General features: G+C 39.4%; 3 protein-coding genes and 1 long non-coding RNA gene across 9 annotated transcripts; 2 read left to right on the top strand and 2 right to left on the bottom strand.

The window, feature by feature from the left end:
- Positions 1-63,082: 63,082 nt before the first annotated feature.
- Fam124a (family with sequence similarity 124 member A) lies at positions 63,083-114,793 on the top strand. 3 transcript variants are annotated; one of them, XM_063232694.1, is made up of 4 exons: positions 63,083-63,698; positions 71,614-71,645; positions 89,131-89,864; positions 100,709-104,095. In XM_063232694.1, the coding sequence occupies exons 1-4, from the start codon at positions 63,634-63,636 to the stop codon at positions 100,910-100,912; spliced, it is 1,035 nt and encodes a 344-aa protein (XP_063088764.1). In that variant the 5' UTR covers positions 63,083-63,633; the 3' UTR covers positions 100,913-104,095. The 3 variants fall into 3 exon arrangements, with proteins under 3 accessions (XP_063088764.1, XP_003477494.1, XP_063088763.1); XM_003477446.5 differs by lacking the exon at positions 100,709-104,095 and adding an exon at positions 112,302-114,793 and having other exon boundaries at positions 63,113-63,698; XM_063232693.1 differs by lacking the exons at positions 63,083-63,698; positions 71,614-71,645; positions 100,709-104,095 and adding exons at positions 78,992-82,774; positions 112,302-114,793.
- On the bottom strand, positions 65,102-190,247 carry LOC134471985 (uncharacterized). The gene is made up of 8 exons (XR_010041794.1): positions 189,924-190,247; positions 157,214-187,587; positions 155,150-155,223; positions 142,998-143,031; positions 141,439-141,784; positions 139,282-139,469; positions 104,092-106,892; positions 65,102-76,620 (listed from the first exon to the last, which is right to left on the bottom strand). It is a non-coding gene; the product is annotated as an uncharacterized LOC134471985 (long non-coding RNA).
- Serpine3 (serpin family E member 3) lies at positions 177,970-205,237 on the top strand. The gene is made up of 8 exons (XM_023560551.2): positions 177,970-178,234; positions 183,265-183,498; positions 185,435-185,632; positions 187,110-187,308; positions 195,492-195,592; positions 200,946-201,032; positions 201,485-201,568; positions 203,935-205,237. Exons 1-8 carry the CDS (start codon positions 177,970-177,972, stop codon positions 203,976-203,978), a joined length of 1,212 nt encoding a protein of 403 aa, XP_023416319.1. The 3' UTR covers positions 203,979-205,237.
- On the bottom strand, positions 204,878-281,456 carry Ints6 (integrator complex subunit 6). 4 transcript variants are annotated; one of them, XM_063232689.1, is made up of 18 exons: positions 280,819-281,456; positions 280,364-280,441; positions 279,331-279,480; positions 263,873-263,962; positions 233,440-233,623; positions 228,471-228,596; positions 227,064-227,218; positions 222,792-222,944; positions 222,419-222,551; positions 221,258-221,352; positions 219,238-219,348; positions 218,188-218,403; positions 214,746-214,872; positions 213,840-213,982; positions 212,630-212,861; positions 208,149-208,520; positions 207,036-207,129; positions 204,878-205,497 (listed from the first exon to the last, which is right to left on the bottom strand). In XM_063232689.1, the coding sequence occupies exons 1-18, from the start codon at positions 280,927-280,929 to the stop codon at positions 205,404-205,406; spliced, it is 2,664 nt and encodes an 887-aa protein (XP_063088759.1). In that variant the 5' UTR covers positions 280,930-281,456; the 3' UTR covers positions 204,878-205,403. The 4 variants fall into 4 exon arrangements, with proteins under 4 accessions (XP_063088759.1, XP_063088760.1, XP_063088761.1 ...); XM_063232690.1 differs by lacking the exon at positions 279,331-279,480; XM_063232691.1 differs by lacking the exons at positions 280,364-280,441; positions 280,819-281,456 and adding an exon at positions 280,023-280,043.
- Between the last annotated feature and the right edge of the window lie 6,902 nt (positions 281,457-288,358).

Genomic DNA, 288,358 nt, shown 5'->3' with positions numbered 1-288,358 from the left:
TTGCAGTTGTATCCTTTAGAGCACTTTTTTTTCCCTCTAAAAAGAGAAATTTAAAATAGAAAGTGAAACAAACCCTGGAACTTCCTCAAGGATTTCTCCCATTCAGTGACCACCCCCCCTCCAGGGGCATGATCTCTAAATTTACCCCTCCGCCTGACCCTGTACGGGAGCTAGATGATATGGAGGCTTTCCCTATGATGGAAGCGATGAACACATAGGGCCAGGTTCTCTGCACCCACACCGGTTTTGATTTCAAACTAATAAAAGAATTAAAAACAGCAGTGGCACAATATGGAGCTACAGCCTCCTATACTCTTGCTATCATGGATTCTGTGGCTGACAATTGGCTCACACCTACAGATTGGCAAGGATTGGCCCGAGCAACCTTGTTGGGAGGGGATTATCTTTTATGGAAATCAGAATATGTAGAAAATTGCAAAGATACCGCCAGGTGTAATACACAAGTCAGCAATGGGTGGAACTTTGATATGTTAGCAGCAGAAGGCCTCTATGCAAACAAGGATGCCCAGATGCAGTTTGATGCAGGACTCTTTTCTCAAATTCAAATGGAAGCTACTTGAGCATGGAGAAAACTGTCCTCCCAGGGAGATGTGAGTTCCCATCTCACTAGGATTAAACAAAGGCCTGATGAACCTTTTGCAGAATTTGTTCATTGCTTGATTACTGCAGCTAAAAGAATTTTTGGTCATGTTGATGCAGGCACAGAATTTGTAAGGCAATCAGCTTTTGAAAATGCTAACACTGCCTGTCGGGCTGCAATTAGATCTTATAAAAAGAAAACAAACCTGACAGGATATATATGCCTTTGCTCTGACACTGGAACTGCTTACCAGCAAGGCCTTGCTATTGCTGCCACCTTGCAAAGGTTTACAGTTAAACAATTCTTATCTCAAAAACAAACAAAATGTTTTACCTCTGGAGAGACTGGTCATTTTGCAAAGAACTGCAAAAAGGACTCCAAAGATAGAGATTCCAATGTCAATGCAAAAGACAAAGCACCAGGATTATACCCTAGATGTAAGAGAGGATACCATTGGGCTACCAAATGCAAATCCAAAAGGGATGTTAACAGCAAAGAGTTGCCTCCATTGCAAGGAAATGGGAATTGGGGCCAGCCCCAGGCCCCCAAACCCAAACAAATCTTTGGGGTGGTCAGCTTTGTTTCAGCAAGCAGCAATCCATCTCCGATCTCTTTAGAGCCACAACAGGGAGCACAGGACTGGACCTCAGTTCCACCACCCAAACAGTATTAACCCCTGAGATAGGGGTTCAGGCCCTCCCTACAGGAATTTTTGGGCCCTTACCAAAGAATACATTTGGCCTTATAATAGGACTCAGCAGTACAATGCTTAATGGACTACAAGTTTTTCCAGGCATAGTTGATAATAATTATTCTGGAGAAATAAAGTTCATGGCATCCTCTCCTAAATATATTAGTACTGTCACTACCGGGCAAAGATTCACTCAGTTGCTGCTCTTGCCTCTAATCCAGACTCCTAATAAGATAATCTTCCAGCAACAAGGTGATAAAGGGTTTGGTTCTTCAGATGTCTATTAGGCAGAAATAATTTCCACACAGAAACCCCTTATGTCATTATGGCTAGATGATAAGGAATTCTCTGGCCTAACAGACATAGGTGCAGATGTCACTATTATTAAAAAGGAAGACTGGCCTCCAACCTGGCCCTTAGATATTACCATGACTCATTTAAAAGGCATGGGTCAAAGCCAAAACCCAGAGAGAAGTTCAAAATTTCTAACCTGGAAGGACAGAGAGGGCAATCAAGGCACAATACAACCCTATGTCATAGCTGGATTACCAATAAATCTTTGGGGGTACAGATCTACTGACACAAATGGGGTTAACTATAGGTAGCCCAAATACCATTGCCACTGCTCAAATGCTAAATAGTGGATATTCACTTGGTATGAGCCTTGGAAAAAGTAATCCAGGAATGAAAGAGCCCATAGAGACTGTACCAAAGACAGACCAAGCCAGATTGGGCCATTTTCTTACGGGCCATTGACTCTCCTGTGATACATGCAGAGAAAATTATGTGGCTGTCAGAGGAGCCTTTATGGGTCAGTCAATGGCCTCTCACCTCTGAAAAGCTTGTGGCTGTGCAACAGCTGGTGCAGGAACAGCTTGAAGCAGGCCATATAGTTCCTAGTAATTCCCCATGGAACATTACCATTTTTGTCATTAAAAAGAAATCAGGGAAATGGTGATTGCTGCAAGACCTTAGAGCAGTAAACAAGACCATGGTCTTGATGAGAGCTTTACAGCCAGGCCTCACTTTGCCTGTTGCTATACCTTTGGGATATTTTAAAATTGTCACAGATCTTAAGGATTGCTTCTTTACTATCTCCCTGCATCCAGATGATCAAAAATGCTTTGTTTTTAGCTTGCCAGTCATTAATTTTAGAGTACCTATGCAAAGATTCCAATGGCAAGTCCTGCCACAAGGCATGGCCAATAGCCCTACTTTATGCCAGTCTTTTGTTGCTTCAACAATACGGTCTATAAAAGAGCACTGGCAAGAAATATATATCATTCATTATATGGATGAAGTTTTGATAGCTGGAAAAAATGGTGAAAGAGTCTTAGGATGCTATGATACATTAAAGACTGCCTTACATGATAAGGGACTTGAGATAGTCCCTGACAAGGTTCAACTCACTGACCCATACACATATTTGGGTTTTCAAATGAGGGGACCTCAGATCTCTTCTCTGAAGATACATTTGAGGCTAGATAAACTTCAGACTTTAAATGGCTTTCAAAAACTTCTTGGGAATATTAACTGGCTCATGTCTTACTTAAAACTTAGCAAAAGGGAAAAAATAAATTTAAAAAATAGCAGGATATATTATAGTAACTTTTTTGTTTTCCTATTAACTTGATTTGAACCCCTGTATTGCTGTCACCATCTTTTTTTGACTGATTTTAATCTATTCTGTTTTGTTTGATAGTATCAAGTTTGAGGGTATAGGCAACTACTTTGAAGTCAATAAGATTCACTATGATGCCCATTCTGGTTTGACTATTATCTTCTTTTGAAGTCCTGTAAGGTCTCCAATGTTTAGATTTTGTTGCTTTTGTTCTGTACTGTTTTGTTCAATTTTATTATACCTGATGATATAGGCAACTCTTTTTAAGATAGCAAGAAGCATTATGGTAACCACTGTTGATCACCTGGTATTCTGTTTTCACATCATGTACTATGTCCATCCTTTGTTTTGACTGACTCCATTTTGTTTTGTCACATTTGGTTTTATTCTCTTCAAAAAAAAGTAATAAGACTGTGGAAGTAATAAAACGCAAAATATGTAATTGTTATTGTAAAAAAGAGAGGAAAAGAAAGTGCTTTAAAGGATATAACTGCATTATATTTAAGTGTGTAAGATAGAAAACCATATTACTAAGTTTTTGTTGGATCATTGAACAGAACTGTTTGCAATCTCACTGTTTGAATGTCCATTTTGTATGCTTTAATTTTGTAACTTGAACAACTATTTCTAAGATGACAATATGTAATCTATTAACTAGTGATTTCTTACTGTTTATTTTTTTGAAATTCTGTATTACTTGTACTCTTTTACTGTTGCATTTTCTTTTTTTCTCTTTAGATAAAAAAATTAAAAAAACTTAGCAAAAGTGAGTTAAAATCCCTCTATGATATTTTACATGGTAATCCTGACTCTGCCTCCCCTCATAAACTCTCCTCAGAAGGAAGACAGGCCATACATGCTGTTGGACAGGCCATCCAGCCCCAGACCATTACCTTTATAGATTATGGTAAACCTTTAAAATTTATCATATGCAAGACCACTCTCTCCCCAACCACTGTATTCTTGCAGACAGCATCACTGATGTGGGTTCACTAGCCAGCAACACCTAAAAAGGTCAATGAACCATACTATCAGGCCATATATACCTTCATTCTCTTGGGAAAAGAACAAGGAAAATGTTATTTGGGCAAGGAATCAGATATTATTGTACTGTCTTATACTAAAGAACAGATTGATTGGCTCATGCAAACAACTGAATTCTGGCCTATTGCCCTTTTTTCCTACACAGGGCTAATAGACAACCACTATCCCCCAGATAAGCTTATTGAATTTGCCAATAGGCATTCATTTATCTTCCCTATGGTCACATCATTCAAACCATTTAAAAATGCCTTATTAGTATTTACTGATGGCTTCTCAACTGGCTTGGCAGCCTATATTTTTCAAGACCAAACTGTAACTTTCCAAACAAATAGTAAATCAGCCCAGATCACAGAATTGCATGCTGTCACTGCAGCCCTTTCTGCATTTCCCAATCAGCCCATAAATTCATACTGGCAGTGCTTATATTGCATACTCTGTACCCCTTCTAGAAACAGCTGGTCAAATCAAAAGTGCCTCCAACATTGGAGAACTGTTTAGACAAACAGAGGTGCTCATTACAAAAAGAACTTTCCCTTTTTTATCAGACATTTATATGCTAACTCTGGGTTACCAGGACCCCTGGCCAATGGTAATCATGTGGCAGACCTGGCCACTCAACCACAAGCTTCCCTCTGTACTTTAGCTAATGTTAGCTCAAATGATCATGATGACAGTGTTACTTCAGCACTAAAAAGTCATCAATTACACCATCTCAATGCCCAAACTCTCTGGCTTATGCACAAGATCACTAGAGAACAATCCAGACAGATAATAAAAAGTTGCCCCTTTTGTGCCACACACCTCCCTGTTCTACATTTTGGAGTTAATCCCAGAGGGCTAATCCCCAATGCATTATGGCAAATGAATGTCACTCACATTCTTGAGTTTGACAACCTTAAATATGTTCATGTGACTATAGATACCTTCAGTGGTTTCATTTTTACCTCTCTCCAGACTGGCAAGGCTGCCAAACATATGATTAGCCATATGTTGACTGCCTTACCAGTTTTGGGATGCCCACAGCAATTAAAGACTGATAATGGTCCAGGCTATGCTAGTTCTGCTTTCGCTCATTTCTTCCAGCATCTCAATATTCACCTTATAAAAGGCATACCTTATAACATTCAAGGTCAAGGCATAGTTGAAAGGGCACACTTCTCCCTAAAACTCACTATAGATAAAATAAAAAAGAGGGAATGATACTCCACAAGTGGGTCACCTAGAAATATCTTATCTCGTGCCTTATTTATACTTAATTTTTAAAATTTGGATGCCACCAGACAATCAGCAGCCACACATTTTTGGAATACTGAAAAACAACAGCAATTTGCTTCCATACTATGGAGGGACACCCTGACTAACTCATGGCATGGTCTAGACCCAGTTCTTATCTGGGGATGAGGATCAGTATGCACATACTCTAAGGAGATGAAATCTGCAAGATGGCTGCCAGAACGATTGGTTAAACAAATAGATCAAGTTCAACAAATAGAGGATAACCACACAAATACTTCCACAGATGAAAATTTGCCCTGAAAACACCCTCTTGTTTCTGGTTTCGGATGATGGACTTAAAGTTCTGGATCCTGCTACTAGGGATGCTGATGACCTCACATGGTGGCTTTGGACCTCCAATAACTAAACAAGAGCTGCTAAAACAACTATATGGCAATCACTGTGATTGCAAAGGGGGTATGGCCCAAGCCAAACATAGCAAAGGCCTCACCTTGAACTTTGGGGGCAACATGGGTCAATCCTATGGCTCACAGGTACTCAACACCAAAGTTCACACATACACTCAACAGGTAGATTGTGGGAACAAGATAGTGTATCTCACTGCCAGCCCTACTTCACAGGCAGACTTTGTCAGATCTGGAAATACTCTAGCAAACCCCGCATGATGCCCAATGTCAATAATAAACTGGGACCATGCCCCAAAGAATGCAAAGCTTATCATATGGAAATGCATTCTTCCTGCTATGATTCAATATAGGAATGCATAGGAAAGGACAATAATATCTATTTCACTGCCATATTACAGAGACCTAACACTGGGATCTTTAGGGGTGATTGGTCCAACAATCCACAGGTCCTTGCTAATCAAAAATATGCCCAGGCCTTGTTCAGTGGCAGTGTAGGCAAACCTGTGTGTTGGAACCGGGTCACTCCTGTCCATGTCACTATTGGTGGTGGACCACAAGCTAGACTTAGGGAGTCCATAACCCAAAAATGGATAGAAAAAAATCATTAAACACATGTTTCCAGAAATCCATTATCACCCCCGGCACTCCCCAAATCACAAGGAGTCGATTTAGACCCTCAGACCTCAAACATTCTAGAAGCAACACATGAGGCTCTATATGCCTCCAATCCTGATTTGGCTAAGGATTGTTGGTTATACATGACCCTGGGCACTCTTATGCCCCTTGTCATCCCTTCAAACTCTACCCCATTTATTATGGTACGAGGGGGTCCCTTAAACTGTAGCACCAACTCCCCTTTTAGAGTACGATCTATGAGCTTTGGGAATTCCCCCTGCATACAATGAGGATTTCATAATGATAGCCTTGATTTGTTGGATTTGTTACCTTTACCAACTGCAGCCAGATATCCAACTACAGCTCCCCTCTCTGTCCCACCAAGGGGCAAGTGTTTGTCTGTAGGGGGAACATGGCCTTCACATTTTTACCTACTAAATGGACAGGGTTATGTGTTATAGCTACTGTACTGCATGATATAGATATTATACCAGAAGATGAGCCCATTCCTGTCCCTAGCCTTGACTATGCCACGGGTCGTACTAAGAGAGCAGTTCAGCTCATTCCCCTACTAGTGGGGCTGGGCATTTCAGGAGTCCTGGCAACAGGATCTACAGGGCTTGGAGTTACTATACATTCCCATGTTAAACTCTCAAACCAATTAATTGATGATTTTCAGGCCTTATCTAGCACTATTCAAGATATCCAAGATCAATTAGACTCTCTAGCAGAGGTAGTCCTCCAAAATAGGAGAGGACTAGACCTTCTCATGGCAGAACAGGGAGGGATTTGCTTAACTTTACAGGAACGCTGCTGCTTCTATGCAAACAAGTTGGGCATTGCTCATGACAAAATAAAGAGGCTGCAGGAAGATCTGGTGAAAAGGAGAAGAAGAGAATTATTTGAACATCCTCTTTCAGGTGTCTGGAATGGGATCCTGCCTTACTTCCTTCCCTTGTTTGAACCCTTGCTCACACTATTAATCTTGCTCTCACTGGGACCCTTTCTTTTTAACAAACTGATGGCTTTTATCAAACAACAGGTAGAAGCCATAAAAATGCAACCTATATAGGTCCATTACCACAGGCTTGAAGTGACTGATAGAGAAAAATTACATGGAGCCCACAAAACTGTATTATGATGATGCTTGGTGAAAGCAAGCTGTCTGCTCCATTTCTCTCACCTTGGTACGATAGACTGAATAGCCAGAGATGGGCAACTGGGCCTCACATGTGCTAAGCAACTGCTGCCTAAGACAGGAGCTGGGCCTATTGATGCCCTGCTTCCAAAGATGGGTAAGGTAGAATTGGACCCATGTGAAAGAGTCCTGACCCAAGACAGGCACATACTCCTCAAGAACACAGCCTCTTGTATTTTAAAGAAAAGGGGGACCTGTGGGAAGCCCTGTAATTAGCCTCCACCTTATATTAACAGGCAACCACTATCTTAACATCTGCTAGGAGTTAAATTTCTATTTGGTGGTTAAGTTTCTATTTCTCCTCATCTAGCCTGTTTCCTCAAAGTTACATGTCCATGTGGTTTGGCCCATGTAGCGGTTACGCTAGTGAGCCTGCACATGGGCAACTGCCTGCATGCAGGAAATGTGAACTACTTTTAATCCCCAGTCTCACTAGGACTTCCCACTGTTGCTAAGTTACCTGCTGACATGTCGAACCCCAACTCCCTCATTCCGCAACACCCTATATAAACGTTGCGCCTTCTTTGAATAAGTGAGACTTGATCAGAGCACTGTCTTGTCTCCATTCTTTGCATCTCTTGTCTCTTTCTCATCCCCACTCTCCCTCTAGGGTCTTTGTTGACTTACTCGTGGGTCAGGACAATGGTGTCTGGGAATTCAGTTTATGGTTACTTTGTTTCAAGGCATGAACATGGTGGAAGTGTTGCAGAGCAAAGCTACTAAACTCCAGGTAGCTCAGTAATAGAGGAGGGGAACTGTCCCAGAGAAAAACAGATGAGAGACAAGACATGGACTCCAAAGTCACACCTCCAAGACCCACCCCCACTTTTCACCATGACGTATGTTTTACTAATTCCTTTGGAAACTCATAAGTCATTAAAGTTGAAAATTATGCTCAACTATCACATCCCATTTTTGATTAATTGGACATCCAAACACATGTCTTTAAATCCCCAAACTGAATAATGAGTTAGTAATTCTTTTTAAAGACACAACTATCCTATGGACAATCTAAAATTTGTAATTGATTCTCCATAGTTTCAACAGTTGTAGCATTGCTCAAAAGAGCATGTTAAAATCTGAAACAAAAGATGAACTCTTGCCTGTGAACATCTGTGAAAATAAAAAGAAAAAGTGGTGTATATGTTTGAAAGTAAACCAACACAAGGTAAACATTCCATTTCAAAAGGGAAAAAAACAGACAGGAAATGAACCAAAAGCAAAAAAAAATAGAGAGAGAGAGAGAGAGAGAGAGAGAGAGAGAGAGAGAGAGAGAGATGTCCTGCATTGCTCCTGGCTTCTGGAGTACATGAAGATGGGATATGAGTTCTAATGGGCCTGGGTGGCCCCATCTCTATGGTCATGCTTGTTGCAGCTAATGTGTTGGATAGGTTCCACTCTCAGTCTGTACCTGACCCTGACACACGTGCCATGTTTCTTGTATCCTGGTTTTTCTGGTATCTCTAATGCATCTTTGGCTTCCTAATCATTGTTCCATGTAACCTCTTTCTTAGGAGCACATTTCTTGACCTTTTGTATCTTCTCAAATCTAAGTGGAAGCCTCTATGACCACATAACTCTTACATTCTGGTGCCTAAGCAAACTTTCATCATATGGATGATGCCATGGTTTTCCAGCAGTGCCAGTGTGAAAACAGGATTGCCAGGGACCACAGCAGCAAGACCCTTTGAGTGGCAGGCTGGGTGAGGTTGGTTGCTTATGGCCCCTCTTGAGAAAGGACCCCAGGATCTATCTTCTGAAATGAAAGGTTTAAACTTTGACACCTGAAAGATTTATATTTTGGCACCTGAAAGGTTTTGGTGGGTGTTGTCTTGCTGTTTTGAGATGCCCTCTGGACATCTTTTTTCCTATCCCTGTACAAATTAATTTTCTTCTTAATGGCACTAATCCCTTCAGAAGTAATCACATGCTCTTTGGACCCAACATTATATATAGTTCATGCTTTACTTACAATGTTCTAAGTATTCTTTTGCCTGCATTTCTAAACATTTCCAAATCTCCCTCAAATCTGTTCTAAAAACTTCTGAACCATTTCTTTTTATTTTTTGCCTACCCTATTTATGAATCAAAATACATGACAGTCATAATTTAAATAAAGAGAGATTTAATTTGGCTCATGGTTCCAGGAAACTCAGTCCATTATAAGCTAGTTCCAACACAAATAATTGCATTTCTAGTTAAAATACTGTTTTAAAATATCTAGCTTGTGGGCCTGGGGTTGGGCTTAGTGGCACAAGTGCCCACCTGGCAAGCACTTAACACCTTTAGTAATCACACTCTCTTTGGACCCAAGATCATGAATTTTATCCCTCATACCAAAAAAAAGTGTAATATAAAATATCTAGCTTACATTGACAGAAAGAAAAAAAAGTGGGCAGAAGGACATGGCAGAGCAAATCTCAGTTTATGTCGGTCCATAAGCATTCTAAGGGGAAAATCCCGGAGATGAAGGAATGAAAGATCAGCTATAGATCTCTTCATGATCCCTCTAGACACACTCAGAAGTATGCTTTACTAATATCCTGGAAAGCTATCAAGCCAACCATGTTGACAATTATTCTTTATTAGCATACAAATTAAGCTTTATTATATATGTATACAAATATACGTGTATGTGTGTGTGCAAATGTGTGTAACATGAGCATGTATACTTTTCTTTTGTTTCTAAATCTCTGCTTTTAAATTGATTCTCCACAATTCCCAGCTCGGGTTGTGCCATATCTCAAAATGTCTTGTCTGTTAGCTCTGTGAGGCAGCATCCTTTTGTAAGATGCAAATAAAAGGAGATAAAAACTGGTTCTAAACAAGAACAATACAAGAATGCTTTCCTTTTCCAATGTACCAGACAGAAATATATGACTGGATAGAATGACCTCTGTTTATAGAAATAAAAGGAACACATTGGAGTCAGTAAATGCATTTCCTTTGAATAAAAGGGTTATCACACAGTGATTTGTAACTTTAGAGATGTCACTGCTACAGCCTTGGGGTTTTAGTAGGAATTTCTGCACTTTGATATGAAGCCAGCTAGGATTTTGCCTCCCTTACTATAAGAAAAAATGGTTTATAAATAAAGATTTAAAGTGCTTGAGTTAGCTTTGAATGAGTGGAGCTGAAACCAAACTACCTTCCTTCCAGTAAAGATCTCCCTGCCAGATGAGTTCTGGTTGTGGGGGACAAATTGCCCTATGTATCAGGAGCAAATTGGCTTATCATTCAGACCTCAAAGGGACATTAAATGGTATCTATGACAATATATAAAAAGATTTGTTTTGAATTGGTCAAAACTTATTTCATTCTTTCAAGTAAAAATATTATGTAAAATCATTTATAACTATCAGTTTTTCTTTACTGCTTTTTACATGCAGGAAGAGCCAAACTCGTGTTTTATAAACTAAAAGATGCTACAATTAAAATTTTGTTTTGTTTTTTGAGATGAGATCTTGAACTTGCTATGTAGTCTAGGCTGGATTCACATCCCTGGGTATTCTCCTGCCCCTCAGCTTCCCAAGTGCTAAGATCACAGATGTGTAACACCACACCTGTCTTAAAATTTAAATTTGTGATGATGTCATAATAAAGTTAAAAAATAATACTGAGTCATGTATACAATTATTAGCTGAGATCATAATTCTTGATAATTGTAATAAAATCATCAAGTTAATATTGTATAGACTCAATAAGAAATCAGAATTACTCCGTACAAATGAAAAACCAGTTAAATTTGCATTCACAGAATTGAAGAAAAATAAAGTCTGTAATACAGTATATTATGAATATGTAATAAGCACTTGTAGTGATCAAATGCCTATAATACAAATTCTTGTTGACTCACAAGAGTTACAATAACCTATGCCATACTTTTCCATTGTAAATTTGTAATTTAGCATAACAGTAGCTAGCTGTTCATCTCAGTAATTGTACTGGGAGCAATTCTCTTATTTACCCACTTCACATAACTAATGGCAAGATGTGTGTTTGTGTGCATATATGCACCTTGGATTTTTAACCATATAATGTTCCATTTAACAGGTTTTGCAAATGTTTATCTGAGCAACACGGGGGAAAAATACACAGCACTCTTCTGTTCTATAAACATTTATACCACCATAATAAAATGTAGCTGTGACTCATAATGGTTGTTCCCTGAAAAGCAAAATCACATCAATGCTTTCGCCCACATGGTGGATGAATGGCCAGGTGTGTAGAGGAGATCCAAAGCAAAAATAGGTAAAATTTACCCATGAAACAATAATTGCTGAATTTCTGTACATTTTTCTTATGATTTTTCTTGTAGAAGCTCAGTGCCATACAATGACACATGAAAAATCCGATTTGCAAGTTTTGGAGCTGAAAACTGATTCATCAAATCATTCAAGCATGGATAATGAAGGTGATAATGACTTTAATGTTAGGGATATGAGGAGAGGTTACTGTGACACTGAAATGGAACAAGAAAAAGCAGATACTTAGACAAGGAATGCAGATCTCTTTAATTCAGATGACTAAGGAAAAAGTGATATGAGTATGCATTTAACCAATAGAAATGGTATAAAATGGTCAGACAACCAAATGGAATTATCCAGTGTTAGAACTAAGTTTAGAAGTATAGTCAGTTTCTTGGGAAGGGTGAACTTCACTGCATGGAATTTTAGCACTGACATTCAGTGTTGGAAATCATAACAGGTAAAATGCTATAAGATGTTAAAGAAATCCACAAATGCTGAAACGTAAATAAAACATTCTGTAAGCACACTGATAGCCATACTGAAAAATGTATTCACTATGACAAGTCACTAGCTCACCTAAAGGCATTCATAGGACAGCTGTACTTAGCAGGGCTTTCTCATGGCAATCACAGAAATGTAAATAGGTTTTGGAAAAGCGATGGATGGAGCTTGAGGGTTGAAGAATAGTAATGACACTAAGGAAATTTGGTTTCTTTCAAAGGTTGAATAACAAAACCAATTGCTTAGAAGAAAAAACAATTGCAAATCTGGCTGCTATTTACTCATGGTTTGAGAAATTTTTATCTAATTTTTTGGCTATATGCACATAATCTGAATACATAACTATTAACCCTAACCCCAAACCTAATCAGGCCACTGGGAAGATACAAGCCCCAATATAGCAGCCCTCGGCAGACTCATGCAGGAGGATGGCAAGTTTGCTTCATGCCCAGAGAACATTGTGCTCACTTCTCTTGAACATTCAACCAGGACAATGCATCTGGAAGAAAGGAAGCACTTTTACCTTGTCCTACTGCTTGGACCAAGCCCTGCTACAGATCCCATCATCTCCACCTAGGAGTTTCTGCTCTTGCAGCCATGGGTACTGGACCTGTGGGCTACATGTTTGGTGGCTGAGACTCACCAGAGTGTGCTTGCAGGAGGGCGGACACCCAGGCCTCTTTGCAAGTCGAGTGGGGATGGCAGACAGATGCACTCAGCTTGGAAGCTTCTACAGAGCAGGGAGTCTAGCAGGGAGGGTCAGAAGACCTCTCAGTTTCAGGAGGAGTAGGGCAGGGGTTTTATAGGCCCTCAGGTGCAGTGGGAAGATCTGAAGATTCCAGCCAGATGTTGGCCATGCCTACTTGGTTCAGGGCCAATTCCAGGGCCTGGGGCAGCTTTCTCCACCCAGCAGCAGCTTAGCTGCCTAGCCTCACCTGCTGCAGACACCTGCCATGTCATCCCTCAAGTGTTCCCTATAGGCAGTGTGGCCTTCACAGATACCGGAAATCATTGGGCAGAAGAGAAGGACTTTCTATTCTTCTCTCTCTTTGGACTTTCCTCACTTCTCATCTACTGCAATTTCAACTGCTCCTGTCCACCTGCTCTCTAGCACTTCCCATTCGATCCTGTGTCTTGCAAGGACTCTGCACCCCATTCCACATGTTCTATGAACTAAATCTCTAGTTCCACCCAAATCTCCAAACAGGTGCAATCCTATGCAAATTTGCCGGCATTGGAGGCCCTGCCTTAAATAAGATCCTTTGGGAAGTTGGCCCAGATGAACTGCTGGCGGTTTCAGCCAGCCTGGCACATGTTGGGAAGTCAAGGCTAGCCACAAGCCAACAGTGACACAATGTCTCAACATTCCAAAGTAAATGCATAAATACTGACACATAGAGGTCATAGGCTAATTCCCTCAGTTCTCCTTCCTAGAATTTAACATGTGATGGACTTGGCCCAGCCTCACAGATTCTGGAGAGAGGGGCATGAGCTGCAATGACCTAGTGGCATTGTCTATTGGCTAGGAAGAAACAGATTGAATCAGAATGTGTTTGTTGGGGTGGGGAAGGATATGGTATTTAGAAGTTAGTGTTGCAGAGTATCTTGGTATACTGCACCCCAAATGGTGTGCAAATGAATACAACAGGGTTTCACTGAAATGTGTCATTCAGGGCACTCACAATTTATATCAGGTGAAAGCCCTTAAGGCATGATTTATTGTTGCCTTCAAAATGGAGGGAAAGGCCTTGAGTCTCTAGATGTGATGAGTGTACATCAGAATTTGTCTCCTTGTGTTTCATGAGTAACAGAGCCTTGCCTATAGATGCATGTCCCATAATGTAGTTCTGGATGGTCGCAGATGGGGATAGAGTCTTCTCTTAGCCCATTTGCTGGCCTCTCTGTGCTCTTGGCCTCACATTTACACCCTTGCTGTATTCAGAACACAAAAAATAAATTGGAATGGTGGAGGAAGGGCTGAGAAAAATGTTGATGTCCTCAGCAAGTCTAGCTTGGTTCCTAAAGTTCATCATCATGTGCCCGTATTGAAAGGATGGTCCCAAGGCCTGGCTGCTGTTGAGAGGGATTGGGGTCCTTAGAAGGTGGATCCTGGAGCAAGTAAATGATGTCTTAGTGAGAGGCTATTTAATGAGGCTATGGTATCCAAGCTCCTTGTGTCCTCCATTTGATTCTGAGTCACCACTGAGGGCATTCCTCTTACATCTTGTAGGACCATTTCTGAGCCACAGGCCCCAAAGACATGCAGTTGATCAGTCACCACCCAAAGCAGAACAAACCATCAAGCCAAAGAACCTTTTCCCATTGGTGCTTGCCCATTGCATGCTATCCTAAGAGCTTAGAGCAAGGGAAATGTCTCCTTGATATAACGGATCAGAACCAGGGCTTATCTACCACTGAGGGACTTCATTAACCACATTTGAGTTGTACTCTCAGAGCATCTTGCCAAATTGCCACAGTGCTAAGTGTGTTTGGTGGATCACACACCCATGCACACACACCTCCTTGACAGGTGGATGCAAGATGATGGCAGTAACTGAGAGCTCTTCCTGAACTGCATGATGACACCATGTGAAAGCCACAGAGGACAGAATCCAAGAAATAAAGGATTTACTCAGAAGGACCTTGGATTTGCAGACTTCCTTGCCTCAGCCTCCCCGTTAGATGGGAACACAATTGCTTGCCACCATGCTCAGCAGAGGCCATGGAAAAGAAAGAATATTTTCTGACTCATGAAAGAATGAATTTTAGGAACAACGGAGGTTAAGAGAAGAAATATTTATTGAGAGAGAGAAAGCTTCTGTCTGAGAGAGACACAAAAGGGGTTCCAAATGGATTCCCAAAGATTCTGTATTTTCTCGGGATTTTTATAGAGTAAAACCATGAGGTGAGGTGGGTCTATCCTGGGAAAAACTTGGAACTTGCTATGTTTAGCCAGTAAGATTAGTAGCTCAGGTAGAATTGATTAATTTTGGAAAAAAGGGGAAGTGAGTCACGTAGAAAACAGGCATTCTTAGAGATCAGTGACTCCTGCTATAGGGGATTGGGATGGTGACTCTTAGCTTCTCAAAGCGATCCAGATGTAATCCCTAAGGATTATATTTAAGCACCAAGAGTTAGATTCAAGGCCAATAAATATTGCTTTATTTAACCATTATAAGAATCCTGAATTACCATTCTCATTTGATTGATTCATTCAGCAGCTCTTGAGTATCTTTTGGACCAAGTACCCTTCTAATCACAGAGAATACATCAGTAATCAAAAGAGGAAGATAAGTCTGCTTAATGAAACATATGTTCTGGGAGAAACACAGATGACAAAATGTGCCTGAGAGAGGCCCGTTTTTCAAGAGGCAAAGTCAAGATTTGAACTTAGTCAATTGCTTAGATAGGGCTCAGACATGGGATGGAAACACAGAGAAGTTACATAATTTATCCAAATCTAGAAAACCAGAAAGTAGAGGAGCTGGAATTTGGATAAAACACTATTCTATCTAGCACATGAAATAGCATGCAAATGAATTTATAATTTAAAGGGTTATTTTTGAAAATCAAGCATGTCTTTTAAATTTGTATAGGATAACTATGATTATCTTAATTATTTCCCTCTCTGCTGAGACAGAGTATCGTCTCTGCTTCATTTATTTATTTTTAATCTTCTTGATGCATGCATTTTATAAGGTGTAAACGCCACATTGGGTCTCTGGGTTTCTGATGGCACCCACATATGTTAGAAGATAACACAAGTTTCTGACTTGATTACCAGGCTTTGATTGCATGGTACAGCCTACTGTTTTATGGCTTTCATTTTTAATCTCTGTGAACTCTGTGTTCTCAGAAGGAAGCTTTCACAGTTACCTTAAGCTCCCCAGTGACTACCTCATAGTGTGTGTATCCGTACAGAAGATGACAGTCCCATGAACAGGGAGCCGTCAGCCACTATTCAACACAGCCTGCTGAAAGGGTTTCCAATTGGCTACTTTCAGAGAGGAAGAAAAAAGTGACCCTTCATTGCTGAACACCTATTATGTGTGAGGGTCTCCAAAGGATATCTTATAAATATTAGTCTATTTTTATCTGTTCTAAAGATGAGAATATGTGCCTGAAAGAGGCCCACTTTTCAAGAGACAAAGTCAACATTTGAACTTAGTCAACTGCTTAGATAAGATGAAGAGTTTCCAACCATCTGGTGAAGTCATGCTTAGTTATTTATTTTCCAACAAGCATTCTTCTCTCAATTTTAACTCAATGAATAGCTTCCCAAAATAAAAGCTATATTTCCTAGGATTCCTGTATCAAAATTTGGACTAATGGGAAATAGGTGGGATTTGTACGAACTTCTTGCTAGTTCTGGTTTTTTGTTTGTTTGTTTTGTCTTGCCTTGTTTTTTTTTTTAAACTTTCTCTCCCTGCTTCCTGGCCAGAGAAGCAAAAACTGGTCAGGAGTCATGTTTGCCTCTGTGGAGGAGGGCAGGCCTGAGATAGATTAGAGAACTGAATGTGTCCCTGTCACTGATGACATGATGCCACCCTCCCTACCCTGTGACATTCACAAGAAAGAAATTCTTATTTTGTTTAGTTCACTGTCACACTTTGAATCTCAGCCAACATGATCAAACCTGTGGCCTAATTAAAATATCTTTTTAAAGGGGGCTGTATTTTTTTCATTTTATCCTTTTTTAGAGACTAAGTATCATTCTCTCAAAGAGACTTAGGTAAATGCAAGAAGGAAGCATCTCTGTGGAAAGACATTGTTGATCACACTTTCCAAAGCTAATAATTTAGCATTCAGAGAAATATGTACAGCTAAAAATATTTTGAAAAAAGCAAAAACTTGCTGGGGATTTAGCTCAGTGGCATGAGTGCCTGTCTGGCAAGCGTAAGGTCATGAGTTCAATCCCCAGTACAAAAAAAAAAAAAAAAAAAAAAAAAAAAAGGTAAAAACATGTTAGCATCAGAAGTCCTATCAGGAAAGATGCTATTGCTTCGAAGATGTGCTGATGAGGTAGTATATAGAGTAAAATACACTCTACATTTGTTTGTTTTTGGGGTGAATATTCCTGTTTTATAGCAACTTCTTGAGAATATAGGTATAAATACAGTAGCTGAAAATATTGGCTTTAAAATTACAGAGTCAAAGTCAAGTGCCAACAAGATGACTTGCCAGTCCAGGGGATGTTCATAAGTTTTCTGAACATTGACTACTTACTCTGCTGACATTACCTAAGGTACTCAACAGGAGAAGTGACAAAAGCAATGATGGGTAAATTCACAAATAAGTAAATATAAATGACTAATAAACATATTGGAAAAAAGACAATTCAATAATTATCAGAGGCCATGCCCAGCAAACTCCAAACAGCTAGCAGGGTCCAGAATGCAGTCCCGGGCCCTAAACATGTACTTGGGTTGCATCCCAAGTACACAGGGAAACCTTGGAACTTTGCTCCCAGGCAGTAAGATCTCAGCCACCATGATCAAACCTGTGGCCTAATTAAAATATCTTTTTAAAGAGGGCTATTTTTTTTTCATTTTATCCTTTTATGGAGACTAAGTATCATCTCTTAGCCCTGCATCTAAAATCACCCTAGGATGCACAGGAGGCACCTGCGGGCCTAACTGGGCCATGCCCAGCCAACTCCAAGCAGCTAGCAGGGGCCAGAATCCACTCCAGGCCCTGAACACACACAGGAGTTGAATTCCATCACACAGGGAAGCCTTAGAACTTGACTCCCAAGTAGTAAAGTCACACTCTGTGTCTGAAATCACTGGAGGATGCACAAGAATCCCCACAGGACTAACTGACCCACACCCTGCATACTCCAAGCAGCTAGCAGTAGCCTGAAGTCTGCCCCAGGAGCCAAAAGTGGGCCAGGTGATTCCCAGTGCATGGGGGAAGCTTTGAAACATTGCTCAAAACATGGAAATATAGGAAAATGACAAGATGAATGATCCCTGTCAGTGCCCTTTGGTATTAAATGAATCTGCCTCCAAATTCTTGGTGTCTTTTTGGCATTTCTGCTTGCCATTGCATCTGATGCATTGGCTAGAAAGACCAATCATACTGACCTCTTTGGGCACTGATCATGGTCCTCTTGGACACAGCAAGGATCTCTCTAGGTCTTGATATGAAGACATCCTGTCAAGATTTCTTGAGTCTCTTTAGAGGTCTAGAGGAAGACTCTTGGCACCCCACTCAAGTAGCACACATTGAACCCCCAAATGGAGGAGGATGCAGGTGTCTGTTTGCCTACCTGCCTGGCTGTCTGCCTGATTCTAGTAAGGCATCCAGGGCACTCCACTTAGTGTGTCAGTCCTGCTCAGATAGGTCATTAGTCAGAACATCCTCCAGGAAAGGGGATTGAAATGTTTAGCCTCTGAGAGACTATTAAATGAATGTGAGAGTGAGTGAAATGGACAGCATAAGTAATAGACTGCTCTATCTGTGCACCAAGACTCAAAAGCACTGAGTGGAGTGGCTGATTGACCTCCCCCCCCACCTGCAATTCCATGGTGTGGCCAAGTCCCCATGAGGAATGTGGCCCGGTGGGCATCTAAATGGTTTCTCTGTGAGGGTCACCACCCTTTGTCTATTGCACCATCATTCAAGGGCATACAGCACACATACAGGAAATCAGAGATGAAAATTAGTCAAAATCCATAGCCCCTGACTGCAGGAAAAAGGGCTTTTACAGAGTTAAAAATGAAACCAAATGACTCTTAAAAAAAAGAAAGAAAGAAAAAGAGCCCCCTTCTTCCTCAGAAGTCCACCTTGGCACCCTCTTCAGCCATTATAGTTAGTGCCAACATCCATAGCTTCACTTCCTGCTCCTAAGTCATCAACTTCCAGCCAATTGAACTGGTTCTAGCTAGCCATTCCTGCATTCACCTATGGAGACTGTACCCCTGAACCTTCTGCTTCAAGCTCTGTGTATCTTGATCAGGTGGTGTCCTCTAATGCCCATCCAAGATGACTGTTAACAATTCCTTCTGAGTCCCATATTTTGACTGAGGAAGAATTGGACTGTCAGTCCTGATGAATTGAGTTGCAATGGTCTTTCCCAAAGGCTGCCCCACCTAGAAGCATAAAATCAGCCAAGTGTTTCTTAAAGACATTAAAAAGGCGAACAAAAAGCATATCAACCACCGTTACCCAGAAACCTAGCACCTGATGTCAATAAAAATTCAGTCTGATAGATGACCACACTCTCTGGCTATAATTTATAAGGTTGACTATTATCTTCTTTTAAAGTCTTGTAATGTCTCCAATGTTTGGGTTTTATTCTTTACTGTTTTGTTCAATTTTATTATAACTGATGATATAGGCAATTCTTTTTAAGATAGCAAGAGGCAGTATGGTAACCATTGTTGGTCACCTTGTATTTTGTTTTTACATTATCTGTTATGCCCATCCTTTTGATTTGACTGACTCTGTTCTGTTATGGCACATTTGGTTTTACTGTCTTCAAAAAAAGTAATAAGAACTGTGGGAGTAATAAAACCCAAAATGTGTAATTGTCATTGTACAAAAGAAAGGAAAAGAAAGTGCTCTAAAGAATATAACTGTGTATATATTTAAGTGTGTAAGATAGATAACCATATTACTGAATTTTGTTGGATCATTGAACAAAACTGTTTGCAGTCTCACTGTTTGAAAGTCCACTTTATATGCTTCAATTTTGTAACTTGAACAACTCTTTCTAAGATAACAATATGTACTCTATTAACTAGTGATTTCCTACTGTTTATGTTTTCTCAAATTTTGTATAACTTGTACCCTTTTTCTATTTTTTTTTCTTTTTCTCCTTAAATAAAAAATAAATAAATAAATAAATGCCCTTTCGTCGATGAGACACAAAGAAACCTGACTACCAAGACCCACCTCAACCCAAAATTCTCCTCAGTATTTGTGGCTCAGATGGATCAGATGGACCAAATTGGGACCCCAAGAGCCCATGGTCATTGCAGAAGTTGGGGCAAATCTGTGACTTTCCTGGTAGACAATAGATCCCCCCTGTCAACAAGTTACCAACACCTGGGGCAACTGACACTCTTATCTCTCAAGCCCTCTGCCAGGCACAAACTTGCAGGCTGGGAAGACATCTCACAAACACAAACTCCTATCAGCAAGTCAGTCAGCCTCACTCTCATTTAACTCTATAATTTCCTCAAGAGGAAGATGACATCAGCATCAGCCTGAAACAGATAACCAGAATCCTGAAATTCTGAAAATTCCAAGACTTGCCTGCAGACCTAATCACTAACCAATGCTCCAGCCACACTTCAGTTGCCTGAAGAAGTTCAGGATCCTGATAGACTGTTAATCACCTTGGAACACTCCTCTCCTCCCAAATAAAACTGCCCAGTGGGGATTGCTAACCAGTGCAAAATCTCTATGCTATCAACAATGCAGCCATCAACTTGCACTATAGTTCTCAATCCATACACTCTTTTTTGGACTGCTCTAGGTTTAAAAGATTCCTTCTTTTGCCTAAAAGTTGCTCCATAAGCCCCTTCAACTGGCAAAATTCTGCCACTATTTTGGGGGATAATCTAACAACAGATTTGACTGAGCCACCAGCAACTTTCTCCAAGACAGCCTGTTTCTCTGTTTCTCTTGCTCGCTACCTCAGTCCCGCGAGAAAAAATAATGGACTGTCAAACAGATAAAAATACGCCTCTCTTGCCTGCAAAGCCAGTTGAAGATCTCCGAGCTACCAATGCCACCATGATTGCTCTCCATATACATTGCCGCAGTCTCCTGCCCCCTGCCCCTTGCACGTCCCCCTGGACCTAAAGCGTGCCTTCTTCTGCCTTCAGTTGGTTACTGTCAGCCAGACCCTCTTTGAAACTGACCTGGACTCAACATCCCAGGCATTCAAACACTTGTTTCCTCTTTTAAAAAGCACTTCGGATTAATAGCACCCAAGCTGCCTGCTAGAAAGGCACAAAAGCTCTGCTTCAATATCTGGCAAAAACTGGTTACAAGAAAAAATCTCTGCAAATTTCTTGGAGTTTCTGGATTCTATAGAATCTAGATCCTTGCGTTCACAAAAACAATGATGTTTCCTCAGACTGCCAGCTCCTGGGAGTACCCAGTGAGTGGCCTGCCCGTGCAAATACTTGGATCCAGTTGCTAAGGCCTGTCTCACCCCTTTGCTGCTGTGCTCTAACAGCTACTGTCCTTCTCGTCAAGGAAACTAACAAACTCTCCGTAGGCTGAGACCCAACTGTCCAGGTGTCACATGCTATGCTAGATCTCCTGGAAAACTTAGGTCACTTAGGCACACTCTGTTTATAGATGGAAGTAGCTGTGCTAGGAATAAAGTCTGGTCACCTTGGACAAAGCTATTTTGGCCAAAGCTCTCCTGCAGGGTTGATCTGCACAGCAAATTGCTTTTTGCTGCAGTTTGGAAACTGGCCACCAATTATGCCAAACTTGCACTCAAAATAACCTGGTCCAGAGGCCTAAACTCCTTCCAAGGATCCAAGTGACTGAAACATCAATCCCAGCCAGAAAAACTTTACCTGTACTCCCTAATGATTCATCTTAATCGGAGCCAGACCTGCCCCCACCGAATGTTCTGCAAGCTGAAGCTGCAGCACAGGCACCCATACCCCTGCAGCCGGCTCAGACTTCAGCGTCTGTGTCACTGATCCCAGCCTCCACCCAACACACAGATAGATTTCACTAAAGCAAAGCATCGAAAGTGCTAACCGAGATCTATTGGTCCTTACAAGCACCCCCCCCCCCGCCCCGCAGGCTGGCGGGAAGGATTCCCTACCTGAGCTGAGAGAGCAATTAAAGTTTGTAGGGTCCTGTTCTGAAAACTCATCCCTTGATATGGCATATCCTTGACCACTGGCAGTGACAATGGGCCTGCATTTATAACAGATAACCAAATAAAAACTACGTACAGCATACAGGCCAAAACTCCAAAAAGTAACCCTACAAAAACAGCTTGTAACTAGATCCACACACGTTTAGCTAAACGATCAGCTATACCTGTAGACATTCCTGCACTCACATATACATCAGGTGCATCTTAACTACCTCTACAAGTTTCAGAAATCCAGTCTTAGATCAGCTGGGAAGTTTACCTGGACCAGATCTTTACTTCACTCTAAAGCGATAATACACTCAAAGTCCTGAGGATACTGTTCATGGAATTACTCTATACCTCAATGAATTACTCCCTTTCATTTTTGTGCCTTTTCAGACCACTTATCTCAGTGCTTGCTTCCCCACCCTCTGCTGACTGTGATTTTTGCCTTAAACTCCATGGACAATTGCCTCAAGGGAATAGAACAACCAATCAAATCCTTGACCAAGTTTTGATGAGCATCCAAGGGACATTAGACAGTCTCCTAGATCAGATCAACTGCTTCACTGCCTTGTCCGAGTTGACTTAGGGAGAAACCCCATAATAAGGGAAAAACCCACAAACTCCTTTGTGGGAATTTTCAGTCTTGGGGACTTTGACTAGAGCCCATCGTAGGACCACTGACAACCCCAGTGTTATTTCTTCTGGTTGGGCCTTGTCTCAGGAGATCACATGTAACATGTTGTAGCAAAGATTTGCCAGGGAACACAAGAGAGAGAGGATATGTAGCAGAAGATGCTCCTCTCAGCCAGTGTACTTCAGTTACAATTCCTGATACTTTTGTTTCTTTGTTTCAGAAACGCAGCAGGTCCCTGTCATAACTTAGCTGGTCCATACGCTTCATATTGTAAGAACCAATCCCCAGTTGACAAGCCATTCTGCCTCTGTCATTCCTGCTTGATTATCTCATGTAAGCCCTAGACCACTAGAGATCAGGGCCTGATACTTTGGGAGTGATCTCAATCAGTGCCTGTCAGTGTAAAATAAATCTGCCACCAAATCTTGGATGTCTTCCATGTTTCTGCTTGCAATTGCAGGCTTGTTTCACTTAGCATGATATCCCTTTTGCCACAAATAACAAAGTTTCATGTTTTCATTGTTGAATAATATTCCTCTCTGCATGTGTGTGACATTTTATTAATCCATCTGACACTGCACACCTAGGTTGTCTTCGTATATTGATTTTTCTGAATAATGCTTAATAATAATGTAATAAACCTAAAAATGCAGGTATTTGATAGGTTGGTTTTACTTTGCTTGCATATATACCCAGAAGTGGGATACTTGGATTATAGGGTAGAGCTGTGCTTCCACATCTGATCACTTCTCTGTAGTAGAATTGTAGGTACAAATGGGTGTCTTTAGGAGAAAAGCCAGGCTTCCAGTGCAGCAGTTAAAGGAATGAGTGCCCACATATGGCAAAGCAGCACTCAGACCATAAATGCAGCTCAAGATCTGCTCTACAAGTTTATCAAAACACAATAGGCCATAAGGAATGCAGGCCATGCGCCAACACCCTGAATCACACAGCTCCATTTTACTTTAGAATGTGAATTGCCTTCCCCAACACTCTTTCTAATGACTCTCACATGTCATGAGATTTCTCTCCTAGAATTGACTTTCCTGTCTTGAATGATGCTGGGTTTTCAAAATTCCTCACACTCCTTTGCCCTCACCGGCCAGTCATCTGTCTTGGCTGAAAAATTCTGCACTAGCAAGAGAGACAATAAGCTCAGAAGCATTTATTTCCTAGAACATATGCTACCTTCTCCTCCCCAACCCCCGTTATTTTTTATATAACATTTCTTGAAAAATAAAGTTGACGTTAAATCCTGGCTTTATCTGCAAGACTGAGAAAACTCCCTTTGTAAAGCAAGCTTTTCTTCATATCCATGAATGTCCTTGACCTGGAAGTCACTGTAGTTTTGTGAGAAAATATCAGGACCTTGGAGCTGAACCTAGAATTTTCAGTTTACTGCATTGTGACCTTGGGCAAATTGTTAATCCTTCCTGAACGTTTGTTTTAACACCCATAAAATGAGAATGACAGTGATACTACCTTGCCAAATTAGCAACAGTGCAGGAATAGTATCTGGTATCTGATATTAATTCCCTAGATGAAGGCTAGTATTTACTTTGTCAGAACAGTGATGTGATTGAAACTTGAGCATTCACTCCAGAGAACTAGTTCAGTATCCAATCCATATTGTAAATTTTGGAAAATGTATTAAACCTTCTGATTTCATTTCTGTGTCTATATAGTTTTATTTAAATAAATTCTTCTTGTTGAAAGGATTGAAAGCAATGTTAATAAGCACTTAGCCTCCAGCATATGTTTAATGTGTGGTAGCTGTTATATTCTTCCAGGTTGCTGTTCTTAGTATTGGACATCTTCCCACATGTTGGCTCAGAATGTTCTCTGACTAGGAAAAAGTATCTACCATGTAGATACATTAAGAGGCAATTCCATGCCTTGAAACCTGTTTTCTTTTTTCTTACCTTACAGCTGAATTCTGGGTAAGAGAATAATATTTCTTTTTTAAAAATTCATCAAGAAATGCTGGTGGCCTCCCTGAAAAATGTCAGTTGTCATATCTAATCCTTGGGTGACTGGGAAAACTGTCAGTCACAATAGAGATCTCCATTTCACAGGTGGGCGAGTGGCCCAGGGAACTGTGAGCCATCAGTTACAAAGCTTGAGGAGCTGAAAGTCGAGAATAAGTCATTGCTATTCAGGCAGTGAGATTTCTTCCAAGTAGTGTTTGCTTTTTTAGAAAACTTTTCTGTATTTCTCTTCAGGATCCTTATTTTAAGACCCAAATAATATTCAAATTGTTGCATTCTCCTTCAGAAAAGCCCTACATTGTCCTTCAAAAAAAAAAAGATCAAACCAAGCCCAGCTGAGTCCTTGTCACTGAAATGCTCATCTTTCCCTTCCATCAACCCCTCTGTTGTTCTCACCAAAAGAAAAGCAGGTGGCTGTGTCTAAATGCTTAAAAAAGCTACTGGGGAGGAGAGCGTTATCTATAAAAATATATACAACCAGATGACCTTGACTCATTTGAAACATGAGAGACTCATGTCATGGGGGCAACTGGGAATGTAAATACTAGTTCCCAATAGCTATATTCATGTATACTAAATCTGTAAACCATTGGTGTTAATTTTTATGACACATACTGAATGTCTATGTGTACATATATATTGTCTAAATCTTTTAAATTTTGTTTGAATCATTATTATAGTTTGCTTGTTCTGTTAAACTGAACATGGTATCTAGAAATATCTACCTGCATCTATCTACATCCTCTTCCCACCAACCCAAACAAACCTACTCGGATACTAGTTTCCAGGATTCTCCACTAAGATTCACAGGAAAAGAAAGAAAGAGGTGTGCATACGTGTGTGTGTGTGTGTGTGTGTGTGTGTGTGTGTAAGACAGAGGGAGGGAAAGAGTTCAGTTTAATCACCCTGTAGTCAAAGTTGCTGAAGTTGCTTATAACAGCAAATTAACAAAACATTTGAGAAATAAACCACTACTCAATTATCTCTGAAGAGTACACAATTATCTCTGCAGAAACATGCTTGAGAATTGATCATATCATTCTGCTTCTCAGATTACAGGTTTTTTTAAATGTTCTAAAACCAGAATTATTTAATTTATTTTATGTTGGAGGTAGATTTGGGAAGATCTCTGTAGATCTTAAGATTGGAAGAATTGCGTGCTGGAAGAGGGTAATACTCTTGTTGTAAATAGTCATAAGACTTGAATAGAAAGCTTCCTCTCATAAAGAATTTTCTGGCTGGGATGTAGCTAAATAGTAGAGAGCATGTCTAACATGTCCTCGGTTAGATTTCCAGTACTAAAAGAAAAATATGTTTTTAAAATCTGACAAAATGAGGTGAATTTCTTCAAAGTACCGTGCTCTTGTCACTGGAGTTCAGTCACAGGTGAGATGATCAGTAGAAAAAGTTTTGGTAAGATAAACCCTATAGGTCTTGAACCCAGGAAGTCTTTGAATTATTATTATGATAATATAAGGATTTCTGGTAACAGGAGTATTCAAAATAACAATACTAGCCCTTCCCAATTCTTAATTTCCTCACTATAATAAAAATGAGCCATAAGAAAAACAAAATCCACTTCTTAAAAATTTTATAATACTACCAAAACCCTACTTTTCTGTTTGATAAAAGCACGTATGCAGAGTTTGGATGCTGGCTACAGACCTTGGGTGCATTTTGCAGCCCTGACCATTGGCTATTAAGAATGTTTCCCTGGTGGGCTTCACAGGAGGCAGGAGCTGTCCTATCACATCAGTCTGGGTGTACAGTGTGTGCAATTAGATCTCAGAAGGGAGCTGCGGGAGGGTCCTCAGGCTTCGCCGTCTGCCCACTGTCCCACAAGAGCTGCACTAATAGTCTGGGTACCTCCAAATGGAGGCCTCTCCATCAGGAAACCCTGGAAGACTTCCCCGCTGGAAGACTCTGACTCTGGGTCCAGTATTTTTAATTCTGCCTTTCCTTTCTTTCTTCTTCCCTTCAGTCTTCAGACGATGCAAGAGTCTATTCATATTTATACATGGCCCATTCAACTTCAAAGCCTATTTTTCAAGGTTCACTTGATGAGATAACCTCACGACTGGACTGATCCATTTGATCTTCGCCAGCACGCAACTTCATGGAGAAATGTAACAGGAGAGAGTAGATACTTTATCCAGCCTGACCTTTGTGTGTAAACTGTTACAGCAAACCAGTAAGGGCTTCACTGTCACTTGCATTTTGGTTTGGTGCCTTAGGTGACTAACACTTGACTGCTCACTTTCTCTAGTTCACCTGAGCGCCTGACAAAATGTACACTCATGATAATCATACCTTAAAGATAATGAGGTTTCAGTTTGGATCCAGGATAATACATCACTATGAACTTCATCTACATTTAATAATGAATGTTTTCATACCTGTTAAATCTCATAAGACCCACTGCAGCCAGAGGGCTTTATTTTCTGTTACAGGTCACCATACCCTTGAACTATTCTGAAGTGTACTATCCATGAATATAAATCTCACTTAAACAAATATTCCCATTTTAAACCCTTTTATTGCTTTTGTAATTCATCCATTAAACTTCCCAAAGTCCCTTCCAGGTACTGCTGTCCTTGGCAGCATCCTATGAGTTGTGTCTTACTTGCCATTCAAACTAGACCTGTGATGCAGGGCAAACATTCATGATGGTCAGTGTGGGGATGACACTGACCACACTTTAGTTTCAGAAACAGGTTTGTGACCCAAAATGGGTCTAAACTCTTGCCCTCCAGCCCCAGTGGTGGGTTGGAGATGGTCTTGGAAACCAGGTTAAATCACTATCTTCCCAGAGGTTTTTTTTTTTTTTGCCCCCCCCCAGGATCTTGGGTTCTAAAATCTGTAAGTTCAGTTGCTTTGAAATATCTTTTTGAATGGCTGTCTGCTGTAGGAATAATAAGAAACTACTAAAAGGAAACAGAAGAAACTAGAGAAAGGGATTGGAAAAAAGCAAGTCTTAGGTCCAGTGGTATCTAAAGTGCACCTGACAGTTGTAGCTATGTGAGTCAATAGGTTCTTTTTTTCTTTTGTTTAAATTACTGTGAGCTAAATTTACACACTCGTAATCAAATCTGATTAATATGTATGGTACACTGCAATTTTATGTTTATTTAACATAAAGCTTTCCTGGATAATTGTGTTAGTGAGATAACTGAAAATAAAACTTTATAAATAACATTTGCTGAACTTTGTCACGTACTCATTTGTTTGATTGTTATAATGGAAGGTAAGTTTTTACCCAGAAGATTAAACATTTTGAACATAAAGCTCTAATAGCAAGATTGCTGAATTCTAATCTCTGTAAAACAACTATAACACAGCTACTTCTGCTTAGGAAATAAGTGACTGGTGGCATCCACTGGGAGATAATTAGAAACTCAGACTCTCTGGTTTCATCCCAAACACATGGATCTAAATCTGCATTTAAGCATTTCCACTGGGTAATTACACACACACCAGGTGTTTGGGAAGCCCTTGTCTACCACGGTGGCCAATAGGACTCCATTCCGATTATTCAAACTTCTGGTACACTTAACCTTGATTTATTTTTCAGCTCTGCTTTACTCCAGTCAGATTTTAAATTCTGTCTTAGACCACAAGTGAAAATTAAGACTTTATACATTTTCAGACTTATTTTTATTTATGTTAAAATGTTTCAGTGAACACAATAATTGCACATATTCATACAGTCTAATGTACTATTTTGACACATGTAGGTAATGCACCATCAAATCAGGGTAATTAGCATTCCACTGCTTCAAGCATTTACCAGTTCTTTGTGTTGAAAGCATTGCAAAATTCTCTCTTCTAGCTATGCTGAAATATACAATAAATTATTATTAATTGTAGTCTCTTAGCTTCAAGATTTTTATAGAGCCCTTTGGATTTTATTTTCAGAAAAGCATTCCCGTCTGCCTGTACCACTGGCATCCTGAACATCATGTCTTCTTCCTATTTCTTGTCCTTTACTTCCTTCTTGGATTTTATTCTGAAAGACATTTGATCTTTATTGTGACATTGCCATTCATTCATCTCCTGTCACTAGGTTTTTCTAAATTCTTCCTCGGACAGGTTTAATATAGAGGCCTTCTTCTCAGCAAGCTTTCAAATCAGATGCAATGATCTATTCCAACTTCTTGATATCACTTCTGGATATCATCTGCCAGTGTCCACATTCTGGCTATTCCTACCTGGCTTCAAAATGTCTGGCTAAAAAAGGGGAAATACATCCATCACTTTGACATTTTGTCTTCCCACTGCTGGATGCTTGCTGGTACTCAAGGCACCTTCTTAGGGATCCTCAATTTTTCACTTTTCATCTAGATATTTTCTCACTTTTCATCTGGATATTTTCTGTTACATAGATGAGACAGAAAAACCTTAGAAAAGCAATGATTGGCTTGTTACAATAATAGCCATAAACGATAATAGCCATAATGAGTGAGCAATAATACTATTATTCTTTGTTCAGAATGACCTTAGTCTGCTTTGGTTTGTTTAATCCCAAAATAAATGAAGATATGGATAACTGCATGTATGTTTAAATGTATAGGATTGACAACCATGTTACTAAGTTTTTGTTGGATAGTTGAACAGAACTGTTTGCCATCTCGCTGTTTGAATTCCCACTTTATATGCTCCACTTTTTTATCTTGAACAACTATTTGTAAAAGGACAGTATGTAAACATTAACTGTGATTTCTTACTGTTTATTTTTCCTCTAAACATATGTATTATTTCTACCCATTTTCTGTTTTGTTTGGTCTTTCTTTAAATAAAATTTCAAAATTATTTTTTAAAAAATGAGTGAGCAATGATAATCAGAGCATGAAGCTATTATGAATGATTGAGTTCTGCCTTGGTTTGTCATTTTCTCAGTTTCCATAGCCATTACTGCCACTCCCAGGACCAGGGCCTCAGCAGGAATTGTCTACTTCTTTGAATGTCAGTTTCCCAGTGTCCCATCAAAGAACTTTTATCTCCCACACCTGTTCACCCTGATGTAGGCTGAACCAACTAGGGTACGAGATCAGCTTCTCAGCAGTTTCTAGAGGAAGTGAAATCATCTAATAATGCCATCATTTCTGAAGTTTTTCTGGGAAATTTGTGGAATTGCATTCCAGCCCTTCCTGAAGAAATTTTATTCCCACCCTTCTCACATATAAACTACACTCTCACATCCCTTTGATGGCTGATTGTGTCAATTTGAGAAATTTTGTTAAGAGAAGTGTAAATCAGCTCAGCAATTCTACGCCCTAAGATAGAAGACCCACTCTAGGATGGCTGGTTGCCTGAATGGTGTAAAGGACAGAGCTGTTTCTATTTCTTTGGAGGTGCTTCAACCTTCACCTTCACCTTGATCGTCATCTCCTGGCTTCCAGCAGAGACCCTTCAGTGTCCAGTGCAGATTCTTTGGCCTTCAGCATAGACTTTTCAATCTTCTATTGCAGACCCAATAGTCTTCTGACATAGATTCCCACAGGACACTGCAGTATCCTCCAGACCTTGAACTGAATCCTTTGTTCTCCAGTGTGCTGAAAGACCCTCTGTACCCTTCCTCATCCAACTCTATGGGTTGCTATTGAAAGCCAGTCTTGCACATTCATATACACTTGCTTATTTTGTGTTATATCTGTTTCTCTAGTAAAACACTGACTGATATCTCCTGTCTGTTCTTACTCAAGTTTTTCCAGTCCTTATGCAAGTCTGCTCCAAGCTCCTGCCTCCCAAAAGCCACAGATCCTATGAAAGCTAATATTAATACTTAAAATGCTACAAGACTTTAGAAATGCAAAATTAGAAAACATATTGATAGAGGATAAGATCAAAAAGCAAAGAATATGGAGCAATGGAAATCTCAAGGAAGTAAGAATAACTCCATTTGAAATCTAGATGCATAAGCACTCTATACAATTTAACATCAACGTTTTCTGTAGACATATGTGAAAGAAAATCACAAGCCAACCTTTCTGATAATATACATATAAAAATTCTAATGAAAACGTTATTAAATAGAGTTTATAGATATATAAAAATTATAATATGTCACAAACAAATACAGCTTACTTCAAGAATGCAAGGTTGGTTTGATACAAAACAAAGATCTTTATTTTTTTTAATTTTATGTAAAAGGAAAAAGAGAAAAAATAAAACAAAAAAAGCGGTGTAAGGGTACAAGTAATACAGAACTACAAAAAAAAAAGTAAGAAATCACCAGTTAATAAATTACACATTATCATCTTAGAGATAGTTACTCAAGTCACAGTATCAAAGCTCAAAGCACACAAAGTGGACATTCAAACAGTGAGACTGCAAACAGTTGTGTTCAATGATCCAACCAAAAACATTAATATCGTCATCTATTTAACACCCCTAAACACACTTGCAGTTGTATCCTTTAGAGCACTTTTTTTTCCTCTTTTTTACAACAAAATTTACACATTTTGGGTTTTATTACTCCTTAGTTCTTATTACTTTTTTTTTGGAAGAGAATAAAGTCAAATATGGCAAAACAAAGCTCTTAGTCAAAACTAAGGATAGACATAGCACATGATGTAAAAACAGAATACAAGGTTATCAACAATGGTTACCATAATGCCTCTTGCTTCCTTAAAAAGAATTGTCTATCTCATTAGGTATTATAAAGTTGAACAAAACAGTAGAGAACAAGACCAATAAAACCTAAACATTGTAAACATTACAGGACTCCCAAAGGAGATAATAGTCAAACTAAAATGGGCATCATAGTGAATCTTATTGCCTTCAAAGTAGTTGCCTATACCCTCAAACTTGATACTATCATACAGAACAGAACAGAGTCTAATCAGTCAAAACCAGATAGTGGGAGTATTATAGGACTTCAAATCAAGTTAATAGGAAATCAAAAAAGTTACTATAATATATCCTGCTAGTTTTTAAATTTTCCCCTTAATTAAAAAATCATAAAAAATAACTAAATAACTTTTTTAATGAATAAGGGAGAGATTGAGATAAAAGAGGACATAACAACATAACAATACAGGTCAAAGCATGACAGTTTCAGCAACCTAGTGCTTCACCACCAAATAACCCGACTTAATAGTAGTTACCATAGTGTCTTACAAAGATCGAAGGTAAAACATAAGAAGCATAGTGAGGAAAAGCCACCTGATTATCTCAAGAGATCCAGGAAAAGATTTCATAAAATCCTACATGTGTTATTAGTAAACTAGGAGTAGAATACAAATCCCACATGTGTTAATATTACACTAAAAGTAGAACACAATGTCTCTAATCTGATAAGAAATATCTATAAATTTCATAGCTAACACTGAAACACGAAAGCTTACGCTTTGAAATAAAGAAAAGACAAGAATGTCTACCATTTTCATCTTCATTCAGAATTTTTCAGGAGGTTCTAGTAAGTTCAGGAAAGCTAAAAATAAAAAAGACTGATTATACATTGTGGAGATTCAGTGAAAAGAATTACAACCTGCTCATTTAAGAATGAGATGACTATGTATAGAGAGTTCCAAATAATGTACAAATTATTAGAATTAACAGACGAGTTTACCATAGAAGATCAATGCAAGAGTCAGTTGAATTTGGACATCTTACTGTATTGAAAAGGGAAGAAGCATTTACACACTAATAAGAAAGAGTCAAAAGGACATAGGAGGTCACTGAAAGAGGTATTCGTTGACCAAAATTTGAGACAACTTGAATGTTAAAAAGAATAATGATGATAATTAACAGGAAAGTATTTAAGAAAGAAAACACCACCACTACAGTTCATGTGTTTGAAAGAGATAGAGATAAACATGTAAGAATGAGAATATAGTAATGAAGCTTCTTGTGGGACTCTCTGGAAAGTTTTCAGGGCACTGGTGGAACTTTCTGGGAAGATCCTGTGCAGACACTGATAAACTCACTAAGAAAAGGCCCTCAGGACTGCTGATGCAATCTGCTGTGAAATCCCTGTGCACCTACCCTGCCAGCTGTGCACCACTACATCAAGTTAAGAAGAAAACCCTGGAAGTCCCACCCACCGTAGAAACTACAAATATTCATCATATCGAACCCCTGGAAGGCACCAAGAGCAAATGGGGTAAACAGAGGGAACAGTGAGGAATATACAAATTAATTTCAGCTACATTATGAGTTAAGCACTTGGATAGTCAGAACTGACCGCTCTGCTGAGCATGGTTTATTAGGAAAATATTTTCCTGGTTCCAAATATGTAAGATTAACTTATAAATCTGTCTGCATACTCATACTCATTATATTACAGTATAATTCATTATTGTGCTTTCTGAAACTATCTCAAGCTGTTAACTGAAACCCACATAAAGCAACTCATTAAAAACAACCAGGATGACACCCTGGAGGGCAAGCCCCTAGAGAAGAGTGAATCCATACTCAGCACTCTCCACTACATCTCAAAGGGTAGGCTGGTTGGAAAAGAGTGAGTTTGCTCTCTGTACCCCTTCATCATAATCTGGAGAGTGAGTTGGCTGGAAGACAGTGAGTTTGTGATCCAGGCCTCATCCATTGCATCCTGGGGGACAGGCCAGCTGGAAGAGTATAAGACCAATGGGAACCCCAAGACACAGGACAATAGTCTGGCACACTGACGCATATATACCTCTGGATGGTGAAGTAATCAGAGAGTCTGGTAACAAGGAAACATCTGAAGCAGCAGTGAAAAGATAGCAATTGGACTCTGGAGAGCTCCACTGACAGAAGACCCATTTCAGCCCCACATCCAGAGGCCAAGATCAGGTCCATACTCAGTACATCTCCGGGACAATATCACAAAATTTTAAAAACCAGAAAAGGCTGAACATAGATGCCCCTGTGACCCCACCAGCTGCCCTCAGGGACCAGGAACCACCACTGATGAAAAAAACCAGCCAGTTAAGCTCCCAGACTGGCCTCTGTCAAGGAAGCCTTGACGTAGCTGTGTGTGTCTGGTAGGCAATGCAGGAAGTGCCTGGGACCTCACAACCAGCTCATCTGGAGAAACCCAAGAAAATGTCAAGGCGAAGGAGCAAAGGAAATTTCAGACTTCCAACCCACACAGAATGAGACTAGGAAAAATAGAAATGGGATAAATTGGAAGTTATACACTTGAAATTTCTTAAAGAATAACAAGTGAAGTAAAGAGACAACTTCATGAGGCTGCAAAAGAAATCAAATCAGAAATGACAAACATAATGAAAGAAATGCTGAGGATATATAAACAAGATGTAGATTTTTTTTAAAAAAAGGAGAATTGGGAAATTATGGAAACCTTGAATAAACAACACAAGAAAGAACTACAATGCATGGAACAGATTCTAAGAGATAGCCAGGAAATTGAAAACTCCAGTGAAAACTGGAAAAACCTCTTGAAAGAAACTGAAGATAGACTTTCAGACCTTGAAGACAGGATTACAATTAGCAATTGAAAAAGGAAAGATTCCTTAAAAATAACAAGAAACCAGGAAATAATTCAACAGCTGCAAGATGATGCAAAGAAAAATAATTGAAGACTGACTCAAAGGAAAATTCATAGACTGCAGGTTGAAGGAGACATAATAGAATCTAACAAAACAAAACAAAACAAAAGAATGAAAACAATACGGGGCTTCAAAACAAGGTCATAGGAAATTAACAAAGGGTACCATCTTCTCTTTTTAGACATTTCCTCCCCTTACACTTACACAATATCTACTGTACATTTTTCATCCTACTAACTCCTTCAGTTTTCTACTAGGGAGATAACATGATGTTCAGCATATGAGTCCAACCCAGTTCACTCATGAGCATGATGTCAAGCTGATTCCATTTATCTACAAAATCCTTGAAGTTATCCTTTTTTATAGCTGAGTAGTTTTCTATAGTATAAAAATACTGTATCTTTCCTATCCATTCCATGGTTGATGGTTAAGCTACCCCTGCTTTTGTTTGGGTCCTCTTTATTTTTTTTTTTCTTTTTTTTTTTTTTTTTATAGATTTTTTTTTTTTGTCTTTTTCATTTTTATTGGTACCAGGGATCGAACTCACGACCACCTGCTTGCAAGGCAGGTGCTTATGCCGCTGAGCTAAATCCCCAGCCCCTTGGGTCCTCTTTACATGGAGCATTTTCTTGTCTCCTCCAACCTTCAGTCCATGAATTTATGTTGTTTCCTATTATCTTGTTTTGAAGATATATTGTTCTCATTGTTTTGTTTTGATTGGCTTTATTCTGTTTCAATTTGTTTGGTTTTATTCTCTTTAAAATAAAATTTAAATAGATAAATAAATAAATACAACCAGGAAAAATAACATTAAGAGACAATGATAGAATTTTAAGATAGACTTTAAGAGAGAATGATAAGCAGGCAATTTCTGCAGCTGAGGTTAACGTCTACTGCCAACCCTCCTGGCAGCTCATTTAGGGGCAGGCATGCCTCCCATGGTTCCCAGTGACTAGGGGGCTGGCTGGGCAGAGGGCGTGCTGATAAGGTCCCTGGGAAGAAGCAGCTTCTTTAACATTCCCGTCCTCTCTTCTCCTCTGAAAGCAGTGGGATTCAATAGATTATGTAAAGGTCATTTTTAGCTCTAGAATGTTGTGATTCATCCTTGATCTTGATCACTATTTCAAAATGTCCCAGTTCATTTGGAGAAGCAATTTTGACCTTGATTTGTAAGGAGAATTGGTCGCACAATTCTTTACATTGGGAACATTGACCACTCTCTCAGCTGACAGTTTTGCAAAGGATACAGCACTAGTAAGACCCACTTATATCATTCCACAATGAAAACTGATGACAAAAACTGAGGTATCCTGAGTGCTTCCTAAAGTGTGTTCCAGTGGTACTGCAAATTGAGCATTTTAAGGAGAAAAAAATGTGTTCAAATAAGGTGGAAAATCTACAACATACATTAGCTTATCAAGACAGTAAGCATAGGCGATAAAGTCTTTTTTAAATCCCAGTTTTCTCAAAACCTTTCACTTGTATTAAGACAATTCATCTAATATAGCTAGTATTTGGAATCATTCAAATTGGAAAGTGATAGTACTGCATTTCTCTTTTGGATCTTCCAGCAAAAAGCTTGAAAATCTTTGGCTATAAATGTTGCCTCCAACATCTCCTACTCCAATTGGACTTTGGGTTTCTCCATTTGAGTGGAGAAATAACAGTTATCAGCATTTTACAGTAAGCCTAAAGAGTTCCGCACAAGTCGATTCTGACGTATTATATTTGCTAAAGATGGCCACAAAAATCAATTCTACACACTCTTCTTACACTGTGACTTTGACACGTGTCCTTCGGATCGGTAGGTCTATAGTCCCCCATTTTGAGAATCTGAGCAAGTTTATAACATTAATAGAAACCATACTATGTTTTACAAGTTACCTTGAAGAAAAAACAAGAAAAAAAAATACATCATAAAAGGCAACAATACCACTGCTAGCTGGTCCTCGGGGGCTGGTTGTTTAGGAACCGAGCTACATCCTAGAAGAAAGCCTGAGCAGTTTCTCGCAGCTGTGGTTCAGGCAAAAGACAGCATGAACATGAAACCATTGTGAGGAACTCTTCTAGATGAGTTCACTGTCTCCCACTATCAAGTGAAGCCCAGACTGGGAGTTATCCTGACTGAAATCCTTCTCACGTAACAGAGACAAGCTATTCTCACATTGCTTCCATCCAAATTCCTGATCTATAAAGTCCAAAAGCACAATAAAATAGTTTTGAGAGGATATTATGTATGGGATTTTATTAGAAGCAATAGCAACAAAAACACCAATATTCTTTATTGTTGGTTACAAAAGATTTCCAGCCTCACAGTATCAACTGTACAATCAGCAGTGTTGACACAATTAAAAATTTATAAGCAAGACCTAAGTTTACTAATGTACACAGGTCACACTGGCTACTGAAAACCAACTGTGCACATCTTCCAATTGTCCATGGGATAAGGCAGAACTGACTCTAGAGAAATTGTTGAACACTGAAAAGCAGGGTTCACCCCACCCCAAGCCCTGTGCCCAAGAACTAGTTTACCGGCATATCACTGGAAATACCTGGTTTCATTTCTTGATAACATTTTGCCTTATTAAAAAACTAACAAAAAAATAGGATGGAGACTTGACTTGTTTAGTGATTTTTCTTCCCAAGATGTTTCAAGGAATGTTCTAAGAGCTCTCCATGAGCCTAAGATGTGCAATTATGCTCCCCCTGCATTAGCATTCTCTGCAAGGGCTTCCACACATGTGGGCTGTGCTATCCCTGCAGTGTCCCTGAAGCAAGGTGACAGGAAGGGATTTTCTGGGAGGGACTGCATGCCCCCGTGAGTCCCCGGGAAGCAGATTTTCCTCTCTTCACTTACTGTGTGTCCACGGAAACTTCTCAGCTGGCCACAAATGAACTACCAAAATCATGGCAGTAGGTTGACTCCTGCTACAGTTTCCCATAGTAAGGTGCAACAGGCACCCCACACTCCTCTCTGGGGGGCTGAGGGCCACTCATGGGACTGAGATGTGCGTGCAAGTATGAGTCAGTCTAAACTGAGTCTTTCACAGGCTTGTGCCATTGAATTATTAAGTCAGTTTCCTAGTGTGTAAGTGGTACTCTCTGCTGCTGCTTTAATAAATTACATCTCCAGTGTGTTGTTTGCATAGCTATTAAATATCTTCATTATTAGGATAGGAAATTAGACCACAAGGGCTGAGTATGAAGCTCTGTGTAATCTAATGCAGTGGGAATACTAGACTTAAAATCAAGTTTGTATTTACTTAAACCGGACTTTGAGGAAAAGATGCTAAAAATCCATGTCAGCGATTCTGCTTCTGATAATTTATCATAAAAATGTATTTACGTGTGGACAAATTAGCAAAGAGATACTACAAAGATGTTTATTAAAGTATTGGTTGGGTATTAAACATTGTTTATTTTTAAATGTGGCAACTCATACCATGGACTATTAAAAAGAAAGCTTGTTTTAAAGTAAACATACAGAAGTCCCTTTCCTCTCCTCATCATTGTCTGGGAGACTTATTCTTAATCCCATGGAAACCTTAGTGGAATTCTAGCAAGTTAATTCTAACGTGCCACTTCTAGTGCAATCCACAGAGAAAGACACTAGGATATATGTAGTTATGGGCAGCCAAGGGGTCCTAAGCCTGGCCAGGACGAAGGCTCATGGGAACAAAAGGCCTCAACCCAGGGCCTAACCAGGGATTTTATTAATTCATGAAGAAGGTAGTGGCTCAAGGATGAGTGACTGGGGGGATGATGGGAATTATGTGAGTGGTATGAGCTGGGCCAGCTAGGAGGCCAGAACATCTGCAATATGCAGAGAGACGGATATGCAGAAAAACCAAACTGCATAACACAATTGAGGTAGCGTTTAATGTGTAGGCAGCAGTGCTTCAGTTTCTGATGTGCAAACTTCTCTGCCCTTCGGAAGTCATAGCCTCTCATCTCAAGGCTCAAACCCAGTCAACAGCCCTGGAGCACTGTCTCTGCATCTCACCAGGCTCAAAGATTACCCATCAGGACTTCAGCTAGCCCTGTTTACATTGCTTAGAGCCAGTTGGAGGGAAGAGGAAACTGCTTAGCCAGCTTTGCACATATCAGTACAAGGAGATAGGGCCAGGTTTATGCAAAGTGGAAGTAACTGCTCTTTAGTCAAGGAGAGTCGCCCAGGTGGTCCTCTACAGAGACAGAGTAATTAAAAAATGTTCTCACCATAAAAATGCAAATATTTGAGGTGAAAGATATGTCAACTTGATTTATCATTTCACAATGTATTACATATCTTACAATATAATTTGCACCCCATAAAGAAACACTGTTGTGATTTGTTGACATTCAATATAATATAAAAGGAAGGACCCTCATATGTATTTACACAAAGGTTTCTCTAAAATACTTTAAGTGAAATGACCAAGGCAAAGCATAATCTGTGTATAATGTTGTGCATGAGTGAAAAAGAATACATTCAGATATATATCTGCACAGAAACTTCTAGAAATACACAAAAAAAAGCTGTTAGTGGGGCTTGGATAAGTGCAATAAGAACTTGGAATGGAATACAGCTTCATTTTTCGTTGTTTAAGATTTGTACTATTGAAACTTTTTACAAAATATTTTAAGCTTAAAAATCGCATCACTGACTCAATAACAATATAACATAGCCTAAGAACTTAATTTGTATTAAGATGCCCAAAATCCTTTTGGATAATTTTCCCCTCTCCCCTTTTGTTCTGCCTGAGAAGAAGTTCTTATTATCATCTTTTCTACCTTCTCACACTCCTGATGATTCACACTCACCACTACACAGCCCACAGAGACATTTTGCTAAAAAAAAAAAAAAAAAAAAAAAGTTTTGTTTATTCCTGTACCTCTAACACATAGAACAACACCTGGAACACAATGAGGATGAACAAATGGTTATGGCGAGTTAGGCAAGCACTGTGAGGAAAATTATCCACGGGGCAGAGAAAAGATGAATCTTACAGAGATTTTACTGTTTTGTCTTTGTTTTTTTTTTTGTTGTTTGTTTTGTTTTTTTGTACTAAGGATCAAACTCATGACCTTGTGCTTACCAGGCAAATGCTTGAGCCACTGAGCTAAATCCCTAGTCTTTGAGAGAAGAGAAAGAGGATTTAGTAAAGCAATATAGGTAAAGAGATTCCAGGTAGAACGGTAGGATTTGCAAAGGCCCTGGGGTAGAATGTACTTAACCAAACAATTCTTTTAAACTTTACACTTCAAATATGCACAGCTCATTCTTGAAGTTGGCTCACAAGACATCAATACAATAAACTTGATCTACTTCATCATTTCTTTCATCTCTAGATGGCAATTCTATTATCACAAGCATAGGAGGATTACTGTTTTAAGGGACCAGGAGCAAGCTAGAGTTAGTATCCCAAGAGAACTGAAATGACTGACCCAAAAAACATTCAAGTAATCCCTCTGAGAGTGGAATTTGTTCACTAACCATCCAGGGCATACTCAGGACAGTTGTCCAAGGCCCCTGAGAAAACTGGTGCTTCCTTTTGCAGGCATTGTACCAAGAAGGATGCCCACTTCGCACCTACCCTATGGAGTCACCTCTCAATCTCACACTGCCCAGTGTGGGCCAGAAGCAATACACCACCACCTGATCCTGCACATCTCTGACTGTGTGCCTCCGTCTCTGCAGTCGCTGTGATGATCCCCTGTCTCACTTGCCCAGTCAGGCTTCTTCAGAGGACTCAGGCTACTTGGCCTCTGCCTAATATTTAACGTTGTTATTGACCAGCCCCTTTCCCAAAATCTTCTCTCATTTTGGCTGAAAGGACGTGGTTTCCCACTAACCTCTCCAGAGCCCTCCTTCTGGTACGACGCCCTTAAATGGCCATGTTCCCAAGGTCTGTTTTGATTCTTTTCTCTCCCTGGCACTGGCTCTCACTGAGATGCTTCTAACATTCTCCTGGTGTTAACTCATGTAAGTAAGCTATTTTCACAGGTACCCCCATGGCCATTGCTATTGCAACTCATAATCATGTTACCTGCTGAGTATTAAACAGAAAACCAGCAGTACAGTGGATAATGTTAATCATCTAGAGAAGGGAAAAAAGAATTTGTGTGTGAATACAAAGTTTTCTCATTCATCCACATCTGGGAAGGCTAGTTTGGGAGTAGCTTCATCCCAGAAAGGCACAGTTATAGGAGGATTTTAGTCAAGAAAGTCAGACTCTGTGCTTGCTCTTTCTGAAGCAAGGCTTGAATAGAAGAATGTAGGCACCTGTCAGCCTAGAGAACCTCTCACATGCAACGTTGTCCACACGCCCAGCACCACCCCTATGGTGCCTCCCTGAGACCAAAAGAGAGAGAGATCCATGTGGGCTGACCCGAGAGCTCATATCCTCTTACAGTTTGCCTAAAGTAAGCAATCTGGAGCCAGAGTACTTAAGAAAAGAATCTAATTTTAGGTATGTGGGTAAGAAAGAAAAACATGTTTAAACACCAATATCCCAGTCGCTACCACAGCCCCATCCCCTGCCCGTGTTGGGATATCCCATGGATGCGCCTTCTCTAAGGGAAGTTAGGGCTTACCCAGACATTGTTATGTCTCCTCTGGGACCACGCACCATCAGCTTGAGACACTCTGTCCCCTCAAAGGAGAGCAAAAGGAAGTGGTCGGCCTGGAGACTGAAATCAAGAATTAAATCACCTAAACTCAAATTCCAGCTCAGCCACTTCTGAGCTATATCTGTGCTTTAGCAGTTGGCTACACCACTGTATCTGACCTTTCATATCTGCAAACTGGGGACAAATACAGCATCTAACTCATACAGGTTTGAGGATCTAATGAGTTAATATGTTTCAAGGATGTAGACAATGTCTATCCAGAATTATACTCTCAATATCATCCTAATGGGCAGGAGAAATAGTACGAATCTCATCAGTCCCGAGCTTAGAACTTCCATTGTGTTTCTCCCAATTTCTGCTCACCAACACACAATTCTCTTCTAATCCTTTTCCCCCAAGGCAATGATATCAGAAACTCAGTGCTTATCTCTCTTTGGGTATTATTTTTCCTAAGACCTAAGCAGAAGAGAGGATCAAATGACTATGTGCTAAACTGCTCTGTCTTCCCCAAGGCAAAATGTTTAATAAATTAAAACAATCTTTTAGTTGGTTCCTGTTGAGCATACAAAGTTACCTTTTGGATCATGATATGTTTCAGGCTAATATTTTTGTCTTAGTGCCAAACATTTCTATAGCCTTGTATTTTTTTTATTGTTGTTTGCTGCTTTGTTCTGGTTTTACAAGCAGAAAATTTGTAGAAAAACAGTTCTCATGTAGCAATAGAAACTTCTTCAATGCTTCACTGTTTTTGTGAATAACAAAATAACAGAAACTAGATACAGTATTTCAAAACAACATGATAGGAGATTAACCATGGCTAATATATTGCATATTCTTATACTCAGAGTAGTTACTCAGATTATAAAATACAGGGATAAAAAATGATCCAACAATGAAAGCACAAACCATTATTTTTGATGAACAGAGATTAGTAGTATAATCATCTATCATATATAATATATATATATAATCTTTTCCCGTTTTTCTTTTAGCCTTTCCCTCAACCCACTGTTCTTTCCTTTTGATGTTTCCTTGTTTTTATCCCAACTTCGTCCATTTAAAAGCACTAAATTTTAAAAGACAATCTTAAAACATTCATAAATATTCTGAACCTACAACTCAATGAGATTCATTCATCTCATTTCCTTGAATTGAAATCTGTGCTCACCAGGAAGCTTTCTGATTATAATTTTTCTTACATTAATTTGTCTTTAGGCAGAGAATGTGGTGAGAATTTGATGGTTGCATTCCTTACTACAAATTAATGAATTGGCATGTTGATTTTTATAAGCTAGGAGTATACAAAATTAGCCTCTAAAATATTGATTAATTATGGGGCTTTAGCAAGTTAGATTTCCCATTTCTCTAAAACCTCTTCCGTGCTGTGTCCACACTCAGATGTAATTGCCTGTTGAGGCTCTGACTGCAGGACATCCTATGCAGCGTCTTAATTTTATGATTTCTGCACAGACTACCATAGTTGAATCTCTATTATGAACTAAATATTTGTTTTCCCAAAAAAAATTCGTGCTAAAATCAGTCTTTCATGGTAATTCAGTATGGGTGATAACTAGATCTAAGGGTAGATCATGGGTAAGATTAGTCTGCTCTCTCTTCCTCCCCCTCCTCTCCCTGCTATGTGAGGATACAGTGAGAAGCTGACTGCAGACTAGACCTTCACCAGAACCGACGCATCATGTTCTCGCCGTGATCTATGACTTTCAGCTTCTAGAATGGCAAGAAATAAGTTTCTATTTTTTATAAGCCATTCAACTTAGGGAATTTTGTTACAGCAGCCCAAACTAGGATAATCTCCAGCTGGAAACACTATCTGCAACTGCTCCTGGACTCTGCTTGAATGTACCACGAGTATCCCAAGTTCGGCCTTTGTAAGTCATAATCCTGTCTTGCCCTCCAAGCTCATTCTTCGTGCCACTGCTTAAGATGTTGGGAGGCCACAGAAAGATTAAATAGGGTAGTAAAAGAGACCCAGCTTGGAGTTCCATAAGAGATCTGTATCAGCTACCGAGAACAAGTTGTTAGAAGGGAGAAAGGGATGCAGAGAGGCCAGTTGAAAGGTTATTTTAAGTCATGTAGGTCAGCACTGACACTGGGCGGGCCCTGGATGATGCTGTAGCAGCTGGAGATGGAGAAAAGGCAACAGCTCAAGAAATACTTAAAAGGTGTGATAGCTAAGTATGAAAGGTGGAAGAGGTAAAGGTATCAAAGATGATTCCTTGGATTTGGATGAATATGCACTCGTTCAATCAGAAACCTGAGGGGAAAAACAGCAGATTTGGGTAGGAAAATCATAATTATTGTTCTAGGGGATACTCAATTTGGTACATTTCTGAGATATTCAAGTAAAAATGTTGTGCAAAGAGTTAGATCAAGTGATGCTCAGCTGAAAAAATGGATCAAATATATAAATATAGATATAATTAATATTTTAATGACACTTGTACGCATAAAAATGCATAGTGGACCAAGAAAATGAGTGAAGAATAAGAAAGGCGGGGAGCCTCTAACACAAGACAGACAGATCTGTAGGATCTAACAAAGGAAACTAAGAAGTAGTCCTTGGACAAGTAAGAAAAGCCCCGCAGGACGATGTCATAGATGCTAAGGAAAGAGAGTCCTTAAGTGAGGAAGTGGTGGCCGAGGGTGGGTGTGCTACTCTGGGATCAAGCTGAAGCTTCCACCATCTTTCGCTTGGGAAAAATTCTGCAATAGAATTGGAATGTGTTTGTTTAGAAAGCTCTGGACATGCACTGTAAATTCCAGTTACATTTAATAAAGAAATTGCAAAAATTATTTATGCGACATCTAAATAGAGAATTTGGGATAAAAAACATGTAACTGTTCCTCCAGGAATGTATCGCTGCAATGTCAGACATTTGAATATTTTCAAATATCTCCAAGTTTGGCATCATGTAAACCAAGCAGGCAGATTTTGGCAGCCGTTAGTCCCATGAATCAGCCTGATATTTAACATCATGTACAAAACAACCTAAACTTTCCACAGCCCCGTGACCTACATTCTCATCTCTGTAACTCACAGCCAGGGGTTTCACCTTGTTCTTTTGGTTTATGCACTCACTGTTGGTTTTTAAATTACTTAGAACACCGTTTGGGTTGCGAGACTCACAAATAAAATATTACATGTATTCCCTCCCACCACAAAGCCAAATCAAGATAAATTTTGACACAGTAGCATAAGCCCTTCAAGAGCTCTATACTGGGCTTTGCCTGTTTCTAAGGTGACAAAACCCTACAGTTAGTTACTGTTCCAAAACACACAGCCAGATTCCCTTCACTATGATATATTTCATTTTCTGTTCAATTTCAGTCCCAGAAGAAAAGCCAGAGGTTGTGCAGTACTGCACTGGTAGACTTGCCCTCCTGTCAAACGTTAATAGGATCATGCACTCATAATGCAGGAGACCTGGGAACTCATAGAATTACTCTGATAGCTTCAGTAAGAGATTACTTAACCTAGCCCCAAGGATGTAAATGATCACCATATTTAAAAGACAGCTCCTTTCCCCTCCTGAAGAGGAGACTCTGTAGTTTCCAACAAACAACTTCACGTGTTTATCAGCCTCTATCCTACTAGTGTCCTGGAGTGACCGTCATACTTGGAGATTTTAAGTCTCAGATAAACTGGGAGAAAGGGATCTAATTTACCTAGACATGAGTCACATATAACACTTTGGATAAAATTCTGGAAAATATTATAAAAAAGTGAAAGTACCAAAGTATAGTCAGTTCACAATGTTTTCCAGATTAGATTACTCATGCCTGGAAGAGTACAGAGGTCACCCAGTGTCCACCACGGTCAGTTCTTGAAGGGTTGTGGGAATTAACCACTGTCACTCTGTATGATCTTCCTTCACGACTCTTCCAATAAATGTCCCAGTAGGAGGAAACCGAAGTTTGAACCGTCTTCTCTTCTTGTATTTTGCCTTGCCTCTGATGAACTCTTTAATAAAATTGTGAGTCTTTTTCCTTTTTTTTTTAATTTTAAAAAGAGCAAAAGAAAGCAGAATGAAACAAAGCAAATCGGAACAGGAAAATGTAAGTAACACAGCACTTCACAACAAAACAACTGGACATCAACAGTAGCTAACATGATGTCTCTTTTCTTTGAAATAGCTGAGCATACCTTCACACACAATAATATCAAACATAACAATATAGTAAAAAAAAAATTCAAAAGAATGAAAGCATTACAGGACTTCAAAACCAAATAACAGGAAATGAACAATGGCTGCTATAATAGCTCATTTTCCTCAAAAAATTTGTCTATAACATCACACATAATAAAATCAAATAAAACACAACAGGATAAACCAATAAAACAAGAACAAAAGCATGGTGGGACTTCAAAACAAGATGATAGTAAACCAGCAATAGCTACTATAATGTCTTATTTTCTTCAAAATAGCATTCACCATCTCACATAATAAAATCAAACAAAATAAAATCAGATCAATGAATGAAAGCAATTCAAAACAATATAATAGGAAAGCATGATTACCATAATATTTCCCATTATATTCAAAATAGCTGCCCTTACCATCTGAAAGCATAAAATCTAACAAAAGACAGAACAAAGCAAAACCTAATAAAATTATGTAAACAATGCCAGAGTTAAGATAAGACAATAAGAAACTGACAGTAGTTTCTACCTTTCCCTGCCTTTGCTCTTGTTTTTTTAAAAATTTTATTTAAAGAAAGACTAAAAAAAACAGAAAATGGGTAGGAATAATACATACTTTCAAAGAAAGAATAAACTGTAAGAAATCACTAGTTGATATTTACATATTGTCCTCTTACAAATAGTTATTCAAAGATACAAAAGTGGAGCATATAAAGTGGGGTTTCAAACAGTGAGACTGCAACCAGTTCTGTTCAACAAAAAATCACTCTGAGCAAAGAATAATAGTATTGCTGGGTTTCACATTATAACACTCCAGGATCAGCACTGGGTACTGTAGTGTTTCTTTTTCTTCAAAGTATTTATTCATTTCATGTGTCATAGGATCAGTTCTCATAAACTGTTTATTGGTTCTACGTATGCATGAGTCTTAACATGTGTTTCTATCCTTTCTATATTAGAGGGAGGAATAAAACAAAGCAAGACAAAACAAATCATATTCCTATAAACACATGAAATGAAAAACACATATAAGACTGCTATACAAGGATGAATTCCTAGAAAAACATGAAAAGAAAAAGACATATAAGACCACAATATTAGGTGATCTACAGTAGTTACTATGTTTTCTCTTGTTATTTTCAATAGCATTGTCTACATCATCAGACATAATATAATTGAACATAGCATTACATAGCTATTTTAATAAAAATACAACTTTGGAGACATTGTAGGCCTTCAAAAGCAGTTAATAATCAAACCAGAATGGGTATCTTTTACATCTTGTCATCTTCAGAGTAGTTGCCTCTACTCTTAGACTTGATACTATCAAGCATACCAAATTCGAATAAAAACAGTCAAGGCAAAACAGCGGTCTAACAAACCAGCTTCAAATAATATCAGTCATAGTAAGAAAATGTTAGTAATACAGGGTTTCAGTTTAAGTTAATAGGAAATTAAGGATAGTTACCATGGTATAACCTGCTATTTTTGGGATAGCTGTCTGTGCCCTCAAGTCTAACATGAGTAGACAGGCTGGAACAAAATAAAGTCAAACTAAACAGAGCGATAAGACTACTGTGACTTTTAAATCCTGATACACTATTAACAATGTCCTCTGCCTTCCTTTTTTGGGCAGTTTCTCACATTTCCCCTTCTCAGAATGCTTTGTATATTTTGGGTCCCACTAGCTCCTTTAGTTTTTAGATTAGGGGGTCAATCTGTTATCTATCTGAGTGTTGCTGAACCTTTTTACCCCTGAGCTTTATCTTGAGCTGTACTCCTTTACTTACTAAAGCCACATTGTTTTCCTTCCTTCCAGCTATGTAGTTCTACGCTGACCAAAAGTGTTATAACTTTCCAATCTATCTGCAGCTGCAGGATGAGTTGTCCCTATTTCTCTCTGGCCTCCTGTCACATATAGCATCATTTTCTCATCTTTGACTTTCAGTTTATTAACCCTCTTTCAAGTTGAGTGTGTTTCCTATTCAGAGCATCTCGATGGATCCTGCCTCCTAATCTACTCTGCCTGTGTTTCTTTTTGTTAGTGTATCAAGGTTATCTATATTAAAGATTACAGCCTACCTTTTCTGCTTCATCTCTGCTATTCTATTTTTCTGCTATTATTTGTCCACTTTACTCCTTCATTCCACTATCTGCCCCATTCATTGAAGCCTCTCTGCCACTGTTGCTAGAATCCTGCTATTTTTTTCCTCTCTCTCTCTGGAATGTCCTTCAGTATTTTTGTAGGGTTGGATTGATGGCCATGAACTCCCACAGTTCCTCTTTGTCTTGGAAATATCTTATTTATCCATTAATTTTGAGAGAGAGTTTTTCAGGGTACATCAATCTGGGTTGGAAGTTACTTTCTTTCAGGGCTTGGACTATTCCCGCCCCCCCAGGCTCTTCTCAATTTGAGAGTTTGTGTTGATAAGTCTGTCATTATTTTGATGATTTTTCCTTTGTAGGTGATCTGCTTCTTTTCTCTGGCTGCTTTTAATATTCTATTCTTGTGGTGGATATCTGGGATCTTGATTATTATATGTCTGGGTGTAGATCTATTTTGGTTGTAGGTGGCTGGAGTTCTGTATGCCTCATTTATCTGGATATCATTTCTTTTTCCAGTGCTTGGGAAGTTTTCCTTAATTATTTCTGTGAATAGTCTTTGTAATTCATTTGTGGTTACTCCTGCTTCTTCGCTCACTTTCTTATTCTTAAGTTATAGATCCTCATGTCATCTTCTAACCTTTGAATTGTTTCTTCCTGGTGTCTTGTTATTTTTAAGAGATCTTTTCTTTCACTATCACACATTATAAATCTCTCTTCAAGTTTTGAAAGGCTAACTTTAGTTTTTGTCAAGGCATTTTGCCAGCTTTCACTGGAGTTTTTAGTTTCCTGGTAATCTCTTTGGATATGTTTCATGTATTCTAGGTTTTGTTTTCGTTTTTCATCAAAGGTTTCTCTTCCTTTTCTGGGTTCCTCCATTCTTCCATCAGTGTTTTCTTGGGAGGGGCTTAGCATTTATTTAATTAATCTTTTTATATCTTGCCTCACTTGGATTAGAATTTCAATTTTAAGTTCATCTATGAGGTCATGAAGGTATTTCTTTATGTCCACTGATGTTGTGGCTAATATTGCATGATTGCTGCAGTGGTTCTCTTCTGTATTTACCACTCCTAGGCTTATTTTCCCAGGATCAGCAGCTGGAGATTTTTTAATTTCTATTTCTTGTCATATTTCTGGTTTCTTTCACACAGGTGTGTTGTAGAGATCCCTGACCCTCTCTGTATTACTTATGATTTTTCTGAAGCGTGCTGACTGGGGTTTTGCTGCCCTCTCCAATTTGCTGTTATCTGAGGTGCACACAGGGATGATGCAGGCTAGCCTCTAGCCTCTGAGCCAGTCAATCTGCAAGTGCCTTCAGCAACTTAGCCCGTGCTTTGTGAATATGACAAAGTCAGGACAGTTTTGTCCCTGACTATTGGGTCCCAACCAGGAGCCTGGCTCAGCCCAGGCAGATCCCACCAATCCTCTCTGAGCCAGTGGCGGCTGACTGACACCACCACGGTGCTGGGCTCTGCCCCACTCCAAGATGTTCTCCAGCTAGCGACACCCACCATGGGACCCAATCTCCAGCACTCACCAGGAATCAATGTTGTTCTCTACCTTGGCTCTACTCTATGCTGCACCATGTCCTCCTGCCAAGGGTCTGGGGCCTCACCAGTTCCCATTATTGGAGGCCATGGCTTCAGTGCAACCTTGAGTTGCCCGACTCCATTGCACTCCCAGCATAGCATGGACCGGTCTCAGTGAGTGTGTCTGGCTCCAGCAGTCCACTTGCATTTTTCCTTCCTCTTCCTATTTTTCTTTTCACTTCAGTTTCCTCCTGGGTTCATTAGAGTCCCTCTCTGCTCATCTGGCCCCCTCCATGTTGTCAAATTCCAGCATATGAGCTGTTTTTCCAGAGAGGCTCTCCACCCAGCAGCCATAGCAAGTCACCATCTTCTCTAATCGACTCTGAAGCACTGATTCTTGTGCTGAGTCACTGCAAGAGTACCTGTGCACTGTCTCTAAAGCAGAGCTCACAGTGGGAGCCCACAGGACCAGCATCCACAAAGCACAGAAGCAGATAAATATCTCATGAATCACTTTGATAGACTAAAGGTGATATCTCTTCAAATCTCATTTGGGCCACTGAGTCCTTTGTTCCTGATATACTTAAGCAGCATTTTGAAATCTGAATTTGATTTCATAGAACAAAACATAAATAACATCAAATATGCTACATAAATAATAACTCAAATGTTAATGGAAAACAAAGTATGCACATGATGTATAAACAATGAAACCAGGCACAAGATGCAAATTATAGCTCAGTGTCACCAAGTAATCACCTTATACTCAGATATAAGAAACATATCACGGGAGGCTGATGCAGGAGAACTGCCTTGAATTTGATGCCAGCCTAAGTTCCAAAGCTGTCAGGTGTGTGGGAAGCCTTCCTCCACTGAGGCACATCACTACACATCTTTGAATTCTCAGGACCTTTGCCAACACCATTCCATAGCTCAAGGGTCTCCCAGGTTCTTTGCTAATCAGGCCACATCAAAACCACTAAATGAGATCCAGCAAGCATTCTGCACCCAGTATTGTGCTCAGAACAGTGTGAGTCTTTGTTTTTAAGAGTGAGCATCTTTGGGGATCCCTCTGGTTTTCTTTAAGTACTAGAAGAGGCATCAGCATGTTCAGAGCCCATGTGATCAGGGAACCTTTCAGCAGAGCACTACTGTATGCTGGTCTGCGTGTTGTGTGCTAGGCATAGGAGTGCTTACTGTGGCAAGTCTTACCATGTGACAGAGACTCTGTTACATAGTCTACACTCTGAGGTAAACAAAATAGTATGTGTACCTGTGTTTATAGCAACACAATTTGTAATAACTAAACCTTAGAAGCAACCCAAATGCCCAACTGAGGAATGGATAAAAAAAGATATGGTATTTTTATACAATGGAGTATTACTCAGCCATAAATAAGGATCACATTGATACTTTTATAGGTAAATAGATGTGGCTTTATAGGTAAATAGATGAGACCTTTATAGGTAATAGATGAGAAACCATACTAATAAGTGAAATAAATCAAACACATATATGTAAATACCATTTTGTCTCCCTAGTGTAAGAAACTGAGAGTAAGTAAGATACAAAGTCTTCAATAAATATTGTGAAAGGGTAATAAACTGTTTAAAGGAAAAAAAATAACCTAGATAGGGAAAAGGGGAAAAGAAGGGAAAAGAAAAAAGATACAAATCTGTATATATATATACATAAGATAGCCAAGATGATTGTACCACTAATTCTGTAAGTTCTTGGAACAAAACAGTTAACATTCATAGGATGAGATCAATTTTTCATGTCTATATCTGATAATCTGAATACCTCTTTTTAAGATAACTATGCAAAATAACAACCTTTGTTATGTTCCTATCACTTTATTTTGAAAGCCTATATTGTTACTGTTTTGGGTTTTTTGCTATTGTTATTTATTTGCCTCTTTTGTTTCTGGCTTTTCTGGTATATTTTTCCTTTGTTTTGCTTTTCCCTCTAATGCAGAAAGGACAGATGTACATGTATAGGCTTATACATGCCTAGAATTCCTCCTAAAGAATTTATAAGAATTAATTTTTATTATGTGTGATGATATGAACAGCTATTTTGAAGAAAAGGAGACATTATGATAGCCATTGCTGATTTCCTATCATGTTGTTTTGAAATCCTACAATGCCTTCTTTTTTATTTGATTGGTTTTCATCTGTTTTCTATTATTTGGTTTTAATTTGTGTGATGCTACAGACAGCTATTTGAAGAAGAGACATTATGGTAGCCACTGTTGATTTTCTGTTGTCTTGTTTTGAAGTTCTGTGTTGCTTGCATTGTTCTGCTCTGATCTGCTTTGTTCTGTTCTGTTTTATTCTCTTTAAATAAAGTAAAATAAAGAGTATGCCTTTATGGAGCTTAGAATATAGAGATGGAAAGTGAGAATAATGAAAGAATTACACAAATATAAAATGATGACTTTGTGAAGTCCTCTGGATACTTAAAATAGGAGGATTTCGTCTAGTCAGGGAGGAAATTAATGATTAAAATGCCATCACGTGGCCAAGCAGGAGTGAACCAGGTGAATATGGGCTACGAAGACTATTTCAGTACAGTAGCAGGCATATGCAAAAAGCCTTTGCCCAGAAAGGAGACAAGACTGGTGCTGTGAGGAACAAGGGCATCATAGTTGGAAAACAGAAAATGAGTGGAAAATGGCAAGGCAGGGGACTGTGATGGCACAGGGCTGGTGGCTGGTACAATGCTGGTACCCACTCTAAGAGCAACAATGGGCGTATGGCATCGCCAGATTTGTGCTCCACAAGGAGTCCCCTGCTATGATATGGTGGCTGGCAGTATGAGGAGGAGAAATAACTGACACAGGAAGCCATTTGCAAGACTAATGCAGTCACCAGGCCTGGAGAGGACGGAAAAAAGGACTAGGATGATGGCTGTGCGCTTGAAGAAAAGAGAAAAACCTTAGGGCATATCTGAAAAGTATGAAGAACTGGTGATTAAGGAAGGCATTTCCAAAGGTAAGTGATCTGGCCAGTAGGTCTCTGGCTGCCATGCTAGGACAGACGGTAAGACCATTCACTGAGATAAGGAACATTTATTTCACCACAGGGCAGGGGGGAACGCTGACTGTGAGTTTCAGTTTCATCTGCCTTTAACCAGAAAAGCCTGTGAGATATGCCAGGAAAGAGCCCCAGAGGACATCAGGTGGACAAATCTGAAGCACAGAGAACATGCTGGAGCTGGGGCATCTCATGGGGCTTCATTTGTGCTCCATTAAAATCAGGCTGGGGAGAGCACTTGAGACAGGAGAGACAGGCTAAAAACAAATCACAAAGATCTGTCCACCGCATGGTACAGAGCAGGCAACTTGGGAGACACAGCAGATGCCATGCAAGAGATACATGAAAGCCAAAGGGCTTTGTGTCCTGGAAATCATGGGAGAACACAATTCCAAGGAGGGTCTTGGTGTCTACGGAACTCGCAACCTACTTATAACAGAAAGGAAATGGAGACCACAAATGTAAGCAACACTTTCACAAAATGCACTGTGTGGAGTAGCAGCTGATGAAAGCAAATGCCCACATTTTAACTCTAGTTTAAAACTATTTTTTTTTCACCATATGTCTTAGTTACTTTTTACTTGTCATTGAGACAAAATACCTATGCACCAAGTTGAGAAAGGAAAGGTTTATTTCTTACAGTTTATGGAGGTTTCAGACCATACTCAGCTGGCTCCAAGGCAGGGTGGCAGCAAACAGCAGGCAGAAACTGGCAAAAGAGGGACACACACTTCTTCCTGCCATTACATCACATCCTGGCTCCAGTCCTACGTGGGTGTAGCACTGACACCATCAATCCAAGCACTAAACAATGAACCAATCACAGATGCATAATGTAAACGCATGAGGCCTGGGGGCCACGGACATAAACTATGACAATATAAAAAATGTTAAATTTTTAAATAATGATGGTAAAGACTGTGAAAAGTTGAAGATATGCAGAGAGGAGGAGCAAACAATACGGTAAAGTTTCTGAGGAGGCTGAAAGGTGCAGGAGCTTTAGACAGATCTGATTTTGAAGGTAGTCACTGTGTAGGTGCAGAGGATTATATTAAAAACAACAACCATACAATTACAAAAGCAAGCATCACCATCACCAGAACCCTAAAGAAACTGTGAGTTCTCATCACTCCCTGGAGGACAGTCACTGAAGTTAGGGTGCTGCCTATTGGGCTCCCCTATGGAGTGACTACCTGAGCCTGAGGCTATTCTGTCTGCACCCCAGCCATATTTGTATAAATATAACTCAGAAAAAGGCTTTGGACCCCCAGACCATGGTAGCAAAAATTCTTTAAGAGCCAGGCATAGATTGAGTCCTTCTAAGATGGTGGATAGATAACAGCTGGCTGCAGAGGCTCCCTGAGATAGTCAACTTAGAATTCAACATAATACAGTGTGGGGAGTCCCAAACAGAGGGAGATGAATTCTCTCGATCCAAGAAGAAGCTAAGGTGAGAAGAACCAATCAAACATACAGTCCCGGTGCTACTATTGGAACAGCTAAAGGTTCAGTGCTCCCACTGCAGCTCCCAAACTCACACAGCAGTGACTTACTGAGCCATCTGAAATCCCGCCACTTCAACTCACTGGAAATGCAGTCACACCGAGGTTGGGAGTTGGCAAGCTAAATGAAGAGCTGAGCTAGCAGGGAACCTGCATCAGCCTGTGGTGAGTGACAGGAATAAAACCATTTCATAGAAAAAGGGGCTCCAACAGATGACATTCTCGGACCAGGCAGGACTGGCAAGAACAAAGAGCAGCAGTGACTTCAGTCAGTTGTTTCCTTCCCGAATGGGTTTGGTGGAGTGAGTTTGGCCTGGGTCACGCAACCTGGCTGAGACTCAATAAGCTATTCGAAATCAATTCCCTAAGGCAGCAGTGCACACTAACTCAGTGAAGGCCTCAGCAGGTTGACTGACCCAGAGGGGAGGCGGCGCACACTAATACAGTGAAGGCCTCAGCGGGTTGACTGACCCGGAGGGCAGGGGCCAGTATACGCTGCCCCCTGTTTGCAACACACTAGCACACTGCAATGGGAAGGGTCACTTACCCAGCATGCTTCAGAAGAATTGTAACCAACAAAAAAAGAAACTGGGGCCTCCTGGAAGAAACAAAAAAGATGGGAAGAGGAAGCAACAACAAAAAGTCCCCAGGTCCCAACCCTGAAAACACTGACCCAGGATAGGTAAATACAAAGGAGAATGAGAACAGCAAACATGCAGTATCGGACACAGCACCAGTGGACATAAAGAGATACCTTCGGGATCTCATGGATGAGTTCAAAAGTGAATATTTAGCCAAGTGAAGCAAGAAATAAGAAGATTAATGAGGGAAATGCTGGGCACCCCTCAGGAGGACACAGACAGAGGAAGGGAAGAACTCAAACACAGGAGAGAACCATTTAATGAAGAATATAAATAAAATATAGAATACATGAGGCAGATTCAAAGAGGCTACCAGAAAATTAAAAACTCTATGGAAAGATGGCAAAACTGCTTGTAAGAAACTAAGGATAGATTATCCAAACTGGAGGACAGGTTTGCAATGTGGGATTATGAAAGGAAAAACTTTTTTAAAATAACAAGGAAACAAGCAGTAACAATGCAAAGGCTAGAAGACAACAAGAGGATCTATAACTTGAGAATAAAAAATGTGAATGAAGAAGCAGGGGTACAAACAAAGGTTATTCACAGAAATAATTAAGGAAAACTTCCCAAACATAGGAAAATGAAATGATGTTCAGATGTATGAGGCATATTCCAGCCACCTACAACCAAAACAGAGCTACATTCAGGCATATAATAATCAAGATCCCAGAACTTTAATATAAGAACAGAATATTGAAAGCTGTTAGAGATAAGAAAGAGATTACCTATAAAAGCAGACCCATCAGAATAACGGCAAACTTCTTGACACAAACCATCAAGTCAAAAAGAGGCTGGAGCAAAATATTCCAAGCCCTGAAAGAAAATAACCTATAGCCCAAATTGATATACCCTACAAAATGGAGGCTATATCATTAATGGAGAAACAAGATGTTTCCAAGACAAAGAGGAACTTGGGAAATTTGCAACCACCAGTCCAACTCTACAGAGAATACTGCAGGGCATTTAGAGAGAGAGAAAATTACTAGGATTCCAGGAACAGTGGCAGAGAGGCCTCAATGAATGGAGCAGAAAACAGAATGAAGAAGATAAGCAGAAAACTGATGACAAAAAAAGAGCATAACAGAAATGAGGCAGAGAAGGTTGGTTATAATCTCAAATGTAGATGGCCTTGATACACTAATTTTAAAAAAAGAGAGAGAGAGAGAACCACACGTAGAGTAGATCAGGAGGTAGGGTCCACCAATGCTATTTATAGGAAATATAATTAACATGAAAAAGAGTACATGGACTGAAAGTCAAGTATGAGAAAGCTTTATGTGACAGAGACCAGAGAGTAATAGGGGCAACTAGACCAGTATTTGTGGCTAGGTTGGAAAGATAGGCTTTAATAGGTAAAGAAATACAATTAGAGATCAAGTCCAGGAGAGAGAAGGTTCAGAACCACTTAGGTAAATAGCAGGTTGCCCCCTCCAATTTTAAACCAAGGGTCTTGGTGAGACCCAAAAATGAACAGTGTATCCTGGGGAAGTGAAAGGGGAGGGAGAGTCTTAAAAAAGATGGCAGAAGATATTGTTAATAGTGTTATCAGGATTTAAAACCTACATTACTTGCATCACTCTGCTTAGATAGATTTTATTCTGTCCCAGTTTGAGGGCACAGACAGCTATCCCAAAAAACTAGTACATAGCACAGTAATCATCTTTAATTTCCTATTAACTTAATCTGGAGCCCTGTATGACTTATACTGTTTTATCATGACTGATATTAGTTAAATCTGGTTTGTTTGATTGCTGTTTATTATCGACAGATTTTATTCAAAACTGATATGATCGATAGTATCAAGTCTGAGAGTATAGGCAACTACACTGAAGATGACAAGACTCACTACGATACACATTCTGGTTGATTACTGCCTGTTTTTGAAGTTTTATACTATATATAAAGTTGTGTTTTTACGAATGCTGTTATGTACTGATATAGTCAATTATACTATGTCTGATGATATAGCCAATTCTATTGGAGATAACAAGAGACAACACAGGAACCATAGTAGAACTCCTTGTACAATGATCTTACATGTCTTTTTCATTTCACGTGTTTATAGGAATATGTTTTGTTTTGTCTTGCTTTTTTTGTTTCTCCTTCTAATATAGAAAGGATAGAAATACATGTTAAGACTCATGCATGTGTAGAACCTATAAACAGTTTATAAGAACTGATCTTATGACACATGCTGAAATGAACAAATTCTTTGAAGAAAAAGAGACACTACAATACCCAGTGCTGATCCTGGAGTGTCATAATGTGAAACCCAAAAATAGTATTATTCTTTGTTCAGGGTGATATTAGCCTGCTTGGGTTTGTTCAGTCTTGACATAATTGAAGATATGGATAACTATATGTATGTTTACGTATATAGGATTGATAACCATATTACTAAGTTTTGTTGGATAGTTGAACAGAACTAGTTACAGTCTCACTGTTTGAATCCCCACTTTATATGCTCCACTTTAGCTTCTTGAATAACTATTTATAAGAGGACAATCTGTAATCATCAACCAGTGATTTCTTACTGTTTATTTTTTTGAAAGTATGTATTGTTTCTACCCGTTTTTTGTTTTGTTTAGTCTTTCTTTAAATAAAATTTTTAAAAAAGACATTACAGTACCCAGTGCTGATCTCAGAGTGTCATGATGTGAAGTACAGCAATAGTATTATTCTTTGTTCAGAATGATTTTAGCCTGCTTTGGTTTGCTTAATTTCAACATGAATGAAGATATGGATAACTGCATGTATGTTTAAGTGTATAGGATTGATAACCATATTACTAAGTTTTGTTGGATAGTTAAACAGAACTGTTCGCAGTCTCGCTGTTTGAATTCCCACTTTATATGTTCCACTTTTGTATCTTGAACAACTATCTGTAAGAGGACAATATGTAAACATCAACTAGTGATTTCTTACTGTTTTTCTTTGAATGCATGTATTATTTCTACCCATTTTTTGTTTTGTTTAGTTTTTCTTTAAATAAAATTAAAAAAAAAAAAACGAGCCAGGGATGGTAGCACATGCCTATAATCCCAGGACTCTGGGAAGCTGAAGCAGGATGATCACAAATTCTAGGTCAGCCTGCACAACTAATTAAGAATATCTAAAAAAAAAAAAAATCAAGAAAGGGCTGACGTTTAGCTCAATAGGGAAGCTCTGGGTTTAATCACCAATCCTGAAGAGGAAAAAAAGCCACCAAACAAGCTGAATAAATTAACAGGTAATATGGTAAAAGCTACATTTAAAGATGTGGAGGTTGCAGGGATAACAAAGATCCCTCCACCTGTTAAGGCTTATGAAACCTTTTCACATTGACTTCAAATTGTCTGCTTTTAAACTCTTTGATATGTGGCAGCTCCTGGAGGCAAGATCATGTCCTTTTTAATCTCTGTCCCCAGGGCCTAGCCCTAGCCCTAGCCCTGGCATGGAGTACTTAATGGGCCAGGGGGACAGGATGCCTCTCAAGGAACAGAAGTGTACAGAAGGACGAAGCACTGAGCTGAGGAATCAGTCACCTGGAGCCAGGGAAGTTCTCAGAGCGGTGCTGTGGGGCAACAGATCTGGAAGCAGCAAGTTTATTCACAGACTTCTGGGTATTCTTCATTCTAGAAGCAGAGGACTTTGTGAGGTTAAGGAACAGGTGGAGAGAGAGAGATGACAGGAGGAAGGACTGGAAGTGAAGACCATAAATCTGCATGTTGTGGTTTCAAATTGCGTAGTGAGAGCAGGTGGAAAACAAAGACAAGGACAGAGACAGAGAGAAAAAGCCTGAGCCAGACGCCAAGGCCCCTGGGCCAGAGGGAACACCAGGGTGTTGGTAAGATGCACACACCAGTAATCACTATTAACGGGGACAGGGGTGCGGGGAAGTGGGGCTGGGATTCCTTAGGGAAGCACCTGCCTCCCCTCTTTGGCTCTTGGCTAAACCCTATCCACTCTTTAAAACTTTATCTGTTGGGTGAAACCTTTCCCCAACACTTCCTCCTCTCCGTCTCCCTTCTCTCCCATCCCTGTTTGGGATATACCCTACCCCATGCCCAGCACCTCACACATGTTTCTAAAATGAGTTGCACACACAACTGTCATAATATTAATCACACTTTATTGAGGTTTGGGGCTAACTTGGCTGGATCTCCCCTAAACAACAGGACCTAAGGGCAGGGTTTCTTTCTATCTTATTTGGACTGGATTCAGCAGAATACACAGGTCAGATATGTTGAGGAGTAAGTGCATGCCGTAGTGTGGAGACAGACCAAAGGCTCTGGGATGGTTAGACACAGAATCTGACACAGGTCATGAAAATACTGAGATTTGAAAGCTGGCTGCAGAGCAAAATGACAACACTCAGTGTTTCCCACAGACAAGGCAATTAAGTCTTAGAGCTCACCCTAGACCACAAATCTAGTAAATAATAAAGAGAGAATTTGATCATGGTGAGTCTAACTAGTTTTGGAAGTTTCGGTCCAACCCTTATAAATTCATGCCTCGTTCGTGAGGTGGCTTCAGCATCAATGTACTAGACTCAATTGTATCTTTCAAATTCCACGTTTCTTTAAGTACCAACTACTAGTACCTACTAGGGCCTTTAAAGAAGTCACTACCCTAAAATGGGACCATTCTAATGGCCCAACCCCAGTCTAGCTGGAGTCCAGAAGTCCGGACACACTGAGAGATGCCAGAGAGGTGCATGCGGAGGAAACATCACATGAAGACACAGGGAGAAGTGGCCTTCCACAAGCCCAGGTGACAAGCCTCAGAACAAACCAGCCCACTCAGCACCCTGATCTTATTCACTGGCCTCCAAAACTGGGACCCAGTAAATGTCCATTGTTGAAGCCACCTAGGCTCTAGTGTTTTTCTATGACATCCCTAGCAGAGTGCAGGTAGCAGCGGGGGTGTGGCATGCTGGGTCTTCAAGGGTGAGTCTGAGAAGCTGACAGGGCCATGCTGGCCATCCTAGTCCTAGGCCCTTAGTACCACAGTAATAGGTGAATTGGCCGCAATTCCCAGAAGGTACATCTGTCCTGCAGGTGCCCAGAGGTCAGTGCCCTGGGATAGTATTCTCTCACATTCTTAAATTTCCACAGTACTTTTCCAGAACTCTCATTTCATACCCATCAGCCTGCTGGTTGGGGATCATGGTGGGTGTGTGAGCAGGTGTCTGGCTTCGACGCCAGATATCACCCGCTCAACCCCCATAAACTACAGGCCAAGTGTCCCTGTAAACTGCGGGCTGGGACAGCTCTAAGGCAGGACCACCTTCTCTGCTCTCTCTCATCAAAGCAGTGTCATTTATATTTTAATGGGATTATTTTCCAGCTCCACAGTTTATCTTCCATTTCATGTATCCCTTTGCCATCTGGTCCCCTTATGCTTGCATGTAGGGCTAGTGCCTTTGTCTAAGTAGATTTGTCAATAGTTTATAATTTTTCTTGTCATTATCATAATATTTATTTTTCAGACAAACTGTTCTGGAGCCTTGGAAGAAAATGATTTTTTTCCCATGTTTCTTTAGCCTAAAATTTTTATTTCTATGGAATGTGATTATTTAAGTAAAATAATTAACATTAATGAACAAAACTTTACAAACCAACGTATTTTCTGGCTCTATCTGTGCTGGTAACCTCAATACATATTTTATTTACAAGATTGTATTATATCAAGCTTGCCTTTTTGTAAATCAAATAGTATAGTTTCATGAGATGGAAATGAGCTAATCTTTTTTCCAACTCGAAACCCAAATATAAGCAAATCCTATGTCTGCAGATTTTTACTCTTATCCACTTTCAGGCTTTTGATTTAAAGTTCTTATATTAAAGCTTCTTATGCCCTTGCTGGTTGCAATGCTGGCACCCTCTCATTTACACTGAGCCTTCTTGATTACTAATCTATCTTTCGTTAGCAAGGTGAATGCTTGCTCCTTTTTATCCATCGGATTATTTTGAGCTTTTTCCTCCAGTGAGGACTTTGATATTCCAGCCTTAATCTACTGACCAAGGGCACTACATACCATTTAGGTGCATGCTGGGGCTTCAGGTGCCATGTATGGGAGCCTTGGCTTGGTGGAAAAGCCAGCCAGGCCCCTGGGCCCCTGGGGACATGATAAATACCTTGTCTTGACCTCCCAAAGCTCCACGAGGCAAGGAGCCAACTCTGGCTGCTCAGTGTCTGGCACGAGCCTGAGACACTGAGTTTTCAATAAATAGATGGGTGAATGGACATTTCTACAGCACCAACCTATGCAATAAGATCCATGGAATCAGAAATGAGCAGTAAAAAGCAACATGGCTGTGATATCCAGAACTTTCAGAGAAAAGATAAAAATCAGCAATATGCTACACTGATAGGCTTCATTGTTTCTAAAGAGTTTCCATGTCCTACAAGACCCAGAACAACAATACCATTATAAGGACAGTGGAAGCCTCACCAGGTTTTGATGAGAATTAAAGAGATCACATATATGAAATCCCCAGCATGATGCATGACATTTAAATAACCAGTATGTGACCTTTCAGGTCAGAAGTCAGGGTTCATGTTTGCTGCCTACCACACTTCCTGCCATCCTGAAGTGTTTCTTTATGATGTCCTCGGGCTCAGATGGGAAGATCTGAGCACCCAACGCAGATGAGTGGCACCCTCATCTCCACCTTACAGGGACAATGAAAGGGGGTACTGCACCCCCTTGACTAGAGTGAGTGGTGTTAAATAACTTGAAAGCAGAGTGTGGGAGTCACATCGGGTTGTGGGCTAAATGCCCTGTACTAACTGACAGGTGCTAGCTAGCTCCTCACACTTCTCATATTAAAAGGAGAGACCACTGGGACTTGCATCTACAGCAGGAGCCCTTTATAACCCAACCACAGTGACAGTAAGTACTTGAGCTTCTTTTCCAGAGAAGGAACTTATCACCAGGCTGCCACTGGTGGCTATGCCACTATCGAATGAGAACACTTGTGTCCCCTGTGGATGGGGGAATCAACCCCAATCCATCATTTTAAAATATGGTCCAGAAGTTTGGTTCAGTCTGACCTTTTGCTGGACATGGAGAAAGACTGAAATCATCTCATTTCTCAAAGCTCTTCTTCCTAGCCTTTTACTTAGTGCCTTAAATCACAACCTGTGTGGGATGGCACCGTCTCCACCTACATCCTGGCATGGATGACCTGGGCTAGGTGCTTAAACTCAATGGTTTAGATTTCTTGACTGTAAACTGAAAAATAAACCTACTTCACAGAAGGACCAAATAAGGTACATTGCTAAACATTCCCTACACAGCAGAAGGCTACAGAGGTAATGAGATACAGGATGCCCACCACACTCACCTAATTGGTACTTTCATTACTCCCTCTAATCTGGATTTATGGGCACCCCATTGGTCCTTCCACAGTCCAAATAAGCCACAGGGCTCTACTGGTGGCTTCCTGGAGGTGTCACATTTATGTCCGGTGTCCCACCATCACCTTCACCATGTTGTGCAGCTGATGTCACCCAGTTTCCTTCACTCAGTTCCACCTGAGTGCTCAGCCCGATGCTGTCCTCTCACTGGTCTGTCCACCTGCAGCACTCACCTTACTCCGTCCCCTCCTGGACTGACCTCCATTTCCTCCACATGCGTAGCCTACCCTGAGGGCTGCTCCAGGTGCTGGACCCAGCAGCAAGTCCCTAATCTAGTGGAGAGAAAAGAAGGTAATCAGGAAACAGTGTAAATCTATCACCTGCCAAGTGCTGGTGGGGGTTCAAAATGAGCAGAGCAGGCGACTATGATGTACGACTGGTTGGGAAGGTCTCTCTGGTGCAGGATCATTTGAACAGAATCACGAAGGAGATATAGAAAGAGTCTCACAGCAAATCTGGGAAAAAGTGTTCCAGGGAGAAGGGCAGAAGAGTATTTAAATAGCCCTTTCAGAGAGAGCTTTCGCCAACACACTCCAGTTTTAAGTCTGTTCTCTTTTTGTTTTTCAGGATACTATTCTTTTCCTTCATGGTGAATTCTCCCTTTCTTTCTTTCTCGCTCTCTCTCTAACACACACACACACACACACACACGTGTGCACGCATACACACACACATACTGACTTAATTAGCATCCCTTCACAGGGCAAAGATCTTATCTGTAGCTATTTTACCTCATTTGTGTGACCTAAATTCACCCGCTTGTTTGGAAAAGTTACTGAATGAACTAATAACTTAAAAATGATTACTGATGATGACACCAGGCAGTGTGACACCCACAGTGTTCCTGGCCCAGCTGAGAATTTTCTTTTAGGAATCAGTGCCTGAGGATAAAAGCAGCTCCCTTCTGCCAGCTAATAAACATCAGCAGAGTGTAACAAGTCCACTTCTGCTTTGGGCACAAGAAGTTTCAGGAGGAGTGAGGCCTATTTAGATTTGGAGTTGACCCATTGGCTTGTGTTTTTTCCAGCTAATCAGATTGTTTTTCTGTTCTGCTTTTGTTGACTTGAGTTTTTCTTCTGTGTAGCATATTGGAAATGAAATCAGAAAGGTAACACGTGGGAGGAAGAACAGGGAAGGGGACAGAAAAGAAACCATAGCTTTCCACTCTTCTCTGTCTCCTTTGTCCCCCAGAGTGACAGCTGCTTTGTGGGTTGAGAGAGGGAACAAGCCAGCTCCATACTTCACCTGTAATGACAATTGTCCAGGACTAGTGTTTGGTGTGTTTCAGGACCACAGGAAGTAGTTCACAGACATAATGTCATGCATTCACAACAGTACACAGGTAGTCAGCGGTAGGCGGATCTTACAGAGGCAACTTGGACTCAGACAGGTTAAAACATCTTGCCCGGAAGGTAGGAGTAGAAAAGACTGCGTTAGGATGGCTAGGACAGGGCAGCCAGAAAAAAATCCAGTTTGTCCAGACCTCCCCCCTCTCCCCTTCCCACCAACATGCCCCCACCTCACTAAGAGAAAATACCTCCACACTGATCATTAACTCATGGAGGTACAAGGGGGTGCTTTACGTCACTCCCCCCTGTAATGTCCATGCACCCAATCCTCTTCACCTTATTTTTAAAGGCATATAAAACAAAACAATGCATGACACTATTGTGAGCTGGAAAGTTGGGTGCTAAGAAGCCACTCAGTCCGCGCTGAGAAGTGCTAATGGATTCAGCGTTGGCAGTTCTGAGGAAACCATAAGCAAACCCCCAGGTGTTCAAACTGATCCCCAAAAGGAAACATCCCCCCTTCTTTTCCCTGTGTTATTTCTCCAAAAACAGAGCTTTGAAAACCTTGGGCACTCCCTGAGACTCCAGATTCTCTCTGGTGCGGTGCGCCCAGGCGAGAGAGTTGGCTTTCCTGCTCCGGGGAGCATGTGCACGAGTGCGCGCGCGCGCGCACCCCCACACACACATACACACACACACACACACACACACACACACACACACAGACACACACACACACACACACACTGCACAGGCCACAAAACACAGACTGGCACAAGCGCTCGGCACATACACAGACAAGTGTTACTGTAAATACACGCCACACCCACATCACACCACAAACACATATTCATACATAGATAGGTCTCACCACTGTTACACACCACAAGGGAATTCTAAGAGCTCACATACACTCGTGCACACGAATGTATCCCGTGCACACGCGCACATCCTCAAGCACACGTTGTTACCCTTTAGGACAGTCGGCGCACGCACACTGAGATCGTCGCGCACACCGTGCACACCCGCGCGCACACGCTGGTACCGGCGAGCGGCAAGGGGCGGGGCGGGCGCGGCTGGAGGGCGCGGCGAGAGGCGGCTGCCGGCGCCCAGCGTTGCTGGAGCCCAGGCTGCGAGACGCTGCGAGGCGGCCCGGCCAGCTCAAGCCGGGCAGGGCTGCGCGGGGCTGGGCGCCTGGAGGGAGCGCGGCCGGGACGCGCGCCATGGACCCGAAGGCGGGCGGCGGCGAGGAGGAGGACTGCGTGGACTCGGGCGCCGAAACCGGAGGGTGAGCCGAGCGGGGCTGGGCCGGGTCGGGCCGGGCGGGGGGCGCTCTCCAGCCTGCGGGCGTCTCCACAGCTGCGGAGGACCCTGGGGACCCCTGCGGCGCAGCCCGGGCGGGGGAGCCCCTGCCTGACCGCGGGGAAGGGGAGAGACGGGGCCCGCTTGCTCCGGGCCAGCCCCGGGGGCGCAGCCGCGTGGTCTGGGGCTCCCGGTGCAGCGCGGGCCACGCTGGGAGCCAGGCGGAGGTTGGGGTAACCCCACCCGGGTCCCCCCTGCGCTCAGACGTCACGGGAGCGCCCGGCCGGTGCAGGCCCCTTCCCTTCCCCGCGGGGAGCTGAGGATGCCCCTGCACTTGTTCCCACCCCCGCGGGACTTTGCTGGGCCCCTCAGACCGCCCTGGAGGCCAGCCCTGGGGTCAGGAAAGCGGGGAGTCGGGAGGGACGCCTGGCACCAGAAAGTCACTTAGAACTTTCAAGCGTGGCTCTGCTCGCTAAGCTGCGTTATGGGGCTTTATTCTGGGCCACTGAGGCCGCCTTCTCGACTTCGCCAGAGCCGCAGAACTTTGCCTGTCCGCGCACCTGTTCCAGCTGGGACCTCCTCGGGCCCGGGGCGGCTGCGGATGGAGAGGGCGCTGCGGCCAGCCCCTGCCTGTTTCAAAAATGTCCTGTTCGCTTCAGCGGACTCAGACAATGTAGCTCAGATCTTTGGAGACTAATTAGCCCTCTGCAACAACAGTTTTTCTGAGTGGAACAAAAGATCTGTGTCTTTTTGGAAATGAGCGTTCTAGTAGATGCTTTCACCCAAACCCTATCTCTAAAGGATTTTCCTGTGCCGAGTCAGCACCACATTCAGGATGCGGGTGCTGCCTCGGGAGGAAAGGGTGTCTTTTCCTATCTGGAGTGACCCTGCAAGAGGGCAGGAGCTGGCCATGCTACAGAAAGACTCAGTCCTGGAAGAGGGAGGTTCAAGCTAATCTCAATTTGGCGACCTGTGCCGACAGGAAGAGTCCAGGCCCAGAATGTAGGCAGGGTTCTGACCTGACCCCCACAAACGCCCCATTTATGGCCCTTCCTGCCTCCAACCCTGCCCTTCCTGGCAACCTCCTCCACCACCCCTGGCCCAAATCTGAGTCTTTACATTTATCCTGAAATGGGATTTCTGTTTCCCAACTTTGGGTTTACGATGGGGTAGTTGAACTTTCTTAGCTGTTCTCACACTGTGCACGTGTGGCATTTATAGCCGTTATTTATTTGTGCTGGGGAGTGCTTGTGCATGCCAGGCAAAGACTCTATCATCAAACTACACCTCCGGCATTTATCAACTTTGCTAGAAGACTATTAGCTTTTTTTCCCTTCTGCCTCTGGTTAAGCTCCATCATGAACAAAAGAAACAAGCAAAATACTCATCTCCTTTATAGCTGAGTTAAAAGGTGTTCTCTACTCCATTTATTTTCAATTTTCAGAACTCACCTAGAATACATTTTTTGCAAGAATTTTTTCTTTGAGAAGGAAAGGAAGCCCTGACCCAGGGGGACATCCCCTCCGAAACCAAGAATCAGCATGACAGCTGCCAGGGCTCCTGGGAGGGCTCACTGAGCATGCTGACTCCCAAGCTTCTGTTCTCTGCCTCTGTCACTAAAATGTGTAACAGTACCAAATTGTTTAAAGAATTCTTATTCCATCACTAGCATCCTCAAACTAAAATAGAGGTAAAATGCATGAATTTAAATCAGATAGTTTCATTACATGTGCTTTCATCTTGTGTTTGTCCTTCATATGCTCCTTGAATTTTACTTTAGTTATCAAAGAAGCTTTTCATAGTTTCCGCATTTTTCTGGAGCTTGCGTTGCTCGGCTTCCCATTTCTAGCTTTTAGATGGCAACCTGTGGACACATAGAAAGCACTCAATACATGTGTGTTAGAATAATTATTTTTAAAACATAAATCTGGCCCTATCTTTCCTTTCCAAACTTTTATGGCTCTGTCACCCATCAAGTGCACGAGTTTGGCATGGCTAGAAGTATGAAGTGCCTCCTTTTCCCCTCTGGTTCTTTCTCTACCCAGGTCCCTCTTTTTACCTTGCACCTGGCCACATCCGGTGGTTTTGCTGCTGCCTTGCCTCTGTCAAGCTGCCCTCTCTGCCAGCTCTGCCCTTCCTACCTTCATGCCTATCCACTAGGAAAAACTTTATCCTCCTCTCAAGAACAAGCTCAAGTGACACATGCACTATGATAATGGTCCTTAATTTGGGGTCCATAAATTATGCCAAGTTATATGCAAAATAATGTACTTTGTGAATTTTTATCAGAAGAGAACTTTTATCTGATTCTCCAAGTAGTCCGAGACCCCATCCAAACCAAGTGTGGGCAGAGCATGAGATGGTTCATTTGCAGTACGGATCTTGAGGTCTTGAGAGACATCTCAGTGAAGATGGTGAGGCAGCAGTGGGCTGCAGCTTTGGGGCTCAGTGTGGAGGTCTGCATGACGACATCACCTTTGGGTGCTGTCCACCTAAACATGGCTTTTGAAGCCTGAGACAGATTGACTAAAGGTCATTTAGCATTTACTGTGTGCCACCAACTACCCTAAGCCTAGGTGTGTTCCACTGGCTCATTGACTCCTTCAGCAACTCAGAGTAGCAGGTGATCTTTAAAACTGGCCTTGAGAAACCACATTTAAATGTCAGGTGAAAGAGGCTGAGCTAGTAAAGGAGCCTGAGAAAGAGTCTGCGTGGAATGGGAGGATGAGCTATCCTGAAGTCAAGGAAAGTTTGAGATTTGGAAAAAGAAATCAGCTGGGCCTCTGAGAACTAAGATGAGGAATATGAAGTGTCCTTTTATTAGTGGACACAGTGAAGTGAATATTTGGCAATGGGTGGTGGAGGCAAAAGAGAGACTCAGAAGGACATAGAAGATGAGGCAGAGGTGACAGCAAGAGCCATCGATGTGGAACAGAGAAGGGCACAGAGAGGCAGAAGCCAGAAGGGAACACGTGGGAGGCAAGGAGTTCCTTAACAGGCAGACTAACTGGAAAGGGGAAGGATAAAGATGAAGTCCGCTTTCTGAAGAGGTGGAAGCAGATGGACTTCACCCCACGTGTGGGTGGATGCGCTTTGAGTAGGAAGAGGACATGGCTGCCTTACAACAGGAGCGAAGGAAGGGACACGGGGTTGTTAGTAGGTGTGACTGCGGCCCTGGCCCAGGAGAAGGGAGATTGAAAATGTCTGGGTGTGCTGGTGAGCACCAGTGGGAAGAACGATTGTATATTTACAGAGGCAGGAGTCAAATTGCCATTTATGTTCCTGCAGCACACCTCAACAACCTAGGGCCGGAGGGGCAGGCAGAGAGAGCTGGGCGTGGTTGGGCTCATCACAAACTGGTGGAGGAGGGATTGGTGATACATGAGTCAGAACAGAGCAGAGGATCAAGGGATTTTAGAGGAATACTTATTAAACTGACCGTTCTATTATCTATCCCATGCGGGTCCCACTGGAAGTGAGCAGACTATGCTGATTACTTTGAAAGTTTAGTCATAAGAACCAGCCTCTTAGGTTGGTGACTGATGGCAATACCACCATCATAGGGTTGTTGTGAGGATTAAAGGAGGGTGTGCATTCAAAGCCTTAGAACAGTACCTGGCATAAGTCAACCTCAGTCTGGTGCTGTTTCTCATCATACCATTATTATTGTTGTTACAAAGTACATTCCAAATGATACATTTTGACCCTCTAAGACCTTATATGCTCTTTACACTTATCATAGTGTATGTTCAGATGCTTTTAAAACCTTAGTAATTTAATCATTATTCAAGACACCCCATAGGCTGTAGGGCATGTATCAGTATATTATTATTTTAGAGGTGGGGAAATGGAGACCTAGCGGGCTCATGGCTCATTAGTGGCCTCAATAGAATCCTGGGTCTCCAGTGTGTTTCCCACATAATGACTTTGACTTGTAAGAAGGCTTTTAATCTCTAGTAATTTTCATTTTCTGTTCATTTTTGTTTGCTTGAAGTGCTGCCTTTGTTGTCTGGCCTACCTAATACATGCCAAGACTAACAGCAAACAACGTTGACAATTGATGTTGTTTTGAAGCTCCCATGTCCCCAGTCCTCTTGAATGCAGGCCTTGTGCTTCTGTGAGCTTTCCATTAGAAAAAAATTGGCAAGTCACCTGCTGATAGTACTAAACTAGCTTCAAAAACAGAACCTCTTAATAGAAAAACAGGTGGAGCCTTCTTAATCTGAATAAAAGCCAATGCTTTATAATGACAGTGTCTTCAATGATGTTTCCATGAATTGGTCTCTAAATTAATCTTTCACATATGATCGTACCTGATGGATTATTCTTCAGCCTGGAATTAATGAGTTTCTGCTTCTGTGTCAGTTGTCACTGAGCTTCTGACCCAGGCCAGGCTTATACTGTAGCCTGTATCTTTGGGTGATCTCCAACCTCACTATGGCTTCAGTAATTTAAAAAGTGTATAGGTTGAGGGTTTAAACAAGTGGATGAGAGAATACGTGCAATAAATTTAAAAGTGAAACGAGTTTTAAAATCAGAAAATCTTGCATAGAAGATAAGACTGTCTCTAACACTCTATGAACTTTGTGTGCAAGTGTAGCTAGTTAACGCGTGTTGCCATGGCATTTATTAACCCAGTGCACTGGAAGGTATCATGAAGTCTTGGGTACACCAAGCTGATGTTTTGCAGAAACATCAAGACCACTTTTACAGAAATGCCAAGATCAAATTCTTATGCTGTGGTTTTTCTGGAAAAGATAGTTTCAGAAGGTATTCATTTTATAAAACTAATGTATATATAAATTGACAAGTAGGCAACTAACAGTGCTAAGCTATCTTAAGTACAGAATGCCTTTATATATAACCCTAAACGTACCATTAAAATACAGTCAAGGAACAGCTCTAAAAGTTTTTTATTATTAACACAGATACTAAATAAATACAGTATTTGGAAATGTGTTTTTAGATATGTCCACTGTATGAGGATATACAATTCTTGTATTATTGTTCTCCTGTATATCAAATGTTCAAAAGTTTCGCATCCTAAAATTTATGGACTCACGTTTCCTGCTTCAGGCTTGACTGTCATATATGGAATGAGCCAGGTAAATTCTTATAATGGGAGACCAGTAAATAGAAATCTCAAGGCCAACCGCTATTCCTTCCTTCTCAAAGGAAATCAGGCTACAAAGACTCCCCCAGTGACCCGTGGCCATATATCTGATTGTTTTCTGAGATTATTTTAATTTATTCATGCACAAAATTTTCTCAAGTTTGATAGTTTTTCTTTCACTAGCAATATTTCCAGGAAATGATCTGTTGGGCTTATTTGGAATGTATTTTTAAGAGCTATGAAAAATCTTCACACCTAAATTCAGTGAGCATTCCCACTCACAGAGATTTTTCTAAGAGCAAGAAAATAAATGCAAAGCTATATTTGTAAATATCATTGCCTTGTGCTTTGTAAATGCAAACAATCAGGAACAATCGTAAGCTAGCAAAAGGGAAGTGGTTGAGTGAATTCTCCCTAAAATGCTATTAAGGAGCTGAGTGGTAGCATGCTGACGTGAAATAAAAAGAGCAGTGCAGAGCTGAATCTCCCTCATTATGGAAGCTGTGCACAAATTTCGTAAAGTTAGGACCAGAGTCAGGAAAGCGACGTGAGGTTTCGGGTGACTTCTTTCTGTTTGACTTCTGTTTCCACAGTGAACAGGGATGGAAATTGAGCTAGAGAGCTGGGCAGAGACTATCTGTCATGAAGAGAGGGGTTTGTGTTTCAAGTAGCAAGTTTGAATCTCATCCAAAGAGAGACATGATCAGATTTGTGCTTTGCAAAAATTGGCTGCTGTCTGGAGAAGGAATTGGAGCAAAGGACAGGGACTCCTGAAGGCTGACCGGTTAACAGACCTGACCCAGGCAGTGCCTCTTATTCCAAAAGATTTGGGGGAACTCATGGAGAGCCATTTGTTACGCTAGCACCTGTCCTAAAATACTACCACTGTACTTCAAGATTCCTGAACTGTGTTCCCGATGTAAATTTAATTCTACATACATATCCATCTGTATGCAGATCTTTAAAATGCCTACATATGTGAATCCCATCTGCTTCAGGAGTAGTTGGAAAATTCTAACTGAAAAGGCTGACACATTTTTTAATATAAGACAAATAGTAATATTATACATTTTTATTATAAATTGTATTTGAATACTCATACAGTCTTTTAAAAGTCTGGGCATTTGCAGATGATCATTTTGTAATGGAATTATTTTGCTGTTACATCTACTATCAAGCATACTTGCTGAGCATTCACTGCATTTTTATATAGTTATGTTTCTAAGTATTGTCCTAAAGCTTATTTATGGCCTTGGTTCCAGAAAATATTTAATGTGCCAGTACTGGGGCTGCAAATCCTGAGTTTTAAAATGGTTCTCATCTTGCTTTTGCTCCCCTTAAGTGTGTGTCACCATGTCCTGACCGGGCATCCTAGTTTCAAACTCAGTCCTTGCTACCTATCCTAAAGAGTCCAAGTCCTTAGGATTCCTCACCTCCTGGACTCCTTGCAAATAGTGTAACTTTCATTGTCCAATTAGTAAAATAAAGGTTGATTTAAATATATGCAAATGTAGTTTATAAAGTATAAAGAGATATGCAAATGTTAGTTGTTATTTTTTTCCAGTTTTAAAATTCAAGGATTCTTTGGCTACTAAAATATTTCATTTGAAACAGAGAAAACCATGTGCTGGGTTTTTTTTTTTTTCCATTTGGTTCCTGTACCACTAAATCATTTGGTCTGAGCCATGTACATTATTTTAACAAGTGCACTATGCTTCTTATGAGTTTTTTAAAGTTTGGTATATATTTTTTAATGTGATAAGAAGCTCAGTGGAATGAAAATTGGATGAATCAAGAAAAGCAACATGAAGAGCTGGGGATTTAGCTCAGTGGCACAAGCACCTACCTGGCAAGTGCAAGGTCCTGAGTTCAATTCCTAGCACACACACACAAAAAAAGCATGAGACTAAGCAAATAAAAGGAGTATATATCTATAAAGTCAAATATAATCAAGCAGTTTATTTGCATTAACTACATCCCCTCACTAGCAGGCAGACTAAATCTTTACATGCCCAAGTGATTAATTTCCTACTGAAAATTACTTTGAGACACCACCGGTAGGGAAGAAAATAAATAGCTTCTACACCCAATGTGTTGCCAGAGAAAGAAGTTTAGCAACCCTGCAAATAGGGCAGAAACTCATCAGAGATTAGCAAGGCTGGTCTTTGGCCAGAGGCCCATCTCCTAGCTCAGTGCCTCCACTGGTGTTTCAGCCTAAAATCCCATATACAGCCCACAACCTGTGCTCTGATATTCAGCCGATTTCTTTTTAATGATACTGAGATGTGTTAAAATAGGACTATGCCTCTGGGCTCCCTGCTGGCCATCCACACCTAAAATGTGTGTGCCCTGGTGGCCCGGGTTCTCTCTGTGCCCTCTGACAATGCTGACTCAGCAAAGAGACATTCTCTCGTGACTTGTATGAACATTTGAGGTATGCTCATTTGCAGTGGTTTTACCTTTTGGGAATCATAGATCTGTTAAAAACTTTGGGTCTTTTTTCCAGAAAAATAGACAAGCACTTGAAAATTTGCCAACAGACTTAGAATCCAGCAGACTCACATAGCCAATGTCAAAGTCCCCCAATACTAAAATGCCTTTAAAAGTTTTGCTTTAAAATTCAGGCATAACTTTTGTTTGCACTATGGTATAAATTTTTAATTGGTGACCCTTATTTTACTAGTTAAATGCTACTCACCACCGACTTTTAAACTTCTAGTTTGAATAAATCATTTGGATAAAGAAAAACGTTATACAATCTTGCTAATACTGAGGTTTTGTGTTTCAGGTCCGACTACAGCCACCTGTCATCCACCAGTAGTAAGTATCTTTTCAGCTTTGTTGTAATAGTCTCACTAGGGGCCAGTACCGTGGAGGCATCTATAGAGCACACACTTTAATAGTAAGCACACAGGAGTCACCAGAGAAATGCTTGCAGCGAACACAACACAAGAACCTCTAACTCGGGGCCTATTTTCCTGGAGAGTTTGATTGTACCTTGATTTCACTCCATTCCTGTAGAAATTCGACCTGAGGGATGTACACCAGGCTTCATCAGCTGCCTGTAGAAACTTTAGGAACACATTCTCCAAAGAACGCCATTACCATGCTATTTGAGTATCTCTCTAATTTCTGCTGATGGAAAGCTCAGAGCACAGCCACTGTTTCTATGATAACACCTCCAACACATCTTGGGGGAAAAAATTCTTCGCTTGTGTTTCTGCCTCTGCAGGCAAATATCATCCCTTCCCATTATAGAGGACACACCCGTCTCTGACAAAATCCTGCTAATGTGTTAACAACAACTCCAACATAAACTATTACCAGGCAATCTAGCTGTCATTTCTCCACTCAAATGTAGCTAGAAGGAATGTAGATCGTTTTTATCTGTCCGTTTTTCTGTATATGTAATTCCTGGCTAATAGGTGATCATTATATGTCATAAAAAGTGATTGGGAATGTGTTTACAAAGACACTTTGAACATAAACATGTACTTACATTTAATTTTAAAATGCAAGTATTAAAAATGACACCTTTTGTCTAGAAAGAATTTATCATGATTAAAATCACTACATCAAAGTCATTCAGACTGACTGACACTTATTTTCAAATAACCAAAGATAATTGTCTTATAGAAAGTGTTCTGATTTTTTAAATCAGTAAATACTGGATTGTTCTATCTTGATCTCACCATTCTGTTACTCTCAATTCTAAATGGTTCCCAAATGGAGAGACATTAAATTGGATTATTCTATTTATTGATGTACTGGCTTGGTTTTCCTTTGCAATAAGGGGCTGCAGGGAAATATCTGGAATTGTAATTTAGTGTCAAATTATATTTAGTTATTAGTAATAACTGTAGTGAGCAATTTGTGAGCATTTCAGCCAACCAGAGACCTAATGTTGCCGCTTAGTTATTAAGAACCATTAGTAATCATGAGAATAATGCTCCAGTTACTTGCACTTGTTCCCTGCAGCTCTTGCATTCCTCAAACCAGGGAGAGCTTCTTGAACTCTGAGTCTCTCTGTGCACCATGTTTATTCCTCTGTTTGGCCCAGAGGCTACATTTCTTTAAGAATGATTTTTCCAAAAGACTCGCCTGAAGCTTTGCTTAATTTGTAGCTCTCAAATCAGTCCTCTGGGTCACAACGAAACGCCTCTCTAGGAAACAAAATTGGTCATTTAGTTTGGGATATTTTCCTCTCCATTATTTTAATTGCAGTCTCTGAGTTGGAATTTCTCTTAGTGCAGTAGGGATCAATGCCCACCATTGCTCTTTCTTTGCACTTTAAATATGTGGTAGTTGTGTTCCTATCTCATTTTTTAGTGGTGCCTCTGGTGAAAGAGACACAGAGAGAGACAGGGACAGAGACAGAGAAGAGACAATGTGTGTGTTTCAGTTAGGAAATGTGTTTGACTATAAATAATAAAGAAAAATACTCATTAAACAAGAAAGATTTTGTTTTTCTCTATCATCTAAAAGAAAAATCCAGAGGAGGCTGTGTGTCTATGTCTGATATAGAAGCTCTAAAAGGATTATTAAAATATCAGTATCAGCTCAGCAAGGGCCTCAGGGTGGATGGCATTGCAGTGGCAGATGTGGAAGAGATTGCACTTGAGAGGATGCCACAAAGGGAGAGACCAGGCCTGCTGTTTAGTAATACTGTACTGCTTGGAGAGCAAAGTGGGATCCCATGAGACTGTAGCAGTCCCTTCTGTGCACAGCATCCTCAGAGACCCAGCTGCTTCTTAATCTCCCCCTCTCTTACAGGTCCCACTACCTCCCACGTCACCACACTGGGGACTGACTTCAATTCCTGATACCAAACCAAAAAAAAAAATCCTGGGGTGGAGGGGAGAGAAAAAGAGGGACAGGGAGGAGGAGGAAGAAGGGAGGAGGGGAAGAGGGACTGGGCACCTTCTCTGGTTTCCTCTGGTTAATCCTGAAGTGAGGCCTGATCACAATCGATCTGCATTCTCTGTGCTGTGAACTGTCTAGAAGTAAGTGATGGTGAACAGTCTGGGGTAACAGGCAGTGGCTGCTTTTTATTCCACTGCCTTCCGAGAAATGCCCATGTCCGGGGCAGGAGAGGGCACATGGATGGTTGGGCACCATCTTCTTTTCTTCAACTTTATGGATCCTCGACTCTACATCCACTGACTGGATCCTCTATCACCATCCAGCACGGGGCGCATGGCATGGCTGGGAGCTCCTGCAATGGATGACTTTGTTTGAGTGAAATTTTTCCAGTTGCCATTAGCTTTTTTTAGATTTCCAGGAAAGATGGACTTTTCCTTTATGATTTCTGAAGAGGTCAAATTCCTGTGTTCTCCCGGAATTCTCAGTGTCATGATTCTTCCTAAGAAAAATGAATTTAATTCACGCGCTCAGAATTTTGGGTTGTTTATCCAGAAATCTGATGAGAATAACATCAAGCTATGATGTACGTTTTGCACTCTTAAGTGATGTGAATAAAAGGAGAAATTTTTATAAACAGGATAAAAGAAAAACAATAATTATGCCAGGAAAAAATACCAAGTGTGCCATGTAATACTAGTGAAATTCCCATCATGTGTAAGTGAATGTGTCCATTCAAATTAAGATTTTGGTCATACTCATAAAAGATGCTAGGAACTTAAAGATTATATGTCTAAGAACATATGACAAATCTTAAGGGTACCTAGCCTTTGAAAATGCCAATAGAAAGTAGTCAAAGAATTACTTGTCTGTTTTGGGCTCTTTGGCACAATGTTCCTAATTTTGGCCCGAAATTGTTCCACTGCAAAACTCAGGACAGTCATTAACTTTTCCCCCATCAGACTGCCAGTGACTGCAAGAATGCTCTGCAGCTTTGTATTCTTTCATGCTTCTCAAAGCACAGATGCTCAAAGATCAGTCAAAGTGATACACGGAGTGTCTCCTAGGGGCTGGGCAATGCTCCCAAGGAATCCTGTGTTTGTGGAAAAGAGAGAACACCAGCCCTCAACCTTGTGCGCTGCTGATTTGAGCCCAGGAGCACATCACAACCTGGGACAAAAAAAAAAAGTGAATTATGGTTGACAGAAGTCCCTAAATTTGTTCACTTTACCAGGTCTTCAGATTCTGTCCTCTGTTTTCCTTAGCTTTATGCTCCATTCTCCCAGTGACTCAGATGACCTATTCGTTCCATGCTCATGTCCTCCTGCTAGCCCAGCGCTTCCAAAGGCCATTTAATACTCCCTCCTTCAGCTGCCATTTCTATGAACTGCCCTGAAGTCAGCCCCAGATTGCCCCAGCTGATGCTCTGGGACTCTGGATACATTTTGGTTTCCAAAAAAGGGTCATGTAGATCATGGGCGTTTTGCAGACTGGAAAGTCCAGGCGTGTTGATTGCAAGGCATTGCCACTGTAGCTGCCCCACAGCCACCATGTGGATTTGTCATGCATGCTTCACTGCTCTGCCTGGGAAGACGTGTCACACCCTGTGTATTGCCCCACCTAAATGTTGTTGTGTCTCTAGTTTCTTAGTAGTTTCAATTTTATGAAGCCTTATATATTTTGATTTGGGCATTGAACACATTTGTGGAGCCTTTCAGCATTTTGGAAAGATAAACTTACTGTGGTTTAATGACTAAGATAATACAGGAGCTTGAAAATCAGCAATGAGCAGACATGATTGTGCACTGTAGAACTCATCACTGAGCGGAAATATTTGAATACATGTTATGTGCATTTTCGAGTCCGAGAGCCAAATACAGATGTGGTATAATGAAGTGTTTATTTTTCTCCCATTTTTATTAGAGATGTTATCTTAGTCACAGATCTTTTGCAATTTAAAGCCAGTTTTGATCATGTCCCCTAAAAGGAAGATTGATATTATGGAAGAATTGATAGTAGCTAAATTAATGTCAATACATTTATAAATGTTATACTCTTCATTTTGTTTTCCATGTACAATATTTTCCCCGTTTGGTTCAGAACAAATAATCTTTCAGAGTCTCGTTCCAGAAGCTCCAGGCAGAGATCAAGTATATTCATTAATCCTCATGAAGGACAATTTTAACTATTGAGGTTGCTTTATGTTGTAATTAACATGGAATTGGCATTTTGCACATGTTTGCAAATAGACTGAAAAATTCACCTGTTCCATCCCCAGTTTCACACTCTACTTCAGTAAGTGCATCCAAGGAACAGCCATGGGTATTCACCCGCATTCTCTAAATTAGAATATGGAGTTTTAGAGAAAATTATGAAATGTATCTCAATTGACTTCTATCATGTTTTCATTAATTTTCTAACAAAATCTTTGATATTTAGTTTTCTTATTGATGAGACAAAATACCTGAGACCCAAAGTTAAAGGAGGAAAGGTTTATTTCAGCTCAAAGTTTGTAGAGGTTTTAGTCTGTAGTCAGCTGTCTCCAAGGCAGGACAGCATGGCAGAGGGGCACTGCAGAGAAGAAACAGTCTGTGGCATGGCAGGCAGAAGCAGTAAACGACAAGCCTGCCTTCTTTGTGTTCCTTTAAATTCTATCCAGGCTACAAGCCTATTGACTGGGGCCAACCAAAGCTAGGGTGGAGCTCTCATTATCCACACCCTTAATGCAAGTACCACACCCTGAATCCACATTCACACACCCTAAATCCTGGCCCCTCCAAAACTCCTCTGCTCTGACTGCATGAGCCTTTGGGGGATATCTAGATATAAACCGTAACACAAGTAGATGTAAAAACTCACCTGCTATTGCCCCAGTTTCACACTCCACTTCAGTGAATCCATCAAGGGAAGAGTCACAGGTACTCAACTGTATTGTCTAAAGCAGAACATAAGTTTTAGAGAAGATTATGGAATATGAGCATCTTAGTCCATGTCCATCTTGATTTCATTAGTTTCCTGCTTCCTCAGTATCCAAAGGGCTTACTAGCAATATTAATGGTGTTGTTTGATGTAGTATTTTAACTCAGACACTGACATGAAACAAATCCAAATTCTGCGGAAATAGTATACTTACTTTCAAATGGAGGAAAATCCATCCTGAGTTTTGAATTTCTACTCTGCTTTTGCACAGAATTGAATGTGCACTACCAGCAAGTGAACCCCAAATAAGAGCCATTTCCATTTTCATTACATTTAAGACCACCTTCTGGCAGTCGAGTTCATGTATAGAACTGTTTTCAGAGGAGCCTCTGAGAGAGCTACTCTCTGATAGTGTGACTCTGCTGGCCCGGCCAGGATTGTCTGTGAGTAGTTGGATGTTGGACAGTGATGTCATTGACAACATGCTCTATATTGGTTTGCAGCCATGGCCACAGAGACCAGAGAGAAACCATTAAAATGCTGTGCACAGCAGGCCAATCTGATTTCTTTGCCCAGTCTGTCATCCTTAGTGGCTCTGACCTCTGAGGGAACTATAGGATTAAAGCCTCGGGAGTTTCTCTAGTGTTCTCTGGCATGGGCAGCTACAGTAAGTACAGTTGCTGTCCATGTGGCTGAGTGGGAGAGTACTATGCATGAGGGCTTTTTCTTCCTCCCCAGAAGATAATAGTTTCACTCTGTCTTGTTCTAAATGAAGAAAGAAGAACATGCTGGGGGAAGCTGCTCCCACAACCTCATACACTGAAGTTTTCTGTAGCAAGTATGGCTTTGGATTTTGGACGGGTGTCATGTTTTGGGGGCCTACCCTCAGAGCTGGAGCCATGAGCATATGATTTGTAGCAGACACTAATTAAAAAGCCACAGGCCTGGTTGTGTTTGCAGCAGGTCTGGGTCTTGCAGCTGTTCAATGAAGGCTTGGCCAAACCCTCAACCACAAAACAGCAGCATGTTGAAGGTGAGTGTATCCTGCTGCCCCCACATTTTGTGAGCTGCCCAGAAACTTGGTTCTTGACCTGGCAGAGTACATAAAATCACCAGATTTGCAGCTCTGAATGTGGTCCAGGGACATCACATCAGCACCAGAAATGCGGAACTCCAGGTCCCACCCTTGAGTCAAGTGCATTTAATATACTGAAAGTTTCAGGGACACTGAGCTAGCCTATCTCCTGACTAACCAAGATTGCTTTTAAATCATCCCTGAGAGATGCAGCTTATCCAAATTTCTCACACTTCAATTCCAATTTAATGGTATAATCCAAAGGCAATAGGGTCTGCATAATATCTGAATGAGAAAGTTTTCATTTCATAAATATTTGAATTATTTTATTAAAAATTTAAAAGAAGAGTTTGTATCCCCTTCTAAGATTGGTTTACTGTAAGCATGGAATATTTCCCTTATGCTTTGGGCTTTTTTTTTTTTTTTTTTGAGTAGCAAGTGATAACATTACTTGTAGCATCATGGGAGTAGCAAATAAAACCTCTGAGATAAATGACACAACCAAAGTAAAAGCAGCTTTGCTTTAAGACTGTTATTTGATGGTGTGGAGTCTATATATTTTCTCTGACTGAGACCCTAAAAAGGTAAACAGCATTACTGCTGGACAGTTGATAAGAAAAAAGCAATAAGCACAGATATGCATCAGCACATCAGAGGGTGAGGGCGGTACACCACACAATTCCTTCAGTGCCTTGCTGCACTGACATTTGTTCCCAAAAAAATACGGTTTCGTCCTTCTGGCTTCAAAGATAAGTTCTAATTGTATAACTTCAACTACACAGACGGTGTCGAGTTCTTCCCAGGATATAAAAGGAAAATGGAGACAGATTCTCTTGATTACATTTTCCCCAAGAGGCTAAAGTATTACCTCAGGAGCATCTGGCATGTCCCCAAGCGAGGGAACAGCAGTGAGTAGCGGCCACACACCAACCCCTGACACTGCCGACGCTTCCTCAATTTGAGAATAATACAGTCATTATAGGAAAGTCAGAAAATACAAATTATCAAAAAAAGATAAGAGAACGGAATCTTACTATCCAAAAGCAACCACTATACACAGTTTGGTGTCTCCCTTTATAGATTATTTTCCTGGTCAACTATATTTATATAAATATATGTGTCTGTGCATATATTGGCATTTTGGCAATTATATATATAAATTTAATTATACATAATTATGTATTTAATTATATGTAATTATATATTTAATTATACATATATATAATTGCCAAAATGCCAATATATGCACATGCACAGACACATATATGTATATGTTATAGTCTAATTTTCTCACTAATTATATTCAAGCATCTTTGTATGTCAGGAATTAATTTCCCAGTAGTTTTGAGTGTCCACTGTACTCCTGTATTACGTTTACTCATCAATGCCGTAGTGTAGTTTACAATCCTATAGGTTGTATTCAGTTTCTTACTATTATAATGCTGTTGCAAGGAACTAACCCTTGTATATATCCTTCCTTATGAGAATAAACAACTCCAGGTAGAATTGCTGCAGTAGAAAGTCTGAGCAGTTTGTAAAGCTTCTGATCCCTTTTGCCAGATTGTCCTCCAGAGTTGCCAGTTCACTCTTCCACTGGCATGGATGAGCATGCTAGGGTCTCGTGAAAATTGTGATTTAGTGTACAGAGACACATGCACAAGATATGTATAGTGAATAAAACTGCTCTTTGAGTAGGTTGCAACAGGGAGACTCTTACGTTATACAGAGTCTCAAGGTGAAGTCTTTTTTTCTCTCACTGAAGGCATGGGGTCGATTTCACCCTGTTCTGGCCATGGGCAGCAGTGATGGCCACAGCACAGCGCTGTGTCACCAGTGCACTGACCTCACGAGAGCAGGAGAGTGACAGCTTCTTTCTTTATTTAGTGTCCTCACTGCTGCCTGTAACATCTGGCAGGATAGCAGGTTGGCAGTTTTGGGGGAATGTTGTACAAAAAGTCAGGTCATAACCTCTGAGGGTTTCTATAATTCATAACTGACCAAGAAAGATCCTTCTTTCTTCCTTTGCTCATTCCTATGCATTTATTAAACTATTATTTTGTACAACGCAGTAGTTATGGAAGAGCAGAAATGTTCCATCTGTTCTCGCTCACCCTTTATTTTTATCTCGCCCTAACATCTTCTGACATTATTATTGGCTCATAAAAGCAGTGAGGCTGAACTGCTCAACCTGTGCTTGGAAGATGGGTTTTCCTTTTTTGTGACAAGAACAGTTGTAAGGCATCCTTGCTTTGTCAGTTATGGGGAGAACTGGGCTTTCTCCGTGATTCTACGGTTAATCTGCCGTTGCCTTGTCTTAGGATAGCGGGATAAAGGGCATGTGGTCACAGATCCAGTGGACTGAGGAGCTGACGGTCTTTCTACACGATGGCATGCTTAAGGGTCACTATCAGCTGGTGTCTCCAAAAGCTCAACCCATACAGTTGCGAGCCCTGCCCTTCAGTCTGTGTCCTCTGCTATAAGATGACAAAAATAGCTTCAGAAACTTGATTACTAGATTTATCTACTTACTTTCACTGACCTTGAATCCTTCCCTCTGTAGGTGAGGGCCACAAAGCAGTAGGAAAACTTTGAGAAAGGAAGACCTGCTTACTCTCTCTGCATTTCATTCTGTATTTTTTCCTTCTGTCTTTCATGTATGAACATCTTGCCTTCTCATTTAGATAACTCCCTGAAGACAGTGGCAGGCTGTTTCCTCATACTTTGCAATTCTCAGAGGCTTTAACAGGCTTGGGCACCTCAGGCCTGGGGGCAGTTGACTGTGTAGGTCAGAGCCCTGAAGTAGGAGTTGTCCATTCTGAATTAGACCTGCTGTTGCCCAAATGCCCGGCCTAGACAAGTTGCCCGACCTTCTCTGTAAACAAGGAGCTTGGATGAAATGCCTCACCTGTCTTTAATTTCTGTACATGTCCAGAAAGCTTGCTTTTCGAATGGGCCTTGAAGGACTTATTTTCTGAAGAGACATGGAAACGAAGACCAAGTGTGTGTTGCTATTCAACCTGATATAGCATTTGAATATACCACTGAGTTTTAGGGCAAAAAAGTCCCCAAGCTCCATTTCCTGTGTCAATAGTCAGATCATGAGCAAAGCCAATTCTGGATTTTATCAGTGGTGATGATTCTCTCAATAACTCTATCATAAAACTGAGAACACAGGAATTCCCCGGAAAACAAATCCATGACATTGGTTTTGGTTCATATTTTCCTCTTTTGTCTTTTTTATTGGAGTAAATGCATTTCATTTCTTAAAACAAGATGAATCTTTATTCTAGACCTGTTGCTTCCAAGGCCTATTGCGGCATTTCTAAATCTACAGAATCTTATTAAGATCTTGACTTTCTTTCTCAGGATGCTCTTGTTACCCATGAAAATGACAAGTACATAATTAAAACTATTGAGCAGAAGAAAAGATTCTCATAAGTTCCATGCTCATTAAGTTCTTTCAACCCCCCAATTTTTGTGTAAAGGGAGTGTAAGTGCACCATTAAGCATGGGACATTGGTGTGCCTTAGACTTGTATTACCTCTCATAAATGTTGATTTTTAGTCCTCAGGACTACAGCAATATGCTAGATATGTTTAAATGTTTGTAGCTGCATTTATGTCTCCTCAGAATAATTACATACCAACCTCCTGGTCTTTTCCCAGAATCTGTGTCAAGCTTTGTGCGAATTTAAAATGTCTTTGTCTTTACTCTCTAGTTGGTATCTGGCTTTTGCTCCCCCTCTTTTCCCTCAGCAGGGGATGTTTCAGAATGATGGCTCTGAATGAAGCTTAGATCTGCTTTTAAAGTGAAGTGGATGTCCCATCTCCAAGCAAGAAGAAACCCAGGGCAGCTGAAGTACCTGCCTTACTTTCTAGATTATTTCTTTCTTAATAGTGTCCTAGTTTCAGAGTGAGCTCAGGAATACAAATCATCAGACATGCAGGCCCCTGACATTGTTCTCTGGCAGATGAGGGAAATTGGAGGAACAGTGGATAACTGCAGTTAGAGCAAAAACATTCTTCTTGCAAAAGCTTGAAAGGGCCTTGGCATCAGAACGATTCCCTATTGTTCTCCTCTAGTGGAAATATAGGTTTCAGCTTAAGCATTTCAGCCTGTGTTCAATTCTTTAGTTACGAGGAAGTTCTGGGAATTGAGGCCAACAGAAAAGAGCTGTATTATCTGTGATACCACTTCACTGCCACTATGTACCATGATTCCTAACCCAGCATCTGATTTGGGCCTCATTTGGTATAGCTCTGGGACCAGCCTTGCCACTTTAATAGCCCGAAGTTGCAGGTCAGCTAATGGCCTTGTTGAAATTATAAAATCACCAAGAATTTTTAAAGGCTGAGATTTTATTTTAAATCATGGTGGGATAAGGGGATTGCTTACAAATTTTCTCATTAATTCAGAGGTTTAAAGAACTGGCTTTAAAAAACAGAAAACAATGCAAAGAAAGAAGGTTATTTAATTGTGCTGGGTGAATACACCTTTCCATGAAGGAACGCAGTAGCCCTTTCCCGAGGGCGTTTATTTCTGGCATTGTGGGATGACTATACTATACAACTTGAGAATGGGCAGTGGCCCTCTATGAATTTTTGTCCTCCTTGGAAGACTCGGGCGTCTTTTCCTGGCTTTCTTCTCATGTGATGTTGACTCTCAGGTTCAGTCTAGCTGAAGTCTAGGGACTGTATTTGGTATGAGTGTGACCCCCACCTCACCTGCGTTTTCTGCCTCTGAATCAAGTGGGTCTACTTGCTGACTTATATCCAAGCTCTAGAGCTATTGACTGCCACCAAAAGGGGCTTTAGAAATTCAGTTTCTTTACCCTCAGGCATGTTAGAGGGCCTCAAATCAAGCTCCAAAACCACCTGCCCTACACCAAACAGCAAAGGTGCCCGTGCTCTGATTCCCTTGGCCCTCTGGAAGTTCATGGGGCACAGGTGTTGGCAGTAATCTTGGCACCGGAAGGGTGCAGGCAATTTGTTCAGCTGATGGTAAATGCTTCTGGCTGCTGCTTTGGAGCCTCTCCTTGGGCCCACACTGTGCATGTGTTTGTGCTGTGAAGTGTCTACAAGGACCAAACTTCCTGGTATGTATGTATCGTCTCTGCCCCACCAGACTAGCTCTGTGAGAGCAGAGGCTGTTTTATTCACCACTGTGTCCTTTGCGCCTGACACATCATAGGTGCTGAATAAACACTCTTTAAATAGATGATTGCAACCGAATTGCAAAATGTCAGTGACAAACTGTGGCTAAAATGACAATGATAATAGTTGTTGCTCAAAAATTCTAGAAAGAGGTATCTGACCTTGTCATATCCTGAGACTAGTTCAGGCAGTCCTTCAAAATGAGACCCGTTGGGTCTCATTGAATTTCACCTTCTATTGAGCACTACTGGGAGGTCAGCACTTTGAGGACGTACCAGTGACCACTTTTGGTAAATGGCACAAGACTGGCAGAGGACAGTACTTGTAAGGCTGATGTTCCCATCAGCTCTGGCTGCAGAGAGTAGCAATAAAGGGCCTGCTCCAGGTAACACTGAGGTCACCAAGTAGCAAGCCAGCGACCTCAGTCTGTGAGCAGGTAGAAGGGCCTGGGTCCTCTGCCCTAGCCAGATGGACCCCAAATAGGCAAAAGGTGCCTACTTAAGGGAATGGTCAGGGCTGTCACAGCAGGGCCATCCATCCACGCTGACTGAAGGAGCTGAGTCATAGGTTCAGAGACCCAGCCAAGGGAACAGCCAGCAGGTTTAGTGTAAGAACAGTGGGTTTGGGAAATAACAGCGTACTCGTGGGAGACTGGGGGCTAAGACACTTCAGACAGCCCCTACTTTTCTAAAGCGTGAGCGAGTCAGTTAATATTTCTGCTGCAAAAAGGAGAATACCTCTAACATAGCACTGTTTTAATCATTAAATCAGATAATACACAGGACAGTGGCTGGCAGACAGAGAACACTTAGTAAACGCTTATTGCTAAATGTTTTTCTGTTAAATTTAGGTGGCAAAAAAAGGGATATACAGGAGATGCATAACATTAGGGGTCGGAGGTAGCGAATACCTGGACTGATTTTTTACTTTCTGCCTCATGGAGGTCTTCCCTTGTACATTGCTTCCCTTAAAGTTGTTTTTGTTTTATTTTATCTGTGAAACTCTAGCGGTGCATCACATGAGAGACTCTTCCTTTCCCTTTTTGGAAGCACATGCTGTTTGGAGGCCTGGTTGAGACTGTGACAGGCTCCACCTCCAGGCAGCAGGTCCTTCCCGCCGCATTCTGATCTGCTGTGCCCTGAAGGAACAGGTGCTCCCTGCAGTCCAGGGAGAAAACAGGTAATAGATACGATAAAGCGGAGCACGTCCTGCAGATGCATCGTCTCTGCTTCTCCAGGGAGGCCTAGAGGCTTTTCATGACAATTAATTATTCACATTTTCTCTCCCTCCCCTCAAATACTTGGTTCCCTGTGCAGCTCTACAGAGACAGATTTCCCTGGGGCATGTGTAACCCTAGCACCCGATGACAGTTGCAAGCTGTTTTCTGTGGTTCTTTGAATCATGTGCACTGGGCCATGGGATGGGTGCCCAGAGCATACTAATGCACTGCCCCATCTCCTTCATTCTTCTGGGGCAGGATTTTTACCACATATGCCTCCCTGGTTGATGCAGTACCAAGGGGCACTGGGGACCAGCCAAGTCTTGGTCTCCTTGGCCTGCTTGCTCTTGGCTGTATCCCATTGCCAGGAGCGCTGGGGCCTGGTGGAATGCCTTTCAGCCCAGACGCTGCTCTGAGGCTGGGCAACCTGCCCTTTTGTAGAGCTGCAAACATTCACTCACCCATGCAGGATTAGCACGGCCCTTGTTACTGCTCTCTGGGAAACCTTTGTGCCACTGCTGGAGGTAGCACAAGGCTGAGAGCCCTGACAACTCAGTTTAGGAGACTCAAATACCACCTCCCCCACTTCACACCCAGGCCTCACCCCTGCCTGTCCCCCCACTGGCTGCAGGCTTTCTTGAGGTCACTGTTCTGCTTTTCTTTCGCCAGTGCACCCACCTGGGTGCCGGCCTGTTGGACTCACCCTTGGTGGCAGTGCAGAGATGTAAGGACCTGGGCATCTGCCAGCAGAAAGCTGGTGTCCGGGGTGTTTTCCTCTGAGACCAGGGCCAGAGGAAACTTAAATAGATGTCCAAGACACAAAGCTGTTGTGGTGGCCAGAAAAGCAGCCAGCAGAAGGAGCAGGAGAGCCACCAGGAGGGGCAAGTGGGACTGCAAGGACATGGATGAAAGTGGCAGCTGGCCCTCCTTCTGTGAAATGGGCTCCGCAGAGCGGACTAGGAGCAGTAGTACCAGACCTCAGTGCTGCAGTGAGTGCTGAGCCACTCGCTCTGTGTGCCTTTGGCGGATGACTTTGCCCCGCTGTGCCTCAATTTCCTACTGTCTAAAAATGAGAACAAGAGAAGCATCCCCTTCCAGAGTTTAAAGATCCCATAAATGTAGGACTCTGAGAAAGGATGTGTGTTAGTTAATGTGTCGCTGTTAAGAGTTGCCGATACCACGGAAAAGGGAAATCTGCATTTTCATGATTGCAGTATCATCCTTCCTGAGTTACGGACTGATGATAATCTCACTGACCTTTGTCTTTGATACCTTTTTTTCAGTTGTATGTTTGCTGATGATGATGTTAATGCTCAGTGAAACAGAAGCCAGCCAGGCAGAAAATAAAAAAAAAAAACAGAATGATTCCTGAGTTCCATTTTCTCTAAACCATCATGATGAGTTTTCAAGATTCAAATCAATATGGGGCACACACATATCAGATAACTGCCAAAAAGCAAAAATATGGCCTAAAAATATGTCAGCTTTCTCATAGGTGGGATGAACTGCCTGACATATATAATTTAAAGGAGGAAACAGTTTAAGGGGCACCTGGTTTCAGAGGTCTCAGTCCATAGTTGGCTGGCCCCACACTTAGAAGAATGTGTGTGGCATTCACGGCAACCAAGAGGCAGAGAAAAAGGGAAGAGGACCAGGGAGAAAAGGCCAGAGATAAGATACAGTCCCCAAGGCCACAACCGCTGTGACCCACCCACACACAGCCTGTGTCTCTCAAGCCAATCACGGTTGACAGTCAGCTCACAAAAAGTAACTGATCCATCTTTAAATTCAGCTACAGCTTTGGCAACATAAAGGTCCAATTACCAAAAGGACATCTCCTCTGAAAGTTACTCACACTTCTCAGCCAAGTGACCAAAGCAGAACTCCTTTTCTTCCCCTGCCCTCGCCCAAAAAAACTTGCCTCTCTGCCTCGGTTTTCTATCTGTAAAATACAACAAAGGACCAGTCACCCAAACCAGAAACATCAGGGCACATTCATTTTTTACACCCCTTGCCTCCTAAATAACCGGTTAACTACATGCATCTTCTATTTACCCACTGATTCTCTGTGTATCTGTAAGTATTGCTGTGTAACAACTACCCAGATTCATGGCTTGAAGTAACAGTTATTTATTATTTCCCATGTGCCTTGGTCAACTTATCTAGACCCAGTCATAGCTGGATAGTTCGTACCATGTGCCGTAGTTTGATCTAGGTTGGGCTAAGCTGAGCTAGCTCTGCTCCATGTATCTCATCCTCCTTCCCAGACCAGTGGGATCACTCAATCCTGTTCTTCTCATAGAAATATCAAAAGCATGAGGAGGCAAGCCAGAATTCGTGTCCAGCTCACTTTCTACTGTCCAAACATCACACATTTAGTGGGAAGAACTACAAAGTCATTTGACGGAGAGCAAGGACATAGAGTAGAACAAAAAACTAGGGCCAGTAATGCAGATTATGCCAAGTCTTGCTGGACTCCTCACTAATCCTCTAACTCCTTACTTCGCCTATAGTCAACCTCCTTCTGACTTGATCCTGACATTCTGCATGAAAACCCTCCATCGCCTACGAAATTGAGCTCAAGGCTATAGAATTTGGCTCCATTTTTTTTTCTAGTTGCATCTGTTTCAGAATCATTCATCACCCTCTTCCAAATGTGCTTGTTTTTGCTTCTGTGCCTTCATAAATAGTCTCCCTCCTGCCACACCAATTTCCCCCACATTTGGGGTCATTCTGAGATGTTTCCCGGTCAACACCCAGGTCACCTGGTGCCTCCTCCGGGAAGCCTTCTAAAAGGCACCAAAGACAAAGAGTTGCTCCTTCCTTTGTTACACGGTAGTAAATCAGAATTGTATCATGCTCGTATGTAGCTCACACAAATTCAGGAAGGCATGCTCAGCCAGAGGGAGGGAAGGCCACAGCACAGGCAGTTGGACTAATTCTACCTGTCACTATACTCCGTGGCTATGAGAGAACTGGGACCACTTTAGTCATCCTCAGGTTCCAGGAGCCTTTCAACTGCTGAGAGCCTCTTACACACTAAAGGTTTGGTTTGCGGGGTGGAGGTTCAGTATCTGTCAAGAGGCACACTGTTCTGCTGTGCCAGCTTGCAGCAGCTGGCTCTTTCATATGGTGTCCAGCAAAGCAGCATTCACACATGTGATTGGGTGGTCTTGCTATAGGTCAGTGCCATCTGGTGTCTTGCTGGAAATGAAGGGAACTTTCAGTGGTAATACTGTCTGTAGGTAACCCTCACTCTGTGATAACTTTAGAACCTAACCCCCCCCCCCAAGATGCTGTTGTGTTGGATCCCTTCTAGGCATATAGCAATTGAATTTTGATGTTTTTATATCTGTGTTTCAGGAAATTCTCACCTGTAGCTTATGTTTCTGTAAAATACTGCTACCTTTGACTGTCTAGGGTCGTGTATGCAGCATGGAACACTATTCATGCCAGAGCCTGTGTACACAGACTCCCATAGTCCTCAGGAGTGCCAGCTTCCTTGTCTCCTTTTACGTATTGAATGCTTAAGGAATATGAGTGAATGAGAAAGAAGGCAGTGATACCTAGGTGTGAGGACTGGGATGAAAATTCAGACAAGTTTTTGTTTGTTTCTTCATTTTGCGTTTGTGTTACTGGAGATTGAACTTACGGCCTTTGCACTGAACTACATTCCCAGAATTTTTTAGCTTGTTATTTTGAGACAGGGTCTCACTAGGTCACTAAGTTGCCCAGGTTGAGCTCAGACTTGCAGTCCTCCTGCCTCAGCCTCCAGGAGTGCTGGAATTACAGGCGTGGGGATGCCTGACTTAGACAAGTTTTGATCCAATAAAATTAAAGCCATGCTAGTGCAAGTGTACATAGTAAAATGGATTCATGGGCCCACGGGGAATATCTTAGTTACCTACACAAAAAAACAGTTTTTATTTGGGGAACTGACTAAGGTTATGGTTCCTAAAAGCCCATCTCACATCTCAGAAATTATTGTCCACTGATCATTCTAGATCTAACACTTGCAGTGGGCATTGTGGAACACACATGGAAAGGCATGTCTAGGTTGTAAACGAATCCAATGGTGTCACTCCTGTCACACTTGTCCTAAAGCTGTCTTGGTTACCACTACATTTATGACAGAATTTAGATAAAGCCAAACAGAGCATCTTTTGAAATAGGCTACTGTGGCCAGCCAACTGCGTCATCCCATGAGAAGATGCTGCCAAGTCAAACAGCCAGCTTCACCCTTGGCATCAGATGCTGCCAGGGTGTTCTGCCTGCCGGGGGACACAGGGAGGGCTCCCAGACCATTCAGGATCTGTGAGCTTCTGGGTGGATTCACCCAGCAAAGGCAGCCTGACCTGGCAATCGTGGCCTCACTGTGCTTCTCCACTGATGAGCTCTGTCCCAGTAAGCCGTACAGACAGCAAGAACGTGGCACTTGTCCTAGGCTGTTCTTCCCCGTGTCTCAGCAACAATCACAAGCAGCTCCCTCTCCCCAGGGGGAAGCTGTGGGCATGACAGCCTCATTTGTCAGTTAGAGCGAGCTCCCAGAGGCAAGCACGTCTCTGTTCTCCACTGAGGCCCCAAGGGAGTCCTTGGATGTCTCTTAAATGAATGAGCAAAATCAGTCAGCAAGATAAGCAAACCAGAAGGGCGCCGTACTGCTGGGAACATTCATGGGGTAAGACACTGTGTTCGTTTTAGGCACCACTAAATGACCTGCTGGTGATGCCACAGCATCTGCTCTCATTGGCCTGTTATTCCTTCCAAAGTAGAGGCTGGACTTTCTGTTGTCTGATAGAAAGTGCACTTGACCTGATGAAATACAGGGCCAATGGTTTCCCAACACTGTGCAGCTGAGAACTAGTTCTGGCAATAGCCCTTTCTTGTCTGGACGCTCAGATGTAGCCAGAGTGGTTTTTGTATGCAAACTTGAGACCAAAAACATCATAGGTCATGCATGGATTTAGAACTTGGCTGTCTTCTGCCGAGTACATGCCATCGCTGGTCACCTTCGTGAAATAATCACCATTTTATATACCCATTCATTGAATTCACTTATGGTTCATTCGGTGTCCCCAGGTGAGCTTTCCCTAGAAGAGGCCCAGGACCCCTTCCTGGTCAGCATCCACATCATCGCAGACCCAGGCCAGGCCCAGCCGCTGCAGGAGGCCATTGACAAGGTCTTGGCATGGATCCACCCTGAGCTCCCACTGTTCCGAGTGTCTGAGAGGCGAGTGGGCCGGAGACGGAAGAAGACCCCCAGAGGCGCACAGCCGGCCCTGGCTGTGGTGCTGTTCCTGCAGGAGGAGTACGGGGAGGAGCAGATCCTCCAGCTGCACCGCACGCTGCAGCGCCCGCCCTGGCGCCACCACCACACAGAGCGTGTGAATGGCCGGTTCCTGCCCTACCTGCCCTTCAGCCAGGACTTCTTCACCCTGGCGCCCGGGACACCGCTGTGGGCCATCCGGCCTGTGCACTATGGCAAGGAGATCGTGCGCTTCACCATCTACTGCCGGCACAACAGCTATGCAGACAGCCTTCGTTTCTACGAGCTGATCCTGCGCCGGAGCCCGAGTCAGAAGAAGGTGGACTTCTGCATCTTCCCCATTTTCTCCAATCTGGATGTGGACATCCAGTTCTCCCTGAAAAGACTGCCCTGTGACCAGAGCCCGGTGCCCACCGACTCCTCCGTGCTGGAGTTTCGAGTAAAGGACATTGGGGAGCTGGTGCCTCTCCTGCCCAACCCCTGCAGCCCCATCAGTGAGGGACGCTGGCAGACAGAGGACCACGACGGCAACAAGATCCTTCTGCAGGTACTTGGGTTGGCTGTCTGTCTGTCTGCCTGTCTGTTGGAAGGGCAAAACAAGTCAGTTCTACTGGAAAGTCTCCTCCCTGTTAGTGAGCAATGCTAGGAAAAAAAGAGATCAGTGGCCCTGTACATCCCAAACCAGGTCAAGGTAGATCTGTACCACATGTAAGCAAGAGAGAAGGCAGAAAGCCTTCACCCAGCAGCACTGCACAGTCTATTGTCCTGGCACCCGCCTTAGCAAACACGTGCCTAGCTAGGCACCAGGTCTGTGCCCCCAGACCACCCATGACTCCTGGATGTCATACAAGCTCCTAACCTGGGGGACATTATTAAAGATTACTGAATCTGCTCCCTCACTCTTGCAGAGTTCTTTTTTTTTTTTTTTACTTTTTAAAAAATCTATTTAAGAGAAAAAAAGACATAGAAAGGAAAAGCAAGAGACAAACAACCAACCACAAACCCCGAACAATGCCAGTATAAGTTTTTAAAACAACACGATAGGAATTTAACAATGATTGTAATATTGCATATTGTTACCTACAAGAGTTGCTTAGATTATGAGATATAGACATGTAAAATTGATCTAATCATATATATTAACTGTTCTTTTCCAGTAGATAGTATAATTAGTAGTATAGTCATTTTAGCTATCATGTATATATGTGTATAAATTTATGTCTTTTTCCTTCTCCCTTCCTTCTTTCCTCCTTTCCCCATCCCAATTACGTTTCTTCTTTGAGAAATTTCTTACCCTTGTACAATATTTATTGTAGATTATGGGTCACATTTACTCTTTCAGTTTCTTATACTAGGGAGACAATATGGTATTTACACATATGAGTTTGATTTATGTCACTTAGGAGAATGGTCTCAAGTCACATCCATTTACTTATAAAGGCCTTGATGCAATCTTTCTTTATAGTTGAGTAGTTCTCCTTTATATAAAAATACCACATCTTTTTATCCATTCCTCAATTAATGGGTACTTGGGTTGTTTTCAAGATTTGGCTATTACAAATTGTGCTGCTATAAACATCGCACATACATCACTGTGGTATGATGTTTTCAGTTCTTCTGGGAAAATGCCCCAGAAGCAGGATAGCTGGGTCAAATGGAATCCCTAATCCTAGATTTCTGAGGATTCTCCACACTGATTTCCACACTGGTTGCACCAGCCTACACTCCCTGCAAGAACAGAAAAGAGTTCCTTTTCCCCCACAGCCAGCCCCTCCAGCATTTGTTACCAGTTGATTTCTTGATATTGGCCATTCTTTCTGGGATGAGATGGAATCTCAATGTTTTAATTTCCATTCCCGAATAACCATTGATATTGAGCATTTTTTTGTATATTTATTTGCCATTTGTGTTTCTTCATCTGAGAAGTGTGTATTCATCTCAGCTGCTCATTTTTGAGGTGGGTCTTTGAATTTTGGGGGCATGACTTTTAAATTCTTTATTCATTCTAGATAGAAGTCCTTTGTCTGAGTTGGCTAAGATATTTTCCCAATTCATAGGTTTTCTTTTCACTCTTTTGGAGATTTCTTTTGACACACAAAAACTTTTTAATAAGACAACATCCCAGTTGTTGATTCTGGGAAGTATTTTCTGTGCAGTTTGATTTTTGTTCCTAAACTCTCTGCCTACCCCTATGTCATCAGGATTTCTACCTTCTTGGACTTCCAGAAGATTTAGTGTTTCTCTTTTAATATTTGGATCTTTGATTCATTTTGACTTTAGTTTAGTATATAGTAATAGATATGGATCTAATTTTAGTTTTCAGCACATGGAAACCCAGTTTTTCCAGCACCACTTATTAAAGAGGCTGTCTTTCTTACAGTGTACATGTTTGGCCCCTTTGCCAAAGGTGAGGTGGCTGAGTGTGTTTGTAATTGTGGCTGTATCTTCTACTCTAGTCCATTGATCTTGAGGTCTGTTTTATTCTGGTACCATGCTGATTTTATCACAGTAGCTTTGTAGTATAATTTCAAGTGAGGGATTGTGTTACTTGCCCAGAATTTGTTGCCCAGAATTGCCTTTGCTATTCTAGGTCTTCTGGTTCCGGATTAATTTTAGCAATGATTTCTCTATATCTGTATGGTATGCAAATGGTATTTTGATTGGAATTTCTTGCACAGTTTTTAACTGTGTAATTTTCAATCCTACGGAACTTCAGGAAAACCCAACTTTAAAGATTGTAAAGTTTATTGATATTCCATAGAGAAGACATTTGTCCCCTTCTCTCTATTCTCTTTCTCTGCCTTCTGCTCTGTCCCTAACCCTCTCTCTGCTAACAGAGGATATTAAAATTCTGTGGTCCCTTGGAAAGTGATGCCTTTATAAAGACTTGAAAGAGAAAAAAAGATGCCTTTAGAACTTCTGGATTCACTCAGCTAGGAAGGGTGAGTGAATATATCTTACGTACAGGAGACTGGCCCAGTCTGCCAGCAGTAGCCTTCTACCACTAGTCCCTGTGCATCACCAGCCCTCTTTCTTCTCTGATCTTTTCCTGAAATGTCCTGGACTCATTATAGATAACATTATACTCTAGAATCAAAAATTCCCAGTGCAGATTAAGGTATATCCTATACCTGCCCTTGCTGGATAATACTTTCCAACCCAGGCATTGTCTAATTAACAGGTAAATTAGTTCTGGGTGTGTAGGGCTTTGTTATTCTGAAAAGGCTCAATCTCTAGCATCTTAGTTCTCATATTTGGCAACCTGAGAATAGCAAATTGATGTTGGAGAGCACTCCCTCAGTCGGTGCTGACTGTGGTTATAGGAATCGCAAGTAAAATTTCAGTTTTTGTTGGTTTGGGGTCTAAATTCCACAATTGTAATTTCCATATCATGAGATGAAATGAGAATTTGGCACATTTCTGATAACTGGTCCAAACCAAAGCGAGGTACATTGCTCCAGTCAAAAGGGTCACCTTGAGATACTCATTCATGAGAACTAGATCATTGTCAGACTTCCTTTTGAAGAAAGTGAACAATGTTGCTTTATTGCTCAGTAAACAGAGCACTAGCATTACCCTATAATCCTCTTTGAAATGTGAGAAAATCTTTCTTCGTCTGATAACTGCCAATTCTTTATGCAAAGTAACAGTTGCACCAAGTAAAAGTTAATGAAATGCAAAAAAATATATATTTATATTAAAAGATCAAAATGAATATGATTATTTCTGAAGTGATTTCTTCCTCTTCTTAGTTGAGAAGACTTTTTTTCCCTTGATCCTTCTAAAAACATAAATGAAAGCACAAAGTATAAAAGGTTGGCCTGAGTGCTGCTCAAAGCAAACACCGAAAGAATATTTCAAAGATCTACACACTTAAATGATTATACAGTCTATACAGGTGCAGGCTTTTGAAGTTAGGGAGATTCGCAAAAGAGAAAAGAGATTTATGTCTGGGGACTCGGGATTGCAGACCTTTGCTGAATAATAGTATGTTCAATTAACAGGGAGAGAAATGGGAAGTAGCCCCCTCCCGACTCTTGATATTGACCATTTGAGCAGGATACTGCTCATCCTCTCTGCTGCAGAGTGGCCTTCCACTATGAGATATATAGCTGTCCATCTCTTTAAGTTAGTTTTCAAAGTAAAAATTTATATTTCAGGACTAGGGATATGGCTCAGTGGCACTGTACCTGCCTGGCAAGCATAAGGTCGTGAGTTCGTTCGATTTCTGGCACCAAAAAAAAAAAATTGTGTTTCAGTCTTCAGCAAAATGAAGATATTCAGAAGTCTAAAAAAAAAAATTAGAAGTCTTTTACCAAGCTCTGACAAGAAGAGAGCTGTCTTCTTGATACTCATCTCTCATTCCTCCCTCCGTCACACTGCCTGGTTTAGGGGTGTGCGGGAAGTCACTAGCATCAGGAGTTATCACAGATCCATGCATTTTCATTTTGTTTTGTTTTGTTTTTGTTTGTTTGTCTTGTTTTTTGGTACTGGGAACTGAAGTCAGGACCTTGCGTTTACCAGGCAGGCACTGTGTCACTGAGTTATATCCTTGACGTGATCCATGCATTTTCAAAATGTGCATTGACACTTCATGATACTAAACTAGAGCCTTGTGGAGTCAAGGACTGTGTTTAATGAATCTGTCTTGCTACATTCCATAGTATTCAACTGACACTGGATGTTGAATGCAATAGGTTCTTTTTTATAGATATTTATGTTTACTTTTATGAGAGAGGAACATAAATAATATACATACAGAAAAGTGTATGAGCCACAAACGTACAATTCAAGGAACCTCATGAATTACATGTTTGCATGAGCAGCACACAACTAAAGAAACAGAGCAGAGGCAGACACAGAAGAGGCTGCTTCTCCCAGATGTGGGCCTCCTTCCCCCAAACAAGCATGTTGTTGTTCTCTGTTATGCTAAAGGGCTGGGAATACAGCTGTACTATCTTTCTAATTTTTTTTGCATTGATAAGTAGGTTTCTCGCTTTAAAAAAAGAAATTTGAAATGGCTTAAGGGCCAGGGATTAAACTCAGTGGTGTAAACACCTGCCTGGCAAGGAAAAGGTCCTGAGTTTGATCCCCAGTACCAAGAAAAAAAATTAATAAAAATAAATAAATAAAATGGCTTACAAAGGTATATACTACACCAGAAAATTAACCAAGAAAAAAATCAGATACAGAAGAATTTAAAGTGAAGGTCAAATGTTGATGGGAAAATAAGATAATCCATGTGTAACACCCAGAAGGCATGTCATCTTCTATATACTTTCCAGAGGGGTGCTGTGCCATTCATGGGATTCAATGTGGCTGTTGAAATTTAAATTTTAAGCTAGAGTTGACATGCCATTCCTTAGTGGTGCTAAATGTATTTCAGATACTCAGCAGCCACATGTGGCTAACGGCTACCATATTGAGCAACGTGGAGACAGAAAGTTTCCTTCATGACAGAAAGCTCAATTGGATGGCGCTGTTCACACAGCAGGTCCCTAATCTGACTTGGGGTTCTTTAGTACTAAAAGCAAAGTGGAAAATTATCAATGATATGATATAGAGTCCACGAGCAAAAAATCAGTGATGCTTTCAGTCAGAAGTATCCCTGGTTCTGATTCGTGTGAACAGAGTCCCACATCCTCAAGGGTATCAGCAGCCCGCGGCCTGCGAGGCTTTGTCTCATGTGCCCACAGGTGCAGGCCAGCCACGCCAGGCAGGTGTAACTCAGAGAAGCCTCTGCACCTGTAGCTCCGGTGACATAGCTGAATCCCATGCGAGAAGTGTTCCTTCAGATAATCCCCAAGTTTGCTTGCAAGCTTTTCATAGCTAGCCAGTGACAGGGAGTTTGTATTTCTTTTCCGCAGCCAGCTTCTTGGAGAACACCTGTCCCTGTAGGAAAAGGACAGTGTGTGCTGCAGCTTGGCCAAGCTGGCAGAAATGTTACCTTCTTAGGGAGCTCTCAGGACTTGACAAGGGCTCTGGCCTGAAAGGTAGGCGCCCACTGCCATGGAGGTCTGTGGGCAGGTCCACGGTTCTTCTCCGTTCAGACCCTCAAACAAAAGCACAGTTAAGGACCCCAAACTCAGTTCCACAATGAGAATGAGGCTGCAGTTTAAGTTGGAAAATACTGAAAGCAGGTTGTGCTTTATCATTAAAAAAGCAAGGTAAGTAACAATGGTGCCTGAGTCTTCGGGCATCTTCTGGAAAACGCCTTCTGTAGAGGATGCAGGCCCTTCCAGATCTTTACCCAGCCTAAGGCTTTCCATCGGTGAGGCCCTTCTGGCCTCTCTGGCTGCATCTCCCCCTTGCTCACCCCACTCCCTCCACGCTGGCCTGCTTACTGTTGCTCGGCTGTGACAGGCTCATTCCTGCTTTGGACACCTCCTCTCAGCCAGACCCAGGATGGGGACAAAGATGAGCTGCACAGTTCTGAGCCCCAAGTTCATAGCCTGTCCAGAGTACTTCATGTGGGAATGATGTGTGTAGGCCGCAGCACACAGAAGCGGGGTGCTACTCAGACGCACCCTCCCGGGCCCTGGAGCCAGGGGAAGAGGATGGCAGCTCCCACACAGCAGAGCCAAGTCCTGTGTGCCTTAGGGCTGCTCAGCACCAGAAACCAAAGTCTGCTGTGATTTCCTGTGAATTTTCTCCCCTTGTGAGTGTATTTTTAAATATCTTCCAACTAGCCTCCTCCTTGATGTTTTCACAGTTTATTTTATTAGAAAATAGTGAAACAATTAACTCCCACAATTTTGAAAGTCAGAAGTGGTGAAATAACAAATCTACCATCAAATCAAATCTTTTCAGTGCATGTAAGCCGTGTGTGTTAATTTTTGTTTTCTAAATTTGTTTTTCACTTTTCTTCCTCATTTATGCCAAAAAAATGTAGAAAATTAACCTTTTATTAAATGGGTGTCTAATCTCTTGTTCTCTTTGCCATTACCAATCTTCCACCCATCCACGTGTAAGTCTTAGTACTTTGATTTCAAGGACATTTTTGTCTGATTCTTGTCCCCATTCTGGTGAATGAGCCCCTGGACTCTCTGGAGCTTTCTTCTGGGAAGCGTAGTTTCAGGATAGCTAATGCCTACAGTTCAGGGACACAGCAGTTATGGGAATAAAATGACTAAACTACAGAGAGAGGATTTAGCATAATAAATCCAGGCACACAGTGAGGACGACTAAGAATACACCATTGCTATTATTAGTGTTCATATCATTACCCCTATCACTATGATCATCAGAGTCTGCAGGCCATTTGTCCCAAGCCTCTCAGCTTGTCAGGGCCCAGTAAGCATGCTTTGAGATGACTCTACCATTAGCTACATTTGGTGGCTTTCCAGAGCACCTCTCTCTGGACCTCCTTCCTCAGACAAGAATTCAGGATGGCCAACTGGACATATCCCTATCTCAGTCACTTACACAGTAGTCTTCTTTTTTAATGTGTTTCATTGCATGTCACAGAAGCCTCAATATCCTGAATTGATTCAAAATTGTCATCTTTCATGATCATTTTGACTGTAGGAAAGAGCCAGAAGTCACACGGGGGCAGATTTTGCAAACAAGGTAGGTGACATCAGAAATTGCCATATTATCGATCAGTTCAGAATACTGAGACAGCCACAAAAAGACATGAAAGGGGACTTCCAGAACTGCTTGAGACAGTAACAGGAATGATGGGATGAGCATGTTCAAACTGGAGGAAGGGTATTTCAAAGGGGATTAACGCCAATATCTTCCACTCTAATAGTTTTTAAATTTAAACATTCACTGTATACTTTGATCACCCCTCATACATAGGAGTTAAATAATTCACCCTTAGAAGAAGTCACTAATTACCTTCAAGTAGTTCATCAAAAAAAAGAATATTTACACATATATTCTATTAAATATAAATATTCATAAATGTATATGTATATACATATGGATAAATAATACTATTCATGTACTTACATAGATTAAAGTGAGAGAAAATAATTTTATCTAAATGGTAGGCATAACAATGTTTCTTGTTCTGTTCTTTTCAACACTTTTGGATATTTGAAAAGTTTTATAATAAACACTGGTTTATTCTCAACCATTTTTAAGAGATAGTTTTAGGAGCCTTTCACCTATGAAGCCCACTGATCTGACATTGTCAGATTTCTATAGATTAAACCTATCATATGCTTGGTAAAATAAACACAGTGTTTCCCTACTCCTAAAGTGACTTTAAATGTGCCTTATTGCCCAAGAATCCACCTGTTCAGCCCAGAACCAAGTCAGTAGTGCGCTAGGATTCACACACAGCTGTTCCTTTCTGGCAGAACTTGACAGCTAAGTCTTAGAAGGCGATGAGACAATACAGGCCAGATAGAGCAATGGCTTAAAAACAACAACACCGCAAGTTCACAGCAACTGTAAAAATGTCAGGAACTAGGAGTGGAAGCGTCAGGGGCACAAAGCTTGAGTATCATTACCCTAAAAGACAAGGCCACTGCCTTGGAAAGAGAGACCTGCCTCTGGTGTGACTGTGTTCCTTGGCCTCTAGTCACAGCAGGCCCTGGCTGCCACGTGGCACTCTGCCCTCATGCTGGCTCTGGGGAACAGGCCATGTCACCCCACAACATCTGCTCCTGTAACCCATCATTGGTAGTTTCTGGCATGACATAGACCTGTGATCTTTTAGGTCATGAAGAATCTGTATCATACCTGAATTTAACTAGCTGTTCATTCTGTCAGATTACAAAGTATTTGCATAAAGCAATGTTTCTGTCCTCGTGAAATTATGTTCTATTGGGGGACAGTAGATAAGCAAGAGACATAACAAAAATTATATAGTGTATTAAGAGGTGCTATGGGAGAAATGGATTCAGTTTGCTTTCTGAAACTCGTCACATGAGGCTGATTTTGTTTATCAAAATATAAGATGCTAAAGCCTAAGAATTTTTAGTTACTGTATTCAAGCAAGAATCAGCCTCACACATGCTAAGATTACCTGGTAACCCAAGAAAAAAGGACCACCTTGGTTTTCAGATTCACTTCTCAGATTTTGCATATATGTAGTACAAAATGTATATAGTAAATTAAAACCTACAAAGTGTCCTTTTTTTGTCTGATATCAGTATATTGCTTGTCTGAAATATTTGTTGTAGGAATTGCAAGTAGACTTTCACTTTTTTAAAAGCAAATGGCTTCCTGAAATTGAGAAGCAAAGGAAATACTTCATATTGCAAGGCTGAAGTCACAGCTAAATCATTAGGCTATTGGGATGTTTATTTTCTATAAATTTCAAAAAATCAAGTTTCACAGGTTCTTTGTGACAGAGCTTTAAAGGAAGTGTTCTCTTTTTCTAACCTAAGACATTTATACAGTGTGAATGATAAATGTAATTAAGCTGTATATGAGAAACAGCAGCTATTGGGCCGTGTAAGCAGGCATCAGAGTGAAAGGTCAAGATGCCCTTCTAATATTTAGAGTCAGCTCACTTGAGCACTGGTCAGCTCCATATTAAGGCCAATGAGGTATTCCCTTCCCAGCAACCCTTGCCTGACAGTCCCCTCCCCGCTGACATGGTACAGCTGGAGCACCAGATCGGGATGACCCACTCCTGCCTCCCTGGAGTCACTGCGTCCAGGCTGTCTGTGCACCTGCCATGATGTTGGCGTTGGAGCACTGGTATTGGGAAAGGTTGTTCTTTCCTGATAGCCAAAGCTCCAACGTGTAAAGCTTGAGAGTGCTCTACTGATGGTGACTTGCAAAGGGCTGGAGAAGAGAAGGCATTGGCCCCGTTGTGTCTGATCCCTAAGTTCCACTTATCCTGTGAGCCAGCTACAACTCTGTAGTCACAAGCATCTCCTCAGTATCGATGTAAATTAAATTTAATATAAATTCAGTCTCCCTTTTTTTCTGTACAAGAATTTAACCCAGGGCTTTTGTACTGAGCTATATCTCCAGCCCTTTTTATTTTCTCATTTTGAGACAGGGTCTCACTAAATTGCCCAGACAGGGCTCCAACTTGTAATCCTCCTGCCTCAGCCTCCCAGAGTGCTTATTAGTATATGTTGGTTTCTGTTCTTAGTCGCAAAACAAGTAAAACACTCAGTACAAAATTCAGTGCTGCTCTCTGTCCTTTGAAACGAGATATGAAAAGGTCTTTAATCTCCTTCCCACAGCAGAACTGGGGTTAAGTGAGAGCTAGTAGCTTTTCCATTAGAAACAACTTCAGTCTCACGCTGTACTGTTGTGACTTCCTTGCACAACAGTATGCCTGGTCAGGAAAGGCAATCCAGTGGTTTCAGCTTAATCTTTTCATTGCTTTCCCTAAGATCAGGAATTCACCTTGCCTCAGTCATCAAATGGCAGGAGTAGGATCACTGGGCATGAACTCGTAGGACCAGGACCTTGGGCGGAAGCTGACTCTTTGGACGCCTGTGGCACGTGAATGCTCTCAAGGGACACTATACTCTAAGGCTGTGCGAACCAGGGAAGGAAATTGCTTTCGGAGATACCTTTATGTCTAACGATGCTGACATTTGTGTTCTGAGCCACTTTATCTCCTCTCTTTCCTTACCCTGCTTCCCACTTCAGCTGCCAGCAGGTATGTGTGAGGTTGCTTCTTTGGTACCTCTTTGGAATAGGACATGTCACATATCTGGGCCTTCCAAGTTCAACCCACTTGTCTGTTCCATTAACCCAAGACTACTTGCTTATTAGAGGACTACTTAGGCAGCAAAGACTTGAGAGAAACGTAGAACTCAGCTGAGTGTGTAAGTATCAGAAGAGAAATAAAGACGTGCAGTCAGTGAGGTGTTGATAGAAATTACCCTCAGTCTGAGTTGAGTTGCAGAAGTCTGTCATGGACAGGAATTAAATAATGAGTCAAGTTCAGGGAGATGGACCATGTGAACAGCCCCTTGAAGCTCTGGAACCCCTGTTAATCAACCCTGCTTGGTGGGACTCCTCCCTGCCAAAATCACCATCCATGGATAATTTCAGTTAGCTGGAAAAGCAACCCCAAACTGTTTGGAATGATGCAATTGCCTCCCTGGCAGACACATCTCATACCAGAAAAATTCGGAATTAAGGGAAAAGAAAATCACAAATTCCTAATATTAGCATTTTTGTTGTAAGTTCAAAAACAATTTGTTCATGTTTGCTATTTTAAGCATTTGTTGTGTTTTAGAGCATGTGACCTTTCAGAACTAGAGGCCAACCTTGTTCCAATTTTAAGTGTAATTTAGAATTGATTTACATTTGTGCTTTCAGGTTGGGCAATATAAGAGTGAAGTTTTAGTAAATTTGTAACATTGAACCATTTAAGAGGATTTAGGGTTTCCTTTGTTTATGTTTCATGATTAGATTTATAAGAGTTATTTACATACTTCAAATTTTCTGTTTATTAATCAGATCACTGATCTACTTAAAAAGAAAATCAAATGGCTTGTGGTACATCAATGTGAAGCACTTGCCCAGCATGTCGAGTTTCTGGATTTGATCCCTAGCACAACCAGAAAAAAGAAAGAAAGAAAGAAAGAAAGAAAGAAAGAAAGAAAGAAAGAAAGAAAAAATGCTAAAGAAAACCAATACATTAAATATAAAAATGCACTTTAGAATGTCAAAGGAAATTAAGCTTCAAAAGGTCCTTTAAATAATTGTTAACATTTGCTGGATTTACCAATAGTGAGAAGACTTGTAAATTGAACTCAGATCAATGTATTTAAGAGAAAATGAACTAGAAATTGATAACGTTAATTGAATAGTGCATTGTGTGGGTGCGTGTTGCCTGTGTGTATTGCGGAGACTGAACCCCACTGCTGTTTTCATGTAGGCACGTGCTGTGCCACTAAGCTACGTGCCCAGCGCTGTACACTAATTTTTAAATGTGGCTTTGAGTTTTTTCTGTGCATGAAGGCAGATCTGAAACTGTATTAACATTCCCAAATTTTCATTGATTATGCAGACTTTTACCCTGAATAAAGGAAAGTTAGTTTAATTCCAGCCAAGACTGGTTCAGATATACCTGGGGTGGGTCCTGAAGATGTAGAAATTCCAAGGGTCAGGGCTGGGGATTTAGCTCAGTGGCATAAGCACCTGCCTTGCAAGCAGGCGGTCATGAGTTCGATCCCCGGTACCAATAAAAAAAAATTCCAAGGGTCAGTGACTGAAAGGGGAGAGCTGGGAACCAGTGAGGTACTCTGAGGACCCCTCTAGCTGACAATGTTCCCAGAGTGCCTTATTTGCTCTGGGCTTTCGAAGATCCCATGGAAATGGAGACCTGGCCAATCCTCTGTAAGGTCCTCTGTAACTCAAGATGGACCCAACCTGAACCAGACACCTAAAACCCAGAATTATCCTCCATCCCTGATGTCCCCAGAGGGTACTTCTTTAGGCACATGGCCAACCACATACCATGTTATTGCCAGATCTAGAAACGTAAACCTGAGATAATTCAGGTTTACAATCCTCAAAAATACATCCTATCTTTGTCCAAAGATATTTAGCTAGCATCGTCACTGAGATTCTATCAAGTTCTTTCATTGTTAAGTCCTTCTGTTTCTGCATCTGTATCTTAATAATAAGCACTTCAAAGATAGAATTTTAAGTCATTATTATGTAATGTTTTTACTTATTTTTACTACCCACAAAAGGCCACACAGAATTCTGGCCAGAAGAGCAACTCAGAACATAATGAGGATTTCTGCTTTGTGAATAATAGCAAAAATGAGCCTCAGACATATTCCTGGCATGCTTCTTAAAAACCCATCCAACCTTAGGGTGCTGGCCTAAATTTTGTTTGCTGAGTAGAGGCATTGTTGCTACAAAATCAATCTCAACAATCACTGCCTTCTCCCAGTTAGGCAGGTTTATGGAAAAGATGAGCTCTGTCTTCATTCTTTGTAATCTCCAGTGGCAATGATGTCCATGAGTTCTGAGCAGGGCTAGAGGGGGCTTGTGTTCAGTCTGGCCTTTGTTCTGTGGGCAGTCAGTTGATCCCTTCTGATGTAAGTACCTTGTGTTTCTGGCATACACTTTACAAGTACTCAATTGCTCTCTGTTTCAAGCGAGTTAGCAGATAATACCATAGGAGAAAACTTGTGTAAGCCACAGAACTGATGAGGATTCAAGGATAAAAAGCAGGTTTTGTTACATAAACAGCTTTGCAGATAAGAACAACGTGAAAAATTATGGAGGGGGAACGTGGCAGTAGAAACTCATTCTCCAGAATTTCTATCATCGGTATTATTTTCCAGACAGATTTATTGAAGGGACAAGTACAGTACACTTCAGCCAAAATAATTGTATAAAAAGAGGCGGAAATGAATGCTAAGTAAATTAGCATAGCAAAGGGCAAGACAAGGAGAGAAAGTATTTCTGCGTGCTCGCCTCACCTGTCCCTCAAGCTTTCTGAATTGTATAAGAGAAAGGCAGTTTTCTGAGTCTTCGTCTTTAGAGCCTTCCAAAAGCGCAGATTTTTGGAGGTGGCAGTTTGCAAGAGTTTACTTCACAGAGAGCAAGAAAGAGTTTAAGTCCTTAAAAGTACATAGCCATGAAAATATATAATCACCCAGAACAGCCTAATTTCTGTAGACTTCAAAGTAGATATAGTCCTTTTCAGGACAGACAGACAGACAGACAGACGGACTAGGCATAGAGAAAATCAGAAAGCCAGCCATAGCAACAGTTTCCTGAGCTGGCAGGACACTGAAATCACCTGCAGAGTGGAATAGCTCCTGTCTGGGACTCAGCCCAGAGATTTTGCTTCAGCTGCTTTCAAATAGACATTTTTTAAAAAACCTTTGCAAAGCATTCTTAGATTCGGCAAGGACTATGAAATACTGTGAAGTCACTGAATAAATTCTGCTTTCATTCCTCTACTTGGCATATTTTCATGATCATATCAGCCTTGAGACTGATACCTTGTCAGTATCTTTTCTAGCAAATACATATTTTCAATGATTCAAATGATGGTGGGAGTGATCCCGCTGACAGTGGAAGGAAAGGGATGACCAGCTGTTATCTAAGCCATGACACGAGCTTGCCAAGGCCAGTGCACTGTTCTAAGAGGCTTTGTGGACCTGCCTACCTCATTGGTGTTTGCACAGTTTAAGTGTAAGTCCTTTTCCAAGATGGTCAGATAGCTCAGCTATGTAATAGCACTGTCTTTCGGTTTTCGTGAGCAGTTTTATCTGTGTCAGATGATAATGGTGGGGGCGTAGCTGTCTCTGAATTAGAGATTGGAGTCCAAGCCAAAACATACAAGCATCCCACGTTGAAGTTCAAAGGAGTGCTACCCACCAGACCAGCCATTTCCCTCCCCTCGGCAGGCTGGGTGGCACAGTTAAACAGAACCAGACCTCCGTCTGCCTCAGCTTCATATAAGGGGCCGGGCAGGCCAGGTCAGTAGGGTGACTTTGAAAGTACACATTCCCTTGTTCCCTGTGTATCTCCATATGTCCTTCCTGCCTTCAGTGACTGTCTCTTGCATTTGTCATCGTCAGCCATGGCATGGAGCAAGACTCAGTGCTCCAAGCCTTGTGTTAGGCTAACTTAAAAGAAGGGGAGGAGAAGGTAACTAATCTGTAGGGGAGACAGAGAGGGCACATGCAGTGTTTGTGCATGAATGAAGAGGTGGTAAAATCGGAATGTGGTGTAAGTCTTTATAAAAAGCAGTTGACAGTGATAATTAATGAAATTCTACACTCTTGTCAGTTTCATCTGGTCCTGCCCCCTACCGCCCAGTGGGCAGAGTAAATCACAATCATGCAGACATAGGAAAATGGAGAACTTACGTAAACAGAAAGCTTTGCACATGGCCGTGGTGCTCTCTCTGGCCTTTTCTTCAGGGTTACGAGTTTCACTAGCTGTCAGCCTGAGCTCCCAGTCCTCAGACATGACCTTGATTTTCTCAGTTGCTCTTCTGTCTTACTGGATTGTTTTTCAGATCCATCTCCCAGGTCATTCCTCGCACTGCGAGGTGCTCAGTCCCTTTCTGTTTTGTCTCCCTGTGACACTTCCCACGTGTTTCCAAGAGCTGCTCCTGTAGTAAACAAAGTAGACCCTTGAAACATCCCTCAAACATTCTTCAGCTGGAAAATATTCACATTATCATTAGATAGCACTATTATTTCTGTGATCTGTAATCCCAGCAGTCTAGGAGGCTGATGTAGGAGGACTGCAAGATCAAGGCCAGCCTGGGCAATGTAGCAGCTTACCAAGACCCACTCTCAAAGTAAAAAATTAAAAAGGGCTGGAGATATAGCTCAGTACAAAGGCCCTGTGTAAATAAATAAATAAATAAATACTATTTTTGATATATTTGTGTTTACATGTATGAATCAACTTAAAATTTTCTTGATAATCTATTTTAGAAGATATATATTTTAAAGCACTAAGTAAAGATTTTGTAACTAACACAACTCCTCTAAACATATAAATGGGTATTTCTGCAAAATGTCTGTTGTTTATTTATTGTAAGTGATTTTATAAACTTCAGTTCAAGTGGAGATCACAGGGCTTAAAAATAGTAGCTTAATAAAGCTGGATGTCTGTTTTTCTCTCCTCCTTGCAGTAGTTCAGAGTCCTTAGAGACCAAATTCTTTTCTGGGCTGCCCTTCTCACTGTATTTCAGATGGGCTACTAGATGGGATAGAAAAAGAGTTCTTTTTAAAATGGAACAAAAGTACTACACTTGAAAGAAAAAAAACAGAAATCACTGTTTTAAGAATAAGAATATCAGTTCATCAAAAGAAAACACCAAAACACTAAAAAGATGAGGTACAGACTGGATAATGATATTTGCAATGCATATATCTAAGAAATGAATCTGCATATATAAAGACAAGAAAATTCCAAAAAAAAAACCAATTAACCCATAGGAAAATGCTCCATATAATCAATCATCAGGGCAATACAAATACATACCACTGTCCACCAGAATTCCTAAAATTAAAAACAACGGCAATATTAACTCTTAGTGGAGATGCAGAGCAATTAAAATAGTTATCAATTCCTGGTAGAATTATACATTGATATCATCAGTTTGGAAAATATTTGGAAGTATATGAAAGCTGAAAATATCCCTGCCCCGTGCTCAGCAGTTTCTCTCGGAGCTGTGTGTCTCTGCAGTGAGGGTCTGCTGTTTTTCTTTTTTTTTTTTCTTTTTTTTTTTATTTAAAGAGAAAAAAACAAAACAGTAAAAGGGTACAAGTAATACAGAATTTCAAAAAAGCAAACAGTAAGAAACACTAGTTAATAGAATACATATTGTCATCTTAGAAATTTGTAACTTGTTCAAGTTACAAAATTAAAGCATATAAAGTGGACATTCAAACAGTGAGATTGCAGACAGTTCTGTTCAGTGATCTAACAAAAACTTAATAATATGGTTTTCTACCCTGCACACTTAAATATACATGCAGTTATATCCTTTAGAGCACTTTCTTTTCCTCTCTTTTTTCCAGTAACAATTACACATTTTGGATTTTATTACTTCTACAGTTTTTATTACTTTTTTTTGAAGAGAATAAAACCAAATGTGACAAAACAAAATAGAGTCAGTCAAAACAAAAGGATGGACATAGTACATGATGTAAAAACAGAATACCAGGTGATCAACAATGGTTATCATAATGCTTCTTGCTATCTTAAAAAGAATTGCCTATATCATCAGGTATAATAAAATTGAACAAAACAGTACAGAACAAAACCAATAAAACCTAAACATTGGAGCCCTTACAGGACTTCAAAAGAAGATAAGGCCTGCTGTTTTTCAAAACAGGGACCACAGTATCACCTTGAACCTTGTCTCAGAAGACGGCAGGTGATCTCTCTCAGCAGGAAGGTATCTCTCTTAGCGGACGGAGATTGAAAGTACAACAGAAAGTCTCAGGATTATATGTGAGTCCACTGTATTTGAAAATGATGGTAGTTCCCAGTGGCTGGAACATACAGGTTAGGGTTCCCAAAGGACATGGGGCCAAAGGGAGGGGGTTTTGCAAAGCAGTGGCTTTTGCCAAGGGATATGTTCAGGTGCAGACCTGAGGGAAAGCACTCAGGGATTATCGCTTTGCTGCCATTTTACCAATTCTGGAGAATAAGTATTTTTCTTATGCCTAAATTATACTGTGTGCTATTGTATGAGGAATGGAAATGACATATTGCTCTGATGATTCTCAGCAAAGCCATATATTTCCACTAATGGCAAAAAGGAAAGGCAAACAGGCAGAGGAATCCAGCCATGTTGCTTAAAGCATCATCCTACATTGCCAAGAATCCCTATGACAGTTTTCAAACCTCTGACCTAAAAATGTCACTGACTTTACAAAATGTGTACACTTTATCCACTTAAATTTACCTTGCCCTTTTTTTTCTGTATCCTCCTCTCTTGCTTCTGACAATTCAACATAGGCTTTTCCATGGGAAGTTTCTGTAGCAAGTATATGGAACCACTGTGAGCAGAGGCAAAACTTTCTTTAAGGCAAAATTCTGATTCCTTATATCATTCCGTTGTCCAGTTTTTGGAGATTAATATTTATTAGTCTCTGGACTGGTTCATTAGAGAACAAACAGTGCACACTGGTCTTGTTTCTGCCTAGGACAGAGCAGAGGACATAACTTTACTCAGAAGAGGGGTAAAGTGGACAGAGAAGTTTCTGACCCTGAGTAAGACACCGCCAGGTTGCTAGAGGAGCAATAGAAACAGCTTTTACCTGCAGTTTAAGAAGCAAAGATTCTACTCATATGGCAGAGACTGAGCCTCTTGACACCCAGACCCTTAAGAAAGATGCTCAGGCTCAGCGAGCCATTTATGAATTCCAATTTTCTAGTGAACATAACCAGAAGTCCCTGGCTGTTTGCCCTAAGCAAATTAATTTATGTAGTGCTGTTCTGTTCCTTTGAGAAAGTTCCTTAAATAGCAACAAAGGGAATTTCTGGATTCCAGGGAGGCCTCTAGCCTGCAGTTCATCATAAAGAAAGGAAGCTGATCCTATGGCCTTGTGTGGCCTACTGTCCCGCAGGAGAGAAGCCCAAAGGGCTGGAAGTCATGCAAGAAAGGCAAAGCCTCTAATGTCACCATGGGAGGGCCCACTGGGGAAGAGTCTCTGGACCTATCTGCCATGATTCATTCTCAGCCTCTAGCATTCCTGACCAGACAGACAAAAGAGGCAGGAAACAGAACCCCAGCAGGAGAACAGTACATAAAGGAGCTCCATCCTTTATACACACAAGTTCTCTTAGGTCAGATAAGCCCCTACTTCTAGAAGAAGCTAGCTGGTTTTTCTACCTCTGGGCAGAGCCAGAGAACACTACCAGACAGGCCCTTGCATATGCATTAGCCCTAGGCAGACATGAGAGGGGGAACAGGCCATGCAACCTCCCTGCCTCCAGCCCCCACCTCAAGATGCCCACGGTTATTCACAACACAGGCCAGCCCCAGTTCCTCCCACCCAGCAGGACCTCAAATTGATATGTGGGCACCCCTCAGTGAAAAAAGACCAAGTGACACCTCTCTTCAAAACAACAGAATAAAGGGTTGCTCTGGCCTCCTGCCTTTATCATGCAGTAAAAATTAGCATATAGGTATGTTTTTGTGAAGCAGTCACAGTCATTTAAATCTTTGTTAAACCAGGATATACTTACCTTTTTCCAGTTGTGCCTAATTTCAAACCAAGCTTAACACTACCCCCAGTCCCTGTTAATGAAAAGATTTAGGTGACCCCTAGCATTCCTTGCATGGGAACTTGGACCTTTTGCATTTCTTGAACTAATACCTACATAGGCTTCCTTTTTTTTTTTTTTTTTTTTTTTTTTCATGCAGATTTAGACTATCAGCTCACAAGAGCAAGTCCTTCAGTAAGACTGACAAAGTGGCACATATAGTACTTATCAATCAGAAAACCCAGGAGTATTGGCCTCTGGAAAAAGTAGATGTTTTAGTTAATAAATATGACTTTTTCCCCAGCCCAGAAACAACCTCCACCTCCAAATGCGTCGTCCTCCCAACAGCTGCATGGAGATGCCTCCTTTTCTCTCCTATGCAGCCAAGCTCAAATGATGGGGAAAATTAGTTTGTCTCTCCCACAGCCACCCTGCTGTGACACCTCTCAGGCACACCTGTGATTCTGCATCCATGCTTATGGACCAGGAGTGGACAGCATGTGTGCCCAGAAAGATCTCTCTCAAAGGGTACAGAGCCCTGAAGAGAATTACAGAGCATTAACTTGAGCAGGACAGGACAGTCAGAGGGATGGAGTGGGAGTCCAAGAGACATGGAACCCATAGCAGCAAACCTTGGTATGTAGGTCATACAGCAGAAAGAGCCATCTCTGCCCACAATCTTCCCACCCCTTATGGTTAGCAAGGCTCCAGTGCCCATGTTGGAGCTGCTCCAAACTAAAGTTGCAACGTGACAGTGGCCTATGTCATGTTGATATAGGGGAATGAAACTCCCAACCTACTATATGTCCAGTACATGTTTGTGTTCTCCAAAACTGAAGAGTGAATTTTAGGAACAACAGAGGTTTTAACAGCAGAATATATTTATGAGAGAAAGAAAGCTTCTGTCTGAGAGAGACAGAAGTAGTCCCGAGTGGGTTGCCAAACTCCCCATCTTTTCTAGGAATTTTATAGAGCAAAACCACCACGAGGTAAGGTGGGTTCAAAATGGTAGGTAGACATAAGGTTAGACAGAACTGTGATCAACCAATAAGATTAATTGCTCAGATAAAATTGATTAAATCAGGAACAAATGGGGAAATGAGTCACATAGCAAGTGGGCATGCTTAAAGAGCAATGACTCTTCCTGTAGGGGGTTGGAATGGTGACTCCTGGTTTCCTCAGGGTGATAGAGAACTATTTAGAATATCAATTCCTGGTGCTTATTCTTAGGAAGTATGTGGGTGCATTTGAGTTATCTTTTGTCTTGAGGTCTGGCCCACAGCAGAGGTGACTGTCTCCCCAACAGCTGCAAGGTATCTGGCCTTCTACACTGGCTCCTTCAAGGACCTAGTCCTGTTTGACTGCCTATAATATTTCTATCTAACTTGGCTGGCTGTAACAATGTGAGCTTTAGAAGATCCATACCTTGCCAAGTTACCACCAGCACTAACACCGTTTTGCATCATATTCTTTAAGGACCCATAGTTCAGAGTTTCACATATCTTAAGGAATCTCATAGGCTACTGTGCATTGCCTGAAGGCAGGGAGTAGATCAGCAAGACCAGCCTGGGACACAAACTGAATGCAGAGACTGAGGACTTCAGAGAAGATGCCAGTTGAGGAACTCCTGGAACATCTCAATATCGGAATCCATGATTGCGAAGAATCTCATGTGAGCAGCTGCTAATGTGACTCATTTGACCCAGTTCTTCACAAAGGAAAGATTACCATGGTGTCTCCTCAGTGGTCTCCTGCCTCCATCCAACTCATTCTTCACACAGCTGGGCACCGACATCTTGGCATAAAGCCTTCAGGTTTTGAAGTACCGCCTCTTATGTGATTCAGAGCCCACCTTGACCTGACTCCTCACACTTTTTCAGGCTCCCCTCTTTGTCAGCTTCATGGCCCCAATCTCTGTTCAGACCACATCTGTGCTCGAATACCTGCGTTATTTAGCTTTTTGCTATTATGACAAGATACCTGATAAAGGCAGCCTTACAAGGAAAGGCTGATTGAGCTATGATTTCAGAGTTTCAGTCCATGACTGGCTGGCTCAGTTGTTCTGGGCCTGTGGTGAAGCAGCACATCATGGCAGGAGCGTGTGCCTGACAAGGGCTGCTCGCCTCAGGGAAGATAAAGCAGGAGCTGCAAGGTTCCAAGCCACACCTCTGCGACCCACTGTCTAGGCCCACCTCCTAGTAGTCCGCTGGGCTGTGAATTAATGAATGGATTAATCCACTGCTGAATTTAGCACCCTCATGATCCTATCACTCCCCCAAATCCCAACAGCTGGCCTTTGGGGACCAGTTTTATCCAAACCATAAAAATGCCCTTTCTGTACTCATAGACTGCCCTCCAGCCAGTGCACACCTTGTCAGCTTCCAGGATTCTGTCCAGAGTGATTTCCAAGGCAAGCATTGCTTCTCCATACTGCCTGCTCCTCCGTGAAGTTGACAACCCTTCCTGCCCTAGACAGGCTTGAATTGTGGCATCCTTATATTTGAATGCTGCGTTGTTCATTCTTGGGACCTAAGTTCATGTCTCATGGAAATTAACTGTGTCTGCCTCTCTGGACCTTTTCTACATCAAAGAACACATAGAAAATGCTCATAGTGATCATATATATATATATATATATATATATATATATATAAAACAGGACTACTTGTGAAGGAGATCGGTATCTTGTCACATCCTTAATCACCCATGCAAAGCCTGAACATACCCTCATTTATAACTGATTGAAAGAATGAGTCAATTCATTTGTCTCTAGTAGTAAGAGATTTCTGGAATTACACAATAAGGATCTTAGAAATCAGTAAAACAAATAGTCACAGAGAATGAATAACTAGGACTGAATGTGACATCAGTAGAAGGCTAAGTTGGTGGATTTCTGCCTCGAGTGTAAAGGCCTTCTTCACTAGCATGGCCCTGGGCTTCATTCCAACTTGACCTTCCGTCACTGCTTCTTGGGCACATGAACTCCAAGATCAAACTGCTGCTGACCTGCAAGTCCCTCACAGGCCTTTCTCCCCAGCACACAACCTCACTCCTGCCTGCCTCCAAGGAGCACAAGTGCCCATCCTCAAAGGGTGCCATCTTCACCTACTCTAGGGCCGTTGGCACTGAGAACTCTGCTCTCCTGGGCATGCTTGGTTTCTTCCTTAGTGCCCTGCTTGGTGTTGATCATCACACTCTCTAGTCTTAGTCATTTTTTGACCCTTTCAATTTCATGTGGTCAAAAGCAGAACCTCATTGTGCTTTCTCCTCCTTTACCCATATAAATCTTCCATAAACACAAGGCCACAGGAAAACCAGATTCCAGATTAACAAGGAGGAGTGTTTGTTGTGAAAGCCAGTGTCTCATATTTCCTAGAAGGAAATACCCCTTCCAGCAAAACCCAGCCAGAACACTATTGTTATTTCAGAAATTCGTAAGTCCATGGGTCCTCTGCTAAATAAAGCCAGACCCATTGTCCTCAAACCCATTATTTAAATGAAAAGGTTGACTTGTAGTCTTGTTCTGTGGGGAGAATGGAGAGAAGCGGAGTAGGTAGAAAGATGCTTTGGAAGAGAAATGCTCAGTCCTGTGCAACAGAAGTGGGTCCCTGGAGAGGAGCTGTGCTGGCTGGTTGGGCCTGGGGTATACAGTAGGACAGGATGAGGTGCCACCCTCAGGAGGACCTCAGGATTCATCTTAGTAACCCCTTTGCTAGACCTAATTCCTAAAAGACAGAAGAGAACATGAATCTCCTAAGAACCCTTCTTCATTTATGAAATGCTTCCTGCCTGAACCATGGGCCATCCCCAGCTTTGTGTCCTTGGGGTCACCAGGTCCTGGAGTGTAGTCCCATGTCGATGTGACCTGAAATTGCTTGTACAAGGCCGTCCTGACCCCTTCATCCTCCTCCCAACAATATTTCCAAACAGTGTCTGCAGGGCAAGCCCAGGCTGATGCTTTGGCTGGAGGGAAGCATAAACCTCACACATTCTTTTTGTGTCTCATGGTGAGTCTTAGCCTCACTAGTGTACTCCACCAGGCCCTCACTCTTTTCACTAATTTTTTGTGTACTTTTAGCAACATTATTCCCCATCATGAAAAGCAGCTAGTTGCATCTCCCAGATGAGGTCTGAGGTGGCTCCTCTGACAGAGAGGTCTGCCCCGGGCTGCTCCCATCTCTGCTATGCTGTCTTTACCCTTAAGTCTGAAGAACAAAATTTCTGAAATTGCTTTACTTCGGAGACCTCTCTAGAAGTTTCCGATGATGAACTGTGTGTTTCGTGCTGCATTTGCCACTGAGCCCCAGTCCTGACTAATGAGGTGTGTTCTCTCCCCCTGCAGGCACAGAAGGTACACAAAAGGTTCCCCAGGCCCGGCAGGGCACACCACTCCACTGAGAAGCAGCCTCATTCTATCCCTTCACCGAGTGCCACCGCACTGAGCCACACCCCGAGCAGCGGCCAGCCAGTGCTGTGTGACAGCTCGTTCCTGGGCCCCGGCCAGCTGGACTCGCCTTCTGGACACCAGCAGGAATGTGCTACACAAGCCAGAAGCACCCCAAGCCCTCCCTGGTCTTTCCCGAGAAGCAAGTCCTTATTTTGTTTGCCCACAGTGGGCTCCACCCCGGTCTCCTGCACTGAACCACAGCGGTCTTCAAACCCGGATCCCATGGGCCAGAGGGCATCTGAACATAGGCATGACCATCTCCTTTCCATTGATGACTTAGAAGGGGCTCAGGAGACAGATGTGGACACAGGCTTGCGGCTGTCCTCCTCAGACCTCTCTGTGGTCTCTGCATATTCTGCACCCAGTCAGTTCTGTGGCCCAGGAGAGAAGGCTCGTCCCCCTGAAGGATACATCAGCCACTGGTCATCATACAAGGGTCCCAAAGAAGGACCACTGCCCACTGGCAGTGGGGTAAGCACAGAGGCTTCCTGGGCTTCTCTCCCTTTTCTAACTAAAGGATCTTGCCGTTCCTTGCTGATGGCTGTCTCTACTCCTGCTCCCCAAGCTTCCAGGGCCTCCTCCCTCTCAGAGTCATCCCCAGAGGTCCCTTGTGCTACTCCCAAGGCCACACAGACCAGTCCAGATGTGCCACCACCTGCAGCATTGGCCGATCATGGGGATAATGACGTGGAGGAGTTCTACATCTGAACATTGCTTGCTTTCTGAACACGTTCAGACACAGACTCAGGTCCCTCCAGCCTTCTGCCCTCTGAACACACCGGCATATTTAGTTCTCAGCTCCAGGATGGCCTGGAACTTCATTATCTTTTCAGGGGGATCATTCGCACATTTGCCATGCCACTGCTCTCAGCTGAGAGGTGGACTATTTCTAGGGACTCAGTGAAACCACTAACATTTTATGCAAATAAACTATCAACAAATTTAAATCAGGAAATATATTTTTAAATACTCATCTTGAGACATGGTTTACTGCCCTTATGCAATTTAAATGCTTCCTATAATTATTTGAAATGAAAAGAAAACCCAGTCAGCCAGAGCTGATTTGGCAATTTTCATGCTATGAGAAAAAAATAGTTAAAGCCAAAATGTGGGAAAGATACTAAGTGACTGGCATGATAAAATAGTGCACAATGACAGAATTACCCCCTATCAGGTTCTCCAGATACTCATACATTTACATTATCAGGGGACAGTGGCCCCAGGGATTTTCAAAACCAGGTGCTAAGAAGCTGTCAGAATACCTCAGACTGCAGAGCATCTTACGTTGAATCCACTGACATCTGAAAATCTAGATTTATGCAGAAGTGGCTAATGTGCTTTGTAAAGATTTGGTGTAAGAGATTCCTGGTACACAAAACATATGTGGAGTTCCAAAATCTAAATTCATATACATGTTTCAGTAACACATTCCTATAATCAATGAAGAGCTACAGATGACAACTCCACCCTCTGAACTAATTTGAGTCACTGAAGAGAATTCATTCTTTGGAGTTACAGAATGTGATAGTAGGCATAGTGGGTAGAGAGGCTTAAGATATTTTACCTTTGAAAAGCACAATCTAAGGGCTGCATATGTCTCTGTATATAAGTGATAGGAGTCAGATTTTATACTGCTTTCTTCAGTAAATGCACAGCCACGCATCCTGTGGTTTTCATTTTGAAGTGACTTGGAACATTTTAGCTGGCATTTTGATTGCACAAATGAACAAATGTCTCCTTTTCCCAAAATGGGAAACCAAAAAAAAAAAAAATGCTCTCCTGAATAAACACAGGTGCACTGCTAGCCTGCCCTGAATGCACAGGAGCCTTAAGTAAAGCTCGTGACCTTGGCACTCCCAGTCTTGTCTGCTTTTGTCACAGTGTCACTGAAATCCCCCCTAAGGGTATGTTTACAATGCCATCCTCAGCCATGTCAAGTACTAGCATCAGGGCCAATGCCAGGCTGTCCCTGAATACTGTTTGTCTCTGGGGAAGAACATAGGTCTGCGTTGTTCATCTCCCAGCCCAGTGCTCCCTGTCTAGACCACACGTGGCCCGGTTTTCATTACTCTGGAAGGGCCCACACCAGCTCAGACACAGCCCCAGAGTCCTTCCCCACCGGGGCCTCCCCAGCCTCAGGTCTGCCATCCTTGTAATGAGAGCCTTAGATCCTACATCCCACATCCTGGACTTCCCAAGACTTGGGATTGTAATGTTCTGCTCCAATGACAAGATGGTCTTTTCTACTTCTGTTCTTGGAGTAACAAGTTTTCCTGGAAAGGGCTATATAATATCTTAAATGTTGTCAGTCATGTTTTAAACTTTTTCAGTCTCTGTTGCAACTGCTGCCATTGTAGCATGAACAATAAAGTGTAAATGAATGAGCATGACTGAGTTGCAATAAAACTTTATTCATAAGAACAAGTGGGTGGGGACAGAGTTGGTCCAAGAGAGGTGTCAGCAGTGAGCTAGACTACTGCCTGAGATTAACTCAAGGTCAGCCACAGTCAACAACAATAAGTCTACATCCACTACTATATGTATTAACACCAAGAAAATGGGCTACTCTGCTCAAGCCAATGACTATAGAACTGCAGGGCTCAGAGTGGTACAGATCCTCCTCTGAAGAGCTGATTCTTAGCCACTAGCATCCCACTTCCTGTGTGGGAATGTGACTCAAAGCCAATAACTGATGGTGAAATGCAGATGCTCACATTAGAAGAGAGGAACAAATAACTCAGCGATGACATAGCCTCCAGCAAACAGGAGCAAGCACGTAAGTATCGAGTGTTAAAGAGGCAGCAGGCGTACATCCTCTAATCCCAGCACTGTGGGGGCCTGCGGCAGGAGGATAACAAGTTCAGGTCCTGACTGGGCAACTCAGTGAGACCCTGTTCCAAAAAGTAAAAAGGGCTGGAGATGTAGCTCAGTACAAAGGGCTCAAGCCCTAGTACCACAAAAACAAAAACAAAACAAAACCAGTTAGGCCAAAATGGGTGGACCACCTGCCAGTGATGACTCCTGTTTATATACTCTCCTGCTCGCCCCTTTTTGGTATAAGTCCCTGTCTCTCTTGGATTGCTCCAGAGCCCAGCTCATGCTCTCCAGCCCCAGCTCCCTTGCAGGCTAGTCTACCAAGCCAAGTGACCCCAAAGAATGTCATGGGTGCCATTTGAAAGAAGGGATGACAAACTTCCCATGAAAACGGAAAGAAGGAAAGAGAAGCCCCCAAGAGAGTACACACAGGCACTCCCGTGCCGTGGTCTTGAGGCAGCAGCGCCGCTGTGGAAAGGAGCCCCGAGCACACATTTAACAAGGTCTTGGCTTTTGTCTCTGGCTGCCCTGGTAGCATGTTCCTTGTGCAGGATGGCTCTTGACACCCACCAGTGATCTTGACTCTTGAAGTGTACCCGTATAATAGATGCTGGGATACTATAGGTGTTCATTAAGTTATATTTTTCAGTTCAAAAACTCTGCAGCCATCTCCCAAGTCATTCCTCCTGTGATCGGATTCTATGATCTGGGAGTCTCAATTCTGTCACTGCATGGACCCCATTCTCTTAGCTTTGCATCCCCCACCCCCAGCATTGCCCAGAGGCTGGGTTAGCGAGTGTTCTGGTCAAGTTTATACCCCATCCCCTGTGGGCCTCTTGTCTAAGTTCCTGTGAAGGGTGCTGCCTTGGCCTATACTGTGCTAAGCACTGCCTTTAAAGAGATCCACTGTAAAGAACAGATAGACACATGTGCCAGGTCAGTTTGGCCCAAGTGACTGGCAAACATTACAGAAGTCATTTCGGGTCACCTAAATGAATTAAAATGAACAGAAAGACAAGGGGCCGGCTATGAGACTTTCGTGACAGTGGGAGAGGTGACATGTGGCAGAATAAATTGGGTTTTAATGCTGGGGCTCCTTGAGCCTCAAGGCCTGAAGGATGGGGACATCAAAGCAGAGCACTGGACAGATATTTGCTTTTGTTGTGAAGATCCTTAAGGACATGTATTTTATTTTTTATCTTTTTGAGACAGGGTTTCGCTATGCAGTTGAGGCTGGCCTTGAGCTCACTTTGTAGCCCAGGCTGGTCTTGAACTCGCAACGATCCTCCTGCCTCAGCCTCCCGAGTGCTGGGATTACAGGCATGAGCCACCACACCCGGCGAGGACGTGTATTTTCATCCCCAAGGAAATCAGGAGTAGTGCAGGTATCTTCCCATCCCTTTACTTTTTGTAAATGAAGAAATACACCAAGCCATCAGATAAAGGGCACCTGGGTAGACCACAGAAACTACAGAAGAGTTTTGAGTACAAATAAGATCAAAGATGGAGGCCTGGGGGTGTAGCTAAATGGTGGAACACTTGCCTGGCACACATGAGACCCTGGATTCAGTCCCCAGCACAGAAAGGAGAGAGAAGGAGAGAAGGATGAACAGAACAAAGAAGTGGGGAAGGGAGGGAGGCAGGGAAGGAACGGGGAAAAAAGATTCAATGATACCAACCATGGAGTGTCCCTCCCTCCCACACCCTGAGAGTGCTGTGACCAGTTCTGGCCAGTGACGTCAGGGTTCAATTTTAGGATAGCAACAGGACAGTCCGACCAGGGACCTTCTCCTTTTTCACTCCAGACTACTTTGCTGCACGGGCCCGGCCTGGGCATTCATACCTTCCTCATCATCAGATTCCACTTCTCCTTAATCCTCTGGAAATACAATTGATCCAATACAGCAGAGATTTGAGAGAATATGGAGAAGTCAGAGTGAAAAAATGGATTACTAAAACAAATGAATTCAGGAGAGGTGAGGAATCTGAAAGCAGAGATATATACAAATACATTCTTGTGACTTTTACCAAAGGTTTTCCTATTTTGGGCGAGAAGCACAGTTGCAAAGTGGCTTTGAATGAAAGCAATCAGGCTGGGGATATAACTCGGTGGCAGAAATGCCTGTCTGCATGAAAGCAATCACGAATGACGGTGTTGGCATATGCGGGTTGTTTTAGCACCCAATTTCTATGTGATAATGATTGTCCTGTCATGGGGCAGGACTAGGGGCAATATACAATGTTCAGTGCCTGCAGAAGCATGAGGACATTTGGTGAAGGTGAAAAAGCTCCTCCCATGCTGCGTCACAGCCTCCCAAAACTCCCCGTCTGGGATGAAACTATCACCTCCAGGTGCCTGGAATGCATTAAAAAATGCAGCAGCTCCACGGCCCTGCGATGGCCCTGTTTCAGGGACAGTGATCCTGGCTCACTAGAAACATTTGCGACATTCATCTCATAAGACAAGCATCTGAACAAGGCTACCCTGACCCCCTTTGGTCAGCTCTGCTCTCCCTACAACTAAGCCCAGAGTATTTTGGACTCTAAGTGGAACAATCCAGGACTTGACTCTATGCGGAAGGGCCCAGTGGCCTGCTGAAGACAGCTGTGGGAAGCTTTTGGTGCCACCTGGTGGTCACTGTCCCCAGGAGGCTCACTGACAGTTCTTTTCCACCAAGAACATTCCACTGGGTTGATCAGGAGGGAGACACTTTACTTCCATTTATTATTCAGTGTTTAATTTTCTGTCTTCTTGATATCTATTGGTGCAATTTAAATGACAGTAAAGCAAGACAAGGTAAACAAAGTCTCAGCCAAGAAACAAGAGTCTACAGAGATGTCAACGGTAAAGAAAAACACGACGGTACTTGAATGTCCTCGAAGCCAGGGCAAAAGGGGAAAGGTATGTTGCTGTGTAGCTTTCATCTATGACCAAAGAATCTAATTTGCTGTCTCATTTCAATGTCATTTGAGTTTCCCCACTGCAGTTCCTCACTGGACACCAAGCTGCTTGAGAGCAGATCTCTAAAATTACCTTCTCATCAGAGGGTTTTCCTTAGGATTCTCTCCATAAGGCCGCTATTTCAGTCCTGTTTAGTCCTCCAGGCTGCAGGATGGCACTGACAACACCTTGGGAGACAGGAGAGCTGCCTGTGTGTCGGATGTGACTCCCGGATGTCCTCCAGCCACACTCTGGGCAGGGCAGGGGACTCACAGTTGGCAGAATGCCTGGGGGACTGATTGCACCAGTGATCTTTAAAGCCTGAAACACTGAGCGCAGGGGAAGAGGCTGATGTCTTCCTGGAACGCTGGAGGCTCCCTGCCACTTTCTAGCCTGCGTGGACAGGGGCTCCCAACTGGTGGAGCCTGCTCCGCACGCCCAGCCACACTCTGCAACTGCAAAGCCCACTCCAGTGCTAATGTCCCCCAGCGAAAAGAGGCTGAGGGCTCTGAGCAGGTGACGCCTCAGCCCACACTCCTCTGAGTCACTTGGAAAATGATAAGATTTTCAATATTAGTGCACTTTTTAATTCATTTGTCCCTGTGTATGTGCTTATTGTCATTCATTGAACATTCAACTAGCACTAATGTGTCCCAGCTGTATGTCAGGCAGCAGGTTAGGTGCTGGAGACACAGGATTGGATGGGACAGACATCATTTGTGTCCTTGAGATTAACTTCCCACTACCATCATTCCTATTTACCCGTAGATTTTAGAATCCTCCTCACAGATCTAATGGAATTAACCTAACCTCTGCTAGTCACAAAGAGAGGCTCATTTTGGCACCAAAAGATTTGGCTCCCAGTTCTGGTTCTGTGACTCACTATGTGAACCAAGGGCAAGATACCTCACTTCTGTGAGTCTCAGCTCCATCATAGAATATGGACAGCAAGCCAGGCTTGGGAGACCATCTGTAATCCCGGCTACTCAGGAGGCTGAGGCAGGAGAATCGCAGGTCCCATGCCAGTTTGGGCAACTTAGAAAAACTCTGTCTCAAAAAATAAAAATGGCTAGCTGGGAACATTCCTCAGGGATATAGAGCCCCTGCGTCCCTGAGTTCAATCCCAATGTGTGTATGCAAAAACCCGGACTTCCGGTACATGGCAGGTGCTTCGTCAGTGTTGGTCTTCTTTTCCTTCTGTCTGGTACAGCCAGGCTCTGGGTTTCCCCTCCTAGACACCCTGGTGAGAACAAGGGCAGACAAGGTTTTGCCTCAACTAGTTCTCCCACCACCACCTCTTAGCACCCCTGGGCAGAATTCTACTCAGCAGGAAGTCGTAAGTGTGACAGTCAGCTCACAGTCCATCACGTCCTCACCCTGATGTTCTGTCCCTCCATGTCAAGCCACCACCAGCAAAGCCAGGCCCTGGAACGTGTTGTTCCTGAGAGCTTTTCTTTCTCCCAGATCCCCGACTCTGAGACGCCCTTCCCCAGCCACTTCCCTCTTGCTGCCTGCCCCACCAATGCCTCAGGTCTGTGGCTGCTCAGCTGCTCCGGGCCACCTCCCTTCCCACCTATGTTCTCCGCCTCTCCTGTCGCTCTGCCTCCATCCTGTAACTTCTAGACAGGGCTGAGTCACTCTCAGCCCACCGCCTCTCCCCTGCAATCTGCCAATGTTCCCTCACCTGTCCAAGCTTCTGAGATGCGAACTTGTTCCAGTTTCCCACATACCACCTGGCCCCTAGGTCGCGCTACTCAAAAGCTAACCAAGTCCTCCTCTCTACCGAGGACGGAGTTTCCATCTCCTCCTCAGCTCCCGCTTTGTGTTGTAGGGTAATGATATAAAATGCAAGAAGAGACTAATGAGTGGGATGGATCCACTGCCAGGGCCTTTGCCCATGACCATGGTCTGCAGACTGAAAAATCTGTGACCTGGCAGAACAAAAGAACTGACTCAGACAGCAGCAAATCCCTTATTCTAGTCCTACTCTGAGAGCTACGTGCTGCAGAACGAGCCTCCTGTGCCCAATCCAAGCTAGTTCACTCCATGCTGGGAGCTCTGGGCTCTTACTTAGCCATAAAGCTTGGTGACTGTCTGGGGCTGCATTCATCACGGGGGCTGGTTCCTCAGACCTGCTGGGACTCTCCAGCTTCTTCAGTCAGTTTCAGAGCTCAAGAACACTCCCAGGTCCGCAGCAGGGTTTTTTCTGTGCAGTGTGGCCGGTACTGAACTGGCTCTACTTCTAGGTACCTGGCAACAGCGTGAGGATTGTGACCCCACCACATGTGACCATCTCAGGGAACTCTGCTTGTTACATTCTGTTCTGGCCTACCCTGGCCTTTGCTCTCAGATGTGAGGAGCACTGGCCCTCTCGGTGTGCCCTGGGCTTCCTTCCTATCCCGACCTGTCCTGCAGGCTGAATTTGCCTCTCCAATTGTGACATTTTCTTGAAAGCTGGACTTGAATATTCAGTTGCCTGCTGCATAGCAATGATTTGATGCTTTCCTGTGCCCCCAAACCAACACATACCAAAGCTCAACACACAGTTGCCCAAATGAGACCCCTCTCCCTTTTTTCTCCTTTTTTTTTTTTTTTTTTTTTGCAGTATTGGGGATCCTACCCACAGCTTTCACACTAAGCCATATCCCAGCCCCTCTCTTTTTCCCCTATTCTCTATTTCCTTCCCTTCTCCTTCCCTCCATCTCTTTGTGAGACAAGATCTCACAGAATTGCAAAGGCTGTCATCAACTTAGGATCCTCCTGCCTCAGCCTGTGATTATAGAGTGATTATAGCTGTGATTACAGGTGCACACCCAACACCTTGCCTCCTGTACCAGATTTCTCGGTTCTGTACATAGCACACGCTTCATGAGTGTCAGTGTTCTTTTCCTTCTGCCTGGTAGGTGATGACTGCCCCTTCTAACTCGTAGGCTCCTCCCAGATCCCCTGGTAGAGACCGGGGCAGGCAACGCTTTGCTTCAGCCAGGTTTCCTCCTACCACCTCTTCATTCATATCCAAAACCCCAAGTAAAGCCCCAAGACAGGCTCTTAGAAGAAAACAGGAGCTTGGAGTCACACATAGCAGAATTTCTATGCCGCCACTGAGACTTATGAGCTGTGTCCCCCTAGTGAAGTCACTTCATTTCTCAGTCCTAATTTCATCATTTGCAAAGTGGGAGGAATAGGGCCAGGTCTCAGGAGAGGCGAGTGAGATGCCTCCCTTAGGGCAAACTTTCAGAGAATGCCAAAAACCTCAGAAACCAAGACTGCTCGGTAGTTTCAGGAATGCAGCCCTCTTCACAGGGTCCACAGGAATACAGGGGATCAAGAGCACAGCCAGGCCCGGTGAGATGTCATTTCCATTTTCAAATGAGCAAGTGTTTTAAGAATAACTCCCAATTTATATCAGTATGTGGTTTTGAGCTGGTACAACTGTTTTAGAAAGAAATATGACATTAGATATATCCATGGCCTTAAAAATGCTTATGTCTCATAATTCAATTTCCAGAACTCTGCTCTAAAGAATTCATCCAAAGCAGAGCTAAAGATGTACCTGTGTGTCACAGGACAATTTATAATAGACAGCCACCGAGGACCACCCTGAACGTGCAGTCGATGAGTAAATTAGAAAAGTAAGTTAGATGCTGATACAGTGGAATATTATACAACTATTATAAATAATGCTTCAAAGACAAAAGATTTGATATGGTTTTAAGCTAAATAAAATAAGGATGAAATGTTAAATACATAAAAAGTCCTTCACCATGTAAAACAAACACAGGAAAACAGTTGATAAAGAAGCCTGTCAAGGTAAAAACACTTTTGCTTCCTGGTGATAGAATTGTGATTGGTATATTTTCTGTTTCATATTTCTCTTTGAACTTGACATATTTTCTATGATAAGCCTTTAATTTTATAATTTGAAGATGAAGATAAGAAAACTGGAAACCCAGGCCCCTTTGAGTACGCTCATCAAATTTGCTTGCTCCCCACTTCTGCTTGTTGATGATGTGCAGGTTTGTGTGATGCTGGCCTTTCCTCTCTCTCCCTCCCAAGCTATGCAGGTGGTGTAGGCCAGTGGGGAAAGCCAGGGTCTTCTAATCGTTAATCTTAATAAATTTCTTACGCTTCTCTGACTCAGTTTCCACACCTATGAATTGAGGATGCACAAATATTTTACCTCTTCATGTATTAATAGTACTGAAAGCTGGTTCACTGCTAGCTAGGACAGTGAGATGCCACAGTAGGATCACAGAAATCAGAGACCTTGTTCCAAGTTCCCCTGCCACAAAATCCTTCTAGACTGTGGTGTGGCTCTCTTGGAGGAAGAGGTTATAAATTTTGACTAAAATGGAATTCCCAATGATACACAAGATGAGGGCTTTAAATTGGAATTAATTTGATTTCAATGAAATGAAGTGTATTTTGCATCCCTGGTTTCACTGCCCAAGAGTCGCACCTACCATCCAGTGTCATTCTGAGCTGTGTTCTTGTTGTCCGTCACTGTACTGTGGACTCCCAACCTCCGTGGCCCCAACACCAATCCACTTCTGTCCATCCACTCACAACTACTAATTTTTAAAAACTACTTTTCACAGCCTCCTAAGACCTCCGAGGACTTTCCTGTGACTCCCTTTTGCCGGATAAGTCAAAGTGCCCTGTCCTCAGGCACATTCTTGAAGCCAGTGACTCCCTGGTCTGCCCACCTGCTCCACCTTAGCACATCACATTCTCTGCTCCAGCCAAATGGGCTCTACTGTGGACTAGAGATATATTTTGCTTCCTGCATATAGGGCAACGCACAGGTTAGAGCTCCACTTTACCCTGACTATCAGACTCCTCTTGTCTAGCAAAGTCCAGGGCCAATGCAGCCTCCTAATAGATACATGCCCAGTTTTCCCTGCCCCAGAACCCTTCCCACTGCTGAAAACACACTCATATTTCATTGTCCTCAACTCAGGACAAATCACAATTTACTTAGCCTTGTGGTTATTTAGGTTCCAGACCTACCTAGACAGGAAAATCATAAACTGCCCCTTAGTCCAAAATAATACCTCAATAAATGAGACGAGTCAAAGTATGTGTGAGCGGATCACTTGTGTAATGCAGTCAGGTGTGCTTTTCAGGAAAAAAACCCATTTTCATATTCCTTTGTCAGTTCTGCTCCTTACCAGGCTATTCATTTGATGATACTCTATCCAAACGTCCTGTGGGGTCAGCAGGCAGGAAAGATATGCAAGGAAGTAAACTCACGAGGCCACTACCTTAACCTCAACCGTGTACTTGAATTTCAGTTCCAACCCCACCTGCCTTCATCATTCTGTACAGAAGAGCACTGACTGTTCTTGGTGGCCCACATGGAATTTTCTCTCCTTATTTCCCCTCACATCTCTCAAAATTCTAATTATTTTTTTCTAGGCCACTAATTTCCCCCATGACATATTTCTAAGTCACTCTATCTATAGCTGTGTGGATACAGATGCACCCTGGTTTAAGCCGAGAGTAACACAAGGTTGTTATACTTTGACCTCTAAGATGCTCACTGCCTTTGCTGACATTTGGGGCCAGTCTTTGAGGGCACCTGCTTAGGGAACACTTTTCCAACCTTGAATTTACCTATGTTCCCCTACTGAAAGCCTATGTGTACGTAACTATTTTTAAACTTTTCATCCATTAAACTCTTGGCAGAAAGCACAAGCCAAATGGATTCCACTCAACTGGCTTGAATCCACATGTTTGGAAAGGAGCATTAAAAAGGTTCAAATGCATTTATTTGCCCTCTTCGGTGTTGTCAGGTTAGAATTACTGCATTTTGAAATAGAGCTGGCAGCTGAGATATTTGATCTGCTTCTTTGAGTTGGCCTGGAAATCATTTTCCACCTTTTCACTCAGAGTTGGCCATTTGGGCTTGCAAGGCCACATGTATAATGTAAAACAGCAAATGGGGTCCCTCCAGCTCCGGGAGGGAGCTGGGCAGTGAGTAGCGGAGGCCTGAAGCTGCAGATCCCAAGCTCTCACTTGCTTCGCACATCCGCCATGGCTAACCAGTGACTGTGCAATTACTTACTTTCTTTTAATCAAGTGAAAAACCAACAGACTCTCCATCACTAGGTTTTCTAGGAAGCACAGTACAAGACTGGGTGTGGGAAGCTGAAGACAGTGGAGGAGGCGGCGGCAGCTGGCCAGGTTCAAGATGAGCAACTACTTCTCTGAGTTACCTCTCAGTACGTCCTGGCTTGGAGGACAGCTTCCTCAAAACCTGGTGAGTCCTCAGGAGGCCCCAGTGTCTCCTGAGAGGAGTTTCCGCAGGCCACCCAAAGCCATAAAGCAAAGAGCCTCCCTACAAGAAGACCAGCTCTATAGGAGCTCACACTGCAGTCACAGCCCAGTGGGAAGAAGTAAAAATGAACACCAGGAGTATGCTAGAAGTGATAGAACCTGTGAGGTAGTCATATCACTGACATCCTAAAGGGCCTTAGCAGCTTTCCCTTGCCTTTGGACTAACACCCCAATCATCTCTCCGAAGGCCACCTAGTCTTGCATGATCTGGCCCCTCCAGCCTGGCCCTACCTTATTTTCTTGCCCTATTCTCTCTCACTCTGGAACTTTCTATCCCACCAGTTCATCAAGCACTTGGCAAGGTTTTATATATGCTATTCCCTCCGCCAGGAATGCTTTTTCCTGCCCTACTCTTCTCCCATGTCTCCTTTCTATCCTTTTGGTCTAAATAGCATCTCTTCTCAGAGCCCTTCCTCAACCATTTATCTACCTGCCCACCCACCTACCCAGAAACACTTGAATTCGTTTCCATTCATTCCTTATCTTCTCCATCTCATCTCTGGCCTTTTCCCCACTGTGATATTGATCACGATCACAAGTGATAAATGTATGTATCAGTATATGGCTTTATTTTTGGTCTGACACCTGGTTGGGGAAGACTTTGAACTCTTGGTGGGAAAAGAGGAAAAGCTTTCTGGAGGAGGTAAGTATTTATGCTCGGACTAGGAACATAAGGGGAGTTCATTATGCCAAAGAAAAGAATATATGGTGGTCTTGGTGAAGTTGAAAAAGTTACAGATGAAAAGATTGGGATCTAGCCTTTACTTTTAAAAAGGATCTTCAGTGAGAGAAATAGCCTCCACGTCATCATCAATAGATATTGACCAACCAACCTTGATTGTTGGCCTAAAGGTCTTAGAATGACTACACAGTTTCCAATTGCTATAGGAAAGAGAATGCAGGAAGAAAGATTTCATTTAACCTTGCTTGGAAAGTCCTGGTACAACAGAATACTCCCAGACCTCACCAAATGGGTCCCATAGTATAAGGAAGCACAATATGAATTCACTTGATAGTGGGCAAAGTTATCTTGGTTGTACAACAAATTTATGATGAGGTTGAGTTGTAATGTTTTGTGTGTGTTGAATGTATGCTTGAGAATACATCATGTCCTTCTGGAAACTACCCATTATAGTGCACGGAACCAGAGACAACATTTTGCCAGTTGAAATGATTCCAGTTTCATTGCTATGACTTTGCTTTTATGGCATATCATCGATTATATCTAACCTTCATTTACCACTGCAACCTCAGTCAGCAAAGAAACTACCTTACCTTAATGGACCTACTGAGAGGACATTACATATTCATAATGATAAAATATACAGCTGGCATTTATTGGGAACTAAATGCACCCTGGCTTATGTTAAGTACTCTGTGTATATATCTTATTTAATCTTAAATGTCAGAGGTTTTAGTTCTCGTAATTTTACATATGAGGAAACAGATATGGAGAGGACACATTTCCCAAGATCCAGCACCACTCTTCACTTGGCCTTTAAATGAATATACTGAGTAGTTTTTAAATTGAACCAGAACATACAAAGTTCTGTGCAACATGAACTTTTTGCTAAGGATACAGTCAATGAAGTAAAATGACACAGAAGGAAAAGCCAGGTGCAGTGAGTGACCTGAGCTCTTTATTCATATAAAAAAGTGAAAGCAAGGAACAACTGGACAGGGTTTAAAAGGGAATAAAATTTTAAAGCTAAAATGTAAGAAAGGCTCTAAGCAGAAATATTTCTTAAGGCAAGCTCTCCTCCGTCCATTAAGTGCTATTATAACAGGAGACCAGAGACTGGGTACTTTATAAAGAACAGAAGTGTATTGGCCAGGATTCTATACTCTGGGAATCCCAAAATAAAGGAACTTCTTGCTGTGTCACCCCATGAGAGGTCAAAAAAGGAGAAAAGCAGAAAGATGCCCAAACACATCTTACAAAATCCCAGTTACAGGATAAAAAACCCACTCGACTTCCGGGAGAACATGACAGATGGATAGCAGCAGCTTCGGAGGCTCTCTGAGATACCCAGCTTAAAATCCCGGAATGGTGCGGTACGAGGAGTCCTAAGCAAGGGGAGATACACCCTGCCGACCCAGGAATGAACTAAGCTAAGAGAAACCAACTGGAAATCCAATCCTGGTGCTATAACAGGAACAGATAAAATCTCAGCACAGAAGCTAGACCCCACACCACTGGAAACCAGGATTTGAATTTCCTGCAGCCGCTGCTATGTCTGAATCAGCACAGCAGGGAGAGAGGCATGAAAGCTCTGAGAGTGGGAAGCGGTGAATGGAGTTAAGAGCGGGACTGGCCGGGAGCCCTGCATCGACCTGTGGTGAGTGAGCGAATCAGGGACCCTTCCATAGGAGGCTTCAGCAAAGGACATACTGGGACCCGGCAGATTGGCCGGAACAGGACGCTGCAGTGACTTTAGTCACATATTCCCCTCTCAAGCAGGATTGGTGGGGAGTGCCTAGCTTGGGTGACAGTGCTGACTAAGACCCAGTAGGCTAGCCCAAACCAGGTCCCAGCACCTGGAGGTGCACCCTAGCAGTGAAGCCTTCAGTAGGTTGACCTGGAGGGCCCAGCATAGGCTGTCTCCCTAGTACACTGCACTGGGCGGGAACACCTAGCCAGCACAATTCAAACAAACTTTAACCAACAAAGAAAGAAACTGGGCCTCCTATATACACTTGTATAAAAGGAACAAAAAATATGGGAAGAGGGAGCAACAAGAAAGGGTCTTTGGCCCCCAATCCTGAGAAACATGCAATATCAGACATAGCACCAATAGACATAAAGCTCTATCTCTAGAGCCTCATAGACGAGTTCAGGAATGAAGTTATTAATGACCTGAAGCAAGATATAAGTAGAATAGTTAAAGAAATGCTAAGCACCGCCCCCCAAAAAAACCAGATGGTGGAATGGAAGAACAGAAAAAAAGGAGAGAATTGTAGATGGAGAAAATAGAGAAAACATAGAATACGTGGAGCAGGTTCAGAGAGATTACCAGGAAACTAAAAACTCTATCGAAAACTGGCATAACAGCTTGAAAGAAACTAAGGATAGATTTTCTGAACTGGAGGGTAGATTTGTAATATGGGAGCATGAAATGAAAAACTTCTTAAAAATAACAACAACAAAAAAAAACAAACAGCAACAATACAAAGGCTAGAAGATGAAAAGAGGATCTACAACTTAAGAATTAAGAACATAAAAGAAGAAGTGGGGACACAAATAAATGGACTACAAAAGCTATTCACAGAAATAATCCAAGAGAATTTCCCTAATTTAGCAAATGGTAAAGATACTCAGATGTATGAGGCATACAGGACCCCAGCCACCTACAACCCAAACAGAGCTACACCCAGGCATATAATAATCAAAATTCCAGAAATCCAATATAAGAACAAAATATTAAAAGCCATCAGAGACAAGAAACAGATCACTTACAAGGGAACACCCATCGAAATTACAGCAGACTTCTCAGCACAAACCATCAAATCACAAAGAGCGTGGGGGGAAATAATTCAAGCTTTGAAAGATTATAACCTCCAGCCAAGATTGATATATCCTGCACAACTGTCCCTAGAAATGGGTGGAAAAACAAGGTGCTTCCAGGATAAAGAGGAACTAGGGGAATTTGCAACCAATTCGACTCTACAGTGAATACTGCATGATATTCTAAAAAAGGAAAATACCAAGATTCCAGAAATAGTGGCAGAGAGGCCACAATGAATGGAGCAGAAAGGAAAATGAAGAAGACAAACTGACAACAAACAACAGAAAAAGAGCTCAACAGAAATGAGGCAGAGAAGATCGGATGGTAGGAACAGCTATTTTGGAGAAAATAAGACATCATAATAGCTAGTGCTGATTTAGTATCATCTTGTTTTGAAGACCAATCAAACTTGTATTCTTCTGTCTCCATCGGTCTTAAAAGGTTGTATCTTATTGGATTTTATTATATATGATAATAAAAGCAAAAACTTTTATAGACAAGGAGATTATACAGAAACCATTGTTCATTTTCTGTTAATTGGTTCTAAATACCCTGTAATAATGTCATTCTCCTGAATGGTTTTATAGTGTCTTGATATGTTTGATGCTACAGTATACAAAGTTATACTCAAAGATTTCAAGGAAAGAGACACTATGGTAACTATTTTTAGGTCAGGATATCTTGTGGTGAAACACTATTTTGCTTAAATGGTTATGTTTTGACCTGTGCTGTTCTGTTGTTATGCCCTCTTTTATCTCAATTCCCTTTTTTAAAAATTATTTACTTTTTTCTTTTTATCTTTTTAATTAAGGAAAAAATAAATAAAAATAGCAGGATACATTATAGTAACCTACTTTGACTTCCTATTAACTTGATTTGAAACCCTGTACTGCCCTCACCATCTTGTTTTGACTGATTTTCCCCTGTTCTGCTTTACTTGATAGTACCAAGTTCAAAAGTATAGGCAAAACTGTGAAGACAATAAGATTCATTATGACGCCCATTCTGGTTGACTATTATCTTCTTTTAAAGTCCTGTAATGTCTCCAATACTTTGGTTTCATTCTTTACTGTTTTGTTCAATTTTATTATAACTGGCAATTCTTCTTAAAATAGCAAGAGGCAGTATGGTAACCATTGTTGATCACCTTGTATTTTGTTTTTACATCATCTATTATGTCTATCCTTTTGATTTGACTGACTCTGTTCTGATATGTCGCATTTGGTTTTACTCTCTTCAAAAAAAGTAATAAGAACTGTGGGAGTAATAAAACTCAAAATGTGTAATTGTCATTGTACAAAAGAGAGGAAAAGAAAGTGCTCTCAAGGTTATAACTGCATATATGTTTAAGTGTATAAGATAGATAACCATATTACTGAGTTTTTTTTAGATCATTGAACAAAACTGTTTGTATTCTCACTGTTTGAAAGTCCACTTTATATGCTTTAATTTTGTAACTTGAACAACTATTTCTAAGATGAGAGTATGTAATCTATTAACTAGTGATTTCTTACTTTTTATTTTTTAAATTTTGTATTACTTGTACCCTTTTTCTGTTTTTTCTTTTTCTCCTTAAATAAAAAAAAAAAAGAAACCCACTCCCACAATAACAGCACCAATCCATTCACAAGGGCAGAGCCTTCATAACCTAATCATGTCTCAAAGTCTCAGCTCGTAATGCTCTGACAATGACAATTATGTTTCTAACATATGCTTCTTGGAAAAAACATTCAAACTATAGCATCCTCCAAAACAAGAGTAATAAAACCAGCATATATAGCATTGCCTATTTTATTTTTATTATCATTTATTATTCTTTTAGTAAAATATCAATGTATTTTATTCATTCATATATTTAATTGTGTGGAGAATTCACAGCCCTGTTCTTCTCAGAGACTACACTTAAATAAATCTGGAAATAGTAGTACACAGTAATTTAAGACTAAATTCAGATTTCAAGAATTTCAGACAGATACTATTTAAAAAATCTATGCCTATATTCAGTTATGATCATTAGCAAAACCAGCTATCGAGTACATTGTCTTTTCTGAAATGGGAAAGTCCTAGTTATGGCAGACTGAAGCAGGAATGGGTTCAGTTGAAGAATCTGACCTCAGCCTTTGAGCGCAGTCAGGATTACCCGTGGATGACATGCAAACAAAAGATCTGCTTTTATGAAAATGACTCCAGAAAATCTCAGGCCCATTCATGGTCAGCCAGCGTAATTAGGGTTATAGTTCCATTAGAAGTATGCTTGTCACATGCATGTTTTGATAGGAAGATCAGCTTCTTCTGTCTGCAACCACGGGCACCTGGACCCCTCGCCTTCCTGATTTGGAGTGAAAGGGACAGATAGGAATGAGTCTTTACTTTTCCATTACCCCTAATAAAGAGTCAAAATTTTCTACCATTGATCTATGGAGGAAGACAAAGGAAAGGGAAATAAGTAGAGAGTAGGATGAACGGATGGAAGAAATTGGAAAATCCCACCAAGGAAACAGAAATGCATCAGTCTCTGCTCTTCGTCACTGTGTCCAAAAGAAACAGGGTGGGTAAAGGCGTGGCACTCCATCATTTCCAGCAGATCTTGACTACTACACCTTCATCACCTGTACACACTCCACTTCCTCTTTGATTTAAAGAAGAGAGGGGATTTACATCTCCAGGTTAACCTATGGGGCATGTGAAGAAGCAATGTTTTAACGTCCCCACAACAAATAAGGACAATAAGGCATAGAAAGGAATAATAATGCACGCAAGGTCAGATAGTTTAAAAAGGTCATATCTGTGATGTTTCAGCAAGGTTAAAGGAAGTCCTGTAGTCTCAAAATAAAGGTAATGTTGATTCATGCTGTGATGTCCAGCTGGACTTGGAGAATGATCGGTCAGTGTGGAGTAGCGGATGGAAGATGGAAATAGTCTGGACATGGAGGGCACAAGCAAAGCCAGGAGGACAAGGCGTCAGAAACATGCAAATGAGCTGCATGGCTCTCGGTGGGATTCATGCTGAAGCGAAGGCCGTTTACACTGGCCAAACATGTTGTAAACACTCCTCAAGTCACCCCTCTGTCCAGCTTGTCCTTGACTAAGTAAATTCAATTTAAGACGTGTTTAATTTTATGTAACCCATTTGGGGTCTCCAAAGCACTGCCCTGTCTGTCTGCATTTTTTTTCTGTTCATATAATTTGCCATCTAAGAACCCTCCTGCATCCTATCATCTCTAGACAGCACAATGATAACACCATCGTTAAGACCATCTTGCTAAGCTGAAAATGTCTTCCATTGCATTTGGCAGTCTCCTCCCTGACCACGGGGCTCTAGCAATGCACCGGCAATCAGCATGTTCCAAAAGCTGAACCAGAAATAACCCAAGAGGATATTTGGACCAAATGCAGTAGGAAGCTAGGATGAAAAATTTAAACACCAGGGAAAAGTGATGAAGGAAGAAAGAGATGTGAGTAAACAGAGACTTTTCCATAGTACATGAAATAAAATGATGTATTTGCCAGAACCTTGCTGAAGTCCTGCTTTGTATTAATGTTTGTATTATTTCACCCTTGAGCCATCCAAATTACTATCTGCAGGACCACTATAGCATTAGTCTAATTAGAACCGGTGAAAAAGCCAAAGTCTGGCACAGAAAGATCACACCACATTTTGGACAATGTTTATCTCCACTGCTGCCTTCCAGAGGATTCCAAATGTCTCAGGGAACAGGACAAGTGGGGAAGCTACCACTTCAGCGGACAGAAGGAGGAGTTTTTATCCCCAGCCATTTCCAACCGTTTATCTTGCATTTTGCATCTTCATGGCAAGAAAATTCTAAAATATTCTAGTAGGTTAAAGGAAAGCATATATGTATGTCTCACTGAAACAGCTACCACTTTATTTGCTGAGTACCAGCTCAATGCCAGGCAATGTTCTAAATGCTTCCCAGACATTTTCTTTGTAATTCCCAGAACAACTCAATATGATAGGTTTTGTTATCTTTATTGTGTCCTTGAGAGAATGGAAGCTCCATGAGACAAAAGAATCTGCCTAATGCATGCAGCTAATCACTAGCTGAATCTAGTTCCAAATCCAAGTCTGTCTAATTGCAAGATCCTGCTCTAAATCAGTGCACAATAGCAGCCTCTCACCTACCAGTTTGAAGTGGTTCTTAGCTGTAAACAACAGAACCCAGTTTCCTGGTGGATGTAGGCAGACACTTGTGGAAGGAGGCCAGGCAGAGCCTGGAGGCTGTGGAGGGAGAGAGACCTAGGTTTCAAGGCCACACAGCCAGAACCAATAGTGAACTGCTTTTTGGATTGTTTCTATCACAAATACCCCTGGTGCTCTAGCGTGCTATTGCCTCTAAGCATACCCAGGCCTAGGTGTCAAATTCTTCACCAGAACTTCCCCCAGAGAAGACAAGAGCATCTGCCACCATATTTTGCAGATCATTGTGCATTTCATGCCATCATTCACTTTCCACTCACATCTTATGTAAATACTTCTAATTGGGCGGTCTTAATCATATGCTACTTGCAAGAGGTTTGGAGAGATGTTTGGTAATTTTTTTCTTGAAATTGTTGGACTCACAACATGGAAACTGGGGAGGAAAAAAAAGAGTAGGATAAATACAAAGATTTAAATCCATCAAAAATAATATAATAGCCAGGAGTGGTGGTACACACTTGTAATCCCAGCACCCAGGAGGCTAAAGCTGGAGGATCACTGTGAATTTGAGACCAGTTTGGGCTACATAGTGAGTTCAAGGCCAGCCTGTACTACAAAGTGACTGTCTCAAAAACAAACAAAAAAAACCACCCATAGTATTATTGAACATGTTCTGAGGGCCTACTATGTGCAGGACATAGCACTACACTTGAAGATTTCAAATATGAAGGAATATAATCTAGACTCTGGTCACTGGAGAAGTACAATCTAACTGCATAAAGTGATGAACTACCGGAAGCATCCCACGTAGAGGCCAGACAATCAATTTCATAGCAGATAAACAATTTCAGACGCAAACTCCATGAGCTGGGCATCAAGACAAGATAGCTGAAAAGATAAGAAAAGATGCTTTGACTGTTAAAGAGACAGACATTATCCCCAGTGTAGAGACATGGGTGGATGTGGCCACCCTCCCCCAGCTTGGTCCGGGGAGTATGGGGCAGAGACTGCACCAGGTTATGAATTACAAACAAAAGACTCCACTCTAGTGTGATGTGGTCAAGAACAAGGATTTGTAAAAACAAATCTCAGGGAGGGCCCATGTGACAGGCTGGAGGTTATGCAGCCAGGAGCCATGCCCTGACATCACTCAGTTCTTGTTGCCACTGAGAGACACTCTTACAAACCCCTCAAACTTTAAAGAGCTGCCCCAGGGCCACAATGCCAGCCTTTCCAGAAAATGCAGTCCAAAGTGCCATCTTTCTGCCACTGCTCTGAATAGAGGCATGACTTTTGAGCACATTTTTCACATGCCCATGCCCTGGTTTCCGGAGAGGGCTGGGTAAATAAGCTCTGCCTTCTCCCTGGGGAAGTACAAGCATTGCAGGAAAGGGTTGTCTGAAGACCGGGTAGCCACATTCACAACAAATGACCAGCACAGAAGCACGCTGTGAGCTCCCTCTTGTGTGTGCCTAGAGCCCATGACACCTGCCTTGGTCTGGTATCTCTAGACTAGGTAGGAAGTAGCACTTGTAAAGCCACAGTGAGAGGCTTAAGCATGCCGCATGCCACAGACTCCACTTGGAGGCTTCAGAGTAATTAAAGGAAAACTGATTTCTGAAAATAGGTGCTAAGTTTACTCATCCTGAGGATGTGACCTTTAGTGCTTATATGATGCCTTTCCCAGGGATGCTGCATCTTAATAGAAAATAATGCTTTCAGTATAAAGGGTTACTTATTAATTGACTAGTGTGGGTTATCAGGTAACCAGTGAGGCAATGATTTTATAGGTAGGGAAAGTGTGGCAAACACTTCAGGTAACCTGCCCCAAAGCTATTCTTCCTTTCTTTCTTATTAACAGCATTGCAATGTCAGTAGGAAAGGCCTAGCAGTGCACTAGCTTTAAATAGCTACTACCTCATAGTGTAGGGTGATCAGGTGACATAGTAATGGCCTTTGAAGTATTAGCGAAAGTCTAAGGATTTTTAATAAAGCTACACTTTGGGGTTTTTTAATTTTAATTTTTATTAGTACATGTTTGCAATACATAATGACTACATCCATTGCAGGGCGTTGGTACATACACACAACACATCTTAATTCTGTTTATGTCACCTTCCCTCCAACTCTTGGTCCCCTCCCCATTTGCAAAAGATCTAGTCTTGTTTCCTATTATCTATCTTTTACTTTTCTGCTTGATTTATTTATACTTTGGGTTTCTCATATAAGAAAAACCAGGCAAAATTTAATCGTATGTCTGATTATGGTCTCGAGATACACCCATTGTCCCACAAATGACTCAGAGTACCCTTCTTTATAGCAGAGTAGTATGCCATTGTATATAAATCCCACATTTGCTTTGTCTATTTGTCTGTTGATGAACGTTCTGTGGCAGAACCCTTCCCCGGAGGAGTGCAGCCAGGCCCCTCCTGGAGGAATGCAGTGGAGAGGGAGCCTTCTCAGAATCAAGAAAGACACAAGCCTGGATTAGTACCTAAATACACATGTACAGTTCTAGCACTGCTCTGTAACACAGATTGTACCCAGTCAGGCTGTAGTATGTTAGTGTGTTATTGTTTATGGGAGACAAAAACACAAAAATTCTATAAAAGGCAAAAACCCCCCTGCTAAGTTTGGGGCTCAGCCCTTAGGGTATTAACCCTCCGAGCCCTCCGCTAGCACAAATAAATGCTTCTTTCTGGGAAAGTCCTCGGTGTCCTGCCTTTCTGTGAGAATCCTGCTACAATATAGGGTGAGGGAGCTACTTTCTCTTTTTTAATAAAAAAGGACAAACTCAACCGGTACATCACCCACACTGGCTGGTCATTATCACCTAGAATCCAGTTTACAGGAAGACTCACTGCTATATATGCAGTGGGTGTGGACAAACAGAATTAAATGTATCTACCATTATAGTATTAAGCAGAATACTTTCACTCCCCGAGAGGTCCTCTTCATCCCTCCCTCCCCATCCCCTGTCAACCACTGATCCCTTCATATGTCCTGTAAGCGTTTTCTTTTCAGAATGTCCATAGCTGAATGCATTCCTTTTAGATTAGGTTCTTACACTAATAACTCACATTTAAAATCCCCTCATGTCTTTTCATGTTCTAATAGCTAATTTCTTTTTAGTGCTGAATAATATTCCACTGTCTGAGTACATTAAAGTTTATTCATTAACCTACCAAAGGACAACAGATTCCAAGTTATGAAGAAAACTAACATAAACATCTGCATGCTGATAACGGGCCTAGAACCTGGGCACGTGGGTAACTAAAGTAGAATGAAGCCTGGCTTCTCTGCTAAACTTCGCACATAGGCATTTTAAACACACAGAGTGTCTGTATTACAAGGTTTATTAACCCTAAATGTAGTTAGTCTGTCTTTCTCACTTCATAACCAAGGACATCAAGATAAGAACAACTAAATGATCAGGATTTTCAGGGCCATCCAATTGCCAGCTTTTATAATATCCACCTCCAGATGCCCTGCAGTAATGCCTGGAAACCTCCAGTCATTCTAAACCCGCAGTCACCTCTGATTCCAGGAAAATCAGACTTTCGCAGGTCACTCAGTGGTAAGATCACCCTGGAAGCAGAAGCCCCCTGGCCCTCCCACAAACAAATCCCAGCTGCTAACAAACCATTCAGCTATGAACTCATCAATGGGTGAATCCAGTGAGAGCCCAGCACCCCCAGGATCCAGTCACCTTCCAAAACTCCACCAAAACACATGAGACTAGGGGAAATGTGGCTTCCTAAACAACAGAAGCATGTGACTGCTAGGCCATCGCTTATCACTTTTGTCCTTTGCCTATTGCCCTTGGTTTCTTCTGGACCATGAGGACAATTCCTAGAGGAAGAGAAGCCCTCCATCACCTGGGACAAAGGCAGCCTATACTAAAGAAAGAGGCTCTGGATCTGGAAACCAGTGGAGACTATTTTGGCTTCCTTGAGTAACTACAAGAGCCCTGGACCTGCTCACACCAGACTTTTTGTTACATGAGAAAGAGAAACCCCTTTTGGGTTGTGATGTGGGATGATATTGGAACCTCCAAATATATAAGGGAAATATTATACCTCCCAACCTGTAAGACATCTGATATGCTGAGTTTGTGTTCTCTAAAATTGAAGAATAAATTCTAGGAACAGAGGTTAAGAGTAGGAAATATTTATTAAGAGAAAGAAAGCTTCCATGTAAGAGGGACAGAAAGAGATCCTGAGTGGGTGGCCTGAGGACCCCACTTCTCAGGGAGAGTTTAAAGAGCACAATGTGGGTTATAGTTACGATCAACCAATAAGATTATAAGTAGAACTGCTTAAGTAATATTGATCCAGTGAGGAAGTGAGTCACCTAGCGAGCAGGCATGGAAAGAACTGTCAGGCAGGATGGATCTGGGCCTTGGCTGACCATTGGCGGACTGATGCCTATCTAGGCTTCATTAGAGCAAGTTTCTCACTGGTCTCAGCTCTTGGGGAGTATGCAGGCCTAGACCTTGGGTTCTCTTGAGGCCTGGCCTCCAGCTGATGCATCAGGTTCATTTCCACCTTTTGTCTTGACTTTCTGGAGGGCCCAGCCCTACCTGACTATCTATAATATTCTACCTAACATAGCTGTCTATAATAGTTACACTATTATAATTTGGTTTTTTCCTAGCCAGGCTTTGACCTAGCTGGAATGGGAGCCATGATGTTCCTGAAATCACTTGGAATTAGTATTTCATGGATAACAAGTTTGGCTCTTAAAATGTCAGCATGGGAGCAACTGTAGCAGTCCCACCTCCCATTCATTGTTTATTTAAATTTAATTTAAATACTGAATCTCATACTTTTTGCTTAAAAGTGAATTTCAAAGAAAAGAGGAAGTGCTGTGATGGTGGCAGGGCGGATTAGCAGAGCCAGATCTTTCCCCATGAAGTACCCAGTAGGAAGGTGAAACACCATCTGCATTTGGAACCTGCTGGGCAGAAGATGTGCCCTCTGAGCAGAAAGAGAATCCATTCACTTTTATGAGAGGATTTCCCCTTCCTCTGAAAGTTCTAAAAATAATTAGTCTCAGTGAATGATTCTGTTCTGCAAAAGAACTAATTCTCTGCACAGCTGCTCATTGTCAGAGAAAGCCTAAGTATGGGAGGGAGGGTGATCCTGATGCTTCTGCAGAATCAGCTTCTAGAGCCAGAAACAGCTCGGCCAAAACCAGAGTCAGCTACTCCCTACAGCTCCCAAGAAGTGGGAGTTTTCACCTGGGTAACAAAAAACACAAACACACACACACACACACACACACACACACACACACACACACACGGAATTAGGAGACATCATCAGACTTCTGACCCCACAGGCTCGGTGCCATCATCAGGAATCTACAATGGCTCAGGTTCAAGAGAGAAAAGAGGGCCCAAGGCCAATGGGAGCACGCCTAGGAGGTGTTTTTGGAGCCCCAACGCTCCCTAGCATCTTCAGGGGCTCTGGGTGACAGTGGGGTCTTTTCAACAGCTTCAGTTTCGTTAGGACATGCCGTTTGATTAAGGAGTTCAATTTGTGAAATGTAGACATGATGCTGTGAGTATAGCTCAATGGTAGAGCACACACTTAAGATGTACAAGGCCCTGAGTTCAAGTACCAGTGCACCCAAAAAAACTTTTGTGTTGAGACACATGAAACAGATTATTTCTCTAATATAACATTATATTTTGCCAAATTCAACTTATCTTGTGGTCTCAAGACCACAAGATTCCCCCAAAGACACTTTACATCCCACTTAATAACCTTTCAATCATTTTCTGCCATTAGAATAGTTTCATTTAGTTACTAAGCTTTATTTTGGTCCATTTTGAAATCCCAATCTATTTTGACTCTCATCCTTGCCCCTACCTGGTCATGGGGACCTGGGGTCAGTGGTAAGTTGATGATGCTGACTACCCCGTGCCCGTGTCAACTTGGAGCCAGTAGGTGGGGATCCTTATCAGTAGGCAAGTACTCAGGGACAATAACCTTTGGGGCGGCATGCTGACCTTTTAAATGACTGCCAACACTTCTTTAAAGTATTTAATTTCATATAAGTTCCTCCAGGGAAATTTATAAGGAACCATCCCAACGTGCCAAGTTACTCCAAGTCATTCTTTTTAGGTGACCTAGATTAAAACTGGATCCATGTAAAAATAAATTTCCCTTTACCATCCACCTTTACCATTTTTTTGAACATGTGATATACAACTTCAAAGTGAGCATGCTCAGCAATGTGACAGCCTGTGCATGTGATGATGGATCTTTCTCATAAGAATATGTATACATTTCTCCAATAAAAGTCCTTTGCGTTTTTGTTCAGGGATACATGGCCCTGAGAATTATCCCCCTGTGCTCTCCTCTCCTTGCACAAGTAATACACCTTTCTTCACTCTTCCATCTCCTGGTGCTGCTACTGGTTTTGCACCACCAAGGGGCAAAGTCATCGCACTCAGGTACAGGGGAAGCATTTGTTTGTGATTTCTGCTACTTCTGATGGCTAAACATTTTCACCACTGTGGCTCTCAGGGTACCAAGGTTACCTCAGCCAACACAGAAGTGGGAAAAGATGGGCACAATTAGCTCTTGCAGGCTGATAATAGCAGAAGAGCACTTCACTCTCTCTGTTCTTGGGCCTGGTTTTGGGGTAGAGAGGACAAGAAGGTCAAAAACATTTGCACACTGAACAACTGTAGGGTGATGGAACTGAAGGCACTCTCCCTCTTTTATTGGTCACTGACCCCAATCTAACCTGGGACCCCCATGTCCTTCTGGCGGGGACCACAGCTGCAGACATCTCCCCAACCACTTACATTCACCCCATGGTATGGCTACCCTTTCTTGGTAACTTTGCCCTGACAAATGAGCTTGTTTGTCCTACTCTGAACCCTGACAAGCCCCAAGACCCTAGTTTTCTCTGGCCTCCTGAGATGGAATAACTCTGTGCCCTAGAACAGGGACCTGATGGGAAGCAATGGTGCTTTTTCTAGGGGTCTTTCCTCTGTTCACTTAGGCCAGCCTTGATCAACAAATGTCCCTATGAGGAGGAGACATTTAGCCAAAGGACAGGAAGGTACCTTCCCCCATGAACCTAACCTCAGCTCCACACCTGTTCAGCAGTCCCCAAAAGGTAGCTTTCCACTCCATTCCTCCGACCTTGGTTTATAGATATTTCACGGGGGCAGAGGTTAGCAAGCCCAGTTGGGAGCAGGCTTGCCTGGCAGTGGGAAGTTTTCAGGACTTAAAACATAGGGTACTTTGAGCCTTTTTTTCACTCCATGGACTGCAGTCACAATGCTGAAAAACAAAAGCAAAAGAAGAAGAAGGAGGAGGAAAAGAAGAAGAGGAAAGAGGAGGAGAAGAAGGAGAAGGAGAAGGAAGAGGAGAAGAAGAAGGAGGAGGAGGAGAAGAAGGAGGAGAAAAAGAAGAAACAATATATTATGACATTTGTCATACTCTTTAGAGCATACAAAAACCTTCACTTAAGTTATTTTATCAGATCTTCACTCAGTAATCGTTAAGCTGGGGTCCATATACCAGTGGGATCCCCAGTGATTTTCTAAGGAAAAAATACTAACAGAGAATGGTGTGGGGGCAATTTTCTGCCCTCACTTTCCTCTGGTCTCATCCTGTAACCAATCTGCTGAACATGCCCTTCAGAGAAAGTGTTATGATAGTCTTCCTTCTCATTTCTGCTGGTCCAGTTGCCACTTCACAAGAGAAAGGAATACATCCCACTATTCCAAACCTTACATTTAATTTTTAGTATAGATCAGCACGTGTATTTTATAACTCAAAAGGGATTCAAGGATCAACCTTGCTATTACAAAATGTCTTACAAGCCTATCAAGTTATTTTTGTGATGAAGAGTACTCAAGGCCTAAATCCACAAACATGGAAATGAGAATGCGTAGGCACTAACTCTATTCTTTCTGAAAGCTTCTTGCCCAAGTATAAATTACTGTGTGGTTATGGTGGTGGTCTAACGTGGCAGAAGGCCAAAGTGGAAACGCCTACCACTTCCTGCTTCTTCTTCAGCCCCAATTGCAACTCCTCTTTCTGTTTTCGTACAAAGAAAATTCTAGTCAGTTCCTCACACAACATCAATATCTCTGCCCCACGCGCCACTTCCGATCAGAAGTCATATAACCTTCTGCCTCTCTGTATCTGGTTGAAGGAGATAGTGCAACCAGCCTGGGTGCTCCCATTCATGTCCTCAGTAAGCCTGTTCTTATCTTTTTTTGTACTTTTTGCTTCTCTATTGCACCAGAAAACTCTAACATTTTGGTGCCTTGAGACTCAGATTGGCAGAGCACCTCAGCTCCTGGGAGTCACTCCCAGTTCGTGCTTCCTTGCCTATGAACCACCTTTCCTCCCTCCGGGACCTCTATTTTGCCACCGCTAATCTGCATGCAACACTGACCTTGCTATCCAAAGTTTTCTGTTTCTGTTCCTAATATTCACAAGCTTGCATCGGAAAACCTATCTGTTGCTGTGTCTGGACAGAGATAGCAGTTTTCACGTTCCTTGGACAGGACAGCCCAATGCAAAACTGTTACCCTCTTGTTCTCTGAGACCCCGCCCCACATTCTCAGCAACAGCCTATGAGAATGAGTGTTGGGACCTTCCCTGTCACACTTTCAAATCAGGTGCCAACTTCTTTTTATAGGTGTAATCCAGGACAGCTTTTGTGTTCCTTGAGGGGGGAGCTAAAGCTCTTATGTCCTGAGGCAAAGTTGTTCTCTCAGCTCACTTATAATTTGGTCATGGGGACCATTTCCTGCCCCCAAAAAACACACCTCTGGGATGCCTGGTTCTTGGTGCTCTTGGCCTCAAGAAGGCTATAAAAACCAAAAAGTTGATCTTTTATTTCTACCTTTTCACAACAGCAGCAAGTTGGCAGAAACCCCTCATTTCTAGGCCTTTTTCACTTTGAGGATGTGTCTTTCTCTCACTCTGTCTTCCATGATGGCCCAAATACTTCTGGCTCGCTCTGCTCCACCAGGAGCTCTCCCTCCATCCCACCAGACCCCTCAGATAATGTGCCTCCTGTCTTTACTCCCTTCTCCCATATCTCCAAGCCCAAACCCTGCAGCTTTCTCAACCAGAGGTTTCTGAGCCCCTATGCCCCTCCCCCTTCCTCACCCCCACTGGCCTCTAATCCTTCCCTTAGTCTGTCTCCCATCTCAGATATCTCAATCCCCTGTACCTGAGTGACCTATTCTGTCAGCCTGCTCTTGCATCACCATTTTCCCTGCTGGCTCACCATACTCAGTCTCACGCATTTCAGCCACCTAGCAGGCCACTTGGTATTTGATCACCATCTTGCGATTCCATACCACATGGTCTTTAGCAGCCATCTTGCTTCAGCTCACATGGAGAAGAGCCGACATCTTGTAGTCCTCCACCATGTGACAGTGAGCCACCATCTTGTAACAGGTCACGGGGTAAATGGCCACTATCTTGTGGTCCCTCATCATGGAATCAGCAGCAGCCAACTTGTTGCAGGTCACATGATGACCAGTCACCGTCTTGTGCTCTCTCACCATGTAACCCACAGTAGCCATCTTGTTGTGGGTCTCCTTGGTAACCAGTCACCATCTTGTGCTTCCCTGTCACATGGTGACAAGTGGTCATCTTGGGGTTGATCATCCAGTAACTGCCCACAAATGCCTGCTGGGTGGTTGGCTACTCAGTGACCATCTACACCTCCCACTCCACAGCCTTCTCAGCTTCAATCTCTATTCCCGCTTTGGGAACAGGCTGGTCCCAAGGGACTAGTTCATATTCATTTTTCCTGTTTCAGAGTAACCATAAATTAGGTTCCTTTTCTGCTGTTCTTATTTCAAGAGACCTCTATCAATTAACCTACAAAAAGGTTTGCACCAGTCCATTTATTATAGTTCAAATTGGCCAAATATATTTGAGTGTACTCTGATTTTGTAAGATGTTTGTCAGTCTATATATCTGTTGTCTGTTTGTCCAATCTATTTATACTGTGCATATCATCTGTCCATTTGTCTGCTCTGTAAACAACTGTTCCTCTTTATTTGAGCTCAACAATCTTCTCTCTTTAACTTTTTTTGCATTTTCAGATCATTTAACCAAGGTTTATTTGGGTTATAAATTTAAAAAGCATACTTCTACCTAGGTTTCCAGCTGATGCTAAAACTGGTTAAACAAAATCCCTTGGGGTGAGGAGAGATTGGACAAGACTTCAACTGATGGATAAGAAAGCAGTCACCTAGTGACTTTAACCAGTTCTTATTCATTAATCAGAAGCCCCAATAATCTCCATAGCCTTATGGGAGACACCCCAACTAAAGTTCATATGACTAAGACAATTCATTGTTGCTGATCTTATGGTATATTCATGCTTTCAGATATAAAATTGGGATTGTTTATGATGATAAACATTTTCTTTCAGATCCAGACATCTGCCTTTTTCTTGTGCTCCAGCCAGGAGATTCAAGTCAAATCAACATGATGTCACCAGTCAAATGATAATTTTTAAACAAAAATTTATGCAATGTATATCTTATACTTTAAGATGCTTAAATATTGAGCAATCCAAACAATGGTGCAAATTTCTTCAATGCTCAAATGTTAAAATACCCATGGTTAATTAAAAATAGCAGTTCCATTTAATGTTCTATGTTAAGCTTACTGCCTGTAATACACTGTATTTTATCAGTCTTTTTTCTGGACAACTAGAATTTATAGATAATTATAAATTCCTTTTTGGTTCCTTTTACTGGGATCCACCGGATCTTTTGCAGAAAAAGTTTTTATAAATATATTGAGGCCATAATTAACTCTACTCACCTGGCGTTAAATGACACTGCAGCTAATCTCTCTCCTAAATAAAAAAGGTAAAATTAATGGAACAGGCCATACCCCAAACTCAGATGGTATTAGACATTCTAACAGCACAAAAGGTACTCATACAATTATAAAACCTAAATGTGTATATGACAAATCAATGACATGTCAGTTTCTAAAATTCCCTGGACCTTATCTTTATCCTCTTTATGGAAAGCCATTACTAAAACTATATTCATAAATATTCTATTGATTCTATTATTTGGCCTCTGCATACTTAATTGATCTTTGCCTTTGTCTCCTCTAGACTTAAAGCTGTATGCCTGCCCAAAATGAAAAATACCTGGTATCTACTGAGAGCCACTAGTTAAAAGCTCTGCAGGGTATCCCTGACTGCCATTCAACAACTTAACCCCCCCCCCAGCCTGAATAAGCCAGATCAATCATTGCCCATTACCCCTTATGGCAGTTTGGGTTACTTCTTCAGAGGGAAAAATGGTACAGGCAGCTAAGACAATTATAGGCAGGTTTGGCTTGAACCTCAAAGGAACCAGCATACACGACCAGATATTTTTTGAGACAAGAGAGATGCCCAAGCCCTGCTCCAACCATGCTGCAAGTGCAACAAAAAGGATACCAGGCAAGAGAATGCCCCTTCTGCATTCTCAAGGGTCACTGAAAGGGTGACTGTCCTAGCTACCAGAGAGCAGATAAGCCATTCTCTAATTCCTTGCCCTCCCAGAAGATCTTGTCACCATTGGATTTGTCACTGGCTGATCTACTTGGATTTGCTGCAGAAGGCTGATGGGGCTCAGGGCCCAGCCCCCAGTAAGGTATCCTTCTCAGAGCCTCAATCTCACTGGAGGTCTCGGGTAAGACATTCTCTGCACTTGTAGACACAGAGGCCATGTATAGTGTCCTTCCTGAGTTTTTAGACCATTATATTAAATCCTTAGTCTCTGTAGTGGAGTTGACAGCCAACCTACACAGCCTCTACAAACAGCCCATTTCATGCAGTTTCCAAACTCTCCTCTTCACCCATAGCTTTCTGGCAATACCAACATGTCCCGCACCCCTTTTAGGTAGGGATCTCCACCAAAAACTTCAATTTTTCTTTACCTTCTTCCTCTCCACATTTCTCATCCTCCAAACACTCTCACAGTGCACTGCAAAGCCATCTCCTCCCCTCCCTTCTTCTCTGGTTGATCTCATAGTTTGAGATATCTTCAACCCCACCTGCACTACCCATGCTATACCTATTTTAATTCATCTAGGGGATCCTTCCATTTTTCCTTGAGTTCCCCAACATCTTATAACTTCCAAACATTACAGGGACTTAAACCTATAATAAAGCATCTTTTAGACAATGGTTTTCTTAAACCTACCATTCACCCTACAATACTCCCATTCTCCCAGGAGTCAAGCCTAATGGGTCCTATTGTCTGGTACAAGACCTTAGTGTAACCAATGATGCTGTTACCCCCAATTCACCCAGTGGTGCAAAACCCTTGTACTATGTTCTCTCATATTCCTCCCTCCACCACTCATTCCATAGTCCTAAACCTTAAAGAGATCTTTTTTACCACCCGCCTACACCCTGATTGTCCAGATTCATTTGTGTTTGTGTAGACTGACCAGACACTCGCAGGTCCCAACTTACATCTGTCATCTCGTGTTAGAACCTCTCCTTAGGGACACATACCCCCTTCCTTTCCTACTCATCAATTTCATGGACACATCCCTGGTCAGGACTGACAGATAAATTTTACACACATGCCCTGCCACAAAACTTTTAATTATCTTCTCACCTTTGCCTGTACTTTTTCAGGATAAAAGCCCTTCCCAAAACCAGGGAGACTGCTGATATAGTTACTAAAGTCCTGTTACAAGAAATCATTCCAAGGTTTGGTTTACCTCAGAGTATCCAGTCAGATAATAGACCAGCCTTTATTTCTCAGATCCCTCAACAAGACTACAACTAAAGTGGAGTGGTTCTACTTGGTCTTCCTCGAAATTTCAATGGTGGTCAATGTTGCTGGACTGTCACATCTCTCAAGCTAAGCGGTGCCCTCCTAAACCTCACTCCCCTGACTGTAAACATACTGAGTGGTCATCTCATCTCCTATCTCTCATCTCCATCTCACCAAGGGCCCACAGTCACAGCTTTCAGGCTAGGTCATGTTTTGCTGTCCTATTTGGTTCCTAATCCCTTACATTCTAAATATGAGACCCTTCTGGGTCTAGGATCTCCTCTCCTAGTGACACAGCCACAGCCCTCCCCACCCTTAATTTATAACTTCCCAAACATGATTCAACTGTCAGGCCTTACATTTCTCATGTTTCCCATCCTCTGCAGCTCAACTCCTGGACCAAGGACAAGTCCACTCACACTTTTACTTTAACCCTTTCAGATGGAGGAATGATTGCCTCCCATAACTTCACCCCTCCCAATTCCATGCTTATTTTTCATATTCTTTCTCACCAAAGTCCTGATAGAAAGACACATTTGGATCAAGGGCACATTTCCTTCTACCTCTCTGGGGTCCTTTCATTATGATAGTGATCTGCCTCCTCATAGCACCTTGTGTTTTTATTTCTCCAATCTAGGATGCAAGTGTTCACCAATGATTAATTCCTTGTCCTGGCTGAAACACCTGGTACCAGCTTCTACATGGGCATCAACTGTCATCTCATCAGCCCCTCTAAACCCCAACACAATGTCCCTGTTCAGCAGGAAGTAGTAAGAGACAGTCTTTGCCCTTTTCCTAACAATACAAAGACAGGAATGAAAGGTTCCTGCCCTAGTATAAATTACTGTATGGTTAACGTGGCGAAAGGCCAAAATGGGAACACCTACCACTTCCTGCTTCTTCTTCAGCCCTAATTGCAACTCCCCTTCCTGTTTTCAGGCACAGAGAATTCCAATCAGCTCTTCACACATCATCAATATTCGTCCCACGTGCCACTTCCCATCAGAGGTTATATAACCCTCTGCCCCTCTGTATCTGGTCGAAGGAGATAGCGCAAATGCCCTGGGTTGTGGGCTCCTTTCCACATCCTCAATAAACCTGTTCTTATCTTTTTTGTACTTTTTGCTTCTCCACTGCACCAGAAAACTCTAACACTCTCCATGTTAGTCACTGTCCTCATCACTGGAACAAAGTTTATCTGACACCTGCAACTTAAAAGTGGAAATGTTTATTTTGGCTCACATTTTAGAAGTTTCATTCCTTGCATGATTGGCAGCATGGTGAAAGGGCCAGGACAGAAGAAAGCTGATTACCTCATTGTGGACTGGAAGTGAAGAGAGCATCAAGGGAGAAGGTAGATAATCCCTTCCGGCTGTCAGATTGGATTCCCGTCCCCAAACAGCAAGTCAGCTAGTCACCTGTCAAAAGTCCGCCTATGACTGCAGGAGGCTTTGGGGAGACATCTAGTTATAAACCAAACCACATCCCAGCAACAAAAAAATTCTCCTAATGTACATATTTTTGTAACATTAAGGAAGATATTTCTAGCAACTGGAATTTATTTGTTTCATTTTGTTATTAAAATATGTACTATATATTGCTTTGGTCATTTGTGTGCTGACTAGTAAATCTAATAATAACAATTAAAAACAAATGTTTGAAATGGGCATTATGATAACAGGGAGTAAAATTTTTTATCTTAACTCACAGTCATATTTGTCTCAGGGAAATATGTGACACTTTTAGAGCAGCTACCAACAATGCAAGGACTGACACTTCAGCTGCCTGTCCAGCACCCACGCACACTCCTCCGTGGGTCCCAGGCAGAGCTTTCCTTCCATAATACACCCTTACATTCTCAGCCACCTTGCAACCAGAGCATGTGATCTGTGTCTGGCCAGAGGGATGATCTGAAAAAACAGGAATTTCTGGGAAAGATTCGCCTCCTTGAAAAGAAGGGGGAAAAAATTCCTTTTTCCTTCTTGCATTTGATAGGTGAGACGATATGAGACTTGGAACTGTGGAAGGCACCTTACAACTATGAAGGAAAATCCAAGAGATCGGAAGGCAAAGGAAAGGCAGCACCTTGACAACACTGAGCTACCGAGCAAGCCCTGGAAGCACCTCCCTTGATATTCCTTACAAGAGAAAAGACCAAAGTCTTAATGTTCAACTTACTTTGAGTCAGGAATTACTTAGTTTTCAGCCAAAACAAATTCTGAAACAGCTGCATACTATATCCTTAATCACGCTAAAGATTTGGATCTAAAGAACCTGGAGTGGGAGCACAGCATTTTTAAGTCTTTTCTTGACAAATCATTTGAGAATGGGCTGGAAAACAGAGAGGATGAAGAGAAGTTCCAGTTGCAATGATTTGTAACTATAACCCCAACCTTCAACTATACAACTTTCTCAACAATTGTCTGTATTCTATAACAATGAGGGAGATACTTGTTTTTGTTTTTGTTTTGGTACCAGGGATCGAACTCATGACCTCCCACTTGCCAGGCAGGCACCTGTGCTGCTGAGCTATATTCCTGGCTCAGGATACTTCTTAGTACTGTAATCATATTAAACATATTGTGCCAAACAGTCCAATCTATTGGTAAGTGGTCTTGGGCAAGTGGAGGGAGGCTGTGGGACTGCTCTGTAGCACTCAACACGAGGCTTGCAAGATGCTTCAGTCTTTGCCTTTATGCAGGTGGAGGGAAGAAGCAGGAAAGAAACTACCCCTCACTTTCTGTTATCTCAAGTCAATCACACAGCTGCAAAGGAGGCTGGGACTTGTAGTTTGGAGCTAGAAGCTGTATGCCTAGCTAAAATTCAAACAGGGCTACTACTGAAAGGAAGAAAGCAAAAACGTGTATTAAGGGAGATTTTAAGGGTAACCGTAAGTATAGTTTAAGGAAACTCTTGAGATATGGCATCAGATTTCCTTAAAATTATTCAGCTACTTCAAGAGTAAATCAAATGGTATTTTACTGAAAAACACCCATTTAAACAGCTCTTTGGTACCTCATTGTTATTATCACTGATTCCATGACACGCTTCTAAATGCAGAGCAGATGTCAAGAAAAAAAAATAGCCCAGTGCAGACAGGCACCTGCAAGAAGCAGCCACGAGCTGAGGAATGTGAGCAGACCTTTCAATCTCTGTCAAACCGTAATGACAGCCTGGGGATATAATTTGGTGGCATAAGCACCATAAGGTCCTGAGTTTGATTTCTGTTACAAAAAAAAAAGCCATAATGACATGACATAAAAAGAGAAATGCTGGGGAAAGACACTACTTAACATGCAGGAAAACTGAGTTTTCAACATATAATTAAATTTGAGAATGGTGACTGCGGCCCATGCAGCTCTGTACCAGGCATTGTGATTCGATCAGACCCACTGGTGTCCAAAGTGAATAGCCACTTACCTGGGGAAAAATTCAAAAAATAACAAAAAACAGTTGGACAGGAAATCCAGACAGAGCCATGGCATCTTATGAATGAGCCATAGCTTTAATTTCTGTGCTCACCACTGCAAGAAACCATGACAACATCAAGGTAAAACTTGGCAAGAGCTGATAAGGAGGGTGGTAATAGCAGAATAATGCCACACATCCCAGTACAAATCAGTGATCTGCAGGGAAGCTACAAATCTGCTGGTGTGCAAATTTTAAGTAAAGGATCTAATTTAACAGAGGAAGCAGTCCTGGTGCTGTTAAGCCCAATTTAATATTTATACCCAAGGGAGCAGAGGCACTAAGTAATTCACTGTCTTTAAGTGGATATATTTGTAAAAGTATTTTGTAAATTATAAATCATCATGCAATCCTATAAAGATGTAGGAACATACATATTAATATGCACTAGTACTCCCCAGGAGCTCTGAACAGTTTCCTTCACTCGTATGGCTCTACAAGATATTGTACTATAACAGTGTTTTATAAATGTTGAAGCCTAATACATATGTAACAAGTGGCAGTGTTTTACAAATTTGTAATTGATAGAGGCAGTACATCGTATACCCGACCTCTGTACCCAGATCTGCTGGTCAGAGACACTGTGCAAGAAAACACCATAAGCACCAACAGAAGCCAATGTGCAGAAGGACTCAGATCCTGATGAAAACCGGAACCTTTCATCATTTGGATAAATGAGCCTTAAGACTAGCCCAGGAAACTATGATTTATTTCTTTATGTGCTCTGATGGGTCAGGGGAAAAGATAGTAAGGTTTCCCTTCTCTGTTTAGGTATACCATATGCTCCCAAATTTAAACAATTGATAAAACATTTAGCATCTTCTAAACCTTTGAGGTTGAAGGCAAATTAAACAGTACAAGTTTATCAACTCTGACAGTATATGAACTAGCATTCTTTCCATGTACAGCCCAGGCCTCCTCTCCCCAAATGCCAGAGCTGTGAAATAAAAGAGACGGGGAAAGTCTGTAGGTCATAAAGCACCTAAAGCACACTGTCACCAGGCTGTCAGATAAATGACAGAGATACTGTGGTTAAAGGGGCGGCATAGGTTCAAAGCATCAATGTAAATAGCCTTTCCTATAAGAATGATTACTTTAAAATCTCCAAGTAGCAAAAGAAAAAAAAAATCAAGCCAGTCAGCAATCTCTTTATGTCAAGCAGTGTTAACCACAGTCAAGGCCACAAACCATCGCGTGTAGCTCGCGCTGACAGCACTTGACTGTGAGCTCTACAGTGCTTCACCGCTGCACTCTTTGCTTTCAGGGACTCCACAGAAGCAGTTCCCTTGGGAAGCTGGCAGCAGCCAGCTGTCCCTTCATGTTGCCCAGGGTCGTGAGGTCTAAGCACTTGCCAAGTGCATCAGCTCCACCAGGAAGCTGGCCTTCTTGAGGCATCCAGAGTGAAACACAGCCCAGACAGTGCTTTGATTTTAGTCCTAAAATGGGTCTAACCATTTTAGGCTTCTAAAGTATAGAACTATAAGATGATAAAGTTACGTATCTTATGCCACTAGATCTGTAATAATTTGTTACAATAGAAATGGGAAACATACAGTCAACATACCACCACTTCTTTCCTTTGTGCCCTGTGACCTTCTCCCTGAGAAAGTGTGAGATTTTCACCAACAGGATGGGCAGTATATCAGTCAGCTTTCCCATTACCAGGAAGGGCAAAATATCCGACTCCTACAACTCAAACAAACCTGCCTCAGCCTCTGATGGGGACTACAAGCATGTGCCACCATGCCTAGTTCTTGATATAAATGCTTAAATTAAAAAAAAAAAACCATAGAACTCATAGTGGTAGACATTTGTAATTTCAGCACTCTGGGAGGGTGAGGTCAAAGGACTGCAAGTTCAAACCAAACCTAGACAGCTCAGCAACTAGTGAAAATCTGTCTCAAAATAAAAAATGGGCTAAATTTGTACTTGGTGCGAAGGCCCTTCATCCGATCTCTGTACCCCAGAAAATAAAAATAAGCACATGTACTCTTCTTTAAAATAACGAAACAACTCATTGTCTTCCTCTAGGCCCAAAGGTCAGCTTACTAAAGAAATACTAGAAACATTCCCATAGAGAACAGAAGCAAAATGCCAGGACTGTCCATTACCCCTTCAATGATTTAACTGAGTTCTGAGGTACTAGTCAATGCAATTAACCATTAGAAGAAAGCTAGAGGTATAAAAATTGGAAAGGAGAAGATAAAATCATAGTTACTTTTAGACATAAACTAAGAGAACCAAAAGAAAAACTATTGCAAAAAAAGAGAGAATTCAATAAGGTGGCTGATTACAATTTTAATGTATAGATGTCAATAACCTTCAAAGACAGTATCAAAAAATACTTAGTAAAGTAGAAGAAATGACCATCTATAGTGACAGCAATAAATAAAATTCCTAGGAATAAGCTTCACAAAAAATTTATACGATGAAAATTTAAGTCACTTTCTAAGTCAGTAACAATTCTGATTCAAACAATGAGTTCTGCACATATACTCGCACAAATGAGAAATACGTATTAAAGTATTGTTTATACTGGGAAAAGTCAGGACAAAAAAGAAAACTTGGAGAAACAGAAAAGCCTACTATGATCACAGAGAAGAAGACTTTATCATACAGAGAGTAGCAGGTCTCCCTAAATTAGTCCATAAATTTAACATGACTCCAAGCAAATACCAACCGGATATTTTTAGTGGACAAATTAACTGGAAAACAAGAATAGCCTGGAAAATAGTGAGGGTGAATTGTCCTCTCTAGATATAAAGCTATTTTAAAGCTAAATATAAAGCTATTTTACAATGTAGCACTGGCACATAAAAAATGATTAAATCAAAAAGACTCAAAAATATTCAGGTACATACAGAATCAATGTAAATAGCCTTTCTTAATAATAACAAAGATGAAGTTTCAAATAAATGTGGAAGAGATGATATTGAATCGACTGAAGGATTATGTGAGGAAAAAACAGACTTCGAGCCATACATTATAACTTACACCAAAATAAACTAAATGGCTCAAATATGTAAGTCTAAAAACTAAAAACCATAGAGCCAGAAGAAATTACAGGACAATTTTCTTATGACCCCAGAGCAAAGAAGTCCCAGGTATGGCACAAAAACCCAAAACCAAAAAGAAAAAGCAAATAAATTTTATTACATAAAACTTAAGTTTTTAATATAAGAATGACCCCAAGGAAAACCAAGTCTGAGTGACAAACATTAGGGCAGTATTAGGTGTAACCCATGTCTCAAACAAAGGGCTAATTTTCATCATACACAAAGCCACGTACAAACACATAACAATAACCAAGAGAGCTGCACGCAGAAAAGTAAGCAGCACACAGAGAAGAAAAACAATGAAATGTGAAATAAGAAAAACAATGAATTGCAGATGAAATTAATATTGCTAACCAGCTGACCTGAAAGTTGCTATGAGCCCCATGGAAGAAGAGAAAGATGCATTCATATTGGAAAAAATGCTCACTGAAAAATCACACTTAGACGCCATGTTTTATCCATCAGATTGAAAAATCAAAAGTTCTAAAGACATTGGCAAAAATGAAAAGAAGCACCACTACCCATCGCATCTTAGAACACACCAGTGCAGTCTCCGTGGATGCCAGCCTAGTGATATTACATGAAAGTCACATGTTCCCTCTAATTGAATTCCAAGAATTTATCCCTGAAGTGATTTCACATCATTTCTCACTTAAGGGAAAGAATGCGTGCAGTGAAGCACTGTTTATAGGGAAATTGACAATGACCCAAATAGCCACTAAAGTTACATGAATGTTGACGATGGATTATTATGCAACTGAAAACAATGTATAAGGAAGATTTTTATGATGAGGAACAATTTTTTTATTTAAGAGAAAAAAAGACACAGAAAAGAAAAACAAAAAGCAAAAGATACAAACAAACAAACCCAATACAATAGCAGTATAGGTTTACAAAACAATATGATAGGAATTTGACAATGGTTGTAATATTGCATATTGTTACCTTCCAAAGGGTTGCTTAGAATTACATATATAGGCATGTAAAATTGATCTAATCATATGAGTATTAACTGTTATTTTCCAAGAACTGATACATTTAGTACTATAGTCATTTTAGCTCCTTAAGTATATATAGAGAAACAAATTTATGTCTTTTTCCTTTTCCCTTCCTTCTTTCCTCCTTCCCCTATCACAATTACTTTTCTTCTTTGAACAATTTCTTAGCCTTACACAATATTTACTGTAGATTTTGGATCGTATATACTTTTTCAGTTTTTACACTAGAAAGACAATGCAGTATTTACACATGTGAGCTTGATTTATTTCACTGAGTGGTCTCAAGTTGCGTCCATTTACTTATAAAAGCCTTGATGCAGTCTTTCTTTATGGCTGAGTAGTACTCCATTGCATAAAAATACCACATCTTTTTTATCCATTTCTTAATTGATGGGTACTTGGGGTGTTTCCAAGATTTGGTTATTACAAATTGTGTTGCTATAAACATGGGTGCACATATATCACTGTGGCATGATGTTTTCAGTTCTTCTGGAAAAACGCCCAGAAGCAGGATAACTGGGTCAAATGGATTCTCTAATCCTAGCTTTTTGAGGAATCTCCATATTGATTTCCATGCTGGTTGCACCAGCCTACACTACTGCAAGAGTGGAGAAGAGTTCCTTTTTCCCCACAGCCCCTGCAGCATTTGTTACTAGTTGATTTCTTGATCTTGACCATTTCTTCTGGGGTGAGGTGGAATCTCAGTGTTATTTTAATTTGCATTCCCAAATGACCATTGATGTTGAAGAGTTTTCATATATTTATTTGCCATTTGTGTTTCTTTATCTGACAAGTGTGTATTCATCTCAGATGCTCATTTTTGGGTTGGGTCTTTGAATTTGGGGGGCCTGACTTTTAAATTCTTTGTATGTTCTATATAGAAGTCCTTTGTCTGAGAGACAATTGGCTAAGATATTTTTCCAATTCATGGGTTTTCTTTTCACTCTGTTGGAGATTTCTTTTGACATACAAGATCCCAGTTTTTAATAAGACAAGATCCCAGTTGTTGATTCTGGGAAGTATTTCCTGTACAGTTTGATTTTTGTTCCTGAACTCTGCCTATCCCTATGTCATCAGGATTTCTATCTTCTTTGTCTTTCAGAAGATTTAGTGTTTATCTTTTAATATTTGAATCTTTGATACATTTTTACTTTAGTTTAGTATATAGTAATAGACATGGATCTAATTTTAGTTTTCAGCATATGGAAACCATTTTTTCCAGCACCACTTATTAAAGAGGCTGTCTTTCTTCCAGTGTACATGTTCCTTTATCAAAGACAAGGTAGCTGAGTGTGTTTGTAATTTTTGCTATATCTTTTAATCTATTCCATTGATCTTGAGGTCTGTTTTTATTCCAGAACCATGTTGATTTTATCATAGTAGCTTTGTAATATAATTTCAAGTCAGGGATTGTGATGTCTCCTGCCTTACCTTTGTTTCCCAGAATTGTCTTTGCTATTCTAGGTCCATGAGGAACAATTTTTAACATATATTATTAAAGGAGGAGTAGAATGGTGTCAGTAATGTTTGCATTTGTTGTTTCAAAAGGAAAGATCATAACACACATACATCTAGAGTAAAAACTTGTGTGAATAAATAGGACTACAAATAGACATGATAACTCACATGAATAGAATTGTATCACAAAAAATCAGCACTATTGGTTGACTCTAGGTTTAAAACTAGATATTGGGAACACAGGTATTTTCAATGTGTGTTCTTTTATGCCTTTTTAATTTTGCAACCTTATAAATATAACACTTTTCCTAAAATTAAAATATAAATTAAAGATTATACCTAAAATGAGAATGTATCATGTGAGATTTTATTGTTTTTGAGTTCTCCTTGGTAACTCCTCCACTCACAGATCGCCTAAGTTCACCCTTCATTTTCTCACGGTCAACCTTTGAGCAAATTTTGGAGAGCATTGTGTAGCACAAAGCAATGGTCTGCACATCAGTCTCTCAGATTTTAGTCTTATTTCAAAATTGGGGCATCTCATTCATACATAGCCATTTTCCTTGGATTCTCAGCAGAAGTGAGAAAGGCCCACTTTCTTTGCCTGGAAACACACTCACAAAAATGATATATTTTGATAAGTTTGCATGACAAATATATTTCAATCATAAATTGTTAATGCTTTCAGCTCCAGTGTCCCATTCATTCGTTTCCTTTGGTTCAAATGTAGAACGTGTACAGGTACTTTGGGGACTTGAGTAAGCAGGGTTTAAGCTATGCATCACACTTGAACTAGTGCATTCTTTTGAAATCCCTCCCAGGCACAGTTAAGTTGTTGCTGGTGTCCAGTACTAAGAATGGCTTCCAGGAAAGCCCCTCTCACCCAGCACTGGGGCACTCAGTTTCCTATCTGAACACGCAGGGCGAGGTCATGCTGGTTGACCTCTGTTGATCTTCAGTTGAAGGCACATGCATGCCAAATACTTAGATGGTAGAGTAGAAACAAGCTTTGAAATCTTGCGAACTAGATCCTTCCAATCCCCGAGTATGTGAGCAGAGATTTCAATTTCATTACAGACAAATAAAATTGGAGGCTACAATTTAGATATACCCACCGCCAAAGGCTCATAACCATGTAATCAAAACTTAAGTCATAGTGATTGCTTTAAATGTCTCTAATCATAAACATCAAATGTAAGTTTTACCTCCACGTCAGCACAATTCAGTGAAATTAAAACAGTCTGCTGGAGACAAATCGATTTAAACGACTCTGCTTGCCCTAAAAAAAAAAAATTAATGTATATCATCCAGACACACACAAAATAGTCAGAAAACATCTCCTCTGTGCTCTACAAGCTGTGCCCTAACTTGTGAATGCTAGGCAAGGCCTCCGCCCTGAGCTACATCCCAAGCCCCAACAAAAATCCATCTTTTTGTGATGACAATAAAATTTTAATTTTTTCCCAACTTGATCTGATTTCACTTTTGACAGTTCCCATAGAGTCTAAGCCAAAACAAAATTTCTCTAATTATAAGTATATCATACATATTGTCTTTCCTTTCCTAAGAGAATTACATAAAAGACATTACAAGAATTGCCATGTCTGCAACATATAAACGTACTGGTTATAATATAAAACAAAATTTGCACTGCAGGATATAATGTCACATATTGTATGCATCCTCACTACTAATTTTAAAATACAGTGGGTTTTTTTTTGTCAACTATGCTAGAAGAAAGTCTGAACTATCTTTATAGACTCTTTACCAAAAAATAATATTACAAAATCATTGTTATTTAAAAAAAAAAATGGTGGTCATGGACCAGGATGTATCTCAGAGGTAGAGTGTCTGTTTAGCATTTACCAGGCCCTGGGATCCATACCCAGTGTAAAACAAATAAATATTAAAATAAATAACTTAAAAGTAAAGAAAAAAATTTAAAAGATCAGAAAGCATACCACATAAAACTAAGGAAAAAGTATTACAGAAGTGTTTCGGGTATTTAGTTCAATAAAATACAGTATTACTTTGTTTTTCTGGGTTTTGTGGATTTTAGCATACTTGTCACATATTCCTAAACTGTAATTTTGATTTCTTTCCTTGAACTATTCATTTTCTTACCCAATTTGTTTTAATATCATCTTTTTCCTAAAAGCACCACACACACACACACACACACACACAAATTATGTGAACCAAACTATTAATTTAAAATCTGAATTGTCAGTCTCTTGTGTGGAGATTAGAACTAACAGCATAGGGTGATTCCGTTTTTCATTCTAAAGACTGACATCCAAATCAGTCTAGTAACTTGAGCCAGAGAAAATGCTGGAAACAAAGCCTGAGTCTCCAAATCCCTGTTAACTCTCCTTTAAACCTTTGTCTCTTCAGGGCTTGGGAAACAAAAATAGGTTTCCCCCAAAATCTCCTTTGTCTCTGTCTGCTAATCCTCAAGTGCTGTCATTCTCCCAACATGCTCCAGGCGCCAGTGAGCTTCTCATTCCATATCTTAAAAGTGGAGAATTAATTACCAGATTTAATTCACTCGGCAATAGAACGTTCACTGTGACATACTTTGCAGTTTCATCTGGAGGACTTGGAAGTAACCCAGCGTTTGCCAAGCAGCCCTGAATTCTCAAGCATGCTGCTATACTGCTTAAATTTTATTATGTGGGAAGGTTTTTCCATCTCTTGGCTGGATGCAAATCCAATCTGTCATAGCAGGACTTTGCACCAGTAGATACTGCTCAACTACTGGAGGTTTGGTTTTTAGCTGTGACCTGAACTCTATGAGAAAACCCCCACAGACAATAACAGTAAAATGACTGTTGTCTTTTGGGGTGGGGGGTATATTTAAGAAAAACCTCCCCTTCTATCCCTGGTCACTAAGCAAATGCACAATTCGATTCCCCTTTCCAGTGAAACCTGTTTCAGGCTCTGAAGCTGATGATCAGCTGGTTGCCTTCTTGGTTTGCAAGGTAGCTCGTGGCTATGCTATGCTTTCCCTGGGCTGCTCCCAGATGATCCCTGGACACTGAGGAGCTTTAAAGTGGCCCATTGCTGCTCGGCGGGGGGTCCTGTAAGGAACAATCTTTGCTCTGGGGCTCCACTTTCCTGGCCAAGACTTTGGCACAGCTACATCAAATTCTCAATCTCTTCCTACTCACCCTCCCTTCTGCTGTAAGGTGTCAATCCAGCATCAGAATCAGAGCGCCCTCCCCTCCACTTCCTGCCCCCTCACTCCTCCCAGACAAATCCCTACTGACCGTTTCAGAAGGCACAAACTGACATGCTGCCCTGGCACATCAGCATCCTGTAGACAAAAGGGGTAATATTAAAACTATTGTTTTTGCAATAGAAGACGGAAAATAAGATTTACAGAGAATCTACTAGGTGCCGTGTATTGCGAGGCATTTTAAAGTATTGTCTTATTTAATTCACACAGGTAAGCATTAGTACCCCTACATCTTTAAAAACGGTAAGTGAAATGCTAATGGATGCTCTTGTTTACAGAGCTGCCAGCCCAGCTTAGCTTTCTGTTGAAATTCTAGATTTGGAGTCAACAAGCATAACACAGAGTTTTTCTGAGCTTGGGATAAAAATTCATTATGCTGCAGTAGAATGGAAGGAAAACAGGGCCATTGGTGATTTCATTTCCTGCTTACACTCCAGCCCGTCTCTGACAGGAAATCATCCAGGGGGCCTGCTCCGCATGGCTACTCCTTCCTCATGGGTACTTCTTGTTTTGTGAATATTTTCTGGAGTTTCAGTTTTTGTTTTATTTTGTTTTTTACTTCAGCTTCAAATCCAACAGCAAACACTTATGTGGCGGCTACAGAAATTCATGGAATGGCAAAAATAGTGGTTTTACCTCTCTAGTTTTTTATTATGATAAAAACTATAATCAAAATATTAAAAATATGCCTTAAAACTGGATATATTAATTGTAACACTAACTGCTGGAACAGAACTTAACATCTCAGGGGTTTAATCCAATAGAAGCTGGGTTCTTTCTAGTATGAAATCCCATTATTATAGAAAGCTAGGTTAGGTAGAAATATTATAGGCAATCAGAACAGACTAGACCTCAAAAGGAGTCAGTGCAGAGGATGAGAACACATTACAGCTGTGGCCAGAGATGCATCTATTGGAGGCCAGGCCTCAAGATAAAGAAATAATGACCAAGGCCTCCTTGGGATAAGATAATTGGTACCACCTGATCCAATAAAGTCCATATAGACAGCAGTCACCCCAGTGACTGACCAAGACATTCTCTGCCCCATCCATCCCTTCTAAAGAAGTTCTTTGTTCTTTGTATGTATGCTTGCTATATGACTTGCTTCTCTATTGGTTCAATATTATCTAAGTGGCTATATCTGTAATCCTATTGGTTAATCATAGTTTTGACCCACATTGTACCTACCTTGTGATTTTGCTCCATAAAACTTCCTTTGAGAAGTGGGCTTGCCCACTTTCAGGCCCATCTTGTCTTTCAGGAGCTACCAATCTCAATAAAGTTTTTCCTACTTTTAGCCTTCACTGTTCCCTAGAATTCATTGTTTGATTTTGAGAAATAGAAATTTAGTGCATCTGACCTCTATCATTTTGGGAGTTATATTGTTTCCATATTCCAGCATGGCAGTGGTAGCAAGATGGACAGTGGGTCCTAGATCATATGCAGTCATTTGTGAACTCAGGTTGCCCAGAACTCTGCCATCTTCAATAGCTGGCATTCCCGAAGTTGCCCTGCATGTTGAAATCTAGATCATATAAGAAAATGTAGGAAACAGCATGCTTGCTTCTGCATCAGTTCTCACATTGCGACCATTAACAAAATCAAGCAGCTGCACTTAGATGCAAGGAAGACTAGAAAATGTGTTCTGATCTTGAAAAGAATGGGGCACAACATGTAGGGGACACCAATCATCTCTGCCACATCGGCCATTGCCATAAAGGATGATACCATCTTGGATTGTCCAACACTCTTCAGTTTGGGCACTGAAAGTTCCATGTTCCAGAAAACTATGAGTCCTACATGAACTGGGACAGTTTGTTTTCCTATTAAATAAAAGTGAACTAACAATTAAAACTAGTAGCAACTTTAAAAGTGGACAAGATTATTCTTATGTGAAATCAAGAGTTTTACAATGGTGCAGAAATCTGAGAAGTTACTAGAAATGTATTTTTAACCAATTTTTAAAAAAAGATGGACCTTTTACTAACAGCTAAATATGAAAGTTTAAGAATCCCTGAAAACATTGACCAGCAAGTAAAAGAGTCAAAATAGGCTAAAAGCAAATTGAAAATAAAACATAACAAAGATGTATTTTTAACCAATTTTTAAAAAAAGATGGACCTTTTACTAACAGCTAAATATGAAAGTTTAAGAATCCCTGAAAACATTGACCAGCAAGTAAAAGAGTCAAAATAGGCTAAAAGCAAATTGAAAATAAAACATAACAAAGACAATAAAATCTAAAACTACCTAAAATCTTCAATAATCCAGAAAGTAAGCAAAAACATTTAATAACACAAAAAATTAGAGAAATGCCCATCTGGTAATATAAAAACACCAGTGGGCCAGGAATATAGCTCAGTGGCACAGCACCTGCCTGTACTGATCCTGAGTTCAATTCCCAGTGCAAAATAAATAAATAAATTTTTAAAAATGCATATACCACTGTCTAGAAAAAGTCATATTCACGCTGGTCAGTTCACCGTTTGGGCCAGTGTATTATTTCTTGCTATGGTGTTTCAGCCAGTTATTCCCACTCATTTGTTTTAAATCACTTCACCTGGTGCCTGTTCTGTGATAATTGGAGGGTAAACACTGATTCTTTGAGAAGCTCCCTCAAAAACAATCCACTCACAAGGGATTCCTGCCTCACTTCTTCGGTTCATTATAGTTTTGACATCTGTATGCACCTTTGCCTCAAAACCTCCTATTCTGCTTGCCTGCATTATACTGCTCTCAAGTATAAAGTCAAAGTGTTGCCTTTGGGTATACTCCCTTCCTGGAGCCCCCATAATCTGCCATTACAAAGAACAGTTTCAAACAAAGGAAAAGATAAAATCTGGGAAGACCTATTTCCCATATCCTTTCCAAAAGGAAAAGATGTTTCATTGATTATTCCCTATGCACATATCAGAATTAAATTCTTCCATCTGCTTACATCACACTTTCCTCCTGGCTTCTGAGTGCTGCTGAGAACTCTGACTCCTCCTTTGCTTGAGGAATTCTTTAGAAGTGCCACTGCCTTATTCCTGTTAGGAACTCCAAAAAATGCACTGCATTGCAGTGACATTCGCCTTGAAAATGTTAAATGAGGAATGGGCCCACAAACTTCAGTCTCATGATAAAGTTAAACTCTCTAGGGAGACTGAAAAAGTTACAGCATTTGCATTTAAACAATTTGGTAATATCTGTGAGAAACCTGAGCTCTGGAGGGCTACATGGACAAATCAATGAATTCTGGCTTGCAGCTTCAGCTGTTGGGAGCCACCAAATTTTCATGCTGGCCCCTGTCTTTCAGTTTTCAGAGCACTGACTGCCGCTAAATTTCTTGGGCACTAGGGTTCATTTGTTTAGGTCATTGTTGATTTAAAGAAAATAAGTAGGGCTGCACTGGCTTTTCACAGCTGTGAATCCCCAGGGAGCTGAAATAATAGCTCCCTGTGCCGATCTAATCTGTGCTTTTCCTGGGGGCTGTCATTCCTGTAAAACGAGGTAAACTTGGTGGATGAAAAGCTTTAAAAAGGCTGCAACACTGAGAAGTTAGGAGTAATGTAAAATCATGTCTAGGATATAATAAACGGTTGTGATCAGGAAAAAAGGGTGTCCTCAGGGACCAGGAGCTGTGTAACTATCCTATGATACATACTACTACATATATACTGTATACACACACATACATACTGTAGTCTCTGAATATGTGTTACATATATATGCATATATGTATATATACCATAGTCCTTAGACATACAATTTAAATACTATATATATAATATGTATATATATGTTATAATTAATTACAATGGCCACTATAATAGCTACTTCCTGATACTATCGCTCTGTCCAGTATTTAGCTCCCTTGCTCCCATCACCCCGGACTCTGTCATACTGGCCCCCAAGTAAAAGTTTATGGAGAAACCCCCTTTTTATAGCTCATCAGCCATGATGGGAGAGAAGTGTCTTTGATAATATCAAAGTGACTGCTGGTATATCCATGATAAGCCCTCTTTGTGTAGCAACGAATATCACTGATCCAGACTAGCTTATATCCCCCTAAATTCATATGCTCAAGCCCTAACTCCCAGAACCTCAGATTGTGACTGCATTTGTAGTAGAGCCTTTGAAGAAATGATTAAGATAAATGGGGTCATATGGTTGTGTCCAATTCCAATAGGACTAGTGTCTTCATGAGAGATTAGGATAAAAACATAGAAGAATGGCCATGTGAGGACACAGGAAAAAGACAGTCAACTACAAGCCAAAAGGAGAAGCCTTAGAAGACACCAATCCTACCAACCTCTCCAGCCCTGGAGGTGTGAATCACAATACATTCCTGTAGTTTAAACCACCAGGTTGTGGCATCTTGGTGTGACAGCTTGAGCGGACTAATGCACTCATACAACAGGACAGAGAATAGAACTCTCTCAAGACCTTTCCTTTGCAGCAACCTTCCACTGCCCTGACCTCCCATGATCTCCACTCAGCTGAGGGATACTCAGCTGTGCTACCTTGGGCCAGCTAATCTGCCGGGTAGATAATCCAGACCAGTTAATCTTCCGTACCTGGTAGCCCACTTCTGTACAGTGACCAAATATTAAGAGGTAGGGGTTGACTGGGGCTCTTTAATCCATGCTGACTGCCTGTCTCTGTGTACAGAGGGCACAGAAGGTTGAGAAGTATTAAGAACTTGAGCCATGATCTTGACTCATGCTCACTGTTCCTGGCAAAGCAGGTTTCCACGGTTACAGACTTGATACCCAAGCCTATCCTCACACATAATACTCGCTTTCATCCCTGTGTCCTGGAGCTAACTCATGGATATGAAGGCTCTCAAAAAGAAAAACTTGTCACAAGACCGGTCAGGTGTCTGATTCAAGGCATTCTGAGGGGATCAATCAACAATTATGTATCAGTTATTCCAGGCACTGTGGGAATTCAAAGAAATATTATACTTTGCTCCTACACTCAAAGCAGTCACTGTAGAATTGGAACCAATGTAGCTTAAGATCCTCAAACGTTAAATTAAAAAAAAAAAAAAAGACCTGAGCAACTAAGCAAATACCAGAACTAATTCCCAATCCTGGCGCTCGTTAGCCATTTGATCTTAGTTCAATCTCTGACTGTCAGGGGCCTCCTGTATCAAATGAGAGTATGAGGAATTTCTTCACAGGGTTACTGCGAAAATACAAACAGTCCAAGTAAGTACCCAACAAGGTATTCAACTAAGTACACAGCACCCGATAGGTACTTATTTTTTAAAACAGGAAATCAACAAGTGCAGGTCACGCAAGCAACAGAAATTCTAGAAATTGGGAGCCCTTAAGGTGGGGTGCTTTCATCAGTTTTCTGTCACTATCACAAAATATCTGAGATAATTAACTTACATAGCCAAAGGGTTTATTTTGGTTCATAGTTTTAGACATTCTAGTCTACGAATAGGCAGAGCTATTGCTTTTAGTCTTCTAGTGGGGGTGCTGGACAGCATTGGTAAAGAGCACATGGCAGAACAAGCTGGTTATCTCATGGCCAGGAAGCAAAAGAAGAAGAAGGTGTCATGATCCTACAATCCTCTTCAAAGGCAAATCCGCAATAACCTAAGGACCTTCCACTAAGCTTCACCTGCTAAAGGTTCTACCACATCCCAAATGCACCACCCTGAGGACTAAACCTTTGTCACACGGGCCTTTGGGAGACATTCAACATCCACGCTAAAGCAGGAAGTGTTCAAGATGGTAATAGCTACTGTTGTTGGAAAATTTTACTAAGTGCTTTCTGCCTGTCATCTCCCCTGATCCTCACCGCAACCTTCAGGGATAGATCTTTAACACCCTCATTTTACAAGTGAGGAATTGGAAGCTCACAGAGGAAGATAAGAAGCAGACCAACATACATATCCAGAAAGAGAGATCAGCAGCCTAGCCTGACTCCAAAGTTCATGCCTGTAACCTCTACACCCAGCTGGGCATTCAACAAACTTGGACTGAGGCCAGCAGCACTGCTGTGAGAGTACTACACCCACCTCTGTCACATGGAAGAGGGGCAGCATAGCTCAAGGTCAGGTCTTGGACTTCAGCTCTTCAGAGCAGTATTAAATGATGGCTTTCAGTGTCTGAAAGGGGCTCTGGCACTATGCTTTTCAACAACCAAATAAAAAAGGCATAACTAAATTTCTTCATGGGAGTACATTCGCTAAGGCCAATCCCAAGGAGAAGCTGATGTATTTTAAGAGACTGGTAACCAACCAACCAAGAGTGTTAAGTAAAATTATCATGGAGGAGACACAAGCTGACACACCGTGCTGCAAGGCAAAATGAATCACAGCCATATCTCATTTAAGGCAAGAGAAAAGCAATGAAACCTAGACCGCTGTGACAAACTCCTTAAACATTTAGAGGCTTGATTGTGTGCTAGTCAAAATAATTTTGCTCTATTTTTAAACACTGTTGAAATGAAAACTAAATTAATATGGACTCAAATTTGAAGGGGGAAAAAAAAGACACCAAAATCCATAATAAACTGACAGCCTGATTAATGTAACTGAACAGAGGAAGGAAACCATAGAAACAGATTGGAAATCATGTGGATTTCATTCATATGAGGGAGAAAGCAATTGAAATATTCTTGTGCAAATTAATTAAATGTATAATGCAGCCAAATGCATGTTATGCCTAGCTTTCTGCTGAGTCCAGGGGAGGGCTAACATTGCCCCTTGACCAGTAAGAATTTCTAAAATGCATTCTGAAAAGTATTTTAGAAATAAGCACAAGATGATATGCATGCAAATAAATCATTGTCACCAGAGTTTTTGGGTTACTCAATGCAGATCCTACCAGAGTCAAGTCACATTTATTGAAGGGAGAATCCCCACAGTGAAATCAGGTCCACCCTGCCTTCTTCTTTCTGCTTCTGATCTCCTCCACTACTCCAGTGTGAGCATGCTTACATCATACCTCGGAGTATCCAGGCTCCATGGAATGTTAAAGCCCATGGCAGCACATGTGAACAAGAAATTGTTCTGGAAAAGTCTATTATTAATTCATAAAATTTTGGTTACAAAAAAAACCCAAAAACCTACTCAGTGAGAAAAATGGAATTTTTTGGAAGGACAAAGAATTCTAAGGAGAGTTAAATAACTGAGTTTCAGTAAAGAATATTATGATAGCTCAAGGCCCATAACAAGGGATCCAGGGCTCTCCTTCACCGGAGCTCAGCACCCATTCTCAACCTTTGGATTTCTCTGTTCCAGTATCAAGGAAAGAACTTTGCAGGTGACTGTGAGACAGATGTCCCCCCATAGCCCATAAGCTGGCCCAGGGTTCCTGTGTCCCACGCTGTAATAGCTTACCAAAGCTGGGATAAATACTTGCCACACATGAGTTAAAGGAGTTTATCTGGCTCATTGTTTCAGAAGGTGCAGTCCATGATCAGCTGGCTCCAAGGCAGGAGCATATGGAAGAAGGTCATGGTGATGTAAAGCTGCTAACTTCATGGCAGCTAAAACCAGAGCAGGGCACAGAGCCACAGCACCAGAGGTTATCCCTGCATGAACCATTCAGACATCGGAAATATGCTATACGAATCCCCTGAAGCAGCTTACCTGTCACACATTGTGCACACCTCTACCAGGGTCCTGCCCCTCTGGATCTGGTCGTATGACCGAGACAGCTTTGCAGCTTCCCCGTAGCTTTCCACTAACCAGTAGGGGCTTGAAGTCAAAGCCAAGCACACGCTATGTATTTATGTCCTTGTCATTCAGGTTCTCTGCCCGGAGTGTGCCCTCACCTTCTTTCCCATCTTTCCCAACGGCTCCTGGGTGAAGCCTGGTCCTTACCTCTAAGTCAGAACCAAGTGTTCTTCCTCAGGGTTGCTAGGTAGCTTCTGTCCCAGTTCAGCAGCAATCGCTGTCCATCAGCCTGCTCTGTCTCATGCTGTTTTGTAGGCTGCCCCTCAAAGCCATTGCTTATCCTGTTTCCCCATGATTTACCGCATCTGTAGTCTTACAAGGCCACTCAACTGCCCAGATTCTTCTGGGGTAGGACACTCTTTCCTGTAAGGAAATAGGACCCCTTACTAACCCACCTTCTTTCTGTCTTTTCAATTGCCTCTCTGCCAGGGAAACTTTTTCTTCCTGACACTGCCCTACTGGCATTAGGGGGCCCTGCCTTTGCTCCTTGCTCTTCCCATAGGGCCCCAAGCATAACACTCACAGCACACTGAGCAATATTAAAAATGCCACACACGTGCTATCTCCTCACCCTCAAACTCAACAGACACACAATATCTTGATTTTTTTCAATCTCCAAAACATACCCTAGTGCCTTAGTTCAAAATACATGCTCCAAAACCAATAGTTTGTTGAATGAATTAATATATCGTTGTATCTATATATGAAGTATACCCCAAATCTCATGTATTGAAGACTGAGACCGCAGGGTGCGATTTTCAAAGGAGGGCCTAGAGACATGATTGGATCATGAGAGCACTAACCTCATCAATGGATTAATTCATTGATTAGTTCATAGCACAATGGACTGTTAGGAGGTGGAGAGTATTTGGAAAAGATAGATCCCTGAGGGGTGTGACTTTGAAGGGTATATCTTATCCCGCAGCCTAAAACCAGTGCAGTAAGCTGACCATAAAACCTCTGAAACCATAAGGCAAAATAAATCTGTTATCCTTTATGTTGTTTATATCTGATATTTTGTCACAGCAACAAAAGGCTAACACACCAATAGGTAAGTGAATAATCATTTTTTGTCGTTGTTAACAAATTCTAGGCCTATTTTCTCCATAAAAATTCTAAAGCTGGATGTGGTGGCACATACCTATTCTCCCAGAACTCTGAGAGGTTGAGGCAAGAAGATTGCAAGTTCAAGTCCAGCCTGGGCAATTTAAGAAGTTAGTGAAACTCTGTATCAAAATTTAAAAAAAAATATTTTTAAAGAGATAGGAATATAACTCAACATGAAATCCCTGGATTCAATCCCCAATACCACAAAAAAATCTAAATTTCTGAGATCAGAGATGGTGCACAGGCAAGTTTATTTCCCATTTACACATACTAGAGAATGCCACATGTGTAGCCCCTCCCATTTCCACACAATTCCCTTCCTGATGCCCCACAGCCCTGGAGCACTTGGTCACATAATACAACACATGGTTCTAAGATTCTGTGATTGGTTTACACGTGTCCTTAAGGACTACCTCTGGGCTGGGAGGCCTTTGGCTAATGCCAGTGACACACAACTTACACTCAAGTATTCAGATTCCACTGCTATTCACCTGGGGATTTTTCCTACAGTCATGGTCATAGGTTCTGGAAATCGTTACCTTTCAAGTGCTTGATCCCAACTTACTTAGGAAGGTATTCACATCTTTTTTTATCACAAAGCAAATATGACCCCAGTCACAAAAGACAGGTGACTGGAGGTTAATTCTCACTGTCCTCAGCTTAGGCCCTAGTGAATAGTCTTATCTTCCTATCATAATAGTAGTTGCGTTGCTTTCTTTGTTGTTATGTGCTGGCAATGCCTCCACTGGACTGTGGATGCCTAAGAAGACAGACATGATCTGTATCTTTTGCCCCAATGAATTCCAGTACTGAGTACAGAAGCTCCCTGATACGTGAGAGGTGTTAAGTATTTATTTAATGAAATAGAGAAAAAAAAAAAAGGAAGGACAAAGAAAGGAAGAAAAAAGTGGGCAAGAGTAATAGGGAGAGAGAAACAGATGGAGAAAAAAAAGAAACAGAGACAGAAGGCAAACAAGCAAGTTTTTCTTTCCTGTTTCACACCTACAAAAATGGGCAATCATATCTATCTCCAAGAATTAATTTTTAAAATAATAACCAAATATTTCTGAGAGCTGTTATATGAAGTCTTTCATAAGTATAAAAATCTAACTGAAAAACATCTTTATAAAACATCATTACTTAGAAAGCATTTTCATGTACCTTATGGAACCTTACAAAGATATTCACCACGCCTGTCTCCCCTTAAATGGGGAGCTTCTCCGGGTTGGGGTGGTTCCCTTCCCCTAGGTACTCTGCACTACCTGCATGGTGCTCATCGCATGGTACTTCCTGCCTTGGGGCTGTTGCACTGTGCAGAAATGCACTGTCCATCCACATTTCCCTGCTTCCCCAATTTAGTTCTTTGCAGTCCCAGGTCTCAGGTTCGGTTCTTTGCCTCCATTAATGAGATCCAGTGAACACTCAATGCAAAGGGGAGACCACCCTGGAAGTAACAAAATGTAAGAGACCTAGAGGAATCAGAATGGTGTGTGGCTGCTGTGGTAGAAGAAAACTGCCAGGACTCATGGGCCCACCTGTCACTTTGCAGAAATTTGCACCCAAACTCAAGACATCCTTCTTCTTAAGTGCAATGTGTAGTCAAAACAGGAGGGCTTAGCTAGCTTCACTCATGCAGACATTCGGTAGCAGAGGGTCCTGTGGTTTCCTCCAGAGCTGAACTGAACTAGACCTCAGTGCTGTAGCCAGGTCCATCCCTGATGGGTGAAGAATTCTCTAGTGCTACACTTTGCTTCAAACGCGCCTTCCTATCAGCGGCAGGGTTTGCCCTTGTCCAAACCGCCTCACTTTCACAGTAACAGCTAGCAGGGTTAACTGGTCACCTAGGGCCTCCCGGGCATGGGGAAGGATCCAGAAGTGTAGAAACTGAGAGGCACCAGCCTGAGACAAGGAAACACACTCTGCTGTGATGGTTAATTGTGTAAACTTAGCTTGATCACAGTACACTCAGATGTTTGTAAAACATTATCATGTGAGTGACTGGGAGGGTGTTTCTGGATGAGACGAGCATCTGAGCTGGTTAGACTTTAGAAAGTAGAGTGCACTCCCAAATGTGAATGGGATGCGTTTCATCAAAGGCCTGAACAGAATAAAAAGCTGGGTAATAAGAAACTTCTGCCTTACTGTCTTGAGCATGGACATGGCCTTTTCCCACTTTGAGGTTTGAATTTAAACACTGGCTCTTCTTTGGTCTCAAGATTACCAGGTTTTGGGGCTGGGGATTTAGCTCAGCGGCATAAGTGTCTGCCTTGCAAGCAGGCAGTCGTGAGTTTGATCCCTGGTACCGATAAAAACGAAAAAAGACCAAAAAAAAGATTACTAGGTTTTAGACTGGAGCTTACATCATTGGCTATATGTCTCTGTCTCTGTCTCTGTCTTTCTCTCTCTCTTTCTGCCTTCTGCCCCCTTTTTTCTTTCTCTGACGAACCCTGATTAATGCGCCTGCCAAGGTGAACACAATCCAAACTTCAGATAATAGGCTTATGCTGTCCATCCTTTTTGTACCCTTCTGAGGATACCCCCACACCCTACTGTCACTAGAGTCAGTGCCAGAGCACAGACACATGAGCTGCCACACACACACACACACACACACACACACACACACGCATGTCCTACCACTTTAACCTACCTGGCACCAATACCCCTTCCAGGTTAAAAAAGAAACTGTAATAACCAACAAATTAGTATATGAGGAGAATGATGAGTATTTTGGGTTTTCTTCTTTATAATTTCCTATTTTATTAAAAGATTTCTGTAATGAAATGACCATGTGGAGCATTTGCCTAACAGAATGTTTATGACCCCATTAAATTAGATAATGCTAAAGACACAGCTCTTAATAAAATTTGACTCTCATTTTTAAAAATCTAACTAAAAATAATAATATGTCTTTATACAAATTCATGATTTACGAAGTGCGTTCATATACTCTATCTCATTTGGACACTAACTTGAGATGGATTTATTATTTATTATTCTTGCTTTACAGATTAGGAAACTGATGCTTAAAGACTTAAAAAACATGAGGCCCAGATGATTCCGTGAGCAGTTAATGACAAAATCGGGACTGAGCTATGGGGCCATTAGGTTAGTCTTTCTGCTGACTCACTGGTCCATGGCTTAAAAAACAAAAACTCCAGCTCACAGCACCACAGCTCCTGTCTCTTCAGGAGTACTGCAGCCTACATCTGCACATTTACAGCAAAGAAATCCAGCATTCCTCAGGGCTCCTCATTAACTCCAGAGTTTAGAAACCAGGCATCAGTCCCCACAGGGCCTTCGTAGGCCATGAAATCTGGATATACACCAGACCTAAAACGTCCAGGAGGAAGACTCGTTTCCCCAGAATCCTGGCAGGATCCAGAGCGACAGGGAGGAACTAGGACAAGGGCTGCCTCTGGTAAGTAGGCAAACAGCTGGCTCAAGCTTCCTCTCCTGGCTGTGTGAGCAGCACCCTGGAGCCTGGGATCCACAGCCAGGATGTTTCACTTTACTGTGACTCCACTTGGGGAGCTCTTGTGGTTTAACTCTGGAGTGGTCCCTAGAACTCTCATGTCATCAGAGGTGAGGCTTTGAAAAATGATAGGATTATGGGGGTGCTATCCTCCCTGGTGGACTGATGCATTGATGAGTTTATAGCTGAATATGCTGTCAGGCGATGGGGGTGGGGTTGAAGGTTGGTCACTGTCTGGGAGAGGAGCCAGTGTAGGGACTTAGAATGGTGCACTCTCATCTCCAGCTCCTCCCTTCCCTTTCTGCTTCCTGGATGCCATGAAAGTCGGGGAGCAGCCAGGGAGCAGCTTTCTTCTGGCAAGCTCTCCCACCATGCCATTTCTGCCTGGGAGCCAACCAATTCCTCTAAAAATTCTGAGCCAAAATAAACCCCTCTTCCTTTAAATTGTGGGCGCCAGTTATTGTGTCCTGGTGACACAAAAATGACTAATACAGTAACTTAGGGTAAAGTATGTGAGGCATTTATTCTTATTTGTACAACTTTGCAAACGCCTACTGCCTTATCTCAAAGGGAAGGAGTTTTTGGTAAAACAGCACTTAGGTAATATTTGGAACTCCGAGGAATGAAGGGTGGGGCGACAAAGCATTTTGTGGAGAAGTTCAACCTGCCTTTCTGCTTGAGTTTGGATCTGGAATGTCTACCCCAAAAGCCATGTGGTGGTGGAAACACTAAAACAGAGTCTAGTGGGAGGTCTTGAAGATATTGGAGATAAGCCTTAGAAGACAACTGTGGCACCGGAGTGTCTTCTTTTACTCTTTTGCCCTCTGGCCATGAAGAAAGTGGTTTTGTTCTGCCATGTGCTTTTCCTCACCACAGGCAACAGCACCAACCACTGATGGACTAGAACCTTCAAAACTCTGAGCCAAAATAAACCTCGTCTCTGTAAGTTGATTATTTCAGATGCGTGTTATAGTGATAGACAGCTGACTAATGTCACTTGATAAACATGTGTTGAGTACCTCTGTATGCAGAATCTCTTCTCAGAATTGGGAATACAACTTAGAATAAAAAACTTTCCTCATCTTCATGGAGCATGGTGCCTAAAATGTCCAAATCAAAGCACTGACAGCCAATATGATCAGATTTCCATTATTCTTCTCAGTACTTTTTGCAGAATTTTTTCAATAAAATATTCTCAGCTGAAAGGAGTATTTCTCTGCTTCTATGATGTTAGTTATAAAATAGCTTGGAAAATTCAAGCTATCTAAATACACACTGAAGTCAACAATAAGTGTCAGGAATAACCTACCGATCAGTCTACAATACACAAAATGAACTTTTTAAAGATCCCTCATCCTACATTTTAACAGGAAAGACTAGAAATCAGTTTGCTGTGTTTTAAACTGGTAAACAATGTTTCCATCCTAAGCATTCATTTGCTTGGGAACATGTTTTTCTCAAAAGTAAAGTTGTAAAAATGTTTACTTCATTACCAATAAGCATATGGCTACCTTCTTCAAAGGACCCAGCCATCTGCTGTACCCCAAAGTCATAAACATGTTTTAGTCTATACAGAAAAATCACAGAACATGCTGGTAAGTTGTGGTATAACTTGGAAACACTTAATGTAGCTCATGATGTAATGGCTTAAGTAACTGTGGTGCATCTAAAATACAGTGGCTGCAAATGTAAACCAATGGACTGTGAAAGGCACCCAGTGTGCCTGGCTTCCCCAGTGTGTGCAGAGACAGCTGCCGGACGTCCTGAGCGTTGACTTCCTACATCTCCCAGGAATGTCCTGAGCTGATTGCCATCAACAACATGCTGACCTTAGGGGATTTTTGTCCTGGAAAAGATGGAAACCAAGACCTGTGAAAGATGAGCCACCAATGTGCAGTCTGAGTGGCCACAAAGCTAGCAGAGAGACTGATCAGCTGGTGCACATTTTATGCCCCTGCCCTGTTTAAATTAGGTGATATTTGGGTGTGATAGTTTTACTCCACATCCTGAACATAAGCTTTTGCTTCAGCCTGAGGACTAATGCCTTGTAATACAAAACCTAGTCATGTCAGATGTGTACTGATAATCCAAAAAAAGAAAAAAAAAGATATTCTTGGGAGTCCACTGTGCATAAAAGATCCCATTTTTCTTTTCGGGAAATCAGGTTTGGGTTCTGCTTGAATGGGGTTGCTCTAAAGGGTAATGCAGTGGGGCTTCAATGGAGACATTTTCCCCAGCAGAACCCCTAGACCTTTATCATCCAGAAGATCAACGGGAGGCATCAGCAGGGCCTGCCTTAAGTCTGCAGCCCAAAACCACCACTCTTCCCCCTTCCAGTTGGCTTGCTGGGTTTAGAGCACTGGGGGATAAATCTGTGTGCTTTTTTGGGTATTGTTGTGCACACAGATGCTGTGTGTCTCTCTTGTGTATCCAGAAAATTCCAGAACAGTGCCAGCTGTTTGTTGTTTCTTTGTGCCGCCCTGCCCCATTTCTCATATTTGTTTCCCTTCTCCACTTGGGCAGCAACTGAACCTCATTACTATCATCATCTCTAGCACCCACATGTTGAAAATAGAAATAAAGACTTTTTAATCTCAACCCCACACACACCCTCCCTTCCTCTTCCTTCTGCATCTCCTGCAGAGGTGTGTTCATATAATATGGGTGCTAGCACTGGCATATGCTTTTAAAACATCTCCTTCATCTTGTCCCTTGAGGAACCTACAGCATTTTCTCAGCAATCACCTCAAAAGTGGAGATGCAGCTTTCCTGTACCCCTAGGACAGAATAATGGCACATAGTGCCCAGGGCCTGCCTACAAGGTTAGCTCTTTCACAATGCTTGAAACCTAAGCCATTTTAAGTAGCTCTCTGTCTTAGACTTCCTCATTGCTGGAACAACATACCTGACCAGCAAAAGTTTAAGGAGGAAAGGCTTATTTTAGTGTACAGTTTGTAGAGGTTTCAGTTCATGGCCAATGGCTCCAAGGCAGGGTGGTATGGCAAGAGAGAAACTGTCCTTTAAAGTGAAGGCAGGAGGCAGCACTGTTCCTTCTGCTTTTTCCCTTTTAATCCATTCAGGCTTAAATCTAGTGGATGGTACCATCCACACCTACGGTGGGCCTTCCCATTAACCACACCCAGAGCTATGCTAAAACAATCAGGGAGCTAATTTAATTAGCACATACTTACCTTTAACCTATGTCTACACACCCTATATTCAAACACCTCTGAAAAGCCCTACCTAGGATTGCATGAGGAACATCTACATACAAGCTATAACCTGTCCTTATTCCCCTTACCTAATTTTCCTCCTCTCTCCACCAAGAAGGAAAAAAAATGTGGTTATTTGGCTTGCATGTGCACTCAAACATAGAATGAGAATCAACAGTGCTGATGGTGACATAGCATCTTCTCCCAAGCCCTTCCTTGAAGTCCCTGCAAGATCATTTTACATTATATTATACATTATATATCTTAACTTTACGTTATATATCTTAACTCTATAAATCAAGTGAGTTGAAAAGATAAGACAAGCCAGGCGTGGTGGTACATGTCTGTAATCCCAGCACTGTGGAGGCTGAGGAAGGAGGATCACCATGAGAGTTCAAGGCCAGCCTGGGCTACGTAATGAGTTCAAGGCCATCCTGACTACACAGCAAGAACCTGCCTCAAAAAAAAAGAAAAAAGACAAACCAAAAACCAGAAGAAAGGTCTTATAACCAAAATATATGAAAAATGACTAAAATTCAATGTAAAAATACAAAGAATCAAATTATGAAGTGACAAAAAACCTGAATGCCTCACAAAGAACATACATAAATGGCAAATACACATACAAAAAGATGCTTGACATCAAATGACATTATAGAATTGCAAATTAAGACATTGAGATACCACTACCTGAATATTAGTCTCACTAAAATTCCCAAACAGTGACAATACCAAATGTTGGCAAGGATAGGGCGCAAGAGGAATATCTCATTAATTGCTGGTAGAAATTGCAAAAGGCACGGTCCCTTTAGAAGACAGTTTAGCAGTTGCTTCAAAAGCTAAATCTAATCTTACCATATAATCCAGCTATAGCCTCTTATTTACCCAGTTGATGTTGTATTAATGCTAAACTCCGCACACAGAAGGTTACAGCAGCTTTATTTAAAATTGCCAAAACTTGGAAGCAAAAAAGATGTGCTTCAATAAGTAAATGAATAAATAAACTGTGGTAAATTTATGCATGGGGATATTATTTAGTGATAAAAACAAATGAGCCACCAAGGTACAAAAAGACATAAAGGAAACCTTAAATACAAAGTAAGTGAAAGCACCTATTCTGAAAAGGCTCCACCTATGTGATTCTACTTGTGTGATATTCTGGAAAAGGTAAAACTAACTATAGGAGAGTAAAATGCTGAGTGCTGCCAGGGACTGTAGGGAAGGAGTATACTTTTAGGACAGTGGAACTATTCTGAACATTACTGTAAAGGGAATATATAACATTATACCTTTGAGATGAGTCACAGAATTGGGTAATAGAAAGAGCAAACCCTAATGTAAACTTAGACTTTAGTTAATATCAATGTTAGTTATAACAAACATACCATGCCAATGCAGTATTTAATAGTTAGGAAAACAGGACTTTCCTGTACAGCCCTTCCCCTGTACCTCAGAGGTTTACTTTCTGACGTTTCCAATCCTGCAGTCAAGTACAGTCCAAAAATATTAAAGAGAAAATTCCAGAAATAAGCAAGTCATAAGTTTTAGATAACTTTTATTACATTATGTCATTATAACTTTTCCATGTTATTATGAGTTGTTTTTATTTCTTATGGTGAGTAGTTTATAAACTAAACCTTGTCAAAGATATGTATATGTGTATGGGAGAAATAGCATAGTTGTAAAACTACAGTGTTTGTTGCTGTCTTTTGTTCCAGGCACTTAAAGAATGTCTTGGAAGTTAGTCCCTGTGCATAACAGGAAGCTTGTCAACAGGCACCACCACAACTGCGATAAACAGTGTAAGTCTTGGAGTCAAGATGGACCTAGATTTCAACCCCAGTTTCTCCTGGCAGGATCTGAGGCAAGTTTTTAAGCTCTTTTGGCCTTATTTTTTTTGTTAGAAGACTGGGAATAATATATATTTTTCATAGAATTGTTGTAAGGATTCACTGCAATAGTGGATAGGAAGTGTGTAACACAGAATGTAGAACACTGAAAATATTCAATAATGTTCAGTGTTTTTGTTGTTAGAATTATAAATAAATATCTGAATGAAGCTTCCCTTAGAAGTTAACCAATATCTACCTGACCAACATAGAAACAAACATGACAGTCTCTACCAAAATTATCAGAGCCCAACGACTTCACCAGTTCACCACTGAGTACACACAGGAGTCAGCTGCAGTTCATCTCATTTATTCACACTTTGAAATGTTCAGCCTGTGTAAGAGACCTCTCTTTTATGATGTTTCTCTGGCATTGTTTCTGGAAAAATCTTATTCAAAGCAATCTAGAAAGCTACATTTTTAGTTAAGAAAGAATACTCACAGAAGTCACACACAACAATCTTCTTCTAATTCAGGAAATTGTTTTACAAACATCTCTCCACCCCTGCAGTGGCAAATTGTGAACCAGATTCTGATCAAATAATTACAGCCAAATAGGCCTCATAATTAAGTTACAAATAGTCCTCATAATGTTGCCAGACGGCCCCTGTTAAGTTACTATGACTCTTTCTTCTTAATACCGTCAACATCTAAGTATCAACTCAAGGAACAAAGCTTTAAGTTCCATGAAAGGTTAGCCCAAGTTGCTGGTTCACTGCCACATCCCCAGAGCCCCAGAACCAAGCAGGCAATCAGGCAATCAAATAGGAGGCTATTCGTGGGATGGATGGACGGAGATGAATAGGTGGATGGATGGATGGGTGGAGATGGATGAGTGGATCTATGGATGACATGTATTCTCTGGGTTCTATAGAATAAATTAAACAAATTGATTTTCCTATCATACTATGGCTTAGAGTACAAGGGACACAATAATGAACTTATATTTAAATTTAAGATTTGAGGGGAAATAAATATTAAACTGTAACTATCTTAAGACCTATTAACTATTCCATGCTTGGGTGTTAGCAATAGAACTCTGCTTAAAGTGAACTGCCTTCTGATTGTAGGGGCCCGCCTAGTTGTCAGGTAAAAATATAATCCATTCATTTTTAAATATTAACACTAACAGATATCTAACTAGTAAGAATTGTATTTGTTTCCAAATATCTTCTTTTTTTCTTTAATCTTTAACAACATACAACCTACCGTCTATTTTGAACTTAATGAAGTATCTAAGGCCTTAACAGAAATGTTTATAATTCTAAGTTGGTCACAATTGATGAACATCTGACAAAAGCCATTTATATTTTTCAAAACTATGCTTCTATTTACTGACAACCTGTCAGTACAGCTCTCTCTCTCTCTCTCTCTCTCTCTCTCTCTCTCTCTCTCTGTCAAATTGAGTCATTGATTCTTAATAGTGCTCATGTAACAAATAAATGAATGTATTCACTTTTATTAATAATGAAAAAAAAAACAAGACACCCTGTTGCAAACTGTGTCAGACTTTACATTGCTTTCTTTCTCTTTTGCAGAATTTGATTCGCTAAAGTTTCAGTTCATGCCCAAAAACAGACTTACTATTTTCTTCACAGAACTAAGGGAGAAGCAGTAAGTACCTGGTACCTAGAAAAATCCCAGACACAGAGTTATCAGTGGAATTCTTCAAAGTGACACAGAGCTAGACAAGGGGTTCCTTGCTGGTACAACCAGGTCACAAGCCTAAGAAGGCTTGACGGGTATGGCTGGCTCTGTCCCCAGGACCCCACTCTGTTCCCAATCTGGGCTTTGCTGCCTGGGCTGGGCTGCTTCTCCTGCTCCCTGGCTCCCAGGACCTCCAAGCTCTAGGAATTTGGACTGAGTGGTAGAGACATCGCCGGCAGAGACGACAATCACCAGTTTCCTCCCTGTTCTGTCTTGTGATTCAAAGCAGATTCTGCTCCACTTTTTTTTTTCTTTTTGATTTTGTGTTTTAAAGGGAGCACATAGTGCTGGAGACCCACAGGAACAGAACTGAGCACGAGAACTCAACACTCTGACTCAAGAGACTGCGAGTAAGCAGCTCATCTGTGGTGAGCCAGTGGGGCTTGGGTTATGGACAGTCTTGGGCATCAAGATCTGATTGCTAAGGGCTAAATATTCCTATGGGAAGCTATACCAGCTGCAAGATTCCTGAAGTGGGATTTGAGGCTTTCACAAATGACCCTGGCCTGGGGCTTGCTATCTCCAGGTACATAAACATAGGCACACAGGCAGAAATGCTACCAAGATCATCCATACACTGCATTTATGTCTGGCTTCAGGAGAAAGAGATGGAAAACAAGAGATGGTTTTGTATCTTGGGTCTTTGTCTGAAGGAAATCCTACTGAACTCAGGATCTTGTTTGAAGACTTCCATAAAAAGTGACTTTGAATGGAGTCTATGTCACATCAGTCCAGTATGATTCCAGAGTTAGACTACTTGGTGAAAATTATGTCATCTGAGTAGCATATGTATGGAAAAAGTTTTTGCTTTGCTTTTCTCTCTAGGCATTAATTTCTAGCTAGTGGTTGTTCTCTGTTCCTTGGAAGGGTATAGTTCTGTGGTAGGAACCTTCTTTCCCATAACTTCTCTCTCTGTGAAAGTGTTCTTTCTTATGAAATTAATTCTATGAGAATTCTGGAATTCTTGGTGATTAAGGCATACATCAATTTTTTGGTTTGTCAGGACAGGATCTACCTATATAGTTCAAACTGGCCTTGAACTCATTAGGTAGCCCAGGCAGGCCTCAAATTTGCAGTCTCACCTCTAGGATGCTGAGATTACAGGTATGTGCCACCACACTTGATTCATATAGCAGTGTTTTAAAGTATTTTTGTTTGTTTGTTTTTGGTATTGGGGATCGAACTCACGACCTCACGCTTGCCAGGCAGGCACTTATACTGCTGAGCTACACCCCTGACCCTAAAGAATTTTATAGACCACTCAGAAAAGCAGGATTGGAGTCACAACCCTGTTGGTTTCTGATGTAAATGGGCCACTGAGCTCTCTAAACCTCACTCATCTTCTCTATTGTGGAAAAATAAAAACAGCTACCTAGTAAGAGTGTTGGAATGATTAACTGAATGGGGACATATAAAGTCCTTTATAACATGATAGATAATTATCAATGATTATTAATATTATTATTTGTGATAAGCATGGCACAGCTATAAGCTGGCTGAATATAAAACACGAGAAGATCCCTGTACAATCAAGCAGACTGGTGGCTGATCTCATAGATGGGTGACCAGGACAGCTTAGTGAATCTCTCCTTCCGCCATTCCCAACTCCACACTCGGACAGCCATGCACATGAACCGGGCGTCCTGCTTCTCTGTGGCATCGCCTGCCTCAACCTGCATCTCTTCCTTTTGAACTACAGGAGGTCTCCCCGCTGCCATGTTGCCTCTCCTGCCACTCACCCTCCTCCTCCTCCACTCCTGCTTCCCCAGAAGAGGAAGCAGTCTCCTCCCTCAGGAAGGCCTGCCCTGGAAAAAGACAGAATTTGCACTCCGACTCTACCACAGTGTGGCAGCGGGGGAAAATGGGACAAATTTTGTCATCTCACCTGCTGGTGTGTCTCTCGCGCTAGAGATTCTACAGTTTGGAGCCCAGGGAAATACTAGCCGGCAGCTGGCAGATGCACTGGGATACACTGTACATGGTAAGAGTTCTGTCGGTCTGTCACACTTTCTCTCCTGTTCACATTCATCCTTGCCCATATTCTTGCTCCGGCTCAACTCCCGGCTCGGGCTGTTTCAGATAGGGGGTGCTTAGCTGGTGTGCAAATCCACAGCAGGATGACCACTGGGCACGAATGCAGCAGAAGGCATTCCCACTTTGGAACAGGGATCACCCTGGACTTTTAAGGTTCCCTTCTAACTTTGGATTCCATGGCAATATTTCAATTTCATTTCATACACCCTTTTATAGAGCTCGCTAAGTGCCAAGCAGTGTGGGAAGCACCTTAAAATATTAATTAAATGAATAGCCACACAACAACCTTATTGGGATAGAGGATGAGCAAATAGGTACAGAAAGTGGGAGCAATTCTCTGGCAGTCACAGCCAGTAAGGGGCAGAGCTGGAGCTCAGCCCAGACTGTTTGGCTCTAGATCTCATGCTATTGACAAGCCCGCTTTTATGAATCTGTGACTTCTGGCCAGTGCCTGACCTGCCAGCTTATTTCTGTGAATTCTGTGTTTTAGAAGAGTTCCACAACAGCCGTGAGAGTCTCTTGATTGTAGCTTAGCCTCAGCTTAATGCTTATCCTCAGTGCCTGCCAACCAGCTCCACACTAAGGTAGCAGTCACTTGCACAACTTTTTCTTCCCCAACTCAGGACAAGATGTCAATAAAACAGACGACAGTGACCTTTGCATAAATTAATATTTATCAGAAAGCACAAGAATTAATACCAATACTGCCTGGAGAGCAAGCTTTACAATGAAATCTTCAGTTGGCGAGTAAAGATTAGTTAGCATTCAGCTGGACCCCAGGACAAGGTGAACTCCCCGTCGCTCTGCATCTACTCCCTGTGCCCTGCCAAAACATTTCTCATGATCCTGATAGCCTATAGACAAGTGTGTGTCTCCTCTGGAGATAACTGAGGTTGAAGACAGGTTTTTAACCTTAATTTCTCTCAGCAAGTGTATCACAGAAGTACACTCACACACCAAGTTATTCTTCACCCACAATAGACTCAGTGCAATGAAATCTGCCAGGGTCTTGGGAATTGCTGCTGCAAGGGTCAGTGCTGTGCTGGAAACATATAATAACTCTGAATGCAGGCAGCTCACTCTCAGATGAGCAATACACATAGAAAAACCTCTAATTCAGTGCCATACGTGCATTTGGGTAAATCAGGTTAGTATGTGGAGGAAGTGCTTGATTCTGCTGACAGATCAGAAAGTTTCCCCAAAGACATGACATCTGAGCTCTGAGGAATGGACCTTTAAATAGAGCCTCACAAAAGTCAGGATTGGCGAGTGAGAAATGCAAGTGTCACTATCCCACAGAGAAAGGAAACTGTATAATCAACTCTCTGTTGTCAAGAGCAGTCATGGTGACTGGTTAAGCAAATGTGATGATGCTCTTTTCACAGAGCCCTAAAATGAGACCAGGTGTGTTCAGGGCAGGGCAGTGTGGCCGAAGATATCACAGAGCCCATTAGAGAATCAGCAAATGTCAAGAACGCTTAATAGTCAAACTCCATGGAACAATAATCTCCCTTAATTTTCTTAATCATAAACTGGTTTATCATTTTATGGAGCCATAGTTAATACCAAGAACAAGAATGTACTATTTTCAGAATTCTGTTTCACACAACTCTGTGCTTTGGTTTGTACCAGAGCAGCTCCAAGAAACTCATGTGCACTGCTTAAAACTACACACCAGTGCTCATCCCTTGTCCTAGCCCAGCCTTTCTTATAAAAGCTAATACCTACCTATAATGCAGCTGTAAAACCAGGAGCTAAGGACATCCCAGGAGCCTGGGAGCCCTGTGCCTGTTTAATCAACAGAAAGATCTGCCCAAGTTGCAAGGCAATACATCAGCATTGTCCTCCCACTGTACCCCCAGACACTATGTGGCAAGCAGCAGTTTTGCTGCTGGTCCTGCAGCACCAGATGAGTTCAGAACAAAAACCAGAGATATCCTCCAAAAGCACCCTATTTTCACCACATTAAACAATGTCCTAGCTTCTGGGAATTTTCATTGTTCTTTTAAGTAAATTCATAAAGGAGAAATTAGGAGAAATTTTAATATGTTCTATTAAGCATAAAAGAGTGCCAGGAGCAAAAGCCTCAAAGATAAAGGTGATCTGGTTCCTTGGATTCTCTTTCATAATGCCTATGGAGTTTATGTTAGAAGTGCTTATGACATTTGATCCCCTAAAGAGATCTTCTACAATTTCTAGGCCTTTATTAACATTTTATTAACATGGCCCATTTTACATTAAGGTGAATGAATGACTTGGCCAAACTCAGCTCGCCTAAAAGGCAAGCAACAGAGCTGGGATTCCAGTTCCATAGTTTCGGCTTCCGTGTCCTGTGTGCTTTATGCAATTCCTCGGCACCCCTTCAGCTGTGGAGCAGTTGCATGATGTGTACATAACTTATCTTCTCTGTTTCTCATCGTAGGCAACCTCATTTCCTCACAACTCACTAAATCCACTGGAGAGCTTAACTCCCTTTTAGTTCACAGGCAACTAAAATACCAGCTTTGAAACGATAGTTCTTATAGTTTGAGAATTTTATAGCCATTAACCTTACAAAGTTAAGACCTACAGCATTCAGTATCATATTCAAGAAATTTTGTCCTGCAGATTTATTTAAAAAGGAAGACCTTTTTCCACACTCGTCAAATGAACTAAAAGGCTGATTTGCTGCAGGATTCATAGATGCTTCCAGTACTTTCTTCCCGCTCTGCACTTGCCCAGGGACCCTTTTGCACACCCCCCTCATTATGCTCTTGATCTATACTGCTCCTTCCCTCCTTCCCTCACTCAGTGATTTATTAGAATTTATTAGAATCTGTTTACCTGTTCCCTGCCCTCTGGGTAGACAGCACAGTGAGGCACTGTCACCTACCACTTAGTTACTACACAGAGCAAGTGCCACCATGAATTTGCCTAAGCCTCAGATCCCTCATCTATAAAATGGGGATAATAATAGCTCCCCAGTCACAATGTTCATAGAAAGATTTAATGTGACCAGGTATGTGGAGCAGGCTGCACAGTGTCTATCATCACTGTTACCGCTTGATAGTTTTTAATCTAGTGATGTGTATTATGGCACATGTAGAAAAGCTCTTTCCTATTTGCATAAACAGGGACTAATCAGTGCAGGTAAAGGTTTGCACTAAAATCTACTTCAAGCCAGCTGACTGTGCTCTGTTAATGTTCCTGACTGTAAAAATGTTGGTCCTGGGCTGGGGATTTAGCTCAGCAGCACAAGAGCCTGCCTGGCAAGTGTAAGGTTATCAGTTCAATACCCAGTACAAAAAAAAAAAAACACTGGTCCCCAGCCAGAGGGATGAAGAGAAAAACTCAGGACCATTCCTAAATTCATTCTGCACTACAGGCCTTGAAATATCTCAAGGCTTCTCTGCAGACAGACAATGTTCTACAGGGGTGTGATCCCAGAAATAGCGATGACCTTCTTTACTAGGCAAAATCTAATTATAAGTACATATTTTTTCTATTTAATTCTTTTCTCCCAATAAATACAAGCACTCAAACTAGGCTGTAATTCATGGAATCTAATTTTTTTTACAGTTGTATATTCTAACAAGCAGTTGGGCTAATGAATGGTGGGAATGAGTAATATTTGCCTGCCTCTGTGATATGCAAACTAGGACTGGCAGCCATGACTTTTAGGGTGGATTCTGAGTGCCATGTCCCACAGAGAATGTGAGCCAGTTACTCAGAGTATGCTGTTGACTCCTGAGTTGGCCTCTGTAGCCTAGAAGGTGCTAGAGGGGACAGATGAGTGAGAGGGTCATGCAATAGTCTAGCAGCAGAGCTAGCTGGGGCAGTTGGTGCAGGAAAGGGACTCAGCACTGTGTCTTCCAGAAAGTGGTTGGGGACAACTACTGGGTTGTACCAGAGACAAAGGAGAAGTACAAAGAAGGGAAAGGGGAAGGTTGTACAGGAAGCCTGTACAACCAGGAGGCTTCACTTCTGCAAACACCCCCACAGCTTCTCTGCAGAGTCAACATCCTGCAATGATGTGATCCCAGAAATACAGATGGCCTTCCTCAGTAAAGTCAAATCTAACTTGCATGGTCAGGAGTATAAAGCTGGAGGACCTCAACTGTGTCCAGTCTTACCGATGAGTGGAAGGCCTCGTTTCAGTCGCAGGATGCCTAAGGAAACTAGAAGCTGCATCTTGCAAATAATAGCATGAAAATTAAATCCAGTATTGATTATACAGAGAAAACAGCACTCTCCTGTGTAAATAGTAAATAAATAGTAGTCCATCCAGCTGCCATGCAAGAAGGTGGAAGTTACCACTCTCTCTCAAATGTTTATTTCCACAGCATCCTTGCAGCAGCTCACTGACATTAATAATGAGTCGTCTGCTGGATGTCAGGCAGATGGAGGATGGGAGGAGTTCCTGTCTCACTTTTCCTCTGTGTTTCTCAAACTGTATGCATACTTGTAAAAGAGGCTGCACTGAAAGGTCACTCAGGCTTATACTGTGCAGTCATGGAGATGGATATGAGACCCTACTGAGGTCTATTCACAGCAGCACAACCCCTCCTCCTCCCATCATTGTTAGCGGTGACACTGGACATAAATCTCTTGACTTTGCTAGCATTTGAATCGTCCTGCACATTGAACTTGTGATTTTCTAAGCTCTAGAATCATCCCTCCCTCACTTGCCAAAGTTCCTGAATCAAGAAGTTAGGAGAAAACAAACCAGTTTCTATCATCTAGAGAATGGAGGTGCCTCCACTGAAAGCAGCCGCACTGCTTTCAGAGCTAGCGTGCTTTCTTCTCAATGTTTACTTTGAGGAACTAGGCTGATTCCTAAGCAAATTATCTACAACTTAACCAGCTGACCACATAGAATGAATGCACCTCAAAAAGTGGCATTGCTTGAGTCCCATTTAAATACAAAGTAAAGATGGGGTTATGCCAGCTCCTTACTCACACATGCACTGTTGACTTATTCCAGTTCCTTTTTTACAGACCCAAGAGTGAGGGATTTCATGCATGCTGTTTATTCCACGTTGCGCAACTCCAGCCAAGGCACCAAGACAGAGCTGGCGTGCACCCTTTTTGTACAAGTGGGAACGCCGCTGTCTCCCTGCTTTGTGGAGCAGGTCTCCACGTGGGCCAACAGCAGTGTGGAGCCAGTTGACCTCAGTAAATCCAATGGCACCACCATCCAGACCAACAAAGAGGAATCTGAACAACTCACAGGTAAAAAAAAAAAAAAAAACAAAAAACAAAAAACAAAAAACCATTCCCCTCTGAGGTCAGAGGGCTGCCAGGACAATATCATATGTTGCTTGTTAGAAGTCATGGTGCTCAGGCTACCCGCAATTACACCAAAAGTTCGTCCACTTGGGAAACTTTACATTTGGGTGATTGCTCTGGGAAGCAACTAAAGCTGACTCTTGTCCCCTTCTGCCTCCTACACACACATAAATATACATGTGCACAAGCACACACAAAAACACACATAGAGATGCTCTCAGAGCTTTCTGTGTCTAGACATACCCTACAGGCTTTGTCCTCTGCCCCTTTCCCCTCAGTGAATTTCCACTTAGCTTTGCTTCATCCACAATTATGATATTGAAATGCAGGAGGGACCAACAATGTGGTTACTTGGGAATTTAGAGTAAGGAGACAATTCAAAAAAAGATAAAGTTATATGGAATAAGATGCTATTTTATTGAAGAAAAAGACTATGTAAAATGTAACTTTCCAACAACAAGGAGTGATTCAGAGAAGTACAGCAACTGCCACCATACCATTGTAACTATTACCAAACATGATGGAAATTGTTCATCTTTACTGACCATCTACTCATTTAGCAGTCCTTGAAGTTCATTATCTCAGTCCGCTCCCACAATGATTTTAGAAAGCAGACACCAATTTTACAGTTGCTGGAATGGAGGCACCAAGGGCCAAGCTTCCTGTCTGACGTGGGCTACAAAGCCAGGACGCTCACCCAGATGGCATGCCCCAGCACCCTTGGAAATTACAAAACTATCCAGAATATGAAGAACATTCAAGATTCATTGTTGTTTCTAAAGCAGAAAAGAAAGCAGTAGGATACACGTTGTAATTGAATAAGCTTGCAAACTCTCAGGTTTCTGGAATGTTTAACATCTTGTCAATTTATTTAAAGTTTGAATTCTATGTCTCATTCTCCACCCTCTCCCCCACAGAGAGGTCACACTTGCTGTTCTAAATTCCCAGACTAACCTGCCCACTACAGTCATCTAGAGCACAAATTTGAGGCTGCTCTTGCTCAAATCCAAGGTTTGTCTTAGTAATTGGTTGAATGGTGATTTTGCCCCTCATAAATATATGACCTTGACTAACTTCTCCAACCCTAGGTTCCTTCACCAATAAAATGAGAAATAAAAGATAAGTAAGAATTTACTTAAGAATTTAAGATAGAGCCTAGTACAAAGTATGTGTTTATTAAATTAATAAAAGTCTAAGAGCTGACCCTAATAGAAGTGGTCTGCTCCTGCCTACTTCTCTTTTGGTAATTCATGGATTTTAATTACCGCCCTCCAAAGACCATGCTGTGAATGCCATTTTCTTAGCAAAGGACCAGCAAATGACATGGCTCAGCATGGACAGTGGGAACTAGAGGATGATGCATCAGCTCCACGGGCTCTGTGGAGGAAGTGCTTAATGGTCCCTGTGAAACAGCCCAGACAGAAGCAGGGGGAGCATCCCTATTCAAGAAAGAAGAGTACGATCTTAAGCAACAGATAGTTATAAACACATAAGTGTGCTGCAATTAACAGATGTAAGTAAGCGACAGCCTACCTGCAGGTATCCAGATGTCAGGACTCTATGATTTCTGAGTTCTCACCTCCCATTTCCATGGCCCAAGCCCAGGACAGCAAGTTGATAGCACCTAGTATGGCCTTGGGTATCCAGCAGCAGAAGGGACTTAGGGAATTAAGCAATTTTGAGTACATGGAAAAGATATTGTGAAACAAAAACAGAGACAAAAACAGGGCTCAGGGCAGGGGGTCACATGAGAAATACCCCATTATCAAAGGATACCTTGTGTTTTGCACTTTAGCTCTGCACTCCTTGGCCACATACATACTGTGTTCAGTGCGGTCATAATGTACATCTACCCTTGTGCTCGCTCCTCTGCTTCCAGGCTGGGGCCCAGACAGCCTACCGTGGGAGGAGGGCAGCACTGCGTCTGCCCAGCTCGCCCTCGTGAGCACTGTGACCTTCCAAAGCCGTTGGCAGAAGACATTCTCCTCCATGGACTCACAGCCCCTGCCTTTCACCAGTGCCCACGGCCTCGTCTTTCGAGTCCCCATGATGCACCAGACGGCTGAGGTCAACTATGGTGAGCCCCTGCCCCTGGGTGAGAGGACGTCAGAGCAGGCATGACCATGTGGTGGCAGACAAAAACCCAGGCCTCTGTGTGTTTCACTGTGATGTCATCCTCTGGGCTGTCACTCAGCCAAAAGACAATGGGTGGCAGGAAATTCAGAGAGGGCCCACTGGACAGTCTGTGTCAACAGGACAGTGAGGAAAGATCGGGATGAGAACCCAATTTTATGCTTGATATTCTGCAATACATTTAGTAAGAAAGGAATTAATGGAAAACTATCTTTCTGGACCAAATCACACCCCTGACAGGCACCTTTACGTAGTGGGTATGGAGCGAGCATGAAGACTGAGTCCCTACTAGACTGAAGGCCCCATTGCTCCTGTAGGAACGTTGGCATTTAGCAGCCCAGCTAGTAGTTCTGCTTTTCCATGCCGGCACATAGTAAGTGCTCAGGAAACATATTTGTGTGTTTGTGAGATGCAAACTAAAGAACATCTATTTGTTAAATAAATATGCATATACAATTAATTATAGTTCTTGTTCTTGCCCTGTTGTTATTGCTATTCTGACCTCATAGGTTAGTTTGACAGCGTTATGGCAGTAGATGGGCTCTATGTCCTCTTATGCTTCCCAGAATACAAGTATTCCTGGTAGCTGATACATAGTGGATGCTGAATAAAGACCTGTAGACCGTGTGAACTATGGCAGGGAACTATGTTCCCATCTTTCCTACTGAGCCTAAGATTTTGTCTTAGTGGCCTGGCAAATCTGTTCCCAACCCATACCAGTTCCTTGGCCTCACCATCCTCCTAGGGACAGGATCTAAACTGGAGTCCTGGTGAGACTCCCGCCCACCTGGATTATTTACATTACTCACCATCAATTCCTTGCTACTGGCTATCTTTGTCTGCTGCCACCTGCCACCTACCCTATCACACCCTTCTAAAAATCATGCTTTGGCTGATGCCCTAGACTCGTCCTCAGCCAGACATTTGCACTTCCCATGTGCCCATCCTGGAACTACTTTTTAGGTCACAGGTTATTAATCAGTTACCAGGTCAAATCTAGCCTGAACTCAGGTTACACTGAGTCTGTGTAGAGTCTTAGAAATTGAGAAATCTGGATTTAGAGCTTTTACTGAGATAAGGAGATCCAGTGTAAAAGACCTAGAGTGCCCGTGGGCCAGAACTGGATGGGCTGCCCCTTCAAGATAGTATACATGGTTCTACCTTGTGCCATTGTCTCCACTGTACATAGCAAGTACAGGCCTCTGACCTGGGCCCTGTGTTGTATCTAAGAGATGCTGGGCCTTGGGATAAATAAGGGACTATGCCACCCTGAAGTCTTCAGCTGCAAACTGCTCCATACGGGTGAGAAGACACCTGTTTTACTGTTTCCTGAACTATCAACTGTCTCCTCCTTGGGTCTGGCACTGTTCAGCCTCCCTGACTTCTAGGACAGAGCTAATTCCTGACCCACTAATCCCCAGGCCAGTTCCAGGATGCCATGGGTCATCAAGTGTCACTGCTGGAGCTGCCATACCTGGGGAGGGCAGCAAGTCTCTTCCTGGTGCTGTCCCGTGACAGAGATACACCCCTGGACCACATTGAGCCACAACTTACAGCCAGAGTCCTTCACCTCTGGACCAGCAGGCTAAGGAGAACCAGGATGGATGTGTTCCTCCCCAGGTGAGCAGCTACATGGCCCTCACAAGGTGCTGTGCAACCAGCAGTGCACAGGGCCCGGCTTTGGGGCCAGATCTATATCTGCTTACTGTTGGTGCGAATGCACCCTGAGAACTTAGGGGAACTTACCTTACAGTCTGAGTCCATTAACTGCTGACTAGCTCACGGCGCAGAATGAAATGAACTAACTTCCTGCAGTCTTTCCAAGATGTGATACTCTGCCTTCATGAGGCAGACTGGAACCCCAGGCCTCTTGCTCGAGTGTTGTGCCATAACCAGCTTCTGAGGAGGAAAGAAAGCACACAGCAGTTCCCCTGGATGAATGCACCCCAAATCTCATCACATCCTAAGACAACTATCATTTTTCATATCATGTGTATCATTTTTTCAAAATTCAAGAAGCAAGATTGTTTATGTAACTGAGAAAATATAATTCCAATCAGAAACCAGATTAAGGCATAAGAGTACAGATTTAAAGTCTCTCTGCTGAAAGTTTTCATTTGTTCTGAATAGAAGGAAACTCCCCTTATATAAACCCAGGAGGCACAAGTACAAATTTTCAAAAAGTTGAATGATAGCAATAGATTTTGCTTTTCCAAAGCACATTAATGGATACATTATTTTTGCAAAGGGATTCTGGCTAGGATTTCTTCAAATGATGAGCTTTTCTGGTGCATTTGAAATAAGAGTAAAAATATAACAAATCAGTAGACCAGAGCCAAGGCTCACTGTCAGTGTCTGAGTTCTTTGTGGATCTGTTCTCTCATGGCTTTGGTCTCACTCCATGGCCAGAGCACCTAGCTGGTGAAGGCAAAGATGTGGTTGTTCTCCGTCAAGCAGTTAAAATAAGTCCATCCACTGAACAACAACAATACAAAGAGAGACCCAGATGTTAGGCTAAAATCTAAAGCGGGATCAGACATAGCCAGAACAGAAGGCAAACTTAACTCTCAAATAAATTCTGTCTCTCAAAACCAAATATTCAGACTCTAAAGCAAAGCTCCACAACTGCTTATTTGAACAGATCTCTGTGGCAGAAATAGATCAGTCCACTTCTTATTATACTTGAGAGAGGCTCAATGAAGGATGGAGAAGGAGCTCACTTTCCACACAGGGAACACAGCCCACTGCAGGAACCTGCTGCACTCATTTGGATTTAGGAGACAGAGAATTGGCTCATCATAGAACGGCTGATGGAAGAAAGAGGCCCCAGGGAAATGGCGTTTCTCTGGCCCCATTAACTTCCTGTAAAATTCTCCATTCTGGCTGGCCCCATTAAGAACTCTCCGTAGTTTTATAATTCTGCTTTTAGAAATCCCAAACTCTTGCCAGGCATGGTGGTGCATGCCTGTAATCCCAGCGTTTGGGAAGGTGAGGTAGGAGGATTGCTGTGAGTTTAAGGCCAGCCTGGATTACACATTAAGACCTTGTCTCAGAAAGCAAGAAGCAAAAACAAACAAAAGAAAAATCAACTCTTGAGCAATAATCCTGAAAAACATTATAGATCAAAGAAGAAAGAGAGGGCAGGCAGGGATCTTAGTGACCAACCACTAGTTAACGGTTGACCTTATTGTGATAATTTTTAAATCTCCTAAGACTAGGGGCTGGGGATTTAGCTCAGTGGCATAAGTGCCTGCCTTGCAAGCAGGCAGTTGTGAGTTCAATCCCCGGTACTGATAAAAAGGAAAAAGACAAAAAAAAAAAAAAAAAAAAAAAAATCTCCTAAGACTAGCAAGACTCCTGTCCAAAAAGGACAATGAGTTTTAGAAAACTGAGACCATTCTACAAGCAAATCTGGTCTATTTTTTAAAAGCTAGCTCGTTGGGTGCCCTGCTATACACCTGTAATTTCAGCTATTCAGGAGGCTGAGGCAGGAGAATCTAAAGTATGAGACCAGCCTAAATAACTTAGTGAGACCATCTCAAAATAAAAAACACAAGGAACCAGGAGTGCAGCTCAGTGGAAGAGCACTTGACTAGCATGTGCATAGTGCTAGGTTCAACCTGTGAGAACTTGCTTTAAAATTTAAACTCATTAGGGAGTCAGTGTAGAAAAAGTAAAAACTGCTTTAGGTCTAGTTTTAAGTATAAACTTTGGACTGTGGTAGACACAAAATTAATTTTTGGCAAGAATTTACCCTTAGTTCCCTCAAATCATTATTCATTTACTATAACCTCCTCTATTATATTAAACACATGCTCTTTTCATTAAAAAAAGAGCATAGATTTTATACACTATGGACAGCAATGTATTGTGTGACAATAAGATGTATTTTGGGTTAAACATCACCAAGCTGTTCATTAGTAGTTTCTCGATTAACTATGGTATCTAACTTCCAAAGTAACACTTGATTTGAAGAAATAAAAATTAAATGCATAGGAACTGTTAGTCTTCAATAGGAATACAGCACATTAAAGAAATAATCAAGAAAGCCAGGAATTAATGTTTAAGTGTCATTATATCCATAATCATGTAATTCCCCACAAGACAGACTAACAATCAAATATCAATTTAATGAGTAAACACAGCATCAACATATTAAGATGCTGAACCAGAGCATTTTACTGATATTAGACATCATATAATATTAGGTTGTTTTCCATTGGTTTAAAAAATACCTGAGGCTGGATGCTTTGTTTTTAAAAAGTGAAGGCACATTTAGTACATAATTCTGGAGATTCGTGAGTATGATGCCAGCATCCTCTCTGCTCTGTTGAGTGCTTTCTGGCTGCATCAGAACATGGTGATGGTGTCATGGCAGAGGTGCACGTAGGACTGGGAGAGATCACCTGGTGAAACAAAATCAGAGAGATTTAAGGGCCAGGCTCATTCTTTTTATAACAACTCATTCATGTTTACTACTTACAGGAAGTATAGTAATTCCTGTATATTAATATACAGGAAGTATATTAATATATTAGTATGGTCCCTCCAGTGCTTAATCACCTTCCACTGGGCCTCACCTCATAAAATTTCCTTAACACCATCATGCAGGGACTAAGCCTCTAGCACATTAACATGTGAGGGACACATTTAAACCACATGTAAATCACAGCAGGTATGTGTCTTTTCCAAATCAACCAAATCTCATATATCCAAAACAAGTTTTACTCTTCCTTCAAGGAATTGCTGATCAGTACCATGTATGGTCTATGCTTTTTCTAAGGCTATTTTCTGTTTTTTAAATTGAGGTATAATTCATATAACATAAAATTCATTCCCTTTAAATCCATAGTTCGTAAGTTTCTAGTATGTTCACAAAACTGTCCAACTATCACTACTATCTAATCATTCCAGAACATTTTGATCACCTCAAACAGAAACCCCACACCTATTAGCAGTTACTCCTTACCCCCCACCCTAACCCTAGACAACTACTAATCTATTCTTTGTGTTTGCATTTCCCCTTTTAATTTCAGGTAAATATAAATTATGAAGTATGAGGCCTTTTGTGTCTGGCTTCTTTCACTTACCATAAAAATTTTAAGGTTCATCCTTATTGTAGCATAAATCACTCCTTTATGCCCTTTTTATGGTTGCAAAATATCTATTGTGTGGATATACTACATTTTATCCATTCATTAACATGAATATCTGCGTGCCAAAACAATTTTTGGCTTGTTTCTACTTTTTGGCTACTACAGGCATCCAAATGCATGTGGGTTAGGGCGTGAATCTATATTTTTAATTATCTTGGATATACATAAGAATAGGATTACTGAGTCATCTCTGGAAAACTGTGAGAATGCTTTCCAAGTGGCTGCACCATCTTACATTCCCATGAACTATGTATGTGGGTTTCAATTTTTCTGCAGCCTTCTCAAAACCTGTAGACATCCTAGCTAGTGCAAAGTGACATCTCACAGTACATTTTATTTGCATTTTTCCTAAGCATTTTTTCATATGCTTGTTAGTCATTTTATAGCTTGTTAAGAAAAATATCTATTCAGATACTTTGCCCATTTTAAAATTTGTTGTCTTTTTATTTTCAAATTATAATTTTTAAAAAATTATTCTGCATACTAGCTCTTTAACAGATAGATGATTAATAAATGTTTTCTCTCATTCTCTGTGTTATCTTTCCATGAGAGATAGTGTTCTTTGAAGCACAAAAGTTGTTGATTTTGATGAAGTTCAATTAATCTATTTTTTCTTTAGTTTCTTGAATTCTTGATGTCATAGCTAGGAAACCATTGCCTAACCAAGATCACAAAGATAAACATCTGTTTTTCTCTAAGGATGAGTTTAGTGTCTGGCCATATCATGCCTGATCCTATCTATGGATAGATTTAACTTTTACATGTTGTGAATTAATTGTTGTACAGTTGACCCTTGAAAAATTTGGGTATTAGGAACCCAAATGTCCTCACAGTAGAAAATCTGTGTATAACTTTTGACTTCCCTAAAATTTATCTACAAATAGCCTGCTTTTGACCAGAATCCTTATTCCCAATACCATAACTGATCAACACATATTTTACATTATGTGTATCATATATTGTGGAAAAATACACAAGCACCTTTAAAAATCACTTTTTGCTGCAGTATTCAATGACTTAGAGAAATGAACTGGTCCCACAGAGGTGACCAGTGTCCCTTGGTGTATTTCTTTTTGTTTTTGTTTTTGCAGAACTGGGATTTTAATCCAGGGCTTTTGTACTGAGCTACATCCTCAGTCTTTTCTATTTTAAGACAGGGTTTTGCTAAGACACTAAGTTGCCCAGGCTGAGCTCAGACTTGCCGTTCTCCTGCCTCACCTTCATCCCAGGGATGCACCACAATGCTGGGCACCTACAAAACTTTAAGCAGATATTCACAACAGTCATGCTCACCACAATAGCAACTGGATGTGGCCACAATGTTATCACTATAGTACACAGTATGTATTATAGTGAGTTTACATAATTTTGATTTTATACTATATCCTTACCTTTGTTTATATTTCTTGTTTGTAAGTGGCACCAAATGGCCATTTGGTTTCTAAGTGTGTTCATGAGTCTTGAAAGATTTTAACTTTTCATTATAGATTTGTGTGTATATTATAGTAATAAATAATCGACTATAATCTACATATATTTATGGATTCATTACATACCTTTCCCACAATTTTTAAATATTTCTAGGCTACAGGGTTTACTTCAAGTTTTTTCAAATTGTCACAACTTCTTAAAAAATCTACATATAAGTGGAGCTATGTAATTTGGGCCCATGTAGTTCAAGAGTCAACTGTATATGGCATAAGGTAGAGGCCCAACTTCATTCTTTAGGTTGTGACCAACCATTCATCCTGACACCAATTGCTTGCAAGACTACCCTTTTCTCCTCTAAATTTTCTTGGCATCATTGTCAAAACCAGTGTCAAATGTATGAGTTTAGCCGGGAGTTTAGCTCAATGGCATAAGTGCCTGCCTGGGAAGTGTGAGGTCACGAGTGAGTTTGACCCCTTGTACCAAAAAATAAATAAATAAATAAATTTCTGGACCCTCCACCCTATTCTGTAGATGTACTTTTACCAATATCATATGGTCTTATTATAGTTATACATCTAGAAATCAGGATGTATGAGTCCTTCCACTTTGTTTCTTTCCAAGCTTTTCTTGGCCCCTTGCATTTTCATATGTTTAGGATTGGTTTACTACTTTTTGCTAAAAAAAAGTAGTGAGATTTAGACAGGATTTATTTTGAATTTATAAATCAATATGGGAATTTTTGCTTTCTAACAAAGTGTTACAAGCCTAGAACTCAAGATGTTGTTCGTTTAGTTTTTTTCTTTCAACAATGTTTTAGTTTTCACTGTGTAAAGCTTACACTTCTTTTGTGAAACAATAATATTAAGTATTTTGTTTCTTTTGATGTTACTGTAAATGGAATTGTCTTCTCAATTTCATTTTCATGTTGTTCACTGGTAGAGTTTAGAAATACAATTGATTTTTATATCTTGAATTTATATACTTGACAAACTTAGTACCTCTAGTTGGTTTTTTGTGGATTCTTTAGTTTCCTGATATGTAAGACTAAGTTATCTGTGATCAGAGATAGATTTACTTCTTCCTTCCTAATCTGGATACTGTCTATTTTTTATGCAATTGTCTTACCCACCTTCTGTAAATGTGAAATGTAAGTGGATAGAGTGGGCATCATTGTCTTGTTCTTAATCTAAGAGGGGAAAGCCTTCAGTCTTTCACTAAAAAGTATGAAGCAAGCTGCAGGGATTTTATTGATACTCTTCATGAAGTACAGTAAGTTATATCCAAGTTGGTTACTTGATGTTTCTTTTCAAACATGAAAAGTTGCTGCATTTTGTCGAAAGCCTTTTCTGCATCTATTGGGATGATAGTGTGGTCTTTGTTCTTTGTGTTATCTTAATTGATTATTATGTCTAACGCACCTTATATACTGGGATGTTTCATTTAGTTGTAGCAGGATTCATATGGTGGTGGATTCAATTTGCTAATTAGAAATTTTATATATAAAGGATATTGGTCGGTAGTTTTCTTGTGATAATCTTCTCTGGTTTTGGAATTAGGTAAGTTTGTTTCGACTCAAGCTATTGTTACAGTCTTCCGAGTCTGTCTTCATAATCATACATTAAGATTAATCCTATTTTTATAGTCATACTTCACTTTTGATATCTTTAATTTACTAAGAATGATATTATTCCATTTTATCATCCACCATTATCACATTTGGTTTTAAACTGTCCTTTACTCTTTCTCAATATCACTGAGAAACAGCAGGAAAATCACAATGATGACAATAACTGTATAAGCTGTGCTAAGCCTTATCCTGTTCATTTAATCTTTACAACCCTACGAACACACACTTGTATTTGCTCATTGCACAAAAGAGGACACTGAGGCAAAGGTGGGTCCTGTAACTCTCCCCAGAAGTAAAGTAATTTTCTGTCAGTGGTTGAATCAGGATTTAAAACCCAGATACTGGATTCCCAGGTTCATACTCTTACTTACTATGTCCTAGTATTTAGTTTTCAAAACTTAAGAACATTCTTAAAATGTCATGCTTGTTTTTTTGCAAAATATTTTCAAAAATCCACAATATATTTTATAAAAAAGTCTGATGCTTTAAAAACTATTGGCCACACTGTCTGTATGGCAATGAATATCTTTGACATTAAATGGTCTTGTCCCATTTTCACTCTCCTGCAAGTTCTGTATGGTTTATAGAAAAAGACCATCTAAATTCCATTTTCAACTTTTTTATTTTCAAAGAAAAATAGTATCAATAGGCCATGCTAAAGCTAAAAGTTGACTTCAACAGTCAATTTTGAAATGCCATGGTTTTGGGAAACACTGTAAACACGGTGTGTTCTTACTTTCTGCTCACATGGGCCTACAGGAAAACCAAACACACATGCTTTCTGCTGTGTCAGAGACACAAGGTAAACATGAAATCATCCAATGCAAGCACATTAACAAGACTCTATTCATTGTCAATTATTCACAGCTTCCTTTCTGCACCTATGATGTATGCGATGCTACCTGAAATGTGAAGCAAAGTGTAGGTGACCAGACCCTGGGCTCTGTACTCCTAGAGCCTCGATCTGAACTGAGACCTACCATGTTATTTTTCACTAGGTCATCTTGGACAAGTGTCTTAATTCTTTAAGCCTCACTTTCCCCACCTGCAACCTGAGAATAATAATAGCACGGTTATATGAAAAAGAAATGAGGTAATCCATATAAATCCCTTATCATAAGTGCTAGCACAATGTAAGTACTCATTAAATATTATTACTCTGAAATGAAAATGAAACCACATAACCTTTCTTCTGAGGTAGTTTGTAATATCATAAAGAATGGTAACATGGAGTAAAATGGCCTGTACATTTAACGAGTGCTATTGGGCTTTAAGAACTAAAGGTCACACAAACAGCTTAGAGAAGGTGACAGGGTATCAGTTCAGGATAATAATTTAAAGGCAATCAAAGAAAACAGGCGATACATAGAACAAAGAGCATGTACAAAGCTCCGGAGGTAGACAAGACCTGTGGGCAGTCAAATTAGTAAGGATGGAGGGCTTATCAAAAAGAAAAAATGAAGGCGGCCTGGGACAAATTTGGGGGACCCTATCTCCCAAGTTAGAAGTTGGCACATTTATGTGGTGAATATGAAAGTACATTAGGTGGGAATTCTCTGAAATTTGTTGGTTTTCTTTTGCTTTTTTAGATTTAGGATCCAAAACCAATTCAACTTAAAAAGCATTTTGAGGTCTTGGGGAGTCATCGATCTTTTTGATCCACTCAAAGCTAACTTGAAAGGAATTTCAGGTAACAATTATCTTTCTAAGATGTTTGACATGTTTGGGATAGCTTTATTACAGTGATTAAAGGGTTTTATTACCTTTCGGTGGTAGAGTCAAATGTGTAAAAGAATAAAGCATTTTGCTTTGAATAAGAATGCATTGTTTCTGACTGTCACATTTGGGTTAGACTTGGTGGAGGGATGTCCCTTCAGACCCTCAGGCATGCACAGGTTTTCAGAGGGAAGTCAACAGCCACGTGACACAATATGCTCACCCTTCCTTCGCTCTGCAAGTCATGACCAGGGCCCTGCCAGTGACACTGGGGACTGAATTCAGACTTCTCACCCACCTTCTCTAACTTTTTGTGACCTTTGTTTCTTAAAGTCCAATAACACTTGTTAAATGTATACGACATTTTACTCCATATTACCATTCTGTATGATATTACAGACTACCTCAGAATTCTTTATTCTGCCCTGCTGCTTGCTGTCAAATCGGCCTCCCAATCACCCTTTGTTTCTGCCTTCTCTCGCTTCACTCTGTACCTCCCCCGTCCTCTTCCAATCAACAGCTTTCCCTCTGTCTATCCAATTCCCTCAATTATGCATGCTCTTGTAATGTCACCCTAAAATACCCTCCCTCCATCAGCACTAAAGTGAACACAATGCTAACAGTCAGGAAGGCTTATGTTTCCCAGGGCTCTGAAATTACAAGAGCATGCATAATCTGAGGAAACGGGATAGAATACTCTAGTAATAGAGTATCAAAAGCCCACCATCTCTGGGCTGAGGTAGTTCAGTGGTAGAGTGCTTGCCTAATGTACTTAAGTCCTGAATTCTGTCCCTAACACTGAAAAAATATTCTTAAATGAAATATGAAAATTAAATTGCCCAAGACAATGCTTAGCATATAGTTGGATACTTAATATTGACTTCATTGAATAATTTGAGCAGGAATTTTTCTTAATTACACATGCATTATCTAACCCGGAAGGGAAAGAAATAATTTTACAGTGAAAATATTAGAAGGCAAGAGATGAGGAATTAAGTGTATTTCATCTTCAGTAGTGTGAAAAATTTAATCATACTGCCCCATAGCTTAGTTATGGCAACTCTTTTGCTGATATCAGTATTTAATCATCTAAGTTCAAAACCTTAAGGCTCTGGGTTTAATCGCCAACACAAGCAAGGAAAAAGCCTATCTTTGGGGTCATTCTTGACCTTTTCTACTACATCACTATATTCAACTAATCATCATGGCTTACTGAGTCTTTCTAACTCAAATGTTTCTCCCTTTATGTCCTAGAGGGGTCATAAATCCTGTGTCCTCAAACAGGACTGGTTAGCCCATCAATGCCATCAATTCTGTGTCTAAAATGGATTAAGCTTAACCCCATTCTGTTGGTAAAGACAAGCCTCTCTGATAAGACCTTATCAAGCCATTAGTTTTATACATTTTGGAGACCAGGCCTCTTTTTTCTAATGCAGTTCAAGTCTACTTATATTTGTTCAAACCAAAAGAAATATAGGCATAGGGATATAGCTTAATAATTTAATTATCCAGTAACTTCCTTGTGCTAAATGGGAAGCTTATATTCATGTTTCTTACTGACAAGACACGTTAGTTTTCTAACTTTTTCCATACAGTTTTGATCCTTTAGAACAGAAGTCAGCAAATGATGGCCACTACCTGTTTTTGTAAATAAAGTATTACTGAAACAGTCCTATTCATTTACAATTCATCATGGCTGCTTGGCTGCTACAACAGTGGAGCTGAGTCATTAGGACACATACCATATGGCTGGCAATGACAAGAATTTCAGTATTTGGCCCTCTATGGAAAAATTTGCTGACTAAAGTATTGTTTACCAGTACCCTTCTTTAATCAAGATAGTAGCTATGTATGTGTCCATGTAGGCTTCTGGTTTTATTTCTGAGACAAGTTCACTGAATCTCCTCCCAAAAGTTTCCTCATTCCTAAAAGAAGGGTAGCCATCATCTGTCTATTTCTTAACTGTAGAAATACAACACAGCATTAAGAGTAGAGTGTAATGGAGAGGGAACAACCAGAAAATGTTGGCCTTGCAGCCTTCCACTATCAGGGAGTTACCAGGCAGTTTTGTGCTACTGATGGAAGCCCAATGATCACATTTAGCATTTCCTTTTCATTTCATTCCAAAGCTCAGAATCTTTTTACTTAAGCTTCCCTTCTCTATTGTCTTCCTTCTTAAAGAACTCACTCAATGTAATTTCCAGGCTCAGTTGAATCCAGAGTATAATTCCCCCCAATATACTTGACATTAGATGTTATGAAACTTCGAAGAGTAATTCCAGCGCCACCAAAGGGGTCAGTTAGAAATACTCTTTTGAAGTAACCCCAATTCCTTTCAGGAACAACAGGCTTTGGTACAGATCCATGCCCCCGGTCCAGGAAATACTACATGTGCATAAATCTGAAACTGTTCTTTTGATTTTATGTGTGGATAATCAGTTTCTAATTTCTGCTCAGTAAGCAGTACAAGTTCTTGATACTATGACTTTAATGAGCAAACCATTCAGAATATGTAAGTTAACTTAGATTGCACCAGCCGTCTTGTGAGCTGCACACAAAAGGGTAAGAGAAACAGGGAAAGCAAATAACCACTACCTAGGTTTAGAGTATCTTAGATGCCTTTACACACACACACACACACACACACACACACACACACACACACAATTCATCTCTTCATAAGTAAGTGACAAGATGAGAAAGATAAGCTAGAGAAGCTCCAATGGCACAATCAGTTAGCATGCAGCACTTATAAAGATAAGCACACATTTCAAAAGCCAGTAATTCTGTCAAAACCTGGAAAGACAAAAGAAAAAGTCAATAGTATGCTTATCTTACTTGATGATCTGAAACAATGACATACATTTCACAAATCTTGTTTACCCTACATAGTTATGAAGACTCAAAAGCATCTTGAGAGTATGACCAACCATACTGAAATAATAATGGCCTCCACCAACAAAGTGGATGGAAAAGTGAACCATTTGGCGGAGACTTGTCAAACACCTGTTCTTTGCTGTGCCTTATGGTTGCAAAGTGAGCTTGTTTTATAGGAAAAAGGGGAGGGATGACTATTATTATTTCATCCAGAGTTTACTGAACACACATATGTGCCAAGCATTATAATGCAGGTGAGGCAAATAAGTGTCTAAAATGAATACTGCATTTTTGTTTTTAATAACTAACAGTGAACAAGGAAGCTAAGCATGTGTAGATGTTATTGAAGAGGAAAGGAGTGTGTGCTGGGAGGAAGGGTAGGAGGATCTTTCCACTTTGCTTTGGATATTAACATGTAATATAGGACAAACAGGTTTACGGTGGGCTAGCTTCCCCAAGTGTATTCTCCAAATGCTAATCTGGTAAACTGGGGAACAGAGGATGTGGAAAGTTTCATTGCTGGACGCTATGTAGTGTTCCTTTTGTAAGCAGTCCCTGTGGACATTAGCAAATCAACAGCTCTCTAAGAAGTTCCCTACTCAAAATGTAAGTGTAAAATTCAACCCTCATCTCCCAACAATTAATCATGGAATCTTTTCAACAGAATAGCACTTATAAATCATCTTGAGAGCAAATTTCATGAAACCAGGTTATACAACTTTCAATGGCACTAAAAAGCTGCCATCACCAGAGGACAAAAAAGGCCCAAACTTCTCAGGATCAAATTTCTAGGTTTTCATTAATTGCACTATAATTTCAATAGCTACTTAACGAAAGTAAGCAAACTGTAAGATCAAAGAAAAAAACCGCAAACTCACAGGTTAACTCCCAAATTCTCATTGTTATCACAAATGTCGATCTTTCGTAAAGAGGTAAAATGTATGAGATGCTGATGCTGGGGCAGAAGTCTTGGCTTATAGCTGAGTAAACACAAAGTTTAGTTATTGTATCATTCCTTAAGTCTGATGGAGAAAAGCTACATAAATGAAACTCATCTGACACTATATCATCCAATTTTCCTAAAGTTAGTAATGAAGTCAGAGTAAAACCTGCTCATGACTGTCAAAGACATTTTCTTTACCCTTTAATTTTGGTACTGTTTGCTCAGTAAACTACTAGGAGGGGTTAAAAAATTTTTTTGAGGTAGGGTCTTGCTACATAGTTTAGGTTGGCCTGGAACTCAGTAGGTAGCCCAGGCTGGTCTCCCAAGTGCTCTTACTGTGCCACCATACCTGGTGGGAGGGGGCTAATTCTTGACAGGGAAATTTGTTTCTTTTCTCAAAGACCAACTGCTAGTGCTAAGTAATTGTTTCTAGATTTTTTTTCCTTTCTTCTGACCCTTTACTATCCTCTTCCTGATGCTGGGAAACTGTTCCTTATAGTGAATTTAGCCAACTCACAATATCCTGTGTAGATCATAACTGTAAGATAGAACACCCTCCTTGAAAGTGTGTAACAAGTAAAGCTCCCTTGAAACTTATATCAAAACCATTATTCTAATACTCAGGCTCCACATCCCTTTCCAGGGCTATGTTACGCTAAGCAGCACTTCCTGCAAGATGGTAGTGTTTTGAGTGGAGAGTTGGGTCCAAAAGTCTATACATTGTATTCCCATTTCTGCTTATCAGACGTGTGATCTCAGAGGACTTCATAGGCTCCTCTAAAAGGAAAGACTGAAATGGACAATTTCTAGTTTCCTGTAATTCTAAAGATGCTTCTCAAGTTACCATTTCTTACTTGGAGAACTGTTTAAAAATCTTTCCATTCCTCTAAGTTATCACCTACAACCCTACTTGTAAAGCTTGTCTTTCAAACTGCTGTGTACAGAATGTTACAATCTTTCATTTTCTTAGCAGATTCTAGTCCTTGAGGCAAGCTAATTGCATAATATATACAGAATGCAGTCATGAAACATTAGACACACTTTGAATATACCAAATTATACCTCCTAAAGCCCATGTTACAAACCTGTTACTTTATCACTTTAAAAAGGTATTCAAGGGAAATCATTCAGAAGCTTGCTGAAAATCATTACTGGACTTCAAATCTTTTAACACACCTTGGTGATTCTTCCAACTACCTAAATTTTAGAAGTACTGACTGAAGACTTTAATATAACCAGAACACATTTTGAGAATTACTGCAAAACATGGAATGCGATTGAATATTAATTTGGAGGGTTATTAGACAATTATAGCAAACTGTTTTGAAAGTCACATAAAAATATGGAAACCTTGAGAATTTTCTAAACAATGTCTCCCAGCTATATAGTAGGCAGTATCGGATACTATTTTATAGGTTGTTCTTTAAAAATGTACATTAAGTCCTTATACTAAATACACAGAAAAATGTAAATAAACACTTCATCTTTTTGTCTGTTCTTGAGGTAGGCCAGGATGGCTTTTATGTTTCTGAAGCAATCCACAAGGCCAAGATGGAAGTTTCGGAGGAAGGATCTAAGGCATCTGCAGCCACAGGTATGTTCAGAGAGTAACACACAATACCCGGTCGGGCCGCTTCCTGTACATGCCTTTGTTCAATTTCTTCAGTTAAACCTTAAGTTTAAAGTTTTTCATTTATGACTTCAAGACCAGATGTGGTATAGCATTTTTTTAAAAATGTTAACAGAAAGCAAACTTTTTGAAAAAGGAAGACATCCATTTTGAAAAGGACTTGTATCATTACCCCCATAAACCATCAATAGGATCATTCTGAAAATTATCTTTGGTAAGAAACTTATTCCATACTTGAAGATAGGCTTAGCTAAAATAGTTTTTTCTTTAGTTTTCCCATTTGCATCTCCATTATAACACTAAGCAAGAATACGTCACTATGCTTTGAATTCTTAAAAAGCAAACTGACTTTGTATCTAGTTTATTTTCTTTAAACAGAAAATGGAATTAATTCTTCTACTCTATCTTTACTGCAGCTCTGTTGTTACTGAAAAGGTCTCGGGTTCCTGTTTTTAAAGCAAACCGGCCATTCCTCTTTTTCCTGCGAGAATCCAGCACAGGTATTACAGTTTTTGACAGGATTCAGATATTTATCAGCATCTGCCTAGCAACAAGGGCTTACTTGTTCACTACAGGCATTCCTGCTGGCTGTTTCTATGGTGTTTTAGAAGCCTTTCGGCTGCTGTCTCACATCCTATGACTGGGGACTACTTCATGTATAAAGGAAACTATAAAGGAAACTATATCTTGTTTAATGCCTGTTTCTTCTCTTAGCTGTCTTGTAGTGTAACTTTTTAAAAGTTCAGATTGCTATTCTGGATTTAGAGAAACCATGAAAGTAAAACATATATCCCCCCATACACACACCAGCAGTGTTAGGGATTGAATCCAGGGTCTTGTGCATGTTAGGCAGGCACTCTACCCCTGAGCTATCACAGCCCTAAACCTTGCCTCCCCTATTACCCAGTTGGTTCTCTTTCTTGTCATTCAGGAAGTTTCTTCAGGCCACTGGAGCGTATTAGGGAAGTCCACCAGTGACTCTCAGTGACTCCAGAATTCTGGTGAATGTACTGGATTTCTTTACTATTCTTCTAGTTTTCTCAAAAATCAAACATTTATCTTAGTACATTTATGTCTCACTGTACAAACATCTCAATCCAAAGATGGTACAGTAGACACAAAGCCCTTTTTTTAGCACATCAGAAAGACAAATAAGATGTCCTTTAAGTTTCAACAAAGTTGAATACAATTTTAGGTTACTTCTCTTAATATTCTTCCTCTCCCTTTTGACAATTATTCCTAGGAAGAGATTCTCAGTAAAGAGTTGTTGGCAATCTACAGTGTAATAAAAATAGGAGGGAAGAAGACTAATAAAATCAAGCAAAGGTGGATCTACTTTAACTAAACATCAGCCATTACTTTTATTATGGAGAGAAAAAAGTCAAAAGTTAGAATTATGAAATTACGCATAGGTTTACACAAATCATTAAGGAAATACTGTCAACATCATTTTATCTGAGAATCATTTGCGTATTGCTATAATGTGTGCTAGAAATCAAAGGAACATTTTTTCTGACAAAAAGGATGAAGATAATTGTTCACTCAAAAAAAACCTGTTAGATTATTCAAGGGGGGGGGGAACCATCAACAGAATATATTAACTTCAAGTATTTCACCAGATCATCCCAGACCTACTATGATTAAATGAAAATGTGACTTACACTTGGAACACACAGCAGAGTTTTTTTCTTAGAAAAGATACATGTCAAAAAAAAAAAAAAGACAGCCGTACTCCCTTTAAGAAACCAAGAGCCAGGACTAACCCTGAACAGAAAGATCATTACCAAAAGCTGATAACCAATAAAGGTTGTTAGCAGTTGTAAGAGTTTCTTTGTAAACTACATAAAAATGTGATATACTTAACTAGGAAAGGATATACCACTTCGTCAATGCTACAAGTTTTCAGAACCACCTTAGCAATCAGGATGAAAATACAAGGTTAATTCAAAATCAGTTCCATAATTCATCAAAGATCAAACTCTGTGAATTTACCTCTTTTTCTGGGAGGCAGCTGCCCACATTCTATAAGGCAAAATGGCTAAGATGGTTTCTGAAAAAATTATAAGCCTTCACTCTTCCAAATGACAAATCTTACTGGCTAAGAGCAACTAATGAATCAATCAGTTGACAAATGGAATGTTTGACCATTAAGAAAAATGATTTAAAAAACTTGAGATTAACTTTTCAAAGCATATTATGTGCCGACCTAAGGTCATGTAGTAATCTAAAAAGAGCCCAAAAGACAAAATACTCGCCCCAAGTATATTCTCTCTCCCCTTTCCTGACAAGAATTCTATCACAGGTATTTCTCTAATTAACATGTCCACAGTTTCATGTAAAGCTTCAGTTCTGATGAGTTTTAAGTCTTGTGACTAGGTTTTGGGATGAGGCTGTAGATCATGGCAGAGAGATAGATGAAAAGTTGAGACAGAATATAAACTAGTTTTCAACTTTCTCTAGGGTTCACACTGAAAATATTAAATGTAAGTGATCTAAAGATTATTACTTTATGAGAATCTGAAATACAAATAAAAACTTCCCAATAAAGCTATTAGAATAGACTGAACCTTTATTCCTTATTCTACGTTAAGAACTTTTTATCTGAATGGTTTCTAATTGTTTCTATTAATCTCAAAGTCTAAACAAAAAATTTAAAACCAGACAGCATGTTTATGATTTTGTGTAGTTCTTGCTGAATTTAGCAACTGACTACAGAAAATTAGCAATTCCATGTAATCAAATTATATTTTGCTTTACTTGAAAGTTATTTTGTAGAGGTAAAAAAGGTTTAAAGAAATGCGTATTTTTTAAAAAGCATATGAAAATATTATATAATGTTACATTAAATGTTTCTTTTTCTTGACAGGTTTTGTCTTCACTATTGGGAGAGTTTCAAATCCCCTTGATTAAATTAGCAGATTTCAAGAATGTTCTCTACTTTCATGTACACTTTTCTTCATAAAAAAGTTATTTTCATTTTGCTGTACCCTTGAAACTTTAAAATGTAAAAAGGGTGTATGATTTTCAAGTATTATCAAACTAAAAATACTTCAATTTTATAAGTTTACCTTCTTAATCCAAATCTATTATATAAATGTCAACCTTTCCTACTGGTTACCCCTTTAGCCACTAAAAGGCACAGCAGTGATATTTGAATAGAGACTAAGTTAGGTAATAGGCTCATAAAGTCACATTGGATTGCAGGGTGGAAAATGGTGTTGATTTTCCTCATTCTGTGTAACTCAAAAATGCAGTATGAAAGAAGTTGTCTGAAATCCAGCTCCCTTCTATTAAGTTTCTCAATAAAGTTGGGAGTTTAAGTGACAGAAGAACAGAGTACAAGGAAGAGATCCTCCTCTGAACCCTTAATGTGCTGCAGGCTTTATAAACCTGACACGGTGCCAACCTGTCAAAAGTTGGTAGATAACTTCCGCATATGTAGTGTACCCCAAATTTAATACTTCCTAACTAATGACTTCAACTAAGTGTCACCCACAATTCTCGTAAGACAGGAAAAGGTATAAAAATCAAAATAGCCACAATTGTCCTGTTAGTATCTGCCTATCTGCTGCAGGCATACCTATTCCAATTATTGAGGCAGAAATAAGAGTATGCTGGCATGACCAAGAAAAACTACGGACATATAGTAAAAAGACAATGCAGATTATGTAACATGTAATTACAGTTATGTTTAACAAATATAACTTCAAGTGATGTATTTTCCAATGCTAAAAAGCAAGGCCTTTAAAGTTCCATTATTCAGACGTTTTTCAATGACTATTTTAAATGTGATTATTTCCTAAACCACGCAAGAGTAAAATAGAGCATTTATTGATGGGATAACAAAAGTGCTTTTCTTAAATATTCTTCAAAATACATTTGTACAACTTACAATAATATATCCAAAATAACTGTATATACAAAACATTACCTAGTTTTAATGTATGTGCTTTTTTCCCCAAAAATTCAAAGTAACTTTTTAAATTTTTTTTTTTTGGCAAAGTTCAACCTTAACAGAGGTGACAATTTAAAGGTTGATTAAGAAAATAGAACCTGAGGGAAATTGACACGCAGAGTCAATGACAAGCAAGAGATTTGGAGGAATATTTTTAGTTTGTTAAATAAAAATGTTTTTAGATACTTCTTCACATTACAAAAATAAACCAAAATGAAGAAAAGGTCACTGTAAAATGATGGAAAAAGGATCTGTAGACTTGCTTTTAGTACTTCAAATATCCAACAATGCATGTCAAAAAATGAATGCAAGATCACAACAGTCTTGTATTTACTTTGTATTTGGAGAAGACAGTGAAATAAGTGGCCACATTCTATTGTTTAATTGCTATTTATATGGTTGATTTGATTGGCTCTTCGATGAATTTCATCCAAGAAGTTCTCCAGTTGTTCTATTAGCATTCGTTTTTTAAACCTGCATGAAAAAAATAAATAATAGCACTCTCAATTACTTTTTAATGCTTAGTATATACCAACACAATGTTTAAAAAATAAAAACAGTTGCTACTGGGAAAATTTTTCAAAGTGAAATGGAAATGGAAAATCAATACTCTATGACATAAAATCTATTGGAAGATTTACAAATTACTGTTTGTATAGAACAGTATCATAGTTTGTGCCTAAAAGCTAGTCCTAGAGACAGTGGGAAAGGCATTATTCCTCCTATAGCCAAAGATTAAAGAGAAAAAAGGAGGATGCATACCAATACATACAAGGATTCCAAATACTCAGATTTGGGATCCCAGAGCAATTATTGTAGTATCTTCTCATGTCCTTTCAAAACTGAGAGCTGAAAGGAATGTGAATGAAGTACAAATACCATTCCTCACAAAACGCAAAGGAAAATGAAAATTGAGCAGTAGCATTTAAAATCCATGTCTACTACTATTACAACTTAAAAGCTAACAAGTCAAAGATTAGACAGCTATAACCTAGGCCATAAATACATGTTAAAAGTTCAAGTGGCAAATCTTAAAATTTTTCAAAATATAGGTAAGAGAAAACTGCATTCATTTATATACTATATAAATACAAACAGCTCTCATGGTCTTTAAAACTCTGGACATGTTATTTCTTCTCTATGAACAGCCACAATACTACACATCTGTTTTAAAAGCTATACAGATAGTATCCTGCTAAATCCAGGATGAAGTTTGAGCCGACCAAAAAGCAAAAAGGTCTTATCATAAAGAATAGAAACTATGTGTAATTCATGGCCTTATCTTGATCCTTCAAAGTGAACCATGTATTAGCCACCCAAAAAACAAACAAAAAACAAACAAACAAACAAAAACTTGCCTAAAACCTTTATATATAACATGGACAATAAGAGACTGATTAAAGGATATATTTACACTTGGAAAGTCAGATGAAATAAACCCTAAGTTTTCTTATAACAATAAAAGTTAATCCTTGATGAATAAAGTATGCTTTTAAGCTTGTACAACTACATTTCCCAATTAAATAAGCTTTTTAGTTAGATTTATAATTTTGATTCACATTCCTTATACTACAGTAAACCTGGGATACTGAAACAATCAAAGTAAGAACCATTTGTTCAACTTTGCTCCCTTTGATATGTCTTCCCAGGTAAAATAACAAACTGCATTTAAATACTGCTTCCTGGGTTATTCCTAACAACTAATTAATATACAGGGATAAAAATGATAGGCCATGAAGACAGCAAAAGACTACAATGAAGAGTAGCCAACAATTTTGAAAAAGCATCCAGTAATTTTCAGAGAGAAAAAGTCCTAATTTCTGAAGAATTTGTGTGGCAATGTTTTAAGTGAATTGTTTCCAATAAACTTAATAAATATACATATATCTTGGTATATTATGTGTATGAATGAACAACACAAGTGCATAACAGATATCATTAAAATGCTACCTAGAGATAAAATTAGAAACTCATTTCATTACCAGTTAGCATACAAAAGTTTATTTATTTACCTTGATGCTTCTTTAATGACATTTTGTAAAAATATTAGTCTTGTTTGTAAACTGCCTTGCACATGCTTCAGTAAAGTGAAAATTCTTTCATATTCTTAAAACGAGAGAAGCAAAAAAAGAAAAAAAGTAAGTGGCTTCATTTGTACTCTTATTCAGTGTTTTTCTCTTACAGCTTTAAATTAAGATACAGTGCAACAAAAACATTGTACCTAGAATCTTTACTTCTTAAAGGATTTTACAGTACATTTCGACATAAATGTGTGAAACAATATATATCAAAAAAGATCAAACAATTTGTCAAAACACTGCTTTTTTGACAAAAGTTTTCACTGAGGTACCAAACAAGTTCTGCTGAAAAATAAAGAGGTAAATAAGTTGCCTTCACAAAAACTCATCCTTATTATTAAATTCTAAACTACAAACAACATGGAGATAGTCACGAGGGAATGGAAGTGAAGGGACAAACAACACAGCTTAAGGGAGCTTTTTCAAGTTTTTACCTACAACTCTGCCAAAGTCTGAATCTTACCTACCTCTGGCTCACGTATAGGTCACTGTACTTTTGAGGTTGGTAAACTGTTATAACATCTTCTGAATGAATGCCAATTAAGTCTCAAAAAATTTTCCCCACCAAGGTCTTTTGTATTCATATGTTAAATAGCTCTCATAACTTTATTTTTTGGCCCAAATATATCCCTGGTCACTACCTTAAACACAGTAGCAGGCACAATAACACACACAAGAACATCATAGATATGAAGTTATTTAATATTCACTACATGTTTCTGGGTTAGCTGCTATTTAAAATTCCAAAGTTGCTGGTTCATAGAATACTCAAAACTCTTTGAGTTCCTCTCATGGTAGAAATATACACACACAATTAGCTGTACTGTTTTTCTTGGCTCTCAGTCCCTGCTGCCCACCATACCCAGTACTCTTGTACTTTGAATACAGCAGATAGTATTTCAAGCTGAATAAACAATCACATTTTATGTAGCTCAGATATTATTCATAACTACCTAGAGTCAGATCAACACTTTTAGTTGACTTGTTTTTGGTTTTTTGGGCACACAGAGATATTAAATCTGAAGTTTGTCTCTTAAGTATACATACTTCGTCCCGGCTTTCGGATCTCTTTCATTATTTGTGCTTTTAGTTCAGTATTGACCTCTTCATGGCTTCTGCAATGCATTAATTTCTTTCCCTTGCTGAGTGAAGATGCTGGTATATTCTCTTCAGCACACTGTTCTTTATCTCTTGGCTCCTCATGATTTTCTAAAAACCCACCAACATTGAGGTCATTAGTTCCTAAATGGTCGTGACCAAGAGCCTCTGTATGATTGGTTGGTCGCTCTAATAAACTGGCTGAAGAAGATGTTGAAAATTCAGTATCCATAGCGTTTGGTGTAATGTCTGATGAAAGTTGGTCTGCAACATGATTTTCAACCACATCATCTATTGTTGAATCATTGGTAGTTTCTGAAACTAAAAACAAAGGCCAAAACAAATTGAGAGCCAATTATCAAAAACAATGAAGAAACCGTACTAGAGCTAATAAGAACTGTTTTGACTAATGCAAACAAACAAATTTTGTGATATGGCTAAGCTTTACCAAAGATATGCTGGGATTTTAATGAGAAGCAGTCAAATATTTACAACATCTGTACACTTTTCTCTCATACAAAGAAAATAATTGCAGCTTTTAGCTCTCTGTCTTACTCTATGGTAAATACTTCCATGAAATATGATCAAAACTGTCATGGTCACTTGTACTTTAAAGAGCACTCATTTCAATCTACTTCTGCCTTACATATTTATTATTTCTTGGAGGCAAAAGTAAACACTGAACAGTTTATATTTTCTCAAACTCTGCAAGTAACATACCACCACACAGGTCATATTTCACTGTACACACATCCGTTTAGTCCTCATGAACTGAACAATGAATGCAAAGCAACCTGGTGCTTACAGTAGCTCATTAGATCACTAGACCCAAAAGACTGCAAGCCTGGCATTAAACACATCAGATTCACTTTCCATGGACAAGAGCTGAATTCTAAGTTCTCTGTTCACCAACCTCTAGGATACCAGCTAAAGTCATCTTTCTTCTCTCTGATGTAAATGTCCTGGTTACCCCACTCCTTGTACATACTTTGCCACAAATCCCAATCACCTGTTCTAAATCCTATTCCATGATTTGCAAACACCTCTTTACTAAATGTTTTCCACAATGATTTAAGTTTTAGTAACTACAAAGTGAGTAGTCTTACAAAACAAAACAAAAAACAGTATCCTTTTGAGATCTGGAGAAAAAATTGCTTTCTCTCACACGCTCCCCATGAGCTTAAAATCAGGACGTAAGAATCACTGAGTTCCTCACTTGCAAGTGTAACTTCAAGATTTCACTTATGTACTCTTGTTTAAAACAAACAAGCAAGCAAACCATTTGCTCTTGTGAGGTTTAGCAGTGCTACCTGCCATCCTTCTCTGTACTTCCTCTTAACATTAAACACAGAGGCACACGCCTGTGGTCACTAATCTCTCTGGCATCTGGTTCACAGTCTATCCTCAAGTCCCTCCTGGCATAGGCCAAAGTGGAGTGGCAGTGGTATCAAAATGTGGTCTGAGAACAAATGGTCTTAGTAGTATCACAGAGCTTTCTAGAAATGAAGCAGAATGAATGAGAACCAATAGTTTAACTAGACCCCCAGGTGATTCTCATACGCAAAAGTTTGAGAAGTGCTGTGGTAGCAGATCACCTCTCTTAAGAAACCTGGTCTTGCTGGGTGTGGTGGTACATTCCTAGCACTCAGAAGCTGAGGCAGGAGGATCATTATGAATTCAAGGCCAGCGTCTTGGCTAGTCTGAACTACATGGCAAGACTGTAACACAAAAACACAAAAAACAAAACAAAAAAAAGTCTAATCACACCAATCCCCAATTTCTTATCTCCAAAGAACTTTCTGGTTACACTATTACTTCTCCCATTCAACACAAATTCAGGGATGGAAGTATGTAACCCTTGTCTTGGTAGTACTCTTGTATTTGGTCTTTAACCCAGCCAGATCTTTTACTCCAGTAACTCCTCTACTTTGTCCTTCCTATTAACCAGACTCTCAGCCACTACTCTCCTACACAATGTTAATACTATGATAGATCACTTTTCAAAAATCAAATCCTCTGTTTACTTTTTTTCGATTTGTTTTTATTGTCCTCCTGTGACATCTGCCATGACTAACTCTGCTTTCTCTGCATGTACATCTGGAATGACAGGCACTCCTGGAAGAAATAGGACCCAGGTCTAGAAAGTAGTCACAATCTATACTTGGATTTGCAGCACTGTCTAGCAATCTTATTACAACCCCCTTTTTTTCTCCCAGAGATTAAAAACTTTCTCCATTGTCTTCAAATCTGTGATATATCCTCAATGTCCAGTTCCTTCTCAGCAGTATTCTTTCACTTCCTACTTCATTGAGGAGACAGAAAGAAACAAAAGCAGAGCTACTGGTCAGGAACTTGACTTCCCCTACTAGGTTTGTACCCACACCCTTTCTATTCAATGGAAGCAGCATACTCTTAGTGCTCTGGACAGTTTCTCCTGTCTTCTTCGTAATTTTGTGTTGATTATGCTTTATTTCATCTTCATTTTCTACTTCTCCTTCTGTTTACCAGCATTTAAACACTGTCAGGTCTCTTTGATCTTGAAACACTCACTTTCAATTCCACCAACTATTGCAGTCGCCATTCTTTTTTCACCGCCCCCCCCTTTACAGGGAATCTTCTTAAAATGGTTGCTTAAGTATTTCATTACCTCTCATTTTCACTTCTCACTTCTCCCTTATGTCTCTGCCCTTCACTCCACAGAAACTGTTTTTGCAAAATGCCAACGATCAAAAGATCTTTCAATCTTCTAGATGTGTCTGTTTTTCAAGTACTTAAGATCTATTCAATTCTATTCAATTCTCTTTCCCTTTGTCCACAAAAATTTTCCCTATGTTCTCATTATCTTTTGGATGTTTCCCTCTTAATCTCCTTTTCTGTTCTTTCTCCTCCTTGGCACTTTTACAAGGTTTTGTTCTGGCATTTCCCTACCCCTTCCCTCACTTCCTGGCTACGTCCTTTGGTCTAGATTTTACTTTATTCCAGAGGGCAACAAATTGCCTTTCATACCTATCAGTCTCTAGCCCAATTCACTCTTCTTACATCCCAAACTCAAATATTACTCTTAGGATCTCCACTTGACCAAGTAATACACACTTCTGAACTAAATTTACACTTTACTTCTTCTAGCCTTAGCCAACGTCTCAGGACCGAAGCATGACTCCTCCTTTACCCTGACCTCAATGTTCAATCAATCATTAAGTCCTTTACTAGTATTTTCTCAGAAGCATTCCTTAAGCACATGTTCTCATGACCCCACAATCAAGTTACAATCATCTCTTCCATGAGTTTCCTGTGCATCACAATAATTGTTTAATAACATCAAATATTCAATCAGTGTTCACATTCTCCAATTACATATTTTCTGTTTGTAAAACTGATTCTGGGTTCAAATTATGCACATATATTGCTAGCTGATTTATGTCTGCTAACTTTTGACACTATAAAATCCTCTGTACCTCTCTTTTTACTATGCACTTTCTTCTTGGAAGTGGTAGTATGCAACTATCTCTTTCTCTTATAGAGTTTTTTTATAATCTGTATTTTGAAGATTTTCTCCCTGGTTTTGCATTTAACCTGTTTCTGTGTTTCTTGTACTTCCTTTAATTTGGCAGTTAGATCCAAAGGCTCGATCATATTCATATTTAATTTTGAGGGGTTCTGGGGGAAAGGGCCAAGTTCATCTTAGAGTATTATGTAATTCCTTCAAGGGGTATATACTATTTGGTTTCTTTCCAATTAAGATGTTATAAACCATGAATGATTATTACTTGTTAGTTAATAAATGTATTAATTTAGTAAGAGTTCCTTAATTTTTGCCTCTGATAATATTTCACAATTACTGTTAACATGATCTTTATAATGGTCTAATTAGATCAGGTTGCTCCCTCTTTCAAACTTTTTAATGTACTTTGTCTTTAATTTAAGAGATTCCATAATAGCTCTAAAGCCCTCTGTATCTGGGTTCTCACCTGACCTCATTCCTAAAACCCCTGCTATACTTTAGGTCCCTTAAAGTCCTTTTCTTTATACATGCTCTTTTGGTATAGGCAAATACAGGGCTTGATTGAACTAATTCCTATTCATCCATTAATGTAACTTCCTCAGGAAAAGGGTCTTGGCCTCCTCAACTAATTTAAATACTCTTAACAAACATTCCCACAATATACTTCCTTTTTTTAACATTCATCACATTTATAATTATCTATTCAATGGCTTTCTTACCCTGCTGATTGTAAATGAGGGTGCACAGCACTACTGTCTTATTCACTCTTTGCTATATCTACATGCTTTTAATAATCAGTTGTTGTGTTTAAACTGAAACTGAAGTCGTCTTTCTGTTAATGCAATAATGCTCCCTTGAAAACCTAACTAAAATCTCTTTTGTAAGAAGAAGCAAAAAGCAGGAAATGTCTTTGAGTTCAAATTCTTACTTTTATGAAGCAAAAGGGGTTTTATAAGATCTGGTTGTGCTTGAGTTATAGGTGCAGGTGGTCCTTTTCCTCCAATATGATTGTTCACAACAGGGTTCTGCTGTCTGCCTCGTAGTAGTGGAGACATACACCGACGTCTTTTGGGGATCCCTTGCATATTTGGTTCTCCTGGTCGTTTATGTTTATTCTGAGGTCCAGCCACAAATTCATCTGCTTCATCTATCATCATTCCCTATAAAAGAATGTAATTTTACCTTTGCATTCAATTTTTAAGTTTTTTATCATTTAAGTTGATGAGTAATTGTATTTACAGAATACAATGTGATAGTTTGTTATACTTATATATTGTAGAAAGACTTAAGATGATTAACATACCTTTCACTTCACTTTTTGTGGTGAGAACAATAAAAATCTTCTCTTTTAGCATTTTAAAATATCTTACAAATTAGTATTAACTACTGTCACCATATATAGGGCAACAGACCAGTAAAACTCGTTCTTTCAAGTCTGAAACTTATCCTTTGATCGCTATCTTTCTCCCCTCATCCATGACTCCACCGTCTACTGTAACAATCTTTTCCTACAATTGTACCTTAGTTCACGAACTTGATTTTTTCTGCAGTTTTGATCACAAACCAAGTTGGACCGGAACTGAATCAAAGTCAATGGTTAGATTCAATGTTGACCTTCAGGGGAAATTTGATTCAGTTTTCATTCAGTTCAGTTTTCAACCAGAATCATGGACAGAACTGAACCACGTGAACCAAGTTAATTGACCAGACTGAACCAGTAGTATTACTGTACTTTCTACCAAAAAATACAATAATCTTGGACTTACAATTTTGAAATGGCATAACTAATACCAATTCCAATACTTTAGTTCACAAATGTTTCTGTTTACAAAAAATTCAGTTCTCAAAGAAAACTATTTTAACAAAATTTTGCTTCTGTTCACAAATCCATACCAAATGACAAACACAATTGCAGCAATCTTCCTCCCTACACAAATGTAAGAGCAGATATATTCCTCAAAATTGTGAAACAAATAACTTCACGAACTAATAATGTACCACCGTACTGTATATTCTAACTATGTTGACATTTACTCCTCTACTAGGAAAACAAGTTCTTAATTTAGCTAAAGCAAGCTGAAATTTTAGTTGACAGTGCCTACTGCAAGCAATTATGTAACAGAACATTTCAAAATTACCTTTTTATCCAGTTTAAAGGGGTTACCAAATGTATGCAGCCTTCGAGGCTGATCAGGATCAAGCTCTCTTAATGGAGAAGGTACTTGCTTGAGGTATTCCTGGTAATTCCCCATCTGTGCTATAGGAACACTGTGTACTTGATCTTTTCAGAGAAAACATAACATAAATTAACTTCACTAAAATTATACTCCCATCTAATGATCAAATATGTGTGTTACTTCATGTTATTCTAGACAGTCTTCCCTTAATAACTTCATAAATTAGTCTGATTAGTACAATTATAAACATTATGACAAAGTCTAAGATTTTTAAAGTAAAATTCTAAATAGTGATTTCACTGCCTAAATAAAACAAAAAATTTGCAGTTTAACCTCACTGCACCAAGTAAGCAGGATGTGTAACTTTGCCATAAAAAGGTGTTTCTCACTTCTAATTAGACAAAAATTTACTCACAGTAGAATTTGTAGAAAATAGTAAAAAGTTGTACAAATATAAAACTATAATTAACATGCTTAAATCATAGATGTCAAGGGTTTAAAATGGTTATCTGACTTGATTTGTTGTAGCTGCCATGGATACAGTGCCACAGATACACTAAGGAAACATCAGCATACGTCACATAATGGTCACCCCGAGTTTATCAGATACTAATATACTACAAGAAAATGATTATGTGAGTGTCTTATGTATATGAATATGTGAGGAAACATGCAAAGAAAACTAATTTCTTAATAAAGGTTGTCACTTTTGGGGAACAGTGATGATACAAAGAAAAGAAGAAAAATAGGGATGATTTGCTTAAATTTACAATAAGAATATTTTTAATATTTACATTAGTGTTTTATGCTTTTTCAGATTATAAAGGAAAATTCAAAAACCATCAAATATTAAAACCATAATCTAACCTTCATCCTGTCCTTTAAGAAATTTGCGGGTGCTCTTCAAAAGATTCGATCTCATTCTTGTTAAGTGATCCAAAAGATTCCGTCTTGGGATATCATAAGCATTTCTAAATGTCTGAGGCTTTAAATCCTATTGGAAAACATTCACAGAAAGGACTTAATTTATTTTCAAACAGAAAAAACAGAGATTAAGCCTCTCTCTAGCCTATAATATAGCATATAAGTAAATAGCTGTGATGTATACTTTACATACCATAAAATCACATATTTTAGGTACAAAGTTTGATGGGCATTAGTAAATTTAGTTGTGAAATGATCACCAAAACCCAGTTTTAGAATACTTATACTACCTCAGAAAGCTCCTGGTATCCATCTGTAGTTAACTCCTATTCTTAACCCCAAACAACAATTAATTAGCTTTTTGTATGTTACATTCTTATAAACTACATCTGGCAATATTTAAGTTTTGCATCTGGCTTCATTCACTTAGCATGATATTTTCAAGATTCCTCTCTATTGTTCATATATATTCATTCTTGTTTATTACAATATTTCATTTATGGAAATAGCACATCATTTTTAATGAATATAGCACATTGTTTTAAATCTATTTATTAGTTGAACTCTAATCACTTCTGGCTGTTTTATGTAATGCTGCTACAAGTTTTTATATCCAGTCTTGAGTATATACCTACAAACAGAATTGCTGATTGTACAGCAAACATATGTTTAACTTAAGAAATTGCTATTTTTTATCTGCAACATCTGAGCATTTTAGTTGTTCTCCATCTTCGTTAACAGGTCATACTTGCAAACAGTTCAGTGTTGCAAATTTTAGCCACTCTAGCATGCTTGATATATCTCCTTATGGTCTTAATTTGCATTTCCCTAATGACTAACAAGGTGGTCCATTTCTCAGATATGCACGTTTACATTTGCATATTTTCTTTGACAAAGTGTCTATTCATTCTTTCATTATCGAGTATGAATCATTTATTTATTCTGAAGCAAGTGCTTTATTTGATGCCACTTTTCTATGGGCTATGGCATGCCTGGTTTTCATTTTTTAAGTCTCCTTCAAGGGCAAAATACTTGCATTTAATGAAGGTCACTTTATCAATAGCTTTTTGTTTGCGCTTTTTGTGTTTATTTTAGAGATCTTTCCTAGCCCAACAGCATGTAAGTTTTCTCTTGGGTTTGTGAATTCTTTTCTGTAAGTTTATGGTTTAATTCTTACAATTAAGACCATGGTCACTCAAATAATGTGAGATAATAAATTCATTATTTTGTATGGATATCCAATTGTTTCATTATTCTCTGCTTAAAAGCCTTTTAAAAATCATTTTTATTTGTCCTTTGTTAGAAATTCATTACCAGTTAACTATATGTCTAAGGACCTACTTCTAGACTTTTTTGCCCCCTGAGATTATGGTATTATAGAAGAATGACTCTTACGTCTCACCACATACAAAACGCAACTCAAAGTAGATTTAAAAAAAAAAACCCAAATATTAGACCCAAATCTCTAAAACTGTAAGAGAATCAAAATATAGGGACTTGCTGGGGATATAGCTCAGCAACACAGCATCTGCCTGCCAAGTGTGAGGTCACAAGTTCAATCCCCAGTCCCAAGAAAAAAAGTAAAATACAATACAATACAACACAACACAGAGAAAACAATACAAATACTTTGGGCTGTTGGTGAGGACAAAGACTTTTTGGTTAGGACTCACAAGTCAGAGCCAACAACAAGAAAAGCAGACAAATGGGATTATGTGAAAGTAAGAGTTCTGAACAGTAAAAGAAACAAGAGTGAAGAAAAACCTTCAGAGAGACAGAAAATATGTGCATACTATTCATCTAAAAAGACATTTGCATCCAGAATATACAAGGAAGTCAAACAGGTCAACAGCAAATAAGCAATCTGATTTTTAAAAAAATGACATCAGAAGTATTTCTCAAAAAATATAAAATTAGCCAACAAACATACCTAAAATGTTCAACATTACTAATTATAAGAAACATGTAAATCAAAAGCGCAGTAAGACATGTCACCTCAACTCAGCTAGAATAACTACCATCAAAGAGACAAAATGTAATTTTGTTGAGGATGTGGAAAAATAAGAGAATCTCATACACTCTGTGAATGAGAAATGCAACCAATAAAACCCTGTGGAAAAATTTGGAGATTTCTCAAGAAATCCCAAATAGAACTCTCATACGGTCCAGTTATACCATTATGAGAATGGGAATGCAAACCAATATACCCACTATGAAAAAATGGAGATTTCTCAAAAATCCCCAAATAGAACTCCCATATGATACAGTTACATCATTACCAGGAATAGATTCAAAGGAAAGAAAACTGCTATGTAGAAGAAATAGATACATTATTTATTGCAGCTGTATTCAAAACAGCCAAGATATGCAATCAAATCAATTGTTCAATAAAAGATAAAGAATATATGGTACACTCATATATAATAAAATAATATTCACTTAATAAAAAGGATGAAATCCTGTCATCTGTTACAATTTGGATGAGCCACAAAAGGCATTACAGTATATTCAGTTAAGTAACCAAACAAGGCAGACAGATACCAATGTTCTCATTCACATGTGGAAGCTAAAGAAGTTGACCTCACGGAAATAGAGTAGGTTAGAAAGATTAGAGGAGACAGGCATTAGACATAAACAGTGATACCAAAATGTATCTATAACTAGGAGAAATAAAGTATATGGTAAATGTAGATCAACGGGAGAAATACACCACATGGTAGTCTTGGTAAACGATCTCAATCCAGTAGATCACGGTAGCATATCCCACTGTGATAACCAAATTTTCCAGATATTCCAAATGTTCAGTTTTTTTCTTGTTTCAGTTTTTTTCTTCACTTATCTGTAAACTTACTCTTCTGCCAATATCACACTGTAGTTATTGTAGCTTTACAGTAAGTCAAATGGTATTAAGTCCTCCAGCTTTATTATTTTCCAAATTTCTTAGCTCTGTCAGTATTTTAACATTTCCACATAAATTTTAGAATCCGCATGCCTATTTCTACAAAAGTGCTGCTGGGATGAATGTAATTCATAAAGCTTTTTAGGCACATCAGTATAAGTGCCACAATGTTGTGAAGACTACCATCAGCTATATAACTGGGCAACCTCCAAACCTGTTTTCTCATCTATAAAGTGACTCAGTTTACTTTTAATCAACCTACCCACTTATTCAAACACCACTTAAAATTTTTATTTTAATTCTAAAATTCATTGCTTCAATGAGAACACAGTATAAAATTCTATTGGAGTATAAATATACTTTTCAAATTATCGAAACCACAAATTGTGATATGTGGATGAACCACATATCAGTTAACAGAAAATTTATTTAGTAACACAGCAAAATACAGTATAACATAGCTAGGAGAGTATTAAATTGACTTACCTTATTTAGTAAAGCAACCTGAAACCCCGTGTATTCCTTCATATTAAGGTCTAGAAGTCTATGAGGAATATCCTCTGAAATTCCCTGGAGCAGTTGTTGAAAATCTTTCCTATATGCCATTGATAAGCCATGTGATCGACTTCGAACTTTAATGCCAGTTTCCTGTACTACTTTTTTGCCTACAGATCCTATGACTCGATCAGATTCTATTTTGGCCTAAAAACAAACAAAAGAGTTGCCTTGTTATAATCTAAGTTGAAAAATCATAAAGTAAATAGTTATGGTCAACTATAAATTACTGTATTTTTATAGTAAGAAATTAAAACTTCAGAGTTTTTGTTGAGTACTACAGAATAACACCAACTACACTTAAGCCATGAAGTGTAAACATTTCACAAATGAAAATGTATATTCCTAATTCAAAGATGATACAAAATTAGAAAAAAACTCAGCAATATTTGCTCAAAGACACTAACATAACCAAACAGTCACAAATATGGCAAATAGTGATAACTTTTCACTGCAAAGTAAACCATGTTTTGATTCCTTCTAAACCACATTCTGATGAACAGTAAAGATAAAATTTTCAGACATAATAGAAAAAGTACGTACTGCTAGGCAAACATACTACTGATTAATGTGTTATATGGCCAAACTGACAAAATTCAGTGTTTACAAAAATCTAAAAAGAAACTTCCATTTTGAAAGAAAAATCTTCAAGTTTTAAAACATAAAGCAAAAGAATCTTTTTTTTTTTTCAAGAAAAACAACTTCCTAACATAAATTTCTCAAAGAAAAAACAGAATAATCATAGACAGGAAGTCTAGGATCACATTAATGAAGTCATTTTCATAAAACAGTAACACTTTTCAATTTATATAACAAACGACTTGAGAAAACTATGTTACTATAAAGTATATATGGCTTTCAAATATAACATGTTAGTATAGTGGCATGGCATTGGAACCATCAAGAACTGGTTTTGAGGCTATACCATCTTATCTGAAACTATTTAAACACATAAAGGACCACTTTTATGTCTGGTATTACCTGTTGACTCAATTTTTTGAGGTATGAAATGACACTATAACTGAGTCCATACTCCATACTATCTGCTATTAAGTTAGGTGCTCCCATCATTCTAACAGCTTTCTTCAAGGGCTACAGGAAAACAAAAAACAAAAATAAAAACAGAAATAGCATTCAATACAACCTTATTTGAAAAAATGTATGGCTCTATGTATACTTGGTTTTAAATTTTCAACAAAAATTTCCTGTTCTTTTCCTGAAAAAGGAAGTAATTAGACACATTTGTATTTCAATAAAACGTTTATCAGGGGTATGAAAACAGTGATAATAAAAGAATAAGATGCCATGAAATTAATTCTCAAAGCTCAGAAAGTAAATTGCTTGTTACCATTAAGAGAAACCTATTTAGAATATAGACAGGAGGCAGTATAAAACTAGGTTGCAAGTAAAAAGGGCACTCAAGGAAAGTATAAGATTTCTACTTGGGTTAACTTGCTACACTATTGCTCAATTCTAAATATGTGATCATATTTATTCATAAAACTTCTGTCCTTAGTTTCTCACATGTAAAACAGGGATAATAAAATTACTAATTCTTATAAGGTTGTCATAGTGTTAACATGAATCAGTACATGTGAACAATTTATAAAAGCGTGTGGCACATAGTGAGCATTCAATACATGCTAATCATTAAAAAACAGTACTACTTATAATGAACACGGTATCGTGAAAAAGCTTTCAATTTTAAGAACAGACTGAGAACCACTGTGCAATTAAAAAAAAAATCAGTATATGTGAATGGGACACAGAAAAATATAACCACTACTATATTCTAAGATATGTAAGCACTGGTGTTAACATGGAATCAAATCCCAGCTAATTTAACATTCCCACAGTTTTGGTTAAGAGTTGCTATGAAAACTAAATAAGTCTACACACATACCAGTTCCTATTCAAGGCATTCCTCCTTGTTTGCTAGATTTCCAATAACTTGTATAAAGTCTATCTTTCATATAAAATGTTATGATTTTTAAAACTCAAGAAATTGTGTCTAGTTAGGCATGGAAGCACAAACCTATACTCCCGGTGTTTTGACAGGCTGAGACAGAAGGATCACCAGTTGTAAGCCCAGCCTGATAACTTACCAACATCATCTCAAAATAAAAAATAGAAGGGTTGGGGATGTAGCTCAGTACAAAGACCCTGGATTCATCCCCTAGTGTACTCAACCCCAACCCCATCCCAACTGGGAAAAAGAAAAAAAAAAAAAAAAGGAGTGAGAGAAGGGTGGTGGGAAGGATAGATCATCTAATTATATATTAGGGACCATTCAGAAAGATTAGCTATAGTCAAGTGGTATACTACTCCTGCACCAAAAGCAGGAGGAGGGGCCAAGAATACAGCTCAGCAGTTGAGAAGTTGCCTAGGATACACAAGACCCTACATCCCTCCCCAGCCCTTCCATGAGAAAAAGCATTATACTTATTCATCTAAAAACATTTTTTCAAAGGTTATGCTTTCAGAGATCATTTCTATTGTATGTTAAAAACATTTTTTCTGGAGATTTGGAAAACAATGCAATAAAAATAAATTTTCACCTTAAAAACTGCAACTCAAAAACGTAGAATCAGAATCAAGGTTAAAAGTCTAAATTCTAAAGCCAGACTGAATTTCAGTATATAATCTCCCCCTGTATTAACTGTGTAGCCTTGGATAAATTGCTTAATCTTTAGTGGCTTAGTTTCCTCATCTGAAATAGGAACAATAATTATTTCTTCCTCACAGAGTAACTGTAAGAATTAAGTTATTTTAAAACACTTCAAGTGCTTAGGAGAGTACCTGGTCTAGAATAAGCACATATATTCTTGTGATCATCATTATTCTTTAAATCACTGAAACTTAGTATTACTATTCCATCTATCAGTCATTGGTATACCTAATTTTAATGGACTTAATCTACAACAGCAATAAATAAAAGTTGAGAATATCTATAAGAAACTGTAAGCATAATAAACAAGTTCTATTTTAACAATAATCTTACCCCAAGATAGTAGGGAGGCATTGTCTTCAAATAACTTTCAAACGACTGTCTCCATTTCAATGTTGGTTTTGCTTTATGCACTTTAAACAAGTCATCTAGAAATATATATCATGAACAAACCTATCATCATCCACTGTTTTCACATATAAAAATCAAATCAGCTTCCTCTTTGCAGTCTGCTTTGTTATTTGTGACAAAATAATATCAGACATTACCTTTTTTTGTTTGTTAGGTTGGTTTCTGTTTTGTTTTATTTTTTGGTACCAGGAATCAAATTCAGGAACTTGCACTTGCCAGGTAGGCTTTGTGCTGCAGAGCTATATCCCCAACCCCCACATTTCATTTTTAACAAGTTAAAAGCAATAAAATTTCTAGTTCTGGTGTTTTGATTTATAATACTGTTTTAAAAATTGAAAGGTACAACTTATGGTCTAAATATATCTAATAATGAAATAAAATCAGAAAACACAAGGAAAAAAAAATCTATGCTTTATCTAGAACTAGATATAGATTTAAAGGGAAAAAACCCTGCAGAATATTTTCTATTAAAACATACCTAATGTTTCGACCATAACTTAAATCTGATGGCTTTCATCAAGGGAAAGTTTTCTCTAACATTGCTTCTCAAAAAATGACAGCCACATGGTACCTAGAAACTAACTTTAGGCTGTCTCACAATAATGTAAAACACATTCTTTTGCTAAAATATTTGCTAAATGAAACTAAAGTTAGGTAAATTCTTTAAAACTGCACTCAAATTTTATGAATATGTAATGCTTTATAAAAACAAACTGTAAATTTGAAATATGCAATATAATAACCAATGTCAATTTCCTATCATCTTCTTTTGAAATTCTGCATAGTTTCTACTGGGTTGTGTTTTTTTTGTATTCTCTTTAAAAATTTTTTTAAAAAGAAATCTTAATAATTTAAGTATAACACGTTTGATAGTTTGTAAAATAGAAGATATTTCAACACTTTCAAGTTATCACAAACATAAACAGGTTATTTAAAAATCTCATTTAAAATGTTTAATATTTTAAAATATTTTCCATTAATTTTCAGAAGAAAAACTACAAAGGAATATTCCTAAAGTTTGTTCTTAGAAGAATTTTTGTATATGCCATACAAAAGAGAACATGATAAAAACCGCTTGCTTACCTAAGAGGGGAAGGAGGACTGGGTAATTGTAAGGCATCACAAATAGGTTGACACAGTTTAGTGCTGTACTGGCTTTCAAGTAACCAAAAGGGTGACCAAGTTCACTGTATTTTGCACTATTGCTCACATATACCTGGTTAAGAATAGTAAAAATTTCAATTTAAAACTTAATAAATAAATAGCTTTAAAGAACATTATGCAACCACTAATTCTGATTCTGAATTTGGTTTTAAGAAGCAGCTCATTCAGTATTTCAGGGGAGGAGCTAATTCAGGATTTCAACCCAGGACTTAGGCACGGTAGCCAATGATTATATCCCTGAGCTTTACTTCTAGCACTTACCCAAATTTTAAATCAGTACATTTCAGCTCACCTGCCAACATGTTTGAGGAGATTTTCTTTCCAAGATAAACTGAGTCAGTGGTGAAGGTTCCAATTCGTATTTGTCAAAAGGCAGTTTATCAATAACCATTGGTTCACAATCTGTACAGGAAAACTTAACTACAGGATGAGATGTACGAGGCGGCTAGAGGAAAAAGTTATATTATTACTACTTACATAAAACACCACAAACAAACTCACTTAAATATCTTTCCATATCAAAACTTAATTCCTCACTTTGCTAGTTTGTTTTACTAATAAAAGCATCAATAAGCTGAAATAAAGTATTTAAAATTATAATATACTATAGTCACAAGAAAAAGATAAACACTTCAAAATCCATATAAAACAAAAATCTTTTTTTAAAGTCAAATCTGTTAGATGTTAAATGCAAAAGTTTGGAAATAAGTTAACTTTTTACATCCAACAAACAAGGGATGTACAGAAACCAAGTCCTCATTTGTAATAAAAGGTCACCTTCCTTTAAAGTCATGAAAAATTTGGTTTATGTAACAGTATCCTCCATGTCCTACATTTATGTAAGGACAAACTCAGCTACCTGTCTCCCCTCTACACAACATCACTCTTCTTTTCCTCATACTATTTATTTACTCTTCTAAATCCTACCCATCCTTTAGGCTCATAATAATTTGCAACAGACCACAAGAGCAATAGATAATGCCTGTGATACTGGTTTGGATTTCTTTCCATTAAGATTTAACAAGTACCATATTTACTGCACCGGAATTTAAATACAATAGAAAGAATAACCAACAATACAAGACAGCAAGTAGTCCATACAAACCTGGGTGGGGAGAGCTAGAAAGAGCTCCAAGCAGTAAAATTACCAAGTAAATTGAAAGCTTCTCTATATAAGGTCAGACTAAACATTGTAATAGGTCAAAACCAGAGAAAAGGAATACACAAGATATCTCAATGAAATTTATAAGATCTTAATTTTATGTATTACCACATCATTAAGTTCCCAGTAAGGATCTTTATTAATAGATTGTTATGGTTGACACATTATGTCAACTTGAGCAGTTTAGAAGTTTAACTGACTCAGCAGGTAGGCAGGGTTCTTACTTTGTAAACATCCTCATCCTGTGCAAAGGAGGGCAAGAAGATTTTGTGAGTGCTCCACAGACACATCAAGGAAACAGGGTGGATGTGTATGTATGGGGGTGGGGTGACAGTGACCTGTGGACAATACAAGCCAGAAGAGGCTTGTTTCGGCCCTTGGTTTGTTTTGCTCTGGCTGCTGCCTTGAAATGTTGCCCCAGTGTCATGCAAACATACCTTGGAGCCAGCTGATTATGGACTACAACCTCCACAACAGTGAGCTAAGTAAACCTTTCTCTCCGGTATTTTGTTCCAACAATGAGAGAAAAATACCCAAGACAGAATTTGGTCCTGAGAGTAGAGCATACCATATGATCAGCTGTTGGGGAACAAGAAGGCTAGGGCCTGGTTTACGGATGGCTCTGCAGGCTATGCAGCTACCACCTCCAAGTGGACAGCTGCAGCATTACAGCTCCTTTCTAGTACACCTATGAAGGTCAGCGGTGAAGGGAAATCATCCCAGTGGGCGAAACTTTGGGCAGTGCACCAAAGCTGATCTCAATAAAGCCCTGCTGAATGCCCAATATGCCAGCAGCAGAGGCCAACACTGAGTGCCTGATATGCCACCATTCCTCGGGGTGATCAACCTGAGCCCTGGTAGCAAGTTGATTATATTGGGCCACTTCCATCATGGAAGGGACTGCGCTTTGTCCTCAATGGCCTAGACACATATTCTGGATATGGATTTGCCTTCGCTACACGTAAGGCTTCTGCCAAAACTACCATCTGTGGACTCACTGAATGCCTTATCCACCATCATGGAATTCCACATAGCATTGCCTCTGATCAAGGAACACATTCTACAGCCAAAGTGAGGCAGTGGGCTCATGCTTGTGGAATTCACTGGTCTTACCATGTTCTTCATCATCCAGAAGCAACTGAATTGATAGAAAGGTGTAATGGTCTTTTGAAGATACAGTTAAGGCATCAGCTAGGTAGCAATAGTTTGTAGGGCTGGGCTAAGGTTATTTCAAAAGGCTGTATATGCTTTGAATCAGCACCTACTATATGGTACTGTGTCTCCCATAGCCAGGATTCATGAGTCCAGGGATCAAGGGGTTGAAGTAGCAATGGTACTCCTGGTGATCCCCTAGCAAAACTTTTGCTTGCTGTCTCCATGACCTTATGTTCCGCTGGCTTAGAAGTTTTAGTTCCAAAGGGGGAAAGGCTTATACCAGGAAGCACAATACTGATATCACTGAACTGGAAGCTAAGGCTTCCCTCTGGTTACTTTGGTCTCCTCGTGCCTCTGGGGAAACAAGCTAAACAGGAAGTCACAGTCTTGCCAGGTGATTGATCCAGACTGTCAAGGGGAAATTGGGCTACTACTCCACAATGGAAGAAAGGAATAATACAGGTGGAGTGCAGAAAATCCCTTAAGGTACCTCTTTGTGCTACCACGTACTGTTATTAAAGTCAATGGGAAACTACAACAACCTAATAGACGCAGAATAAAAAAATGGTCCAGAGACTTGAGGAATGAAGGAATGGGTCACTCCACCAGGGAAAGAACCAAGTCCTGCTGAGGTGCTTGGCTGAAGGCCAAGGGAATACAGAATTGGTAGTGGAAGGAGGTAGTTATAAATACCAGCTATGACCTCGTGATCAGCTACAGAAAAGAGGATTATAATAGTACTATGTTTGCTCTAATATGGTTTTAATGTATTATAATGTTGAGTCTTCACACTGGTTCTTATGGATTGTTAAACTGAAATGGTAAGAATAAGCCTCACCCAAGGAAAATTCACCTATTCTGATGAGGGAATTATTACATTTTCATTTGTACACAGGATAGTTACATAATTATTAGCATGTATTCATATCTGGAGACTGGCTTAAAAAAATGTCTGGTTGCCAAGATGACAAGGGGTGGATTGTTATGGTTAATACACTTCTTCAACTTGAGCAGTTTAAAAGTTTAACAGAGAGACTCAGCAGGAAGCTAGGGTTCATACTTGTAAATATCCTCATCCTGTGCAAAGGAGGGCAAGGAGATTTTGTGAGTGCTACACCTACCCTGGAAGTGGGGGAGAAGGGGGTGTCCTGCGTACAGTATAAGCCAGGAGTCCTGCGTACAGTATAAGCCAGTTTTGACCTTTTTGTTTTGGCTTCTTTTGCTCTGGCTGCTGCCTTCAAGTGTTGCCCCAGCACCATTCCACTGTGCTTTGGAGCCAGCTGATTATGGACTGAAACTTACACAACAGTGAGCTAAATAAATCTTTCTTTTGTTCATTTTGGGTGTTGTGTATTTTGTCCCAGCAATGAGAGAAAAGTAACCAAGGCACAGATGTAAATTTATAAATGTCATATAAACTCAAAATTACTCTGAAAATCTGTTATAGGTTTAAGTAGAAAAGATTTCAAAACAAGCTCAGTTTAATTCATAAATGATAGCTGAACAAAACTATTAAAAACTACTTAATGATCTTTGAAACACAACTCATCTCTAGGAATACTGTATTTAAGAGAACCACTGTCATACTCTCCCACGGAATAGCCCTTGGTGGTCTCAGCCACTAAGAGGAAAAAAACCAAATTGAAAAACAGTACACTAACAAAACTGCATAGATATTAATGTGTATAAATTTATCCCATTATTTTAAGAATTATATAATGAATGGATTACATCATGATCATTCAATAAGCCTGTTTCTAAAAATAATTCATATAAGTAAGACTAGAAACCTTTTCTAATTTAAAAGGCAACACTGAATATAACTAAAACCATACAAGTCTATAATGAATCTCTAAAATCAAGACTTGAAAGATCACAGGCAAACCATCAGAATTATTTTTTAAGCCTTGATTTGAACTTCAAATTGTGTCCCAAGGACAAATCTCCATGCTACATTATGTTTAGCATTCAAAAAGGAAATTTTACTACATTTGTGGTTGTGCATCCAGAGGTCAATAAAAATTAAGCATATTATTAGATTCTAAATATGAAAGAAGTGAGTTTTTTCTACTGGCTCACAATGACAAATACATTATAGTAAAGTAACTAACAGCTTAACGTTGCACTTTGAAATTGGCAGAATTCTTGTAAATGAGCCACACCTTTAACTTGACAGCAATACTTAACTAACATGCAAGACAGCTAAATGTTACACGATTACATAGACACTGTCTCTGTTGTACTTACTAGTGTTGGAGAATTCTGATCTGGCCAAAAAGATTCTGGAACAGGCCAATGACCTATGGGAACCCCAGTTTTAGGATTTGGTCTGACATATATGAGTTTGTGACAGCTATGCCAAGGCTGGGATCCAAAAGGCCTTGATATATCTGGCTGTCCATCTATTAAAACAAAGAAAACATTGAAGGAAAAAAAGTTAAATTATATCCATTAGTGCTTAACTTAATAAAAATTTCCTAATACCATATTTGTTAATTTCTATATTTTCCTTTTTCCTAAATTGCTAAATACTATCACTGCTTAACATTCAGACTACATTGTAAATGATTAGATAGTACTATAAATTCACTGATAGAAATAGTCCCACAGCATCTTTTGCTTGCCCAACTAGCACATACTAAATATGCCTTCTAGTAAACATATATAAATGTTTCCCATCCTCACATAATAAGGACAAGCAATGAATCTGCTTGCCTTTAATCTTCACCTTTGTATACTATGTCAAAAACAGTGCCAGACACACAGTAAATACTACTTACATACAACTATTTCTTCAACAATCATTTTAACTAAAACCTAGTATCAAAAACAAACCACTTAAAATGCAAATCTATATTCAAAATGCCTACCTTTAATCAAACAAGAATTGTAGCAAAATAGTAATTTGGACAATTCAGTAAATATTTACCAATACTTAAGCATGCATTATTATTTAAAAACAAACATATGCTAACATGGTTTTTTAAACCAGATACAATGATGCAATTCAATTTTATTGTATCATTTTCTGCTCTTTTTCCATAATATCCTGTGAATATAACCTATTCTTTCATCTCCGACTTTTCTCCCACTCTAGTAGATCACCTCTGCCAAGGATCACTAATGACATTCTATTTCATGTACAAAAGCTGAAAATAAAGCTAGGTTGGGCTCAGCTAAAGTTGAAAGAATAAAGTTTAATGGCAAAGGTTTGTTCCTCATTTTTGGAGCCACACAAACCTTTAGATTCTGATTACTTTTATTCTTCTGGATGAAAATAGCTAAGGAATTATATAAACCCCTAGGGTTGAACAGTGAGAATTAAGGGACATGAGAAAAACAAGTATACTAGACAGAGTCTATAGTACAATACTGACAAGAAAATATGAATCTATTTCTCCATAAATGTGTAAAAAAGTGTTGCTAATCAAAATGTCTGACTATGAATAATCATTAATATAAAAAGGTGATAGTACCAAGTCACAAGCAGTTTTCCCTTTCTTTCCTATATAATCTTTCCTTCTTTACTAATAATAGTTTTGTCACACTGATAATTTGGTCTTGTTAATTTAAAAATCAATTTAGAGTAACTTTCAGTTCTAGTTGAATAACTGATAAAGCAATTTTAGAACATCTACAAGAAATGCAACAAACCTTCTACAGGGGCAGGATCTGGTCCTGCTTTTTCAAAGTTTATTACCACCCCACTTTGTACTTTCTGCACCAAAGACTCCAGACACTGATTAAGCATTCTTGGAGAACAGACAGAGTATGAGCGGCCTGAGACAGAAAAAAAAAAGTAAACTAGTTAGCTGTAAGAACTGCTACCTTCAGCAAGAACTATGGTGGGGTTTCTGACAACATTAATTAAAAGGAAATCAATGGTAAAGGTCAACTTATTTCATCAACTTTAGGAAGAATGAATAAAAATTGTTACTTCCAACCAACCAATCAACAATCCCATTTTAATAAGCATACATGAATTTTTTCCTCCCGTTAAAGGTACATGAAACATACAGTTCTTACCCAAACAAGCTATAATGGAAAAACAAAATCACATGTTTTATCTAGCTATCTATAAAGCACTATTTCCAATTGTTAGTCAGGAAATATATCCTTAATATACAATTATCTATCTAGTACTAGCAATTTCCCCAAAATTCTTACTCGTATCTAACAAAGTATTATCCCTAAAGTTTATATTAAGCACAAAGTAGTATTAATAATTGCTTGTCTGCTAGCAGTTAACACATTAATACACAGAGGTAGCATATACTTTTCTGAATTTCCTTTGGCTCATGTATTCTTGAGAACTGCCTATCTTAAATTAATGCTCTTTTTGTATATTTTAATGTATAACACTTGCAGTTCAAAAGTATTAAATTCTAGCAATTCAAAAAATATTAGGGATGGGGATGTGCTAATGGCAAAGTGCTTTATGCAAAATGCCCTGGATTGGATCTCAGCATACTCAAAGAAATACAAAAGAGCAAAAACCAAACATTCTTGCCCTGTTATTTGTAATAAGCCAAATAAGAGGCTCTCTTACACAAATTCAAATAACTGTGTCAGAACATCACTTATAAAGCATTACATTTGACATATCAAATTACCCATATCAACTTACACATAAAGCAATGTGTAAAGGCTATTCAGAAAAGAGAACATTAGTCAAAAGTAATTCAAATCCTCAAAGTCAGCTTTATTTAGAAAAACTGTTATACCACAAATCACTTACCTGTATATGATTATTATCTTTAAAAGTATCTATCAATTATTTAAGTACCTATGTGCCTGACACTGTTCTAATCATTTTATCATATTAATTTATTTAATCCTAGCAACAAATGTTTGGGTTATTTTCTCTGTTACACAAATGAGAACATCAAGGCAGAGAAAGATCAAGCAATTTATCCAAATTAGTACTACAGTGATACAGCAAAAATTCAAACAACAGTATTATAATAGGTATTAGAAACTTTAAGAATATATGTACTTGGAAACTACATATTAATTTGGTGTCAATATTTAAAATAGCTACAGTCGTAATTATTTGAGGTAGTGAATATAAATTTTTTCTAAGTCAATTTAAGCATACATACAAAACAATACAGAAAAGGCCTGACCATCTTTACACACAAATCATTTAGAAGACTATAAAATAATTTTATATTACAAAATTTAAATGTCTTTCCCAGATATCACTAAAAAACAAAAAGTCTTAACTGCAGTAATTCTCTATTCCTCTATGTTGTGCCATCATTTGGAAGAATGTAAGTGACAGTTCTTTTTTTTTGAGACAAAAATCTTGCTATGCTCAAACACATAATCCTCTAGTCTCAGCCTCCCAAATAGCTGGGGCGTATATAGCATAGAACCTAACTCAGTTATGATCATAGTAAAAAATAAAATTACTAAACAAAAATGTTTTATAAAAAAGAAAAGTGAATAAATCCAAGTCATCTGGCAAATAATAAAAATCCATTAATTACCTTGGAAGTTAAAGAGAAATAGCAAATTTTATTGTCTGCACAAAAGGAGCCTATATTCTCTTTGATGTTTTTTCTAGTCAGAATAATTGTATATGTTGAAACTCATCTCTTGGAATTACATGTTACACTTCGTGCTAAAGCATACAGTTTAGGGTTTCACTAATAACAACTATGAAAAAAATGTATTAGCACAGACCTTTAAGGCAAGAAGCGGCTCACTTTTGGTTATGCAAAGTCCAGACCAAAGCAAAAAAAGTCAAATTAAGTATAGTAAACTTGAAGTCAATACAAACATCTTAGTAAAATGAAGACGCAAAAGAACATTTCTAAGTTAGGCAACAGTCCTCAGTGGCTAAGAAACTTTAATGTATTTAATCTAGAAAAGCCTGTAATTTTTATAAAATCTTATCTTTTGATATTTCTACCACTATGTCTATTAGATATTTTAAAATTTACTGTCATCCTGTACCTTCCTCAAACTTGCTTTCCACAGTGTACCCATTTGAACTTGTAACACAGCCACTCATTTCTACTGATTCAGGCGACATGAATCAAATGGAAATCACGCTTAATTTTTTCTTTCCTCATTGCACTATCCTTGTTTTTCCTTTCCAAGAGACTACGCCTTACCACAGCCAAATTAAACCAAATCACTACATTATCTCTCCTTACTCTCCCTGCTTCTATTCTTGCCATCTATAATCTCATCTAAAAGCCAAAGTGACCATTCAGAAACAGAAATGAGACTGTTACTCCCTAGCTTTTAAAAAAGCTCTCTAAAAAATTAAATAAAAATTTAAAAAGCTCTCCAATAACAATAATATTACTCCCATAATAACTGCAGTTTTTAAAAATTTATTCTTGTCTAAAATGTTTGGCACTTGTCTACCTCTCTAAATTTGTTATTTTCTACTCCTTTCCTTGTAACAAGCTATACTGGCCTTCTTATTGCTGCCAAATATAGCATGTCACTTCCTTTTACAACTTCCTTTTCCTAGATCTTCCTGTGGTTAATTTCATTTTTCAGATCTCTATTCAAACATTACCTTCCTCAGATGGAAAACTACCTAAAAATACTCATTCTCAGCTCCCAATTACACTCTACCCTCTAACCCTAATTTTTTCCTATTCATAGTAGAAAGCATTCTGTAAAGTACTTATTAATTTAGTGATTTTTATGTGTCACCTAATCCAAAGATGCAAGCTTTCTGCCTATTCCCAGCATCTAGAATAGTTACTTGGCATAGAACACTCAGTTACTTGGGAACAAAAATAAAAATGCTTACAAAGACTATCATACAATTTTTTTTAAAATAGTGCACATAAAAATACAGCATATTGATGATTGTGACAATACAGATGAATTTCTTTCCAAGTTTTCACAAACACAAATTATTCTATAATGGTAAAAAGTTAATAAATATACTCATACCTCCCAGCACTACGCTAAAGAATATGTTTCCCTTTTTTTTTTTTTTTTTTTTTTTTGGTACTGGGGATAGAACTCATGACCTCACACTTGCCAGGCAGGTGCTTACGCCGTTGAGCTAAATCCCCAGTGCTAAGCTAAAGAATATGTATGGGAATCGTTAGCAGTGATTACATATATGTATAGTACAACCAATGTGTATCTGCTTTTTGTTCTTGCTACTTTTCAGGTGCTTTATCTCCAAAACTTTGTTCAGTGAATATTCTTTCTTTCAAATTAAAAAGATATTCTTCAGATATTTGAAAAGGTGAGTGGCATTTGTATAGCTTCCCATTATTGCTTACAAGAGCATAAAAAGGGTCAAAGAAAGTACTACATCAGGAAGAATCCAGAAGCATATTTAGGGAAAAGTCCTAATTTCTTGACTAAGATTTCTGGGTCAATGAAAGATATTACCAAGGGTGACTTCGGAATCTTCTCCTCTGGAGATGTTCCTTTCAAAGAATAAACAAAATAACTTTAGTACATTACTGCCCAAAGGCAAAGATATCAACTACTACATGATTTTCAAGGTTCTTTTCACACCCTTTCTAACTGTACCACTCACTTCATTTCACTTTGTATATCTTGCAGACAAAAGTTATAGTACATATAGTCCCATAACTTCTTAACTATAAATTCAAACAAAGTAATTGATACTAAAAAATTTCCAATGCAGAGATGTCTAAATTTTAGCCTCTAAATCCTCTGCAGTTTAATTTTTTAAAAAACTCAAATTTTTTTAAAAAATGAAGATTTTTAACAAGTAGGTCAGTTCAAAGTTGAAAACTATGATTTTATTAACATAAATGTGGATCTCCCCCTGGAAACCAAGACTACCACTAAAAAACGGTGGGATAGGAAATTACTGGCAGCACATTATTCACTACTAAAGCCTGAAAGCATGCAACAATTCTTGGCATACAGTAGGCATTCAATGTGTATTTATATAAAACCAATTCACCTCTTTGTTACTTCCATGATATGGAAGATCTGAGCCTATTATACATTCTATTTAAGATAAAAAAATTACAGAGTTTGGTGGCTACGTGATCTGATAAGTGGATACTAACTTGGATAAAACATGGACACCTGTTTCCTCTCACTGATCTACTCACTTCCCTGCCTGCAGGAAAAACAGTACTTAATCAGACATATTCTACCAAATGGATAATGAAATGTCTCTCAAAACACTGTTCACAGAAAACAATGCTACAGTATTTCTATATTACTAGTGATCTTTGTAGACAGGAAAATTTGTTTAACAACTTCAAATACCAGTGACTCCCTGTATCGGTGGGAAAAAAATTACGATTCTTATTTATTTGTTTGTTTGGAGACAGGGTCTCACTGTGGACTAGCCTTAAACTCACTGTTCAGCCAAGACTGGCTTCAAACTGAATCCTCTTGCCTCAGCCTCCTGAGTGCTAGGATTATACACATGCGCCACCACTCCCAGCCTACCATTCATGAGTTCCAATAGTGACCACGTCTTTTCAAATCAAGATCACAGACCATCATCAATAGTGTGATTTTAAAATCATGTGTCTACTGGTTCCTAATGTTAACATATTAAAACAAAAACAAAATTTTTGAAACACATTTTTAACACATTCAGAGGAACTCCTCTTTACGTCACTGAGTACTGCCAGCAAAAACTTACCGCCTGTTACTTCACACATTGGTGTGATTGCAGAGTCATCTAAAGGCACACCTGTTAACTGTTCTGATTCTACTGACATGGTGCCAGGCAACCGCAACACTAATGCAAAGAGTCTCTGATCCCAACGAAAAGGTTCCTTGGTCAATTCACTTCCAGGCAAAGGAGAATTGAGAGGTAAATGGAGCTAAAAGTAATAGGGGAAAAAAAGCAGTAAGATTTTTATACACTATTTTTCAAAAAAGCCACTGTAATAACATTTATAATAAACTTCATTGAGTCTATTACTCTAAAACAATCTGAAAAATATATGTATTCAGATATACCTAATATAATACATGACATTGTTGCTTCAGTTTTCTAAAACTTTATTCTAAGACCTAAATTTTAAAAATGAAATTTGTACTATTATAATGTGTTTCAGATTTAGTCAACTGAATACCAGGTAGTGAATGGTTTCCAAATAAGTCATTTAATTATTAAAATCACTCCTGTGACAGTATCTTACCATTCTCATTTTATGTCTATGGGTGTAAGTATATATGTTTTTAAATGTATGTCATGTATCTATAAGAGAAAATGCTTTGACATCCTGGCTCCATGTCAGTATTTTCTACGATAGCAGCCTCAAACATATCCACAAGTCTCAAAAATTTTAAACATATTTCATTTTATGCAAGACATGTCCTTAAACCATTTGCATGAAAGCAGTTTTTGTCACTATATATTCACTACATATTAAAGATAGTAATTTTACTATAGCTAACAAATAGAAGGTTTTGGGAATTTATGTTTTGTTTTTTAACAGATGCTTCTTATTTCCATGAGACACGTGAAATGTTCTTAAAAATCTTTTAAAAAGTTTTTAAAAGATTCCAATGGGCATCTGTATCAATAGAAATAATAGGCCAACAGGTTCCACACAAACCAATCTACTTTCTTTCCTTAACTTCCTTCTCTTCTCTTTTCTGCATATGGAAGTAAAAGGGATCAAACACAGAGACACTCCACCATTGAGCTATATCCCCAGACCTTTTTCCATTTTATTGTGAGACAGGACCTCAATTAACTGACTGGCCATAAACCTGTGATCATCTGTCCTAAGTAGCTAGGATTTTACATATAGGCACGCACCCATGTACCTGGCTGACATCCAATCTTAGTATCAGTGAAATAGGGGCAACTGGACAACACATCTCTCGCAATATAATGAAATAACATTAAAGACATAAAAAAAGAACGACTGAAGAAAAGGAACGAAGAAAAAAGGAAAGGCGAAAGAGTGAAACAACGAAAAAAGGAAGGATGGGCATGTAGGTCATGCGCAAGACCCTGGGTTCAATGAGACAATCAGGAAAATCTGCATGTAATTCAAATTATTAATAGTAACTTAGTATGTTAGTGGCATGCATATTACTTGAAAAAAAAACCTTATTAGCTATAAAAAAAATGTATAATGTCCACGGGTGGCATGTCCAAGTGCTTCTACAAATATTCCAGTTTTTAATATAGAACACGCTTTTAATTTATCACTTCCAAATTAATGGCCAGACTTTACACTAAGTTCTTCAAAAAGCAAAAATGACTTACATTGCTTTGCAGCCTTTTTAAATCTCACAAAGAGATTGAAAATTGGAGATAAAAATGATTCTACACAAATGTAAAACTCATGTTCCTTCACTAACTTATATCAAACCTTTAAAAAATACTTCTTTAACTCTAGGAAGTGTGTTCCTAGTGAAGATGTACTATGTTGGCACCTCGCTCCCAAAGATTCATGCCAAGAGAATATGCTCAAGAGTCCTTCATCAAGATCAGCCAAGACTTTATGACCACGTTCAAGGAGTTATATGCTTTTCTTCTGACAGTGGTCCTATTTAAGGCAGAAAACAAAGGTGAGAGGAAGAAGTGATGAAGAAATCTGGGCCAGGATGTTCTGTGACAAAGAGTCTCAAACCTCAAAGGCATTGTTACACGTGCAAACAGACAGAAACTAACTTCAGGTCTTTGCCGCTATTACTGTATCTTGTCAGAAAATAAATGGGGGAAAAAAAAGACCATTTACATCATCTCCTTTCCCTCAAACCAGCCAACCACTTTTTTCTTTTTTTTGTCTTTTTCATTTTTATGGGTACCGGGGATCGAACTCACGACCGCCTGCTTGCAAGGCAGGTGCTTATGCCGCTGAGCTAAATCCCCAGCCGACCAACCACTTTTGACCTTGGAAAACATAACTATCAAGTGCTTGGTCATTTTTCTCTCAAAGTCACAGAATGTCAAAACATCAAGGATACTGGCTAAAGGAGCTCACAACTGTTAATGTAGCTGCTCTGCAGAGTAATGGATACAAAAAACTGCTTCAAGAATCAAAGGGATAACCAGTACTGCACAGAAACATATCCACAAGTAATCATGTATTGATGAGCATTTGCAAGGCAGACAACATTTAATGAAATAATTAGCCTTCGGCTGCACAATGCTAAATCTAAAATGCATTTCAAGTGAAAAAATCAAAGCCAACAAACCTCATAAGAATATTTCTAAGCACTTTACATATAGTTTTTCAATTATGTAAAACTTTTATAAAATTTTTATTCATTTTTCTATTCCTTTTTCCCCTCCCCATCTTTATCACCAACCTCTCAACACCAAAGGAAAGTGAGAGTGAAAGGAATGTACTAGTAAAATAGGAAAGAGTAGTACAGGCAAATAAGAAAAAGAAAAAGATAAAAACTGGAAGAAAAATACTCTTGGGAAGACTGAATTACTCAAAATCTATAAAGTTTACACAGCTGAAATTCAGGAGCATTTTAACAATCACAAAAGGGAGACATTTTCATGAATATACAGACTTGTGACAATCAAAGAAAATGTCACATAAATTAAGAAAATTATAAAATTCAACATTAGAAAAATATACAGCAAAAATGAGTAGTTCTAAAAGTGCAAATAAGAACATCCAAGAAGAAACTCAGATGGTCTATAACTAGTTTATAATACAAAAAAAATCTCAATGAGATACAATTTCATACCCACAAGACTAAAAAAAATTTTAAAAAGTGACAATGCCAAGTGATAAGAATATAGAATAACAAAATCACTCCAACAGTTCTGGTGGCCTGTAAGTGTACAACCGTTTGGAAGACAAGTATCATCTGGAAACGGAAAACAATTGCGCATCACTTGGAAAACAAGCATATCTTAAAGCAGGAATGCCACCGTCTAGAAAAACTCATTTTTATAAAAGTAATGTAAAAGGATGTAGTCAGTGGTAAAGCATGTGCTTAACATTCACAAGACTCTGGGTTCAATTCCTAGCACCACCAAAAAAAAAGTCTATAGCCTTATTTTTGTAGAAAAAGCCTAGAAGCCCAATAAAGGAATCAATAAATAATCTGTGGTCTGTTCATATACCAATGAAGAAATGAATAAATCTCTTTTTAAGATTAAACATGAATGGATCTCAACAGTATTTTTGGCTAAATTATGAATGCATAGCTTGACAAATTTTTACAAGGTAAATGTGCTAAGTAACCTATTTTATGCACCAAAAGAGGAAAAACTACTTCAGCCATTTTGAGGTGTATAATGTGTATATAACAGTATCTTAGTACGGTTTCAATTTCCTGTCCGTAGAAGTCAGTCATTTTTTCATATACTCACTGGCCATATCAATGTGCTCTTTTGTGTGAAGTACCTGTTAGTCTTTTCTGCCTATTCTGTATCTTTTTCTCATTGTTGGGAAGATTCTCAATATATTTCAGTTATCATTTAGCTGCAAAGATGCAAATATCTTCCCCCACCCTGTGATCTCTTTCATTATTTTAGTGCTATCTTTTCATAAAGAGAATCTTTTTTCCTTTCAAAATTAGTACTTTTTGTGTCTTCAAAAAAATCACAAAGTTGCTCTCTCATATTTAATTCTAAAAGCATTAGTATTTTACAAGCTATAATTAAATCTAAAGCACATCTGAAATTAAGTTTGGTGTATAATAAAAGGATGAAGGTTACGTTTTCATCTAAATGACACAGTACCATCCATCTATTGAAATGATCATTTCTTTGATGCATTGAACATCCTTTCTTTCTTATTTAGGGTGATTGTACTGTATTTCTGAGTCAAAAACAATAGTAAACCAGATGTGGTGGCACATGCCTAAATTCCAGCACTTGGGAGGCTAAAGCAGGAGGATTATAATAATTTCAAGGGCAGCCTGGGCTACATGGTGAGTTCAATGTCAGTTTAGACTACATGGCAAGACCTTGTCTCAAAAAAACAACAAAACCAACAGCAGAAGAAAAACGAAAGATGCAAAATTATATAATCAGAAGAGCATTTTTACAAAGTTAAACAAAAACAATGTTTAGTATCATTTTCTATGTGTATAAATAAAACACAGACCATACATCAACTAGTAAAAGAAAACATGAACCATACAACAAACTCACAAGTGTCACTGCTTTTGGGAAGAGGAAGAAAAAGACACTGAGTAGAGGACCATATTTCAATGCAATGTTTGTTCCACGTGCTAAAGTTTTAAAAAGTAAAAAAACAAAACAAACAAACAAAAAAAAACCCTAAAGGAAACAAATAGGGGTCAACTCAGTAAGAATTAGGTAGATATATTACTAGCCTCAAATCTTACACATTTGTAAGACCCCAAAAAAGAATTCTACTACTTGAAAATTATCCATGCACTTACTCACCAGTATGTATGTACAAAATACTAGGCATGTTTAGATTCTGCAGATTTAAAGGTAAATAATAAAATATGATTCCAGTACTGAAAGAGCCCTGAAGGGAGGAATGATGGTCCTAAAAGAGTCTGTTTCATAAATGCGTTTGAAGCTAAGCAAAAAAAAAAAAAAAAAAAAAAAAAAGAATAAAAGGAAAAAACAAAAGCACAGCATAGGTTATCAAACTTTTTAGTAGGGTCATTTCACAGGAAAATGTAATTTTATAAAAGCTGTCTTTTAAAAATCTCAGGAAATTTTTAGTACAAGAATATTCCAATTTAAGTGACTACAGTTTAAAAAAGAAAGTAGTCATACATTAGGGATGTAATGCAACACCAGCATGCTTGGTATGCTTGAGTTCCTGGGTTCAATTCCCAGCACCACAAGAAAAAAAAAAATTAGCCATTAATAACAACAATAATGCAGTTATAGTAAGTAACTATTAGATGCCAGACATTGGTGTGTATGTATGTATGCGCTAATTCATTTACTCTGTAAAATAAACTAGACGGGCACTATTAGAATCCCCTTTACAAATCATAAGAACTGAAGTACAGAAGCACTTCAGCAAAGGCACACAGATAAGTGATGGAAACAGAATTTAAACCTCTGATTCTTGAAACACTGAGTATAGCCTATTACTGAAAACATAACCTACCATTTAACCTAACATTTTAAAAAAATCAAATGTTAGGCTATTAATATGAAAATAATGTCTAGAAGGACATTGAAAACGTCTAGAAGGACACAGAAAAACTTTATAAAAATAATGAAGTTTAGGAAAACATTTTCAAATTGATTTCTTAGTCAATCCAGTGATTTTAAGACATCAATACATCTTCGAGACCCTACAGGTTCACTGTTTCTATAAAGCACAGTTATTTATCCCTCAGTTACTCTTTTTTTGTCTTCCTGGGCCTTAGCTATGCTAAGTTACCACTCAATTACTGAGCTAGATACCCCCTAGTGGGCACAGTTACACTTTCACCCATTGAAAGGGAGCAGTAATACACTTTTCTTTCCTTTTGCTTTCCCCTTTCCAAGTCTTAATACATGGGTAATAACAATACATAATAAATAATTATAGCTAGCATATTTTAAGCATTGTATTACAAGCTTTACATATATTACCTAAACAACAAATGGAATAGACAGTATTATAACTGCACTTTAGAAATAAGATTGTATATGAGGAAACATCTCTGTGTAGAATACACCCAAGTAAATACTATATAACTGAATTTAGAACATCTAAAATGCACAAGCTAGTAAATTTTAAGTAGATAATGTGTGATTCGGTAACAGTAATTTTTTCATACAATGATATTAGTGGCCTATACTAGGTTCTTCATAAAGATCATACTTGCAAACATAGCAGTCTAATGGAGTACTAAGCAAAGAAAAATCATTTATATTTATAAAGAATTTTTAACTTGGGTAGCATTTAGATTTTCTATATTGTCATTTTAAGTAATTGATTTAATAATATAACCAATCCAGATATCTTCAGTAATCCTGGAGCTGAAGGAAAGGAAATTCAAGTTGGAAACACTGTCCTATTTTTCCTTTTTTAAAGCACTTACTATCCTTGAGTCTTATAATCAATCAATCAAATCAGGCTGGTAATGTTTAATCATTAGGCATCTCAAACTCTTCTATATTTATGAAAGTATAAAATCGTCTTTATTCAATAGTTTGTAAATTTGCTAAAACTGAACCAAATCTCAGCTTTAATTTTAATTATTTAGTTATCTGTGGAGCAGCCAGCATAAGCATGACACTATTTCAGGATTTAATAAAGATGTAACAAGTCAGATTAAGACTAGAAATGCTTTAGCTTGCTTACAGAAAAACTATCATAAAACCTAAGATAACCAAGATTCTCATACATTACCAAATTTTTAAACTGCAGAATGCAAAGATAAATAAAAAGAAGTTAGCAATCAGTAAAAGTAAATAAAAGAAATTTATTTAAAGACATCTTTCAGTTCAGAATCAGAACAGATATCTCCTGGTATATAATCTAACTGGTTCCTAGAGGTGGTACAACAAGACCACCTTGCATAAGGGTTATTAACCTGTGCCAAAATTTAAGCAGATTTTCCCTGTTCTATTACTAAAGTAAGTAAAATTAGATATCTTTTCATAATGGTACTTCCTACTTCAGTTTTTATCATCTATTTATATGGCTACCTATCCTACTATTTTGGGACAAGATGGGGAGGAGGATCTGAGTCTTGTCCCCCTCCTCACAGTATTTGTCAAACCGAAGAAAAAAGAAGTCCCACTCCCACAATTTAAGGAAAGTAAAAGGGGGGCAAAGTAAGGGTGTTAATCTGTGCACAAGCACCTTTCAGCATTCCACCAAGAATCACGCCTCCTCAAAACACATGGATACAGAACAATTTGCATTATGTGTACAAGATACGTGTGATGGGCCAAGGTACTTGTGATGCATCACAGAATTAGGTAGAACTATCACTAAGAACTTCAAGTGTTATTTTCTCATGTGTGTACCTAGTTCATTTGTATGGCCCTTACTTGTGCTTCGACAAGATACAAGCTGCAAAATCTACCTGCCGTTAGAGCACAGTCTAGAGAAATAAATATCCCATGCTAGTGCCATGACAACTATTTCATCTAGTTCAGTATATAACACTCAATTAAAATTTATACATTGGACGTACTTTCACCAACTCTCATAAGGGACAGAACATCACAAATCCTTGCTTTAGGAAGATACATAAAACACTTGAAAAGGGCAGAGATATATAGCTCACTGGTAGAGCATCTCCCCACCATGCAGGAGGCCTGGGTTCAATCCCTTAAAGCAGGGTTGGTGGGTGAAGGGAGAATTTGATGATACATTATTTCTTAGACTTTTTGGTAACATACCAAACCATAACTTTTCTTCTTTACAGTTTACTACACTAACCTTCTACCAATGAACTTGCTATAATATCAAAGAATTAAATCATTGTAAACATACAAATTTTAATCGTTATGTAAGATCATTTTTTAAAGAATAGGGATCACAAATCAAGCTACAACTTGGGTTATTTAATAAAAGGCAATATACTAGATGCCATAATCTCCCCCCTTCAAGAACACACACATAAATAATTATAATGTGTACAAAAGTAAAACTACATATGAGGTACAAGGGAATAAATGATAATCTTAAGGACACAGAACGATCACCTTACATCTGATGATGGCTCAGATCCTAATTATTTGCAGTTCTGTGCTAGAACTAAAGAAAAATTCAAATTATTTACTTGTAGAGTCGTTATCATAGAAATGCTACTACTTAGGATTTTAAAAGGCTGTAACAAATCAAGTAAGTGGCATAAGAGCAAGTTAAAGAATGAGAAGTTTATTGTGTCTAGAGTCTCATACAGGTTGAGAACCAATGCAGAGTGAAGACCATGATCAAAAACATAGGAGACATAAAATAATAAAAGTAAATAGTGGCATAGAAACTACATTTCAAAACTGCAGGGAAGTAAAGAATAAAACAGGAGAAAGAAAGGATTTATAAATGGGTAGGATTTTGACGTGGGAGATACAGCAAGGAGGGAAAACAAACAGTAAGAAAGGAAAAGCATACAAGAGGAGGAGAAGCAGCAGCAAGGAGGGAAAAGAAGCATTCAAAAAATTAGCACAGAATAGAGAAAATAGAAATGTTCAGGAATTTTTCTTCATCTAGTCACTTCTCAGTTCTCACTTTACTAAAATAACATGGACTAAGTTATAATTTTCTTCTTTGGGTCAAAAGTCTTTTTAGACTTGGCAGCAAATGATTTCCACTCCTGTGGAAACCAGCTACCATGTTAGTTAACTATACTGTAGTACTGAATGATGGGAAGAAAAAGGCCACAGAGAAGCAAGATGACTTTGCCAACAATCATCATCAAAATCCCAGTCAACCCTAAAAAATAGTAGTTTTAAGCCAGTAAATTATAGGACAATTTATTATACAGCAATTGATAACTAATCCGGTGGAGCAGGGCATGAAAGCACATGTCTATGACCCCAGCCCTCCGACTCAGAGTTTGAGCCCTGCCCAGAGAACTTAGCACCTTAGTGAGAGATCCTGTCACAGAATTTTTAAAAAGGGCTGGGGATGTAGCTCAGTGCAAATCTTCTGGATTAATCCCCAGAACTGGGCGGGAGAAGTAAAAGCAAAAAACTCTGGGATATGCCCCAGGGATTGGTAGAATACAGTTCTAGGTGTGTCTCTGAGGGGTCAGGGACACATGTGACCTTGGTGCGTCTAGTTCCTCATCCCTTCTGCTCTAACACTTCCTGTTCTGTTTCCTGTTTCCGTGAACTAAACAGCTTCCACAGTTACGTCTCTGCTTTGGGGCCAGCCAATCATGTACCATACTGCATACTGTGTCCAGTAACAGGAAATGTGACTTTGGTACTGAAACCACCTCCCTTGCTTTGGCACAGCACAGTCCCTTGGCTTTCCCACTGACACTCTCCATTTTCTTCTTTCCCTCTGGTTGTCATTTTACCTTCACCTGCAACCCAGTCTCAATCTCCAATAACCAACCACTAAGTGCTGCAGACCCACAAGGCTCAGTCTTAATATATAAATATAAACACAGCTTGACCAATTTATACTCTCAAACCCTAACCCTACAAACCGCCTCCCCATGGTTTCAGTTACTACCTATCTTTCAAATATTCTTTAAACTTGCATATGCCCAGTTTGTGTATCACTTCTAAGCACAAAAATCACTCTTCTATCTATCTGATACTCAGTCTTGAATGATTTACTAATCATACTCAAAACTGAACTCATCATTTTCCTTTATCTAAAACAGTCTTCTTTCAACATTCTCTAGGCTCAGTAATGGGTATCATCTTCTACCCAGTTTTAGAGAAGTCACCTTTCTGTTGTTTAAATCCCCAAAACAATGTATGTCATCAAATTTTACCGATTTAATCTCCTAAGTACCCCTTGAAATTGTTGCTCTTTTCCATCTCTTCTACCAGCAACGACTTCCTTGTTCAGGCTAACTAACTGTCAAAACTAATGTAACAGTGCCTAGCCGATCTTCCTATATTCAGTCTCTCCTTTATCTCTGACCCCTGCCTCTTAATAAAACCCTCCCTCAAAAGCTTCCTATGTCTTCTATACTAATAAAATTATTACTTCACCTGGTCTCAAAATCCTTTGTATAAGTCAAGCCCAAACTTCTTTTTCATTTCATTCTATGATACCTTTTATTTTTTAAGGCATATCACTCTCATGTTCATTCCTCATTCTTAAAACATATTGCCTTCAGAAATAAAGCCTTTTACATACAGCTCAATCCTCTGTATTAACATCCTTCCACCAGTGTGGTAAATGTTCCTCTCTTCAGGTTTTAACCTTCCATAACCTCACTGATGATTGACATGCTTGTATGTTAAAGGCATACAAAAAAGTATTTGTGAGGAAATGCTCTGTCTACAGTGTGCTTTAAAATAAAACTATGCATAGGGGTAAAGGGCAAACAGATCAAACAAAACATGAAAGATTACTGAAGCTAGACAAGGGTTCCTTAGGTTTACTATCTTATTTTCTCTTGTGTATATTTGAAGGTTTCCATAATAAAATGTTTTTTTGTTTTTTTTTTTAAAAGATGTACGTACGGGAATAACCAAAATAACAACTGAAAATGGAAGGGACAAAGCCTTCTTATATTATTAACCTCCCCATAAATCTAATTATTAGCCAAAAGTTCATATGTTAAAATGTTTTACACCACCTAAATATAGTATAAATTTCACTACCATTAGGCATTAGCAAAGCAAATAACCTCACTTAGAGAAATACCTTGGCTGGTCGGATGGCAGTGGGTTATCAGAACTTATTAACATTAGTGTCACTAAAGTTGGTATACCACCCCCCCCCCCACTGCTAAATTTGACTGGCTTAAAAAAAAAAGAGAGAAATACCTCAATGACTGTATACCCACGTCTAAATAAGCATTGACAAGATATAACAGTACTGCATACATTAAACCTACTACTCTGCCTAAAAACTCTAAGTTTTTCCTGTCAATAATTTTTAGACCTACCCTCGTTTAAAGGTAGTTCCTCAGTTCATGAACACTTCTGTTTGCAAACAATCTGGTTCACAAACAGAAGCATCTGGCAAAATTTTGTTTTTGTTTACGAACTCTGCATCGGGTCACAAATACAACCAAGGCCATCTTTCCTACATGGACACAAATGTGGCCATCTTTCCTAAAAGCATAGAACAAATTAAATTTGTGAATCAAGCTGCCACTGTATTTCAAAGAATCAAAGGAATCAACAAGTATCAATGGAAAGATAAAGAGATACAAGGAAACTTTATCAGAAAAGAGACATATTCATTCAAGTTAATGCAGGTCTTGGAAAAAACAAATTCAACTTACAATCTTCCTACTTTGTCCCATGTCTACTACATGTCCCGATTTTCATCTAATATTTACAATGTGTAATATACTTGTTGTCTACTAAATATTTCTACTTGATTTTACATAAACAATCAGAGATTGTTGTTTCCTGGGCTCCCATAATTGTTCACTATCATCACTTTTGTGTATCAGTTATACAGGTCACTTTTATGTATCACCTACAAAACATTAATAGTCTATGGCCATATCACCCTGAATGCGTGCGATCTCATCAAAACACAGATGTGTACTTATAAAACAATATATAAACAATGTAAATTTAAAAATTAATGTAATTCAACATATTAACAGAATTAAAAAAGAAAAATCATCATTTCAACATGTAAACAACTTTTGACAAAACATTCTTTCATGATTAAAATAAAAGACCATCTCTCAAAAAACTGAGAACAAAGCAGAACTTCCTCAACTTGATAAAAATAAGTTTATGAAAACTTACATTTAATAACATTTCCATGGTACAAAAGGCTAAACACTGCTTTCCTCATCTTATCCACTAAGATCACAAACAAGACAGAGATGTGCATTCTCATCATTTGCCCCAGTACATTAAGGCAGAAACAATAATGAAAAGGCAGACAGATACTAGAGAAAAAGAAGAAAAACTTCTCTATTCAGACAGTATTCTAAATATGAAAAATACAAAGAATCTGGAAAAAGCTACAGAATATGTATATTTAGGTACCAAAAACAAAACAAAAAAGCACCTATATATATACACTAACAATAATCAGAAACTGAAGGTACAAAGTTCAACTTACAATATATGTACAAAACTCAAGACACTGAAAATTGAAAATACTACTGCGATAATTAAAGAAAAAATCTGAGACACGCAATGCTCAGGATCGGAATAACAAATAATAAGTGTCGTTTTTCCCCCAAATTACTTTATTAGATCCAGTAAAAGCTCCAAAGACATTCTTGTAATTAATCTTGATTCTCATTGACATTCAAATTCTAAGGCCCTACAACAGAGTAAACAGTTTTGAAAAACAAAAAAAAGTTGGAGACACTAACTTCAAGACTTACAGAATCCTATGATTCAACAGCCTTGATTAACATAAACCACATCCTGTGTTAAGTCCCTTACCCAGATATTTCTTTTGATTAAACCTCTATATTACATTTAAAATCTAATCTTCCCTGATGGCACAAGGAATACCTTTAAAGACAAATCTATTCAAAGTCCTATGGGAAGAATGAGGATTCTCTCCTTATTGTACAATGAAAGAAAATAATTGTGTGAAATTCAAGTACTTATCTCAATTAATCTTAATTGTCATAAGAAGTCATTATGCCCATTTTAAAGATGAAGACACCAAAACTGAGAACACAAGAGAATAAGGTTACATGTGTTATCAGTTGTAGAGCCAGAAATCACATCTTCTTTAATACACCTTTAAATTTGAATGAAATGAGTATAAATTTATTGAAACATTTTTTCTTTTAGGAAAAAAAGAGTATTTCCTAGCTATATCCACTGATAAGGTCCAAAAACACAACAGTAATGATCATCAGTTAAAAACCAGGCCGTGGTCTTTAGACCATAAACCATTTGCTAACACATGGAGCCTGAGCTGAGACAAAGATGTAGATAAGCCCAGAACAATTGTTTTATTGGAAATTAAAGAAGCCTTCAAGCTTTTAAGTATAATTTCTTTATCATACCTTTAATTTCAAAAATTACAAGTGTCCTTCCAAATCTAATTGTTTCTCCTCCTTCCTTTTACTCAAAACCTCCAAACTTCAGCTGGACTCACAGCGGTAACACATCTCACTCTGCCCTGCAGTAAAGCATAACCTTTACAGTTCTATCTAACAGACTTGCATGGTTGTGTGTAAGTTTTAGGGCACACACTGAGAAGTTGGTTGCCCTCTACAGTCTTTGCTCCTTCCCAGACTGAAATTCAGTTAAAGGAAACAGAACAAAAGTAGCATCAATATGCACCCTGAGACCATACACTTAAGTGAAATAAATCAAACACATGTTTAAATATAGCACTGGTTTTCTGGTATGAAAAACTAAAAGGGTAAACAGGGTCCAAAACATATAATAGATATAGGGAAAAAGGAAGAAAATGTTCAAGTAAGGAAAACAAGAAATATTATAGGGGAAGGAAGATAGGTAGAATAAAAGGAAAAAAATAGCATCATAGCTATTGTAAATAAGCAGAAGAGGGGTTGAAGGGAAGAAAGGGAATTGGGAGGAAAAATAATCAAGATATATTAGCTGGGTGTGGTGGCTCAGGCCTACAATCCCAGCTCTCAGCAGGCTGAGGCAGGAGGATGACTGCGAGTTCCAGACCAGCCTAGGCTACAAAGTAAGCTCAGGCTCAGACCGAAATGCATAGAAAGACTCTCTCAAAAAGATCAAAAAAAAAAAAAAAAAAAAAAAAATATATATATATATATATATATATATATATAAATGTACCAGTAAATTTTTTTAAAGTTCCATTAATAGATAAGCGCATATATATATACATATACATATATATATGTGTATATATATAAAATGTACTAGTAAATTTTTTTACAGTTCCATTAATAGATAAGCATGGTGGTACACTGTAATTCCAGCACTCTGGTAGGTTGTGGCAGAAGATCCCAAATTTGAGCCCAGTCTAGGTCATTTAGAAAGACCCTATCTCAAAAGGGAGGCCAGTGACTGTAGAGATAGCTAGCTCAGTGTTAAGGCCCTTGCTTCCATGTCCAGTACTGCAGGAAAACACGCCAACAAACCACCACAATAAAAAAGCACCAACCATGTACGTGAAAGCAAGCAGAGCAAGGAAGCAGAAAGAACCTGGGAATCCCAGACAGTAACTTGGAGTAGAACCACCCTATTTTCCTGACACTAACCAATTATGTCTTTGAAATGGAGAAGAGATTTTCTAACTTGTAAAGCCACTATTATTTTCATTCCAATTAGAGGAGTTGAACCAATATTCTTTAAAAAAGATCTTGCCAGACAGAAGCTTTTCAAAATCTTTGAATTCAATTAGATACCTGTCAGTTTGTTTGCTTTGTTGCAAAAAATACACATTTAAAGAGGCACCTGGGCACATGCAAAGGGCAGGAATGCATATATTTTAATCAAAGAAATGCTAAATGCTTTTGTGATTTAATAAGTAGAAAACTAGAATCTCCAACCTCAAGTCCCCCTCTCAATTACTTAGATTTTTTTGGATAATGCAAATAAAATGTTAATGTTTTCAGTGAAATGGAGTACTTCTTAGATCTTGTTCCCTTAAGTACAGTATATCCTTAAGTCCTACTTAACAGAAAACAAGGATTCATTTCATTTTCCTTATTCTCAATAAACACAATAATGGTTCTAAAACTCAAAACTTCAACTTCCTTTCTTTTCCTAAGGTTTTACCTTACAATTTTCCCAATTCTCAGTACTTTTTTCTAATTATTTCCAAAACAAACAATTCTAAATTTAGTGATACCCAAACAGAAATAACCAGGTCAAGAGTTACCATGAAAGAGACCTGCCTGTCCTAGAATTTACTGTACTACTTTAGCATTTTATATTCTGCCAAGTAGGAGTCCTGTTTAAAAAGAGAAGGAAAGGCTTGGAAGCTGGAGATGTACTTCAATGGTAGAGCACTGGCAAAACATGCCATGAAGTCCTGGGTTCAATCTCCAATGGGATTGAATAAAACAGTGGGACATGTACTAAATGTCACAGAATTGCTTACTTTTATGATTTATTTGGGGCTCAGTGATAGAGTACTTACCTAGTGTGTATGAGGCCCTGGATTCCAATTCCAGGTACCACAACAACCAAACACCACCACAAAAAGATTAATTTTGTTACGTGAATTTCACTTTAATTAAAAGATATGCAAATTTTAGCAAAAGTCAAGCACTTTACTGACACAGTTAAAGAATACTCCTGGAAAAAAACCAACAAAGACAGAAGTAGGAAAAAAGAGATTTAAAAAAATATTAATAAGAGATCAATTCAGAAGTCTGATGTCAGAAAAAAAGATTCATAGGAGAAAAATCTCAAAGAACTATTACAAAGGGAGTAAAAATGGTTAAGATATGATATATAACAATTCCAAGATGACTATTATGTGCCTCAAACACATACCTAAACAAACAAAAATACCTGAGATTTAAAATACTACAGGTTTCCAAATTGAAAGGGCTTTCAACGAGCCAGCGGGAGCCTTGCACAATACATGAAGAAATAGGTAAACGAAAGGCCATCGCCAATTTATCCTTGGTAAAAAGAAAAACCTCTAGAAACTTCAAAGGAGAAAAAACAAACAACAATCTTCAGATCATCAACAGAAATCAGAATAGTATAAGACTTTTAGGTCATTTTAGGGGGTGATGGGGACTGAACCAGGGCTTTGCGTAGAAGGCAATCACTTATCCATGAACTGCACCCTGAGATGATATTGGACTTTCAAACAGGTACACTTGAAGTTATAACTCAATGAAATGATTGCTTCCATACTCTTGAAAGAAAACCATTTCCAAGTGGAAATTCAAATCATCAAGATTCAAATATACCAATCAAGAACAGTATCAATAGCTTATATACTATCAAAAGGAAGGCATAAAAAGAGAAGTAGAAGGAAACCTCATGATTAAGAAAAAATTCTAGGAAACCTTTTCACTTACAGACCTACAGACTTGAGCAGGCAGTACAGTAGTTAGCAGGCTCCAGGAGAAATGAGGGTGGGGTGGGATGTGTACGGGAAAGACCTGATAAACTGCCAGATACGTTTGAGTCACATAGGGAGGCATTTTATTATTTGAGAAATCTTTTGCATATATTATGATTAAGTACTTAGTTTTCTTAGGCAAAATAACAACAAAGTGAAAGAAAAACTTTATATACTGCCAACACGAAAGCACACACCTGCAATCCCAGCAATTGACAGGCTGAGGCAGCAGGATCATGACTTTGTAAGACCAGCCTGGGCTGCAGAGTGAGACCCTGTCTCAAAGTAAAACAAAACAAAAAAAGCAACACAACAAAACAACATACAGAATCAAATTATACAATGAAGAGAAGTGTACAGAAAGACAATTTCTCATATTCTGCAGTAACAAAAAAACAGTAATATCTGCAAAAGAAAATGTAAGAAACAAGTAGGATTTCTAGGATCAGAACTCAAAGAGATAACAACAGTTAAAAGCAGGAATTACAGATGGTGAGGAATAGTTAAGCATGATAAGTGGGTATAAGTGTGCTATACATACATCTCACCACTGAGGTATTCCCTCAACCCATCAGCGTATTCTTAACAGTATCTTTTTTAACTTTCAAAAATGTTATTAGATTTAGTCCAATATAGTGCTGCTCTCAGTTACTTGAAAACCTGAGGCAGGAAGATTGCCAAATTCGAGGCAGCATGGACACCTTAGCAAGACTCTGCTTCAAAATAAAAACTAAAAAAGGGCTGGGGATGTAAATTTAATGCTCCCCAAATTCAACACTGGAAAAACAAAACAAAACAAAACAATGGTGAGTTTAGGCAATCCAGTCATATGATAACTTTATCTACTTATAATCCTGGGAGTATAATACATTTTTAAGATCATTTACACAAATGACTAGAACTTTAAAAAATTTAGCAAGGCATAGTGACACATGCCTGTAGTCCCAGCATTTGGGAGACTGAGGCAGGAGGATCTCCATAGTATGTGGCCAGCACAGGCTACATAGTGAGTTCAAGGTCCAGTTGAACTACATAGTGACTTTGTCTCAAACAAACAAACAAAAAAACAAAAACCTTGAAGAGAACAAGTCAGCTTCTCCCAAGAACCAGCCATGCTGGAACTTAGGGGACCAACCAAGAAAGCAACAAGCCAGCCTTCCTGATAAGTGGCATGAGCCGTGGGCACGCCAGGGAGAGAACAAGTCAGCATCTCCCAATAATCAGCCATGCTGGAATTTAGGGAACCAATCAGGAAAGCAACAAGTCAGCCTTCCTAGTAACCAGTATGAGCTGCGGGCAGGCCCAGGAGAGAATAAACCAGTGTTTCCCACAAGCCCACCAGCTGCGCAGGCTGAAACTCAATCATCCCATCTCCCCAGCCACCACATTAGCAACTGGATGGTTTCGAGGTCAGCCAGACTTGATAGCAACTAAGGTACATAAAGCAACTAAATGCTTGCACTGTTTGGAGGATTACGCTGACTGGGGCCAGAGGTGTGAGCCTCTCTTGGGAGGATGACAGTATGCAATATAGCAAATATGGGGGATTTTCTTCTATCTTGTCTTTGAAGGGAATATTTTCACTGTTTTGCTTTGTTCTGATTATTTTGTTCTATTCAATGTTCTGTTTTCATTGGTTCACAGTTTTCTGCTTTTGGTTTAATTTTGTTATATCTGACTGAATGGACAACTATTGTAAAGATAGCAAGATGTACTGTGGTAGTTATTACTGTTATCCCAGTACCCTATTCTGAAGTTCTGTACCAATTTCACTGCACTGTCTTGATTGGCTTTGTTTTGTTGTATTTTACTATCTTTAAAACAAACTTTAAAATTTTTAAAATAAATAATTTATTGAAAGGAAATGTATTAAAAAGATATTATAAAAAATATCCACTAAGGAAGGATTAAGTGACAGGTTCAATAGCTGGGTCACAGGAAGTCAAAAATGATCGTTATGGCAACTAGGCAAATGTTATTCCCACACAAGAATGATGATGAGCTTAGGTTGGATGTGTCGAGTTTAAGGCATCTAAAAACACTCAAGATGAAGTATTCAGTACACAGTAGCTCGCTGTGACAGAAATTAAAGAAAAAAGCAGTAGCTTTTATGAATTATCAATCACGGTTAATAAATGAAGCCACAGGAGTCTAGGACAACACTTAAAAGCAAATAAGGAAGACAGTCACTAAGGAGGAAAGGAGCATAAAATGCAGTCGTTTTGTTTCATTCACTGAGAGTGGCCGACATAAGGTAAGGAAAGCAAGTATCATCTCCACTCTAACTTCAGATGTTTTCCACCACCTGAAAAAAAATGCTTATATTCATGAGCAGTATCCCCTTACACTGAGCTATCACTTTCTTCTGTTTCTATGGGTTTGTCTACTCTGGACATTTCATAGAAATGAACACTGAAAGCAGCTTTTATGTTTCATCTATTTTAGTGACATGTTTTCAATGTTTACCAATAGTGCAGCAAGTCTCAGAATTTGATTCCTTTTTAAGGCTGAGTAATATTCCATTGAAAGAATATATGCATTTTACTATATTTACCTATGTACTATATTTACCTATAGTACCTATGTACTATATTTACCTATGCACCAGTTAATGGACATTGGGTTTGCTTCTACCTTATGGCTATTATAAACAAGGTTACTATGCTATTTGTTCACAGGTTGTTATGAAAATGTTTTCACTTTTTGAGTATACAGCCAAGACTAGAATTAGCGCCTCCAATGTCTAGCTTTTTGAGAAACTGCTACACTGTTCTCCAAAACAGCACCATTATTTTACATTCTCATCAGCAAAGAAATGTAAAAGGTTCCAGTTTCTCTACATTCTCATTTATTACTGTCTGCCATTTTTATTATAGCTCTTATACTATGTGTAGAGTTGTACACCTCTATAATTGTGATTTGAATTTCCCCAATGACTAGTGATAGTGAATGTCTTTTCAGATGCTTACTGAACACTCATGTATCTTATTTGGAAAAAATCTCTTAATAAAAGACTTGCACCATTTTTAACTGTATCTTTTTATTTTTGTTATAGTAGTTCTTTACACATTCTGGATATTAGGATCTTATCAGGTAAAATGATTCACAAGTGTTTTGCCTGTTCTGTTACTTCTTGATTGTATCCTTTTGTATCCTCAAGTTTTTAACTGTGATAGTCCAATTTACCTTTTTTTCTTTGTGCTTCAAGTGTCATCTCTACTAAAATTACTGCCTAATTCTATGCCATGAAGATTTGCGTTTGTGTTCTAATTTTTACTGGAGTTTTAGCTCTCGTTGAATTTTGACTTAAGTTTTGGCCCATTCTGACTTAAGTTTTGTCTATGTTATCATACAAGAGATTCAACTTCATTCTCTTGCATGTGAATAATATTCAGTTGTTTCAGTATCACTTGTTGAGAAAGTTATTCTTAGCCCTTTTGGAAAATGGAATGATAAAATTTACACAAACATTATATACAACCTTATATAAAATTTGGGCAGCCAGGAATAAAACTAAGCAACACAGTAAGAAGCGTTCACATTTTCCTTCCCAGGAGCACACAGTGGACCCTGAATAAGTATTTATTGAAGTTAACCATTTCCCAATTGTTTTGTATTCTTTTATTTTCTATAACTGTTAAGATTATGAGAAAATAATTTGTAATTTCAAAAGCATCATATTTCAGTTCTTTATTTAGGCAGCATTTCCTTGAAAAGGTATCAGGTAAATTTCCCTTAAGCTACTTTTAACTTTTAAAATGCTATTATCCTCAGCTTAAGACAGCTAAGATGATTGTACTACTAATTCTATTAGTTCTTGGAGCAAAACAGTTAACATTCTAGGATTAGATCAATATTGCATGTCTATATCTGGTAATCTGGGTAACTCTTTTGAAGATAATTATCCAAAATAACAACCTTTGTTAAATTCCTACCACTGTGTTTTGAAAGCCTACTTTTGTTACTGCTTTGGGTTTTTGATATTGTTATTTTGTCTCTTTTGTTTCTTGATATTTTTTTCTGCTTTGTTTTTCCCTCTTTAAAAAAATAAGTAAAATGCTATTATCCAATGTAAGCACTGAAGAGTGCTTATTGTCTTCTTATATTTAACAAGAAAAAGAAAATTTTTAAAGTATTAAAAAGGAAATTCTACAAAAGGTACTCATAATCTCATTATTTAGTCGGTACTTCCAAAAGTTACACTGCACAGCTGAAGTTATACCTCTAATTTTTAAAAACTATTTTTTCCATTAATTCAAATATTTGTCTAGAGGAAAGAGCAATCTACTTCATAAGCAAAAGTACAGAAATAGTTTCTTAAAAGTTTTACTCGATCGAACTTTAAAAGTGAAATCTTTCTAAGTTTTAACAACTTTACTCAGGTATAACTGCATAAATTTCATCCATTGTAAGGGTCCAATTCAATGTTTAGTAAATTTAAAGGAACTGCACAATTGTCATCATTATGTAGTTTCAGAACATTCCCAACATCTTAGTAGATCCCTGTGTCCACCTGCAGCCAGTTCTCACTATACCTCAAGGAAACCACTGGTCTACCTTAAGGACACTCCACATAAATGAAATCACACACGTATGTTCATTCCTTTTTACTGATAAAAGTACTTCAAGTTTCTCTATTTTCTGTCTGACATAAATCAATCCATAAACAATTATATTCTTTTATACTAGAAAAAATAGATGAGTTATCCAAACTATTACCTGTATATTCTACACTGCTTCTAAAATGCAAATCTTGTACCTTCTCTACTAAAATCTCATCAGTGGTTCCCATAAAACTATAAGGCAAAGTCCAGGCTCCTTGGCAGAGCATATAGGATGGGCCAAGCCAATCTGATTCATCTCATTTTGTTCTACATTTTTCTCAAACACTTAACCAACTATCTATGCTGAAATACACATGATTTTTACCAACTCTCTTCTAGCACCTTTATCCCTTTGTACCCAGCTATCTCAAAAATTAAATCTTCCAAGGTCTAACCTACATCTCCAAGAGCAAGATCACAGGGTCACTTTATCAACTGTATCTTCCTATCTCAATGGTACCTTTAAGCAACATCTTGTACCAGGCCTTAACCTATCTCTTACCACACCCATGACCCAGCAACTAATCTTGTTTCTGAATTTCACTGCTGCTCAATAATTATTTCAAATTAAACTGAATACATTTTGAGACTTCTAGTGTTTGTTATTCTGCCCACTTCATTAAGGAAGATCAATTTATGTGGATATACAGTCCGCTCTAAAACACGTAACGGACCTAACTGAAGTAGTACAAAACAACCCAAAGGTCTAGGGCAGTGATAAAGTAAGGATACTCCCTGGTTCAACACACTATGGTCCACTGGCCAAATTCAGCCCACAGTCTACTATTGGAAACAAAACTTTATTGTGGCACTAGAGGTGCAGCTTTAATAAGAGTACTTGCCCAGCACACATTAGGTTCTGAGTTCTATTTTCAGCATCACCAAAAAATAAAAACACTTTAAAATTTTTTAAATTAAAAAGTGTTAATTTTTAAAAATTTGAACACAGGGGCTGGGGATTCAGTTCAGTGGCACAAGTGCCTGCCTGGTAAGCACAAGGTCATAAGTTCAATCCCCAGCACAAAAAAAAAAAAGGGAAAAAAAATTGAACACAGGCACACTCATTCATTTATCACATTGTCTATGGCTGCTTCTTCTGTCCTAAGACAGCAGAGTTGAGTAGTTCCACTGGAGACTTTGTGGGATAAAAAGTCTAAAATGTTCACTATCTGGCCCATTAAAGAAAAAAATTTGTTGACACACGGTATACATCACTATTCATTTTGTAAATCAGGCTTAGTGGTACCGAACTATAATTTCCATATTTGGGAGGCAGAGGCAGGAGGACTGTCGCAAGTTTGAGACCAGCCTAGGCTACACAGTGAGTCCAAGGCCAGGATGAACTACTTAGTGAGACTCTGTCTCAAAAAACCCAAAAATTAAAAACAATCCATGTTTGTCAGGAAGAAAATTTCAGAACTATTTTTATATCCAAATCTTTTCTAATTTTATTTTTGCATGTTTTCTAAAATAATGACATGAACAATACATGTGATTTTTAAATTTGAAAATGTGCATATACTCAGGATGGTATATACTCTATATGATTTTCTGCTAATATAGGTGGTTCAAGAAAAACCAAAACAAAGTTTAAAAATAGTCCTAAGATAAGCATTTACCTAAAATTTAGAAATCAAGGTTATTATGAGCATTCAAATTCTACCATGCTTCAAATCACAGAAAAAACATGTAGAATTAAACTTTTTCCAAACTGAAATGCTCAAAACCCCTCAAGTAACTTTTCAGGCATTTCAATGAAGCAGGTAAGAGTACTTTGCAAGTTAAATGCAAAAGAACATGAGCTATAAAAATCCAAACAGCTTCAAAAGTTGTCAGGTTTTTTAAAGTTTATGACAACAGACAAGTCAAATGCAAACGTAATCTTCCAACACCTGAAACTCAACTACCTGAGAATCAGTATTACCTCATTAGCTAAAATTTTCAAATTGGAAGTTAACAACTAGATTAAATTTTGTAACCAATGTGTTCTTCTGCTGTAACAGCAAAGCTACATCTGTTTAAGACAATAAATACTAGCCTAAGGCTCTGAAAAGCCTGGGAAATACCAATTCCTCTTTATGGCCATTAAGCTTAGAAAGGTAGTTTTACTAACTCAAAAGTTGGGGTCTGATATCATCAACAGATTTATCACCTAGAAGTTAATTTACCAATGTAACCTGGATTTAACAGGTTAGGGTTGCCATTCTATGTTGAATCAGATTCTCCAACAAATAATCACAGCCCCCAGAGAAAACTACACTCTACTCTGCTCACCTTTAAGGCTTTTTCTGAGACCTTCCGAGATGACTAGCATCAGACATTTGAGGAAGGCTAGCCATTAGACAAGGCTTTTCCCCACGATCTGACTGCTTGAAGTGACATCCAGGATCAGGTCGATCCTGTATCCAGGAATCATGACCCTCCCTGAGGCACCAGTCATCATGAGACAGTCAGTGCACTTTGGCACTTCTTGAAAACCACTGGGCTGCTCCTTTAGCTGAAAGGAAAAAAAACATCAAAACCACAACAAAACAAAGGGGGAAAAATCAGTAATTCAATCTGAAAAGACAGAGCGTGGGGAAAAAAAAATAAACCAAATAGCCTTGTCTACATCAAAATGTGGCCTTGCATTAAAGACTATGGTTGCAATATTGTGCCACTCATTGCAAAAATAATTCCTAAAATACCAACTTGAAAAACATAATGTTTACTGTGTTATATCTGTAAAAAATTGAAAGTGGAAATGAAGTAACTAGGAAATATAACTAAATAAATATAATCAAGGTATTTATAAACAACTAGCAGCCTACTGCTCGAGTGTGTAACATTTTAGGAGTGCTTAACATTTTTGTTTTCTCAAACCGAAATCCAATTCAGAAAGGCTGTGTTTAACCAACACCTATCATTGTGGTTAACCAACACCTATCAGTATTTTTAAATAATAAGGCAAACATCCTTTTTAACTGACCTGACACTTGTACCACATATATGTCCCACTGCATGATCCTGTTTCAGTTGAATGTGAATGTTTGTTGAAATAAGCAATTTTAAATGCAAATATCATTACACCTTAATTTAAAAATAAAAAAATTTAAAAGCTAATGAATAATGTAAAGTTGACTTAATGTTTTTCAAAATAAAAATTCTAACTATAACAATCCAGAGATAAAACTCAATTCATTTCTATGTTCAAATACAAAATACTTTTGCTAAGATAAAATATTAAAGGGCAAGAAAAAGCCTCTGAGGTTAAGTGCTTTAAAAGGTGGCTAATAGTCCCTTTAAAACATGATTATACTAAACATAATATTTTGTCTACTAATTATTTTATTATCCTTTCTTCTACTTTATCCTATAATCTACATGACTCAGTTAACACCAGCAACATCTGCAGAGACTAATGTAGAAAAAACTGGAAATACTAGATAAAAGTATTTTTTACTTGTTTGAGAATATGATTAAAAGAGGTATGGACCTTTCACCCCAGAAAAATGTGTATATACACAGATAAAAGAGTTTAGACATGATTTCAAGCAGTTCACAGAACCCTCTGTGGCCCCAGCATGGAACCCAGGTTTAGAACCCTTTGAAATACCATGTTCAATTCCTAACTCCTCCCTCATAACCGAGCTCTTTTATAGTTCTCACAGTCTATTTCTGCCAAGAGATTTCTCAGTGTATTACAAATGCTTATTTACTGTACTTGTTCATGATAGTATGTTTTCTAGGAATAAAAGCCCTGTGTAATTCTACCTTTGGGTCCCAGCACCTAGAGTAGAATACAGAACAAAACACATATATGTATGGTGCTACACTATTTTTTGCCCCCTGCCAAAGTTACTAGCTATCACAGGGAAAACTTTTGAATTAACCTAAAATGTACTTTAAAAACTCAAAATCTCAAAAATTCACTCTGGAAGGATATTTTAGCTGTGATTCTAGAAAATTAAGTGTAACATATACCAATTCTTTTAAATTGCCCTTAGAGGGTCAAGGATATTTTTTTTTTAAGGATATAGTTACATGAAGATCCAAGCCAAGCGGGAGCTATATAGCTTTTTGTGTACATATCAGAATACTAATGTTACCCATTGTTTAAAAACTCCTAAGCCAGGAAGAGCTAACAAAGGTAACATAAATTGATTATTCTATCTTCTCAACCGATCTTATACTTTAGATTTAAGAATAATTCTCAATACAGCAGTTAACACAGTTAACTTCAGACTGACTGCAGTTGGCATGGAAGTTAACATTCTGGGACTATTCAGTAATCAATTTTAAATTATATGAAACAGATTAGAAGTTATACTGTTAACAATGTCCATATGACCAATTCCATAACCCCTGGAGACCTATTTTCCTTTTTTTTGATACCAGGGTTCGAACTCACGACCGCGCTTGCAAGGCAGGCGCTTATGCCACTGAGCTACCCTGCAGAGGCCTATTTTCAAGTTTAACAATTTTAAAACTCAAGAATTAATTATTTATATATTAAAATAATTTTACGTTGGCTTTGTAGATTAAAAACGTTTCTAGAAGCCAAGTGTGGTAGTACAACCTCTGAAAGAGGCAAGAGGACCTTAAATTTCAACGCCCTCGGCCATTTAGTAACTTAGTGAAATTCTGTCTCAAAAAATAAAAAACAGGGCTGAGGAAAGTGTGAAGATTCAATCCCAAGTACTGAAAAAAAGGTTTGTCCAGTACTCTTCTATTACACTTTTTTGCTTCTATGTGCTCTTTATGTAGTTTACAAAAAAGTTTTGTAGTTATATGGTGTTCTAAGGCAAAGGTTTCCAAATTGGGTCTAAAAATCAATTGGGATACTTTATAAAATTATCAGGTTTCCTCCCCAGATCAACACCTCTAAATTAAACTTTTCAGCCAGGTGTGGTGGCTCACACCTATAATCCCAGCACTCTGACACTGAGGCAAGAGGATTGCCATAAATTCGAAACCAGACTGGGCTACAAAGTGAGCTCAAGATCAGACTGAACTGTACAGCAAGACCCTGTCGCAAAAAGACCAAAAAAAAAAAAAAAAAAAAAATACACGTAGTCTTATTGCTTACATTCTATAGGGCAGTAAACACAAAGTAAAACTGTTTCACTTTGATTTACCTTACTATAAAACTTTAGTAATAGATTAGTTACTATAGCCTTACAGCTTTATTAGAGATCAATGTAATTTCACTTCAATTACTCTATCATTGTGTACAAACATTTAATAAAGATAGACAAAAAAATATGTAAATGGCCAGCACCAAATTCTTATTAGAAGGTTGAACTGATAGAAACTCTGCGGTGAAGCACATGGTTAGAATACTTGAATCACAAAAGGAAAGATGCTGGACTTGAGATTGTTACTATGATCCTAACAGTATCAACAGGATAGTACAGCAGATAAACATAAAAACCCTAGAGTACAAAAGATACTTGATACATTCTATCACACCACTATGACATTTCTGAAGATTTCTTATAGATCTTTTTTTAAAAGAAAGTATATCTCAACTTAGTGGCATAGCACCAGCCTGGCAAGCACAAAGTTGTGAGTTCAATTCCCAGTATAAAACAAAAAAGAAAAAGAAACTTCTCTAAAATTCTAAGTATACTAGGAACAAAAACATCATCTGTATCTATATGTGCCTTACCACAATTAAAATAGTTTCGATAGACTTTGGCACATATTTTTAGCTATTTTAGTGAATAAAAAAATTACAAGAGAAACAAACTAAATGGTTTCAGATTTCAGGTACTAAGTAAAAATTTCAAAAAAGCCTAAGTTGTCTTTTATTCATTAAGAGTTAAATGTGGGTGGTGCACATCTATAATTCCAGCTTCTTGGGAGGTGGAAAATATCAAGTTTGAGGCCAGCCTGGGCAATTTAGTTACCAAGACACTGTTTCCAAAATAAATATTTTTTTAAGGGGGTTAAGAATGCAGAACACTGCTCTGATCTGCTTTGTTATGTCCTCTTTTATCTTAGTCTCTTTAAAATTAAAAAAAAATTTAAAAATTAAAAAAGCAAAAAAAAAAAGAATGCAGAACAGTGATAAAGTGTTTACCTACCATGTTTTAGTCCCTCAATTCAATACCCAATACAGGTCAAAATGTTAAATGCAAGCCGTAATTATAAGTCACTGTTAGTTAAGGTAAAACCTTTTACACTACCTAAAATGATGCAGAAAAATCATTACAACCAATCCATTCTCAAAGCCAATGGACTTTTGTGTCAACCTCAAGAGAACTCACAATTTAGAATACAAGATCCCAATCTATAAGCATGTGTATATACAGCTAGGATTACTCATTTTTTTTAATAAAATACATGCCCTAACCGAACATCTGTCCAAAAAATTATAAAAGTACTTGCCCTAGTAGTTGGCCATAAAACCTGATAAAGCTACTAAAAAGCAAAATGTAAGCCTATAGTTTATTTTGAATGCAAGTACAGTCTCTAAAATGTTTGCCTCTAAAGCAGTCATAATACTGAGGAAGAGATTTCAAACAACTCTTTAGCATATAGAAATGTCAATATTTGAAAGATAATACGACTATTGGCACTTTCAAGGAAAAGAAAAGTAACCGCTAAGCTCTCCTGGAACGTCATTCATCACTAGGAAGGTGCTGGCAGGATTACTTCTAGGCTACTTTACTGAGCAATAAATACAGTTAGCTCTGGGTTTCTAGAATCACAGAACAGTTATCCATTACAAAGCAGCATCATAGAGAATCTATGCAGGAAATAAAAATCAGTACTAAGGATATCTGGCCACAGATATGTTTATCAATACCAAAAATAACCATGGGAGTAAGAAATCCAGATCAGCCTGGGCAAACTATCTCAAAACAAAAAATAAAAAGTGCTGGAAGTATAGCTCAGCATTAAGGTTGTTGGTCAGCAAAAGCAAAGCCCTAGGTTCAATTCTCAGTACACTCTCCCCCAAAAAGAGAATCCAATACCATAGCTACACTACTCCTCATATAAGGAAATATTACAATCAATTTATCAAAGAGTTGCATTTTTAAGAGGCCAAAAATGACTTACATAGTGTCAATCTGGGCAGTAATCACAAGTCCTAGACATGATCATCCAAAAACACTAAACTACAAACATAGTCTTGATACTTCAGACTTCCACATGAAGCCCAAGAATACAGTCATAAATTAATATAAAATGACTACAAACAGTTCAAAATTTTTCATCCTTAATACACAGCGGTTTCTTCAACTCATAATGCATTACTATGAATTGTCATAGAAGAGATGATATATCTATTATTCTTTTGATAAACAAGTTAAAAAAATTGGGTATACAACCATGTCAAGAGAATACAGCACTAGGTTATTCCATTAACTATCTTCTAGCCTCAGAACAACTTTACACTGAGCTTCTTTCACAGATAAAAGCAATGAGGCAAAATATAGTATCAAATTAGTCTTAAAATCCTTGAATTTAGTCAGTAAAAAATGATGTACTACAAAACATTACACAGAATTTCACACATGCAGAAGATAGGTAACAGCCTTCCCCACCTCTTCAGTGCTCTCCTACACTTAATACCTCTCTTTTATCACTCATAAAACTGTTCAACAAAAGTAGTCTTGCCATCAGACTATGAATGTAAGGGCCAGAAGGTAAGGGCCACCCTGTTCATCTGTGTTATGTTCATTGCCTTGATATGCTCTGGTCATAACTGTCATTCATGGAATACTGAGTAAGTAAGAACAGAATACTTGTACTGCACTTGTATAAAAAGGTGAGAGACAAATGAAAAACAAAACAAATAAAAGATAAATGTTAAGACACAATAACAAGATTAAAGAGGCAATGTATATAAATTAGGAAAAAAGCACTAGACTGGAGAGCCTGTGCTACCTTAGCAATTTAGATGAATTCCATCTAGATTTTGGTAACAGCAAATGCTATAACCTAAGCAAATCACTTAGCCTCTCTGGATCTCAATGTCCTCATCTGTAAAATAAAAGGTAAGACTAAATGAGCTCTGTATTTCCTCATAGACTGAAAAGGTTATGTGAAAGCAACAGATGACCTACTCCTGAAAAAATAGCAGTAATGGAGAAAATATACCATGGTAGATGATACAACTAAATTACTGACACATTCGCTTACCCAATATTTTAAAATACCAACTTCACTGAAAGCAAAGGTTAGGCCAACTCCAAAAGAAACAGATATAGAAGTGTTTACTATTCCTTAGTGGGAATTAAAACATAAATTATGTGTCTACCATACATGTACATGCACACACGCATACAAAAATCACCTCTGTGCTCTTCTACAAACAAGAAGGCTCCTTAAAATGTTTCTTTTCTTTTTTTTTTTTTTTTTTTATCGGTACCAGGGATTGAACTCACGACTGCCTGCGTGCAAGGCAGGCGCTTATGCCGCTGAGGCTCCTTAAAATGAACTATGTAATTGTTCAGGTTAGAATAGTCCATCAGAGTTTAGCAAAAATTAAGCTCAAATATGTACTTCTGAAGGGGTTCAATTTCTTTCTGCTTCCAAAGATGAATCTTTTTGAGAAATTAAAAACAAAACATAAGCTAAGCATGGTGGCACTCTGTCTACAATTCTAGCTGTATCAGAGACTGAGGCTGGAGAACTGTAAATCAAGGCCAGCCTGAGCAATTCAGTAACACCTTGTCTCAAAATAAACTTTTAAAAAGGTTCGGAATGTGAGGCCCTTGGTTTAATCTCCAGCATTGAATAAGAAGAAAAAAGGGGAATGGAGGGAATGATACATAGTCTATGGCAATGGTGGCAAAAAAAAAAAAAAAAGAACCTATGGGCACCCATAAACCTATCAGCATGAAAGCCAAATCACCCCAGTACCAAAGCATTGGATAACAATTGTTTATTCTAAACTAAAACTTCAGTATTCCGGTTTAATTGCAATGTGGGACTTCTGCGATAAATAAGTGGCATGAGGGCTGCAGTCTGCTCTCTAAAAGGTTCACTATCACTGTCTGAGGATATAGATCAGTGGTAGAACACTTGCTTAAAATGCATGAGGCCATGGGTTCCCTGGCACCTCAAAAAGAAACCAAGCCAAAACAAAACAAAATGCCATAAAAGAGATCAAAAACACAAACCTGAATATCAAAAAACTCACAGGCCTCTATAACAACTTCATAATCAGAATAAATGTCATAACACAAACCTTCCTCAGAAAAGTAGCAATAGCAATCAATTCTGAACTTGACTACTATATTCAATACAATTTCTCAAATTAGTACTTTTTAAAATATAAGCTCAATTCTCAGTAATAACACTAAATATCAAAGAAGATAATAAAGAACTAAAATGTAGTATATACGCTATTGAGAGGCAGAAGTTGGGGCTAGTTGGAGGAGGTCAGATCATGCGGTCTGTCCCTGCGATGATACTGGGATACAAATCTTTTCCTCTCTGTTTTCTACCCTCCATGAAGTGAGCAGCTTTCTCACCTTTGTATTTCCACTGTGATACACTACCTTGCCACAGGCACAAACGCAACATGGTCTATCAACTATGAACTGAAAACCTTTGCAAATACTTTCTCCCTTAAAACTTGATTTATCTCAGATATTTTGTTACAGAGGTACAAAGCTATCCCAATTCAATAAAATATGGGCATAAACTATTATAATGCTGCATCTATTTTTTAATCTGAAAATAATTCATTTTAACTAACAATTCGTTTTAACACCCTCACAAAAACATACACGCACATATAACTGAAGTAAGAATCTCAAAAAACTTTCACAAAAGTGATTTCCTATGTAAGAAAATATTGAGACCACTCCTAAACAAGAAAAGTAGATGGGCCCAAAGAGACAGATGACTCTAAACTGCAAGAGTTCAATATCCTAGAGTTTATATACAAATAAAGGTTTTCCAATTATATTTACATAGTATATGTGATGTAAGCATAACTTACCTCATCTTGGACTCCACTGGTAGTGGTCAGCTTGCTCCCATCAGTAATTGTAATAATTATTGCTGGCTCCAAGAAAAAAGGATTTCTTCCCTAAAGTCAAAAAACATATTGATCATATTAAAGTTTATAGACTTTGGCTAAATTTATTTTTTTAGTACATCAGTAAAAAGTCAATTCTCAGAATGTACACAATTCCTTTCTTGTTAGTCAACTTATATAATATATACCTATTTGTTCACTTTTGAAAAAGGCTCGAAGGGATACAGAGTTAACCCTAAAAAAGTGGGGTCAAGTAAAAAAAGCCAGATTTTTTTCACTTATGTTGATAGTCTTAATTTTTACTGTTATTAATTTCTGTAACTTAAAACTATTTACTTTCTTAAGAACTAGTAGTTGAATTCCATTAATTTGGCTTTAGTTATTAAAAACCAGAATACAAACGTACAAGAAATTTTTTTGAGCAACTCATTTGGGACCCCTCCTGTGTTTCATGAGCTGTTTTTATTCCCCATTCCTTTTCCCATATATTTTCTTACTCTTAACCTTTGTTAAGAGTTGGAATTCATTCCTCAGCTTCAGGGACCACAAACTCAGCCTATCAGACATCTAGCATTTTCCCTAAATCATCTTGGAAGTCGTACTGAGATACTTCAAAGGAGTTGCTTACAGTGTTAGGCTCTCCCAGCACCCAACCCGAATGCCAGCATCAGCACTGCTCTCAGTAAAGACCCAGCTCAGCACTGGGACTGCCCTTAGCAAACATGGGTTGTTGTAAAAAAGCTAAGATGGAGCATGAAATTTTGCAAGCACCAGAACATCTGAAGACAACTAAATATTTACACTGGGTACTCCAAGGACCTTGCCTACTGAGGCACCAGACACTCAGAGAACTTTGATTACAGATGTTGCCCTGAATCTCCTCACCTAAGGTCCTTGATCCCATGTCCAAGCCCTAAAAAAGGCTTTTTTCTTTACCCTATAGCCTTTTCACCCTTTGTTTGCCTGCACCAAGGCAAAATAAATTCCATGCCATGTTGCCTTAAAAAAGTTTCTTTAAAAGGTTAAATCAAACCGGGCGTGGTGGCTCATGCCTGTAATCCCAGCACTCAGGAAGCTGAGGCAGGAGGATCTTTGCGAGTTCAAGACCAGCCTGGGCTACAAAGTGAGCTCAAGGCCAGCCTGACCTCCATAGTGAGACCCTGTCTCAAAAAGACAAAAAAATAAAAATTTTTTTTAAAAAAGGTAAATCAGTAGGTAAATATACCAAAATCAGTACCTATAATCAAAATGTCTTTAAGCAAGTGACTAAGTATATGGATAGCAGGACTGTAAGAACTGGCCCCATGAAGTACCAGGTGTACTTTGAGCTCAACAAAAGTTAAACAATAAAGAAAAAAGTTAAAAAAAATACCTTTAAAAAATGAATAAAAAAAAACCACAAAAGCAGTGGAATAAAATAATACATGGCTCTCAAAATGTTCTCTATACAAAATATGTGGCAGATTAAGACGAACACAAGCTTGTCTCTTACATGTAAATGGTTCCCATTTGAGACATTAAGTGTACTGAATGTAACTCTTTTAAAACAAAATTAAGGTCACAGAGTAAAAGTTTCAAGGTTAAACCTGTATCTGAAATTGAAGATTTATCCGATGACACAACTGACAAGTCTCAGGGACACTGAGGGGAGCCTTAATTCAGGAATTCAAGGCTAGTCCGAGCCTTGTAGAATTGTATTAAAATGTAGATGTGTCACAGGAGACAGAAGTTTTGTAGTATCTCTCCCCTGCCTTTTACACTACACTATTCTCAGTGGCTGCATGTCATCTTTCTGTCAATATTACCTTTTACCCATGAAGTTAATTCCCTTGAGTTATAATTTACCCATTATATTCCATTATTACTAATTTTGTTTTATAAAATGTAAAATTTTAATTGATTTAATTACAACATATCATTAGCTATCTAATTCACTAATTCTTTAAGTCACTATGTACATTTTAATCTTAATGTTCCGATAGTCATTCAATTTGAGGCCAGTTCGTACAATTTTCCTCAATATTTGCTTCAGTCAGTTATAATAGCCTTTGTCTTGATTGTAAGAATATTTAAAAAAAAAAAAAAAAAAAAAAAAAAAAAAAAAAAAAAAGCTCTGCCACAACAAAAGCAACCAGCAGAGGGACTAAAAGTTTACTTTTGTCATTATCAGAATAAACTCCTAATTTAACTTTTAAAGTAGTGTCTCCTGACAAAGAATTCTAGATGTATCACTAGAAACTATAATGTCAAGTACAATGTTCTGTCTCAATATCTATTTATGAGTGGTTATCTTTTTGTCAACTAGGTAATCTGATTTTAATGTTGGCCAGGATATTAAGTAAAAACTTCCCTTCAGATTTCCTATTACAGTTCTTTCAACAACTGATTATTAAAGCATTAATTCAATTACAGTACACAATCTCAAGACATTTAAGAATTCTCATAAGCAGATATTCACTAGAAACCCATTTTCTCAAAGATTATGGTTTGGAAAATGCTAAAATGTTACTCTAAAAATGTAAAAATAAGGCAATTTCCAACTTAAACTAATGTATCACAGAGTCAAATACATTGTTACTCAAAAATCTGAGAATTTAGTAGGAGGGCATAAAATTGACTGTATTCTTGAACAAGTCTCAACTAACTAATCCAAAAGGAAAACAGCCTTAAGCACTCAGTACCAATTGTAGTGACATTTCTGTCAGGCCAAAGGACTCAAGTTTGCTTCCTGTGTTACCACACTTCATTGTAGCACTAGTTCTTTGAATGACTTTGTAAAGCAGTCAACTGCCTATGTGTACAGTCCCACAGCTTTCCCATGACTTAAGTCTTCTATTAGAAAAAAGTTTATACCTAGAGTTACCTCTCTGGCTCTCCCATAACAGAAGTTAACCTACATGATTGCTCTTATTTTGTTGTTTTGCTTTATAGTGTTTTGAAATAAGGCCTATAGCCCATGACCTTGAACAGGTGACCCTCTGCCTCAGCAGTGCTGAAATTACTTTATCCTAACATTTGGCTACATGCCAGTAAAGTGATGGCTAATAGAGGTTAACAAACAAGAACGTAAAATATAAATCTGTAGGCCACATTTATCAAGCAGTAAATATAGAGAATATCCCAAATAAGAGCTACGCTTCTTTTCAATATGAAACTTCTTTCTTAGGTAAACAGCAAAAAACAGTATTAAAAGATGGAGAGGGCTGCATTGAGAAGTACTACATCACTAAAGATTCACAGGCATTTACTGGGTGTTTCACAAGATTGCTGTTAAAAATCTTGGATTGGTTAAATAGCTAAACTAGATGATCTATATGTTCCTTTATTTAGACCTTTGCACAAGCTGCACAGATAATAAGAAAGAAATATGTCCTGCTACCATTCTGTTATAAGAGGTAACATACAGGGCTGGGAATTTAGCTCAGCAGTATAAGCACCTGCCTGGCAAGTGCAAGGTCATAAGTTGGATCCCTGGTACTCAAAAAAAAAAAAAAAGAGGTAACATACATTCCTTTAAAATGAGAAGTCTTCTCATATTCATTTAAAAACATTTTCTGGTATTTGACTATACACATTTGTCAAAATTCAGAATTCTATAAAGCAAGGATTAAAATATAAAACCATTAGAATTAAACATGTAAGTTTATTGCTGGAACTGTAAAGCCAAAAACGTAATAATAATGTTACAACTACACACACTAAAGAATCTTCTAATATACTGCAAAGCAAGTCAACTACTGTGACAGTCTCTAATTCAGTAGTGTTTGAACTTCGCACCTTCTCACACTGCAACCATATTTTTTTCCATGTCCTCTTAATTGCTATACCCACATTTATACACTAAATACCCATCTTGAAACCCATTCCATTTTTGTTAGCCTTAAACTACAATAAAATGTATGAAATCACATTTTTGATGTGCCAGTTATATCTGTCTATCCCATAAGTTATTGTCATGAATACTATTAGCATTTAAAGGGTTATATTAAGATATATACATATGATAATTATACATTCCAAACAAAATGTAATTAAGGAAGCCAGTAAAAGCTTAAGATGTTTACACTTCATATTCCAAAGCCAGAATTACAAACTTCACATTCATTTTAGCATTCAGAAGGATATTATTTTTATTGTTATGACTAAACCTACTGTAGCACAAATGATTCTTTTGATGTCCACCTTTAAACAAAATTCATTTTAAGAATTTGGTGTTTTTGCTAGGGGTAGTGGCACAGGCATGTAATCCCAGGCTGAAGCAGCAGGATCACCAAGTTGGAGGACAACCTGAGAAACCTAATTAGTGAGACCTGGACTCAAAATTTTAAAAAAAAGTTCTGGGATACAGCTCAGCATTCCCTGAGTTCAATACTCAATACAGGGGGCAAAAAAAGAAAAAAAAGGCACTAGTACTTTAAAAATACCACCTTTGGATATAAACAAATGACTTCTAAAGAGTATCTTACCAAATGACTAGCTCTAATTGACTCTAAAAACATGGAAATAAGCAACTTTATAGCTTTTAAAATGGTGCAACTTTTAAAAATCAAGTGCATTTATTACCAATTCAAAACAAATACTCCTCAAAATCAAAATGTTTAATACCCCAAAACAAAATTTTAAAAACCTACCAGTGTAGAAAAATCTAGCAACTTAATCCATTAAGGTCTATAATCATATAAAAACATGTTAAAATTACACATTAAAAGAAAGTTTTAGTTTTAAGTAATTGCATTAGTTTTATACCAGTGTAGTTCCATATTTCACCCATGTAAATCTTTATGTGAAAAATATGACTGCATTGCAAACAGAATAAAAGGGCTCATCCAAAAGGAGGACATATTTATTTCTACTTCATGAATAGCAACAACCTGAAATTTCATTTAAATAGATTAAAAAACAATAATTCATGAAAAATCTACAAAAAAGAATTACTCAAGATAGATCAAAAATTAATATAAAGAAAAAAAGAAAATTAACATAAAAGAACTTAATAAATGATAGGGCTAAGTATAACTGCAAAAAATATAAATTCACTATATCTGAAGTGTTAATATTTAATAATTTAGCAGAATTTGAATTTTACATTTCAACTGCATTGGAAAGGTTCAATAAAACTATTCTAACAGACTAGTTTTGACCGTACCTATAAAGTAATTGTGGGGGAATAGCGTTTATACTAGCACAGAAAGAATAATAAGGATGTCAAAATAATTTTACTAATATTCAGGATGTTAGTAATAATAATACTCAGAATAAATACCTAACATCCACTATGAGAGGGACTGGATAAATCAGAAAGAAATTAATAGAGCAAAACATGTAATAATATCCATGTGAGGCAGAGAGTAGAAAAATAAATGCCAAAATAAACGTATTTTCAAGGATTACTGAATGAAGATATACATCGATGTTAAAACTCAATTTGACCTTAACAAAATATCTGGATTTGCCTATTCTCAAGATTAATCATCTCCTATAGTTACTGATTACTATAATACCTACGAGATATTAATTTTCCAAAGATGAAATAACATCTTCAGCTCAGAAATGAATTAAATTTTAAAACCATGACATAAAGACCTTGGATGTATGACAAAGAAGTAGACAAAGAACCATTCTGGTTATTTAAACATTCACACTACAATCGTGCTCTCAAAACAATTCATACACAAAACAGGTGTCCAAAACAACAACAAAAAAAAGGTAAAATTTCATGACAGCTTTCTTTATAAACAGCATAAAGACTACAATTGAAAATAAAGGACTTTTTTCTTAGATCTGTAAAGTCAGTAATAAAATATTTTTAGAAATTCATTAGTAAAGATCTACAAAAACTGATAGTATGGCTAATCTTTGGGGGGGTGGTGAGAATTGATACTCATGACCTCATGGCAAACCAAGTAGGCACTGTGCCACTGGGCTATATCCTTGGCCCAGTATGGCCAATCTCAATTCAGTAAGATAAAATATTTGTTAGGAGCCCCACTTTATAAAAACATGTAGTTTTAGTTTTCGAAGGATTAATTCACTAAGGTTTTTAAAGATATATTTAAGTTTGTCCAAATGATTTCAGTTCAAGTATTTATTGATACTTGTGTAAATACTTCCCCAATTTTTAAAGAATTTAAAAATTTTAAAAGTTATCATTTTTGGAAAACAAAAATCCTGATAACATATTTGGGCCTGTGCAAAAAAGTATCTGTAAGCCATAAGTGTTCATACAAACCAACCAATAGCTTGACCACAGAAATATGCCTAATAAAAAGCTAATGTCCCAAGGGGCTGGGGGTTTAACTCAGCGGCATAAGTGCCTTCCTTGCAAGTGTGTGGTCATGAGTTCGATCCCTGGTACCGATAAAAACGAAAAAGACAAAAAAAAAAAAATCTCATGTCCCATATGGATAACTACTCAGTCTGCTACATGTTTTAGAACATTTCTGTAGCTCATTAAAATAGAAAATCTAAAAACAAAGAGTATTTTTTACCTTACAATTTGAGATATTACCACTTCTAAATTAACAATAAAATTTAAAATAAGTATCTTTACACCAATTACTTAGGTCCAGTTTTCTGAATACAATATCTTGTATTTTTTAATCTGTTGGCTTAAGATGAGACTACACAATTGAAATTTACATTATCAGTTAAAGCACACAAATGATCAAAAATTATCACAATTCATGTATTATCAGAAACTACCTAAACATCATTTTGACAATTTCCAACAATCAAGTCCTATAATTTGTCATTATCTTATAGGTCCAGCTTTTGTAATATCTCCCACTGTCATTTGTAGCCCAAGCTTTCTCTGCATACTATATACTCAATCACCCTCAATTTCTTAGATAAAATAAGCAACTGTTTTTAACTTCAGAATTCTATTTGGATGTTTCCAATGTTGAAATTCTTAAGACTTTGCTGAAGTTTTCTAACATCTAACAAAGTTCACCATCTTTAAGACAAAAGCAAAGTTTTCCATTAACATGGCAGCATCAAGCTTATCACTTACTAGTCATTAACTTTATCACCTTATAGGTAATATTACAATAATTTTTTCTCACATATTAAGAACTATGTTCATGTCCATAGTTTTATAAATGATACCCTTCCAAGGACCTTCAACGTAAGTCCTATACCTTATTTAAGCAAACAAATGGTTAAAAATATCACATGCTCTAAAGAAAAGTCTGGGGCCCAGGATTTAGCTCAGTGGCACAAGGGCCTGCCTGACAAGCACAAGGTTAAGAGTTCGACCTCCGGTACCAAAAAAAAAAAATAAAAAATAAAGAGAAAGAAAGTCTTCATGTAAAAGCTCCCTCTTAGAATGATCACACTGTTCTCCCCACACAAATCTATCCAACAACAAAAGGAACCAAACATTGAAAATATGACTTACTTCTGGGTAAGGGACCTGTACCCCTACACCCTATCCCAACCATAGCAATTTAAACTCTAAAATATACAAAGTCTTAAAAATCGACTATTATTTAAGTTTCCAAGGACTTACAATCTGTTTTGAAAATCAAAAACATGTTTAGTAAGTACTTATTATCAAACTGTTTAAGAAACATTTTAGGAGACTTTAACACCAAGAGGAAAGTAGTTTCCTAACATCTATACAGAGCTTTCACTTACAACCAAAAAGCTTTATGTGCTCTATAACCAGAAATTTTACTTCAACTGAACTACTTGGACAGCTAATTCTAGCTTTTTGGGGAGAATACACATTGGGCTATGGAATATTTTTATAATTTTGGTCAGGAATTTTGTATCAGAAAGGTTTGGTTCTGTTAAGTATTTGCCGTAATACTGATGGCTAATCATTAACTGAGTTCTTATGTTGTGCCACATAGGCACTTGTGCTAGGTAATTAACAAATGTTATTTCTAACCTTTACAAATTTTTTTTAAAGATTGGGATTGACACCACTTTAGGGAAGAGAAACCTCAGCAAGGGTCAGGGACCTGTCAATGCAACACAGCCACGGAGCGGCAGAGTTTGCAAGCACAGCCAGTTCTAATAAAATTATTTCAATATCATCACATTAATTGTTCTGTAAAGGACAGGATTAAAGAAGGCTCAATGTACCCATAAGTTCAATCACTGTAATGATATTTGGGATTTAATTTATAAAAGGAGAAAGAGTAAACTTCTAACGTGACTTTCATTTTAAACCCTTATAAAACCATAAAAAAACATAATGTCCAACGAAAAGTTCCATAAGCGATGCAAAAAAGGTCAGTGGTCTTCAGAAGAATGTGTATTTAAAAGAATCAACTAAACTTCACCGTTTGGATTTGTGTTTATACTATATCTCAACCAAAAGATTGAGGGCAGTGAAAATATTAAGGAATAAAGATAAAGCAAAGCAAGCCCCCCCAAAAAACGTTTTGTATTTTACTTCTACTCCGCCTCTCTGTAAGACATACTTAAAACTACATAGGTTAACAATAAGACTGACGTAAAAGTCTAAGTAAGCACATTACTTTTATATGAATGCTGGCCTGCCAAAGGAAAAAAAAAGTCCACTATAATTTTAGTTGGATTATAAATGAATGTTACAGCTGAAAATAATCTTAATTTCAAATTTAAAAAATTATATAATCCTTGACAAAATCTGACACGAACATGGCTACTGCATTCTTTTAGCTCTGACCACAAATAACCGTAAATGAATTCATAACACCATAAGTCAAAGTATTTCACTCAAACACTAGATCTATCCCTGGACTTTACTTTTTGTTTTTTTGGTACCAAGAATCTAACTCAGGACCTTGTACTTGCCAGGTAGGCACTTGTGCCACTGAGGTGTATCCCTGGCCTCTGGCCTTTTTTTTCACTTGTATATTAATTTAATGCATAATCACTAACAAAGGGAAAATAAAATTATCTTCAAAGGAGTAGAATCTATTTTTACCTTTTCTAGACAATTTTGAAATTTTAGACAATTTTAAATTAAACATGCAGTGATGTCGTTTGGATACTGCTTTTCATTTTCTTGAAAGTTTTGATTCTTAGAAGATAGCAATTTAGTATAAAACCATGAGAAATACTACAGCAAGTGTTTCTGAAAGAAAATAAAATCTAGAGCCAGGCACTTTGGCACATGCCCAGAGTCCCAGCTATTTGGGAGGCTGAGGGAAAGATCCCAAGTCTGAGCCACCTTAAGCAACTTAGCAAAAGCTTATCTCAAAATTTCAAAACCAACATATAAAAGGGTTGGGATGCAGCTCAGTGGTACAGAGCACTCATGGGTTTGATCCCTAGTACTGCAGAAGAGAAAAAGGAAAAAACCAACCAAGCAAGGTCTCAAAATTTGTTTAAATTATCATGACTAAGATAATCTCAGTAAGGAGTCATGCATTTTATGCTACTTTGAATTCAAATCTGATTAAAATATCCTTTCATTTATCCAACATATGTGCTCCAGAGAGGTTCCCTGCAAGTCTAACTTGTATAAATCTCATCTTAAATACACTAAGGAGAGCTCTCTATTTGAATAAATCCTAAAGGATGTGCTTTTGTCACATTTTGGTCTTACACTGTACATATTCAGCTAACACTACATGTTCAACATTTATTTAGTGTATTTCTTTAAAAATACCATCCCCACAACCTTATCCCAAGATCTCACTTAACATTACTTCTTTAAAAACATTATCCCATACTCATTAACTTGCCACCGAGACAAATTTAACCAAGAGATATCGGCTTTTCTTTCACACTTGCTTCCTTTGGGTGAAAGATGTCCAAGGAAAAATATATTTCAAAGCATATAATAGAAACTAGTTTTTAATTTTACTAGATTTCAAATTTATTATAACTTCAAATTTAAAAGTATACTTTTTAAAACATGCTTTAAGTCTAATGAGCACTTTTCCATTTTTAAACTGCATTCTAAAAATATAAACCATTAAAATCTCTTCAATCTGTAACAATAAAGGTACAATGGTTTCATGGATAATTTGGAATAAGCAGAGTGATAATACCTCCATCCCATATTACATAGTAACTCAATGGTAGAGACAAGATTGGGATTGTAATTCTCACTTTTCTAGCCATTGCTTTTTCCATACAATAAAGGTGAGAACAAAGCATTAAGTCTTACTGTAAAATCTCCTCTCCACCAGTAATTACTAAAAATACTTTGAAGAGACTTAAGAAGTTTAGGAACTAGTTAAACCCATTCAATGAGAAAAAAGGTACTCATTTTAATAAATGTTGCTGGGAAAACTGAATCTTCGTATCATATTCAAAAATAAGCTTGAAATAAAAGACTTAAACATAAGATCTAAAATTGTGTAACTCTCAAAAACCTTCCATGAATGATACTGAGTTGAGCAATAATTTTTGTGTATTTAACACCAAAGGCAGACAAAAAAAAAAAAAAGATAAACTAGGCTACATAAAAATTTAAAATTTGGTTGCACCAATGGACACAATCTAGTGAAAATGTAGTTCACAGAATGTAAGCAAATGTGCAACACAATTTCAATAGATAAAAATAAAAAAAAAGAAATATCATACTCATTAGGATGAATTTAGTTTTTAAAAAATAAGACTAATTTTGGCAAAATTTACCCCTTATCACCGTTGCTGGGAAAGTACAGTGATGTAACAGTATGGTATTTTCTCAAAAAAAGAAAAATGAAATTACCTTATGAACCACAAATTTCACTTCAGTGCAGATATCTCAAAGTGAGAACAGAATATATAGAAGAAATACTGTATTTGCACAATCATGTTCTCTGTAGCATTATTCAGAATAGCTAAAAGGTAAAAGCAACCTAAGTGACTATCAATAGATGAGTGCATAAGCAAAATGTGGCACATACATAAAATAGAATACAATTTAGCATTAAAAAACAATCCTAACATACTATAAAATGTAAGGTTCATCTGAACCTTAACGATTTGTGTTGACACAGTCACAAAAAGACAAATACTGTCTTTCCCTCAGTAGTCATGAATGAACAATTGATTCCATGTCCTTCCCCCTCAGTCCAAGACAGTAAAATCCACATATGCACACGTCCCTTACATAAAATGGTATATTTGTATACAACCTCCATATATCCTCCTGTATTCTTAAATCAACTCTGTATTATTTAAAATCCTAAAACAATGTTGTGTCTGGGGAACAGTGACACCAGAAAATTTATACACGTTCAATGAAGAATTTTTTCAAAGATTTTTGATATATGTTTAGTTGAATCAATAGTTGTGGAACCTGCACATGGGGAGGGCCAACAATACCATGATTTCATTGATAATAGGTATGGGGAGTAGTCACACTCACAAAAACACAAATAGAGTAATTCTCACTGGTTGGGGAAGGGAGAGAACACAGAGAGTTGCTGTTTAATGAATAGTTTGAATTTTATAGCATGATAAAGTACTGCATATTGACTGCACAACAATGTGAATATATCTAACATTACTGAATGCACATTTAAAGTGGTTGACTACTGTATTTCATCTTTTTTCCACCAAAATAAAAATTTTAAAGCCAAAGTGTCAGAGTGCCTAGCACGTGGGAAGCCATCAGTTAATCTCCAACATCACAAAAAAAAAAAAAAAAAAAAATTCACGGAGCATCATGTTGCACATCAATAATCCCAGTACTTGGGAGACTGAGACAAGAAGGCCAACTTGAACTATACAGCAAGACCTTGTTTCAAAAAAAAATCAAAATTAAAACTAAATTTATAAAATATTCAATACTGTATTTCCAGTTCACTCAGCAAACTAGTATATCCAAGTACTTTTGTTTAAAAAGGTATCTAAAGCATTAAGCCAATGGCAATCCGTTTCACCCACTAATGTTAAAAGTTAAGTCTATAAGTAATACCTCAGTGCACAAGTGCTTCTGCTCACAGTTTGCAAACAGAAAGATTCAGTAAAATTTTGCTTCCATTAGCAAATTCCACATCAGGTCACAAACATAGGTGCTACTTGAGTACAGAGAAAAAAGTAGTACATTAGAATTTCTACCTGGATTATCTGCAAAATTCACAAGTAGAATTTTAGCTCATGGATAAAAGGAAGTAAAATTGTTCCCATGGGTAGCACAATATGCTAAACTGAGTTATTTTCCTTAAGAATCATTTCGCTTGACCCTAATTAAAAGCTATTATTTTTCAATGAAGTGTTCAAAATTTTCAGAAAAATTAAATACATTTTATCTCCTTTTAAGATATTGGTCAAGGATTGCCTTCATCCTGAGCACAGAGGAGATCTTTGCCTGTAATCGAATAAATCCTAACATGCATCTTCTTAAAGAATTATTCATAACACTCTAATCAGTACTAGTATATTAATTAGGAGATGGGAGTGTGGAGTCAGGCCAGTGACAAAAATGATGATGTGCAGGCCAGAATAAGATTTACATTACTAGATAACGCAAGCTAGAACCTAATTAAAACAAACAAAAAAGCTGAAAACACTGACAGAATAACAGAAATTGCAATAGCATGAAAATAAACTGATTAACATGCAAAATATAAAACTTTAAATAATTATCTAAAACTATATATTTTCTAATTTTAAATATTTGGGCTGGTTCAGATTTTCAGTGACTCTCAAAGCATCAGTATTACATGAAAATATTAAACATGTATAGAAAAACTATTAAAATGATCTGTAATGATAAGCAATTTATGGTAATATTATAAAGACACACTAGAGGTTACACATTGTGCCATGACTCTAAAAATATAAGCAAATGTTACTGATTATCAAAATTAAATATTTATAAAAATTTCTAAAGGTATAGGCGGCAGAGAAGTCTTTAGTGAGATATCCAAAGTGCTTGAGGAACAGTCACTACAATCATTCTTTTTTCTCAGCTACATTAATTGTGCTAATGTCCTGCAAAATCCTAGCAAGTTTGTGAAGAATTAAAAAATGCTGACTAAATTAGTAAGTGCAATATGGAGAGTAATGCTCCTATAATCAGTTATTTCCTTCCAAAAAATATCATGTGCCTGTGAATGAAAGGATTATGTATATATAGAATTACAAACATGTAACTCATACTTAGATAATATACTTAACAATTCAAAATTTATAATTTTTAGATACCCTAAAAAAAATAAACATGAGCTCTTTCATGTAAGTTACTTTTTCTCATTTCCTCCAATTACTAATAGTAATTAAAGTACTCAGAACTGTGGGTTTCACAGATCTTACTATAAAGCATAAAGTAGTTACATAAAGACATCAAGGTTACAGAATAAAAATATTCCACAGAAAACAGGCAGATTTAGAAGTATGATCACAAAGAAAAAACACAAGAATGACATTGTATTAAATATGAGACATTCAAATTTCTAAGTTTATAGTGTTTGACTAAAAAACATGAAATACTTAAATCAGCGTGAAAAAGTTGTGTTGAATACATCTTTCAGAATGTTATTTTTTATTAAACAATTTGCTCAAATAATCACTTTCATCCATAAATTGTAGTTTCTTAAATCATTTTAATACTAGTTTCATTTTTAGGTACCAATCCAGGACATACTACTCCCTACAACCTTGTTTATTTATCAAAATAAAATCTTTGCCTGTAATTGAATAAATCCTAACATGCAAAAACATCCCAATCTCCAGGCTCTTTTTTTGGTCAAAGTGATCAGTGAAGGAGGACCACCTTCAATCTCAAACTCTTTGTAACATCTATAAACAAGAACCCTAAAGTGTTTTCTGGTTGAAGATGGCAGCTGGGAAAAGGAAAATGTAGGTCTTCAACCCTTCCATGACAAGCAGCAGTTTTTCCAAGGAAGCATGCTAAGAAGTATTTTAACATGTAGTAGGTAAACATATGTGTCCTAATGCTGTTTCCATTTATGAAATGTGATCCAAAGAAAAAAAAAGAAAAAAAGGATTACTACTACTGGGATATATTGACAACTTGGTAACCAAATAAAGAAATCAAGTAGCACGCTTCAAATGTGTAACTGCAAGTGTGAATTAAAACCTCAAGCAATAAACTCTATACAGTACTACATATAACAAAGGAATATAAAAAAGATTATCTTACAGAAACAGACCAACAAGTTGCAAAGAGTTAAAAAATAAAACAGAAAATAAGGTAGTATGGTAAGAAAGTACAAATTTACCTAATGATGGAAATGAAACTCAGCGAAATCACTCAGACTGCAATGTGATTTTAAACGCTACAGAACTAAATTCAACCATTTCTAAAGATGTTTAGTTTCCAAAGAGTTATTCTAAAGTAAAACATAAAACTTCTAAAACCAAGGGAACACTTATATTTCCCTCTATAGAGAGCAAATAAAGTTGTATGCACAGGAAGAATTCCCCTGAAATGTATGAAACTAAATTATGGAACTTGGGAAAAGAATATACCCTATAGCTAAATATATTACAGTAATAGTAATTTTGCTGTAACTTCGGAATTGAAGTCCTAAACCAGGAATGGTGGAATGTGCTTATAACCTCAGCTATCTGGGAGACTGAGCCATGCAGATCAAACAAAACCTGAGGTCAGTCTGGGTAATTCAGTGAGAGACCCTATCTTCCAAAAAAAGCAAAAAAGGCCCTGGATTCAATCCCTACTATTATACAAAAAAAAAAGAAAAACATAATTCCTTGAGTTTATATTCCTTTTGTGGAGTAAAACATTACACTCTCTTCAGTATTTCTGTTTTCCAGGATAGGAATCCCATAAAATTTAAAACCAACCATATCACATTACTGTTTACAAAGTAGTCTTCATCATGTAAAGATCTTGCCTCTTCCTCAGCTGTATGAAAGCAAGGGAGGGGTTTGATGACTTTAAGGACACAAGGAAAAGTTCTTTTATATATTCCAGGCTGCTTTTGTTCCAAGGGCCTGAAGTTTAAAAAAAAAAAAAAAAACTCCGGACCTGCCAACTATTCCTGAATTCTTCCTACAATAGCTGCAAAACAGTGTACACATCAAAAGTTAACAAATCTTAATGTACTCAATTGCTATACTCGAATGAAAATCTTACCTTTCAAAATAATTACACAGTAAAGTCCTAAACAGACAAAATAATTTCTTCTAATATTTTGTACTAATTCAGAAATGAATACCACTAATCAACTAGTGTAACCACAGATGTCCAACAGGTAGAGGATCAAGATATTTTTCCTTTTATGTCTTCAGTGAACTTTCAGGGACTGCAAACCAAATTCGTACTAACTTTATAATGGAGAATTTAAGAGTCTAATTCTGAGTAGAGAAGCATTTTAGTGGGGGGAAATGAGGGAATACAAAACTGTACTGAGTTTCACCTTTGAACTACGTGTATACTGATTTCGATCTGAAATGTTTTTCACTTGCATTTCATGTCATTGAATTTTGGACTGAACTGCTTCCATCAAAAAAAAAAAAAAATCAACTGTTTTCCACCTTAATATTCAACCTACCTGCCCATAGTTGTCTATGCCAGTTACTAATCTATTTAAATTTAGTAAATCAAAAGCTGTCCTTAGAGATTGGCCAAGAGTCGTAAGTCCTTCAGCCTGAAGGTTTTTCAGTTCATTCATAAACGTTGCATGGTTTTCCTTCCATCCGGCCTGAAAAGAAAAATTTAAAAAAAATTTTTCCCCATCTTTCAAAGCCATATACACGGACAGCCTTTATAACCTGTTCAGCAAGTAAGTGTTTCACTTTGGGTTGGCAGGTTAACTTCACTTTTGATTGGAATGGCTTGGTTATCATGTTAATACTGTGCCTGCTAATAAAAGTTAAAATTCTCTCGCAAGGGTGGCCAGGAATATAACTCCTTATTCGAAACCTTCTGGTAGCTAATGGGCTTAACATTTTGTAACTTCGCTGGGAAATTTACTACTTAATACCCCAAAACTATGGGTGGGAGGGTACTAGTGGCAAGCGGATGGGAGCAGGACTTCTAAAGTTGACCCATAGCTGTCCCACCGCTGGTGGCCTTCTTAGGTCTGACGACGGAGATGATCAAGCCTCGCAGGCCCCTGCTGGGCCCCCTCGCCAGCCGGGATGATTCCCCTTTAATGCAAACCGGGGCTCAGCACGGCCGGGCCCGGCTGTCACTCGGGCTAACTTGAATAAATATCCCCCACAGTTCATTGCTGCCGCTCACGCCGCGGAGGGGAAATGTCGGCCATGTTGATCGCAGCACTGCCGCCGCCGCTGCTGCCGCCACCGCTGCCGCCGCCGCCGCCGCGCAGCCGGGCCGAGCCGAGCCGAGCCGAGCCGAGCAGGGCCGGGCCGGGCCAGGCCAGGCCAGGCCGGGGCCGGTGGTGGCCAGGCGACTCCGCGCAGCGCCAGGACACTCCAGAGCGGGGAAAGGGGCGGGAGCCCGCAGGGGAAGAGCCCTGGGCTGCGGTGGGGGAGGGGAGCATAATGAAGGGTGAAGGGGGGGTGAGGGCGGGCGACGAAGGAACAGGGAAGGAAGGGAAAGGGGAGGGCGAGGGCTGTTACCTTGATGGCATAGGGCGGCTCTTCGAAAGTGACCAGCATATACCTGTCCCCTCTGCTGGCAGGGTCCCGGGCACGGAGCTGCGGGACGGAAGAGGAACGGGGCGGGCAAGAGGGAAGCACAGAGGCGAGGTTACTAGGCGGAGAAGGGGCGCCCAGCGGGCCCGCGCCCCCACAGTACCGCACACGCAGCGGCCGCCCCTCCAAGCCGCCCCCCACACACAGATCGCTCCCCATACACCGCCTGGGGCCGAAGCCCGGGCCCCGCCGAGCCCCTCTCGCACCGCCCGCCCGCCCGCCCGCCCGCGCGGTGGGGGAGGGGGTCCCCGCGCCCGGCAGCGCCCGCAGTCAGGTCCTCGACACCCCCGCCCCGCCGCCCCCAGCCGCCCGCCCTCCCCCACCCTGCCGCCCGCCGGCCACCGGGCTGGGGTCGCCGCCCGAGCTCGGTCTGTCGGTACCTTCATGAAGGTCTCTACCGCGCCTTTGGCCGTGTCCAGGTAGGTGGTGCCCAGATGGCTGCGCTGGTTCATAGAGGCAGACGTGTCTATCAGGAACAGTAAGATGGGCATAGTGCTGGCCAGGGACACCGGGGCCCGAGGTGGTGGAGAAAAAGGAGATGGTAGCGGTGGAGGCACCGGTGGCGACGACCGCCGCTACGCGGGGTGGAGGAGCGTGGTCCCGGGGAGGAAAACACCGTCTGGGTCTTTCCTCCGGCTGCGGGGAGTTTCTCCCCCGGTAGTTGAGAGGAAACTCCCCAGACCCAGTCCTCCCCGTCGTACCCCGTCTCCGCCTCCTCCTGCCTGCCTGCCTGCCCGCTGGGGCGGGCGCCCGACCGTCTGTCTGTCGGTCCGTCCCCCCTGCCTGGGGGTCCCGTCCCTGCTCCCGGCCCCTATGTGTGTCCCCGCGGGAGACGGGCCTGGCTCCCCACCCCACCCCCGATGCAGGGAGTGGGGACCAGGGAGCTGGCGAAGAGAGGAGTGGGCTGAGGGGAGATTGGCCCTGGGGCTGTTGGGAGAAGTTTCAGGGACTCCCTCCGCACCCCGGCGGTGTCACCACTTTCTCAGCCCCTCTCGCTACTGAAGCGCTTTTCTGCCTCACACTCCGGTTTTAATTCGGGTTGGGGCTGCGGGGGCTCCGCCCCCTGACACGTCCCCGCGCCACGTGACGCACCGCCCCGCTGTTCTATTGGGTACTCCCTACCCTCTACTTAGCATATTCAAACAGCTCAGGGGCGGGGGAAGCTTGTAGGCCCGCTCCTTGGACAGTTATTGAGCACGCGCGGAGGCGGGGCGTCGGGTGCGCGCCAGAGCGAGCGCGAGGGGCGAACGGGAGGGCCGGCCGAGGAGGAGGCGGGCTCCGGGAAGGGGTGGGTACCGGCCGCCGAAGGCCCGCGGGGTGGGGGCTGGGGCTGCGTCGTCGCGCGCTGGGCTGCTGTGGCTGTGAGCCTGCGCGTCAGGGTTGCCGGCCTCTCCTTGGCTGTTGGAGGTGATAGGGGTCGGGGGAAGGGAAATGGAGCTTGGCTTCGGCTCCTGTACAAGGTAGCTGTGCGTGGACGAGTGAGGAAGGCTGAGTAGAGTGAACAGGTCACCGCTTAAGAGCCGGGGACGGAGTCGCGGTCGACCTCCCAGGGAAGGCTCGGTGCCCCGCTGTCGCTGGAGAGGTTCCTGGGCCTCGGAGGGCCGGCCGGCGGCCGCGGGGGAAGGGAAGTGAGAGGTTGTTTATGACCCGGACTAATCTGCGCTGGTCCGGTGCTCCCGCGGGCTGTGACGAGGGGCGCGCCTGTGCCGTCCGGGCGGCCGCAGGCCGGAGCCTTGTCGTCCGAGGACCCACCGAAAAAGGGAAACAAACTCCCGTTTTCTTCCCCCAACCCCAGAAAGACGGGGCAACTCACATGTGGCGTGGAAACATAACTGCCTACCCAGAGAAATAGCGTTCTGAAGCCGTGTGAGGGCCATAGAGTATCAATTTTACGAGATAGAAGAAACTTTTTAGCATCATCATCCACTTGTTTTAAAGTGAAAACCCTCTGCTTGCCCAGGTGACCCAGCGAAGTATTCCCCTGTAACCTTGCCTTTCATACATTCCAAATACTATATGAGGAGAAATATTTTGCTAAACTACTGTCGTTTTACTGAAGTCATAAATCCTTTCCTCCAAGTATTAGAAAATAGTTTCCCCAGGTAGATTTAGTTGGAAAACTTGAGATACTCCCTAAACACAAGTTGAATTAGGGTCACACAGCCCTTAAAAGACTATAGATATTTATAGCAAATCTGCCGCTAGTCTTGTATATCTGGATTTTATTCTTTACCCTGAAATTATTAAATTTGCCTACTGATCACTTAAAGTGTTCTTATTAATAACACAGAAAGGGCATGTTTTGTGGAGTCTTCAGAATCTGTTTTGTGACTTGGACTTTACCTAATATTTAGGACAATGTCTAAAACTTTTTGTTAACTTACGTTAGGACTGTTTCAGAAGTATGTTCAATAGTTGTGAACCATAGATGATGTGTGATATTTTTAAGCGATTTAGACTACAAAATCTTACTGATTTGGGCTACAAGTCTGACCAGACAGTGTTTGCAGAGGACCTTCTATGTCTAGGTATAGTGATTTTAAAAACGAATAAAATGTAGTCCTTGCCTTTAAAGAGCTTTTGGTTTTCTAGGAGGATATTACATATTCATTATAAAGCAGAAAGTAATTAGATACCAAATGAATAAGGGAGGAAAATTTTATTACCTTGGACGGATGAATAAAACATTTTCTAAAAATAAACATTTTCTAAGGTTAGTGTGTTTGGGCTTTACAGTAGTATTTCTCCAAATGGGGTTGTAGATATGAAGAATCTGAGTTGTATGGCAATATACAAACCATTTTAACATACAGCATTTTCTTTCAAAGTGATCAGTTGGATAATTTTCATACAATGCAATTTCAATTTTTTAGTGCTTTCATCTGTAGTCGATGGACTCTTACCTGTCTGCAAACATGTTCTGTAGGATAAGAATTTCTTTTTCCTGTATGTTAGCCTAGGATTTGATAGGTACAATTCAGATATGTTTAAAGGAAAAAGCTGCTGGTGGGAAAAAAAAATCCTGGGCGTTGGGTATGTGAAGAAAAGAAGGTCAGACAACACTGCTGATGACTGACTTGGGAATAATGAAGTTCAGCTAAGAATAAGCACCAGTTGCATGAAGCATAAGATTCAAAAGAATAGATCAAGTCTAAGAAAAAAATTTTTCTGTGTAAATTGAATGGTTCCAATTGGGGTACTACGTACAAAACAATGTTCGAAAGGCTTCAGATTAGTCTATTGAAGTATATCAGCACACAATCATGAGCTTACCTACTAATTTGATATCATTTTCCAATAGATAGCTCTTTCTTCTGTGACTCAGCGACACTGGCAAATTGTCACATTAAAGTTCATAAGTGGAGGTGCTTTATGAAAACATAATTAAATGCAAAGATACGAAGAGCCAAGTCTGGCGAACCAACCTAGACTGCATAAGAGGACCCATGGTTATGATGGCACCCGAGATCAAAGATCAGGTTTCTAGTTTAGAAGTGCCTAAAGGCCAGGCCCTGGGCACAACCAGAAAATCAGGATATACACAGGTAGCAAACTGGGAGGCATTCAGAAACCAGGAAACATTGACAAGTGTCCCTTGACAAAATTGTCAACTAGGTCAAGTTTATTAGTGATTCTGGTTGACAGTTTAGCTACTGGTTGATAATGACTTAAAAAACTGGTTCTTGGACTGGGGATGTGGCTCAGTGGTAGAGCTCTTGCCTTACATGCGCAAGACCCTCGATTCAATCCCTAGGACCACAAAACAAACAAAAACCACTGGTTTTTCAGCACCATAGAGCTTTAAAGGGGAAAAAATGTTCAAAGGGTTCATACCTAGAGCAGTGATTCAGTAGCATGGAATGGGTCCCGGACATCTCATTTTTTTAAAGCTCTTTAGGTGAATCTTGTAAATAAAACTGAATAAGAACTACATGGTTAGTGTGTAAGACTAACATGCATGTCTGGCATCTAGTACTACTGTCACATAACCTTAGAGATATTTCATTTCTTAAAAACTAAAATCTGTACAATATAGGGGAGAAAAATAAATGTAAATGTGATCATCAGTGTATTTAATGTGATACATGTTTAAATTACTTGAATTTAACTATGTTTGGCAAAAATAAAAAGATCTAAATAATACTGGAGATTCCCACGGTTAGGCTTAGTGAAATTTGGCCCTGTAGTAAGCAAGAGATGGGAACAATTAATCCCTTCTGCCATTTTTTTGTGATTCTAGAAAAACTTGTGATTATATTCAGGCTTATTTTTTCTAAAATGTGGCCGTAAATGCAAGCCAACTATTTCATCAGACTCAACAGAAGAAACAGTGAACTCTTGCAGTGCTAGAGAGAAAACTAGTAGTAGTGTGTGCTAAATAAACCCTGTACTATTGCAGTCCCAGGGTTTAAAGAATAATTCTCTGTAAAGGCATTAATCACAAGAGGCATATGTAAAAACTTGTTCTTTGTTGCTGGTTTAATTGATTTTTTTTTTGTTATTGTTTCTTTTTTTTTTTTTTTTTTTTTTTTTTTTGTCTTTTTATCAGTACCGGGATCGAACTCACGACTGCCTGCTTACAAGGCAGGCGCTTATGCAGCTGAGCTAAATCCCCAGCCCCTTGTTATTGTTTCTTAAGACAGAGTCTCATTATGTGTTTTAGGCTGGGTTTGAACTCACTGTGTAGGCCACACTGGCTTCCAACTGGTGACAATCCTCTGCTTCTGCCTCCTGAGTACTAGAATTACATGTGTGTGCCACTGCACCTGACTTTGCTGCTGTTTTTAAAGGAGTAGTGTTCAAATGCTCTTCTGCCAATTTAAAAGGGAACAAATTAAAGTATATGGAAGGCCAGATGGTCTGGTACACGCCTACAATCCAGCACTTGGGAGGCTGAGGCAGGAGGATCACTGTGAGCGGGCTAGCCTGGACTACATAGTAAAAGTCAAGGCCAGGCTAAACTGTATAATGAGACCCTTATCTCAAAAATAAATGAAATGTACTGAAAGAATGATGGCTGTAGCATGAACAATAGCCTAAATTGTTGAAATGGAGCTACTCTAAAAGAATTAACAACTGACAAATTATATTCATTTGTTGGCGCCAACCAGGGTCCTTTTAAATTATAAACCAATTAAGCAGGGTAACACAGTTTAAAAATAACTGTGTCACAGTCCCTTGGCTTATGGTATTTGGATATACCATCTGAACAGAAAAATCATATGAACCTAATGTTCCTTATATAACCTAACAGAATTTCTTTTGACTGTCTTAACCATTTCCTCAGCTCTGTTCAACTGTTCTTTTTCAGATCAAAATAATTGTGATGTTGAGTGCTTCAGAAAACATGTAAAAGTCAGAAGCATGAAAAATTAGATATGTAATATACATATAAAAGGAAACTTAATTTTGATATTAATATTAGAAAAAACGCTGACAGGGACTACTTTTACGAACAAATTGGATCCTTTCAATGAACAGTGTTTCACAGTAATAGTTGAAGGCTCAGGCAGTTCAAGATCAGACCTGCAAGTGGACATACTCAAATTGAGAAATAAGGTCAGGGTGGAATTGTTTTTCTTGTGAAAGCGCATGAACATTTCAGTCATTCTTTTACCTCATATTAGTTGCATGGCTAATATGCAACAGACTATATGGTATGCCCTCAGAGAGATAATAATACTAATGGAAAGACAGGAGACAGATAAACAGATGAGACTATAATATTATGTCAACAGATGATTTAAAATGACTCAGAGTTGCTTTGAAAATACTCTTTTTGTCAGTTTTGGGATACTATGAATTATAAGAAACATCCTTTATTTTTTTGACCAATTGGTGAGAGCAGGGGACACAGGACTTCTTGTTACTTAGAATTGTTCCACCATACAGAATTTTGCCAAGGGGAACATTAATGGTGCAACATTTTTTAAAAAGAATACTTCACCACGCTAAGCATAGGTGACACATGGCTGTAATTCTAGCAGCTCAGGTAGTCAAGCCAGGAAGATTACAAATTCAGGGTATCACAGCGACTTAGCAAAATCCTGTCTCCAAATAAAAACCGAAAAAGGGATGGGGATGTAGCTCAGTGCTCCCTGTGCCCAACCCCCAGTAAGAAAAGAACAACTTTTGTCTTTGGTATTTTCTTCTAAACCCTTGCTATCCATTTTGTAAATTTTGTTGAACCAACAGAAGATATCAATGAATTTTCAGGCCACGTTCAGGATTTAAAATCCTTTCTTTAAATGTTTATTGGCTGAAAAGTTAAGGGTTGACAAATGTCTAGTGATGCCACCAGGTATAAAGTTTGCACATGTGCAAGTTATGACAACTACGTCACAACTGCCTTTTGGTGACGGTGTTATAAGATGCCATTAATGGTAAGTCACATCCAGTTTTAGAAGTGTTAAGATAGAAAGAAATGCACATATTAGAGTTGGTAACATATCATTTAGTGCTGGTAGCTATTAAAAAAGTGTTAAGAGAATATATGAAAAGCTTGTGAGCAATGAGAATAGATAGCTAACTCTACAAAGTGATGTTTGAGCAGACAAACCTTGGAAGTTTTGTGAGCTTCCAAAAGAGTGGATCCTATGTGTAGAAGAGTGGTGGAGAATGGAGGCAGGCTGCAGCATTGGGGGTTTCATGTGTTCAAGTAGGATGTTTTTAAATCCTTTGACTGATAGGGAGACATTAGTAATCAACATTTTTACCTTAAAAGGACAATTTCTGGAACAATTTGGAGAATGGATTAAATTGGAAAAGTAGCAGACAAGAATACCAATTAAGCAATTTTGGGCATTAATCTGTGGAACACATAAGAATCACTATGAAAGTAATAATCTGTGGAACACTTAGAATCACTATGGAAGTAATAATCTGTGGAACACATAAGAATCACTATGGAAGTAATAATCTGGAACACATAATCACTATGGAAGTAATAATCTGGAACACATAAGAATCACTATGGGAGTAATAATCTGTAGAACACTTAGAATCACTATGGAAGTAATAATCTGTGGAACACATAACAATCACTATGGAAGTAATCTGAAACACATAATCACTATGGAAGTAATAATCTGGAACACATAAGAATCACTATGGAAGTAATAATCTGTGGAACACTTAAGAATCACTATGGAAGTGATAATCCAGAACACATAAGAATCACTATGGAAGTGATAATCTGTGCAACACTTAATCACTATGGAAGTGATAATCTGTGCAACACTTAAGAATCACTATGGAAGTGATAATCTGTGCAACACTTAAGAATCACTATGGAAGTGATAATCTGTGCAACACTTAAGAATCACTATGGAAGTGATAATCTGTGCAACACTTAATCACTATGGAAGTGATAATCTGTGCAACACTTAAGAATCACTATGGAAGTGATAATCTGTGCAACACTTAAGAATCACTATGGAAGTGATAATCTGTGCAACACTTAAGAATCACTATGGAAGTGATAATCTGTGCAACACTTAAGAATCACTATGGAAGTGATAATCTGTGCAACACTTAAGAATCACTATGGAAGTGATAATCTGTGCAACACTTAAGAATCACTATGGAAGTGATAATCTGTGCAACACTTAAGAATCACTATGGAAGTGATAATCTGTGCAACACTTAAGAATCACTATGGAAGTGATAATCTGTGCAACACTTAAGAATCACTATGGAAGTGATAATCTGTGCAACACTTAAGAATCACTATGGAAGTGATAATCTGTGCAACACTTAAGAATCACTATGGAAGTGATAATCTGTGCAACACTTAAGAATCACTATGGAAGTGATAATCTGTGCAACACTTAAGAATCACTATGGAAGTGATAATCTGTGCAACACTTAAGAATCACTATGGAAGTGATAATCTGTACAACACTTAAGAATCACTATGGA

This window comes from Cavia porcellus, unplaced genomic scaffold, assembly GCF_034190915.1.
Source record: "Cavia porcellus strain 051 isolate PalLab524CR breed Dunkin Hartley unplaced genomic scaffold, mCavPor4.1 scaffold_21, whole genome shotgun sequence".
NCBI classification, from domain to species: Eukaryota; Metazoa; Chordata; class Mammalia; order Rodentia; family Caviidae; genus Cavia; species Cavia porcellus.
Note: the sequence above shows the minus strand (reverse complement) of the source record. Positions and strands in the feature narration are given on the sequence as shown.

Bases quoted from the DNA above. Each gene is read 5' to 3' on its own strand.
- Fam124a (XM_003477446.5), top strand. From the start codon at position 63,634: ATGGACCCGAAGGCGGGCGGCGGCGAGGAGGAGGACTGCGTGGACTCG. The intron at 63,699-71,613 runs GTGAGCCGAGCG...TTTGTGTTTCAG, and splicing joins TCGGGCGCCGAAACCGGAGG to GTCCGACTACAGCCACCTGT. The intron at 89,865-112,301 runs GTACTTGGGTTG...CTCCCCCTGCAG, and splicing joins GCAACAAGATCCTTCTGCAG to GCACAGAAGGTACACAAAAG.
- Serpine3 (XM_023560551.2), top strand. From the start codon at position 177,970: ATGTTGCCTCTCCTGCCACTCACCCTCCTCCTCCTCCACTCCTGCTTC. The intron at 178,235-183,264 runs GTAAGAGTTCTG...CCTTTTTTACAG, and splicing joins ACTGGGATACACTGTACATG to ACCCAAGAGTGAGGGATTTC. The intron at 183,499-185,434 runs GTAAAAAAAAAA...CTCTGCTTCCAG, and splicing joins GGAATCTGAACAACTCACAG to GCTGGGGCCCAGACAGCCTA.
- Ints6 (XM_063232689.1), bottom strand. From the start codon at position 280,929: ATGCCCATCTTACTGTTCCTGATAGACACGTCTGCCTCTATGAACCAG. The intron at 221,353-222,418 runs GTAAGCAAGCGG...ATATATTTCTAG, and splicing joins AGTCCTCCTTCCCCTCTTAG to ATGACTTGTTTAAAGTGCAT. The intron at 213,983-214,745 runs GTTAGATTATGG...TTCTCTGAAAAG, and splicing joins TCTTAAAGGACAGGATGAAG to ATCAAGTACACAGTGTTCCT.